This window comes from Mustela erminea, chromosome 12, assembly GCF_009829155.1.
Source record: "Mustela erminea isolate mMusErm1 chromosome 12, mMusErm1.Pri, whole genome shotgun sequence".
NCBI lineage: Eukaryota > Metazoa > Chordata > Mammalia > Carnivora > Mustelidae > Mustela > Mustela erminea.
In genome coordinates, this window is record NC_045625.1 from 84588586 (window position 1) to 84876943 (window position 288358).

A 288358-nucleotide genomic window follows, 5' to 3' on the forward strand; every position below is an offset into this window, starting at 1 on the left:
AATGAGAGAAACCTGTTGGAATCAGGCTTTGGAGCTTTGTCATTTGTTCTAGTAGTAAACCAGTTGGTTCCGTGGTTTTTATTTCTTTCTGTAGAGATTCTGTTACTGAACAGTCTCATTATGGCAGTGTAGAAGCTATCAGAAGACTCTGTCCTGATTTCTGCTCTCTATGTTCTTCTCTCTTAAAGCAGGGCAGAAAGGCTTCAGTTTTTACTATATCTGGTCTCCAAAGTGGCCCTAATTTGGAGTAGTCTTTTTTTTTTTTTTAAAGATTTTATTTATTTATTTGACAGAGAGAGATCACAAGTAGACAGAGAGGCAGGCAGAGAGAGAGGAAGGGAAGCAGGCTCTCCACCGAGCAGAGAACCTGATGCGGGACTCGATCCCAGGACCCTGAGATCATGACCTGAGCCGAAGGCAGAGGGTTAACCCACTGAGCCACCCAGGCGCCCCTGGAGTAGTCTTTTTACTTTTCACACTACTACCCTTCCTACTAGGGAGATTAATTTGAACAGACGTGTTCTAAGAGAACCGCCCCCCCCACACACACAAGGCAAAAAAGAAACTCCCCTTCCTTAAATTGCTTTTCTTTTAATCATGCGTGCTATCCCAGAGACAATCAATTTAGCTGTTTCTCAGCAAAGACCCCAGTGCTCATCTTCTGCAAAGGAAAAATGATGCCCTAAGTATCAGATCACAGTTGCTGTGCCAGGGGCAAGACAGCAATGAATGCACCATCTGCGTTAACATTGGGATTTCTTTTGTTACTGCTGGCACCGCCTGGGTGAGATGTGTTTCTGGAAGCAGATATTTAGGCAGCCTTAACTTTTTCGGTTTCAGGAATACACTGAAGATCCTGGGAAAGCCTGGGTAAGGGGAAATGACATTTGCTTGGGTTGGCCCAGGTGTCAGGTGCTTGCAATGTGTGGTTGATTGGAGGCTTAACATCATGTTCAGCCTTTTGAGTCTGAAGTCCATTGTAGACTAGGTACAATGAAGCAAATTTGCATTACCTCTCCAGAGCTGACAGTTTATTTTTTTAAATCATTTTCTTTCTTTCTTTTTTTTAAATGAGGTGTCTTCTCTTTTTCTGGGAGTAAATACTAAAATGGGTCTCATTAAGAATCAAGATGTTTTAGTTTTGCTTAATACAGTTGACCCCAAAATGACTAGATAGTCTTAAACTTAGAAAGAAACCATTTTGTCGACTCCTGTAATTTTACAGACGAGACCACCGAAATCAGAAGAATTCAGGGACTATTTTCAAGGAGACACAGAGAGAGGTACAGATCAGATTCTGAAATTCTAGGGTACTGGTCCTTCCACTCCTGGACGGTGGCCGTCTAAGAATAGTTTCCTGTTCAGTCGGTTTTCAGCACACTCTTTTTCTTCCTCTTTTTCCCAGTTCAGCTACTGTGTGATGAGAAGTGATTTAGGGAGCAGATCTTTCCACTCAGATCCAACAGAAAGAACAGGAAGTGCTCTGCTGTCTGAGGGCTGAGTGTGTGCTGGTTTCCTTCATTAGGTTCCCACCAATGTTGACTCCTGAGTGGGTGAAGACAACAAGGAAATGCACCACCTAGAGCTCAAGAAAGCATTCATTGAACCCCAAATATTTCCTTTAGAGGTTCTCAAGAGAAAAGAGAAAAGGGTTACCGAAAAGTGACTTATTTTCTTCCCCCAACCCCAAGAGCTGGCAGGTGAATCAACAGACGCTGGGGATTAGTGACATCGAGTCTGCTGATGGACATGAGCCATCTTCAGGCCAAGAGAATGAAACCGCGCAAGTCTTAGATTCCATTTCTTTTTCTAGGCCTTGGAATAAATTGCAAGTTAGGCTCTGTAAATGACAGTGTGATATTAGTGTGTACGTAAAAATGATAAAAGTTAATGTATAGAAAAAATACAAGTTTTTTTTCCCCTCCTTCCATGTATTAGATTTCTTTCTCGGTCATGAATTGATGTGTACGTACTATTTCTTACTGGTGTGTTGTCAAAAGTTCTACCATCCCCCCTCCCTTGGTGGGACCTTCTAAGGCAGATAATGGCAGAGGTGATGCTCTTGCCTTGACCAAGTGGCCTGCAGACCAGATATCTTTCAACTCCACACTTCATCTAGGGTACCTTGGCTGTTACTTGTCTGGCAAAGCTGTGTTGGTAAATAAAAATATTTCTGCATTTATATAAAAGGGAGTTCTACAGACACTGTTGAACCCAATTTTCGCCTTTTTAGGTTAGTCCTATTTTAACATCGGAAGGTCGAGGAAAGCCGGGATTGGAGAAGTGCTCAGACGTCGCCACAGGCACAGCCCTCGCAGGCCAAGCTGGGATCGAGCCCAGGACTCAGGCTCCAACACAAGCAGGTGCGTAATTCCAGACAGGGAAGCTTCGCAGGCCTGAGATGTGGGAGGCAGTCACGCAAACGGTGTAGACAGGTCCTGAACCAGGGGAGCGGGTAGAGGCCTGGGACTTCACCAGGAAGGAATACCCTCAGTGGGAAGGTGAAAAAGAGCAAATGTTTGGTAAACAAATGTTTGTTTGCTCTGCCACTCGGAAACAATGAGGCACAGAGAGGAATTCTAACAGACTTGGGCCAAACCCCTACATGTTTCCACACCTAGTTTATGTTCTAATGCAGTTCTGTATGGCGAAGGCTCTTTTCCTGGGGCAGGTCCTCTATCTAAATTCTTTTAGGCAGTTGGTCCGGGCAGGTCAGAATTTCTTCCAGAGTCTTTACGGTCTTTGTTGTTTTCTGCGTTTCATTTAAAATGGCTCTTGGAACACTGAAAAAAAAAACAATGGCTTTCCTACCTTGTCTGAGTTGATGTTTGATCTCTTGGTGGGGGTTGCTTAGGCAGCTCCATTGCATTAGATCAGTGTAGACGCTGCTGTTACCTTTCTAGATTGTTCGTAGATTTAAAAAAAATCTCAGGCGTCTTTCAGCCAAGGCAACTGGGATGACAGCGTCCGGTACTCACCATGTAATGAGGAGGAATAGAATTATTCTGGTGGCCGGAATTGTTAGCCCAACTCTTCCCCCTAATGCCTTGTTCTGTGGTTGCCTAGAGATGAGAGTATGATTTAAAATCAACAGCTCTGCCACATGTTGTGTTAAATCAGGCAAGTGCAAGCCTCAGTTTGGTGAAAAAAGAGAAAGATACTGTTGTTGAAAACCTCCTCCGGGCTTTGGAGCCAAAATATCACACCAAGGCAGAGTTTGGGTAAAAAGGAACTATAGCTTTCTTGCCTTACAGAAGAGGGAGGAGGGGAGGTTTGCAGAAGAGAGAAAAAAGATCATTTCAAAATTGAGCTTTGCTGAAGCATTAGCACAGCCATTTTGATTTTTGTTTGACTTTATGTTTTTGAGTGGTTTCAGTTTCTACTTGAGGATATTGGCGTGAAACAAAATGAAATACTGCACGTACAACATCCAGTATAGCACTTGGCCCAATAGATACTAGCTCCTGCTATTAATGTTACTGAAGTTGTAAGGGTGAGATGGTGAAAAATTATGTGAAAAGCTGTCAAAATCATTTTAAAACACTGTTATTCATTCATCTACATCATTGAGTAATTTTGTTAATTTGAGACCTGATCCAGAGAACCTAGTAGTTTATTGATAAAGGGAAGAGCTATCAGGCATTAACTAGTGAGTTTTACTAAATTAGGCAGAGTGTTTAATTAGATTTTCCTAAGGTCCCCACCAGCTGGGTATTATTGTGCAGATTTGACAGATGAGGAAACTGAGACTTTCAGAGGTAAAGTGATGTCATGTAATGGCATGTGAGCAAGAATGGATGTGAATCTATGTTGATTTGAATTTGGTAGATTTTGATGCTGATTTTGAGTTTGATCTCTAATGGAGCCTGCATGAGTATCTCTGGGAGGCTAATACACAAATAAAAAAGCCACCCTAACTTCCCTTGATGTTTACAAGATTTACCATGTTGTAGATCAGAAAATCATGAAGTAGCTTCTTCTGTTTAATGGAATGATAGTTGGACTAGTTATTAGAAGGTGGATTTTTTTTTTTTTTGCCAGCATTAGACATCCTTTAAATTGAATTGACAGCGTTGAAGATTTAGAAGTGTTTGTTTATGTATTTATGTGGATTTTACAAGTAAGATGGGAAGTAAATGCAAATGAATGTGAGATCCAGGGGTATTTCTACTTAAGCCCCTCATTCCTGGCTGTGATGCTTTATGACGAATGGACTAGAATATGGGAGAAATGATTGAAACTAAGGAATTTTATTCTGAATTAAATTTTAGTCTGCATTAGTGATGAATAGCTTTGGAACAATTGTTTTGGGGAGTCCAACTTCCTCATTCAGTGCTGACTACTCCGTTCAACCCTCACTATACAATGGTTTTTCCATCCTATTCCTAAAGGCAGAGATCTGTTTCTTCTACATTAGCATTATACACAAGCTCTGATGAGTTTTAAATGTGAGAGTCTCTCCCTGGGGAGATGAACTTTATTATTATTATTATTATTATTATTATTATTATTTTTGTTCTGCATCCTGGCATTCTGGTTATGTTGTGAGAAGCCACTGTATACTCCCGGTTGGTGTGACATGAAAATTTTCTTTGTAAAGGACCAGAGATGGTGGGAAGAACAGAAAGGAGAGGAAAGTCTACAGCAGGAAGATGAAGGCCAAGGCCAAGTTGGGGAGAGGTGGTCGAGGGATGGAGAGAGAAAGATGGAGGAGAAAGAAACAGAGTTATAGAAGACAGAGATGACTGATGGGAAGAGAAGACAACAGTTGGGGACAGTGGAGAATGAGAAAGGAGGAGAGAGAGATGGGGATGAGAGGTGGAGAGGGAAAGAAACCAAGAAGGCAGGACCCCAACTCCTCCTGGGCCCAGCAGGGAGCTGGCAAGAAAGAATCTGAAGCCAGAGGGACATACTATCCAGAACCAGGAGTTGAATCTAATTGTAAGCAGACCCTGCCCATCCCCTTCAGATGAGTGATGGGCTCCTGGCATGTGACCTGGCTTGGCAATCGCCACCCCCTGTCCGGGCTGCCATAAGGAGATACGTAATGTCTCGAGTGATGGGAAAGTCATGCCTGCAGATGGTACAGATGGAGATGCCTCATAAAATGACTCACTGTGAATCCTCACTGAAATCTCCGCTATAAAAATGATAATGGAAAAAGCACAAGAAAGGCTAAACAGGCTTGAAAGAAATTTGTTCCAGCTTGTGGAGCTCCCTTCAAATTTTGAAAGAGGAGGAAAAAAAAGACCCTATTAGTAAAATGCCAGGAAGGTAATGTATCTTCCTCCCTCCCGGCTCCAACCTTCCCTCGCCCCCGCCTCCTTTTGACATCAGCATGTAAATGAAAGCATCAAGGGAAAGGGAGGAAGAGTTTTGGAGGAAGATGTAAGAATTATTTATTAAGCGTGAGGGCTGATGTTCTGGAAAGGGAGGGCTGGGAGGCTCAGAAGAAAGGGAGTGGCGTTCTGGAGAGCAAAGAGGCAGGCTCTCAGGGAGCAGGAGAAGTGGTCTTTTGCTGGGATAGACACTGCCAGAGCAGAGTGGGTCCCCCCAGAGGTCAGACACTGGACGCCGGACGCAGTTAGCACTTCGTCATGAAGACCTCTGTAGCTCGAAGAGGAAAAGTTTGAAGTTCAAAAAACATAGCATTCTCAGAGTAACTATTCCTGGCAGTTTTGAAGTCACCCAGGACCACGATGCTTCTACACATCCCCAATTATAGGTCAGTTTTCTGGAGATGGAATCCGCCAGAATTCCAGGGTCTTCTGATGGCAGGACTGTTATTTAATGGAAGGGCTTTACAGCTTCAATAACAGCGGGCAGATGAAGAAGAGGTCAAGTGGGAGAAAGGGGAGAGGAGTGATAGAAAGACGGAAAGAGTGTCCCCGGGCAGAGTGCTGACTGCTGTGGGTTACAAGGAGCAGTGCCAGCTGGGGCAGAGCTGTAGGACGGAGGGTCGCATTTGGGGCAGCCCGCTCTGAGTAGCAACTGGAAGCCAGGAGTCAGGTTAGAGCTGGGTTTCACAGCGAGGGGAAGAACCCAGAGAGAGGCATGTCCACTGGACTGATGGAGGGTGGAGGTGGGTCAGAACCAGGATGTTCGAGAACAGTGTGTGTTGGGAGAGTCACAGATCAGCAACGGTCCAGGTAGATGGTGAAGGCGCGGGTGTCTTGCTTATGAACAGAGCAGAGCCTGATGCTTAAGGTGGATAGCATGGCTGGGACACTTGGGGGGCTAAACAAGCCAAGAATCCCCTGTCTGCAGGGCAGAGTTGTCAAAGGAAGTGAGTGGGGAAGATGACAGGTGGATGGTGGGGTGACAGGAAATGACATGGCAGTAGGTACGCATTAGGGACTTTGCAAGAAAGAGAATCCAGCTGCTGTGGTTCAAGAGATGGTGATGAAGGGAAAACTTAGGTGTGGACGGTGGGGAGGGAGCCAGCAAAGGATGAGGTACTCAGGCTAGCCACAGCTGGGAGCTGCCTCCACTCTGTGTCTGAAGGGCCACATGGGGGGGTATGTTTCTGCAGCCCAGTGAGAGTGGAAGCCGTAAGGGAGGGGCTTCCTGGCCAGGGTTAGGATCACAGGGCCCCACCCAGGATGGCATCTTAGTCTTTTCAAGTTGCTGTGACAAAATGCCACAGATTGAGTGACTTACAAACAACAGAAATTTCTCAAGGTTGGGGAGGCTAGAAGTCCAAGTTCGGGGTGCCAGCATGGTCAGGGTAGGGCACCTTCAGGGCTGCGGACTTCTCCTCGTGTCTGCATATGGTGCAAGGGCTAAGGGACTACCTCGTAGGGGTCTGTGATAGGAACATCAATCCCATGCATGAGGGCTGCAGGCTCATGACCTAAAGCCTCACCCTGCAATACCATCACATTTAACATATGACATTTGGGGGAGCGCAGATATTCAGACCACAGTAGAGAGAGTGGAGATGAAATACTCTGACTTCTTGTCCTTCGCTCCCAGGTCCTCCTGTTGCCTTTTATTGGTCAGGCCCGTCTGAAGACAGTCCGGCCCCTGGGGCACAGAGTAAGGCACAGAAATGGGGACAGGGCTGAGGAAAACAGACAGATACTCCCCAGCATATATCCAAACTTAGATGGATGACCGTTGTTCAGTGGCAGGCAGTTTGTCTGTCTGTGCCGGACTTGGTAAGATGCACAGTGAGAAGGTCACTGGAAACTACATAAGCTCTCAGGCCAGGCTATCATGGGCATGGCCCTAGAACCGATGAGCAATGACAGTGCTAAACAGGGAAACTGAGGCATTCGCACTCCCCTGTGCAGAGCTCCAGTATGTGGAAACATGGGGGAACTTATGGTTCAGAAAGAGGCTTTGTGAGTGTCTGTAGTATACAATTTACGTAGTTCTTATTTTGTCCGATGGGGGTGGAGGCAAGGCTGCAAATGTCCTAGCTCCATCCTTGTGGGCTCCAGGGTAGAGCAGGGCCCCGGAGCTCCCAGAATTCTGGTTGTTGGAGCTCCTGTAGGGTGTCGGGGGAAAGTCTTGATTGGCAGTGGTGGTTTGAGTGCTCAGAGAACTTGTGCAACACCAGACATTCAGAAGCCTTGGGGGGAAGGCTGAGAGTGGCCAAGAGCCTAGAGAATTAGTTTCGAGGAGCTGGAAGGGCCATATGGGATGGGAAACAGGGGAAGGCAGCAACTGTGTCAAGAAAGGCCTTGAAGACAAGGCTCCTTCCCCAGAGATTTTATTTTGTTTTGGTTGTGCTATAAGGACCAGACTCCTTTTCATCAGACTGGGGCCTGTGAGGGGAGCAGGAGTGGGGGAGAATTTGCAGAGAAGTTCGATACGATAGGAAGGAGAAGTGTTCATTTTGGGGACAGAGTTCTTGATAGTCTGGTGTTCAGCCCTGCATTTTCTCACAACACGCCTCTTAAGTCTTCCTTGACTAAGGATTGTACTTTGAGGAGGAGACTTTCTCCTTCGTGTTAGATTCAAGGCCTGACCTGAGCCGATTTCTGTATTAGCTGATGGAATAATTAGTTGACTCCATGATGGGTACCTGGGACAGATTTTTATTTCACAGCTTCAAAATTAATACTAAAATGGAATTTTAGTAATAAAATGGAAATCATTGGGTAAAATGGAAATAAAATGGAAAGATAAATGGAATATATTTTCAGTTAAACCCTATGATCCCTTCCTTGGAGAGTCACAAAGAAGGTGGTGATTCCCAGTTATGCCCTAGGCCACCTTGGGGCATTTTGAATCATCCTTGGTCTTTGCCTTGACAGAATTCTGTGTTATGGTCCAGAGCAAGTCATCGGCGTGCTGCTGCTATCTTGGACATGGCAGTTATCTCTCAGGTTCCCATTCTGATTTCTCATCACTTGGGCTCCTTACAGTGGTCATGTGAGTTCCACTGAAAGTTAATAGTTGCATATCAGTTATGTTTCTAGCTTTAGGTAGATTCAGAGTTGGAAAACTTTGAATTGCCAGAATGAGTAAAGAGAAGAGACGTCTCTCCCAAGTTTGTCGTTATGTCTTCAGAGAATGTTAAAGAGGTTACTGATAATTCCATATGGGGGTATGGGGTCTGCTGCTGTGTGTCCCCACCTCCCAGCCTCACCCACGTCCCACTCTTGTTATTTGCATGTTGGAACCATGTGGTCCTACCCTTCTCTGCCTCATGCCGATGTTTTGTGATATCTTGAAAATGACTGACCCAGATGATTCAGTCTTGTAGAAATGGGGCGATGGTTAAAAATATATACGAGAGAGTTATGTGTGGGGAATAGAATTAATAATTTACTGAAGGTCTTTGGAGAATGATACTCAAGTATTGAGTACCAATACTCAAGTATCTAGTTTCTGAAATATGTAACTTCCAGATTTAAGTGGTTGTGTCACTGCTATCAATGAAAACTCAGATGACAGGCCATTATTCACTCTATATTTTGGATTCACTGTATCCAGAATTGTCTTGTTTTTGCTTCCCAAACTTCCGCTGACACTAAATTTTGGATCTTACTCTGTGGCTAATTTTAATCTGTGACTAAACTAAGACAGAGTCTGTACTCTGGGGGTCTGAGTCGTATAAAACATCCTGGCATGGCCTGGAACAGGCCCACTTTGTGTGCTATCGTGTATATACCGAGAAGCCGTCAGAGTCACACAATGACCGCATGACCGGGTGTCCTAGAAGAGTTCCAGGGTTAAACGCTCAGCCTTGCAGTCTCTGTTAAGTACAGTGGGAAAGGTTAAATGATATGTCCTCAATTTTAACTGAATATATAGTCTACACTTTTCTGGTCTTCCTCATCCACTGGCCGAGCTGGGTCTTGGCTCCCGCCATGCCTGCTGAGGTGTCTGGCCTCATGGGGCACCGGCTCCACACTGACACCCCTGGGGTCCCTCTGACCCTTGAGTTCCAGTTGGCTTCCTGGTCTTCTTGGCCGTAAGTTTCCAGGGAGGGGTTGTTGTCTTGGTTTTGGAGGAGAAGGAATAACTTCAGGGTTATTACAGCTGTTAGTCTAGAAAAGATAAAATGTCTCAGTAATTCAGTTTCCCTGTGGTGTTTCTGGGCAGTGTGGACTAAATATCCATCGGAGTCTAGGGTGGGAGGAAGTCCTCAGAGTCCTTGAAAATGTTCCCTGTGTTTTCCCTGTATGTGCCTGGGATACAGAGGGCACGTCAGCCTCTGGCTGGGTGTTCTTTTCCTCCTGTTTCCCAGAGAGACTGTGATTCCCTCTACTGAGTTTCTCCTGATGTGCCTGAGGGACATTTCCCTTGCTTGTATAAGCTTCTGATCTGGAGATGAAGTAGACTCATCTTTCATCGATTTGTATGTAATTCTCAGTGTTTGGGGGAAGCAGTATTATAGGTTGAAGCAGTCTTGCTGAAACGGTCACTTGTAGCCCTTTTCTAATATTAGTAGTGCCTTTGTTTCTCTGCTGATAAAAGTAATGTAGAAAATATAATAAATATTTAGGGCACCTGGGTGGCTCAGTCAGTTGGGTAGCTGTCTTTGGCTCAGGTCATGATCTCAGGGTCCTGGAATCCAGCCCCGCATCAGACTCCTTGTTCATTGGAGAGCCTGCTTCTCCCTCTCCCCCTGCCTGCCACTCTGCCTACTTGTGTTCTCTCTCTGTCTCTCTGTCAAATAAAGAAAATAAAATCTTTAAAAAAGTAAAAAAAAAGAAAATATAAATAATTTAGACAGATTCCTAGAAGTGAAAGTGCTAGTTTCACACAGAGCATAAAAATTTTAGACCCTTAATATACATAGTGTGAAATTGTGTTCCAGAAAGTATGTACCAATTCACCTTCCTGCCAGTTGAGTAAATGAATGAATTTTTATTGGAATGCAATATTATTACTAATAAAATCTCACCAACTTAATAGGTAAAAAAATCTTACTTCACTGTATTTTTAAAAAATTATTAATGAGCATTTAAAAAATTGCACACGCAATCAAACAGACACACATATATCAGGCTTTTGTACCTCCCACCCCTGGTCGCATAGGAATAAAGCATTTTAAGTGCTAAAATACATTTCTTTTCCTGGTTCTCTTTTTTGCTTTCTGTCTTCTCACAGTCTTTTTCCATTCAGAGCTCAACTTTGTATTTTTTTTCCCCGAGATTTAAAAAATGGTTTGATTTAAAACAAATTTATTCCTTGATCTGCATGAAGTTTGTTTATGTGCAGCAGAGGTTGAGGATTTACATAGCTTTTTCTTGGAATTAGTAACCAGTTTTTTTCAGCACCTGAGTTATAAACGACAGAATCCCCTCTGGGCTAGCTTAAGCAGACACATAATGTTCTGAGGATTCTAGGTGGCTCACAAAATCTCTGGGTGTAGGGGGTAACTTCCAGCAGTAATGCCTGGAGCCGTGCCCCAGAACGGGCCAGGCGAGGGGTCGGTCACCCAGCTGCCTGTGTGGACACCCCTCCCAACAAAATTGAGGCCAAGCCATGTTTAGAACTGGTTTGCCTGCTTCACTTTTGAGGGAAAATGTTAGGTGTCTGCATCTGATTAGGGAAGAAATTTTCTGTAAATTGTTTTGAGAAGGCAGTCCTCACAATATAGAAAAGTTATTTATTTATTTTAAAGATTTTATTTATTTACTTGACAGACAGAAATCACAAGAAGGCAGAGAGGCAGGCAGACAGAGAGGAGGAAGCAGACTCCCTGCGGAGCAGAGAGCCCGATGTGGGGCTCCATCCCAGGAGCCAAGCCGAAGGCAGAGGCTTTAACCCACTGAGCCACTCAGGCGCCCCACAATATAGAAAAAAAAAAAAAAATATATATATATATATATATATATATATATGGAGAATGTGCACAAGGTTGAGTGACCACCAGTGACAAACTAAAAGTGACTTCAGTTGTCCCAACACCTTTCATCATTGACTGGTATGCTTGTATTATTAAATTTGCATGTATTACCTCATTTTATATATTCTGCATATATTAAATTTGCATTTAAAAAACATGTGTAGCTAGGAGTATCTTTTTTGGGTATGTATTCAGTTCTGATTACTTTTACATTCTGGTGCTAATGCTGTAATTATTATTTTTTTTTGACATGTTGCCTTTTTTTTTCTTTCTTGTTTCTTTTTATGTATTTATTCGTTTTTTAATTTAATTTTATTTTTTCAGTATTCCAAGGTTCATTGTCGTGTTACATTTTTAATTCCTCCTGGTGAATTCCTCCTGGTGTATATTATTAAACTTCTTTGTCAGTTTGTAGTTATTCTTGCTTATTTTTTCCTTGCAAATGAACTTCAAGATCAGTTCATCAATTTACAAAAAGTAAATTGGCATTTTGGTTAGAATGCGTCAAATCTTCACGTTGATTTGGTAACAAGTGACCTTGTTAGAATACTTGTTCTTCCCATCCAGATATATGTGGCACATATATCTTTATCTAGTTAAAAATTTTTAATGTACCTCAATAAAGTTTGGCAGTTTTCTTCATAAATATATTCACATCTATCACTAAAGTTTTTCTGAAGTGCGTATCATTGCTAATATATATAGTCTTTGATTTCTTTTTATTTTTCCTTGTTTTTTCTTGGTAGATAAGAAAGCTGTGAAACCTTGCATATATGTTTTGTGTTAGACCCTTAAATTTATTAACTCTGAGAAAATTGTTGGGCTTTCTAAGAGTACATTGATGTGTGCAAGTCAAGTAATTTTTGAACGTGATAAGTCAAACAACTCAGAGATATGAAAGTGATTTCTGTATAATTGAATCAATGACCTACGTGTAAAATACCTCAGAAGGAGAGACGTTTCTAACATTGTAATAATGCTTGCATTCCCTTGGAGTGTGCAAACACTCCAAGAAACATGTGCAAACCCGGTGATTTATGGCACCCAGATATGCTCTGTAAAGTCAACCACATGCCTGCCTTGGTTTCCCTGTCAATCTACACCACATACCCAGACACACATGGCATTTTCTCCCCAAACGCAGGTTCGTAAGCTCCACATTCGGATTCTGGGTAGTAACACATTAATTCAAGCAGATTGATGCCTCAAGGAGTCTCTGTAGCCTTGCCTCCCCATCAGCTCACCGGCGGAGGGGATTTCATAAATGAAAACAGGCTGGGGCTCCCTCAGTTCAATCTTCCCGCCCCAAGCCACTCTCTTCCTTTCGACAACTAAACCAGGTGTTTAGAGAAAACAGCGTCGGTGGTGGGGTTTGTGGAATGTTGCACTTAGAAGATTTTTTTTTTTAAACAGTAAATAAGCTCAAACAAGTGGAAAGAATTTGGTAAATGCCCATTTCTAAGACTTCAGAGCCTCCAGATTATCCTGTCTTCCAGGCAAGTGAACAACTAACAAAAGGGCGTTAGTTACAGGGAAATTCACTAAAAAATCTCGGGCTAATAAGTGTCGTTGGATAACAGCCTCTAGCTCCATAGGCTGTAAACTAGCTCCATAGGCTAAAACTCCATAGGTCATGAAACAGACATGTCCTGAATAAGGAAAGGATCCTGCTGGACAGATTGTCTACGGAACTTTAAGTATTCTAGTAAGAATTCAGTTTTTTTTGTAGCCTTAAATGCAGTTCGTAGGCAGCCTCCTTCCTATGTTGTTCATTGGCCATCCAGCAGACTACATAGTACCCGCACTCTGCCTGTTGGGACTGCAGAAATGAGCCTGGACTCAGTCCATGGGAGGAGGTGGGGTTCGGGGTGCTTTTTCTGTAAGGTCTTATCTACATCTCAAGGTTTTTGATCTAGGGGACTGTATTGTGATTGGTCATTTCAGGTTGGTTCTTAGTGAACTTCGGGATCTGGCTCTGAGCTTAACCCAAATGTAGCTCAGATTCCGCTCTCCCCAGTTAGAGCTGGGGCAGTTGGATGGGGTTTTGGAAGGCTTTGTGGTGAACGGAGTCAGCTGTATTGAAAGGCCAGAGCGGAGGTTTTCTTAGTACTTGAAGGATCACAGGATATTTGAGGTTGGAGGAGGTTGCATTTTTCAGCAGAAAATGCAAGGAATCCCGTCACACCTTGTGGGGACATAGGCTGTACCGTTCTCCTGCTCTGCTTGAATATTAGAATCCTTACCAGACCTTCCATGCTGCTTTCGTGGTCTGCGGCTTCTCACCTCACTGTTGCACAGAACAGGGCTCCACGTGTGTTTTGCTGCCTAGCGAGGACTTAGAGTGGACAACTGCAGGAAAGCTAAAAAAAAAAAAAAAAAAAATCAATGTGTGTGTGTGTGTGTAATATCTTCTGTGAAACTGTACTAGAAAATCTGTAATTAACCATTCTCGCTATTTAAAAATGTTGCAATCTGATCAATGGAAAAAAAAAATGACACGGTTTCCTTAACACTTGAAGTTCATTATGGAATGGAACTTGAAATCTGCTAGAGCAACAATTAATTATTCAATAATCAGTTAATGATTCTGGTAATCAGCTTCACAATGAAATCCTGCCTTTTTGACAAGGGAAAGCAACTTTCTTTAGGTTGAAAAGAGCTGTTTTGACATCAAAGAGAGGTAGACTCATGCTTTTGGAGATAGGAAGCTCAGGTTTCCTGGTTTTAAAATGGTTTTGTAGATGACAATTAGAAAGAAATTAAGTGCTGGCAGATTATTATTTTAAACTAATGGAATAGAAAATTAGATTTTTTTAGTAGAGAATGGGATTGAGTAGAACAGTATTGTTCAGTCCGGGTGTCTCTGTATCTCTCGCTAAGCTTTTATGATCGGACCCCAGGGTTCAGGGCCACGTCTCCTTGAGCCGTCCCCTGTGACAGAGTAAGAGCTATGCTGTGCACTTGACCTCAAATACAGGCACAGAGGGCAAAGTCACAGACCGCATGATGGCTTTTTACTGTCTAATTAACTGATTTTGACTGTGTAGCTGGACGCAGGTCAGGATAGTAATTTGGGCTAATTTTCCCTTTCTCTCCTATGTATATGCAGTCACCTCCTTTCCTCAAGGACATCAACAACAGGGCTGAAAATGACAAAGGAAGTTGTCGGTTCCTCCTGGTTTTTGTTTTAAAGGGTAAAGCCCGTAGGAGGGCCTGACATATCCAAGAAAGACCAGAAAAGGAGAGAGTGGTTCTCAGGGAAGAAGCAGAGTGACCTGGCAGAAGGAGGAGTTCACAGAAGGGCTTGCTACAGACTAGAATATTCTTCTGGAGGCTCCCGAGAAATGGGGATCCTGGCTGATTCCTGCGGAGGGAGCAAGATGCCAGAGGTGTGTCTAGGTAGATGAACCAGAGACATTCACATAGAAACTTGGGTAATTGGATCATGGCAGCAGCAGAGAGAAACTGGGCCCCAGGGAGCCATAGGGACAAGCCTGTGGCCATTCTTCGGCAAATTAAGGGGACAAAGTTCTCCCCACTCTCTGCCGTAGGACTTGAGATTCTGCATGGGGGAAGGGGGTGGTCACATAACCCCTGCGGCTGTTTCCTACCAGCTTGCTGAGGGCCCAGCTGCAGATGTGACTTCTAGAAAAGAAAGATGTGCTGTCCCCTTTAGGTTCAGTTTTGTGGGTCAGGATTAGTACCCACTGCAGTGGCTTCAGCTGATCAGTTTAGCACCGCCACAGCGACAACAATAAAGCTGTTTGGAAGTCTGAATCTCCATGCGATTCAGTTCCTGAGTCAGGGTTACTGTACCTGTTGGGAGCAACGGTGAGAAAAGATTTGCCTGCATTGGGAGAGAACAATGATCCAGGGCATTTAGAGGTACAACTAAGGTTAATTTCTTACATGAAAATTAACTATACCTTGTACGGGCTTTGTTTTTTAAAACACACATATGCTTTAAGCAAACATAAATAAATACATACATACATACATATATACAAATATATATATATAAACATATATACATATATATTTATATATATGGTGTGTGTGTGTGATCACTTGAGCTCTACTCTCAGCAGATTTCAATTCTACAGTACAGTATTATCAGGTGCAGTCACCATGTTAAACATCAGCTCCTCAGGCTGTATTCTACTGACTTTCTTGAAATGTCTTCAGTGAGAGTCCCTGAGAAACAGGTGGAACAGTCAGATTGCAGAACTTGGGGAGACACCAGTGAAAAGGGCCTCTTTATGAGGAAAAAGGGCAAGTCCGAAAGGCTGGTGGGATACCTTGAGGCAAGTCCCAGTGGGAAGTCATTCCCATCTTTGTGCCCAAGGGCAGAAAAGGGGCTGTTGGCTCCTGGAACCCAGAGGGGGAGAGGGAACAAAGGAAGAGAGGCCCGATGAGGGGGCACTTTTTAGGATAGGAGTTGGGGTCTTCCGTAGAGGGATGCAGTGCACTTACTGTGATTGCTGGGGAGGGGGTGGGAAGTAAATACAACACCTCCACCTCACTCGCCCCCTTCCTCTCTGATTGCTTCTTAGAGCTTGCTTCCTGCCCCCCCCCCCAAACTTAAGCAAAGCCTAGAGGAGAGGGAGCCCAACACTGAAGTCTAATACTGATCTGCTCGCCTCCAGGGACATAGAGCAAGGAGAAACGGGACCTAGTAAGGATGTCAGGATAAGAGAGTAGCAGTGATAATAAGCATCACACCATGATGCGAGCAAGGAGTCAGAGTCCTTTCTCATCGTTGCATGATTAGGTCATAACCTCTTCCCCACCCCCACCCCCTTTTTTCCCTGCTGCTGCAAACTGCATAGAGTAGAAGTAACTGGCTTAACATGAATTAGCAGTTAAAAACAACAATAAAAAAGAATAGTTCAAGACATCTAAAATTCTGAAAAACCGGTACCTTCAGATACTCATTCTTGGCCAAGTCCTTGGTTTAATTATGTTATCATGTTAATCCATTTGCTTTTGATTTTTGCCCGAGTCCTGTGGAGTCCTCTATCATAGTATAGACGGGTTCGGACACGGATGACTCTGGTTGGTCTCTCTGAAGGAAATGTAGCAGGAGAAGCCGTGAGCAGGCTTGACTCAGGTAAGGCTTGCCATGCTCAGGGTCTAGTGAGGGGCCCAGGGCAAGTTCATGACACTGCAGGATGCCGTCACGTTGCACAAGAGTGGAGAGCCCTGGCGGGTGCGGTGCCCTGGGACTGGGTACTCTTTGGGAACTTGGAGTTGCCAATCTCATGTGTAACTTTTTTTTTTTAATTTATAAAATGGGATTACATATTACCAAGTTTAGTTCTAAACACATGGCTTGAGAAGGAACCGTAACAGATACTATTTATTGAACACCTTGCGTCACCTCTTGTACTCGGCTTATCTATATGAGATTCGGTCTTCACCACATCCATATAGTCAGCCTCTCATCCTCATTTCAATGCATGGGGGAGGCAAGTCTCCGTGAGGTGAAATAATTTGCTTGTGTTTACTCAACCAGTAAGTGGCAAACCTGGAATTTGAACCCAGGACTCATTCTCTCCTGAATCCACAGGCTCAACTACAAGCTTCCTACTCTTGGAATGAAGGAGAAAGTAATTGTCACCTTTATGCATTCTGATGGATTTTGGGAGTGAAATCCTACCTCACCAGTTGGTGGCCTGATCCCTTGGGATAACATAATTTAAAAGTATTAGGAACCATTCACCATGGACCAGTGCCACCACCCATTAGCAATTTCTCAGGAGACCCAGGGTTTCAGCTGTAGAGGACAGCTGTGGGGAGCCGTTGCCATGGCTGGTCAGGTGTCCCGAGTTTCCATTTGTTTACTCTGTAAAAGAGCCGGGTGTTACTGGAATGTGAAAGAATGTATTTGCTGCTGCTAGCCTTCTCACGGAGGGGATGATATATCTGAATTGCAGTCCATACATTGTTCCATGAAATATGGCTGTGATTTCTACTTTCCTGACCTCTTCCGTAGTCTCCCTTGGTCGGTCATTTGTCTTTTCTGCGCAAGGCTGGGAGGCCACTAATAAAGGAGAAGCCAACCAAATGAGAGCGTAATGTGGAGGTGAAGACACAGCAGCATACCCCCGTAACGTCAGGATGTGTGAATAAAGGTACAATGGCTCCTTCATCAACAAGGAAGGACTTTGACTAAGACAGTACATCTATTGGAATCATTGTTTCTTCCAACTGTGATTATACATGATATATGAAGTGTTTTTAATATGCTAAGAGTTTTTCTATAGATGTGGTGACCAAAATATAAGAGCTGCAAGGAGGCAGGGCAATATCTCAAACGTGTTTTTCCCTTTCTGATGTCTAGCTGCCTCTCTTAGGTTTGGCCCCTGGAGGCAGAGACTGAGATGATGGATCTCGTGGAGGTGATTTATTGAAGGTTTCAGGACAACTCACTAAGGGAGCAAGGGAGGCAGCATAGGGCAAGGGAGAAGCTAACTTCACTCTGGTTTCAGCCTGACATCTAGAACAAGTGGTGGAGAGATGCTGCCCCATCTCAGGCAGGGAGTCGGGCAGGGATTTTTGACCTGTATCAGTCATTCCTTGGGAGCTGGCTCTGTCTGGGGTGGGGTATAACCTCTGGAGCATTTCTTGTCAAGGTGGCTTTAGTTGGTCAAGGGCAATTACCCAGAAAAGGGTGCAGCCACAACTCACCGGTGCGGTTGATGGGTGCATAGGCCTGTAAAGGGACCGGCCAGGTGGGCCACCTACCACATTCGTTGTACTTTCATGCTTCCACATTGTTCCCTCCCTAATTGATATATAGCAGATAGGTCAAGATTAGCAAAATAAAGCTCTGAAGCAAGGGTGAGAATTGTGAGACTTTAGTCATGCGTGCGTGCGCGCACACACACATGTACATTTGTGTGTGTGGCTTATGCAAGACCATCTTGTAAAACATTTCTTACTGTGGACCATAGTCAAGAAAATTGAGAAACCAACTCCGACACACTAGATGAATTAGATAGAGATGTTCACTTTGGTTGTGTATACAGACTGATTGGTTCAAACTCTTGTGAGGAAAGGACTTGGCCTCATTGTTCTTCACCTCCAAGGTGATGCTTGGAAATGAGAATGACTGCATTTCTTTATTTGCTCCATATTTATTGAAAAACTAACTAGGACACAGGAAATTTCTTCCTTGGTCCCCGCATTGCCTATCCCTGCCCCATGAACTTTCTACAAATCAGGCTCTTCAGTATGTGCTAAAGCTTCATCATTGAAATGGGCTGTCCTTGGGGGAGATTTCTCTCACCAAGGTCATGTTTGACATCTTGTGGAGAGAAAACCTATCAGCCCCTTTACTTGCTCTACCCTTGGGGAGGTGAATGGACTCATCCCATTTCTAAATTTTGGAAGAAGTACTGCTCTTGTTCATCTCGGCTTTATCCTCCTCTCTTGGGAACGTACCTTCCTGCAGATGACATGCCTTCTCGGCTTCCATGCCAAATACTGTGGGGAGACCCCCCGTGGGGTAGGCCTGCTGCGCGGATCAGCCGATGTTGCCAGAACTTTTCCCATGAGCAGAAGTCAATGGTCTTCTGCATCACTGTTCAGAAAGTGTTGAGAACTGCTGGGCCGGAGTCCTTTGGAGGAAAGCCACCAGTCAATTTGGAAAAATACCTGAGCACTTAAATATACCCCCCAGTGGTGGTGTTGGCAAGTGGGACGAACTCTTACGAAGCAGCCGAAAACCTACCGAAGGCCCCCTGGGAAAGCTTACTGTCATTGTGCAGCTCAGTTGTGTAAGTCATGGCTGTTAACTGAACTCCAAGGTAGCCAGCCTTTTCTGCTTGTTTTCTTTGTCTCCAGCATATCCTGAAAAGTGTGGTGCCGAGCAGGGAGTAACGTAGGTGGTTGCTTGAAGTCAGTGTTGGAATCCTTCCTCTCTGAGAGGCGGGAGGAACGGCTACCACCTGGACGCCTGCAGGCAAGGCTGTCCTGAAAAATGCTTCCTCGCTCTTCGAGAAGGATGGCGAGACTTCCATTTCCCTGAATTACTGCGAGTTTGCAAACCCTGTCGGATACCACGTATGGGCGGGCAAAGTGTGGGAGCCACATGTGAACAGTTGGCATGTTGGACATACGCGCCAAGGGAAGACTACAGACTCAGATCATTTTGAAATTTTTCACGAGTTGCATTGCGGACCCATGAGGAAGTCGCAAGTTTGTGTATTTTCTTTTCTGGGACCCAGGCCAGGCTTGTGGAAGACTGATCGCAGAAAGCTGGAAATCCTCAGGAACAAGGAAGCGGCACCGTGTCTGCGTTCATTTCTTCACCTCAGGAGCTCAGGCTGCTTCATGCCACTCCGAGGTTTGCAGAACACTAATGTCTGTCTCTTCAGCTCGCTTTCCCCTGTTCCTGTCAAGATCCGGGCCCAACGATTTTCTACGAGAGCAAAGTAAATGCTTGCTAATGACGTGTAGATTTTGAACATGGAAAGGAAAGAAAGAGAGTAAATTGAGATCTAAGTTTCTCTTTTTATGTCACATACCCTTTTTTGGCTCAAAAGTTGGATCAACGGACGTCAGGCTATACCGTGTCTATTTTTATTTCCAAATAAGGAATTTTTACAGAACTATACAGTTTTCTTTTGTCTTTTTGTTTTTTGTTACAAGAAATATTTTATTTTATTTTATTTTTATTTTTTTAGAGCTATACAGTTTTAACTAGGTGAGATAAAAATTGACCTATAAATTCATTATCACAGCAGACAGTTTTCCTAAAAACCTTCTAATATTGCGGTCCATATGTACATGCAACTGTATACACATTCTTCAGCTAATACTGTATATAACCTTCCATGTTGCTACCTAGTCTTCACGGCCATCACCTAGATAATTTAAAAATACACATTCTTTTTTTAAGTTACTTATAATCTTATTTTATTTTATTTTTTTCAGTGTTCTAAGATTCACTGTTTATGCACCACACCCAGTGCTCCATGCAATCCGTGCCCTCCATAGTACCCACCACCTGGTTCACCCAACCTCCCACCCCCGGCCCCTCCAAACCCCTCAGTTTCAAAAAAAATACATATTCTTTTATTTTCTTTATTTTTTTAAATTTAGTAACATATAGTGTATTATTTGTTTTAGGGGTACAGGTCTGTGGTTCACCAGTCTTACGCGTTTCACAGCACTCACCGTAGCACATGCCCTCCCCAGGGTTCATCACGCGGCCAGCCTGTCCTTCGTACTCCCCTCCCCTCCAGCAACCCTGTTTGTTTCCTGAAGTTAACAGTCTCTTATGGTATATTCTTTAAGGAAATACTGACAATGGCAGTTTTAATAAATTTTTAATTTCCTTGAGTATTTGCATATTTTGTGTATCCAGATTAGTATCCAGATTCTAAAAATACCATGCAACTCAGCATCCTGTTTTTGTCACCTAAAATAAGAATTTTGCATCATACATACACATAATTTTAATAGATGCATTCTATGCCATTTAGAAGTTTTACCAATAATATATTGAAGCATTCTTTGTTGACATTTAGGTTATTTCCACAAATTTGCTATTATAAAAAAGCTATCATAAACATCGTGTATGAAGCTTTTTCTTTAATGGGATTGTTCCTTTAGGACTTTACTGAATCAAAGGATAACCAGCTTTCCAGCTCCTGAGGATTGGTGGCAAATGGCCTTCCAAAAGTACTGCATTAATTTCTATAGCTAGAAACACTGGACCCTAGAACCACTTTCACAAAATTCTTAATGTAATAATCACTGATTTTATAGCTGTGTTTTAATTTTTGTTTATGAAATTAATGGATTTTTAAAAAGATTTTATTTATATGAGAGACCATGAGCATGAGAGAGTGAGCATGAGCAGGGGGAGGGAGAGGGAGAGGGAGAAGCAGAGTCCTGGCTGAGCAGAGAGCCTGACCTGGGGCTAGACCACAGCACCCTGAGATCATGACCTGAGCCAAAGGCAGACGCTTAACCGACTGAGCCACCCAGGCGCCCCTGGCATTGATTTCTTAATGTGTTTCCTACCGGCTTTTCCATTTTATGAATTGTCTGTTAAATAGTTCATGTTCTTTTCATATTTTTTATTAATTATTTTTATTAACATATAATGTATTATTTGCCCCAGGGTTACAGGTCTGTGAATTGTCAGGCTTATAGACGTCACAGCACTCACCATAGCACATACCCTCCCCAATGTCTATAACCCAACCACCCCCTCCACACCCCTCCTCCCCCAGCAACCCTCAGTGTGTTTTGAGACTCTTCATTAAGAGTCTCTTATGGTTTGTCTCCCTCCTGATCCCAGCTTGTTTCATTTTTTTCCTTCCTACCCCCCAAACTCCCCCACACTGCCTCTCAAATTCCTCATATCAGGGAGATCATATAATTGTCGTTCTCTGATTGACTTGTTTCTAGTTCATCCTCTAGTTCATCCACATCATTGCAAATGGCAAGATTTCATTATTTTTTATGGCTGCATTATATATATATATTTTTTTCACACACACATATATATATATCCCCCACATCTTCTTTATCCATTCATCTGTTGATGGATATCTATGTTCTTTCCATAGTTAGGCTGTTGTGAACATTGCTGCTATAAACATTTGGGTGCACATGCCCCTTTGGATCACTACATTTGTATCTTAAGGGTAAATACCCAGTAGTGCGATTGCTGGGTCATAGGGTAGCTCTGTTTTCAACTTTTTGAGGAACCTCCAAACTGTTTCCCAGAGTGGCTGCATCAGCTTGCATCCCTGCCAACAGTGTAGGAGGGTTCCCCTTTCTCCACATCCTCTCCAACACCTGTCGTTTCCTGACTTGTTAATTTTAGCCATTCTGAATGGTGTGAGGTGGTATCTCATTGTGGTTTTGATTTGTATTTTCCTGATGCCGAGGGATGTGGAGCACTTTTTCATGTGTCTGTTGGCCATCTGGATGTCGTCATTGTAGAAATGTCTGTTCATGTCCTTTTCCCATTTCTTGATTGGATTATTTGTTCTTTGAGTGTTGAGTTTGATAAGTTATTTCTAGATTTTGGATACTAGCCCTTTACCTGATATGTCATTTGTGAGTATCTTCTCCCATTCTGTCAGTTGTCTTTTGGTTTTGTTGACTGTGTCCTTTGCTGTGCAAAAGCTTTTGATTTTGATGAAGTCCCACTAGTTCATTTTTGCCCTTGCTTCCCTTGCCTTTGGCGACGTTTCTAGGAAGAAGTTGCTGTGGCTAAGATCAAAGAGGTTGCTGCCTGTGTTCTCCTCAAGGAGTTTGATGGATTCCTGTCTCACATTGAGGTCTTTCATCCATTTTGGTTCTATTTTGTATGTGGTGTCAGGAAATGGTCTGGTTTCATTCTTCTGCATGTGGCTGTCCAATTTCCCCACTTGGGGAACCATTTGTTGAAGAGACTGTCTTTTTTCCATTGGATATTTTTTCCTGCTTTGTTGAAGATTAGTTGGCCATCGAGTGGAGGGCCCATTTCTGGGCTCTCTATTCTGTTCCATTGATCTATATGTCTGTTTTTGTGCCAGTACCATACTGTCTTGATGATGACAGCTTTGTAATAGAGCTTGAAGTCTGGAATTGTGATGCCACCAACTTTGGTTTTCTTTTTCAACATTCCTCTGGCTATTCGAGGTCTTTTCTGGTTCCATATAATTTAGGATTATTTGTTCCATTTATTTGAAGAAATTGATGGTATTTTGATAGGGTTTACATTAAATGTGTAGATTGCTTTAGGTAGCATAGACATTTTCACAATATTTGTTCTTCCAATCCATGAGCATGGAATATTTTTCCATTTCTTTGTGTCTTCCTCAGTTTCTTTCATGAGTACTTTATAGTTTTCTGAGTACAGATTCCTTGTCTCCTTGGTTAGGTTTATTCCTAGGTATCTTATGGTTTTGGGTGCAGTAGTAAATGGGATCGACTCCTTAATTTCTCTTTTTTCTATCTTGTTGTTGGTGTATAGAAATGCAACTGATTTCTGTGCATTGATGTTATATCCTGACATTTTACTGAATTTCTGTATGAGTTCTAGCAGGTTTGGAGTGGAATCTTTTGGGTTTTCCATGTAAAGTGTCATATCATCTGCAAAGAGTGAGAGTTTGACTACTTCTTTGCCAATTCAGATGCCTTTTATTTCTTTTTGTTGTCTGATTGCTGAGGCTAGGACTTCTAGTACTCTGTTGAATAGCAGTGTTGATAGTGGACATCCCTGCCATGTTCCTGACCTTAGGGGAAAAGCTCTCAGTTTTTTCCCATTGAGAATGATATTCCCCATGGGTTTTTCATAGATGGCTTTGATGATATTGAGGTATGTAACTTCTATCCCTACACTGTGAAGAGTTTTGATCAAGAAAGGATGCTGTACGTTGTCAAATGCTTTCTCAGCATCTATTGAGAGTATCATATGGTTCTTGTTCTTTCTTTTATTAATGTATTGTATCACATTGATTGGTTTGTGGATGTTGAACCTACATGCATCCCAGGAATAAATCTCACTTGGTCGTGGTGAATAATCCTTTTAATGTACTATTGGATCCTTTTGGCTAGTATTTTGGTATGAATTTTCACATCTGTATTTATCAAGGATATTGGTCTGTAATTGTCCTTTTGGATGGGTGTCTTTGCCTGGTTTTGGGATCAAGGTAATACTGGCCTCATCAAATTAATTTGGAAGTTTTCCTTCCATTTCTGTTTTTTGCAACAGTTTTGGGAGAATAAGTATTAATTCTTCTTTAAGTGTTTGGTAGAATTCCCTTGGGAAGCCATCTGGCCCCAGGCTCTTGTTTGTTGGGAGATTTTTGATGACTGCTTCAATCTCCTTACTGGTTATGGGTCTGTTCAGGTTCTCTATTTCTTCCTGGTTCAGTTTAGGTAGTTTATACATCCCTAGGAATACATCCATTTCTTCCAGATTGTCAGATTTTCTGGTGTATTGCTGCTCATAATATGTTCTTTTTATTTTTTAAATTAACATATAATGTATTATTAGCCCCAGGGGTACAGGTCTGTGAATTGCCAGGTTTACACTTCACAGCACTCACCATAGCACATACCTTCCCCAATGTCCATAATCATAATATGTTCTTATAATTGTTTGTATTTCTTTGGTGTTGGTTGTGATTTCTCTTCTTTCATTCATGCTTTTATTTATTTGGGTTCTTTATCTTTTCTTTTTGATAAGCCTGGCCAAGGGTTTATCAGTCTTATTAATTCTTTCAAAGAACCAGCTCTCAGTGTCATTGATTTGTTTTATTGTTCTTTTGGCTTCTATTTCATTGATTTCTGCTCTGATCTTTATTATTTCTCTTCTTCTGCTGGGTTTAGGCTTTCTTTGCTGTTCTTTATCCAGCTCCTTTAGGTCTAGGGTTAGGTTGTATACTTGAGACCTTTCTTGTTTCTTGAAAAAGGCTTGAATCACTATGCACTTCTTTTCAGGCCCGCCTTTGCTGTGTCTCACAGATTTTGAACAGTAGTGTTTTCATTATCATTAGTTTCCATGATTTTTTTCAATTCTTCTTTAATTTCCTGGTTGACCCATTCTTTCTTTAGTAGGATTCTCTTTAGCCTTCATGGATTTGGGTTCTTTCCAACTTTCCTTTTGCGATTGAGTTCTAGCTTCAGAGCATTGTGGTCTCAGAACATTGTGGTTTGAAAATACTCAGGAAATGATCTCAACCTTTTGGTACTGGTTGAGACCTGATTTATGATGCATGATGTGGTCTATTCTAGAAAATGTTCCATGTACACTAGAGAAAAATGTTTATTATGTTGCTTTGGGTTGGAATGTTCTAAGTATATCTGTGATGTCCATCTGGTCCAGTGTGTCATGCAAGGCCTTTATTTCCTTATTGATCTTTTGCTTGGATGATTTGTCCATTTCAATGAGTGGGGGTGTTAAAGTCCCCTACTATTATTGTATTATTGTTGATGTGTTTCCTTGATTTTGTTAAGGGCATAGATTTTTAAAATTGTTAGATATTCTTGTTGAACAGACCCTTTAATTATGATATAGTGTTCTTCATCATCTCTTATTTTAGTCTTTGGCTTAAAATCTAATTTATCTGATATAAGGATTGCCACCCCAGCTTTCTTTTGATGTCCATTAGCATGGCAAATGGCCACTCCCTCACTTTAAATCTGGAGGTGTCTTTGGATTTAAAATGAGTTTCTTGTATTTAGCACATTGATGGGTCTTGGTTTTTTATCCATTATGACACCCTGTGTCTTTTGATTGGAGCATTTAGCCCATTTACATTCAGGGTAACTATTGAAAGATATGAATTTAGTGCCATCATATTGCCTGTAAGGTGACTGTTACTGTATATTGTCTCTGATCCTTTCTGATTTACTACTTTTAGGTTCTTTCTTTGCTTAGATGACCCCTTTCAATATTTCCTGTAGGGCTGGTTTGGTGTTCGCAATTTTTTTTTTTCATTTTTGTTTGTCCTGGAAGCTTTTTATCTCTCCTTCTATTTTCAATGACAGCCTAGTTGGATATAATGTTCTTGGCTGCATATTTTTCTCATTTAGTGCTCTGAATGTATCATGCCCATCCTTTCTGGCCTGCCAGGTCTCTGTGGATAATTCTGCCAGTCTAATACTTCTAACATTGTATGTTATAGACTTCTTGTCCCAGGCTCCTTCAGGATTTTCTCTTTGTCGCTTAGACTTGTAAGTTTTACTATTAGATGACGGGCTGTGGACCTCTTTTTATTGATTTTGTGGGGGGTTCTTTGTGCCTCCTGGATTTTCATGCTTGTCCCCTTTGCCATATTAGGGAAATTCTCTATTATAATTTGCTGCAATATACCTCTGCCCCCCTTTCTCTTTCTTCTTCTTCTGGAATCCCAATTATTCCAATATTGTTTCATCTTATGGTGTCACTTATCTCTCAAATTCTCCCCTCATGGTCTAGTAGTTGTTTGTCTCTCTTTTGCTCAGCTTCTTTATTCTCCATCATTTGGTCTTCTATATCACTAATTCTCTCTTCTGCCTCATTTATTCTACCAGTAAGAGCCTCCATTTTTTTATTGCACCTCATTAATAGCTTTTTAAATGTCAACTTGGTTAGATTTTCATTCTTTTATTTCTCCAGAAAGGGATTTTATTTCTCCAGAAAGTGTTTCTGTAATAGATTCCATGCCTTTTTTGAGCCCAGCTAGCACCTTGAAAATAATTGTTCTGAACTCTAGTTCTGACATATTACCAATATTCATGTTGATTAGGTCCCTAGCCACCCATACTGCCTCTTGTTCTTTTTTTTGTGGTGAGTTTTTCTGCCTTGTCATTTTATCCAGATAAGAATATATGAATGAGAGAATAAAATACTAAAAGAGTGGCAAAGACCCCAGAAAAATGTATGCTAACCAAATCAGAAGAGATTCAAAACAAGGGGGAGAAGAACGGGAGAAAAAAGAAATAAAAATAAAAAAATAAATATATATTAGACTGGTGAATAGAACAGAGCCACCCACTTGATTTTGGGTATATTTTGGTCTCTTAGAAGAAACTACCTCCCAAAATTTTAAAGAAAGAAAAACTTATATATATACAAAAATAAGGGTAAAAATGAAGGGATGGAATATGACTGTAAAGATGAAAATTTTTAAAAAAGTTCTATAAAAGGAATTGATAAATTGGTTGGAAAAAAAAAGGCAGGAATTTGCTCAGGCTGGAGACGATAAGAAAGCCATGTGTTAGATTAGGATATATTTTGATCTATTAGATAAATTGTATCCCCAAATTTTTTAGAACAAAGAAACCCATATGTATACAAAAAACAAGGTTAAATCAATGAAGAGATAAAATATGACTCTAACAATGAAGGTCTTAATTTTCTTTTTTCAGAAAGGTATTGTTAAACTAGTTAGAAAATGTTAAAAGAGGGAAGAGGAAAAGTTAAAAAAACAGAATAAGAAAAAAATAAAATTAAAAAGAAATTAACTTCACAAGACTAAAAGATCTTGGGGGAAAAGCCATGAATTCTATGTGTTACTTTCCACTAGCTCTGGAGTTCTGCAGTTCTCATTGACTGGTGAATGTGATCTTGGTGGGATGTTCTTGCTGATCTTCTAGGGGAGGGGCCTGTTGCAGTGATTCTCAAATGTCTTTGCCCGACCCTTTGCACTGCCTTTGCCTGGGGCCAGGCTAAGTTATCTGCTTGGGTTCACTCTCAGGAGCTTTTGTTCCCTGAACACTTTCCATACTGCTTTGGAGGATGCAAATGAAAATGGTGACATCCCAGTCTCCACCCCAGAGGAGCTGAGAGCTCAGGGGGCCCTGTCCTCAGTGTGTCCTCAGAGAAAAATGATCACTCCTGTCTCCCTCATCTCCAGCCACACTCTGAGCTCACCTGGCCTGTGACCAAGTGTTTTATCTCTGGCAATGACCCCATTTGGAGTCTCCAAACCCAAAAGATTTCTGCCACACACTCCCATGCCAGTCCTTCTAGAGAAGAAAGGAGTGTGTTTCCCTGGATGTGCCACTTGTCGGGTCCCCACTTGAAGTTCTGTGCCCTGACTCTGCCATGGATCACGGTTTAGGTAATCCCAAGCTAAGAGCCCACTGCTCAGCTCCATCTCTATAGCCGGCTTCCCCACTCTGATACCTGACAGCTCTGCCACACTCACACACCCCTGATCTTTCTGTGACCCCGTGGGACCTGAGACCACACTCTCCCCATGGGGGCTCCACCCCCACTTAGCTTCTGGAGCGACATCTCTCAATGGAGCAGACGTCTTAAAGTTCAGATTTTGTGCTCCACTGTACCGCCATTTGCTGGGAGCCGGCCCCTCCCCTCGTGGTCTATCTTCCTGCCGCTTCGGATTCACTTCTCCGCATGTCCTACCTTTCAGAAAGTGGTCAATTTTCTGTTTCTAGAATTGCTGCTCTTCTTCTCTTCTATCTCCTGTTGAGTTTGTAGGTGTTTGGAATGGTTTGATAACTATCTAGCTGAACTCCTGAGATCTGATGTCATTTCAGTCTGGTACTTCTCTGCCATCTTGTCTCTCTCTCTCTTTTCCTAATGTTTTTAAAGATTCATTTATTTGAGAGTGAGTGAGCAGGGGTGGAAGGGGTAGAGGGGAGGGAGAGGGAGATTGAATGTCCAGCAGACTCCACACTGAGCACAGAGCCACACATGGGGCTTGATCTCACGACCCTAAGATGACTACCTGAGGTGAAAACAAGAGTTAGAGGCTTAACTGACTGAGCCACTGAAGTGCCCCTCCTATTTAACCTTTAAAATAGTGTTTTTCTGATGGTACTATATGAAATTTTATGTTAGGTATTGCTGTGAATTGCCGAGACACCTTGCTTTTCATTTTATTTATTTGATATACCCAAACTGTATTTTTGGTAAATAATAACCAGTCAGTCATTTTCTTCTGTGATTTGTATTTCTTAGAAAGTTATTTTCTCTGCAAAGAATTGGTGCAGTCCTGTATTCTCTGAGATTTTTTTTTAATGACTTAAAAGCAACTTGTCAAGAAATGTGAAATCTTTGAGGAAAGAAAAAAAAGCAATAAAATATTCAGAAATTCTGTTCCTTAGAAAATATAATAGGTAACATTTTTGGTATATGTCCTCTCAGACTATTTACACTGTGAATATAGAAAAATAAATGTATGCTGAAACACATTTTTACAAAAATGACATTGGCTACAGCACATGTATTCTGGAAACTGCCTGTTTTTCCTAAATTGAAATGTAACCTTTTTTCTGTATCAGTGACTATAAGATCTTCAGAATTTCAAATGACTCACATAGCATTCCATCATGTATTTATCTAACCATTCCTTCAACATTTCTTTAGCATTTGGGTTTTATTTTATTATAAACAATCTGAGAAGAACAATCTCATACAAACATTTTTCACATGTGTCCATTTCCCAGCAGGGAAGATTCCTAGGGTCAAGGTGTTTTTAAAAAGATTTTTGATAATTTTTCCCAGTTGGCTCTCCTGAAAAAGGTTATACTAATTTCAACTTCAGCCAGTTAACATGGACATTGCCTCATTTCATCTTTCTATCTAACTCTCTTTAATCTTTATCAGTCAGATAGAAGATAAAGATGTCCCATTATTATTGTCATTTGTATTCTTAGGTGACTAATGAAGTTGAATATTTCTTCATTGATTTATTGCTCATTTGTGTTTCTACTTTTGTTTATATCCTTAGGTCATTTCCCATTAAGGTTTCATATCTTTGTGTAATTTGGTTTATAATTAAAAAATGTGATGCAGCATGTCCACCTTTGCCTCATTTTTAGTGGAATATACTGCCTGGAAATCAGTTCTTAATCTTAGAATTAAGGGGGAAAAGTACTCTCCATGCACAGAGCAACCTTACAGTTGCTTACCATCCTTGGGGTGCCTGGGTGGCTCAGTCAGTTAAGCATCTGGCTTTGGCTCGGGTCACCCTGGGATTGAATCCCACATCAGGATCCGTGCTCCATGGGAGCCTGCTTCTCCCTCTACCCCTGCTTCTCATGAATAAATAAATAAAAGCTTAAAGAAAACAAAAAAAAAAGAAAACCGCCCTCCTGTTATTCTTTTTTTTTTTAAAGATTTTATTTATTTATTTGACAGAGAGAGATCACAAGAGGGCAGAGAGGCAGGCAGAGAGAGAGAGAGAGAGAGAGAGAGGAGGAAGCAGGCTCTCCATGAGCAGAGAGCCCGATGTGGGACTCGATCCCAGAACCCTGAGATCATGACCTGAGCTGAAGGCAGAGGCTTAACCCACTGAGCCACCCAGGTGCCCCCCTCCTGTTATTCTGAATATGGATTTACAATTTCTATTAAATTGTGGTAATGGTTAGCAAGTAAGGGTGAAGTTAAATTAAAGTAAGTGTGAGGAGCCATTGTCTCCTATAAGTGTTGTTAAATTTTTGTATCATTCATATGAGGAAGAGAAATGTCTTAGTGACACAGAAACCAGAATTGGGGTGTTAGGTGGGAGACCGAGGGCCTAGATGGCTCATGGGCACAGATATGTCAGGACTGTAAGTTGAGGGTATAAAAAGGCCCCCAATAGATGAGGCTGAAAGTGGTCATATATCAAGCTGGAGGGTCCCAGAGCCATTGCCAGGTCAGTGGGAAGGAGGCCCAGAAAACTGGAAGTCCACAGGTGAGTACAAATGCCTTGCCATTGGGGAGGGGCAGTGAAGATCAAATTGGCCACCTGGAGTACAGACCCATTGTCTCCCAGAATTTTAAATAATTGAACCATCCATTATGGCTGGGTATAGAGCCATCTGTAACAAAGACTGTGTCGTGCAATTTCTCTTGTAGCTCTTCGTAGCGATGGGATGAACTTCTGATAAAAAGGAATGTGTGTAGAAACAGCAGATGCTCCTTCTGCAAAATGCTCTTAAAGAGAATGAGGACATCTCTTTCTCCTCTTTGCTGTCCAGAATGTGGATCTGATGGTTGGATGAGGTGGGGGACACTGCTGATGCCCTGCTCAGTTCTTTGCTGGGCTTTATGTGTAAAGTACTTGGGAAGTTCAGAATAAAAATCACAGCCTTTGGTTCCACTTGGTTTTGTGAGAAGGAAAAAAAGTCATTTTATGCTTGTCAGTAACTATAGAATCTACTTAGCATGGGATTTCCTTGAGGGTGGCACCTCATAGATGATTTTTTTAACAGGCGGAAATCTGAGCATCTGACACAGCGTCCAGGGTAGTGACTGAGAGGGGGCTGTCAGTCTCAGAGCTGGCATGCTGACACCCTTGCCTTCCCTCTGATTTTGACATTTCTTTCTTGGAAAATAGGCCTAATATTACCTCTAATAACAATTCTTAGTAGGACTGTTACTAAGATTTAATAAGTAAAACACATGATGCCTCATAGAGGTTGGTATAAGTAGAGCCATTCTCTTAAGTACAAATTCCTTCTCAACCCTAAGACAGGAAAATAATGAGGTATTTGGGAACTTTTCCGAGACCTTTTCCACACTAGTTCTTTTAGATCATTCTTATTCATGTTAAGGGCATTTCCCAGAAGGCGTGCTTTGGATTTGCTGACAGCCTTTCCCATACATGCTTTTTCATGGAGAAGGGAGGCTGGAACTGAAATTTGTTATCTTCCAGAAGCCTGATGAGCTGCTGGAAGAGGGTCTGAAGTAGCCAAGCCTTTCTCTTGTTCTCTGAAGAGCTGCCCAGCCTCCATAGGAAGCCACTACTCTGAGTCAAAATGAAAGTCTACACTAAAATTAAGAGCTGCTGAAGTTCCCAAGCTTGACTGGACAAACTGAATCCAAAGAAGAGAAGCCAATGCATGGGCATTAGAGCAATACAGGCATGAGAGTCTTGGTTCCTTTTTCTGGAAGTTTATGGATTTTCTTGATCCCAATTCCAAATATGTAATGTCTCTTGTACCATAACTTTGTGCTTTGTCTGCTCAGTCTGATGAGGGGTGGATCTGAGTGTACCCAGTGAATGATGGGTAGCTCCAAGTGCAGTTGGTTGATATCCTGCACAGTAACTTCTCCAAATGGAGAATTGTTCTCTGCTGAAGAAGGTTTTTCTCTGGAGCCTTGGGGGTGCAGATCACAACTTTGCTCTTGAGGTTTACCAGAGATTCCGTGGAGCATCCTTATCCACTGTGGATACCTTCGTCGACATTGTATTTCCTGGGTCAACAGACTGTGTGTGGTGGGGCAGTTTCTACCATAGTCTGGACCTCCCCTGGGTTCTACCACATTTGAATATGGCAGAATTATAGATCATAAGTACATGGCAAAATATCCCTGATAGTCGCTTCTCTACACCAAAAATGGATTACTGTGAAATACCGTGACTCTCTGAATGAAGCCTTTTAACACCTTTGGGAGTGTTCATAGTCCATACACAGCAGAAACCCAAGTGCCAGAGAATGAATGCCCCTGAAAACAGCACTCAGGCTATGGCAGATAGCTTCCCATCCCAAGGTGTGTCATATATGGCCTTCTAGAATTCCCTAGCATGGTTGAGCCTCAGGCGCCCAGGAAGATGGTGATGCTCTTGACAACACATCCTTTAGTGTTGTCCTTGGTTTTCTTATCTCACTTCTCGGGGATCCCTTTTCAAATAAGCTACTTGTGCTCACTTGTACTCACATCCTCATTTTAGAGTGTGCTGCTGGGGAACCCAGCCTTTGACATCTGATAAATGGACAAAAGCAGTTTTCCCACATGCAGTAAATCTTGCACAATCCAAAGAGATCCAGAAAGCACTGTGTCCTTTTCTTGCTGGTATAACTTGCAAACTGAAATGACTAGCTCATGGAAAATAGCTCTTAACTGTACAAGAAATATCCTGGACTATCCCCAGACTTTTGTATTTGTAAAACAAACAAACAAACAAACTTCACTGATGGGGCAGCTCTCCAAGACACCCTTCCTCAGGCATACAGCTGACTACTGGAGCATCTTGCTTACTTGTTTGCCTAGCATATTGTCATTAAGTGCAGACAAGCATAAAGTTTTGTGGAATCTCAAGAAGATCAGAGTTCCTACAGACTATGTGATGGAGAGCAGGAGAGTTTACATAGCCTCTGGGGCAAGACAGTGAATGTGTATTGCTGTTCCTGTCATGTGAAGTTCAGCTGCCTTTGATTCTTCCTTCTGTTGTGAATTGAGTAGAATACCTTTGTCACATTGATGGTTATATACCAAGTGCAGACGTTACGTTGATCTCACTAGTGAAAATAGCACATTCACCAGAGCATCTGTGATGGGGACAGGTACCTTGGTAAATTCATGGTTATTTACCATCACCTGCCACAAATAATGTAGTTTGTTCAAGAATCAGTTGAGTTGAATAGGGATATGATGGAGATTGCCATACTGTATCCTTCAAGGTTTTGTAGTAGTGAGGTATTGCTTTTCATTATCTCGGTTGGGTAGTTGGGGGAGGGTAGTAGCTTCAAGTACTTCCACTTGACTTTTCCTCTCCTGATGGCGCTTACTCCACATGTTAGGAAACAAATGTGACTATTATGACAGCTGCCGATTATTTATACTCCAATTATACACAGAGGACTTTGGGGGAAAATAAGCCATAATATTAACCATGAGATAGAATTAGGATGTGTTGGCATTTCACACCTGACTTTCAGAGACCCTACTCTTAATTACAACACCACATTGACATTTGAGTCTTTGCTGTTAGTGTTAGTTCAGGCTCTGTATCTTTTGGTCTTCAAAAAGCCCAACTTATCCCTTTCCCCAGTACATAATTACCATGGAAAATAATTACAGACTCCTCTGAGAACTATCAGAGGAGTGTGGACCATTATGCTTATAGCCACCTTGCAAGATCCTTCCTCAACAGCGCCTCATCTCTCCTCCCGTCAGTGGGCTCTAGGTCAATACAGGGACTTACATTTTCCATTGCAATGGCTGATGTCAGTCTTCTGCCCTCTATATCACCATAGTCAGCAACATTCTTACTTGGGTTTGTTGTCAAATGCAAATTTTGAACGTCTGAGTCATATTCAAACTTGGCAGAGTGCTGTTTTTATACTTATAAATGTAGAAGTTACAATGCAAGTATAGCAATTATGAATCTTTGTGTATGGAATAACGTAGGCTAAAATTAGTTGAAGAGAAAAATTGGAACCATGAGGAGAAACTGGTAGGGTCATCATTGGTCCTTTAACAGAACTTTATCTGACAGATAAAATAACAACAAATATGTTTAGAGAATATTTTAATAAAATGAAATAATTAATAGGACTATATTGAACATTCATGTTTACACAGATAAAATGCATTTACTTTTTAGCTATCTATGAATCATACCAGGCCAGTGAGGACCTTTCTTTTTTTTTTCTTTTTTTAAAGATTTTATTTATTTGACAGAGATCACAAGTAGGCAGAGAGGCAGGCAGAGAGAGAGAGAGGAAGGGAAGCAGACTCCCTGCTGAGCAGAGAGCCCGATGCGGGGCTCGATCCTAGGACCCTGAGATCATGACCGGAGCTGAAGGCAGAGGCTTTAACCCACTGAGCCACCCAGGTGCCCCAGGGCCTTTCTTAATGTCAAAACTATTTATATATTCCTTGATTGTGAAAAAATTAATAAAACCAACAATCTACCATAAATTCAAGTATATGGGTAGATGTGGTTATGAAAAGGAGAAGCCAGGGGGTACATATAAAATCAGTGGGCAATGAAGATCACAGATGGGTTTCTTTGGAAGGCTGATTGGGTTTAGTCTAGAAAATGGGAATACCTTTTGTTTTTTCTCCTCAGCCTTACCATGCCATCTCCAAAATCCTATGTGATCAGTGGGGGATTACTAAAAAAACACTTTTTTTTTTTTTTTTACTAGAAAAATACAGTATGGTTCTAGTAATGGTCTTTTTCTTTGGTTTAATCTTCAAGTTGGAAGCTGGTTCTTTGAGCTAATGCTGTGAATCCTTAGATGTGGCACATCTGTGAGTAGATGGACTGTATATTGTTAGGTTAAATTAGTTTTGGGAAAGGGAGAGAAACTGGAGATGGCCCTGGCACACAGTCACTGCCCAGTCAAAGGCAATACTACCCAGTCGTTACTCATCAGTTTCCTACCTGCATGTCTGCCATAGCCCTCGCGCTTCTCTGGACAGTCCAACCCAATCCCACTACAGCATCTGCCACGCGTTGCATCCTTTACTTGTCTTCTGATTACGTCCTGATGTTGACATTATCCCTAGTGCTGTACTACAAGTACTAAAACATGGATGCTAAGTTTGATAGACCCTGTAGCTTGGAGCAGGTAGTAGAGCATTGCAATTCAGTGTATGGTTCTAGTGGACCCTGCTTGGGTTCAAAGCTCAGTTCTTCTACTACCTAGTTCTATGGTCTGAGACATGTAATTTAATACCTTAAAGCCATTCATGTATTTGTGTGTCTAGTTTTTTCTTCCTTTTGAGTTATTCTTTTCCCAGCAATAGGATTACTAGATCAAAGGATTGTGTGTACAGCTGTGTGACTCAGCAAGTAAGCTGCATCTCTCTGCCTCAGTTTGCTCACATGTAGAATGGGGATAATGGAGTCTCTCATAAGGTGGCTCTGACAGTTAACGGATAACACACATGGTCTTTGGCAAATAGGAAACAGTAAGTGTTGATGCTGACTATTATTTTGATTGAAATGCTTGTGCTGACACTCACTTTTGGACAGATGCTCTGCTGGTCAAAAGACAGGAAATTTGAAGAAAGAAAGCAAGGGAAATTATTCACTTACATGAGGCCTTTGTATTACCTAAGGTTTGAGATTTGCATGCTTTTCTGACTCTTCATGTTCATGATTAGTTAAAAGGGCACTGAGTTTGGGATGGTGACAGCTTTTCACAAGATCTACTGAAAACATGAGCTGCAAAAGTTGTTTTGGTAATCTGTGGGATGGGTGGGGGGTGGTGCAGAAGGGAAATGAGTGAAAAACTATCAGATAGAAAAATCCTAAACCTTTCTCTGCCGCATAATAAGACCCAACTTTCTTCTTGCCTATATAAATAATTTACTTTTAGAGCAGAACTTAGGGAATGTAGATCTGAGATGGGAAGGCCAAGATTCAATTTGCGGGGTCATGCTTGGTGAGAAAAGTGTTCTCAGAAATAATATTTGAAGAAGGATTACATTCTGAACCCTGGTCAATTTCTTACCTCCTGGCAAAATAAATTAAGATGTTGGGCAGGTTTCAAGCCCCCTCCCCCCCCGCCAACGCCAGAGTTGATATTCGATGAGGTTCTATTAGGGGCTTTTTACACACATTATAAATGGTTGCCAAGACTTTTGCCTTTTTCACTACATCTCTGTTTTCACGACATCACTGGAGCTTGTGGCTTGATGTGCCTCACAGGCTGCAGAAGGGAGTGGATTTTGACAAGTTGGTGGGTCCATAGGTTCAACAGAGACTGAGATCGGGTGGCAGAGGCAAGAGGGACACAGCCCCATGGTGGGACGCAGCTCTCTGTCCCTGCTCTAAAAAGGGTAAAGAGTAAGGCCAGTTTTGGCTGAGGATTTGAAATAAGCTTTTATGTATGTATAAGCATGTAATATATCTATAATATATATTAGTAATCATAATATATATAGTTATACATCATGTACCTGTGTGTGTGTGTGTGTGTGTGTGTGTATCCTCATATACATTCACACACACACTCAGAGACACAGACACACATTCACTTGCATAACTTTTTTCTCCTCTGTGCTTTGGCCGTATTAAAAAAGAAGAAGACTGGGCCACCTGGGTGGCTTAGTGGGTTAAGCCTCTGCCTTCGGCTCAGGTCATATCTCATGGACCTGGGATCGAGCCCCGCATCGGGCTCTCTGCTCAGCAGGGAGCCGGCTTCCTCCTCTCTGTCTCTGCTTGCCTGCTTGTGATCTCTCTCTCTGTCAAATAAATAAATAAAATCTTTTAAAAAAAAAAAAAGGAAGAAGACTGAGTTTGGATTAAAAATCACTTGGTAGGATTTATTGCTCAATACTAAACTCTAAATCTGTAGATTCCAAATCAGATGATAACTCTGATTAATTGACATCATCAGTTGGAGAGTATGGAGGGTTGCATGTCCACTTGTGTGGTCAGCACAGATCCCTGTGTTGTTGGCATTCTTTACAAGAGCACCGAAGTCAAATCAGGAGGGAAAGACCAGATGGCATTGTAAAGCAATGTCTATATCCCTGAAATCGTTAGAGGAATAGGAAATATTTTTTTTCAAATAGGTGAGTGAAAGAAATGCCTACAGCATACCCAGTGACGACAAAAAAAAATCACCAAAATGATACGACTTCACTTGATGGATTTGGTCTTAGTAGAGAAGGCAGATTTATGGTTAGTAATTTGTGTCTTTCAGAATTTAGAGGTAGGAGGCAGATGAAAATATAGCATGTTCAGCAAAACCTCTCTACAGCCAACTGTTGGACAGAAACTCAAGTTTCCTGAAAACTCATGGAAAAGCCATTCTGAGCCCTAACTCCTGAACCCTTATTATGATTGTGGAGAAAATAACTTTTAAAACTTGATATGTTCACTTATGCACAAAGGTATATTTTTACAGTATTGCAAAAAAAAGGTAAATTAGGAATATTCTTATATTCCAAATGACCTGGTATTATTTTATTTTGCCATAAATTGCATGTATCCCAATGTGATTGAAACCCTACCAGGGTTTGAAGTTATAACCGCAGCTAATGTATTTGAAAAAATAAAAAGCTTTTTGTCAGTATGGTTTCTGCTTCAAACTGTGCAAGACACACTTATTCTCCAAGATAGAAGTACCCCCCTCCCATTTTTTTTTTAAACAAAAACCTTAAAAGACTAAGCAGGAAATAACACACACTCACAGAGGCATTTTAGCCAAAAAGGAATAATTGAATGCAAGAAAGAAAAGGGATTTATTTTAAATTAAAGAATTTTGACAGGCCAGCCCAAGAACAAAGGGCTGGATTCTATGTTACCTATTTTCCCAGGGGTTCCAGGCTCTTACAGACTTCAATGAGAGGGCTACTCACAGGAGGGAGGCCAGGCACTGAAGAAATGGTGATCAAAGCAATCAGCTTAAAGCATCTCAGTCTGCCTTCGATAGGCCAGCTGTGCGGAAAGTTCTATGGCCTTCTGCAGTTATGCCTGCCCTTTCCAAAAAGGTGGTTGCCAGACAATTACAGCGCCAGCCTGAATGGCTGGGTTTGGTTTAAAATACTTTGTTAGGTTCCTTCTATATTTATACTTGAGTGAGGTCTGAATGGATTGAGTAGTGATCTCTGATTTTGGATTGATGGAAGAGAGGGAAGCAACATAAAAATGACTATCTTTTGGCTGGATAGTGTAAAGAAGGTGCTTCTTAGGACAAGGTGTTGTCTTGGCCCCTCTGTGCTCACAGAGTGAGCCGGAGAACAGGTGTGATGTTGAAAAAGGCAAATGAGCCTTGGGGCCTATCAGGTCTGGGTGCGAATCCAGCTGTGCACCCCTCACAGCACGATGAGCTCAGATAAGTCACCTACTCTCTTTGGGGTTCAGTATTCTCACTAGGGGCACCTGGGTGGCTCAGTGGGTTAAAGCCTCTACCTTCAGCTCAGGTCATGATCCCAGGGTCCTGGGATTGAGCCCTGCATCGGGCTCTCTGCTTCGCAGGAAGCCTGCTTCCTCCTCCCTCTCTCTCTCTGCCTGCCTCTCTGCCTACCTGTGATCTCTGTCTGTCAAATAAATAATAAAATAAAATCTTGAAAAAAAATATTCTTGCTAAAGTCGGGCTATTAATAGCTACCTCAGGAAGTCAGGTGGGGATTAAGTGACAGAAAGGACTTTGGAGGGAAAAGCGAAGGGGTGATGAGTGTGTCTTAGTAATCATTAAATTACATATACATAGGTTTTTCTTAAGAGGTCTGTCTCTGGCTTCAGAGTTAGCTGTACATTCTACTGCGTGTTCCGTGGCCAGCGTGCATGGTGTTGGCAAGGCTCTTTGATCTCTCTGCTCCTCATCTAGCTCATCAGTAAAAGGCAGATGCTAATAGGTCCTACCTCAAAGGTTATTAAAAAACAACAAAACAGAGCATTGAATACAGATCTTGAGACATGAAAGGTCTCAAGAAAGTTACACTGTTGTGTGTGAGTTGCCTGTTGGCTTTGCTATTTTTCTAAACCGGTTTCCAAGTTATCTGCTAGAACCTGAATCTTCTACCTTTTCTACTGCATCCCCTTCTCTCTGATAGAGAGGCTCTGGGTGTGCCTTGTAGAGTAGCCCTTTGGCCCACCCGCAGTGTGCCCTGTGAAATTGGGTGTGCCTCTGTGCTCCTTACCCAACATCCAACCCTTTTCCATGGGGCCATTTTGGATTTATTCATTCTGGGAGAATAGGAATAATGGTTTTGTAGATTAAATCAACTGGGTTATAGTTGATAATTGTGAAGTTCTTATATATGAAATCATATATAGTATGGTTGTATTCTGTCTATTCCAAATGTAACGGAGCAACCATGTATTTTTTATTTACTCATATGGCATCATAAAAATGGACAATGAAAATATAAATATAAATTCAGAATAGGCTCTTCTTGATTCTCTGTTTCCTCCCCACCAAACACCTCAAAATTAACACATTGTACGAGCTGAAGGATTTGTTGTGGGACTCCACAAAAATAATGTGGAGGTGGATACTGAGACTACGGTCCATGTGCCAACCCTCCAAGTCTGGCTAAACTCCTTCCAGAAGGGATGATGTCTATGTATATTTTCCAAGAGAGGTAGGGACGGCCGGATGATTCTGGGAGACTCTCATTTTTTCATTTCTCTTTCTATCTGTAAGTCCCAGAGTTTCCTGATAAATGGCTTGGAGTAGAACAGATCTCCCTTCTCTGCCCCCAAAGTGGTGGTGTGTAATTTACACCGGACCCTCAGGAGCACAGCTCAGGTTGTGTTACGTTGTTCCTTAATCATCATCAAAGCTTACAGAAATCACTGAATTTCTCTGGGATGCAGTTTCCTCACCTGTAAGTTGGGTACGGTATTGAATATCTCTTTCTGAGCTCACAGACTGGTTGTGAGGTTCAAATGGGGGAGACTCTGGGGAACCGTGCCCCCCCCCAAGGTGAGACATGACTAGGTTGCATAGACAATGTGTATGCTCTGTGTCAGTGGCTCTCGACCATGTGAGCATCACAGATAAACAACTCACGCGTGCTTAAGGCATATGAGCATAATGAATCCACGGTCAGTAATTCTTCCATCCACCTGCGTGGACTTTTATGACTGGTCGGGATCTAGCAGCATTAAATAGCCTACACAAATGAAAGTTATCTTATTTTTTATCACCGGGAAAGTTTCCAGGACATTATCAACACATGCTCAAGTTTCCTCCGTAGAACGTAATACCAAAACCTCGGCTACCTTGCACTTGGACTCACGGCTTCCATATGATCGGCCTCTCACTTATAAAAACGCCACAGGCCTTGTCAGCCAAATTCCAAAGTGACATCCAGCAGTGGATGGTTGGATTCTATTCTGGTTTTGCTTTCAGACTGTCACACACACACACACACACACACACACACACACACACATAGCCTACAGAGAGGCTGAACACATGTGTCCCCCTACATTCACCACTTTTTTTTCTTTCTCCCAAGCGTGCCCAACATGTTTATTTCACAACCACTAACACGCACACTCCCATCCACACCTTTGGCAGGATTCTTAAGCTGTGGCTTCCCACGTGTGGATCACAGATCATTTGAACGGCGCAGCCTTGCCCGTGGTCATCCTCCCTCCTGAAACCATGTGGAATACTCATCTTCCCTAATCCTGGTCTATAGTATTTCCAAAGTACTTTACAAGCCCGGAGTAATGGCTTATAATGCTTTGCAGCAGCTGAGCTGGTAGCACACACGATATCTTAAATGTAACAATCAAAGGAGTGTGCAGGATCTTGGTATTTCCGCTGGTTTGCAGATGGGCTGTGTCCAGGTCCAAAATCTGCAATGTCAATTTTAGACAAAAGAAGCTTAAAACAAAATAGTCTCCCTGCTTTGTGTCAACAGCTGAGCTAGGGTGAGGGAACGCTTCCTGATTGGGAGACTACGTGTATTGTATATCAGTTATCTGACCCCTACAGTAATTTTTTTTGGGGTGTGTGTGTGTGTCTGTGTGCAACCTTGGTCAAGATTTATGTAATGGAAGGCATTGTTTTATTAATCTACACCATGTGGAACTCTCCAGGTGCTAAGCTTTGATCTTCCTGCCCTCTGGTGCATTAAGTTTTCTAGTACTCATTGACGATGATGTTTGTGATTTAAAGCACTCTTTTCCTTACTGCAAAGGGGAAACCAAAAGGGTTCAGGTAACTCTACATTGAACCAGAGACCCTCCACTTCTTTTCTGTTTGGTTTCAGTTCGGTATAAAATGCGCTCTGATTCTGTTTGGGAGAATTTGATCAGCACTCCAAGGAGTAAAAGAATATCTTTCTGAAACATTTTTATGGTATGTTAGATTATTGCTGGAAATGCCGGACTTGGCTGACGGGGGAAGTTTGGCCTTCATCTAAGTGGTATGGGAAGATGGAAAGTAAAAGGCTATTTTCCATTTCTCCCACTAAGAGCAAAAGGAAAAAGAGGTTCTGGGAGGAATGGAAAGAGATCCTGACCTTCAGAAATCCAAGTGTGTCATGACCCTAATAGCATTCAGAACAAAGTGATAAAATTCGTCTGCTAAAAAAACACAACGGAACAATCTGATTTGTTATATTTGAGAAAATAGATGATTACCTTGGTGGAAAATGTAAAGGAGTATCAATCAAGTTCAAGGCAATGTGATAGAAATACTCCTTAAGATTATAGACCCTGACATCAGACTGCCTCTTCCAAACCTCATTTATGCTACTTAACAAGTGTCAAGTTCCCCTCCTGGAAAATGGGGATAATAACAGTATCTACCTCCCAGGTTACTGAAAAGATAACATGAGTACTTACAATAGGGCTTGAACCTCCTCTGAGCGGTGTGTTTGCTAATACCTTTTGCTACAATTACCCATGACTTGCAGTATGAATTATTCTCTTATTGTCACTTACATTATTAGAGAGTGCAACAACATTGAACTTTGTGGGCTGGAGGGATCAAGGCTGGGTTCTTCAAAAGAAACCACAACCCTTTATTGGGGAAGAGAATAGAGACCAACTACAGTGATGTTCAAGAGCACCATTATCAGAGGAAGAAATTTGGGAAAAGGCACCGTGACATGGAATCCTTATGGCTCTGCGAAGCCTCCCTCCCTTCTGCCTCATAGGATAGAGGGACACCCTCTTCCTCAAATCTCTCCATCTGGGGCATATAAAAAAGATGGACTTTCCTGTAACACCTTGAATTCATTTGGCCTCCTCGTAAACTTCATATGCATGGGCTCATATTCTGTGTCTGGCATTTCATTCAGTAACGAGTTTCAGATTCACGCATGTTTTTGCATAAATCACTAGTTTGTTCTTTTTCCTTCTTGTGTATTATTTCACTGTATGAGTGTACCACAATTAATTTGCGCATTCTACTGTTGGTAAGTAGTTTCTAGTTTTTGGATACTAGAAGTAAACCTTGACCATTACTTGTAAAAAAACATTTAATAGTATCCTCTATCAATGATTTAATTTTGTACTGATGTCTGTACTAACTTTTATTCTTGTCACAGTTGAGTTGAGTTGAGTTCAGAAAGTGTTAATGTCATCTAAGCCCTTTTTGTTTCTTTCTTTTTTTGGGTCCCAACTGCCTAAATCATACTGTCTCTTAAATAAGGGTTTAATTATCATGACTGGGGTCCATGCCTACCATTTTCATTAATACTATAGCTAGCTGAGCAGTAATGAGTGACAGTCAGGTGAGATTCACCATGTTTGCAAAACCACTGAGTCATTCTGTGACTCAGATGGTCCAGCTCCAGTGAAAGATGAAAAATGCCAAGACAGCAAAAGATTCGTATTTCTTTCTTTCTTTCTTTCTTTTTAAGATTTTATTTATTTATTTGACACAGAGAGAGAGATCACAAGTAGGCAGAGAGACAGGCAGAGAGAGAGGGAGAAGCAGGCTCCCTGCTGAGCAGAGAGCCTGATGCGGGGCTTGATCTCAGGACCCTGAGATCATGACCTGAGCTGAAGGCAGAGGCTTAACCCATTGAGCCACCCAGGTGCCCCAAGATTTTGTATTTCCACACCAGTGTATATAGGACAGTAAGGTTTTGTTCTAACTAGTGAAGGCTTCTGCAACCATATTCATCTTGAGGAGAGGAGTACGGGATAGTTTGGAGCCAGCTCGGTTGCTAGACTCAGGAGCTCCAGGATTCCATGTCTTGCTCATGTAACATCAGGCAGAAGTCAAGAAGCCCTTTCCCCCGGAAGTATATGGGAGAGGGCACGCCTTGCTCTCCAACAACTTGAGCCTGTCCTGCCCTGCTCATCACGGTCAGTGCTGCCGGCACAACTTGTGGGGTAATGCACTTGGAAATAAGTGGAAGAGCTGGGGAGACTAGGGTTGGAAACTAGGAGCCCTACTTTCCCCTTCAGGATGCACAGACCTGAAGAAACAAGCTCACGAGACTCTCTAGCACTTGACAGCCACCAGAGAGAAGACAGGAAGGCAGAGGACAGAGCCAGATACTGTTGGTATGTTTTCCTTAGAAAAACAAATGTAGTGAGGTTGCATGACATGGAGCTGCCTTGTTAGGCCCAGGAGAAGGGTTTCCCATGGGCCTGGGATTTTCACTGCTAACACTAGGACAGTCCTGGAAAGCCAGGGACTTGGGATAATGAAAAAGATTTATGAGATCCCCCGGGCTTCTGGATTGTTTTGCGATATAAGGGATCATCTAATCCAGTGGTTTTTAAAGTTCGTTTTGCAGAGGGCAGCCTCTTTTCCTAAGTACAGAATCTTGGGCATCCTTTTAGAAACTTAGACCAATGAAGTGCAGATGCCCTGTTCAAAGCAGGGTGGGGTGTGGATGTGCAGGGAAGTACTCATCTAGCCCAGCTCTGCCCATTTTATAGATTGGGAACTTGAGGCTAGGAGATATCGGGGCTGGAAGCCCTGCACAGAGTATGACAGGCCTGGGGCTGTATCTCCAGCTTTGAGTTTTGAGTTGTTTGTCACACATGCTTTGGTTCCTTAAAGCCTGAGCAGGACACTCCTGAATCACGATCACTGAAATCTTATTAAGAGTGGCCAAAATTAGCAAGACAGGAAACAACATGTGTTGGAGAGGATGTGGAGAAAGGGGAACCCTCTTACACTGTTGGTGGGAATGCAAGCTGGTGCAGCCAGTTTGGAGAACAGTGTGGAGATTCCTCAAGAAATTAAAAATAGAGCTTCCCTATGACCCTGCAATTGCACTACTGGGAATTTGTGCCAAAGACACAGATGTAGTGAAAAGAAGGGCCATCTGTACCCCAATGTTTATAGCAGCAATGGCCACGGTGGCCAAACTGTGGAAAGAACCAAGATGCCCTTCAATGGACGAATGGATAAGGAAGATGTGGTCCAAATACACTAGGGAGTATTATGCCTCCATCAGAAAGGACAAATACCCAACTTTTGTAGCAACATGGACGGGACTGGAAGAGATTATGCTGAGTGAAATAAGTCAAGCAGAGAGAGTCAATTATCATATGGTTTCACTTATTTGTGGAGCATAACAAATAGCATGGAGGACAAGGGGTGTTAGAGAGGAGAAGGGAGTTGGGGTAAATTGGAAGGGGAGGTGAATCACGAGAGACTATGGACTCTGAAAAACAATCTGAGGGTTTTGAAGGGGTGGGGGGTGGGAGGTTGGGGGAACCAGGTGGTGGGTATTAGAGAGGGCATGGATTGCATGGAGCACTGGGTGTGGTGCAAAAACAATGAATACTGTTACGTTGAAAATAAAAAAAAATAATAAAATGAACTAATCTTTAAAAAAATCAAAATTTTTTATTTAAAAATTAAAAATATTTTTTCCTGTTTTGTCGAAGATTATTTGACCATAGAGTTGAGGGTCCATATCTGGGCTCTCTACTCTGTTCCACTGGTCTATGTGTCTGTTTTTATGCCAGTACCATGCTGTCTTGGTGATCACAGCTTTGTAGTAAAGCTTGAAATCAGGTAACATGATACCCCCAGTTTTATTTTGGTTTTTCAACATTTCCTTAGCGATTCGGGGTCTCTTCTGATTCCATACAAATTTTAGGATTATTTGCTCCAGCTCTTTGAAGAATACTGGTGGAATTTTGATTGGAATAGCATTAAAAGTATAGATTGCTCTAGGCAGTATAGACATTTTAACAATGTTTATTCTTCCGATCCAAGAGCATGGAATGGTCTTCCATCTTTTTGTGTCTTCTTCAATTTCTTTCATGAGTGCTCTGAAGTTCCTCGAGTACAGATCCTTTACCTCTTTGGTTAGGTTTATTCCCAGGTATCTTATGGTTCTTGGTGCTTTAGTAAATGGAATTGATTCTCTAATTTCCCTTTCTGTATTTTCATTGTTAGTGTATAAGAAAGCCACTGATTTCTGCGCATTGAGTTTGTATCCTGCCACGTTGCTGAATTGCTGTATGAGTTCTAGCAGTTTGGGGGTGGAGTCTTTTGGGTTTTCCATATAAAGAATCATGTCATCTGCAAAGAGAGAGAGTTTGACTTCTTCATTACCAATTTGGATACCTTTTATTTCCCTTTGTTGTCTGATTGCTGTTGCTAGGACTTCTAATACTATAAAAATAAATTTTTAAAAAATGAGAATTAAAGTATAAATAAAAGCTTAAAAAATTAAAAATTGAACCTACCCGCCAGGAACGCCTGCCCACCCCTATCTGGAGACTCTGCTGGAGAGGGCATAGGAAGGTACATTATAACACGTTCCCAGGTAACCCTTACGAAGGTGCAGCTCTTACATCCCCACACGCACTTCCCTCCCCTCAGGATTCCTCATGGAGAAGTGCTGAAGACACCTGCTCCTGTAATCTTCGGGTCCTATCATTTGTAATTCAGTACTGGAGCTTACTGCACGGTGTTGAACAAGGCAATGAGAGGGGCCCCTGGGTCTTGAGGATAGACAGGCCAGAGAAACATCAGCTCCTTCTGCTCATACCTGTGCCTGCCACAGCCAGACAGGAGCTGGACTCTCACCTGCCGAGGCCCCATCTTTCCCCTGAGAGAAGTTTCTCACCCACTCTGGCCTGGGCTGGCCGCGGGATTCACTCTCTAAAATCATAAAGACTTTCCCCTGTCACTGTGGGAGAAGTCCTCTTCTCCTTGGACGGAGACAGATGAGTCTTCCCGAGATCTACTGAGAAGCTCTGCCCTTCCAACCTGGCTGCCTCTCGCGTAGGCTCCAGGGGGTCCTGTGAGGACTTCAAGGGCATGAACCTGCATGAAGAAGCTTCTGTGACTTTGCTCATTTTTTCTTTTCTCTCCATCTCTTTCAGAAGCATCCTCTTTTGTATTGTATGGTTGGCTTTGGCTTTGAGAGAGTTGGGAATAGAAGATCCAAATGAGAAAGTCTTGTCTCTTCATATTTCCTCTGAGAAGGTCCTACTGTTAGGATTCTGGGTGGGCTGGGGTGGGGAGCTCAGGTAAATGCTGCTAGTTCTCACTGCGGCAGCAGGTATGGGATTCCTCCAAGCAGGGAGGTGGTGGGGCATGGTGGGATTTGGGGGGTGGAGAGAAGAGCACGTGTGAGTTTCATACTGACGAGGTCTCTAGGAGGTTTCTGCCAGGTCACTGACAATTCAAGGATCCTGTCAACGCATGGTGTGTAGCAGTGATGCGTGGGCAGAAATCCTGCCCCTCCTAAAAAGGGGGGAGCAGCATGTTCCTGCAGAGCACAGGGGGTGGTCTGTGGATACTGGCAAGCCTGCTGTACCCCACTCCCCTGCCCATCCTTCCTCGTAGGATTCTTCCTGACCTTTTCACCAAGCCCAGCGCCACCTTATTGTCTGCGAATTTCTCCCTTGAGAGCTCCTATCTCTAACTGGACCAACCCACCCTCCGGGTAACTGCTTGTCAAGTTGCGCCCCACCTTTGTTGGGCTTGTGACCTGGCCAGTCAATGTTCACTGCTTCCCAAATAACCCCCCTAACACGCAGCATTACTACAACCCTAAGCAGTTATTTTTGCGAAGTTCTCCGAGGGGTGCCAGGGTGTCTCTGCTCCCTGTGATTCTTCTGGCCATCAGCCTGCAGGGATAGCCCCAGCTGGAACTATGGAAACATATGATGGCTCTCAGGGCTTGGCTTGAGCCTGGCACACCTTCATTTCCCCCTACACTCTGTCATCCAGAGGAAGTCCTACACCAAACCCAACGTCAGTGGATCTGGGAGATCCTGGCCACAGAGGTAGAGGATGGGGGTGTTATTAGCTTTATAATAATCTAATTTACCCCCATCGTGGTTTGCTAGAGCTGCTTCCTTTTTTGTCTCTGCATTAACAGAGTACAGACCCTGGCATTGATTTCTGTGGAAATTCTAAATGTATTGTTGGGTTGCCCCCCGAAGAATCCACTGCCAGGGTTTAGACATGTCCCTGTATCTTTGAATGACTGTGGAGTGGACCTGCCAGAAATAGATGCATAATAAATTTATGAAAGATGTTGGTACCCTTTGAAATTTGACTTTAAATAAAATTAGAGGCTTACATAAGAAAATGTAGCACGGAAAGGAATAGCAGCTGAAACCCTAGCCCAATCATTCACATCTGAAGTTCAACATCAGGATGGTGCCACTATTTATCTTGGCTCCACAGCAGACATAACTCATTGATTGCGGATTGCTTTCCTGCTGACAGAGGATGTGGTCTCAGATAAAATTTCAAGGCAGTACAAATTACCAGTACTAATAAATTGGATGCTGAGATGGTTTTTTGGTGCCATCTTTGCATTAGGAACTTGAATATATGTGGACAGCATCGAGAGTGGGACAGTGAGACCTGCTGTTACGTGTCTGGGAAGGATGCTTGGGAGTACCAGACTCAGAGAGGTCCTGGGAGCAGGTCCTTATGGTTTCCACATCTGCGCTCCCACTACAAGAAAGATGGGTGGGCAGAGTAGGTCATCTGTGTTTGGCAAGGAAACCACTTTCTGGCACTAAGGAAACCAAGTTTACAGTGAGCTGGATTTGGAAACCTTGTAGGGCTGTAACTATGAGTAGAGTTAGGGATCTATCTCTTTAAAATAGCACCAGGGCAATGACCTCTCACCTGCAAATCAGAAGACATTAAGAAAGAAATCCTTCTAGGGAAATCCCTGAGACTCTAGAAATCAGAAATAATTTTGTTAATGTCCTTGAAGACAGTTACTTTTTGGTGGAGCAAAACCATGGAGGTCCCATTGCCAGTAGTTCAGAAGCTCTGTTATGCCTTGGAGGTGTAGGAGATGCTCTTGAATGAGAAGGTTTGGGTAAAAGAAATTGGAATATGGAAGTACAGAAGAAGTAATAAAAAGAATCTAGGGGAGCTGCCAGTGAAAGGAGTGTGTGAATATAGCCCAGTGAATACTTAAGCCCTTTGGCAACCTAGAGAAGGCATTCAGTGGAGAACTTTGCTGTCTGTATTTGGAGGTACTGCTGTGAGTGTCATAGGTATGACTGGAAGGAACACTCTGAAAATGGCAGGTAGATACTCTTTCTAGCCATCTGGGAGTTGGGAGTCTAGGGAGGGGGCCCAAATAGGAGAATGAAAAGGATGGCATTAGGATATGGAATGGTGACTTACTTGCATAGTAGGGCAGATGTCAAGATGATTTTGTTGATCAGGAACCCACAAGCTAGGCTACAGGAGGCATAAAAAACTTTTCTACCACCAAGGAAAGCCCTGTCTGGGGTAGCCATAGCCATGGCTCTGTAATTGAATGTGGGAGTTCGGGGATGGTTTGGTTTTTACCACTCCTGTGTTGCCAGTGCCCAGCTCATAGCTTGGGATGTAGTAGGCGTATGGAAGCTCAAAGCTTTGTTGAACAAAGAAGGGCCTGAAGGGACTGGTGAGGGGTGTAAGGTGTTTAATGCTGGAGATGGAAGTGAGGTCAGTGTTCTGAGTAAAACGAAGAAATATGGCATACGTCCAAGGCATTATGGTTGGTCTGGAGTATTGGGAAGAAAAGAGAGGGTGTCCCATACACTGATCTGAATTTCTTGCACATGGGAGTAAGGATCTCCTGTGAACATCTTTCTGGTTCCTTAGTAGAATCTGCAGAGGTCTGAGGAATCCAGTTAGGAATCCATTGTTAAGAAGTGCCACTCAGTAACAAAGCCTCAGTCATCTGAGCAGAAAAGAAATGTTCGATCTAGCATCATATTTGATATGCCAATTTGTGAACTGTCCAAGTCTACCATACGCCTTTATCTGAGTTTTATGGAAGTGGAAAAAGGCAAAGAAAATCTAACAGTCATGTGGCTATCGAAGGTTTTATGACAGCATAATTTTATAAACAGCGTTACATTAATTCCTGTACTAGTTACTTCCTGCCATCATAACGCTGCATAATCAGCCACCCCAGAGCTCCCTGCCCAGTTCAGCCATGGTTTACTCTCTTGCTCGTGGTTGCATGGGTTTGTGGTGGTGACTCTGCTCTAGACCACAGGTTGGCAGGTCTTTGAGGATGATTCTTCTTCTTTTATTCAAGCTGGGGACACGGCTGCCCAGAGTAGGTGATGACAGAAGCACAGGATCCAGACCAAAGGTGCAGGCATACTTAAAACATCTGTTCGTGTCTTCCCTCCTTATATCTCATTGGTCAAAGCAAGTTGAAGGGTCAGGGCAAAAGTCAAAGGACAGGGAAGTACACTGTGCCCTGCATGAGGTTTTGGTAAGGACGTGGGATATATGCGACCATCACAGGAGAGTGGGGAAGTGAGGCCAATAATTCAGTCTCCCATAGTCCCTGAGAGGCACAGTGCCGTGACCAGTTGGGAGGGTGACATTCTCCTCTCCTCTGCTTGGACTACAGGACAACTTCTACACATTGAGAATCCCAGAATCCAAAGCTATGTTGCCACTGGAAGGCTTCCATGCATTAGAGGCAGCTCCTGGTGGAGGTTATGGCAGTGACTGGCAAGTTTAGTGGTACTTGGTAAAGGCAGCTGGACAGTGTGTTCTGGAAACTGTAGCAAGCGTCTGTACAAGAAGTTTAGTGCAGTAGAGATTCAGCAGGAGGCTAGTAGTCGGAGGTGGTTAAGTGATGTTAACGCAGCTCCGGATATCCCGGGAGGCCGACATGCGCCTGGGGAGACATGGATGGAGAATTTCAGTCAAAGAGGACCTTCAATGCATGTAACACAGCCCCCCACTTTGTCATACCACAGCCACGTGCCATTCAACACCTGTGTGAACACCTCCCCTCTCCCACAACGCAGTCCGTCCCACACTAGACACAGCACTGACGGCACATGGGCCTTGAAAAGGATGAAACAAGGTATCAGGGAGGCAGATGTCCATCACAAGAAGGTTCTTTCTGCTGTGTGTGGAGAGAAAAACAAGGGAGAGGCCAACAGAAGACAGAATGGGAACGCTTTTTCACTTCTACATTCATGTTCCTTGCCAAGATGAAAAATCAATGTAGCGAGGAGAGAATACAGCCTGGGAAGTGGACAGTGGAAGAGTACACTTGGTTGACCTTGGGTGGAGAGACCTTGGGGGGCGGTAAGAACTGAAGTGGTTCTACTACAAATAGATTATGTCCAATGTTGGGCTAAAGTTTGATCATGGGTTGCATGTTCCATGTCCCATCTCATGAATTTCTCTCACAGATAAGGGAGAGACAGACAGGGTAATTCTGTGGCTGAGTAGTGGCAACTAAGGAAAAGGCACGTTAGCATGTAGTTCTCTTCTCCTAAGTCCATCTGAGAGCTGGGAAAACTTGATGTGTCCAAGGGATAAACCTGAAGGTGACTTGTGCAGTGATGAACTTTGCCCTCTGTGTTTAACTTTTAGGGAGTTGGAAGCCCAAGGAGCTCTCAGGTGGTTTCAACAAAAATGCTAAGACCAGCTGTCAAATCCATCAGGGGGAAAACTAGTCGGACTGGTTATTTGACTTATGTATAACCAACCAACAGAGTAACAGCCATCACCAACAAAGTTTAAAGTCTGATATTTTAATCTTTTCAGCAAGCTGTGTTGACATGTAGCCACAACCTTAATGTGCAAACCACTTCAAGCAGAGAGAGTTTTAAAAGCTGTAAATTAAAATCACATTTCCTTTGTAAGCCTTTGAAACCTTTGAAACAAATCAGTCGGATTGTCCCCTGTTGAGAATCCTGACTTTCTTCAGCAAATGTCGAGCTCAGGAAGGAATCTGTACAGAAGCTGAGACTGATTTTAGACTAGGGATTTACTGCCTATCAGGGGCGTGACCCTTATTGTTGTTTATTTATCTGAGTTTAGGATGTATCCCTTTCCCTTGAAACTTGGGTTCAAACCCACTTCATGGTGACACTGGTTCCTTGTGACTGGACTTCTCTGGTACATTCTATTCTTCTAGGTGGTGAGTCAGACTAGAGCCAGACCCCAGTGCGGTCTGCCCACTGTGTGCTGGAGGGATGGCAATTGGCTGGGTCTCCAGAAGGATCCAGCCTCATAAAAGTGGTCCGTAGCTGAGTTCTTTTATTTATTTATTTATTTATTTATTTATTTTCAGCATAACAGTATGCATTATTTTTGCACCACACCCAGTGCTCCATGCAATCCGTGTCCTCTATAATACCCACCACCTCCGAGGTACCCTGACCTCCCACCCCCCGCCCCTTCAAAACCCTCAGATTGTTTTTCAGTTCTTTTTTAAAATCAAAATTAATTACATCAATTTCAACTGGAAATATTTTGCCCTGAAATAGTCTTTGTGAGAAGTAGAACCATTGGGATTTCTCAAAACCAGATGAAGACCTAATCCGTGTTGATAGGATTAGGAACGATTGTTACTATTTTAAAACACAAAGCCCCAGGTAGAGAGTCACAGCACAGCACCTGGACTCTTGAGCAAGGCCGTATCATCAGAACTATTCATTAGTTGGAAACCAGCTGTTGACAAGTGAATTGAGAGTCTAATTATGAAACAACAAGTGACTATGTGGTCGGAACTGTCCATTATGAGCTTCACTTATCAGACCCAGTAGGGCAGTGACTCACAGTAAGAAGGAAGAGTTCCATCTAGGGTTGACTTGAGTGAGCTTAGAGATAGCTGACCAAGCAGATGGCCCAGATCCCAGCCTACCATTCCACTGTCGCACCCATGCCTGTCCTCAGATCCCCTTGTGGTTTCATGGGGCTTCCCTGTGGCCAATGGATAGAAGAGGAAAGACCCTGAGCTTGGTTCACAGATGGGTTGGTACAACCAAAGATGCGTAGCCATTGTGGTGCAGCCCCACCTGGAATGCACAGTGCTGAGGGGAAGACCTCTGGAGGGCAGAACTTGAGGCAGAGAATCAAGTCATTCCTTTTGTGTGGAGGGAGAAGCGGTTCAAGGTTAAGTATAAACGCAGACTGTTGTTTAGTGGTACATGGCTTAGTGGGTCGTCAGGGGCCTGGAGGAGCGTGGGTGAAAGACTGGGGATGAGGAGGTCTGGGGAAGAACGTGTGTGGGTAGTCCTCTGTGAGCAGGAACAAAGTATGAGGAACTCTGTGCTGCGTAGTCATGCCCAACAGAGACTATGCACCAAGAAGGTTCATTAACCAAGTGGACAGGATGTTAGCCACTTCTGTCCTTGCCAGTCCACTGGCATGTAGGTGGCACTGGGTCTTTTCCATCTGGAGAAAGAAGAAAAACCATCCTGCACAAGATGAACGCAGATTCCAGCTTTGGATTCTCCTTTCCTTTCCACACTGACATCATTGGTATGGCTCTTGAAGGGCTCACAGAGTCTCCAAAACACTGGCAGGAAGTCTTGCGAAACATCACCTTGACCTATAGGACGCACTGCTTGGCCAAGGAGCCATGCCAGCAAGCACAGCACCATGGAACCCACTGGTCCTACCTGATGCCGTAGCATCTAGAGACTGCAGGTCTGATGTGAGGAAGAGATGATGACCTCATAAGGGCAACTTGTAGATGGTGACCTTCCGGGCTTGGTGCTACCCTTCAGGCTTCAATGATCTGCATCTTGAGCCATGGCCTTTGGGTAGAATGCAGAAGTCTGGCTGCCTGAGGATGGCGCTAGGAATGGCCCTGGTCCCCATCACTTCCAGTGACCCACTTGCAGGAACTGATATTTCCTGTCTCTGTGATTTTAGAATCCAGAGGGGGATTCTTCCACGAGGGTCACAGGAACCATGTTTCATTTAAAGCTAGGGCTGCGACTAGTCATCTGGGACTCCTTACGCCAGGAGAAGAGGCAAGGGCAGAAATTAGGGGTAATTGACCCTGATGATGATGAGGACGTTTTGCATTCGGATGATTTGCCATGGCAGCCCCTTCCACATCGGGTTCCTGCTGTAAAAGGGCAATGGTAGCAGCTCCCATCTGACAAAGACATGATGAGCAGGGGGCGCAGATTCTTCAGGGGTGAGGTCCAAACCATCCGTCAGTTGCATTCCCTAGACCAGCAGAAGCGCCAGCTGCAGGGACCAGATCTAGAGCCCTGGCAGGAGAAGGGAGTGAATTGAGGAATATCATTTCAGGCTCAGGGTGAACCGAGCCGGCCAAGACTGGGATTCCTCTCACGAGTCTGCCTCTTAGGAGTTTCCCTGGAAATGCTGACTCCTGGGGAAGCTGTGTCTGGAAGGATGCAGGTCCTACGGCAAACACAGGGCTCCCAGCAGGGCCAGAGGCAGCCCCCACGGGGAGCTGGTGGCGCCCTGCCCCGTCCTCTTTGCTGGGCGGTGCACCGGTCTGCAGCCGCTCGGGTGGTGGCTGCGAAGGACTCCCGGCCGCGTTCATGTCCAGAGAGTTGGGAGCTCACGCCTCTCTCCTCTCCCGCGGGGCTGGCCCATGAGCGGGGACTGCGTGCTTGGCGGCAGTGGTTGGTGGCGTCCAGCCCGGCTTCATTCTGAATCACAACTCATGCTCCGGGGGTGCCAGTGGCATGACAACGAAACCTGACATCAGCCGAGAACACATCTTCACTGAGCGTCTTTCCCGGTCCTTTCCTGCTTTCCCACCTCCCTTAGACATCACTTCCCAGACTTCTTTTTTTTTTTTTTTAATTAAAAAATTTTTTTTTTAATTTTAAAGATTTTATTTATTTATTTGACACACAGAGAAATCACAAGTAGTCAGAGGCAGGCAGAGAGAGAGGGGGAAGCAGGCTTTCCGATGAGCAGAGAGCCCAATGCGGGACTCGATCCCAGGACCCCGAGATCATGACCTGAGCTGAAGGCAGAGGCTTAACCCACGGAGCCACCCAGGCGCCCACTCCAGGGACTTCTTAACACTCCCTCTCCCTCTCTGCCTTCTGTGTTTAGGGAACCCCACCTAGGGCAGGCCATAGAAGAGATTTTTTTTTTTAATGTGGGGGAGGGGGCAGGTGGCCCTTTCCAGTGAGCTCATGTGGTACCATGCAGGCCCCCAGGAGCCTGGCCCCCGAGGCAAGGGTGTGTCTGTGTGCAGGAATGCCTGTGGAACCCATAGTCAGGCTTTAAGCCAGGCCACTCCCTGGGACACAGCCCTGCCCTCACCACACAGTTATCTTCTTAAAATGAGAGCCAGTAAGGTGGGGAAGGGGAGCCCTCCTCCTCCCCTGGCACCTCGTGGGATAATAGGATCCCGTGGATCCCCCTCATCGGGCGCCTCAGGCTACTCCTGTCAGCTTGAGAACAGGAGGGCAGTGGGCGGACAACACCTGGTGAATAAATTTACACACCGAAATAATGGTTTCCACGTTGATTTTTCATAATTAACTAAACAGGCTGGCGTTAAGTTTCATGGGTAAAAAACTTGTAAGGAACTCGTGACAAGAGGTGACGGTTGATGAGGGCAGTGAAGGTTTATAAAGAAAAATAGTAACATCAACAGAGGATCCTGGTGCTTCTGTAATTTGAAAATTACATCTGCAGATGTGTCTCTGATCTTGAAAGAAAAAAAACAAAAAAACAAAAGCCTAAAGATTTGACCAAGTTTCTCGCAAAAGAAACCTGGAAAATATATGGGATGGCGGGTGGTGGGAGCCGAGACGTGACAGCCCAATGGAGGAAGCCACATCCTTACCTGGAGGGGACGCTCAGCTTTCTCGTAGCCCAGCAGCTCATCTGGGATGGTAGAGAAGCTGTAACAACTCCCTGTTTGTGAAAACAGACCTCGTGCTTCTAAGAGTCTATCATATTTGCCGAAAGAACAAAAGGCTTTATTCCAGTCTGGGTCAGATTTTGGTATTTGGAAACCTCACAGCTCACATAGCTGGCCAGGGGCAGGCTGCCCTCCCCTGTGATTTACATGAAGACCCCGTGAAAATGGTGTTAGAATGGCTAGCTTCTGCCTTGAGGAGATTCTGCCTTTACGATTCTGTGGCTGGTCAGCTGGAAGTGCTCGGAGGATTCAGTTCTTTCCTCTTTTATTATTATTCGTTTTTGCTTGGCAAAGACTGATGTTGGGCACTAGCCATGGTCACTTATATCTTCTCATTTCACTGTCCCCTCAGGGTCAGAAGTCTAAATTAAGAGCCACCTCTGCAGATGCCAGTGAGGTCTCTGAGACCCTCCCTTCTCTGTTAAGGTCTTTCAGAGATCGGGCCTCCTTGGCTGAGTGAGTTAAGCCACAAGCTTCTCCTTGCATAAAGTCTCTGCCTGCTGGGGATTTTTTGAGAGTGGGTTTTAATGAGTAATACAGTGTGGGGTTCTGTAACCTCTGCTCCTGTTTTAGACCCAGTTTACTCTGACACGGGAGACCTCATTCTAGAGTTTTTCTTTGGGTCTGGATGTATGTGGTAGCCTTCTACCGGTGGTCGTTGGGTGGATTTGGGGGCAGAGTGGACCATTTCGGTACCGTTGGCCATCTCAGGCATCCACATTTGCCATCAGACCCTGGTGTATGGAAGTCCTGTATAAATATGTGAGTATGAAAGTCCTTCTGATAAACCGATGTATCAATACTAATTAGCACATTGCTTCAGTCTGGAAAGCAAAGCAATTTTTAGTGCTGAAGAATTCCATGACCACAAAATCTCTTTACCTTTGTCCTATAACTTGTCTTTATTACAGTTCCTTTTATTAGAGAAATTCTCAATTTCATTCTCTAGTTTTGATGGATTTAGGACGATGATTCCTCAGCAACAGATCAAACAGAAAACCTTCCTCTAGCCTATCCTTGGGAAACCAGAGGGACTGCTGCTGACATGGTCCTACCTACGGCGGAGCTTTTTTCTCTGCTTTCCTTCATGTACACGCTCTGCTCCATTCCTAGAGCCAACACCGTCGTGAGGCGTGCTGGCCTCTGCTCCCACCGTCTTTCTCCCCCAGACTTGCCCTTCGGGATTGAGCTCTCTTTCTTGTCTCTGCCATAAAAGCTTACCTGATGGTTCTAGTTCCCCAGGCTTATTCTCACTCTGGACTCCTGTTGCCCTCCGCCAGTTCTGCATGGTTTAAGCTTTGTTCTCTAATAGCTTGATATTAACTTTTTCAAACCTTTGTATTTAGTGACAGTAATGACCATACTCATCTTAAAACTTATCTTAAAACTGGAAGTTTGTACCCTTTGACCAGCATCTTGCCATTTCTCCTACCCATCAGTTCCTCGAAACCCCTACTTTTTCCTGTTTCTATGAGCCTGGCTCTTTTTTGATTCTACATATAAGTGATATCACACAGTATTTGTCTTTCTTTGCCTGATTTTATTTGACTTAGTATATTGCCTTCAAGTTTCATTCATGTTGTTGCAATGCCAGGATTTCCTTCCTTCTCATGGCTGAGTATTATTCCAACTCTCTCTCTCTCTCTCTCTCTCTCTCACACACACACACACACACACACACACACACACGCACACCCCACATCTTATTTCTCCATCATCTGTTGATGGATACTTTGGTTGTTTCTATATCTTGGCTATTGTGAAAAATGCTGCAATGAACATAGGAATGCAGATTGTTCTTAGAGATCCTATTTCTGTTTCCCTGGGATATAAGCCTGGAAGTGCAGTTGCTGGATCATATGGTACCTCTACTGTTAATTTTTTAAAAAGATTTTATTTATTTATTTGGCAGACGGAGATCACAAGTAGGCAGAGAGGCAGACAGAGAGAGAGAGATGGGGAAGCAGGTTCCCTGCTGAGCAGAGAGCCTGACTTGGGGCTTGATCCCAGGACTCTGAGATCATGACCTGAGCCGAAGGCAGAGGCTTTCACCCACTGGGTGCCACCCAGGTGCCCCTATTGTTAATTTTTTGAGGAATCTACATGCTGTTTTATATAGTGGCTGCACCATTTCTATTTATACCAGCAGTACTCAAGGATTCTCTGTTCTCCATCCTACCAGCACTTCTTGTTTCTTGTCTTTTTGATAATAGCCACTGGAACAGGGGTGAGGTGGTACCTCCTTGTAGTTTTGATTAGGGCCTTTCTGATGATTAGTAACATCGAGCACCATTTCAAATACCTCCTCACTACTGATAACATCTTCTGTTCAATTCCTCTGCCGATTTTTAGATTGGATTGTTAATTTCTTCTTGCTGTTGAGTTGTACAAGTTCTTTGTGTATTTTGGATATGAATCCTTTATCAGATATGTCATGTGCAAATATTTTCTCCTTCATACATTGCCTTTTCATTTTGCTGATGGTTTCCTTTGCTGTGCAGAAGCTTTTTAATTTGACATAGTCCCATTTCTTAATTTTTGGTTTTGTTCCTTGTGCTTTTGGTGTTACATCCAAAAATTCTTGCCAAGATCATTGCCAGGAAGATTTTCCCTCTTTTTTTTTTTTTTTTTTTTTTTTTTTTTTGCTTTCCAGGGGTTTTACAATTTTATTTCTTACGTTTAAGGTTTTAATCTGTTATAAGGCAATTTTTGTGAGTGGTATAAGGTAGGGGTCTATCTCTTTCTTTTGTATGTGGTTATCCAGTTTCCCCAACACCATTTATTTATGAGGCTATCCTTTCCCCACTGAGTATTCTTAGCTCCCTTTAAAAATACTAAGTTGACCATATATGTGTGGGCTCTCAATTCTGTTTCAGTGGGAGACTATATGTTTTGAGTATAGCATGGTACTCCTGTGAGTTCATGATGTATAAATGTATGTACAAATGTTTGTAAAAATATGGAGTTAATTAAGAGACATGCTACATGGAAATATTTTAGTTTCTGTCGTTTCTGGATCAGCACATGCAGAATTTTGCATTATGATTCTGTTCACTCTATGCTCCTGGCTTGTAGCCAATAAGGTTTTCTTGCAAATTTACCTTCTTTTATTAAGGTGAAAGATTTGTCCCTCTTGCCTACCCTAGTCTGGGTCTTCCTAGAAGAAATTTGCCATCATTCCATGAAAAAGGCCTGTACAAGCAGAGACATATGCAAAGTATTACGACTTTGCTTTAATCACCAGAGCAGACTCACTCCATGAATAATTTGAGCCACAAACATCCTGCTGAAAATCAAGACCTCTGGGTTGAGTCATCTGTTCTTTCTGTGGCAGGTGTTAGGGTCAAAGCACTTTAGATCTTTACTAGGGTTTGGAGAAAGGACATTGAGCTGTACAAATCCCAAAGCTACTGCAGTCAGTGTGCCTTCATTAGACAAATACTCATTTAAGGTGGTTACACACTGGACTACAGAGTCTGCCTTTTTCCCTGCAGACCTGGTTTTTTTAAGGTTTTCTCTGTAGTATTTCATGTAGAAGCAACTGTTGATGGATTCTCATCTCTCAGAGCTGGACCTTTTATCTGAATCACTAAACCACAAAGCATTTTAACATGCCTATAAATGTGTCCGTGTCTGTTTTACGGTGGGCCAGGTATGGACAAAGTTTGCAGAGACACGTACTGCCACCTAGATCCCACGTTTGTGGTTGAATCTTGCTGATAATGACATGGAACAAATGCTGTATCAAAAGTGAGTGGGAGGGAAATCTATATAGTACTAGATTTTTATTTGAGAGGGTAGTATCAGTACATGGAATACTGATTAAAAATTATATAACTCTGGCTAGAAAATATCATTCATTAATACATTTCTTTTTTCATTCACTTGTTCATTTGAACCGTTCCTGATGGGTAGCTTCAGGAGGTATATAAAATATGGTGCTAATTTGTAAGTCACATAATAATTAATTTTTATATGTGTAGAAACCCCAGGAATTCCTGAGAACGCTTCAAATTTCTCCCCAAAGATCTATAATACATATGAATATAATGGTAGATAATTTTTTGAAATGCCTTTGTTTTGGTTTTTGATTAAGAGACTGAAAAAAGGTAGAAAAGGCATTATTCTACCCTCTTGCAACCATGGACAGTGTCTGTTCTGGAATACCTTGTCTCTGGAGAACTATTTGCTTCCTTAGATTTTTATGGTCAGCTAGAGAAAGGCCCCAGCATCTTTGTTTGGAAGCCTTAGGTTTCCTGTCACATGGGGTACAAGAAATGTGGCCAGCTCTAGGAGCTGACCTGGGCCCTCTCCTGTGCCTCAGGGCTACTCAGGGGGAATGGCAGTGTGAATGTCCAGGACAACACACTAAGTAATGTTTGTCCCCAGGCAAAGGACCCGGGGGTTCAGACAGAGAAGATGCTGTACACGGACAGGTGCCACCTTCAAATGGGCTGTGCTTGCTTAAACCAGGATCATCTCAGGGTGCCCACTGAGATGCTTTTCAAATAGCAGAGGACGTTCTCCAAGCTCCTGAGACTATGTAAACCCCAAGGTTGACCTAGCATCCCAGAGACAGAGGAAGTGTCCTCAACAAATGAATAAAATGGGGTTTCCCGCTCACTCTGCTAAAAATGGGCCTAGCTAGCTTTAATTAGATTTAGAATAGTGCTTTGGCAGCTTTGCTGTGTGTCTTATTGAAGGGCAGGTTCTGATTGAGTAGATCTGGGATGGGGCCTGAAATTCTACAATTCTAACTCACTCCCAGGTTGATAGAAATGCTATTGGTTTATGCATCACATTTTGAGCAGCAAGGTATAGAAAAATAATCATGCATGGCATTTTCCACACTGGAATAATTAAGAACAGATTTGTATGTACACGTCCATATACATGTGTATGTATAGACGTATATAATGATAGATATGCACACACACTTTTTTTTTCAATAAAATCAAATGGAAGACAGTGGACCACTGGCTAAGAACTAAACTTCCTAGAAGCGCGTGTTAAGGATGCAGACCCCTGATCCTGCCCCAGGCCTGCTGCATCAGAGTCTGGTGCAGCCTCCTGGCAGTCAGAGCTGTAAATTGAGACCCTTTGGCTAGACTTGCAGATTCTCAGTCTGGTTACACCTTAAACTTATATGGGGAGTTTTGTTTTGTTTTGTTTTTGTTTTTGTTTTTGCTTTTGTTTTTTAAGAAGATGTGTTTTCATTGCCAGAGATTCTGATTTAATTGCTCTGGGGTGCAGTCTGGGCTTTGGAATATTTTTTTGTTTTTCTTTACAAGCTCCCCAGAAGATTGTAATCGGCCGTCAGCATTGAGATCCTCGAAGAGGTTACAGGCTGTGCAGTGAGAGTTGGACTTGGCTTTGAGGGGAGGCAGGCGTCCTTCCTAGTAAGATGGCCTTCAAGAGTGTCTTATCCTTTGAGACTCAGTTCCTCACTTGTCAAATGGGAGCATTGTAATGAGAACTTCCCAGGTGAGAGAACACATGGTAAATATGTGACAATAGTGCCCTGCCTGTGGTCATAATAAGTGTTAGCCTGTGCATTTCCTCTTAGAGTTATACTTGTGCCATTCATGTTTTCTGTCTCCTGTGAAAGGTTTACCAAACAAAGCCAAACTTTATTCTTTGTCCAGATTTCTACAGATCCAGAATTATGAAAACTTGAATTTGGATTGTAAATATTATCAATATTGCTATTTTTTATAAGGCTAATTATGCCTTTATTTCTGTTACACTTGAAATTAATTGTCACTTAAAAATTGATTCATACTGACTATGAAAATGTCAGTACGAATCAACGTCAGTACGAAATGTTTGGAAGACTTAGAAGAATAAAAGAAAAGTAGAATTCACCTATGATCCTTTCACTTAAGGTTAACTCTTAATGATTTTCATATATTTCCTTCAGGTATTTTTGAATACACGTATAGGGTAATATGCATATATAATAAAATTTGATATATGTGTATATTACAAAATTGGAATCATTACCCTATATAATTTGTACCATGTGTTTTTAACATAGCATTTTGTCATAAACATTTACCTATGCTGTTAAGTGTTCTTCAAAAATATGACTTTTAATTTCTATCTAATATTCTATTACAGGGCACCTATAATTTACTGAATCTTTTCCCTTTTGTGGGGTTATAACTGAGTGACAAATATTTTTGTACATAAATCTTTTACTACATTTCTCATTTACTTAGGATAGATTTCTAGAAGTGGTATTATTGATTCAGAAGTATGAGCACTTTTATGGTTCTTAGTACATATTGCCAAATAGCTTTCCAAGTTAAATTTCCAATAGCAGTACATGGGAATACTTAAGCAATATATGAGAATAATTGGTTTTCTCAGTAAATATTACCCTTAAAAGTATATTTCCATCTGCTAGGAATTTTAATTTGTATTTTATGAAAGATCTGAACATGTGTTCCTTTCAGCACATGTTAATGTTGATTTTATTCTTTTATGAATTTTCTGCTCATTTTATTTCTTTTCTTTTTCTGTTGACATAGGAGTGTTTTTCTTGTTGATTTGGAAGAATTTTTTCATTTAGTGTAGATACTTCCCCTTTATCATATTTATAGTGAATAAATTTTCCTGATGAATCATTTAATATTTATTTAAATTCTTTTTCAGTTTTTGGAAGTTTTAAAAAATTATTGTATTTAAATATTGCCAATTTTACTTTGTGATTTGATTGTTTTTTACTTCGAATGGCTTTCCTTAGCCTCAGGTAAGTTTTCTCATGCTATATTTTAAAAAGTATGTGATTTTAACTTCTGTGAATGTTGTTTTGGCATGATGAGATAGAAGACAAGAGTCTAGGTTTTTTATTTTATTTTATTTTTTATCTTTTTTTAAGAAAGGATTTTATTTATTCATGAGTTGCGGTACAGGGGGGCAGACTAAGAAGCAGACTCCCTCCCGAGGAGTCTGATGCAGGACTCGATCCCAGGACCTGGGATCATGACCCAAGCTGAAGGCAGATGCTTAACCAACTGAGCCACCCAGGCGCCCAAGAGTCTAGGTTTATTTGAGTTGACTGGCAGAGACCCAAGCTCTGGAGCTAGAGGCTTGCATAGGTCTCAAAGGACAGGGTTCCAGAAACATTTTTCTTTCTTTCTTTCTTTCTTTTTTTTGCTATTGAACTATTTTGCCCAGAATTAACCAAGAAGGGTTGATTTTGTGCTAACCGTGATGGGGGATTATTCTTGACATCTCTCCTGGCCCCACCTTATTTGCCAGGTTGTTCATTTTTTTTAAACACTGGTTGATTAATATCTAATTCTTCTGTATTGTGTTTAAAGAAATGGCCTGCGGTTTCCATTCGTTGAGATTTCCATTGTGTCTCATCGGGTAACCAAACAATTTTCTTACTTATCTTATTTTTAACCCATTTGAAAGAACCAAGTAGTTCTGTAGATCTTGTAACAAAGAGCAGTGGTCACCACTGGTTCCAGCTTCCTGCTATCTCTGCCTTCTCAGAGGCCGCCATGTCTGGCTTCTCACGAGATTCTTCTAGCATTTACCACGGTGGCTCCCTGTGACATGTTTGTATGGTCACTTCCCCACAGTGGAGCAGGAGGATTTATCTTTCTGGTTTAGCCCGGTCTACCAGACACCCAGACATTCTCAGGGTCCTCCCTCCTCACACACAGACACACACTTTCCATTTCCCTCTGGGTATGTTTATATATTTACGGGATAATTTTGATTTCTCTTCAGCTTGTTTGTTCTCACTACGGCATCAATACTGTTCATAGCCAAGGAACACTGATGGGGCTTATTGACTGTTGGTGTCTCTGTTCTTTGAGCTGATGGGATTGTTGCCCTGGAGAAACCCTGTTGTTCGTTGAAGGCTTACTTTTTGTACTGTTCAGACACACTCTTCTCATTTCCTGCTTGGAGGGGGCATAAGACCTAGTGGCCTGCGTTATGGCAACTGCTCGAGGAAGGAGGGCTGGTTGCGTTCAGAATGTGTGCCTGGTCCCTTTATTTTCTGTAGGGCTCCGTACCCTCATCCTTACCCGTATGTAATAACTTCCTATGTGGGACCTTCTGTTGTATTTTGTCTGGAGATGAAACTTGCAGTGTTAGGCGTGGGTTGGAGGGAAGCTTTGGGGGAGAGATGGGCAGTTGCCTGGCCACATGAAGTAGGGGAGGAGATTTGGGGATCTCATTACTTGTTAAACAGACTTGCACAAATCCTTCTGTAGTCTGACCTTCACCTCCCACTTACAGAGGTACCTGGTACTGCCAATTTCTGAGTCTTTAGGGTGTTCCTCAGGGTAAATTGGGTTTTTCATGGGTTTTCCCACTGTCAGCTTAAGACTCAGCTTTCTTGGGTCTGCTAAGTCAATTACCACGGGCCATCTGCTTTCCAGCTTTCACAATTTTGTTGCTGTTGTCTTTTCTTTTGTTCTCTTTATTCTAATGGGTTTATATCTTTATAAAAATCCCTTTATGTCATGTTAGTAGGGAGTGTTGGGGGTAGTATATTTAGGTAGACTATTTAAAAATCACCCATAATCTCACTTTCCAGACATACTCATTGTTCGTGTCATTTTGGTACAGAGCTTTCAAGATAGATAAATTTTTACTTCTTGAATATATTTGTAAGGAAATGGGATTATTACATTCAGACTTTTGGTGACCTCATTCAAGATCATCCTAACCTGGGAATAAATATAAATTTACTTATATATTCATATTACTATTATTTGAAACAAGTAAAAAAGATGGTCTAAATAATTCTGTAAATATGTTTGCAATGCTGATTGTAAATGTCAAACAATGTTCAAAGGTAAATAAGTTAAAAATAATGATCTCATAACTATATTTTAGCTTGAAGCTAAACTAAAATAAATAAGACTAGGACATAGAGGTAAAAAGCATCATAGAGTACAACCTGCCAAATCCCTTGGAAATTCCATTTTATTCTTGATTTTGATAATTAGAAAAATAGGGCTTAAAATATTTTGTTGTGTTTAATTTATGTAGTGAAGACCCAGCAAAGACAATGTGGGGAAAAATGCAGTGAATCAAACACAAAGGAAAAACACAAAGACAAAATAAATGGCGAAATAATAATTTCTTAAGCAAAGTTTTCTTTTTCCATGTGTGTAATTTCCCGTCAGTCTCTTGCAAGTTAAGTGAGTTGATTGGACCCCGATGCCAACCATGGCAAAAGCCATTTTTCTTATTCTAAAAGTATTTCATGGAGAAGTGACTCTGTCAATTGTTTTGTTTTGTTTTGTTTTGTTTTGGAATGTCATTTCTCCGAGGCTCTCTGGTAGAAATGTGGATGGCTGGCGGCTCTAAGACCTTCATAAATCATAGGACAATAGATTAGAATGCATGTATTTTTCACTGTGGGTCAGCTATACTATGTTCTGTATTTTATTTTATTATTTTTTAAAAAGATTTTATTTATTTATTTGATAGACAGAGATCACAAGTAGGCAGAGAGGCAGGCAGAGAGAGAGGGGGAAGCAGGCTCCCCACTGAGCTGAGAGCCTGATGTGGGGCTTGATCCCAGGACCCTGTGATCATGACCTGAGCCAAAGGCAGAGGCTTTAGCCCACTGAGCCACCCAGGCACCTTTATGTTCTATATTTTAAAATGGGCATCATTTAATGTGCATTTGTCTGTCAGACATTTAACATTGTATGCACATGATCTCTAACCTTCACAGTAAGTGCCAGGTGTGTGTTATCCAATTCATTTACTACATAAGGACATGAAGACTCAAAGAGTTTAAGTGACCTGCTTAAGTTTACCTGGCTAGTACGCGGCAGTTTATGGACTTCAACCAGAGTCTTCTGAGATCAAATTCTCCACTTATCAGTAAGGTGGTAACTTGAATTAAAGGCCCATCTATTTACCCCCAAACAAAATAGTAATCTATTCCCTAATTCAATTCTCCCTCTACATGCCAATATTTGGGAAGCTGTCAGGTTGTTCCAGTTAAATATTCCAATGCTTGAAAAAGTGTACGGGGTCCTCCACTGAGCAGTGTTAAAGAAATTCTTCTGCGAGCTTCCCTATGACCCTGCAATTGCACTCCTGGGTATTTACCCCAAAGATACAGATGTCATGAAAAGAAGGGCCATCTGTACCCCAATGTTTATAGCAGCAATGGCCACGGTCGCCAAACTATGGAAAGAGCCAAGATGCCCTTCAATGGACAAATGGATAAGGAAGATGTGGTCCATAAACACTATGGAGTATTATGCCTCCATCAGAAAGGATGAATACCCAACTTTTGTAGCAACATGGACGGGACTGGAAGAGATTATGCTGAGTGAAATAAGTCAAGCAGAGAGAGTCAATTATCATATGGTTTCACTTATTTGTGGAGCATAACAAATATCATGGAGGACAAGGGGTGTTAGAGAGGAGAAGGGAGTTGGGGGAAATTGGAAGGGGAGGTGAACCATGAGAGACTATGAACTCTGAAAAACAATCTGAGGGGTTTGAAGGGGCGGGGGTGGGAGGTTGGGGTACCAGGTGGTGGGTATTATAGAGGGCACGGATTGCATGGAGCACTGGGTGTGGTGAAAAAATAATGAATACTGTTTTTCTGAAAATAAATAAATTGAAAAAATTAAAAAAAAATTCTTCTGCGAGCCTTCAAAATGCTGGTGTGTGTTGCGAATCAACAGAGTGGAATGCTGTGTACCCATTTTTGTGAGCTGACTTGACTGTGGAACCCCTCTTGTTCCCAGTATACCTGGAGACCTGGAGTTGACTCAGCTTGAATAGTCCTCTTTGATTTGGGACACGCTATGGGACATTATGTTCCACTGATGGTTGTACATTGCCCTGTAGGATCATATGTACTGAGTGTTGTAAATATTTTCCTCCCTGTGAAAGAAAGAAATGGAAGGAAGGAAGGGAAGAAGGTAAAAGAGAAGAAGGACCATCAAGCATAGGCAGTGTCCCCTTCTTGCCATGATTAGGTCATGTCATTCAAAGAGATTTTCTCTGATTTTGGAAATTCCAATAGGCAAATGATACAGGATTTCACGAGTTGGCATGGGTGTTTTATTTGACTCTATGTCTATGCTGCCTGACATGGAACCTGTCAAGGGATTGCTGCTCAATGAATCAGTGAGCAAGTGAAGGGGTGAGTGACCCAACTGTGAAGTCTGAGGTGTGGAAGCACGGGGTGGGCTCAGGCACCTCCCTTGAACTCCCTGCTCTTCCTGGGTGAAACGGAGATGATTCTCTGTTGCAAGGTGTTGAGAGGGTAGCCCAGGTGCTAGAGTCCTTACCACAGTGTCTATAAGAGGAAGACCTCCTCTATCTCATTCACCTTCCTGTGTTCCTCTTGGTGGCCATTTCATGCTTGATCCTGGAGTCTTACTTTGGGAGTCCCTCTTTCTTAGGGACATTAAGGTGAGGTAAACAGGCGTCTATAAATTAATGTGTATTCTTAGCACTCAGCCATCTTGTTAATATCTCAAGGATTTTTCCTTCAAACACGTAGTCTCCAGCCCATTCTGTTATCCTGTTTTTGTGCAAGATAATGAGCTATCTAAATCCATATGCTAAGTATTGATTGAAGTTACATAACATACAAATTTCTCCTCAGTATAAATACGGAGATTGTCTTTGTAACCATCACTCAGCTGGTAAACAGCAGGGTAGCCGTGTGTGAGGCTTTGTTAGGAAAGTTAACACATAAAAAACAACAGGCTCTTCATTACACAAGGCACCCCAGAACCCCTTGGGAAAAGACAGGCCGGAAGCAGTAGGGGGTAGAACAGTTTTCATGGACTAGCTCCTAATTATCATGGCTTCCAGCTAAAAACTGGCCGAATCCATGCAGACACTGGGTGCACCATTCTCTTTCCACCATGTTCTTGTTCTTTCTCGCATGTCTGTTCCCAGCCATGGTTGTGCCACCAAGCATTGAAACATAGCTTGTTTTTCCTCCTTACATCTGCTTAACATTTGCAAAGGAAACAGAGAGAAGCGGTCAAAAGATACCTAGTAATCCTTCAGTGAAAGCAGTGATTCCCCACCCCCCCCCCCATCATCAGGTGAAACAGTTCTGTACACCTTGCATTTGTGCCTGTGTCATGACACACACAAAAAGAAAATGCCTTTCACAGCAGACCACAGAGTGTCTGATTACCCAACCCGATAAGGCCTACGAATGGAAAGAGGAGAAAGAGAGTTAATTTTCTGTGCCGAATGCACATACTTTTTGTTGTCTCTGTGGCCCTGCATTCCGAAAGGGTGCTCAATTGGACCTTCTCAAATTTCCTTACACTTCACAGCTCGGTTTTTGAGCTGATGGTATGTTGACGTCTCTCTCACCAGCAAGGGCGAAACTTTCTGTATGTGTGCTTCTTTCATTTCCATGGATGGATTATTTTCTTCAAAAAGGCTTTAACTGCTACAGATGGATATCCTTTTGAGACAGTGTTTTCATTATTTTTCACAGGATGTTGAGGCTAGGGCCTTTGACTGAGAGCGTGTCTGTCCTTGAAGACCCAGCGGGCCATAGGGTACGTGTTTAGTATGTTTGGGATATCTCCACGTGGTCAGTGCTCAGCAGATTAATTGCTTTCAGGATAAAGGCCAGATTCTCTTCATTCTGTTCTTAAGTCCTGCCATCACCTGGCTTCCCTTCCTTACTACCACACCTCCTTTTTGGGCCCAAAGACTTCCTTTCTTCCAACAGTGCTCGCTGAGGCATCTGTCTCAGGGACAAGCTTTGAAAGTCATGGAACTCAGTACTAAGGCACATGAGGGGCTCCGCAGATTCTAGTTCTTCTTCAGGGATAAGAGTGGTAGAGAGATCTCTGGACTGTGAGTTAGAGACCTGATTCTCCCACTTACTGGCTCCGACCACAGAGGAAGCCAGAAGTCTCAAACTAACATTCAGTTTTAGAATCTCTACTGTGGGTATTAACATTCCATTTTCTTTTATTTTTTTTCAAAAATTTTTTTTGTATTCATTAATTAGAGAGCGAGAGCGAGAGAAAGAGCAAGCACTTGAGCAGGGGGAAGGGCAGAGGAAGGGCATCCCCAGCAGATGCTGCACTGAGCACAGAGCCCAGCGTGGGGCTTGATCCCGTGACCCCGAGCCCAAATCAAGAGTCGGATGCTTAACTGACTGAGCCACCCAGGCGCCCCCTAGCAGTTTTCTAATCTGTAAGATGGGGTAGTAACATCTGGATATATGGTTTTGGGAGAATCAAAATAATAAAGGCTATGAAAGCACTTTGTACTTGGGAAAGTCTTGGGCTTTCATAGCTCTCGTGGCTTGAAACCAAAGATGTCCCCACTGATGTTCTCCGCCCACTTCTCCGCAGTCCTCCCCTTTCCTCTCTGCCTGTAAAATTCTTTCTATCATTAGGGCCGTTCTTGATTCGGTCGTCTTTATAACAGTTTATCCAGGCGCTTTGCTCCTGTTGGTTTTTCATTGTTCGAATCACCTGTAACCTTTACTAACAATATATTTTGTTGCTTAGATAAATAGAGCTCTGTGTTTGGTTTAACTTCTCAGCTTGTAACTCATAATACATTAATCCTACTTCTCATCAGAGTCGGAAGATCATAGAAAAAACATTGAACATCTATTAGATTTTTCCCTACAGCTTTCCTGCAAACCCCAGACGGCCTGGTATTGCACGACAAACCCAAGTATCTCCTTCTCTGATGGCTTCTCAGCCTCTCTGCTCCCCCTTAGAACTCCTCCTGCACCGCAGCTTGGCACCTGACTCTCCAACTGATTTATTCTGTCCTTCCCTTCTCTTTTCTTTTTTCTCAACGAGTGGCTCTCTGACATGTCTGATGCAGATGAAGTCTGATTGTTTGGCCCTTGGGTGACCAGGGAATAATGTTGACCTTACCTTTACCACCGGGCACTAGGTCAAGGCTCTCACCCTCTGTGGGGCCAGTGGCAGGTGGGGCTGTAGGAAAGGAACCCAGCCATCTTGGCCTGCTGTCTCCTCCTCCGCCTCAGTCAGGCTCCTGTGTAGGCTCCCCTGAGTTGACCAGATGACCAGGGCGCACAGAGTTGCTTCTTCCGGCGGGGAGGAACTTTCAGAGCCCATCTCCCACAGTGTCATTTTACTACCCAGACAGACCCTTGGAATTCTCACCTCTGCACAGAACTCCTAGTTTTCAAACTGATTTCATGTGCATTGTTAGGATTTGATTCTCAAAACCACCATGGAAAACAGTGCAGAGTTCTGAATCTCCCCCTTTCATAGGTGAGAGGGGCACGCAGAAGAAGTAGGAGGCTTCCTTTCCCTCACTGGCCACAGAACGTACGTCTGAGATCCTCTGCAGTCTACACCTACCCCATCCTTTGGCTTAGTTTTATATAGCACTTCTTTATTATTTACTAGTTAAATGGATGCCATGGCCCATTTGTCCTCTATCTTTTAGGTCTATCAGCACTGGTCTGCCTGAGCTGTGTATTCTCCTGAGGGCAGACTCCTACCCTCCTAGTCTCAGGGAAGGGGAGTCAGAAGACTATTTTGCATCAGTTAGGGAAAATGCTTCTGTCTTAATGGTGTTGACAGTTGCATATGTATTGGAAGCAGGATTTGGGGTCTCAGATGGTGACCAAAGGAATGAGGATCATGTGGAAAGGGTCTTCCTTGTCATGTCACAAAGAGGAAGGTGCACCCGGACTTTCATTTGGGGCGGTGGGGACGAAGGGGTAATGATCCCAGAAAGATGCATCCCTAACCAGCTCCATGCACTTGATCTGGATTCACACTTCAACCTAAGCCCTGCACCAGCCCCCTGCACTTATGTGAACTTCATTGGTTAAGAGACACAGACCTGCCTTTTGAGAAGTCAACCAAACCTGTCCCTGTTAGGGTTCCCGCTGTATTTTACTGTTTGCACTCTTTGGATCAGTGTCTGCAGGTCTGAGCTGTGAAAAAGTGGATGGTTCCTTGAGATCCACTACTACCAAGCTGGTAGGGTTTGGGTCTCATTTAACCTGCTTGAAAGACACTCTACCCCAGGACTCTTTTCTTTGAGCTCGGCGCCAGGCAGCAGGGATATGATTTGAAGCTGAGGGATGGAAGGTGGCAAAAGAAGAAGGGTTGCCCAGGAACTCGCTTTACGTGTCCTTTCACTTTTCCTTATTCATTCTTGCTCTCCTCTTTCATCGGTAGCTTGGCTCAGACCAGAGTGTTGCAGCACAGGAACTTGGAGGAATGCTACTTTGGTCCTGCGCATGATAGGTCAGGACAGAGGTTTTGAATGCTGGCTTCACACCAAATCCTTTGCAAACAGTGAAAACACACCAGGGCTTGGGCTCTGCCGCAGACCAGTGGGATCGGAGTCTCTGAGAGCCTGGCTCTCAGGAATATTTAAAGCTCCTTAAGTTTTCTATCCCTGGGTTGTCTTTGAAGAAGTTGACAGGGGGCTGTTCAGGTCTTCGAAATTAAGAATGCTCTACACTACCTCGCAAGGCAGACAAAGAGATGGGCCTTAGATAATAAACATCATTAATATCTGGGTGCATCAGCTTATCCTCCTGAGTTAGGAGGTCACTCCCCTCACTACTCCTCCTTCTCAGACATGGCTGGGAAGACCGAGGGCAGATTTCTTCCCCATCAAGAGAAGGGGTGCCGTCCAACATTTAATGTCCCACCACAGTGGAACCGATGTGTGGGGCAGCACATGTCATTTACTTTCACTCTCCGTTGGCCAGCTGCTCCAAGTTCATAAAACTTTTTCAAAGCACTAAGGATTCTTTAACTCACACACTGAACTGCTGGTAGAGTAGTAACAAGGATGTCTCCTTCTCATCCCTAAATGAAGTATTGGAATAAAACAAAACATTCTTTTTAAGCTTCCAAACAGATTCCAGCAGTTCCAACCAGGAAGTTTTATAGCTAGATGTGGGCAAGTAGGATCAGGAGACAGCCCTTGTCTTCCTGGCACTAATTCTAGCTGGTTTTCAAATGCTGCTTGTCCCTACACACGTCAGAGCTGCAGGTGTGAGTGATTCTCAGTACGATGTATAAGTGATACGTGGCTAACTGAGTACCGCCTGTGTGGCTAGATGGTTACCTCAGAGGTTCCTAGTCCCGGCTAATCTTTCCATTTCTTTGGATACTTCAAACCTACTGCATCAGCATTTGCAAGAACATGGGGCCTGGGCATCTGTATCTGTATTTTTCTTTTTTTGTTTTTTCATCAGCCCTCCTCATCCTTAGGAGGTCTCTTCATGTGTGACTAAAAGGATTTTAAGTTGGCAGACCTTTATTTTAGAGGGCAATTTCATTCTATCAAAGTGTAAAATCCATTCCTCTTTGAAGCAGTGATTCATTTGCATCCTTTCTGTATTTGCATATGAATCAAACATGGTTGTAACTCTATGGTGACAAAAAACTGGAAACAACCTAAAGATTTGTTAATGGAGTTAATGAATGAGACATGTCCACGTCCGGAATACTATACAGCTAGTAAGTTAGACCATCTGGGAAATCTATGTAGAAAGAGAAAGATATGCATGTATATTTTAAGTGAAAGTGATCTGCAGAATAACTTGATTCTGTGTGTGCATCTGTGTATGTATAATACATACCAATACATGTTCAGACATATAAGCAAACACATACATGTGTATACATATATCTTTGCACACATATACATCGTACATATACCTGGTTACCTTCTGGAAGGACCTACCATTTGTTAATCATTTGAATTTGTTTACTTTGAGCATGTTTCCTACGTCTCTCAGTGCTACTCAGGCATGTCTGAGAACCAGTGGTTGAGCGGCCAATGTTTCATTCTTAGGTCAAGCCAGTGATCCTTGGAGTCTCCTAGGAGATACTCCTTCAATGTCCATTGTTAACTGAAGAAAGAGCCATTGCTCTGGGCATGTTAAGGCAGCAACAGAATTTGTTTAGGGCTCACCTTGAATGGTGGGGACCCCTTGCTAAAGTTTCAAAGGTAGTATCTATATTTATTTCCAGGCACATTATTTTCCCTCTCTCTCCTTTCATGGGTGAATAAAATTTGGATGTATGCTTTTAGAATCAAAAAGGTGATCCAGTTCTACCAGTGGAAATAACATTTAAGTTTCTTTGATCCTATAAATCTTATTATAGATTATTTTACTTATTTTATTTTTTTATTATGCTCAGTTAGCCACTGCGTGGTACCTCATTCGTTTTTGATGTAGTGTTCAATAGTTCTTCAGTTACATATAACACCCAGTATAGGCTTTTTTTAAATTAAAATTTCCTTTTGCATTGTCAGTATAAAGGGGAGGTTTATAATGATGATATTCATTTGAATGGCTTATTTAGTTTTAAGAAAGCGCGGTGTATGCGAAGATCCTTCTTCTTGATGGTATTATGGGACATCAAATGAAGGGTCATAAACATTGTTTCTTATTGAAATGGAAGGACTTTTGTTTGCCTTGATCCCGCCACCCTCCTTTTCTTTCCCTTCTTCATCCCTAGATGGCTAGATACCCAACGTATAGGATATGAAGGAAGGAAGGAAAAAAACGCTCAAACACTAGGCATTGCACTTCCTATCCATTGTTTTCTTGTTTCCCTGAACAAGCCTGCAAGGAGGGGCTATTGTTCACCTTTCACAAATGAGAAGACACCGAAAGGGATTTTGTGTGGCCCGAAGTCCATCTTGTCCAGTTAGCACGTGTTGGAACTAGCACTGGGCCTCCCTAGGCCCATATATCTTTTCTGCTGCCTCTACCAAGCAAGCCCCAATCTAATGATTTCTATAATAATATTATCTTGGGCATTAAAACAACTCGGGGGTCACTTTATCAAGATTGGAAAATGCTGATAGCATCCCAAAGTGCTAACATTTTCCCAGTCGAATTCCAAAATAATCCTTTTCATACAGCTCTTTCTTAAATTATATGAAACGGTGGAAGGGTAATATTCTTGAAGTTTTCCCCAGTGCGTTTTGTCCCTTTGACCCTTCTCCAGTTCAGCCAAGTGGACTAGGAATATTGATTGCCTTGGAGAAGGAATATTATGGTAGCAATAATAAAAATCTATATTAGCTTGCTAGGGCTGCCGTAATAAAGTACCACAAACTGAATGGCTTAAAGAACAGATTTTTATTGTCTCACAGTTCTGGAGGCTGAGAGTTCAAGATCAAAGTGTTGGCAGGATTGGTTCCTTCTGTGGGCTGGGAGTGAGAATCTGTTCCATGCCTCATGCCTAGCTTCTGGTGTTGGGCTGGCGATCTTTGATCTTCCTTGGCTTGTAGGTAAATCATCTTCACACAGTATTCTCCCTGTGTTTGTGTCTCTGTGTCCAAATCCCCCCTTTACGCAAGAATGTCTCATAATCAGTTAGGGGCCCAGCCACTTTGATATGAACTTATCTTAACTCCTTTTAACTGCAACAACTGTTTTTACAAATAAGGTCAACTTATTTGTTGAGTAGTGTCAACAACTTAGTTGTTGAATAAGGTCTACAACTTATGTACAAATAAGGTCACGTTCTGAGGTACTGGGGACTAAGATTTAAACACACAAAATTTGGGGAGGCACAGTTCCATCCATAAGATACTCCCTGCCATGTCTGGGGGGAACTGAGAGCCAAGGAGACGTGGGCCTTATTTCTTCAGTAGATGATAAGATGTCAAGGTATAAATGATCAAGTATTGTGTCCATACAGAGAGGCCTCGGCTTAAAGGGGTGAGAGGAGCAGAATGGCTTCGTGTGGCTCAGCGGGACGGGGAAGAGACATGGTCCTAGAGGGTCACAAAGATTCCTGAAAGCCCATGATGATGGTGGAGCTGTAGAATGTGCTCACAAGTCAAGAAGATTCCCGCCCTCAACTCAGAGCAAGGTCCAAACTGAAAGGGCCTTTTGGTAGGAATAAGAAAGATTGGAGATCTTGTCTGCATGTAAAGATGGGGGAAGGAAAGTGACCTCAGTTGTCTCTCCAGAGGAGGACCCGACACTTCCCTTTTCACAAGAGGAGTTGTATTGGATTGTGCACTTGGTGCACTTAACGTCTCCTAAAACTCACCTCCAGTGGTGGTGAAGCCCACGACTGTTGATGCCATCAGCACTGACAGAGAAAAGTTTTGAGAGGGCAGGGGCAGCCAGGCCAACCTGAGGTTCCAGACCAACCTAGGTATTCCCAGACCCTGCCAGAGGAAGGGGAAATGGGCAACTTCCCAGGATGGCTGTTGAGTGAAACAAATTAATCGGCCTATTAGCCAGCGGTTCACGGCACGTTGGGGAAAAGCAAATATGAACTGTGTTCCTCCCTATTGCTATTTATAGGTTAAAAGTCTTTCCTGATAAAATGCTATGAGACACTGGAAGCCAGGTAGATCATGAATTCTTCAAATAAAAGTAGGCTTTTCTAAACACTGGCAACAATTTCCTTTGTAAATAGGTTTAACCTAAGACTTGCTGTCATCTTGCAGTTTTACACAGGAAATTAATTTTCTCCATCCTCTTGGTGTTTGAGGGAAGAGGGGAAAAAATTGAGAAAGTTCTGGGATTTCGAAAAGCTGCCATATAAACTTTAAAATTAAACAGATGTTCTGTGAGTCACATGTAAATCGGAGCCATGGGAACAGGGGTCATAAACTGAATGGGATGTTCTGAGGCAGGAGAAGAAGTAGATTTGGGGGGGACAATTATTGGGGGCCTTGGGGATCAAAAACATCAAACAAAGATGGATCTTTGTGTTTCAGCAAAAGCTAGAGAATATTCCACATCATAAATCCTTTCTAGGAGATTTTAAACTTCCTGAGGGCAGAGGCCATGTCTTTTTCCACTTTGTTTTCTTGGCGCCCAGCAGGTGCCTCGAATGGAACAGACACCCGAGCCGTTTACTGCAGTCAGTCCCCTGGGAGCAAGCAGGTAGTCATAGGAGGTAGCTGCTCAGTGCTGAGACCCCTGTGACTGACCTCAGTTTCATCCTTCACTGTTTTACTTTAGATTTTCCCAAAGCAGAGCCTCAGGTAAGGACTTGGGTATAGGCACTGTGTTGTGTCCCAAGAAGTAAGAGTGAGAGAGGGGGGACAAAAAGATGGGAAAGGAGGAAAAGAAAAAATTAGGGATAATTATGAAGGCTCCTGCCGTAGGCAGTGGTGGGGAGTTGATTTCACTGGAATCCCTTTGAAGGGTATAGAATGATTCTCAGAACTTTCCACCTTGATGGCACAGGCTGGGGTATTTGTCCACTCTTTCCTTTTCTTCATGTTGCCAGAAGTCTCCAAGGCAGAAAGAAGCACCTCCATGCCCTCGAAGCAGGACACTGTTGTCATGAGTTCATCACAGTGATGGATGGAATCAGAGGTGGGCCAGGATGGTACAGTGTGGGGCACCAGGAGTCCGTTCCCCACTGACTGTAATAACTTTCCTTCTCTTTCTCCTCCTTTGATCTATCCTGGATGGTATTTATATATGCCTTTGAATACCTTTTAAATATAAACACATTGGCCCTTTATTTCAAGTGATTAATTTTCCTATATGGAGTAGTAGTGAGAGACTAAGGACATCATTAAGGACAATAAGCATGCTCTGCCTCCACAATCCTTATGTACTGCCATGCCCTTCATGGGGAAAGATTCCTAGAGGAGCTTTCCATCCTAAGCTGGGCCCATTCAACCTTGTCTCTCTCCCTGTCTCAGTGCTTCCCTATGGTGAGCATTGGCCCTCCCATTCCAATCTCATTTCTGCCTGTATCTTTGCTGATTTAAGTTACTCATCATTCAATTCACCTGAAAAGCTGTCTTTCCACTTTCATCCTCTTTGCTAGCTATTATGGGTTGAATTGTGTGTCCTCCTTCCTCATTCATAGGATGAAGTCCAAACGCTCCAGTACCTCAGAATGTGACCTTCTTTGTATACAGGGTTAGTTAAGAGGAGGTGTAACTACTAGTAGGTTTAACCACCTACTAGAGTAGAGTGGCCCTAATCTAATTAGAATGTTGTCTTTAAGAAAGGGGGAGATTTGCACCCAGAGGCAGACAAGTATAGAGGTAAAAATGTGAAGAAACACAGTGAGAGGGTAACAGCCTGCAAGAGGAAGAGAAAGGCCTGGAACACATCCTTCCCTCACTACCCTCTGAGAACTGACCCTGCCAATACCTTGACTTTACACCTCTAGCCTCCAACACTGTGAGACAACAGATTTCTGGGTTCAGACCACTCAGTTAGTGGTGTTTTGTCATGGCAGCCCTAGAAAAAGCATGCATGAGCCATTCTCTATGTCCAGCTCAAATTTTTCCTCTTTTCTGAATTTCAGTGGATTATAAATAGTCCTGGACCCGGTGTTAGAAACTCTGGGTCTAGTCCTGGCAATGATCATTAATGAGTAATATAAACATGGGCAAGTATTTTCACCTCTTTGGGTCTCTTCATAGTGCAAAATCAGGGTCATAACTATCCTGCCCCGATGTCTCAGAGTGGGGATCCTCCCATCTGCATGAAAGGGTTTGTAATCTCAAGAGCGGCACGCTGATGCACAGAGCAGGCGTAAAGAAAGGAACGTGTTAAATTTTGATCTGGGCATCAAGGGGACTTTGCAATAGTTGCTTATCTCCTTTTAGCCTCAGTCCTGTCTTCAATTAATTGAGGTGACTTTTTAAGGCCCCCTCTAAGCTCTCAAGCTCTGGGATTACATGGTATTATTATTCGTTATTTATTGATTCAACAAATATTGATTTTCTGCTCTTCCAGGTTGTGCATGAGGCACAAGAGAGTGAGTAACTTCAGTCTTTGTCTTCCAGGAACTTTGTTCCTCCAAACTTTTCCTTCTTAGTAAATCCCACAGTGGCCATCTCCACCCTTAGATGACATATTTTCCTCATCCTTAGAGGAACGAAATCTTGGAGAAACATAAAGATGGGATCAAGAAGGGATGGTTTGGAAAGAGACAGTTTCCAAAGCTGTGCTGTTTTGTCAACAGTTAGGGAAACGATTGGCTATGGATTCCTTTGTATAGGCCAAGAGTGACATTTTATTAAAATTTCATCTTCCAAAATGTTCTAGCTCAGCCTGGCTTCATTTTGTTGGCATATCTCTGGGTTTACTAACAACACACAGCTGTTTAAGGTGTGGGGAGAGCCTATCTTCTCCTTGAATGATTTCTGACAATTAGAATTTGTGTTGTCAGTTGTGTCTCCAGCTCCTCTTGAGGTTTTGTTTCATTTTGGTTGTATTTTGCATCACGGGTATTCTATTTACTAGAGAGAGATGCTGTATGACCTTCTTTCATCTAGCTAAACATCTCTGCATGTCTGTCTCTGTGGCACACATCAGTCCAGATAGACATTGGATTTGGAATATTTCACTAAAGCAGCCAAAATGTTTTTGGAGGATCTATAACTATCTTGCTCAGAGTAGCTGGGAATACATTAATCACAAGTCAAGGAAGCACATTATCCCCATAGAAAGTTCCAGTCTGCTGGGAAATAAGTATATAAAGAAAGATAACAGAAGAAACAGAACTGGAGGCATCATGTGACCTGATTTCAAGCTATATTATAAAGTTATAATAATCAAAACCTTAGGGTATTGGCATAAAAACGGACACACAGATCAGTGGGACAGAGAGCCCAGAAATAAATCCAAGCAGGTTTGGTCAATTACAACAAAGGAGACAAAAATATATGATGGATAAAGGAGGTCCCTTCAGTAAACCATGTTGAGGAAACTATACCACCACTTTATGCCATATACAAAAAACTCAAAATGGATTAACAGCTTGAATGTGAGTCCAGAAACTGTAAAACTCCTGGAAGAAAATGCAGGTGGTGCGCTCTTTGACATCACTCTTGGCGATATTTTTTTGGATCTGAGTCCAAAGACAATGGCAATGAAAGCAAAAATAAACAAATGAGACTACAACAGGCAAAGTTTCTGCTCAGTGAAGGAAACCATCAACCAGGTAAAAAGATGAGGTACTGAATGGGAGAAGTTATTTGCAAAGCATGTCTGATAAGGGGTTAATATCCAAAATCTGTAAGGAACTCCTATAGTGCGTCATCATCATCAATATCAAAAAAACAACTCAAGTAGGGAAAATGGGAAGAAGACCTGAATAGACATTTCTGTGAAGAAGACATCCAGATATGGACCCTCAACTCTATGGTCAATTAATCTTCGACAAAACAGGAAAAAATATACAGTGGAAAAAAGACAGTCTCTTCAATAAATGGTGCTGGGAAAATTGGACAGCTATATGTAGAAGAATGAAACTTGACCATTCTCTTACACAGTACACAAAGATAAACTCAAAATGGAAAGAAGACCTCAACATGAGACAGGAATCCATCAGAATCCTAGAGGAGAACATAGGCAGTAATCTCTTCGATATCAGCCACAGCAACTCCTTTCAAGATATGTCTCCAAAAGCAAAGGAAACAAAAGCAAAAATAAACTTTTGGGACTTCATCAAAATCAAAAGCTTCTGCACAGCAAAGGAAACAGTCAACAAAACAAAGAGGCAACCCACGGAATGGGAGAAGATATTTGCAAATGAAAGTACAGACAAAAGGTTGATATCCAGGATCTATAATGAAATCCTCAAACTCAACACACACAAAACAGACAATCATATCACAAAATGGGCAGAAGATATGAACAGACACTTCTCCAATGAAGACATACAAATGGCTATCAGACACATGAAAAAATCTTCATCATCACTAGCTATCACAGAGATTCAAATTAAAACCACATTGAGATATGACCTTACACCAGTTAGAATGGCCAAAATTAACAAGACAGGAAACAACATGTGTTGGAAGGGATGTGGAGAAAAGGGAACCCTTTTACACTGTTGGTGGGAATGCAAGTTGGTGTAGCCTCTTTGGAGAACAGTGTGGAGATTCCTCAAAAAAATTAAAAATAGAACTTCCCTATGACCCTGCAATTGTACTCCTGGGTATTTACCCCAAAGATACAGATGTCGTGAAAAGAAGGGCCATCTGTACCCCAATGTTTATAGCAGCAATGGCCACCGTCGCCAAACTATGGAAAGAACCAAGATGCCCTTCACCAGACGAATGGATCAGGAAGATGTGGTCCATATACACTATGGAGTATGATGCCTCCATCAGAAAGGATGAATACCCAACATTTGTAGCAACATGGACGGGACTGGAAGAGATTATGCTGAGTGAAATAAGTCAAGCAGAGAGAGTCAATTATCATATGGTTTCACTTATTTGTGGAGCATAACAAATAGCATGGAGGACATGGGGAGTTAGAGAGGAGAAGGGAGTTGGGGGAAATTGGAAGGGGAGGTGAACCATGAGAGACTATGAACTCTGAAAAACAATCTGAGGGTTTTGAAGGGGCTGGGGGTGGGAGGTTGGGGTACCAGGTGGTGGGTATTATAGAGGGCACAGATTGCATGGAGCACTGGGTGTGGTGAAAAAATAATGAATACTGTTATGGTGAAAATAAATAAAAAATTAATTAATTAAAAAAAAAGACATACAGATGGACAACAGACGCATGAAAAGATGCTCCAAATCATATTCATTAAGGAAAGGGAAGTCAGAACCACAAAAAGATAACATGGCATACCTGTCAGATTGGCTCTAATCAAAAGGACAAGAAATAACAAGTATTGGAGAGAATAGGGAAAAAAGGGAACCCTGGAAAATTAAAAGTAGATCTACTGCATAATACCGCTGTTCTGAGTTTTTATCCAAAGAGAATAAAACACTAATTTGGAAAGAGAGATGTACCCCTATGTTCATTGCAGGATTATTTTACAATAGCCAAGACAAGGAAACAACCAAAGTGTCCACTGACGGATGAATGGATAAAGATGTGGTGCACACACACGCATACACAATGGAATACTTCTCAGCTATGAAAAGAATGAGATCTTCCCATTTATGACAGTATGGATGGACCTGGAGGGTGTTATACTAAGTGAAATAAGCCAGAGAAAGACGAATACCCTATGACTGCACTCATCTGTAGACTCTAAAAAAACAAAACAAATGAATGCAAAAAGGAAAACAAAACTCACAGATACAGAAACTAGATTGGTAGTTGCCAAAGTGGTAAGGGGTGGGGAGGTTAGGTGACATGGGTGAAGGGGGTCAAAAGGTTACAAGCATATAGTTTGTATATACAAACATATAACATATAGTTATAGAATAAGTCATGGGGGTATGATGTCCTGCATGGTGACTGTAGTCAGTAATACTGTATTGACATTGGAATGTTGCGGAGAAAGTAAATCTTAACCTCTCGAGGTTGTGAGATCAAATCCTGGCTCCAAGCCCAGCCCAGAGTCTGATTGAGACTCTCTCTCCCTTTTCCTTTGCCCCTCCCCCACTCCCCCTGCTCCCCCACTCCCCCTGCCAAAGAACGAACGAACGAATGAATGAATAAATAAATAAATCTTTTTAAAATGTTCTCATCATAAAAAAAAGACATTTTGTCATTTTGTGTGGTGACATGGTAACTAGATGTACTGTGGTGATGATCTCACAATATTTGTAGTTAGCCAAATCATTGTGTTATACCTGAAACTACTGTAATACTGTATATCAGTTACATTTCAGTAAAACAGAGATACAAATAAATATAAAAAGCGATGACTGAAGTTCAGAAAATAAGTGCCAAGGCCTTGGGCTAGGGACAGAGGGAGGTGGGGGGACCTTGGATGGTGTGGACAAAGGAGTCTGCTCTGGGAGGTAATATTTGAGCAGGCACTTGAATGAAGAGGAATGAGATGTGGGGAGCTTTGGAGTACAAAATTTTTGCCATGCAGAAGAAACAGAAAATACAAAGACCTCAAGGAGGGGAAGGATTTTGCATGCTAAGACAAGCAGGAGAGGGCATGGGTAGATTATAAAAGCAGGTGGCTTACCGGTATTATTCCTGAGGGCACCCCATCCCCAGCCCCATTTCTCTATTTCTCTTGTGTTTGAATGACTTCTTCGGGCCAGTTGGTCACCCAACTGGTTTACCTGTTTAATACATCTTCTACATTGTCTGTAAACCTTGGTCCCTGGGAATTGGATTTATTAAGTCATAACCTAAGGGGAAGTGTTTGGGGGAGTAGTTAGGTTTAGTTCTTTAACCGTGGGAAGGGGAGATGAGCTAATAGGTATCTCAGACCAAAGTCATTCAGTGTTAAGAAAGATGAACCCATTTGAAATCACACAAGAAAAGGAGGATTTTGCTTAAAAATGGTGGGGATATTCATGGAACCCGGGGGCAGGAGGTATGACTGGGCTTTATTGTCTCAGGCAGCTCCCAGAAAGAGAACAAGCCCTCTTTCTGGAGGGCTTGTACTTGCATGGCTGTGTTTTTGCCTTTCTGCTCCATTATGCTCTCTGCAGCATCTCGCTCTACAAGGCATTTTGTTATCTCAGCCCTTTAACTTTGGGTTGCACTTAAGGATATCCTATCCTTTAAGGATATCCTTGACCTTTTGTGCCCACGCTGGTCCCACAAACTATAGATTTTAGTCTCAACTACAAGATCTTGGTATAATGATGGCATGGCCCAGTAGGGGTCCAGCATTCAACTTTGGTCAGTATAGATGTACCTGGTGTAGTCTTTCTTCTCTGGGGTCATAGGGATACTTCTTTGGCAGGGCAGTTTCTCTAGTGATGATGTATAGATGGAGATAGAATCAGGGCTGTCTTTAGAAAAGATGGTATAAGTAGAATGTCCTTGGGATGGAAGGATGCCCAGCGAAAGGATGAAATGGGGTCTGGAAAGAAGACTGGTAGGGAAAAGGAAGAGCTTAGATATTGTGGGAGGAAGTACAGTGGCTGTGAAGATATAGGTTTAGATTTCATCTGATACTTTCTATAACATGTCCACGTGTGTATGTACACATATGAACTTCATCTTCCACAAGCATGGAACTTACAGGAAAATTAAATTAAAATTCAGAACGACTTTAAGCTAATTCATTCTGTTTTGTTGTTTACCTTCTATAAATAGCCTGGCTTAATTGTTACATATAATTCTTGCATAATTAAGATTTAATTATTTGAGACTGTTATGTGGCACCAACACCCACATTTTTTTTTTTAACTTCATCAGCATACAGGAAATCTACATTTCCCAGCTTTTTCTGCAGGTCCATGTGACTAGGTTGTGGTCAGAGATACATTAGTAAATTTGTATCCCTGAAATCTTTCTACCCAAATCTCCATGCTCTGTCATTCTTCCCTTGTCTGCCATTTCAAGTCTGAGGACACACTACAGCATTCCAAGTCTGAAGAGTTGGTTCAACCATGGGATGGAAAATTCTAGATTCTCAGATGACTCCATGGAGCAGAGACCCTTTATGGACTTGAATTAGTCTAAGATATGAGAGATAAATGAGCAACACCACTGATTTTTTAATGTTAATTATAATGACTCTTAGTTTTATCCTTATTAGTACATTGAGGATACTTCTTTTTTGGAGTTTCTGCCTTCTCCTCTAATGGGGTGGTAGAGATAGATGCATATACTTTTTAAAGACTTTTTTGAGAGAGATGGAGGGAGATATTATGAGAAGAGGAGGGGTAAAGGAGAGGGAAAATCTCACACAGACTCCCCACTGAGTGTGGAGCCTGATATGGGGCTTGATCTCACAACCCTGAGATCATGACCTGAGCCGAGACCAAGAGTGGGACACTTAACCGACTGAGCCACCCAGGTGCTCTGAGATGTATGTACATTTTAACAAAAAGCTAATAAATCCATAAGACAGGGTAAAGGTTATAATAGAGTGAAAATTAATGGCAAAGAGGATATATTAATCTGACACAAGAGATTCTTTTATAAAGAAACTATCCGGTAATGAACCTAGATGTTTAATCTCTAGGGATGGCATGTAATTCACTTATTGATTTTTTTTTAAATTTTTTATTTCTTTTCAGCGTGACAGTATTCATTGTTTTTGCACCACACCTAGTGCTCCATGCAATCCGTGCCCTCCCTAATACCCACCACCTGGTTCCCCCAACCTCCCACCGCCCCCACGCCCCTTCAAAACCCTTGATTTTTTTTTTTGACCACAGACTCTGTTTGCTTTACACGAGAATATTTGAATTTCACGTTTCAAGTCCATCCCAGAATGCTAGCTACAGTGCAGTCTTTTATTTACTATTGGTAATGGAAATGTAAATAGAAGCACAATTCAATAATGTTGAAGTATTCCCACTGCCCCCCACAGAGCTGACATAAACATACAGCACAGATGATATATGCAAGTCTATCAAGGCACACACACATGCACACACACACCCGTGCTAACAGGTCACACGTGCTGGTAATGGTATATGGTTTGTTTTATTTTTTATTTACTTGTTTGTCTTTATTTATTTGTTTGCTTTGGAGTTTCTGACAGTCTGGAACTAACCTATTTTGTTTTGTCATTAATTCTGAGTTTGTAAGTTAGTGAGCTCTCTGAAAGTTGTAAGAAAAGCCCTGGACAGGAGTCAGTGATTTTGGTCTCCTCTTGCCACTACTTGGCCTGTGACCCTAGACATTACCTCAGCTCTTGGATCCTTATTTCCATAAGAATAAGATGAAATGGGACTCACGGAATGGACTTTGGAGTCAGAGGGACCTGAGTGACTTTGGACCAAGTTTGTTAGCCTCTCAGATCCTCAGTTCCCTAATGTATTGCATGGGGTCAATACCTTTTCCCTGTCTAGGTCAAGGTGAGCATTAATGGGGCATATCTCAAGTCCTGGTTCACTGTGGGTAAATATTTGCTTTCCTTGTCTTGTTCTCTGGATGTTTGACAGCTGACCACTTTCTTCTTAAAGGAGTGGCACATGTGGAATCTACTCTGTTATCTTGGTGGTGGTCAGGGTGTGCTAGACAGACTGGACAGAACTGGACTTCTGTCCTCTTAGTGATCAAAGAAAATATGCTTAAAAAAGGAGTGTGTTGGGGACATCACCTAGCACACATCACACTCATGATGAACACCCATACAAGTGGACACCCATTTGTGTGCAAGAGCAGTGATGTGCATGTACACACACACACACACGCACACACGTGTACTTTGAGCTCAGTGTCCATGAGACCGAGTCAGACATCACATGTGCCTTTCCTCTCCTCTTGTTCTGGAAGACTGCAGACTTCTGAAGACTGCAATCTGAAGACTGCAGATTGGGAGGAGAGTGGGGCTTGTTGCTTGGTGTTTTTGGTGACGTCACAGGAAATCCACCAGAAAGTCACCAAAGAAAAACAATGAAGAAATGTCATTAAAGTCCATGGCTTATAATCTATTTTTAGGATGTTGGTTTCTCTCAGTAACTTGTGAAAGATCAAAAACAGCTCTGTCTCCTTCAGCACTGCTTTTGTGAGTGTGGTTAAGAAGTGACCCAACTGACATGTGAGGTGACCAAGGTGAAAAACTGTTTCCTGTGTGGCTCTTGGCCTTGTTGTATCCTGGCAAGGGAGAGATTACAGGTGGTCCACTCATTGTGCTTTCTATCGTCATATGGATTCAGAACTAATCTAGAAGCAGAAAGCCTTATTTATTGTCCTGGTTTTGCTACTCAGCACCTTGTCACTTTGAGCTAGTATTTTCATTTTCCAGCCCTCAATTTCCCCATTTTTAAAATCAGGGAATTTTGGGTATCATTTAACTCAGATCTTTAGTTCTGTTATCATATGAAGTGAACATAGTAGTTCTGTTATCATATGAAGTGAACATAGACTTTTTCTGAAGTATGCTGTAATGCATAGGTCTCAAATTCACTAACTTTTATGTCTGCTTCATATTTTTGTCTTTATTCATTATCTAGACAATCATATACTCAATATTTCTTCACTTTTTAAACTCACCCCCTTCTATAGTAGTAGTAGTATTCATGAGTGTGCAAACTTGGACACACTCATGCATAGACAACACAAAATCTCCAGCTGTTATTATCTTTTGTTCTTCCCTGTAGAAACACCTTTTGTGACATTCTACTATGGTCCATTTTTTGAGAGAGATTGATATTCAACTACTCAAAAATTTAATTTGTCTGTCTTGACTAGCTTATCAGTTATGCCAAAGTGATTGCTCTGTCACAGGCCCCTTCCCCTTAGCCCAAAAACAAGCTGAAGTCATTTTGCTCCAAGCAGCTTTGAGAAAGTGGCAGCCTTCCTTTTGCCAGCAACACCTGTCAATCTCCACCTGGAATTCTGTGTACCACAGATGTAACAAAGATTGTAAGATCGGAGAGCAGAGAAAGGCATAGAGGATGGTTAGAAAAATCATTCAGATCAAGTTATGGGTAATAGAACTTCCATTTTTTTTTTTTTTTAGTAAGAAAACATTGGATCCCCTGACAGCACACTGTGAATGTGTTCTGTCCTCTGTATTTGGGCACTGGAGCTGAGGTGCACATACATTGGAGCTGAGTGAAGCTCTCGTTTAGATAATTAAAAGATTTAAGGTGATTACACTTATTTAATTGACTTTGGAAAATGAGTTCCTTGTATGTCTTGGTTTTGAAAGAGTTCCATGAAAAATTGGGATTCTTGAAAAACACAGCAAGTCTAACCTAGCCTTCATCTTGAGATCACCTGATATCAATTAGCATTCCTCCAGTTTGGAGCTGATTTATAATGCCCTTGTAAGGCCCTGAAAATATGAAAGCAGAGAAGCAGTATTTCAAAATGCGGCATAAAATCAACAATAAAATGTATATTTATAACCTGAAAAGTATGATTTCATCCTGGAGAATTACCAACCCAATAGCAGTAATAACCATGATTTTCATTGTACCATATTGTACTTATTAAGCACTTCAGGGAACTTGTGAATAAATCAAATTGTGGGATCAGTTTTGGATATCTGAACATATTTTTAAATATTGTAAAAATGTGGAAAAGTATCACAACTGGTTATTATTTGTTCATGTTTTCCAAAAAGGTTTTAATCAGAAACTCATTCTTAACATCCTCCTACAAGCTGGACTGAGGCTGGAATGGCCTGTAAAGTGACATAGTTTTAATAAATGCAGATTTAATATGGTCATGAGATAAGATTAGACCCTTCAAAAACCCCACTCCAATACCACAGTTTCTGATTGATGCTCATAAAAGTCAGGGAGAACTAGGTGGTTTGGAGGATACAGCGTTATCAGAGAATTTAGGGTGATGTATATGCCTGCTTTTGATTTAAAAATTTAATAAAAAAATCAGTCTGGGAAGTGAAGGCACTGAATTGAAATACTCTGTTTGTATTATATTGGCTTCCACAAGTCAAGGCAATTCAATCCAACCAACATTTATTGACAAGTTGCAATGTGTCAGGCACTGTGATAGGCCTGGGGGCTACGAAGTCAAGAGAGTAGTAGTCTGGGAGAGTGAGAATGTTGACATTAGAGCATGACCTTCCCTGATCTTGTTAGTACTCTGAATTTAGAGCATTGATTCCAGTGGGACAGGAATGCACGGGTTGGCCTAGGTCTATAGAGGTCAGTATCCCCCATGAGTCATTTTAGTGCTGCTCTGGGTTAAGTCTCAAGTAGCAGCTGCATTAACCTGGACAGTCTCACTTAAGTAGCTTTAGATGGATGGTTCATCTAATGAGAAGTGGTTACTACTTCTTAGTGGGGACAGAGATGGTGACAGAGACATATCCAAGGAGTTTTACTATCAGGACAGACAAGATTTAAAAAAAAAAAAAAAATCCCCTCTTGATGACATTCCTTTTCACAGGGTATTAGATCCGAGCTCTTGTCGCGAAAGTAAAGCAGACCCGTTTTGTCTCTGATGCATCCATGGCATGGCATGAGGTCCCCTCCGTGTTCCCAAGGGAAGTGACAAACATGAATACGTCTTGGAGAATTGGCAGATGAGCCCTAAAGGGGCTGCTGGGAAGGTAATTGTTATTGATGATATTGGAGGAGGGTTTCTCCTCCTAGTTGCCCAGTTGCTTGCTCATGCGCAGCTCCGTGATGGAGAAGACCGTCGTCTCTGACCCTCAGAGTAGCACATCAGGCACCGGGTGCCACTTGGGCTAAGCCTGCCTTGTCCTGTATCACTCCAGGCTTCAAAACTGCTGACCCACAGTCTCTGCAAGCCATACAACAACACCGAGAGATACGGTCAGGGAAGTAGCTTCCATCCTATTCCTCGTCTCTTATAGAGGGTGACAAATTCTAGGAGGTGATGAACAACAAAGGACACCGGTGAAAGTGAAAGAGGTTATTTACAACACTTTTGATGTACTCTCCAGAGGGTTGCATTTTCAGTTCCAAACTTGCCTGGATACCAAACACTCACTCTGACTAAGCAAGAAAATGCTATGATGGTTGGAGAAATAAATATAAAATCTGACGAGGCCCTTCCTACATGTAACTATTGTTTTCTCCCTTGGTGGCACACAGTGTGGGACTCTCTCATCAGGGAGGTGCAGGCCACACGCAGGGGCCAGAGTTCAATGGCACAGACGCCAGTTGCACAAATAGTTTCTTATAATAAACAGATCCTCCAAATATTACTTGCTTTTGTGAATAATAATAGCAATATGCATGACCACCATGGGTTCGGTACTTACCTTGTAGGGAAGTACTGTGCCATATATTTTATATAATATGCTATTTCGCTAAATTTGAGCCTCCCAGTATTCCTGTGAATTAGCTATCCATGTAGCCGTATACTTAAAAGTAAAGCTTAGAGAGGTTAGGAACGGAGTCAAAACAAGGATTTCAGTCTAGCCATTTTTCATTCATAGCCTATCCACTTTCATTATTATACTCTATCGCTTACTTTGGGAGGATATTTTAAGTTTTTCTGATTGTAATTTTCATGGTTTGTGAGACTGGATGTATACTTCTCAGTAAAACCCCTCGATGGGCTTCCAGAATCTAGAAGGAGAGATCTTAAAGGAATGTTTTTTTGGTCTGGGTGTTATGGACGGAATGTCTGCGTCTCCCCCAGGTTCATATATTGGAGCCCTAACACCAGTGTGGTGGTGTCTGGAGGTGGAATATTCCAAAGGTGATTCGATTTAGATGAGGTCATGAGGGTGGGGCCCCTCTGGTTAGATGAGTGTCTCTCTCTCCCCACTGTGTGAGGACACAGGGAAGAATGCAGTCCTCTCCAAACCAGAAATAAAGCCCTCACTGGAGTCCTGGATTGGCTGGCTGACACCTTGGTCTTGGGCTTCCCACCTTCCAGGACTGTGAGAAATAAATTCCTGATGTTGAAGCCCCTCAGTGCCTGGTATTTTGTTATGTCAGCCCAAAGCTGACTATGGTAGTGGGTTTTAACTGATTTGAGTCCTGAAATCAATTATTAGTACATTGTGACCAGTATGCTTTTAAAAAAGGAAATAGAGGAGAGTAGACCTGAAAATATCTGCATACACTGTATTAGGGGTAACTGTTGTTCAGTGAAAATTTTGGTGTTTTGTGTATATACATACACGTGCACTAGTACATACACACACATATGATTTAATTTGGGGTATATATGTAGGACAGGTGTGTGCACCTAGAAGTGTGTGTTTACAATATAAAATGTATCTTCCAGTATGAATTTCACTAAGCAGGTGGAACACCACTGCTTTAGGATATGGATATATTGGGGAAATAGGATTAAGAGTTCTAACTTACCCTGCATAAGAATAGAGAGGGGTTTGGGGTTTTTGAGGGGGTTTAAGCCAGGGAGGATGGAGGAAGAGCAAGGGGGGTTCTAACAGAATGTCCAGAGACTGACCCCTGAGTGGGGGAAAAAATGAGTATAGTTTTCTAGGAGAAGGAAATGGTTGAGGGATTTTTAATAATAGAAATGTCTTGTTCTTAAATGATATTGTTTACTGTGCAGTTCTCATTGTACCTTATTTCCACCCCCACCTTCCCCCTGTTGCTAGAAATCTTCAGTGCAGTCATCTAGGCAAACAACCGGGGGCCAGTGCTGAGCTATAGTGTAAAGAAATCAGTGAGGTATCCAACAATGCCATGTACAGAATGAAAGATTTGAGCAGAAACAAGAACCTAAGGCTTGAGGTGACGTACAGTTACTGGGGAGAATTCTGGGTTTCCTACTGCATCTGAGGACATGAGGGTTGAAGTCGCCTTGTCTTACATCTGGAAGTACAATGTGCTTCTAGTAAGCCGGTGCCTTAGAGACGTCCTAGAGTTTGGGACGCCGTGTTTTCCCCCATCCACTCATGCCTCCCTTTTCTCCTGCCATTCCAGTGCCTCTCACAAAAGAGTAATAAGTAGGAGGGACGGGAGAATGTAGCCCTGAATGACAGATGCAATAACTCAGACTCAGTTGCAGACCAGAGCAAATTGTATGCATGCGCATTTATCTGCTTTTGTGCAGGGCCAGGGGCTCACGCCTACTAAGACTTAGACTGTATGTGATGCATGGGCTTCGATGTCTCCGACACAGTTCTTTCCTGGGGAGATTTCCTTTTCATTAGGTGACATTTTGGAATAGTGAAAGGCACATGGGTTTGGCCTTCAGACGCATGGATTATCATTTGCTTTTCCCTCTTTCAAACTACTGTGAGCAGTCTATCACTTTGGCTCTCTTTCTGTAAAAGGGAGAGGTAAGATTTCATTTTCTTCTGGTCTATAGCAGCTCTACTGTCTGTTCAGGGGAGCAATGGCATTTGGTGTGAGTCCTTGGAGACTACGTGGAGACCCTTAAGCAGCTTCTGGATGGACTCGGGGGAAGGAGGATCCCTCCTGTGGGGCTGTTTCCTCTCCTTCTCTGCAATATTCCACGGCTTCGCCAAGAGCAGCCCTGCATTTCTGTCTGTTTCATGTACTGAAATTCTCTTTGCAAAAAGAAAAATATATACAAAACCACTCTACTGAACAATGCACAGGGAAGCTGTTCACTCTCAATAACTGAGAAGGGGCTAAAAACTGAAACCAATAGGAAAAGAAGCCATGGAGAAATATTTTCCATGGAAAATCTTCAGAACTACAAAAGGCCATGAGAAAAATACGACAGCCTATTTTATGGAAAGTGGGGCTATATTATTAGTGATCGTGTGTTCAAATATCTGGACAGTATTTGATGGGCTATCTCTATATATTCTAAATTTTTTCAGGGGTGACATGAATCAACTGTCTTTCTACAGTTAGGAGGTGGCATTTGTATATGAATATAGCAAAAGTGAGAAATTATTTTATGCTGAAACTTGTCTTGTTCAGGCTGAGCAATTTGGCCCAGGCCTCTCACAGAGAGAAAATTGTCTGGCTCACCTTTGATGGGATTCAACTTCCTAGTTGAAAAGCTTGGGACCAGCCAGTTCTCCTCCAAATGCACTTTGGCGTTGTCTAGATTGGAGGTGACTTGAAGAGAGAGGAAATGGTCAATAAGTAAGTCATGAAAACCAACATCACCTAACATTTATTGAATACTTACTGTGTGTCAAAATCTGGCCCAGATATTCTTCTTGTAACCCTTACCACAATTCTGTAAACTAAGTGCAGAACAGGCTTAGTGAGGTTAAATCATTTTCCCAAAGTCATTATAGCTAGCCAGTGACTGCCCAGCGATGGCTCCAACTCCTCTTCTTTTGTAATTATGCCACGTGTCTGTTCATAACAAAAGACATCTTTAAGTTTTCTTCATTATAAGCATTATTGAGCCACATTCTAATCCATGGTCTTTAATGTCAACTTAAAATTTATTTGTCCATTGAGTCAATCAAAAATATTCATAGAGCATGTACTATGTAGAAGGCATTAATTATGGCACTCAGAGGATAAAAGATAATTCAAATAGGCTTCTTTATCCATAAAATCTTCAAGTCTAGTAGAACAGATAAGCTACATACCTAAAATGTTAAAATTCAAGAAAGCAACTGACGAGTGTCCTATGAGTTATGAGATTCAGAGGAGGGAGATACAGATTTCTCTATATGCAGAGAGGTCATACGGAAGAGGTGGTTTTTGGATGGACTCCGGAAGAGGATAGGATTGGCCCATGTGGATTTATGGCCAGAAAGGACTTCTGGGACAATGAAACAACATGAATAAGGGCACATGTTAAATGAGCAGTGGGGAATGGATGGGGAAAAGCTGGCTAGAAAGCAGAGTCTAAAAAAAAAAATGAAGTTGGAAAGATAGACTTGGTTAGATTAGGACATGGCAGGGGCAGGGAGTGGGGTCTTGACTCAGATGAGGAATGTGGTCTTCATGGTCTTGGAACAGATGGAAAGCCATCAAAAGCTGTAGGGCAGCAATGTGACATGACCAAACAATGCCTCTGAAAGTTCAGGGAGGCCACAGTGCCTATGATAGATCTGCGGAGACCGAAAGAGGGTAGACGCTTGGGGAGGCTTTCCGCATAATCTGGTCTGGGACAACGAGTGCCCTGAATAGGGAGTGGGACAAGCAAAGAGGAGGACAGAGTAAACATGGTTTTGAAAGTAGGTGGCAAACAGCTGGGGAGATGGGCAGGGCCTTGGAGTGGATAGGGAATGTGGAGGAAGGAGCAGAACTCGAGGGAACAAGGTTGCATCTGTGACAGGCCGACCTGGCTGTTGGGAGGACACGAAGAGAAAATGATGATGAAAAAGGTGCACTTGCAAACATGAAGCCTGTGCCGTGTCCCTGAGTGAAGGGGCTAACACCCAGTGAGGCGGGTAACAATACGACAGTGTCCAGCCAGGCACTGGAGAGAATGGCATCACTATTGAGAGCAGTGAGGCGCTGCCCACTGGCCTATGAGATAGTCCAGATTGGGCATCTTAAGAAGGAGTTAATATAAATATTTGGCTTTGAATGAATGACCATTATTTTAAAACATGGTTATGTTTGTCAAACGTCTGTTTTGTTTTAGAGGAGAATCTTTCCTACTGAAATAACTGATGGTTTTAACATCCTTGGGACATAGTCGTGTTTGTCAGGAGAAGAACCATCAGCCTCTAGCTGTCTTGGCATCAAGAACCCATTCTGGGTCTTCTCCACGAAGGCCACCCTGAAAGTAAACATGATCAATGTCTTGTGATAGGATTAGGTCTGGGGGTAATGTCTCTTTTATTTGTGTTTGTTTTTGGTAGTGGCATAGCTTTTATTGCTTCTAATTAAAGTTGAACTTTGCAGACTACTTTACAAGCAGGAAACCACATGTTACTGAACATGTACTTCCCTGACTTTGCCCTTTCTTTGGCTCTTCTGGACCAGGTTTACTCACAGAATTCAGTTCCTTTCCCTGATTAGATGGTGGTGCTGATGGCAAGTGCTTGAGATCAGAAACTGGGTCAAAGTTCTCTACCCAAGCACTGACTGGTCTCCATACCAGGAATGGGAGCAGAAGGGTTGATTCTGAGATGTAGTTCTTGCTTTGGGTCAGTGGCGTGCAAAATGGTGAGGACCAGGCCCTGGAATTGGACCTAACTCTCTAAGCTTCAGCAGTGACATTTGAGGTAGTTTGTTCCAGGCACATATTTTAGTGATTTGTGGGCTTGTAGTAGACTGAATTACTTTTTCCCTTGTGTCTCTCCTGGTCTCACAGTCCTCCGACCCATGGCAGGAAACACAACAACCAAGCAGCTGAAAGCAAAGCTTTGGCAGGCTTCTCTGCCATTAAATGCATTCCCTAGGACAGCCTTTGTAATCAATCCATCTCCACGATTGACAGATCTATTGGCACACCATAAAACCGTAACTTATTAGCTGGAGGAAATTGTCATGAAAGCAAGGGAGCACATTTACATGAAAAGAGAAAATTCGGAACCATATGGATCATCTCTGCATATTCGATAACCAATTATTTGTTATTTATGCTTTCAGAAATTTTAAATATATCAGTTGGGCATCACTTGTGAGATAAGGAAAGAGGGTAAACGTGTTCTTTGCATGCTTTACGTCAGTTGTCTTATTTCTTGAGTTAGTTTGTTTCCTATCAAAAGCCATTCATGGCCCCAGAGATTTAACTAAATCCTTAGGATCATATAGATTTCTAGGAATATGTGAGCAAATATGATCTTTGTGGGGCCTGAGATGCCAGAACGGGGGCTGGAGTGTAGGAGTGTGTACAGTGGGGGCCACACAGAGGGTGAGGGTCGTGGCCGAGGGAGTATGAGTGAGAGGATGCGGGCCCCCTCGAGGTAAAAGCAGCCCTTTTTGAGGAGTATGAGGACCATTCTCTTAGCTCCATAACACCAGTGAGGACCAAGGGAGAAAATACCTGGAGAACCCCTGTGACAAAGTATAAATCTTACTTGTGTTGTCTGTACTATTTTTATTCCCATTTTTCAGATGAGAAAACAGAGGGTCCAGAGGTCATACAGCTAGAAAGTAAAGCTGAGTATCTTTTATTTCAGAGGCCATATTTTTGTCTGCAGAGAAAAAATCTCTGAACCTGTTTTTTTTTTTTTTTTAAAGGTTATTTATTTAATTAGTTAGATTCCTAAGGCAGCAATCCATTCTTACTGATTTCTAATACTGTGTGGCCCTCTACTAAGAATGAGGGTTTACTTGGTTTACTTAGTAGACTTGAAGACTGCTGGGAAGTCATGCACTAGACTTTTCTTTTTTCAACTTAAGAAAATGTGACTTGAAATTTTGGGGCTTGGAAGCCTCAGATGTTTCCATTCTGGAAACTTCCGACACCCATCCATTGGTCTGGTCTCAGATTATGGTCCCACATAGGGTCATGTGGTGTAACTCCTACAGACACCATTCACGTGTCATCTGTGTAAATGCCTCTTAGTGGAGTTGTGTGATGTCAGGTCCTGGTCCCAGTGGCCCCATTCTGTGGAGCTGCCTTCCTGGGGTCAGAGTTGCCATATGTTCTACCTTCTCTTTATGGGCACAGTCTGGCTCATTCCAGTGTGAAGTCCAGGTGTGGATGGACCGAATTCTGCATGGTTCCTGAGGCATGGCTCTTAGAGCTCTCTAGATTTTGAGGTGGAACACTCAGGAGCATATCAGGGGCCATCCCAAGGTCAGGATCAGCTTTCAGTCCCACTGTTGTGCTTCCCCTGGTGATTCTACCAGAATGTGCCATCAAGGGGCACATAGACCTCCACCATTTGGTGACCATTTTTTCTACAGTCTCTCAGAAAAGTGGGAAATTAAGAGGGGGCTGTAATGTACTAATATGACATCAGATGTTTCCATTATTGATGGATGGTGATGGAGAAAGGGGGCAGGGGCAGCAATTTACCAGGGGATGTTTTGTGTTTTGGTCCTATTACAAAACAGATTCCTATGGGGATGTTGCGATTCTTCTCAACTTTACTTCCACAGTCATTTTTGCACGGCCTGTTGTCTGACCAGAAGGTGCTCAGTTTCCTGCCTTCTAGGAATTTCAGGTCCATTTGTCTGCCAGTAGATAACATTTTTTTCCAAGGAATAATTTCTTGAAATTGTATTTATTTATACTGATTATATGTGTGTTACTTAACACTTCAGTGTACCTATAAGGTCAGACAATAGGATAATATAAAAGACTTCTTAAATGGGGAAACGAGAAATTGTGACTATTTTAAAATATCCCAAAATTACAGGATGGATTTCCACCTGAAGTCTTCATCTATCTGATCTTGGTTCTCTTACTCCCCATTTCTCGGGTGGGACAATTCCTCTAGGGATCTCTCTTCTCTGGCATTAGGACTTCGGGACTTCTCATTTTCCTCTAATCAACCAGGAGCTAGTCCAGAATACATCTTTTAACTCTCCCCCAGAACTTAGCTCTGTTAACCTAATCTGCTGAACGTTTTGTAGCTTAGGGGCCTTGCTTGGTGCCCTGTCTCCTCCTGCAGTGTTCTCTGGACAAGTGAAGGCAAAGTCTGTGACCTGCTCCTCCCCTTAAGTGGGATATTCCCCCTGAAGTGCTCTACCCATCAGCTGAATAAGGGTGCACAGGCGTGGTGATGGCAGGTCTCGTGGCCCCAGTGCCCACGCTAGCCCCTGGTAGCATTTGTTGTCTTCAGCAAACACTGGTAGCAGATTTCAAAACCTCTGTGGGTTCCTCTTCTTATTCAGGATGCCCTGAACTATTGCCCTCAAGGCAAATGGTGTATGTTCACAGATACCAAAATGAGCCCAGCATATGAATGGTAGGCACAGTTGATTTAAAATATATATAACCTAAAAATTTAAAAGTTGAAAGAATTTTCTGCACTCCTTTTTTCATAGGAAAGATATAAAACGCAAGCTGAGTTTTTGAGATGACCTTGGTGCTCCTTCTCACTGGGGGTCTTTGACCTCTTTAATTAAATTGGGCCAGAGGGTTCAAAGACAGGTTCTGAAGTCATGGATTCAGTTGGCTTCTGGTATATGTTCTGTTCAGATTCCTGTAATTCTGCTGTGGTTCCCTAGCTTACCTTCACTGGATCTGAGTTAGCCAAGCTCTCACTCTTGTCTGTGAGGTCTCCAATTTGCCTTAGCTTCCTTTGTCATGATCTGTTCTTACCCTGGAATCCCAGTTCTTCTCCCATTCTCCCTATGCTTTAGGCAGGAATAAGTAGATTCTGTTTTTGTTGTTGTTGTTTTATTTTTTGTTTTTGTTGTTGCTGTTTTTGCTTTTTTAGGCCCAGACTGCTACAAATCTCTCACAACTATGGGAAAAAATGGGAGTTATTTGGCTGGAATAAAAACACTTTAATTTTTTTTGTCAAGGATCAATAAGGGATTTATTCATTCATTCATTTGGCAGTTGTGGGGTTATTGAGTACCTTCTGTGTCCCCAAGAATGTTCTAGAAATTAGGAGCATGGGGTTGACAGTCTCAGTCAAAACCAGATAGAATCTGGACTGTTTTGTCATTGTTTTCAAGGTGTGTATATGTCTCATGTCTCAGCTAAACAGAATTGAAGGCGTAGGCAACTGAATTCACAATTATGACTTCTTCCCCCCTCTTATAGGGTTGTTCAGCCTGATGGTGATTTTGAGGTGTGAGAAAGATTTGGGTTCCTTGTCCACCCTAAGTGTGGCAGTGAACTTGCAGAGTAACTGAAGCCACATGCCGGTAGCATGTACCTGAGGTAACATATTTAGGGTGTCACTTACTTTCTAGGATTGGGCCAGTGACAATTTCATGTTAAGTTTTTTTTGGGGTGGGAGTTGGGGGAGATCAATCCATTAAACAGATAACTAAATATGATTTTATTTTAAAATCTTTTGTCTTCCCCCAAATCAAAATATGTTCTAGTGAAATTAGGAATCCTGAATTTTGGTTTAGAAAAATATGCAGGGGCAGAGTATAAATGGACTTTGGTAGTTTTCAGTACTATTTTGGCACAATTGCCATTTCCTTTGACCAGCAATTGACTTCTGACAGGAGTTTCCAACTTCTTCTTCTTCTTCTTCTTTTTTTTTTTTTTTTTTTAAGATTTATTTATTTTAGAGAGAGAGGAAGACAGCAATTGAACAGGGCAGGGGCAGAGGAAGAGCATCTCAGGCAGACTCCCTGCTGAGCGGGAAGCCCAACCTGGGGCTCGATCTCACAGCCCTGAGATCATGACCTGACTCAAAACTATGAGTTCTGGTGCTTAACCACCGACACTTAATCACCTGGGCCACCCAGCTGCTCCGCAGCTGTTTCCAACTTTTAAAGTTTGTGTGGCCAAGTGTACCTAAAGGAGAGTAGGGCAAAGTCCCAACCATGAGCTTGTTTTCTGTTAAATAGTGTGTTTTTATGGATCTCATTAAAGCTCACATTCACAAAAAGAATTGGATGCGTTATTTGCCATAAAAAAACTTGAGAAATAGCCCTCTTCCCTTCCTGGTCCCATTCTGGATGGACCTGAGTAACAACAAATGTGATGGTGAGCTAGTTAATGAATGGTGGGCAAGGGGCGCCTGGGTGGCTCAGGGGGTTAAGCCTCTGCCTTTGGCTCAGGTCATGATCCATCCTGGGATCAAGTCCTGCATCGGGCTCTCTGCTTGGTGGGGAGCCTGCCTCCCCCTCTCTCTCTGCCTGCCTCTCTGCCTACTTGTGATCTCTGTCTGTCAAATAAATAAATAAAATCTTTAAAAAAAGTAAATGGTGGGTGCTACTGATATCTTAGAGGCTTTAGTATTACCCTGTATAGAGTCTGTGTATTTGGGTTTTTTCAGGGGTTGGGATGGAGAGGTTTGGAGTTTTTACCCTGGTGACTGAGGGGCTTGATGAGCCAGCTGTGACACACCAAAGCAGGCTTGGCCGTGGATTTCACTACCCCCTGCAGACACATCCAGAGTCCTCCCGAAGGGACTAGAGGCATGGTATCTCCAGTCTGCCTTTTCACTGCATCTTCTCTGGCTGCTCTCATTTTTCCTGTGAGAGAAGGAAAACCCAATCTCTTTTTTCGGCCCCTCAGGAAAGGTGCAGTTCCTCTCTGTCCTCAGTTTCTTACAGCAGACAATGTCTCAGGCTTAGAAAGAAAAATGAAACCATGAAGCAAAGTGATGTCTGGCTGGCGTGTTTATGCCCACATTTAATGCCTGACTTGGGTTAGCATAAATAAAAGTATAAAGTTATTTTATTTTCTCATGAAAGTTTCTCTTCCTTAAATTTGTTTTTGGTGGTGGGGTGGTGGGGGGAGCGGAGAGCCCGGTGGGAGTATGTACAGTGCGCTTGGGAGTTAATAAATAGGAGACCTAGGGGCACCTGGGTGGCTCAGTGGGTTAAAGCTTCTGCCTTCGGCTCGGGTCGTGATCCCGGGGTCCTGGGATCGGGCCCCGCATTGGGCTCTCTGCTCCGAGGGGAGCCTGCTTCCTCCTCTCTCTGCCTGACTCTCTGCCTACTTGTGATCTCTGTCTGTCAAATGAATGGGTAAAATCTTTAAAAAAAAAATAAATAGGAGACATAGGCTGGTAACAGAGGTCCTACACCTCCTCTTAGGCATCTAACAAATTGTAATGTATCAAAATAAAGCTTGAGATATCCCAGATAGGACTCACCTGTACTGTGATGGAGGTCACTGGCCTTGATGGAACTATTGCTAGGTACCAGGGACTGTGGAGCTCTTCTCTCCATCTCAGAGAGTCTTTACAACAACCCTGCGATGTAGGTACCGTTAGTGCCATTTTCAGATGAAGAAAACGAAGTCCTGGGCAATCAAATGACTTGCCAAGATCACACAACTGCTAAGTGACTGAGCTGGGCTTTTGTCTTCCTTAAAACCTCTGGGGTTCTCCCAGTGAGGGTCTCATAACCCTATAGAAAGAAATGCCGGGAAACCCTTGAGTGTACTGGTTGCAAGAGTCCAGTGACATGTCCCAAAGTCAGAGGACACTTGGCATTGGTGAGAGGAATGGCTTCAACACAGGTGGAGGAAATAAGACACGTATGTGAGGAGTGTTTATGGTGGAATTAAAAACAGGCAGGGCTCAGCACAAGGTCTTGGACAACATCCCTTTCTACCTGGGGCCCCAGCCTACTTCTGAAGGGAAGAGAAGTTACTTTTCATTTCCCTAAAACCTCTAGAGCCTCGGGAGGCAAGGGCCTGACCACAGTCGGCGTGTGAAACGCTGATACTCAGGTGTGGGGGTGGTGTGTGTTTGCGTGTGTAAGGACACCAGTGCTGGATCTTTTCCCCCATAGGACCCCCAGAAAACCTCAGAGAAGGAGGCTTTTGGGCCAAAGTCTGTTTCTCAGGAGACTCAGACATGGATGGCCACTGGCAGATGATGCTAAGATACTCGTTAGGAAGGGCGCCTGGGTGGCTCGGTCATTTGGCAGCTGCGTTTGGCTCGGGTCATGATCTCGGGGTGCTGGGATCGAGCCCTGCATTGGGCTCCCTGCTCAGTGGAGAGCCTGCTTCTCTCTCTCCCTCTGCCTGCCACTCGCCCTGCTTGTGTTCCCTCTCTCGTTGTGTCTCTCTCTATCAAATAAATAAATAAAATCTTAAAAAAAAAATACTCATTAGGAAACCCAGCTTCATGTGCTCACTCATTTCTCAAACCCAGAAAATGATGTCACGTATAATATGGGTCAAAAAACAGGGCATGAGCTCTGGTAATAACCACAGCACCTGGGCAAAGGCTGAGTGTCTTTCAGAAAATATTTTGAATAAGGTGTCAGATTTAGGCTGAAAAGATATTTTATTGAGCATGTTCACATGTCATGTAGTTCAGGCTGTCCAACAGTGAACTTGGTGTTCCATGTGAGTAAGGGTCCCTGTTCTTTTGCTGCGCAGAGTGTAGGTCATGGCCACAGCATCAGCTGGGATCTTGTAGGAAATTCAGAACCTCAGGTCCTGTCCCAGACCTACTGAAGGAAAGTCTGCATCTTAAAAATATCCCCACGTGGTTGGTGTGCATAGTGAAGTTGGAGAGCTACTGTGCTTTCAAAATATGTGAGACACAGCACAGTGCATCAGGGGTCTTGATCAGCAGACTTAATTCTGGCTGTGCGTTCGAATCACTTGGGCAGTCCTACCCCAGCGCAATTAAACCGGATTCTCTTGGAGTAGCGCTGGGGTGTTGGCATTTCAAAAAGTTCCTTAAGGTGCAGCTGGATGGCAGGTGCTCCCTATGAATGTGAGGATGTTGCTTTGCTGATAGGAGTTCTGAAGTCGCTGGCCCTGAGATGGTTCTGCTAACCACGCTCGTTAGTAGTTGAGAAGTGTAGGGCACGCGGTTCCATCTGCCAGTGATGGGCAGTTGCACAGAGCTGATCACCAACCTCCTGAAACCCACCAGGGCTAAAATGTTAAGCTACTGTGACAAGAGCCGAGAAAGTGCAGGTGTATGTCCTGCTAGGCACAGCCCTGCTAGGCGCAGAGAACCTCCATCCTCACACATCAGAAAGGTACCCAGAAGTCCAAGTGAGCTGCCTGCGAGCAGTGATTCAGCAGAGGAGAGCCATGATTCAAAGGCACAGAAGAACTGGAAACGGGAAATGCGGGAGCAAGAAACCCTTTCCTGGGTACTCAGTGTGGATAGGACAGTCTCTAGGTTTGCCCCAGTTAAGAAGCTGGTGCTCAAGGGCAGTTATGATGAACTTCGGGGACGTTCAGGGGACACGAATAAACACCAGGCAAGGAGTAAAGTAAAAAAGGTTGATCTTATCTAGTATGTTGAAAAGAAGACAAAGGGGAGAACTTAGCATTTATAGTTAGTTATACAAAAAGTGCTTTTGTATGAAAGTTGGTGATGAGCGGATCTCTTTCATCAGCAGGAGAGTAGAATAGAGAATGACTTTAGAAAGAATTTTCTGATAAAAGGTAAGAGTGTGAAGATGTGGTATGAGGAAAGGAAGCTATACATGCTAATGTTGTTTTGGGGCCCAGGAGACAAACATGAATCTTCATAATATATCTGGAATTCAAGACGCCCCAGAAAGGGTAAATAAGACACTTCTGTAATTTCTCCCTCCGTAGGCTGAACACCTACCTGAGCTGACTTTGATTTCGGCACACTCAGTCTTAGCCTACGAGGTCTAATGGAAAACGTATTTATTCTGATAAAGGGCATTTACAAATTACTATCAGCAAGCATCAGACTTGATGGAAAACATGTGTAAACATTATCTTTAAGACTGCACATAAGACAGTGGTGCCCTCTATCACTGCTTTGATTGAACATTAGTTTGGAAGTTTCCAACCAACATATGAGACAAGGAGAGGTTAGTCATATATAAATGTTAGAGTGGAAGAAACGAAGCCGTAATTACAGATGATACAAATAATTAGGATTTATTAGAAAATTCTAACGAGCATTAAAGTATTCATAAAAAAAACTAGCGAATCTGTAAGTAAATGGTTGGAATTACTCAGAATTTGATGACATTGCTGGACATAAATATCAGTTTGGTAAAACTGGTTCCATTTCTGTACAACAACTATAGTTGAAAATTAGTTTTAAAAAGATAGCATTTTTGGGGGAGGGGGTTAAATGTTCTAAGGTTCCTGTCTAAGCAAAACAGTAACAGTATGAATGTATATTATTTTATTTACTTATTTATTTATTCTTCCTATACTATTTTTTTAAATTTTCCAAGTTTTTTTAATTATGTTCAGTTAGCCAGCATATAGTGCATTATTAATTTTTGGTGTAGTGTTCAGTGATTCATTAGTTGTGTATAACACCCCGTGCTCATCCCAACATAGGCCCTCCTTGATGCCCGTCACCCGGTTACCCCATTCTCCTACCCCCCTTCCTGTTACTGTTTTCCAGACACGATAAACCTTAGAACATTTAACCCCTCCCCCCAAAAAGATGAATGAAAATGTCCAAAGACAGAAATAAAGTATGTGTATACAGAAAGGTCAGTGCCCACCTCTGTATTCATATAAAAGACAACTTCCTATGATATTTATAGTTGTAAAAGAATTTCACTCAAGTCCTATTGCAGCTATAGTCTTCTGGTGTTTAAATTCTACTAGGTTGTGTGTCTTAATAAAGTAATTTAAATAACTATTCATATCCCTTGCTTAATGGATTAAGCAATATTCGACTATTTGTAATCATTGAAAGTTTGGAGCTGAAAGATCTTTAGCATTTGTATCTCTCATCATTTTACACTTAAGGAAACTGAGGCCCAGCAAGGGCACCAAATGAACAATAACACAGATGAGGTTCTCCTGACAACTGGTTCAGGATCCTAGCTCACTGAGGAAGAGTGAAGAACCGCCTCCCTCCACGGTTACTGGACATTCATTCAAATGTGTCATATTTAAGGAAAAGTGAAATTCGGTCACAAATAGAAAGATATAAAATTACATCATTTTAAAGCCAGTCCGCTGTGATCCTCTGCCCTCTTTCTTATGTTCCACGTAAGAGTGAAACTATACGGTAATCATAGGAGAAAGGAGGGAAAACTCAATGGGGAGTCATTAGAGAGGGGGAAAACCATGAGAGACCCTTAACTATAGAAAACAAAAAGAGGGGGTGCCTGGGTGGCTCATTCAGTTGAGTTTCTATTATCTCCATCTGTAACTAATGAATACTGTATGTAGTCTAGATGATTTTAAATAAAAAATAAAGAAAAATAAAAGATAAGATTTGTAATAGGATCAAAAAAGAAAACACCAGTTTCACCCTCAGTGATGGTGGACCAGGGTATTTCAGACCAACCGTCAGAGAAAAGCTCTACACACACACACACACACACACACACACACACACACACACACATTAATGTTGGGAAGTACAGAGAGCTATGTAGGCAGTGAGAATTTTCAGGTCCCAAATCTAGATTATGAGGGAAGCTGCTAGAAAAGTGAGCACAGCCCTTGGAGGTTGTTTTTAGGTTGCCTTCAAATGACTATAGATTCTGAAAACAGATTCCATGGCCAAGAGATCCAGAAGCTGACCAGAGCTTTCAGCAGTTTTCCAGAGTTGGAGGGACAAGTAATAGAGTTCAGGGCCAAGTAAAAAGAGGTTGCCATGATAAACATCCTCAAGCCTTCAGTTAGGACCCCGAGAAGCTGCACAGTGGGAGTAAGAGTGAACCAGAGCCAGGCAAATCCTCATAGGACTAAAGATCAAATCAGCTTAATCCTGGCTAGACCTTGGCTGCCTGTAAGATTAACTACAGTTCAAGTCCCTTTGGAGGATAATAACAACAGCCAGAGCTGCACAAAAAATGTCTTGTGTGCTATCAGAAAAATTAAATATACAGCAGGACAGGACTTACTAAAAAAAAAAAAGAAAAAAAGAAAGGAAACACTACATTGAAAGCAGACCCTGCAGAGAGGTAGTTGTTTAAATTATCAGGTATTGGCTTTAAGATAATTGTGCTTAGTGCATTAAAATAGTTGAAAGAAAATATGAACAATGTTGACAAAGAATGAGAAAGTTAAAAAAAATTAAGTGGATATTCTAAAAGGGAAAAATGCAATACTAAAATTAAGAACTCAGCAGATGTATTTTAACTTCAGATTAGACACAGAAGATAAGAGGATGAGTAAATAATGGATCCAGATAAAGTGTCTATACTGAAGAATGAAATGGAAAGGGATGGGCCAGTTTAGAAAGAGCACAGATGCAGGGGACAGAGTGAAAACATCAAAAAATAAAAGTGGATGAGAAGGAACCTGGCGGGAGGAGTTATGGAATAATAATGGCTGGAATTTTATGTAACAGATGTAAGATTGCAAGCCACCGGTTCAAGGAGTGCTGGAATTTTTCCAAACAAGAAAAATACAAAGAAGACCATATGTGGACATGATATTTCTCCTTGTTTCCTTGCTTCTGATGTTTCTTTTAGGTTAGCTACCAGTCTTGGCCTGTGAAGGTCACGCATCTCTTTTCTTATAACTTGCTCTATCCAGTAGGTGGTTTTGGGTAGAGGAGTAGAAAATAGATCACTTGAGTATAAAATGGACCCATGAATATACACATGTTTATTACAATTACTTGGGAGAATGAAAGAAAAAGATTTTTTTTTGTTTGAAGTTTATTTTTAAAGTTTTTTATTTTGATGTCAACGTAGTGTTGTATTAGTTTTAGCTGTACAGTGTAGTAATTCAACAGTTCTATACATTCCTCAGTTCTCATCATGATACATGCCTTCCTTAATCCCCTTCATCTGTTTAACTTAACCCCTCACTCATCTTCCCTCTATCAGTCTGTCCCCTATAGTTAAGAGTCTGGGGACGCCTGGGTGGCTCAGTTGGTTAAGCGGCTGCCTTTGGCTCAGGTCATCATCCCAGAGTCCCAGGACCGAGTCCCACATCAGGCTCCTTGTTCTGCGGGGAGCCTGCTTCTCCCTCTGCCTCTGCCTGCCACTCTGTCTGCCTGTGCGTGCTCTCTCTCTCTGACAAATAAATAAATAAAATCTTAAAAAAAAAAAGAGTCTGTTCCTTAGTTTGTCTCTCTCTTTTTTTCCCATTGTTTGTTTTGCAAATTCCACATATAAGTGAAATCATTTGGCTTTTGTCTTTCTCTGACTGGCTTATCTCACATAGCATTATACCCTCTAGATCCATCCATGTTGTAAATGGCAAGATTTCTTTCTTCTTTTTTTTATGTGAAGTTTTTTTTTTAAAATATTTATTTATTTATTTATTTATTTTAATTTTTTATTTTTTATAAACATATGTTTTTATCCCCAGGGGTACAGGTCTGTGAATCACCAGGTTTACACACTTCACAGCACTCACCAAAGCATATACCCTCCCCAATGTCCATAATCCCACCCCCTTCTCCCAAACCCCCTCCCCCCAGCAACCCTCAGTTTGTTTTGTGAGATTAAGAGTCACTTATGGTTTGTCTCCCTCCCAATCCCATCTTGTTTCATTTATTCTTCTCCTACCCACTTAAGCCCCCATGTTGCATCACCACTTCCTCATATCAGGGAGATCATATGATAGTTGTCTTTCTCTGCTTGACTTATTTCGCTAAGCATGATACGCTCTAGTTCCATCCATGTTGTCGCAAACGGCAAGATTTCATTTCCTTTGATGGCTGCATAGTATTCCATTGTGTATATATACCACATCTTCTTGATCCATTCATCTGTTGATGGACATCTAGGTTCTTTCCATAGTTTGGCTATTGTGGACATTGCTGCTATAAACATTCGGGTGCACGTACCCCTTTGGATCACTACGTTTGTATCTTTAGGGTAAATACCCAATAGTGCAATTGCTGGGTCATAGGGCAGTTCTATTTTCAACATTTTGAGGAACCTCCATGCTGTTTTCCAGAGTGGCTGCACCAGCTTGCATTCCCACCAACAGTGTAGGAGGGTTCCCCTTTCTCCGCATCCTTGCCAGCATCTGTCATTTCCTGACTTGTTTATTTTAGCCATTCTGACTGGTGTGAGGTGATATCTCATTGTGGTTTTGATTTGTATTTCCCTGATGCCGAGTGATATGGAGCACTTTTTCATGTGTCTGTTGGCCATCTGGATGTCTTCTTTGCAGAAATGTCTGTTCATGTCCTCTGCCCATTTCTTGATTGGATTATTTGTTCTTTGGGAGTTGAGTTTGCTAAGTTCTTTATAGATTCTGGACACTAGTCCTTTATCTGATATGTCGTTTGCAAATATCTTCTCCCATTCTGTCAGTTGTCTTTTGATTTTGTTAACTGTTTCCTTTGCTGTGCAAAAGCTTTTGATCTTGATGAAATCCCAATAGTTCATTTTTGCCCTTGCTTCCCTTGCCTTTGGCGTTGTTCCTAGGAAGATGTTGCTGCGGCTGAGGTCGAAGAGGTTGCTGCCTGTGTTCTCCCCAAGGATTTTGATGGATTCCTTTCGCACATTGAGGTCCTTTTTCCATTTTGAGTCTATTTTTGTGTGTGGTGTAAAGAAATGGTCCAATTTCATTTTTCTGCATGTGGCCATCCAATTTTCCCAACACCATTTATTGAAGAGGCTGTCTTTTTTCCATTGGACATTCTTTCCTGCTTTGTCGAAGATTAGTTGACTGTAGAGTTGAGGGTATATTTCTGGGCTCTCTATTCTGTTCCACTGATCTATGTGTCTGTTTTTGTGCCAGTACCATGCTGTCTTGATGACGACAGCTTTATAATAGAGCTTGAAGTCCAGAATTGTGATGCCACCAATGTTGGCTTTCTTTTTCAATATCCCTTTGGCTATTCGAGGTCTTTTCTGGTTCCATATAAATTTTAGAATTATTTGTTCCATTTCTTTGAAAAAGATGGATGGTACTTTGATAGGAATTGCATTAAATGTATAGATTGCTTTAGGTAGCATAGACATTTTCACAATATTTATTCTTCCAATCCAGGAGCATGGAACATTTTTCCATTTCTTTGTGTCTTCCTCAATTTCTTTCATGAGTACTTTATAGTTTTCTGAGTATAGATTCTGTGCCTCTTTGGTTAGGTTTATTCCTAGGTATCTTATGGTTTTGGGTGCAATTGTAAATGGGATTGACTCCTTAATTTCTCTTTCTTCTGTCTTGCTGTTGGTGTAGAGAAATGCAACTGATTTCTGTGCATTGATTTTATATCCTGACACTTTACTGAATTCCTGTATAAGTTCTAGCACTTTTGGAGTGGAGTCTTTTGGGTTTTCCACATATAGTATCATATCATCTGCGAAGAGTGATAATTTGACTTCTTCTTTGCCGATTTGGATGCCTTTAATTTCCTTTTGTTGTCTGATTGCTGAGGCTAGGACCTCTAGTACTATGTTGAATAGCAGTGGTGATAATGGACATCCCTGCCGTGTTCCTGACCTTAGCGGAAAAGCTTTCAGTTTTTCTCCATTGAGAATGATATTTGCGGTGGGTTTTTCATAGATGGCTTTGATGATATTGAGGTATGTGCCCTCTATCCCTACACTTTGAAGAGTTTTGATCAGGAAGGGATGCTGTACTTTGTCAAATGCTTTTTCAGCATCTATTGAGAGTATCATATGGTTCTTGTTCTTTCTTTTATTGATGTGTTGTATCACATTGTCTGATTTGCGGATGTTGAACCAACCTTGCAGCCCTGGAATAAATCCCACTTGGTCGTGGTGAAGAATCCTTTTAATGTACTGTTGAATCCTATTGGCTAGTATTTTGTTGAGTATTTTCGCATCTGTGTTCATCAAGGATATTGGTCTATAGCTCTCTTTTTTGATGAGATCCTTGTCTGGTTTTGGGATCAAGGTGATGCTGGCCTCATAAAATGAGTTTGGAAGTTTTCCTTCCATTTCTATTTTTTGGAACAGTTTCAGGAGAATAGGAATTAGTTCTTCTTTAAATGTTTGGTAGAATTCCCCCGGGAAGCCGTCTGGCCCTGGGCTTTTGTTTGTTTGGAGATTTTTAATGACTGTTTCAATCTCCTTACTGGTTATGGGTCTGTTCAGGCTTTCTATTTCTTCCTGGTTCAGTTGTGGTAGTTTATATGTTTCTAGGAATGCATCCATTTCTTCCAGATTGTCAAATTTATTGGCGTAGAGTTGCTCATAGTATGTTCTTATAATAGTTTGTATTTCTTTGGTGTTAGTTGTGATCTCTCCTCTTTCATTCATGATTTTATTTATTTGGGTCCTTTCTCTTTTCTTTTTGATAAGTCGGGCAGGGGTTTATCAATTTTATTAATTCTTTCAAAGAACCAGCTCCTAGTTTCATTGATTTGTTCTATTGTTTTTTTGGTTTCTATTTCATTGATTTCTGCTCTGATCTTTATGATTTCTCTTCTCCTGTTGGGCTTAGGGTTTCTTTCTTGTTCTTTCTCCAGCTCCTTTAGGTGTAGGGTTAGGTTGTGTACCTGAGACCTTTCTTGTTTCTTGAGAAAGGCTTGAACCACTATATATTTTCCTCTCAGGACTGCCTTTGTTGTGTCCCACAGATTTTGAACCATTGTGTTTTCATTATCATTTGTTTCCATGATTTTTTTCAATTCTTCTTTAATTTCCCGGTTGACCCATTCATTCTTTAGAAGGATGCTGTTTAGTCTCCATGTATTTGGGTTCTTTTCAAACTTCCTTTTGTGATTGAGTTCTAGCTTTAGAGCATTGTGGTCTGAAAATATGCAGGGAATGATCCCAATATTTTGATACCGGGTGAGTCCTGATTTAGGACCGAGGATGTGATCTATTCTGGAGAATGTTCCATGTGCACTAGAGAAGAATGTGTATTCTGTTGCTTTGGGATGAAATGTTCTGAATATATCTGTGATGTCCATCTGGTCCAGTGTGTCATTTAAGGCCTTTATTTCCTTGCTGATCTTTTGCTTGGATGATCTGTCCATTTCAGTGAGGGGAGTGTTAAAGTCCCCTACTATTATTGTATTGTTGTTTATGTGTTTCTTTGATTTTGTTATTAATTGGTTTATATAGTTGGCTGCTCCCACGTTGGGGGCATAGATATTTAAAATTGTTAGATCTTCTTGTTGGACAGACCCTTTGAGTATGATATAGTGTCCTTCCTCATCTCTTATTATAGTCTTTGGCTTAAAATCTAATTGATCTGATATAAGGATTGCCACTCCTACTTACTTCTGATGTCCATTAGCATGGTAAATTCTTTTCCACCCCCTCACTTTAAATCTGGAGGTGTCTTCGGGCTTGAAATGAGTTTCTTGGAGGCAACATATAGATGGGTTTTGTTTTTTTATCCATTCTGATACCCTGTGTCTTTTGACAGGGGCATTTAGCCCATTAACATTCAGGGTAACTATTGAGAGATATGAATTTAGTGCCATTGTATTGTAAGGTGACTGTTACTGTATATGGTCTCTGTTCCTTTCTGATCTACCACTTGTATGCTCTCTCTTTGCTTAGAGGACCCCTTTCAATATTTCCTGTAGAGCTGGTTTGGTGTTTGCAAATTCTTTCAGTTTTTGTTTGTCCTGGAAGCTTTTAATCTCTCCTTCTATTTTCAATGATAGCCTGGCTGGATATAGTATTCTTGGCTGCATGTTTTTCTCGTTTAGTGCTCTGAAAATATCATGCCAGCTCTTTCTGGCCTCCCAGGTCTCTGTGGATAAGTCGGCTGCCAATCTAATATTTTTACCATTGTATGTTACAGACTTCTTTTCCCGTGCTGCTTTCAGGATTTTCTCTTTGTCACTGAGACTTGTAAATTTTACTATTAGGTGACGGGGTGTGGGCCTATTCTTATTGATTTTGAGAGGCGTTCTCTGAACCTCCTGAATTTTGATTTTTGTTCCCTTTGCCATATTGGGGAAATTCTCCCCAATAATTCTCTCCAGTATACCTTCTGCTCCCCTCTCTCTTTCTTCTTCTTCTGGAATCCCAATTATTCTAATGTTGTTTCGTCTTATGGTGTCACTTATCTCTCGAATTCTCCCCTCGTGGTCCAGTAGCTGTTTGTCCCTCTTTTGCTCAGCTTCTTTATTCTCTGTCATTTGGTCTTCTATATCACTAATTCTTTCTTCTGCCTCACTTATCCTAGCAGTGAGAGCCTCCATTTTTGATTGCACCTCATTAATAGCTTTTTTGATTTCAACTTGGTTAGATTTTAGTTCTTTTATTTCTCCAGAAAGGGCTTTTATATCTCTCGAGAGGGTTTCTCTAATATCTTCCATGCCTTTTTCGAGCCCGGCTAGAACCTTGAGAATTGTCATTCTGAACTCTAGATCTGACATATTGCCAATGTCTGTATTGATTAGGTCCCTAGCCTTCGGTACTGCCTCTTGTTCTTTTTTTTGTGTTGAATTTTTCCTTCTTGTCATTTTGTCCAGATAAGAGTATATGAAGGAGCAAGGAAAATACTAAAAGGGTGGCAACAACCCCAGGAAAATATGCTTTAACCAAATTAGAAGAGATCCCAAATCGTGAGGGGGGAGAAAGGGGATAAAAAGAGGTTCAAAGAGGAAGAAAGAAAAAAAAAAGAAAAGAATAAAAAAAACAAATAAGAAAAATATAAAAAAGAATATATATATATTAGATAAACTGGTTAAAAAACGTTAAAAAAGAAAAAGGTAAAGGTAAAAAAAAAATTTACCAGAAGGCGAGAAAAAAAAACAAAAAATGAAAAAGAAAAAAAATTAAATTAACTGCAAGACTAAAAAAAATCACAGGGAAAAAGCCATGAGTTCCGTGCTTGGCTTTCTCCTCCTCTGGATTTCTGCTGCTCTCCTTGGTATTGAAACCGCACTCCTTGGTAGGTGAACTTGGTCTCGGCTGGATTTCTTGATGATCTTCTGGGGGAGGGGCCTGTTGTAGTGATTCTCAAGTGTCTTTGCCCCAGGCGGAATTGCACCGCCCTTATCAGGGGCCGGGGTGAGTAATCCGCGGGTTTGCTTTCAGGAGCTTTTGTTCCCTGAGCGCTTTCCGTAGAGTTCCGGAGGACGGGAATACAAATGGCGGCCTCCTGGTCTCCGGCCCGGAGGAGCCGAGAGCCCAGGGCCGCACTCCTCAGTGCGCCCTCAGAGAACAGCGCCCAGTCACTTTCGTCTGCCTGACCTCCAGCCGCGCTCCGAGCTCACCGAGCCTGCGACCAGTTCAAGGTAACACCGAGCTGTGAGCTTACTGTCGGCTCTGTCTCTGTAGCCGGCTTTCCCGTTCCAATACCCGCAAGCTCTGCGACACTCAGACACCCCCGATCCTTCTGTGACCCTGCGGGACCTGAGACCACGCTGACCCGCGTGGGCTTCGCCCCGGTTTAGCCTCTGGAGTCTGTCCCTCAGCAGAACAGACTTTTAAAAGTCCTGATTTTGTGCACCGTTGCTCCGCCGCTTGCCGGGAGCCGGCCCCTCCCCCCGGGGTCTATCTTCCCGTCGCTTTGGATTCACTTCTCCGCCGGTCCTACCTTTCAGAAAGTGGTTGTTTTTCTGTTTCCAGAATTGCTGTTCTTCTTCTCTTCAATCTGCCGATGGATTTTCAGGTGTTTGCAATCTTTAGATAAGCTATCTAGCTGATCTCCGGCTAGCTGAAGCAGTCTCAGCCTGCTACTTCTCCGCCATCTTGACTCCTCCTCCTGTAAATGGCAAGATTTCATTCTTTTTCATGGGTATGTACTATTCCATAATATAATTATAGTACGTGTGTGTGTGTGTATACACACCACATCTGCTTTATTCTTTTTTTAAATTAATTAATTTATTTTCAGCATAACAGTATTCATTATTTTTTCACCACACCCAGTGCTCCAAGCAATCCGTGCCCTCTCTAATACCCACCACCTGGTACCCCAACCTCCCCCACCCCGCCACTTCATTCATTTATCTATCAGTGGACACTTGGCCTGCTTCCATAAATTGTCTATTGTAAGTAATGCTACAACAAACATAGGGGTGCATATATCTCTTTGAATTCATGTTTTGTATTTCTTTGGTAAATACCCAGTAGTGCAATTCCTGGATTGTAGGGTGGTACTGTTTTTTTTTTTTAATTAATTAATTAATTAAAATTGTTTGATTTTTAATTAACATATAATGTATTATTAGCCCCAGGGGTACAGGTCTGTGAATTGTCAGGCTCACTCACCATAGCACATACCCTCCCCAGTGTCCGTAACCCAACCACCCTCTCCCATAACCACCCCCTCCCCCAGCAACCCTCAGTTTGTTTTGTGAGATTAAGAGTCTCTTATGGTTTGTCTCCCTCCCGATCCCATCTTGTTTCATTTTCTCCTTCCTTACCCCCCAATTCCCTCCACCTTGCCTTTCAAATTCTTCATATCAGGGAGATCAAATGATAATTGTCTTTCTCGTTTAACTTATTTTGCTCAGCATAATACCCTCTAGTTCCATCCATGGCATTGCAAAAGGCAAGATTTCGTTTCTTTTCAGGGCTGCACACTATTCCATTATATATACACCACATCTTCTTTATCCATTCATCTGTTAATGGACATCTAAGTTCTTTCCATAGTTTGGCTATTGTGGACATTGCTGCTATAAACATTTGGGTGCACGTGCCCCTTCAGAGCACCACGTTTGTATCTTTAGGGTAAATACCCAGTAGTGCAATTGCTGGGTTGCAGGGTAGCTCTATTTTCAACTTTTTGAGGAACCTCCATGCTGTTTTCCAGAGTGGCTGCACCAGCTTGCATTCCCACCAACAGTGTAGGAGGGTTCCCCTTTCTCCGCATCCTCTCCAACACCTGCCATTTCCTGCCTAGTTAATTTTAGCCATTCTGAATGGTGTGAGGTGGTATCTCATTGTGGTTTTGATTTGTATTTCCCTGATGCTGAGTGATGTGGAGCACTTTTTCATGTGTCTGTTGGCCATCTGGATGTCTTCTTTGCAGAAATGTCTGTTCCTGTCCTCTGCCCATTTCTTGACTGGATTATTTGTTCTTTGGATGTTGAGTTTGGTAAGTTCTTTATAGATTTTGGATATTAGCCCTATATCTGATATGTCATTTGCAAACATCTTCTCCCATTCAGTCAGTTGTCTTTTGGTTTTGTTGACCATTTCCTTTGCTGTGCAAGAGATTTTGATTTTGATGAAGTCCCACTAGTTCATTTTTGTCCTTGCTTCCCTTGCTTTTGGTGATGTTTCTAGGAAGAAGTTGCTGAGGCTGCGGTTAAAGAGGTTGCTGCCTGTGTTCTCCTCAAGGATTTTGATGGATTGCTTTCTCACATTGGGGTTCTTCATCCATTTTGAGTCTGTTTTTGTGCGTAATATAAGGAAATGGTCCAGTTTCATTCTTCTGCATGTGGCTGTCCAATTTTCCCAACACCATTTGTTGAAGAGACTGTCTTTTTTCTTTTGTAAAAAAGATTTTATTTGTTTATTTGACAGAGATTACAAGTAGGCAGAGAGGCAGGCAGAGAGAGAGGAAGGGCAGCAGGCTCCCTGCTGAGCAGAGAGCCCGATGCGGGGCTCAATCCCAGGACCCTGGGATCCAAACCTGAGCCGAAGGCAGAGGCTTTAACCCACTGAGCCACCCAGGAACCCCATAGACTGTCTTTTTTCCATTGGACATTCTTCCTGCGTTGTCAAAGATTAGTTGAACATAGAGTTGAAGGTCCATTTCTGGGCTCTCTTCTGTTCTATTCTTCTGTGTGTCTGTTTTTGTGCCAGTACCATACTGTCTTGATGATGAGAGCTTTGTAATAGAGCTTAAAGTCTGGAATTGTGATGCCACCAACTTTGGCTTTCTTTTTCAAAATTCCTCTGGCTATTTGAGGTCTTTTCTGGTTCCATATAAATTTTAGCATTATTTGTTCCATTTCTTTGAAAAAATGGATGGTATTTTGATAGGTTTTGCATTAAATGTATAGATTGCTTTAGGTAGCATAGACATTTTCATAATTGTTGTTCTTCTAATCCATGAGCATGGAACATTTTTCCATTTCTTTGTGTCTTCCTCAGTTTCTTTCATGAGTACTTTATAGTTTCCTGAGTACAGATTCCTTTTCTCTTTGGTTAGGTTTATTCCCAGGTCATCTCATGGTTTTGGGTGCAGTAGTAAATGGGATTGACTCCTTAATTTCTCTTTCTTCTGTCTTGCTGTTGGTGTATAGGAATTCAACTGATTTCTGTGCATTGATTTTATATCCTGATACTTTACTGAATTCCGTATGAGTTCTAGCAGCTTGGGAGTCTTTTGGGTTCTCCACATAAAGTATCATATCATCTGCAAAGAGTGAGAGTTTGACTTCTTCTTTGCCAATTCAGATGCCTTCTATTTATTTTCATTGTCTGATTGCTGAGGCTAGGACTTATAGTACCAAGTTTAGTAGCAGTGGTGATAATGGACATCCCTGCCGTATTCCTGACCTTAGTGGAAAAACTCTCAGTTTTTCCCCATTGAGAATGATATTCACTGTGGGTTTTTCGTAGATGGCTTTGATGATATTGAGGTGTGTACCCTCTATCCCTACACTTTGAAGAGTTTTGATGAAGAAAGGATGTTGTACTTTGTCAAATGCTTTTTCAGCATCTATTGAGAGTATCATATGGTTCTTGTTCTTTCTTTTGTTAATGTATTGTATCACATTGATGGATTTGCGGATGTTGAACCAACCTTGCAGCCCAGGAATAAATCCCACTTGTTCGTGGTGAATAATCCTTTTAATGTACTGTTGGATCCTATTGGCTTGTATTTTGGTGAGAATTTTCGCATCTGTGTTCATCAAGGATATTGGTCTTTAACTGTCCTTTTTGTTGGGGTCTTTGTCTGGTTTTGGGATCAAGGTAATGCTGGCCTCATAAAATGAGTTTGGAAGTTTTCCTTCCATTCCTATATTTTGGAACAGTTTCAGGAGAGTAAAAATTAATTCTTCTTTAAATCTTTTGTAGAATTCCCTTGGGAAGCCATCTAGCCCTGGGCTCTTGTTTGTTGGGAGGTTTTTGATGAGTACTTCAACATCCTTACTGGTTATGGATCTGTTAGGTTTTCTATTTCTTCCTGGTTTAGTTTTGTTAGTTTATATGTCTCTAGGAATGTATCCATTTCTTCCAGTTTGTCAGATTTGCTGGCATATAATTGCTCATAATATGTTCTTATAACTGTTTGTATTTCTTTGGTGTTGGTTGTGATCTCTCCTCTTTCATTTGTGGTTTTATTAATTTGGGTCCTTTCTCTTTTCTTTTTGAGAAGTCTGTCCAAGGGTTTATCAATCTTATTAATTCTTTCAAAGAACCAACTTCTAGTTTCATTGATGTGTTCTGGTTCTTTTTGTTTGTTTTTTGTTTTTGTTTTTGTTTTTTTGTTTGTTTTTGGTTTCTATTTCATTGATTTCTGCTCTGATCTTTGTTATTTCTCTTCTCCTGCTGGGTTTAGGTTTTCTTTGCTGTTCTTTCTCCAGCTCCTTTACGTGCAGGGTTAGGCTGTGTATTTGAGAACTTTCTTGTTTCTTGAGAAAGGCTTGTATTGCCATATATTTTCCTCTCAGGACTGCCTTTGCTGCATCCCAAAGATTTTGAAGAGTGTGTTTTTATTTTCATGAATTTTAAAAATTCTTCTTTAATTTCCTGGTTGATCCATTCATTCATTCATTCATTCTTTAGGATGCTCTTTAGCCTCCATGTATTTGAGTTCTTTCCAACTTTCCTCTTATAGTTGAGTTCTAGTTTCAAAGCACTGTGGTTGGAAAATATGCAGGGAATGATCCCAGTCTTTTGGAACTGGTTGAGACCCATTTTGTGACCCAGGATATGATCTATTCTGGAGAATGTTCCATGTGCACTAGAGAAGAATGTGTATTCTATTGCTTTGGGATGGAATGGTCTGAATAGATCTGTGATGTCCATCTGGTCCAGTATGTCATTTAAAACCTTTATTTCCTTGTTGATATTTTGTCTGGATGATCTGTCCCTGTCAGTGAGGGGGGTGTTAAAGTCCCCTGCTGTTATTGTATTATTGTCGATGTGTTTCTTTGATTGTTATTAATTGGTTTATATAATAGGCTGCTCCCATGTTAGGGGCATAGATGTTTAAAATTGTTAGACCTTCTTTGTTGGAAAGACCCTTTGAGTATGATATAGTGTCCTTCTTCATCTCTTATTATAGTCTTTGGCTTAAAATCTTATTTATCTGTTATAAGTATTGCCACTGCAGCTTTCTTTTGATGTCCATTAGCATGGTAAATTGTTTTGAACCCCCTCACTTTAAATCTGGAGGTGTCTTTGGGTGTAAAATGAGTTTCTTATAGAAGGCATATTGATGGGTTTTGTTTTTTGATTTTTTTGTGTGTATGTATTGAGTTGTATAAGTTTTTTATATAGTTTGGATACTAACCCCTTATCAGATACGTTGTTTGCAAATATCTTCTTCCATTCAGTAGGCTGTCTTTTAGTTTCATTGCTTGTTTCCTTCACTGTGCAGAAGCTTTTTATTTTGACATCGTTCTAGTAGTTTATTTTCTGCTTTTATTTCCCTTGCCTCGGGAGACCTATCAAGAAAGATAGTACTATGACTGATGCCAGAGAAATTACTGCCTGTACTTTCTTCTGGGCTTTTTATGATTCTGTGTATCATATTTAGGTCCTTAATCCTTTTTGAGTTTATTTTTGTGTATGGTGTAGGTGGGCCAGTTTCATTTCATTACATGGAGTGTTCCACTTCTCCTAACACCATTTGTTGAAGAGACTGTCTTTTTCCCATTGGATATTCTTTCCAGCTTTGTTGAAGAACAAACGAGTATATAATTGTGGGTTTATTCCTGGATTTTCTATTCTGTTTTATGGATTTGTTTTTGTGCCAATACCATATTGTTTTGATTACTGCTGCTTTGTAATTTAACTTGAAGTCTGAATTGTGATGTTTCCAGGTTGACTTTTCTTTTCAAGATTGCTTTGGCTATTTTACACCTTTTGTGGTTCCATACAAATTTTAGGATTGTTTATTCTAGTTCTTTGAAAAGTGCTGTTGGTATTTTGATAGGGATTTCATTAAATGTGTAGATAGCTTTGGATAATATAGACATTTTAACAATATTGGTTATTCCAATCCATAAGCATGGAATGTCTTTCCATATCTTTGTGTTGGCTTCAGTTTCTTACATCAATGTCTTATAGCTTTCAGGATATAGGTCTTTTACCTTTTTTGTTGAGTTAGTGCTAGGCATTTTGTTATTCTTGGGGCAGCTGTAAATGGGATTGTTTTTTTCCCTTAATTTCTTAATTTCCATTAATAGTGTAAAGAAATACAACAGATTTCTATATATTGATTATGTATCTTGTGACTTTACTGAATTCATGTGTCAATTCTAGTAATTTTTTTGGTGGTCTTTAGGGTTTTTTATGTGTAGTATCGTATCTTCTGTAAATGGTGGTAGTTTTACTTCTACCTTACTAATTTAGAAGTCTTTTTTTTCTGTTATCTGATTGCAGTGGCTAGGACTTACAGTATTATGTTGAATAAAAGTGGTGAGAGTAGACATCTTTGTCTTGTTCCTGAACTTCATGGAAAACTTCTTAGTTTTCCCCCATTGAATATGATGTTAGCTTGGGTTTTTCATATAAAGGCTTTATTATGTTAAGGTACATTCCCTCTGAACCTACTTTGTTGAGGGTTGTTATTATGAATAAGTGTTGTAGTTTGTCACATGCTTTCCAAATTCATTGTATGAGATTAGCATTACCTGGAAGGCAAAATCAGATAAAGACACCACAAAAAAGGAGAACTATAGGTCAATATGTCTGATGAGCATAGATGTAAAAACTCTCAACAAAATATTAGCAAACCAAATCTGAAAAAAATAATTCACTATGATCAAGTGAGATTTTTCCCCCCAGGTTACAAACAAGGATAATTCAATATTCATAAATCAACCAATGTGATATATCACATCAATAAGAGAAAGGATAAAAATCATAAGATCATTTCAATAAATGCAGAGAAAGGATGTATTTTTAGTAAATAATGCTGAGACAATTAGTTATATATTTGGAAAATAAATGACATTTGATTCCTACTTCACATGATACTTGAAGATTAATTTCATGTACACCAAAGCTCTTATGTAAAAGAAAAGACTATATTTTGAAATTAATAAGGAGAGTATCATTGTGACATTAAGGTAGGAAAAGATTACTTAACATAGAAAAGCATAACTAATAAAGGAAATACTGTTTAAAATATTTTAAAATAAAGTTAAGAATTCCTGTTCATTAAAAGCTATTACAATTATATAAAATATTATTCACAGTATATAAATTCCTACTAATGAATAAGAAAGGGAAACAATAAAAATACGGGCAAATGAAACCTAGAAGTCTTACAGAATTATTTTCACCTGACAAATGGATAAATGGTTAGTTTCATTACTAGTCAGGGAAATGCAAATTGAAATAACAGTAAACTTCATTTCATACTGTATTGGTGGACAATGGCAAGTATTAACCAGAATAAGGAGATACAGGAATTCTCATCCACTATTATTAGAAGTAGAAATGGATGTAACTATTTTGGACACGAGTTTGATAATGTTGAACCATGAATGAGCATGTCCTCTGACCTGTGAATTACATGACCAGGTATGTATTTTAGAGAAAATCTTGTATATGTCATCCAGGAAATATGCACAGAGACATTTAGGATGAAATCTGTATAAGCAAAAATATATATAACATATATATTTATATATATTGTGTACATAAATAAAACATATAATAATATATACATAACCCAATAGTTTATTGTGATGGTTAATCTTGAGACTGCACCATGGGGTCCCAAGATTACACATTGTTTTTGGGCATTTCTATGAGGGTGTTTCTAGATAAGATTAGCATTTGAATCACTGGACTCTGTCATATAGATTGCTCTCCCCAGTGGAAGTGAGCACTGTCCAATTCATTCAAAGCCTAACTAGAATAAGAGGGGGGGAAGGAGGAAGTGACCCTTTTTGTTTCCTGCCTGCCTGTTTGAGCTGTGGATACAGGATTTCTCCTGTCTTTGGACTGGAACTTACATGATTAGCTCCCCTGGTTTTTAGGCCTTCAAACTTGGTCTGCAGTTATACCATTAGATTGCCACCATAACTGCATGAGGCAATTTCTCATTTTATATTTAATATTATCTATCTGTCAATCACAGAACCAGTAGGATATATACTAGTTTGTTTTGTCCAGAAAACTCTATAGATTTATCTAAAGAAAGATGTATACTTACAGAGTGGGTTACTGTACACCAGAGAGTGTGAAGTACATTTATATGCATCAATAGTGATAATCTCACAAACACGATATTGAATAAAAAACAGATCACTTAAAAAGAATATATTGGTATAATTCCATGATCATAAACTTCGATATAGATGACTAAACGATATACTGTTTTAGCATACATAGGTGGAAAACACTATAAATGACAAACATGGTTACCTCCAAGGAGGAAGGAATGGGTGCAGTCTGTGATGTATAGATGTGGGTTCTGGGGTGCTGATGGTCTTGAAATGGATGGTGGATGTTCATTTAGGAAAATCACTGCAGCAACTTCTCTACCATGTGCGGGGATGGATGGTATCGCCCAGACTGTCTGCAGTCACCCACATTCTGATAAATGATGAGTGAGCTCAACACATTAGTTGTAAATTTCCTTTGAGTGATCTCTTCTTAAAAACTACCAACTCATAATCATTTAAAAACAAACCCAACCCACCACATTTCAAATAATTTGTGACTAAATTGCCAGCATAGCATTTGGGTGCACCTCCGTTTTCACAAGTTCTTTGGAGACTATTTGAGACACCATTTAAAGGTTACTCTCCTTCTGCCCTGCCCAACAAACTCTGAAAATGTTGGGGTGATTTCAGTTTTCCTAAGCCAGAGGCCTCCATACAAGGTGAGATGAGGATTCTCTCTCTGTCCTGATGGCATGAGCATTAGGGTCTCGCTCTCCTGCACCCGGGGGGGTCCGTCAGTTCTTCCGAGTCCAGGGGCAGACTTTGTGTTCAGCAGCAGGAGGTCAGTCCCAACCCAGAGCTTTGGAAATCTCCCTCTGAGAGAACAGCGTGGTGTTGCACAGTAGCTTTCAGTTCAAAGGTGACAGTTTATTCCTCACCCACCAACATCATCCATTGTTTGTACAGGCTACTGGGTCTTCCTTTGTTTTGAGTAGGAGGAGGGCTCAGAGAAGGGGGGAGGAGGGAGGCTGAGCTTTCAGGAAGAAGACTGCTTCTCCCTCTCATTGTTTACCTACCCCAGTGTTAATCCTTTCAAACCTTTCCTCAACCCCGCAAAACACAGTCCCTCGCAGCCTGGCTCACCTTTCCTGTCTTTTGGTGCCAGAATTGCTCCCTAAAACAATGTGTCCCCCTCAAAAATAGGGGGAGAAGGGAGGGGGAATTACAGCCCCTTTGAGTGAGGGACTGTTTGTGTTTTCCAAGGAGAGTCGCGTCAGGCTTTCAGGCCGCCGGCCTTTGCTGGTTGAACATGTTTGGCAAAAACCCTTGCATATTTGTGAATTACCAGGAGGTCCTTTATTAAGCTTGCGGTACTGGTTGCTCAGTTTTCTAATAAAGGAAGAAGATGTTGCCTCATGGCCTTCGGCATTTGAGGAGGTCAAAGAGCATAAACTGCTAAAGCTGCCCATGTCCCAACCTCAGATCCCATCATTGCTTAACAGCTGGAAAAAACATAGGAAGGAATTAAAATGCTCTGAATCATCCAAAAAAAAAAAAAAAAAAAGCCCCGCAGACAGCGAGACAGGCTCTGTGGAAGGATAAAGTCTGCGAAAGAAGACAAAGCATGGGCGAGCGGGTTTGGGGGGGCAGTTGTATGTGGCTTTTTGAGTTTTTGAGACTTTGTGGTTGTGTATGCTTCTGGATTCCTTTGGGGTTATTGATGTATATAGACTGTGTAAAAATGGGAAGAGCAGCCCAAGTGCTTGTCCAAGTCCTTTACCACTTGTCTGATTGAAAATGCTTTGTGAATGCTTCAGTTAAAGGCTGTGCGTGGATGTGGCTCAGGTAGGGGAACAGCAGTTCCTCAATTCAGAAACAGTGGGGGTGGGGGTGGGCTGGAGCTGAGCGTGCACCACGGGAGAACCTGCATCGTGTGGGCCTCTGGGTGCCTCCTGTCTCCTTGCCTGAGGGGCTCCTTTGCTGGGACCGCTGGAGGGCAGAGAGCCTATGACAGCTAAATCACTGGACACGGGTCTGGGGACGGCCCTTGTGTCTGCTCGGGCCCGCTTCTGTTTTACAGCCTGGAGGATTTGGGTCCTCTCTTTCCCTCTGCAGAGGCCTACAATCCGCACCAAATGTTTCACATTACTCAGTGTGAAAAACCTCCTATTCTTTCAGATTTTTTACAAGTTCATACATCCGTGGAAACCTGATATTCCATATTTCATTCTGCTTCGTGGATGTCATTGTGAGGGATGCGGGTTCACATGCAACAGGCCTCTTCTGGCTTTGATCAGCTTGACCGCAACTAATTGTAAATGGAGAACAAATGAAAGAAATATTTACAAATTTCATGGGAATTCAGGCGGGGCCTAAGCCGATTCTAATGCCTCCATTCACAGTAAATGTTTATTGAATACTTTGACTCTACTGTGCACTTCAATATTTATACAGTATTAGGTTTTAGCTTGTTCTGAAGGGATCCAAAGAGTTAGTAAAATAACCTTTCTCTTCTTCCCTGTTTTGCCCCCTTCCCTTCTGCAAACTTCCTTTCTTTTGCATCACAAAATCTGCTGCTGGAAAGAAAACCAACTCAAATTCCAAAGCTCCAGCTGTAAGAAAGGGAAGGAGAAAAAGGGAGAGAGATAGGGGGGAAAAAGAACCGTAAAATTTAAAACAAATTTTGAATCGCATAGTCGAGTTGGGAAACGTCAAATGAAAATGTTCGAGATTTGTTCAAAATAAAGTCATAAATGCCTGGAGCCAAGTTAAGCAGCTGTTGGGTCAGGCAGGCTAAAGCCTGAAAGGCAGCTCCAACGAAGAACTAAATATTATGCAATTCATCAGCAGTTATAAAGCTACATGCATAGTCCTGTTGGAGGGTTTCGCATTTAGGCCTTTCCATTCCTAGGCATACTTTTCCAGAACAATTTTTGTTTACTCCAGAACCAAAATAATCTCTGTGACTTTTGGAGGTTATGGAGAAGAGGCACTCTGGGGCTTGGAAAGGGTCCTCTGACACCCGCCTCCAGCTCGCCTGCCTCCTGGCATAAGCTGGGAGCTCAGTCAGACCCTGGCCTTCTCCCACTGCTGTCCTGAGCTGCTGGCATCTGCAGGGCGGCTTAGACCAATGATGGTCCAGAAGCCGAAAGGAGAAGTAAAGATGCGCTTTCTCCAGGGGGTCCTTTGGCTTCCAGCTTGGATGGCAAGTGCTTCTTGGGTTGGCCAGCATCTTCTTAATGAAAGCTCTAACAACTGCTCATTTAATTAGGAACATTTCCCATCTATGTCTGCTGTGCCAGGGGCCTGTTCCACTCCAAGGACTGGAAAAGTCAGGCTATATCCCGTTATCCTTGGAGGCTGGCTTGACCTCTCATTCTCTAACTTTCCCGCCAGGCATGAAAGACAGGATTCAAGAATCACACAAAGTAGAGGGTGAATGACCCCATACAACTCAGAGCAACTTCTCTCAGAAGTCCGAGAGAGGGGCATGCCGAGGAGGTGGTGGGAAGTGACTCAGGATGCAGTGACAACAAAGCTGTTATTTTAGGGGCACAAAAACTGGAAATCAGGGTTATAGATTCTAAACCACGCCTCTTTGTGTTTTGATTGTGTAGCATTGAGTAAAACCTTACTTGGAAAAATAAGTAGCTTCAAATGTCATGATTTTAAATGGTTCACATTGCAATTTCCAGACTCTTTTCAAATTAAACCAACTTAGAACTCTGCGGGAGGACGATTCAGTAGTTTTGTTTCAAAAATCAGTCATGAAATTTCTTTACATAATTATAAAATTCAGATAAACAGCCCAAAAGTATACATGGCAAAAGCATATAAATACAAAATCACGGTGAACCACATAAAATGCAGGCCTGCTATTGTATAACTTTACCATTGTGTTTTCGCGAAAGAGTGGCAGACATTAATTAAGCATAGCACACACATTGTGTGTGAAGAATGGACTGATCTGTCCAGTTTTATGTGAGTAGAGCTCTAAAGGTCTGAGTTAGAGAAGAACAGAACTGTGCCCAGTTACACAGAATTCTTCCATTATTTCCTGTACTGTAATGTGCAGGTGTGGACATAGAGATGCTTTTGTAAGCATGCCAAGCCTTTGGGAACAACTTTTGCCAGGGATAGCTGTCCGGGTAGAATGGAAAAACAAAGAGCGTCCATCCTTGTGGTCTTTCTAGCCTAGACCCAGACTTCCAAAACTGGGGAAGGGCAGGAAAAAGATCTGGCAAAGGAAAATGTAGGTGTGGTTTTGTGGACCTTTTCTGCAGGGAGCAGGTCTGTCTCTCTGACGCTGTCAGAGAAGAGCAGCCCATGAAGACAACCTTGGCGTGTTACCTCCTAGATGAGACCATTCTTGAGCAGAAGTTTTCCTATCCTCAGCCCCCAGCTGCCCTCCTGAAGACCCTTCTTCTTTCGTTCTGGAGATTTTCGGAGGCTATGGCACTGGGTGACACTTGTTCCAGGCTCGATGGAGGAGTGCCGTGCACTAGCTTTGCCCCTCAGACCCCTGGGTTTCAATGAGGAGCTCCCTAGTCCCTCTGAGCAGGACTTAACAGCCAACAGTAGATGAGTTACTGAAGTTGTGCTAAACTTGGAGGCGTCAGTCCCTGAAAATCACAAGTCAGCCTAAACTGGCCATGTGATGCTTTCCTGTTCTCCTCTTGCCTCTGGAGCTGCCACATTTCATCCCTAGGAGTCCTCTTTTTCTTTTTTTCCCCCCAAATACTCTCTTCCCTTCAAAATTTGCTTTTCTAGCCTTGTTTACTGTTAAAGGTAAATGAATAGTAATAACCAGCAGTTTGCTTTTTAAAAGATTATTTGCAGGAAACTCGATTAACAGAGCTGGAATGATGGAATTTCTTAGCAGGGAGCCAGCTGGAACCCAGCTAAGCACATCCAAACAGCCTGATCTCCCATGTGGTTAGTTAGTAGAAGGCAGTGGTCTGGGCAAGTCAGGTAGGTAGTGCTCTGTAGGTTCACAAGGCAGGACAGCATGGTGTTGAAGGACTTTGATTTGGGGGCCGCATCGCATCCGACCTCTGCCGCTTACTAGCTGTGTGATGGGTGGGTTTCTCAACCACGACCTACCTCAGATTCCTCGTCTACAAAATAGAGCCAATAATAGTGACAGCCTCATCACATTTTTTGAGAACTGATTGAGTATAAATAGTACAGTATGTGATGTGGAATATTAATATTAACAGTTTGGATTATTTCCGGAGCCAAGAGGTGTTTTCTTTATCAGAGAAGTCATGAAATTCCCACTTCCACCTTAGCAATAGAAATGTTTACTTAAGTCAGTTTTTGGTTTTTTTTTAACTTTTCTGGAAAGATTGTCTACTTCAGGGTCTTTCTGGCACTAACAGTCCTATCAAGTCATTCTCAGGAGTTACTGCTATGTTTTCATGTAAATGTTTTAATTACTTCTTATGACTTTCCTATTCAATACTGTGCCCATTTTAAGCTATATATGTATTTTAAGAATATGTTAAACATTCTTAAATATTTAATACACTCAATATAAATAAATTAAATATTAAATATAATCTCCATCTTAAGAACCAAAGGGAGAAAATCCACCTACAATGTCCTTGCAGAAGAATGCTCACCCAGAAAGGTCCTTAATCTTGCCTTAGCAGCACGAGCACGCATGAAACAATTTTCTCTGGTGGATCTTAAGCAAAAAAAATGGCCTTTTCCCTAATTACCTGTTCTAAAGATGCCGATCATAATTTTCCGGTGGCCTCATATCAGATGAACTGTTCGGAAACAAAAGGCAGGCATTTGTTAATCAATGGAAGCCAAAGGCAGGGTCCCGGACCATCCCGAGGAAGTGATATTTACTTTTGCTATTAAGAACTTGTCTGGACTTCCCCAACATGGTGCGGAGACATTTATTCTGCCTGCAACTTGAGCTATGAGAATTGTTCCATGTCTGAGTGTTCTTAATGCCACTGACATTTTTTCAAAAACCACAATTTAACGTTAAACAAACAAACAAAAAAAGCAGCTTGTGAATAGTGCCTCTCTGCACAACGGACAACATTCCAGATGGGGTTTTATGGGGCTCCACCTGCATTAAGAGGACCCAAATGGGGTGACCCAATGACAATAGAGCCCTTTTTCATATTGTTCTGATGCAGAACAAGTGACATTCCCCAGGCCCCTTTTCCTGCAACCATCTGCCACAAAATATGTCAGGACTCTCTTTACCTGCGGAACTGGGTTATATCAAGTCCAGCACTTTCAGATGGATCTGATGGCCAATGAAAGCTGATACTAGTGGGGAGGGTAATGACGACCTGGTGACCAGACTACCCATCACTCTGGTTCTCCAGTTCTCTGAGCAGTTTCAGTTTAAATCTGGGACAGTGTTTATAAGTAGTGACCCACCCATGTATCCATGAATATATATCTGTGATAAGTAATGATATGCCCATGTATCCATGAATATAGCCTTACAAGAAAAATACCCCTAAGTGTTTTTTCAAATGATGTATGTTCACGGATGCTGAGATAAGACATTATCTTATAGCTAGGTGTGCACACGGGTTTGTGTGTGTAGCTATCAAGGGTACAAAGCCCCAGAGCCATTCACTGTGTGAACGCTAGTCGTGTAGTTGATAAATCCCGCAGTCCTCCTAAATACTAGGATTGCTGGAAAAGGGAGGCATTCTTGAAATATCTTTGACAACATTCCTCTTGATATCATGATTTAATTGTCCTGGAATGTAGCATGAGATACATTTGCACCTTTTACCCCCTTGAGCAATGAGAACATTACAGGCTCTGCCAAAGGGACAAGGAGACACAGATCTGTTGAAGATGAACAATCTATTTTACTTATTTGTGATGACATAAGCTTTATAATTATCCGCTAATTACATAGATTTTTCTGGACTTACAAGGAGGTAAGTCCAAGTAAACTCATTATAAGTTGAAAGTCTCTAAGTTGGAAATACATTTAATACACCAAACCTAGTGAGCACCATAGCTTGGCCCAGCCTACCTTGAATATATCCAGAACACTTACATTAACCTACACTTGGTCAGCATCATGTAACACAACACCCATTTTATATTGAAGTATTGAATATCTCATGTAGTTTATTGAATACTGAAATGAAAGTAAAAAGCAGAATCATTGTATGGGTACAGAATGATTGTGGGTATACGGGTTGTTTTCCCGTATTTGCGGAGCTGACTGGGAGCTCTGGCTTGCTGTGGCTGCCCAGCATCATGAGAGAGGATGGTATTGCATTTGGCTGACCTGGGAAAAGATCAAAAGTCAAAGTACGGTTTCTACTGAATTCATATAGCTTTCACACCATCATAAAGTCAAAGAAACATTACATCAAACCTTCACTGAGAACCTTCTTGCTTATGCTAATAGACACATTCAGTATATCTAAATTGTCAACTGCAAATATTTCCTAGAATGATTTTCTACAGTCACATGTATTGTCTATGGAAATTATATCTTAGCTGCAACCTTGAGTAAATTTCAGAGAATCACAGATCACTGGAAGTGATTCCAGATGTCATTGAATATGAAAACTATTAGCCAGCACACCCTATTTTGCCTGCAGTTGGGTTTCGTTTGGCCACTCAGTGTGTGTGTAACAGTCTTACTGAGGTTTAACTGCCACACCATGAACTGCACATATTTATTCAATTTGATACACTTAGGTAGAGGTATATACCTGTTAAAACATCATGACGATACAGATAATGGACACAATCATCACCACTTAAAGGTTCCTTATCCCTAGCCCCTCCAGGCAATCCTGGATCTGCTTTTGTTCTCTGTAGACTAGTTGGCATTTTCTAGATTTTTTTTTAAAGATTTATTTATTTGAGAGAGAGAGAGAGAGAGAGAATGCACCTTTGGAGGCAGGGGAGGAGCAGAGGGCGAGAATCTCAAGCAGACTCTGGGCTGAGTGTGGACCCTGATGTGGGGCTTGATCTCACGACCCTGAGATCATGATGTGAACCAAAACCAGGATTCTCAGCTGCCTTCCTAACCCAGGAGCCTTGCATTTTCTAGAATTTTTATTGAATGATTTCAGTAGTGTTTGCAGCGTGTGCTCTTTTTCTGTCTTTGGCTCAGCATAATTATTTTGAGCTTCATTCAAGAATCCAAATTTAGGTTTTATATAAGGGTCCAAATTCATTGAAAGTGAATTTCATAGATGTCTGAAGTTTACATGGCAGTTTGTTATTTTTGAACGGATATCAAGTTGCTTCAACATCATTTTTTTGTTTTTTTGTTTTTTGGGAAAAACTACCCTTTTTTGCATTGAATTACTATAGCACTCTCTCACGCTGGGGCAGTTGTAGGGCTCACTGCATTTTCCACTTCTCAGAAGTTACTGTCCCTCACTGACTGATGCTCAGAATCTTGAAATCATTGTTTCACATTTTTTGTCTGTTTTTGTTTATTTCAGATGGGAGGGTAAGTCCAATTCCTGCTATTCCATCTGGGCCAGAATCATGAGTGTCCCACTCAGTGGGGTTTTTTTTGCAGTAATTTCTTTCCAACAGATATAAATTAGGAGGTATCCTATTCACATACAGATTCCTGCCTTTTCATGAGGAATCTACAGATTTGTCAAAGCAAGATGTATATTCCACACAGCAAGAATAGACTCTGGAAAACCACATTTCCCCAGTCTTTGAGGCAGGTGATCCCTAGTTCCCCTTCCTGGGGCTTGCTTCACTTGTTGAAATGAACTACTCAACCCCTGTAAGCCCGGTTAGTCCACACCTTTCACTTGATTCAAGAAGAAAGAGAGAGAGGCATATTGAGATGGAATTAGGCCCTGGCTATCTGGTTCTAAATCCAGTAGCATGTCCACAGGGATTTGACAAGTATACTGTACTGTTGGTGTGGAGATGAGCAAATTAATGGTGCACATGATTACTACTGACAGAGTTAGATGCTCAATGTCTACATTTCAAGCTCTTCTTACATCTCTTGATACTAACCTGTGAAGTGTATTGTAATTTATCTGCTGCCATGTTTGGAAGCTCACTAGGTCGTGGGATTTAACCAGTACTTAATTAAAGGAATGACTCATTCCACAAAACCCCCTTTTGAGGATTATGTTCATTTTTTTCCGTTAAATGTGTTGCTTGTACACCAGTTAGACTCCCTGAAGTCCAGAACTGACAACACCAAGTGCTGGCAAGGATTTGGAACAATAAGAACTCTCATTCACAGCTGTTGGGAATGCAAAATGGTACGGCTGCTGTGGAAGACATTTTGGTGATTTCGTAAAAACGAAAATTCTCTCACTCTCTCTCCCATCTGGCAGTTGTACTCCGTGGTATTGACTCAGAGGTGCTGAGAACTTATTTCCACACAAAAGGCTGCACACGGATGTTCATAACAACTTTACTCACATTGCCGAAACTTGGAAGCAATCAAGATCTCCTTCAGTAGGTGATGGATGAAACTGAAACAGGGGTACATCCAGAGAATGAAATATCATTTGACACCAAAAAGAAATGAGCTGTCAAGCCGTGAGAAGACATGGGGGAGACTCAAATGCATAATACTAAGTGAAAGAAGTCAGTCTGAATAGGCTACAGAAAGAATGATTCTAACTCTACAGCATTCTTTCTCTAAAACTAGGGGGACAGTAAAAAGATGGGTGGTTTCTGAGTTGGAGGGGGTTGGCGGAGGGGAGAATGAATGGGCAGAGCACAGAGGATTTTTAGGGCAGTGAAGATACTCTGTAGGATATCGTAATAATAAATACATGTCATTATATGTTTGTCAAAACACATAGGATGTACATAATTAAGAGTGAAACCTAATGTAAACTCTGGACTTTGGGTGATCATGATACATCATTGTAGGTTCAGGGATGGTAACAAATGTATCACTCTGGTAGGGGGTGCTGTTGATTATGGGTGGGGCTATGCATATTTAGGGGTGAGGCATATGAGAAATCCCTCTACCACCCCCTCAATTTTGCCATGAACTTTAAACTGCTTTAAAAATAGTCTTAATAAAAGCAGAACTAAGTTGCCTATAGCATTTATATTGTTTCAAAGTCTTATACATTCCCAACATTAAGTATTATTGAAATGACCACAGAGAAGAGAATATGTTTTCAGTATTTCTCATCTATTCATAACTTTCTCTCATATTATCAAAGATATTTATGTCAATATAAATGGAGAAATTTAATCTGTTAGCTTGGGAGACTATGTGATAAAAAACTATTCCTACCCCTTTCTTTTCCCAACTGATTAGCCAAAATATTATTAAACTTGCGTAGCATAGAGGAAGAAAGTTCAAGAAACAAACCACAAAGCCACAAGGAATCATGTGAAGTCAATATTTTCTTAGTAGACATGTCACAAAAATGCATGTGATACATATTTGGAAAGAAGTCCAAAATCTTATAGAAATCTGTCTCCTTGCTCTCAGATGTTAGACGGGCTAGAGATAGAGTCTGTGTACAAGAGTTTATTGATTTCAGATTCTAGCTTTACCCAAATAGGCCCTGTACAAAAAAATAGAACTGAAAGCTTAATAAGGAATTATTTGGGATTTATTTTGACTGAGTTATCACAGATGACTCTTTCTGATTTAAAAATATGGTGTGACTGTTGAATTGCCTTACTCTCATGTTGAGAATTGTATTAGATATCTATCAGGAACTGCTGAACATGCTAGAAAGAGCTTCTAACACTGGCCATGCAAGAAAGAACACAATAGGCCATCCCAGAAGGAAAGTGGGGAGATGCCTTTACTGAGCCAGCGGGTCACGGCAGGGCTCAGGTTTCTGGGGAACATGTCCCCTGCCACCCAGCCCTGTGCTGATGGTGGGACAGAGAGAGAAGCTTGAGGCATGGGTTTCTGCCTCCTTAAGCTGGAGGTATTTGAAAGTGGAGGGTGATTTATTTAAGTTCCCAGCTGAGAAATTCTGCTCTTCTAACAGGTTTTCAAAGGAGTTTTGGTTCAAACCACCAGGCTCATTTTTTTCTTTCTTTCATGTATCCTCTGCCTCCCCATTCTCATTTTTTCTCTTTTTCTCTCTGCTTTTGCTGTTCCTCCTTTGCATCCCCTTAGCGGTTCTTTCCATATTCAAGCCTGTCTTTCTTTCTCTTCTTAAGAATCTACACTTAAAGTCTGCATCTGTGTGAAATCAAGTGGTATTTGTCTTTCTTTGACTGAGTTATTTTGCTTTGCATAATACCTTCTAGCACCATCCACATCATTGCAAATGGCAAGATTTCATTGTTCTTGATGTCTGAGTAATATTCCATTGTATAAATACTACATCTTCGTTATCCATCCATCAGTTGATGGACATCTGGGCTCTTTCCATAGTTTGGTGCACATCAGGATGGAGGGGAAAAGAAGAGACTCTTACTGAGAATAACCTGAGGGTTGATGGAGGGAGGGGTGGGGGGGTGGGTTAACTGGGTGATGGGCATTAAGGGGGACACGTGTTGTGATGAACACTGGGTGTCGTATGTACGGGATGAGTCACTGAATTCTCCTGAAACCAACATCGTACTCTATGTTAACCAAAATTTAAATAAAAATTTTAAAAAAGCAAAAGAATCCTCACTTAGCGATACCTCCTGGTGACCCTTGTCCTCAGCAGGTCTCTCTGGTCAACTGAAGGAAAGACTTACACCTGCCCTTGTCCCCTGGCTGGCATCTCCCGGGACCTCCTTGCAGGGGGACAAGAACCCATCAGACTGCGAGTGGTGACAGCAGTCACGTGCCTCCTGGGTAGACTTTGTTCTCCTCGCTCAGCCTCTCCAGTGGGAATACTGGAGACCTTGTCCTCATTTTATTTTTTTCCTTACTACTTAATTGTTCTTAGGTTTTCTCGACCTTTTCCCTCTGGTCTCCTCTTACCTGCTCGCCAGTCATTTTGGGCTCTTTACTCAACATCCGTTTCCTCCCAGAGCGTAGCTCCTCTTCCGGCATTTCCTACGTCTTCCCAGAGAGTCTGAAAGTTTTATTTCTATCGTGGCCCCCAGGCCTGGAACTGTGCTGGTCAGTTTTTTAATTGTTGGGTTCTCTCACCATCTTCCTCTTAGATTTCCTTTAGTAAAACTCAGATTGTTATCCTTGCCGCCAGGAGAGATCATTTACGCAGAGACGACTTTCTCCAGCAAAGACACTCTGCTGTTGACGTGCGGCTGTACAAATCCCTTCTTTGTTGCTACTCTTGGCGACCATTCGGTTGAGAGGCTCTTCTTTCTTGGTTCAGTTAGGAGTGCTCGTGCCTCTTTTCCATGTTCTCCCTGGTCTCTTCTTCCCCCAGATCCATTCTTAGCCTGACTTCCACTTCCTTGCATTGAGGAAGGTTGTGGATGGGTCTGGAGGTGAAGTATTTGAAGGTGCTCCCTTCCCTCCTCATTCTGGCGTGGGTTCTCAGAGGGCAGAAGCTCCAGTGAGGATTACACTGTGGGGAGGACATGGGAAGGGGGTAGAAGGTGGGTGAGGTGGAAAGTGATGATGGAGAGAGACCCCCACCCGTGACAGGAGGAGAGACAGAGGCTCATGGCATATGGCTTCCAGGAGACGTGGTGGCCTTTGATCCACTTCTCATGTGTCTTCAGGGAGCGACAGGGCAAGGACAAGGGTGGGGGAAATGGGGCATTTGACTCAGGCTCAAAATTTGAGAGGACTCCAAAAATCTCAGTAACCCACATAAATGGTATTCTAGTGCCGTATTTAAAAAAGTAAAAACCAATGCTAAAAATCCGTGATGAACTAAATATCACAGTTTTCCTTTATTTTATTTTTTAAAAACATTTTATTTATTTATTTAACAGACAGAGATCACAAGTAGGCAGAGAGGCAGGCAGAGAGAGAGGAGGAAGTAGGCTCCCTGCTGAGCAGAGAGCCCGATGTGGGGCCCAATCCCACGACCCTGGGATCACGACCTGAATGGAAGGCAGAGGCTTTAACCCACTGAGCCACCCAGGCGCCCCTAAATATCACAGTTTTAAATACAGACAAGATTTAGTAGGGACTGAAACTCCCAGGAGACGGTGGATGGTGTGCCCCCGAAGTTGACTCTGGGCAGCTCAGCAGTGTTTCCTGGGCTCCAGGGGCATTGATGGAACCGCATTCCAGAGGCATTGATGGAACCGCATTCCAGAGGCATTGATGGAACCGCGTCCCTCAATTCCTCGGGATCCTGTGGGGTTGGGTAGAAGGCCGCTCAGCAGTACCCATTGGGGAGGGAGGGGCTGAGGGTCATCTACAAACATTTTTTGATGCAGAGAAACTCCTAGAGACCTGAGTCTAGCTATGGGTGAGAACCCCGATAATGGTAAAAATTGGGACCTTGCATTTGGATTGATTTGACTATGATTTTTGACTATAAATAAATAGAAACAAGGTGCTTCTTGCACTCACAGCTTTATTGTGATGACTTCATACTGAATACACTGCTTCGGTCTGGAACTTCCTGTCGTGGGAATATTCCTGGATCCAGTACTGCAGAATGGAGAGAGAAAATATAGATTTTTAAAAAAAGATTTTATTCTTTTATTTATTTGAGAGAGAGAGACAGAGACAGAGACAAAGGTAGTGAGAGAGAGAATGAACTTGAGGAAGGGGGAGAAGCAGACACGGAGACCAGTGTGGGGCTTGATCCCAGGTCCCTGAGATCATGACCTGAGCCAAAGGCAGATGCTTAGCAGCTGAGCCACCCAGCTGCTCCAAGTCTCATACATGGTAAAAGGATCTTATATCCCACTTATATCCCACTATTCCTTTTGATGGACAATGTTTAATTTTTATTATCTGCTAACATCAGGGTTTGGGTTTTTGTTGTTGTTGTTGTTGTTTTTTGCATTATAATTATGGGACTTTCGATGACCATGAAGCATTAAAGGATATCTTCTCTTTTTAAAGCTCATATATATTTCTTTATGTGACTCCTACGTGGTTTATTTTTTTTAAATAGGATTTGCTTTTTTTATTTTTTATTTTATTTTATTTTATTTTTTTAGATTATTTATTTATTTATTTGACAGAGAGAGATCACAAGTAGGCAGAAAGGCAGGCAGGGAGAGAGAGAGAGGAGGAAGCAGGCTCCCTGCTGAGCAGAGAGCCCAATGCGGGACTCGATCCCAGGACCCTGAGATCATGACCTGAGCCGAAGGCAGCGGCTTAACCCACTGAGCCACCCAGGCGCCCTCCTACGTGGTTTTTAAAAAAAAATTTTATTTAAATTTAATTCAGTTAACATAGAGTGTATTATTAATTTCAGAGGTGGAGGTCAGGGATTCATCAGTTGCATAGAACCCCCCACACTCCCCCACCCCACCCCCGTGCTCACTACATCACACGCCCTCCTCAGTGCCCATCCCCCCAGTTACCCCGTCCCTCACTGTCCCCTCCAGCAACCCTCAGTGTGTTCCCTGGAATTAAGGGTCTCTTATGAGCTCCCTCTCTGTTTTTATCTGATTTTTTTTTTTTTCCCTTCCCTTCCCCTATGTTCATCAGTTTTGGTTCTTCAATTCCCCCATTTATTAGACTTTGAATTTTAAAATGTTACTACACGTCAGTAAAAGATGGCGAAGCGGAGACGCTTGTCTTCCAGCTGAATCGTCCAGCGCTTGGATTCCTCTCGGTGAACAGGAACAGAGCAAGTTAGAGCAGGCCTCTGTGTTTTCTTGATCGCTTCTGTTGTTTGAAAAGCGACCTCTCCTGTAATGCTCTTCGGCTGAGTTTTCTTTTGAAATAAAGGCGAGCGTGCTAGCATTTTTGCGGAGGAACGCAAGCAGAAAGAAACTACAAGGAGAGAAAATTCTCCAAGGAGTTGCAGCTGTTGACCTGCTTTGGCCCATGCTGGGATTTTGAACCTTGGTGCTGGGCGTGGGTCTGCCGCGTCCACGCATCCATACACAACCCCTGGAACAGCATCTTTAGCCTGGGACTCTCTTCAGGGGCAGCGAAGGAGGCGTTAGGATGCAGTCAAGCACGGAGCCACGTGCCCTTCCAGGCCACGCCCATCGCATCATCTGGGGGTGCTAGAGATCTGCCGTCCTCTGCAGTCCCACTGAGTCTGGAGCTCTGGGGGTGTGCTCTGAGAGCCTGCAATTTTCACAAGACAACTCCCACTGAAATTTGAGAGTCTCTGCTCTTTTTTTTTTAAATGGATGATTCTTTCTTTTTTAAAAAATTTTTAGTTATTTTTAAAATTTCTTTTCAGTGTTCCAGAATTCATTGTTTATGTCCACACCCAGTGTTCCATGCAGTACGTGGCTTCCGTAATACCCACCACCTGGCTCACCCAACCTCTCACCCCCTACCCCTCCAAAACCCTCAGATTGTTTTTCAGAGTCCACAGTCTCCTCCAAATTCTCCTGACTCCCTTCTCTCCATCTCCCCATCTCCTCCATGTTATTTCTTATGCTCCACAAGTAAGTGAAACCATATGATAATGGACTCTCTCTGCTTGACTTATTTCACTCAGCATAATCTCTTCCAGTCCGTCCATGTTGCTACAAAAGTTGGGTATTTGTCCTTTCTGATGGAGACATAATACTCCATAGTGTATATGGATCACATCTTCCTTATCCGTTCGTCCGTTGAAGGGCATTTTGGTTCTTTCCACAGTTTGGCAACCATGTTTGGCAACAGTTTCATAACCATTGCTGTTATGAACATTGGGGTACAGATAGCCCTTCTTTTCACTGCATCTGTATCTTTGGGATAAATACCCAGTAGTGCAATTGCAGAGTCATAGAGAAGCTCTACTTTTAATTTCTTAAGGAAACTCCACACTATATTCCAAAGTGGCTGCACCAACTGTTTTCAAGCTTTACTACAAAGCTGCGCTCACCAAGACAGCAAGGTATTGGCATAAAAATAGACACATAGACCAGTGGAACAGAGTAGAGAGCCCAGATATGGACTCTATAGGGACTCAACTCTATGGTCAAATAAATTCAACAAAGCAGGAAAAAAATATACAGTGGAAAAAAGACAGTCTCTTCAATAAATGGTGCCAGGACAATTGGACAGCTGTGTGTAGAAGAATGAAAATTGACCATTCTCTTACACTGAACACAAAGAGGGTCTCTGCTCTTGCACTTAGTTTCACTGCCTCTGGGTGCAAATCCTACTCCTCCCCCTCGTGTTTGTGACAGAGAAAAGCCGTGTGTGTCCGCCCTCAGTGTTCATCTTTCCTTCTCCCTGAAACAGAAATAGCTGCGGCACCACCAGCTAGGGGCGCGAGGAGAATTTCGCGAGGTGATGCCATGAAGCCCTTGCCACAGTTTCTCGCTCGCAGGAAACACTCGCAGGTTTGAGAGGCTATTCGTATCATTATAAAAATTTTATAATAGCAGAATCTCCACTCTGATTGGAAAACAGTATGAAATGTGGGTTTAAAGGAAGGAGCACAAACTGTCCGGTGGATTCTGACGTTAAACTGTAGTGTCTCTTGACCAGGCGGGGTCAGTTACGTTGCCACCTTTCCTGTATTTTTCTTGTCGCATGGGTGCCGGTGCTCTTTTGGGTGCCCTGTGTGGCTGTCAGAGGCTGGGACAGAGCCTCTCTGTTTGTTTTAAGGCCATTATTCCTGCGTTTCTGCTTTTGAACCAGTTCCTAGGACGGTCCTTAGCTGATGATTTACAAAGAGGCCTTTGATGCTTCAGTTTTCCTTACTCATTAACCCTGGTGGCCTTTGAGCCCAGGGCCGTGCAGCTGTCTCTGTCGGGTCACCCTCCTGTCCCAGCCTGCATCCTTTCTCTGCCAGGCTCAGCTTTGTGTGGACCCCAGCCCCCTCTGCTGCAAGTAGAGTCCCCATTTTCTGAGACTGGGTGTGATGAATTTCTTTCTTGGGGCCATCGGAGCAGCGGAGGGGTTCCTCATGTGTACAGGGTGACGTTTTCTGCACAGCACCATCAAATTCTGTGTGAACTCTCTTTTTCCCATGACTAGTTTTCTTAACTGTGGCATCACTTTGTATTTGTTGGGTTCTAAGGGCTCTATTATTAATCAAGAATCACTGATTCTGAGACCTGGAAACGTTCTCAAGCCGTCGTTTGTCTGACGCCTTTCCAGAAAATACTTTAGAACAAAGCCAGATATTTCAGGCATATGAAGCGTAATATGTGATCGTTGCATTCTTTTTTAAGAAGTTTGCTCCGGCAGCACTGCGCACGTGATGGAAGCTGGAGACTGCGGAAGGCGGTGGGGACCCCGGTCGTCAGCCCCCGGCAGGAAAGCCAGGCATTTGGGGAGGTAGAAAAGGACCCTCCCTCCCAGCAGTGTGCATCCTAGCTCAGGAGCTGCGACTTCTGGGTGAAGCAGCTTTACAAGGCTACGTGAGGACAGAGGGTGCGGAGAAGAAAGAGGGGTGAGCAGGCGCTCATGATTTCTTGGTCATTTCCCACCTCTGTCCTTTACCTCACCCCAGCTCATCCACTGCTGATACGGTGTGGGTCTTGTCACAGTCTCCGTGGGCCCGGTCCCCAGAGGGAGGAGGCTGGCAATCTTGGGAAGCGGGCCCTGTCTGGTTGCTGCATCCTGTTGGCGAAGAAGGGGAGGGCAAGGGGTCAGCACCGAGAGCTTGTGCGTGTGCTTGGCCTGCCCCGCCTTGTCCCGCCCCCCAGCAACCCTGCGAACCCTGTGGGCAGGGGGCGTCATTCTCACCTAGCAAGCACAGGAATCGAGGCCGAGAGGTTCGGTGACTTCCCCGAGTTACCATCAACGAGTGAGGGGGCTTGAGGTGAAAGTCAGGTCTTCCTGATGTCCCAACAAACCACCCTCTGGGCTGTTACTACTGAAGAGCCAGGGTTGTCCTGGTCAGCACTGGCCCTCTCGGAAAACCGCCGCAAGTCCGGCAGGGACCTTATATGCCGGGGAATTATCATGGGGTCAACTGTGAAGGGACCTAGGAGAACTTCAGTCCCTGAACCATCTCCGTTTGTGATGCATCCCGTAGGGCTATGGCCTCCCCCGCCCTTCCTCCTTCCCAGCTGGTTTTGTCAGTGTAGACTGCCGTAACCGAATAGTAGAGCCCGGGTGGCATAAACCATGAATTTATTTCCCACACTTCTGGAGGCTGGCAAGTCCAAGGTGACGGCCCCAGCACATTCGGGGTCTGCCGAGGCCCCCCCCCCTGGCTTGCAGATGCCTGTTCTCTCCGTGTATCCTCACAGGGCAGGGGGCGGGAGAGCAAGAGAGACAAAGACAGCATTTCTCTCCGCTCTGTTCTCATAAGGGTGCTCGTCCCACTCTTGGGGCTCCATCTCGTGATCTAATCCCTCTCGGGGGCCCCAGCCCCTCACAGCATCATACTGGGGGCTTGGGCTTCAACATAAGGATTTTGGGGGGATGCAGACATCCAGTCCGTAACACGTGCTGTACCTGCGGAGAGAGCTCATCATCGTACAGCTTGCAAACCCGGGCCACTTTGCATCTCCTAGTTTGGTTTATGACCAAAAGGCAGACTTGAGACTCCTGGTGCAGATGAGGGTGAGAGAGCCCGTCGCTCCTGCAGCCTGGGAGTGTCTCTTTGCCGGGGGTACACATTGTCATAGAGTCAGGGAGGACCGCAGGAGGGGATGCCTGACCTTGGGAGGAGAAGCCAGGAGACAGTAGGCATCAGAGTGAGCGTGGACGGGGTAGGTCAGACCCAGCAGAGGCTGGCGGAGTGCCAGCTCCAGGCCAGGTACAGGCACCTTGAGCTTTCCTCAGTTGTGCTGGTCAGTGAGCCCTCCTCCCCAGAGCCGCAGGTCCTGGGAGCTAGAATGAGCGGTCGGTCCCAAGGTCCCTTAGACAATTGGAACAGAGAGCTGCAAGGTCTGAAAGACAACCCGTGACACCAGAGGGCTCAGGGGGTTCTGCTCTTTGGGATGTCACTGACACTTGGGACAGGGTAGAGGCATGGCGGAGTGCCAACAACACTTACACGAGTTCGGGGGTAAAATCTGGAATCCATTCCAGGCGCCTGTGTTTCTTAGCAGCACACCTTTAAGCAACGCGCAGTGCCCGGAACTAGCGTTTGCTGCATGTCTCCCGTACGGCAGATGCGGACGGCTGTGGACGCTTGCAAGCAATCTTCAGTCTGTGAAAGTATGTTAGGAGGCAGGCGCTGTTACTGATCTCATTTCACAGTTGAGGGAACTTAGGTACAGAGAGTGCAAGAACTTGCCTGAGGTCACACAGCAAAGATCGCAACTCTGGGCATGTGCCTTCAGCACCCATACTCTTTTTTTTAAAGATTTTTTTTTTAGAGAGAGCGCGAGCACGAGCAGGGGTGGAGCAGAGGGAGTGAGATCATCTCCAGCACACTCTGCGCGGAGCTGGGAGCCCAGCATGCGGCGTGATCCCAGGACCCTGAGATCATGACCTGAGCCAAAATCAAGACGGGGTTCCTCAGCCAACTGAGCCACCCAGGCGCCCCGGCTCCTAGGCTTTTAACCCCTAAGCTGTCCGCTGTTTCCTTATCTGTACAGCAAGGACAAAAAGAGCTCCCTCCGCAAGGTGAAGAGGAAATGAAATGAGACGCTAATGGATGAAACCCTTTGGGTCAGAGCGGAGGCTCGACTATCAGCAGCTCCAAGTCCTATGCCTCTTTTAAAAAAAAAAATTTTTTTTAATTTCTTTTCAGTGTACCAGGATTCATTGTTCATGCACCACACCCGGTGCTCCATGCAATCCGTGCCCTCCATAATACCCACCAGCAGGCTCACCCAACTTCCCACCCCCGCCCCTTCAGAACCCTCAGATTGTTTTTCAGAGTCCATAGTCTCTCCTGTGCCTCTTTTAAGAAATGCAGGAGCACTTTGTTTTCTGAATGAAGCTGGAAGCTTTGACACGGGCCCAGCTGTCCTTTCCCAGGCCCCTGCCACTCCTCCTTTCATACTACTCTATGTTCTCCACCTTCAGCTCTGCACAGGTCCGTGCTCCTTAGGGCCCCTGGAGGGCGAGGCTCAGCTCACGTGACCTCACATCCAAGGGCTGCTCTCTAAGTCGGCAGGTCACGAACTGGGTGGTGCTTCTCTACCTCGTGCTGGGGGGCTGGATTGCTTCTGGGAGGGGCGTCTCTCCTTATGGGGCTTCTTGTTGATTTCCCTTTGAGGGACAGTCCCCACCCTGATCTTTTTCCCGGTGCCCCATTGCCGCACCTCCTGCACTCCGTGCAGGCCACCTTGTTTTGGTCCCGGTTCCAGTTAGGTCCCGGTGGCTCCTGCAGTGAATGAGAAACCCTTGGAGAAGCGTCCCTGCCAAGTTCCTAACCAGGGCATGTCCGTCACTGTTTTGGGGGAGGACTCATCCTGGGTAATCCCCACGGACAACTGACTCTCTTACCTGTGATCTTATGCTTTCTGGCCACCAAACGGGGTCAGCAGATGGAGAAGGAACAGTAGCTGCGGCCCTCCTGACACGCTGTGTCTTGCGGGACTCCAGTGACACCCTCTCTCTTGTTGGCCCAGAGGTGCTAATGTCTGCTGTGATCTAGGGACCCTCTGCGCTGCCCGCACCTCTACATGCGGACCCTCACGAATGCCTCTGCTGCTCAGTGACACGAGGTCTCCTCCTTGCCAGGCTCTACAGACCTGTGTGGTGGGAAAGGAAAGACCACTAGGTGATGTTTTTTTGTTTCTTGTTTTTTTTAATCCTCCTTACCTTTACCCACGCTTTACAAGCGTGGACCTTACTCTGCTGAGTGGAAAGATGAGATGTGGAAGGATGATGCAGTGTCTGCAAGGACTTACTGTCTCCTTACCGTGAGAAACAGGAGGTTCTCGATCAGGGTCCCCTGAGGAGCACAGCTCACGGTGAAGATGCTTTCCGTAGGGAGCTCAGCTTTGGAGGCCAAGCTTGTTTAATTTTTTAGTTTTCCTATTTTTATTTTTTTTTATTATTTATTGGACAGACAGATCACAAGTAGGCAGAGAGGCAGGCAGAGAGAGAGGAGGAAGCAGGCTCCCTGCTGAGCGGTGAACCCAATGTGGGGCTTGATCCCAGGACCCTGAGATCATGACCCGAGCCAAAGGCAGAGGCTTTAACCCACTGAGCCACCCTAGTTTTCCTATTTTTAAAAGATATTCTAACCATGTGACTTTGGGGCAAATCATAACTCTCTCAATCTCACTTTTCTTATTGAAAATGATGAGGCCGCTGACTTGAGGACATTCATAGCTGCCTGTCGCTCTAGGAAGGTAAGCATCAGCCAGGAAGATGCTTCTGGAGCAGGGAGACTTGGCTGAGGGTGTTTCTCTCTGGGCAACAGGTGAAGGTTGCCCCAGGCATTTCGCCGGCTCCCCCTGATTTCACCCCCCGATGTTTCTACGTTGGCTTTGAGCACCCCTATGTCAGATCAGATTTCTTTGTAGCACATGTTTCCCCCAGGGTGATGAGCCCTCCCCGGGGGACAAGGGCTCTGGACTGGATACCCCGCTGCAGCAGAGAGGTCCCACACCCTTGCCTGAGTTAGTAGTGCAGCAGCAGTCAGGGTCTTGCTGGGGGAACGGACCTTTCTCAGGGTCTGACTTCATGGCCAAATTCACAGTCTTGAGATGATGATAAAGGAATATGTTAGGGATTAAAAACAAAACGACATCTTTTGGCTTTCCTAGTTCCAGTGTGGGTTTGGAAAAAGAAGAAAGAGGATTCTAGAATGACTGCACTGTATCAGGCAGTGTCCTGAATGACTTACGTACACCACCTCAACTAATCCTTGCAGTAGCCGTATTATCCCCAAGGTACAGAGGGTGACACTGAGGCTGAGAGGAAAACCATACGTTGCAGAAAGACACAGAACTGAAAAATACCTTAGTTAGGGATGTGCCAAAGAATTAGGTCTAACTTTTTCAGATTGGTTAAATCTTAAGTTCATGTCCAGCCTTCCTAGGCTTAAGACGGATGGGATATTTCATTGACCCTTCTCTTTAATTACTGGCCTTTTGCCAGCTGGAAGGTCCCTTAGGTGTCTGTTTTATTTCCCTAGTTATTGGCTGTCTTTTGTACTTCTTCAGAAATTCCTCCACTAGGGCCTAGCCAGGAAACTAGAGAACCAAGGGAGTAGAAGTTTCTCAGCAGTGCAAGGCCGTGACCATATACCAATGCCTCCTCGTGGAGGGGACCCAGAGGAAAACTGTCTTCACTGTATGGGTCACATCCAAAGCCACTGGACCAGTAATCCAATACCTTTCCACCTCCAGCGGGCAGGCTGCGGTAGCTTTTTACTCGAGATAACATCATTCACCTTGACAAAGTCAGATCTCTCATTTCCATTTTCTCTCAGCCTCTGTGTTCTTATCCACACCCACGAGAGCATGCCTGGTTCTGGAATCTACTGGTTGTCGAAGTCGTTTCTAACTACTGTCATTTGAACAACCAAGTTGAACATTTGTAACCATTTCTTAGGGAAATTACGGGCCATTTGTAGGAGAATTTTTATTTCCCCAGTGCGAAAGCAGAGCCATTCCTCACTGATCGGGGTGCAAACACTGCCCTGGAAGCCTGGGGCTTCAGTGTATACGAGGGGAAGGCATAACTCAAGTATGTCTACAAAATACCCCATGGGTTGTGTATTTTCAACGGGTCTCATCTAAAAATAATTACAGTAAACTCACACTTTCTGTATCTTGTGATGAAAATATTGATAATTCATGCAGAGCATATTTGAAACTATGGGCCTCCCCAGGCTTTTCAAGTTCTTCTTTATATATGTTACATCTATAAATATTTCCTCTTTCCTTCCTTCTTTTCTCCTTTCCTCCCTCTGCCTTTCTGTCCTTCTAACCTTCCTTCCTTCCTTCCTTTCTTTCTTTTTTTTTTTTTTCTAAGAGAGAATAAGAAAGAATGCAACTCACCTTCACTCAGCAGAGGGGAGCATGGAAAAATCAACAGATTTTCTGGCACCAAATATCAGTAGCACCAAGTCAAGGCGCCTAGCTTTAGAGGTTGCGGCGAGAGTTAAGTCTTTTTATAAATTGTGTAGAGCTGTATGAATAGAAAGTCTTAGTACAGATGCCTCCAGAGGCTAATTCTGACCTGATAAGTAGATACTATCCAGCCTGTCCTGGGCACCGTTTAAACTCTGGGACTTCATTTCTTACTTAGTAAAATGTGCTGGGCTTCCTGACCTCCAAGATCCTGCCTGGCTCTGAGCATCTACATAAGAAAAGCATTAGATGATGCAAAGACCCAAAACTGACCAAGTCAGTAGTTGCTAATTTCAGCACCTCTTCGCCCTCATGCAGATCACTGACCTGAATCTTTTCTCTCAGATGAACTTGAGATTGGGCTAGGAGGGAAGAGAAAAAGACTTCTGAATCTTCTTCTTTTGTCAGGCAGACCTGATTTATCTGTAGCAGTGTTGCCATTTGTACCCTGTAGAATAATGCCAGCAGGGACCGAATAACCACAACAGCTCATACTTGTATACGGCCCACCCGGTGCCAGGTGCTTGAATACCTGGTGTGCAGCAGGCCCTACCCTAGTACTCGAGCTACCAGATCTCACGTCATCATCACAGCGTGCCTGGACTGTTGGTATTATTGGTCCAGTTTCACCAATGAGGAAAATGAGGCTCAGAGAGGCTGAGGAACTTGCCTGAAATCACACAGCTAATGAGTCATTGAATTGTTTAAAAGCACAAGGCCTGGGTGCTTTTCCCTCCTCTATATTCATAGTCAGGGTGGTCGTTTTAATAAAATTGCCATGGAAGATGAAGAAACAGTAAAATGAGTGCCAAGAAAGCAGGTGAAAGCTCCACCATTTTGTAAACTGTTGTGCTCAGCAGACAGATGTGTGTCATTTGGTACATTAGAGAAGGGACTCTTCCAGTAAACGCGGCCAGCAGCCTGAGCCGTCAGAGAGCAGTGAGGACGACACTTATCAGTGGCCCATCTCTACTGTCATTCAAGTACTTCATAACGTAATACCTGTCATAGGGTTAGGGCAGTATGCTGGGGACTAGTGATAATGGTATTGATTGGTGATGGTTGATAAAATAGTGCTAATACTGAACAAAGTGCCATTGGGTTTTCAAGGTCTTCCCAATTATTTTATTGTCCCAATTTTTCCAAGATTTCATTATATCCTATTGAATAAGAACACTAAATACCACCCAAATGTTTCTGGATTCTGTCTTTAAACATGGCAGTTTAGAAAAAGGGTTTCAGATTATGACTGAATGGGGTGTTGATTATAGAGAGGTTAGATAGGCTGCTCTGATGACAGTAACTCTTCTTGTCCATCAGTGTTTCTCAGTCTTGGCTGCCCCTATGGACCTTTGAATAGTCTTGATGCCCAGGCTACACCTAAGCCAATTATATTAGAATCTCTAAGTAGGACCCCACATTAAGATCCCCAGGGGATTCCAGTGGATTTAATGTTTAATTCAGGCATCCCGTGTCGTGTCTAGATGACATAACATTATCTGTCACAGTCCTTTCCATTTAATTTTACTTCTGATTGTTTACATAGTATTTGATGTCTTCTGAATTGCTGTGTTTCTAGAAGAGCCTTTGTTGTCATTACAACAGTCCCCATGTTCCAGAAACATACCCCCCTCCGGCCTCCTACAACTCATATGGTCATGCACTGCAGGGGCTCTTTGAGATAAATATCTGAATCCCCGAAGCTCAAATTATTTATATTACAGACATAATTCAGTCCATAGCAGGTTTCCTGAGCATTTGTAAACTTCTGGATTTCTGGGAGAGCTAGATTTCTACTAGGCTCATTCCGTGCCATGCTTAGATCTACACGAGATCCAGATCTTTCCTCCCTACTAGTCAGAGCCCCGAACTAGTTTCCCATGTATCACGGGAAGACCACTATCTTACATAGTTGGCAAATACATAAATATTAAAATACAAGTGTGCCTCTATGGCTCAGTCAGTTAAACATCTACCTTCAGCTCAGGTCATGATCTCAGGGTCCTGGGATCGAGCCCCACGTCAGGCTCCCTGGTCAGCTGGGAGCCTGCTTCTCCCTCTGCCCCCTGCTTGTGTTCTCTCTTACTATCTCTCTTTCTCTTTCAAACAAATAAATAAAATATTTAAAAGCTATTAAAATATAAAATCACAGAATAAATACAAAAGGCTTAAAAATTGCAGCCATAGTCACAGAAAGTAGAAAACATTATCCATTGTTAGACTCCAGATGACATTAACAGGCATTCACAAAATTAACATGATGGCAGAATTTTTATGTAAACCTTTGGGAATTTAGTTCTCTGGATTCACTTATTCATTCGAGTGACAGTCATGGGCCAGGTGCTGATATAGACCATGGAGGTACATCGGTGAGCATTACCAACCAAGATCTTGCTGACATGGAGTTTGTGTTCTGGTAGACAGAAACGGACAATAATAAATATGTAAATACATAAAATGTCAGATGGTGATAACTGCTGAGAAAGTGGCTAGGTGACAGAGTGGTGTAGGTTGGAGAGGATGTATCCTCTCCAGGCAGGAATGTATCAGAGGGCAAAAATCAGGGTACCCACCCAGTGGCTAACCAGACAGCTGACAAGATGGTGTCGTGTTTGCTGGCTTGCTGCAAGTCTGGTGACCTCTGCTCTACTTTCGTCTCAAACTCAAACTCACCATGTGACTCTGGACACGTGATGTTTCCCGAGCCCTGATTTATTCAGTTGTAAAGGGAGACGGCTGGACAAGGGGGTCTTTGAAGTCATCTCTGAATGTCCATTTCTGGCTCTGTCTGGAATGGAATGAATGTCTAGATATAGATGAGCGAAGTGCTTAGGACCTTGTGTGCTTAGCCAGGAGCTCTGGTGGGCGGGAACCCTAAAATAAAATATGACAGTCATTAGAAGCTGTTTGTAAATAACAATATTGTAGTTCTCTTTCCTTGGATTGCCTAATGACCGCCCGAGATACCAGGTCCTATTTCCTAGAGCCTATAAATGTTACCTTATTGGAAGAAAGGATCTTTGCAGATGTGACGAAATGAAGGACCTTGATATGGGGAGCTTATCCTGGGGGATCTCCATGCAGCCACATGTATGCTTGTAAGAGAGCGGCCCAGGGAGGTTCGACAGGAATGGAGGAAAAGCCATGCGAAGACTGAGTGGAGGGAGCTGTGAAGATGCTGCAGACGTTGGCCTGGAAGCCTAGAGTGAGGTGGGCACAAGGCAAAGAATGACCGCCAGCAGCACGAGAGAGGCAAGAAGCTGAAGCGCCCTCAGGGATGTGATCCTTCCAGTGCCTTGGTTTTATTCTGCTGGTAGTGATTGTGGGCTTGACACAGCTGTAGAGAAGTCTGTGCTGTTCCCAGCCGCCATGTTTGTGGTCATTTGTTACAGCAGCTCAGAAAACAAATACAGTCGGATTGCCCTCCGCCTCCCTCACCACTTGAAGTTAGAGGTGTCCCTGTTGCTGTTCCAGCTGATGACATGTGAGTGGGGATCATGAATGTCGTTAAGGGCCAGTGTATGTTTTTTAGTATGTTCTTTTTTTTTTCTGTTTGGTCATGGGCTTGTTTGAAGATGGCAGCTCCTTGTTAGCCTGGGTCTCTGAGTGACTGTGTTGTGCAGAGCTCTTGTTTTGACTCATAAAGGACATGAGTATGACTGAAAAGTTAACTTTTGTTGTTGAACCCTCCTGAGACTTGGAGATGATTCTTCTAGCCCCTCTGGCCCAGAGGCAAGGGGCCTGGTTGGTTGCTATGGAACGTTCCTGGAGGCAAACTCTTTGTTGTACCCTTTGGTCTTCATTGGTCCTCTGGGTCCATGGAACCCCTTCTCTAGCATCCTGCTGAGTCCAGGACAGTCTCAATTCATGTTCTCCAGATCAGTGGTGTCCCATGTGATGACGATGCATATTCCAAGTTTCTGTGGTCAGATAAGGGGGAAATGCTGGGCTATGGATGGTGTAATGGTTTCCTTTATTGAACACTTCTCAGTAGCTTCTGTATGCTAATGCTGAGTGTGACTCTTTAAGATGAGGATGTGGTATTTCTATGGACTGAATGTGTCCCCCAATTTTGATGTTGAAATCCTAATCACCAGTGTAATGGTGTTTGGAGGTGGAGCCTTTGGGAGGCGATTAGGTCACAGGGTGCAACCTTCCTGATGGGATTAGTGCCTTTATTTTATTTTTATTTTTTAAAAGATTTTATTTATTTATTTGAGAGAGAGACCACAAGTACGCAGAGAGGCAGGCAGAGAAAGAGGGGGAAGCAGGCTCCCTGCTGAGCAGAGAGCCCAATGTAGGGCTCAGTCCCAGGACCCTGACATCATGACCTGAGCCGAAGGCGGATGCTTAACCCACTGAGCCACCCAGGTGCCCCGGGATTAGTGCCTTTAAAATAAGAGGCTGGAGAGTTAGCTTCCTTCTCTCCTTCTTTCCACCTGCTTGTCTGCCTCCCTGTCTCTCAGGTATGTGAAGACAGAAGGAGAAGGTCATCTGTGAACCCTTTTCAGAGCCAGCTATGCTGGCAACCTGATGCAAGGCTTCCAGCCTCCAGAACTGTGAGAAAGGAACTTCTGTTGTTTAGGCCATCTAGAATGGGGTATTTTTGTTACAGCAGCTCCAACTAAGACCAACATACCCTGTTGGAAAGCTCTTGTTGCAAATGCAAGTGTATTTAAGATGAAAGCAGTTCCACATTGCATTGGGTCCCAACACTTTTTGTGTCTTCGTTAACACGCTGTCTTTTCCCACCCAGCTAATCCAGGGGCAGGCCATATTAAGTTATAAGAGAGCAGTTTAATACTCCAGCTGACAAACTGTAGGTGAATTTCACCTGACATATGAGGGAAGGAGGCGTGCTTCAGGGGCAGTGATGGGGAGATTCACCTGACTTTTCCATGTTTTCTGTATCGCCCCCTTGGGCCTGCTCCCAAGCCTGATTGTCTGGAGAATATGGTCATAGGCTTGAGCTTGGAGACGTCCTCCCAGCTCTTCCTTGTTGTCGTTTTTCCCAAATATTTTTCCATCTCTTCAGTGGTTGGGATCCCAACCTTTGAGCTCTTGGAGCTCACAGGCATGAAGAAACAGGTCCCTGCTTTTTATTAGGCACAGTCCTTGGAAAGACTGAAAGTGCTCTTTTAACATCCAAGACCGCATGAATCTTTATGAGAAGAAGCAAGGTTGCCAAAATGAATCCACGTGAGACTTAAGTGACCTGACTCATAATAAAAACAAAAAACCCCAAAACACAAAAATTAACAATAAAAAGTGATTTGACTGGTCCCACACTTAGTGGAGCCTGGAAAAAACTCAGTTCTTCTGGCACTGTTGAGTACCTGTGATAAACGCCAAAATGGGCCCTTGTTTCCTTCCTGACCACTCCCCAGATCCACTCCCTTGTCCCTGTAGCTCTGCAGAGCCCTTCCCTCTGGGCGGGCCGGCTGGCTGGCCCCTTCACTCGGACCACAGCCAGGTGGCTCAGCCATGTGCACCAGGCTTTCTGGGAAAAGAAAGGCCCGATTTGTAATTTTTCCTGATTTTTTTTTTTAACTTTCTACCTACTAGTTCTATGGTAGCTGACTCCTAGAAGTTTTCGAATACAGGTATCCCCGGCTCTTCAAGACTTCACATTCTGCTGCTTCACTTTCAGGAAAGACCTACGTCAGTACCCGTTTCCGCTAACAGTGATGATAAGTGTGAAGGGGATTTTCACTTTTAAGAAAAGACACGATAGGGAAAAATCATTCAGGGTTTGTTTTACAGCAAGCCAGGTGCTCAGAGAGCAGTGCCCACCCCGAGCAGCAGGGGCAGCCCCCCTCCCGGGCCCCCTCCTCGGGAACTGCATTCAGCATCTCAGCCTCAAGCCACCATGGTTTTGCCCTGTGTCTGTGAGAATAGGTGCTTTACCTCCCCTTATTTTGTGCATCCATTAGCAAGGTGCATCTTAAGGTAGTAGAAAATCCTAAGAGAAGTTATTTTGGGGTCTGGGAATGCTAAACTTTTTTTTTTTCCATAAAAATCGATAATTGTTTCTTTGATTTACACCATGTTGGCTTCAAAAGATTTCCTACGGGACGCCTGGGTGGCTCAGTCAGTTGGGCATCTGCCTTTGGCTCGGGTCATGATCCCGGGGTCCTGGGATGGAGCCCCACATTGCGCTCCCTATTTGGCAGGGAGCCTGCTTCTCCCTCTGCCTCTGTCAGCTGTTCCCCTTGCTTGTGCTCTATCTCTCTGTCTTTTTTTAAAGATAAAAAAAAATTTAAGAATTAAAAACAAACAAACAAACAAACAGAAAAGATTACCTGGGAACCTACTTTGGGGCAGCAGGGGAATCCAGTGTCTAACAATGGGTTCTGAACCATCTGGAGGAGCCAGCTCCAGGAAACCGCGACTCTGGGCCAGCAGAATGTTAGCAAATATAATGCACATGGAGGTTTAGAAAGTTCTTGCGAGACGAGGCTGGCTTAGTCTTGCTGCTTAGTGACTGCCATGAGAATTGCCTGGATTAGTCTCCGGAAAGAGGAGAGACCTGTGTAGCAGAGATCCCCAGCTGCCCAGCCAATAGCCGGCTGACCCCCACCTGACCGCAGATGCACAAGCAGTGAAATACTGTTGTACGTCACTGAGGCTCCTTGGCTGTTGGTTCTATGGAATTAGAGCAGCAAGACGGAGCTGATGATGCTTACCAGCAGCTGCTCACGTATGATGGGCTCTTCTCTTGGATCCCACCCTTCACAGGATGGGTACTTGATAAGCATTAAAGAGTAATAACCTGGGCCACCTGGGTGGCTCAGTGGGTTAAAGCCTCTGCCTTCAGCTCAGGTCATGATCTCAGGGTCCTGGGATCGAGCCCTATGTCGGGATCTCTGCTAAGCAGGGAGCCTGCTTCCCCCTCTCTCTCTGCCTGCCTCTCTGCCTACTTGTGATCACTCTCTCTCTTTCTGTGAAATAAATAAATAGAACCTTAAAAAAAAAGAAAAGAATAATAACCTCCCCTGTCTCTCACCCCATCCCCACCGGAAGTGGAAGCTTTGGGTGGAGCAGCAAAGCTTCTCCTTTTTCAGAAAAGCCTTTTGAAAATTCCCCCTTGGCATGGTGAGAAGGCTCTGGCTTGCCTTGGAGTGTGCTTTTGCACTGCAGGAGCATCCAGAGAGCTGTTGTCCAGACGAAGGCCTGGGGGAAAGGAAGGCAGTAATAAGCTGCTTAGAGCTTTCTGTTACCAAGTTTTTCCTGGATCATCTCTTTAAGAAAGACCTGCAGACATTGCGGGCCGAGGGAACAGCAAAGGCAAAAACCTTAAGGAGGGCGTTTCAGACTGGCCTGTGCCCCATACCAGCAAATGAAAAACATCCAGCAGATTCTTTTGCTGTGTGCTGGTCACCAAGGGAGATAGAAGTAAGTTGGGGTCAGTTCACTCATGTTCAGGCAGATGCGATACTGCATACAGACACGGTCACGGACTTGTCCATAGCCCTTGGACTTTAGGGTCCATTACAGCGTGCTCTGCCAAGTTTCTGCCGTCAGTCTCTGCATTCTTGTGCAGGAGCTCACAGTAGTAGCTGGCTTGATCGTGTACTCCCCATCTGTTGCTTTCCTTCCCTTAAGTCCTACACTCCTGCCCATTTGTTTCCATGACTTCCCAACGAAATTACTTGCCCTTGAATTATCATCCCAGGGTCTGCTTCTGGGCAAACACAAGACTGTTCAAGTACAGGCACGCTCACCTTTAACCAGTGGCCAGACATTTAGCAAACATGCACAAAGCCCTTTTACAACCAGTTCCATAGTTCTACCCTTGGGCTCCAACTACACCTTCCCTGGAAGACTCGGTCTGGGCAGAAATCACAACCAGGTCAGGCAGCCTCAGTGCTGGTCAGGCTATAGGGCATCCACGAGGTGGAGGGATCCAGGACAAGCAAGCTAGACCCTTGAGTGATGGTGCTGGCCAGATCTTGGTATTTCATTTACTTCAGGGAAGGGGAGCTTTTATACTATTTCTAACCATTCACCTATGTTAAATTCTTCTCGTTGTGCCAATACAACCAGTTCTAGTTTCTAGAGGCCTGGTACATGCATCTGGTAACTACAAGGGACAGAAGATTTAAAAAGTAGATCCTAGAGGGTGAGAGCTGTTTTAACCAACATTTCTCTTTAAAACATCAAGGTATAACTCGGAACACTTCAGTGACAGACAAATTTGGTCTTACTAAGGAATTCACTTGATAGTTAAACACTTTAGACCACAGTTAACGTTAGGTTACACACACCTCACAACAAAGGTCACCTTGTCTGGTTACAACGAGCCGGCGTGGCACTAGGGAAGAAAAACTAGCTGGGCTTTAGCTAGTTTTAATCAAATCAAACTAGTTTAGCTAGTTTTAATCAAATATCTCTTCTGGTAGTTCATTCGGCTTTTGGATAACAGTATCTTAAGTGCCATGTAACCAACCCTTAAGGTACTGACTCTTGATGATGTCTTATATTTTATACTTAACTGCTCTTGGGGTATTGAGAGCTGATAGAGGAACTTTAAATACTAACTGCCTCTAGAGTACAAGTTAGAATTAACGTGTGTACATACACACACTTTGCCTCTCTTATACATGCATGTGAACACATGCATAAACATAGCACCTTTTACACTATGCTGCTCCCTGTGCTGTGTGGCAGTAGGAGTGACTTTGTATGTGCAAACAGTAGGTGTAGGAGAGAGTGTCCAGGGTGTAAGGAACATAGTGAGGAAGTTGAGGGAGATGGGAGAAGCCAGATCACATGGGGCCTTTGCAAGACAAGCAAGGAGTTTGGATTTGGCCCAAAGTATAATGACCAGCCATTGAAGTAGGAAGAAATGTCTGAGCAATGGGTCGATTTTAGAAGCAGGCCTGGGAGAGAATGGGAGCAGGGGACCCATGAGGAGATCAGAGGGGTTGACTTGGAACTGGGGAGATGGAGACAGGTAGAGAGAGGTGGGAAGATTGGGGGTACACTTTGAAAATGGAGGAACCACTTCTTGCTGGAGGATTGGCTGTGAGGGTGACATAGAGAGCATTTAGGAATGATTCTGAGGCTTTGGGTCTAGCGCTTGGGAGGCTGGGTCAAGGATTGTAGAGGAACCCATTTTTTTTTTTTTTAAGGGAGAGAAGTGAAAAGTTTTATTTTGTCCTGGTTGTATTGAAGACACCTTTTAGATGTCCATTTATTCATTCAACAACTACCTATGCAGTGCCTGCCATGGGCCGAGTAGTGTTCTTGGTGATTCAGGTATATCAGTGACAAATAAAGAAATAAATAAATAAATATCATTTAATTCTTGAAGTTTATATTGAATTTGCAGGTGGAGAGAGAAGTGTGGAATTCAGCGATAGGGTCAATGGTAGAAACAGGAATTTAGACATTACACCCAGGGAGGTAGACCAGGGGATTCCCAGAAACAAGGTGGTAAAGGAGTCTGCGGCTCATGGCCTGGTATGATCTGTGTGCAGGCTCATTACCAAATTCATAATTTATCCTCTCAGATTAAAAACAAAATCATGCCTTGGGGCGCCTGGGTGGCTCAGTGGATTAAGCTGCTGCCTTCGGCTCAGGTCATGATCTCAGTGTCCTGGGATCGAGCCCCGCATCGGGCTCTTTGCTCAGCGGGAGCCTGCTTCTCTCTCTCTCTCTCTGCCTGACTCTCCGCCTACTTGTGATCTCTCTCTCTGCCAAATAAATAAATAAAATCTTTAAAACAAACAAACAAACAAACAAAAACAAAACAAAACAAAACAAAATCATGCCTTAAAGGCTGGTGTCTTTACGGATAGTTTCGCGTGGTATCGAGAATGGTAGCTCTGGACCAGAGTGTCTGTGCTCAACTACAGGCTTCACAGTTAATTATCTGAGGGATTTTTAAGTAGATTTCCCAGGTCTCTGAACCCTAATTTTCTCGCTGAAAAATGGAGATAGTAATAGGACTTACATTTGAGAGTTACCATACGGATTAAATGAATTAGTACATTTAAGACTTTTAGAAGATTTCCAACACCTAGAAGTGGACCATTTAATTTGAATTGTCATTATTGTAAGCATTGCTGCTAAGACACAGGATTCACAGATAAAACAAATTCCACAGTGACATACGCCTTTCCATCAAATGGAGGAAATTGAGTAGCTCTTTTTCAAATTTGGGAAAATATGTAAACTTTTTTTAAAAAAAGATTTTATTTATTTATTGACAGAGAGATAGAGAAAGATCACAAGTAAGCAGGGCAGCAGGCAAAGGGAGAGAAAGAAGCAGACTCACCACTGAGCAGGGAGCCCAACACTGGGCTCGATCCCAGGACCGTGGAATCATGACCCGAGCCAAAGACAGCCGCTTAACCAACTGAGACACCCAGGCGCCCCTGTAAACTTTTTTGAAAAGGATACAGATTTCACCAAAGTCTCAATCCAGGGGTGCCTGGGTGGCACAGTTGGCGGAGCCTCCGACTCTTGGTTTCCACTCAGGTTGTGATTTCATGGGTCATGGGATCAAGACTCACATTGGGCTCCATGCTTATTGGGGGTTTCTGCTTGAAGATTTTCTCCATATGCTCCCTCTCCCCCTCAAATAAATACATCTTAAAACAAAACAAAACATAACAGCAAAACAAAGCAAAACTCAATCCGTATGTGAGGACTTAGAGGAGGAAAGGGAAGGTTATAGTGCTCATAGTCACAGAGGAGGAGGGAGGGACCAGGTGGGTGGACTGCAGGCACCGAGCCACCCTGGGCGAGCTCTGCTCCTGCCAGCTCCCTGGCATCCTCCCCTGGGTCTCCCCGGAGCTCCTGGAAACCTACCTGCACATAGAAGTGGGAACCCAGTGTACATCATTGGGGTCAGCCTCGTATCCTGTCCTGCGCAGCAGTATCATGCTTTATTGTGTCTGAGCCAATGAAAGAGCTTCAGGATGCTCCTCGAAGTACAGAAAACTTTCTGTTGGGAGGAAGGTTCTGATAGGCATTTCTGAGGGTACATAAAGGTGAAATTGTGGGTCAGGATTTTGTTTTTTTAAATAAAAGAGATGCAGGGGGTTCTGCTTCTCTGTCCTTTCTCAAATCATACCCCCCACCTTGCAAGAGAAGGTGTGAGAGATGAAGTTTATTCTTGAAAATAATCCTCATGTTTTCTTTTCTTCTTCTTCTTCTTCTTCTTCTTCTTCTTTTTTTTTTTTTAAAGATTTTGTTTATTTATTTATTTAACAGAGACATCACAAGTAGGCAGAGAAGCGGGCAGAGAGAGAGCGGGAAGCAGGCTCCCTGCTGAGCAGAGAGCCCGATGTGGGGCTTGATCCCAAGACCCCGGGATCATGACCTGAGCCGAAGGCAGAGGCTTTAACCCACTGAGCCACCCAGGTGCCCAATCCTCATGTTTTCTTAAGAAACTGTCATATCCAGAAGTGCCTGGGTGACTCAGTCAGTTGAGCATCTGACTCCGGTGATAATCTCAGGGTCGTGAGATTGAGTCCTACGTTGAGCCCTGTGTCTGGCTCTGCGCTCAGTGTGGTGTGAGCTTGAAGATTCTTTCCTTCCGCCCCTCCCCTTGCTCTCTCCTTCTCTAAAATAAGTAAATTAATTAAAAAAAGAGAGAGAGAAAAGAAACCTGTCATAGCCATTTGTTACTTCAACCTGAGTTAAAACAAAATGCCTACCTTTAAAATGTACAAAACAGCCCAGATGGGCATTTACCGTTTTTCCTTTCTCTTTTTCATCATGTTGTTTTGGGATCATGAAACATTTGTGCGTTGGCTTAAATAGTGGCTACGTTTAAAGGAGTCTCCAGCCGAGTTTGACCCCCAGTCCAGAAAATGAAGTTCTCATCATATTTATGCCTAGAGACTGTTTTTTCTTCTCCATGCCAGTTGTTTTAAAGGACCTAGTATTAAGTATGTGAAGTAGGAAATTAAGTTACGAGAGGACTGTTTTAAGAGGCCTATGGACCTGGGACATGAAGATGTTCTTTGTTGGGAGCCAAATGCCATTTCAGGAATACTGCCATTGCTCACAGGGTTTGGGGAATCCTTTTTTGAATTGCTTTCTGGTCTGATTTCCTGACCTTGAAGACAAAGCACCCATTCCAGAGCCACTTTGATAGGAAATCCTTCCCAGCCCTCCCCACCAGACCCCTCCATCAGATGTATGAGTTAAGGCAGAACGTCCCTCCCAACAAGCCCATTTCACCTCTGAATATTGCCGAGAAACTGCCACTGAGGCCACTTGGAACAGAAGAATCAGCCAGTAGAGACCTGCTGGAATTTTTGACCCCTGGAAGTGAGAGATAAAATAACACGGTTGTTGTTATAAGTCACTAAGCTTTGGGGAAATTTGTGATGCAGGAATAGATAACAGGGAGAGAATTCCTGAAAACAAACAATTGCCAGAAGTTTCTTTTCTGTTATCTGATTTAAACACTGTGAATTATTAGAAGGTCATAATCAGCCAAGTTTAAAGAATTGTAGATTTATTAAGGATTGGGTTGCCCTAAGTCAAGACCTGAGTATAATTGATTCATGGTTCATATGTACTTGGCAGTGAATTTCAGAGAAACTTGCCTATGGAGAGTGCCTAGCGCATAGTAGGTGGTCATTTGCATCCATTCACATAGATCCTGCCTTTTGCCAGGCATTGTTTTAGGTTCTAGGAGATTGACAGTGAATATAATAGATAAAAACTCTGTCCTTATGGAGTATACATCTTTGTATATAAGGAGACAATATATAATAAATGATTATAGATTATTTTTGTTGGTAAATAACTACTACAGAGAAAAATGAAACAGGGCAAGGAGAATAGGAAGTCTTGGGGCATAGTAGACAGGGGTGAGTGAAGGGCCTTTGAATTTTAGATAGGCAAGGCTTCACTGATAAGCTGACACGTAAGCCAAGATAGGAGGAAATTATGAGGATCTGGGAGTGAGCATTCCAGAGAGAGGGGACAGTTAGTGCAAGGGCCCTGAGGCAAGAGTGTACTCTCAATGTTCCAGGGATAAGACAGAAGCCATTGTGGTTGGAGTGGAATGAAAAGAGGAAAATGGCACGGGTGTATTTGGAGCGGGCCATCTAGCATCTTGTAAATTCAGGGGCTTCGAGTTTGGGTGAATTGGGTGTTAGTGGAGGCATGGAGTACAGGAGTCACTAGTCTGGATGTTGTTATTTGTAGTTGTTTCCTCCTATTAGAAGCGAAAATGAGAAATGAGAGGCTTAGAATGTGACTCTGGAGCCGTGAATCTTCCCAGTTCATGCTGCTGGACTGTCCTTTTACTACGCATGTCCCTGGCTCAGGGTCTTTGTGGTATAAAATCGCCCCCAGTTTTCAAGAATTCACAATTCTTGGTTACTTCTCAGCTGTGCTGTGTTTGCCAACCGGTTCCATCTTTCAGCTCCCTTTATCTGTCCTCTTCTCCTGGTTAGCCTCCTTTTTAGAAGGAACTTAGTCAGAAAGGCAAAGGAGATATCCTTCCTACCATTACAGAAGGTTTCTTTCTTTTTTTTTTTTTTCCCTCCTTTTTCCCTCCTTCCCCTTCTTGGGATTCATAAGCCCATCTGGATGAAGAATATCTTATTTCTCAAAGGCAAAAACCTAATGATATTTGGCCCAAATAACCTTTTTTGCCCTTGCAACTGTCACTGAGCTCATCATCATATGGGGACACGATTTACATAAGAAGTGGACCTGTAATAAATTTCCCCATAAATTCCTTCCAGCAGCATGCAAACCTTTTTAGTTCCACGGTGTGTGCTCATATAATGATCCTCCACCTGGCTTGGGACTTTTTTTTTTACGTGGGAACATTAAACTAATTTTGCTTGGAATGTGGGATGGTTTCTCAAGATGGCGCACCTGATTCTGAAGTGCAGATCACAAGGCTCCTTGGGAAGATGGATGGATCCCTGGAGGCTCTTTAGGCTCTCTGTGCCCTCAGAACTTCTTTCCGAGCCCAGCTCATCTCTGACAACCTTCTGCTTCACATTTGGTATCCCTGTGACAGCCACCAAATGATTGGGTAGGGTCAAGAAGTCAACTGACTTCCTCATATGCTTCTGCCATCACTCCATGCCTGGGTGGGGGTGGTGGCCAGCTGAGGGGTCTCTGGGAGGGTGTGAGAGTGACTGGGATACTGATAGGATCCTTTGCAGTTCTGGAGTGAGCATAGGTTAAGTGGCCCATCTCAGGAGTGGCTTTTGTCTGGAAGTAGCAAAAACTCTGTACTCAGTAGTATGATGATCTCTCCTTCAGTGGTTGTGATAGGAGGATATGCCCTCCTTCTGGAGACAAGTTAGCTCTTAGCAATGCTTAACATGGGGCTCCCAGGAGGCCTAACAGGGGGCTAATTCCTGGAGGTGCTGGGGCTACAGAGGAGGCACATTGAAGTATTTCATCTGTCGGCCACCCAATGCCACTCCACACAGAAGCCAGGGATGAGTCCCGGGGAAGCTTGGCATGAAAGGTCCAGCTTAATGAAAAGGATCTAAGGGAACAGGAAAGCTTTATGTTTGCAATTGGAGGAAAAGCTAAACCGGGACCTTGTGGTGTTTGTTGCCTATATGGTAACTCCTGCTGCGTTCTTAAATTTCAGAAACCTCAGCTGAATTTAAATCTCCTGTTTATGCTTCGTGGAGTATCTCAGCTTAAAGCAAAGCCACATTATCCTGCTTGATATAGCTGGGGTGATTGCTGGGTTATGAGTGTAGTCAAAAACCCTGCATGAAAGAGAGTTTAGACGAACAGATGAATAGAGCAATCAAAGGGCCATCCAATCAGATCTAAGCAGATTAGAACTTCATGCAGCCTCAGACACAAAAATAGATCGAGTGCTCCACGATTTATCAGAGGCACTCATCTGAGATGCTCATGTTGCCTTGACCCTCAAATGCTCCTCTCAAGGCTGAACTTTGCTCCAGTTTTCACAAGCATCAGCAAACAGGGTCCACGGGTGACATCCTGATATGTAGTATGGTTGTGATTTGTTTCTTTCTTACTTTTTTTCATGTATAAGTATTTCCCTGCTTAGTTTTTGACCAAGTATTTTATAATTATTACGGTCACTTTCTAGGCAGTGGCATTCTACCTGGGTTGATTTTTTTTTTTTTTTTGAGACATTTTTGGTTGTCACAGCTGCAGGGGACAGGGGTGATACAGATGTCTAATGGGTAGTAGACAGCTTCAGGCCACAGGACAGTTCCCCACAACCAAGAATTATTTGGACCCAGATATCAACAGTGCTGAGGTCAAGAAACCCTGACAGAGTAATACTGTTGGTAGTGTTTGTTTCAGGGGAAAAGCTTCCCAAATTGCCTCTGCCTTTGGCCAAGTGTTCATCATGTCTGAAGTAGACTGTTCAATAATTTCCAGTTATTGCTAAACTTATCACATCACACTTATGCCCCAAATCCTTTAATGGCCTTGTGTCCCATTCCCTTGGCATAGCAAATAGATGACTTCCTCTCAAATGGCATCATTTCGGCATCAAGACAAGTCAGTCCTGCTTGTGTTATATATCTCCACCTGCTGCCATCACCCTAGTTGGGAGATGCCCTTCTAGCACAGTAAAGAAAAAGAGCTTTGAAATGGACACATCTGGAGGGTCAAATTCTGAATCCTCTTTAACAGCTCTGTGACTTTGGGCAAGCTCTATAATCTCTCTTAGTCTGTGTTCTCTTGTGCATAAAATCAGAATTGTTCTACAACCTCATGCAATTGGGTGAAATAAATAAACCTCATGTGCCTCCTGTGTGGTAGATGAATGTTGGGCACCATTTTCTCTGCTGAGATGCTAGTCTATTCAAATAAAAATTGTTGCAGTAATTTTATGACTGGTACATCTCTTTCCTTAGGATAATCTTGGACAGTGTGCATATTGTTCATGAAGACTAACTGAGGGGAATCTAAATGAGAAATTTATTGGTAAAAGTTCTGACTCCTTTATTCACAAAGAAAAACACAGCTTTAAAGTTTCTAGGGAAGATACATGGATTCTTCCAAGTTCAATGAATTGCTTTCTACAATTAAACAATATCAATGAGAAAACTGTTGAGTGTTTTCTAGCCACTAGCAAGTTCGTGGCTATGTATATTTGAGAATGATAACATGAAAGTGGATTTCTATTTTTTATCCTTAAATTAGATCACAGAATTTATGAACAAGCTAGGGTAGCTCTGTGTGGCCCCAGAGTCCAGGTTACTCACTGGTAATCTCACCCATCCACTATACTGGTGACTTGGGTGAAACCCTTGACTACAAGTTGGATCATGCTGGTGTCCACCGCAGACATCATTCCATCATTCATGGCTCTCCTGTGCCTCTGCCATTCAGGCCTGACCTACTCTTCTGGTGTTTTTTTTGTCTTTTTTTTTGCATACCTTGTTCCCTTACTGACTTGTTTGAGCCACCTGAACCATTTCCCAGACTGCCCTTTATTTTTATTTAATTTTATTTTTTATTAACATATAATGTATTATTTGCTTCAGGGGTACAGGTCTGTATATCATCAGTCTAACATATCACACAGCACTCACCATAGCACATGTCCTCCCCAATGTACATAACCCAGCCACCCTAACCTTCCCACCACCACTCTCCAGCAACCCTCAGTTTATTTCCTGAGATTCAGACTCTTATGGTTTGTCTCCCTGCCGATCCCATCTTGTTTCACTTTTTCCCTCCCTTCTCCCATGATCCCCTGCCCTGCCTCTCAAATTCCTCATATCGGAGAGATCATATGATAATTGTCTTTCTCTGCTTGGCTTATTTTGCTTAGCAAAATACCCTCTAGTTCCAACCACGTTGTTGCAAATAGCAAGATTTTGTGTCTTTGATGGCTGCATGGTATTCCATTGTGTGTGTGTGTGTGTGTGTGTGTGTGTGTGTGTGTGTGTATCACATCTTCTCTATCCATTCATCTGTTGATGGGTATCTAGGTACTTTCCATGGTTTGGCTATTGTGGACATTGCTGCTATAAACATCTGGGTGCACATGCCCCTTTGGATCACTGTATTTGTATCTTTAGAGTAAATATCCAGTAGTGTGACTGCTGGGTCATAGGGTAGTTCTATTTTCTTTCTTTTTTTTTTTAAGATTTTATTTATTTATTGGAGAAAGAGACACAGTGAGAGAGGGAACACAAATGGAGGGAGTGGGAGAGGGAGAAACAGGCTTCCCACTGAGCAGGGAGCCGGATGTGGGGCTTGGTCCCAGGATCCTGAGATCATGACCTGAGCCGAAGGCAGACGCTTAACAACTGAACCACCCAGGCACCCCGGGTAACTCTATTTTCAACTTTTTGAGGAAACCCCATACTTTTTTTCCAGAGTGGCTGTACCAGCTTGCATTACCACCAACAGTGTAGGAGTGTTCCCTTTTCTCTGCAACCTCACCAACATCTGTTGTTTCCTGACTGGTTAATTTTAGCCATTCTGATTGGTGTGGGTGGTATCTCACTGTGGTTTTGATTTGTATTTCCCTGATGCCGAGTGGTATGGAACACTTTTTCATGTGTCTGTTGGCCATCTGGATGTCTTCTTTGCAGAAATGTCTGTTCATGTCCTCTGCCCATTTCTTGATTGGATTATTTATTCTTTGGGTGTTGAGTTTGGTAAGTTCTTTATAGATTTTGGATACTAGCCCTTTACCTGAAATTTCATTTGTGAGTATCTTCTCCCATTCTGTCAGTTTTCTGTTGATTTTGTTGACTCTTTCCTTTGCTGTGCAAAAGCTTTTGATTTTGATGAAGTCTCAATAGTTCATTTCCTTCCTTGCTTCCCTTGCCTATGGCGATGTTTCTAGGAAGAAGTTATTGTGGCTGAGGCCAAAGAGGTTGCTGCCTGTGTTCTCCTCAAGGAGTCTGATGGATTCCTGTCTCACATTGAGGTCTTTCATCCATTTTGAGTCTATTTTTGTGTGTGGTGTAAGGAAATGGTTCACTTTCATTCTTCTGCATGTGGATGTTCAATTCTTCCAATGCCATTTGTTGAAGAGCCTGCCTTATTTTCCATTGGATATTCCTTTCTGCTTTGTCAAGGATTAATTGACCATAGAGTTGAGGGTCCATTTCTGGGCTCTCTTCTGTTCCACTAATCTATGTGTCTGTTTTTGTGTCAGTACCATACTGTCTTGACGATTACAGCTTTGTAATAGAGCTTGAAGTCTGGAATCGTGATGTATCCAGCCTTGGTTTTCTTTTTCAACATTTCTCTGGCTATTTGGGGTCTTTTCTGGTTCCATGTAAATTTTAGGATTATTTGTTCCATTTGTTTGAAAAAAGTTGATGGGATTTTGATAGGGATTGCATTAAATGTGTAGATTGCTTTAGGTAGCATAGACATTTTCACAATAGTTGTTCTTCCAATCCATGAACATAGAATGTTTTTCCATTTCTTTGTGTCTTCCTCAATTTCTTTCATGAGTACTTTATAGTTTTCTGAGTACAGATTCTTTGCCTCTTTGGTTAGGTCTATTCCTAGGTATCCTATGGTCTTGTGTGCAGGAGTAAATGGGATTCACTCCTTAATTTCTATTTCTTCTGTCTTGCTGTTGGTGTGTAGAAATGCAACTGATTTCTGTGCATTGATATTATATCCTGACACGTTACTGAATTCCTGTATGAGCTCTAGCAGTTTGGGTGTGGAGTCTTTTGGGTTTTCCACATAAAGTATCATATCATCTGTAAAGAGTGAGAGCTTGACTTCTTCTTTGTTGATTCAGATGTCTTTTATTTCTTTTTGTTGTCTGATTGCTAAGGGTAGGACTTTTAGTACTATGTTGAATAGCAGTGGTGATAATGGACATTGCTGCCATGTTCCTGACCTTAGGTGAAAAGCTCTCGGTATTTCCCCATTGAGAATGATATTTGCTGTGGGTTTTTCATAGATGGTTTTGATGATATTGAGGAATGTATCCTCTATCTCTCCACTGTGAAGAGTTTTGATCAAGAAAGGATGCCATGCTTTGTCAAATGCTTTTTCAGCATCTATTGAGATTATCATATGGTTCTGGAGGCCTGAAATGAGTTTCTTGCAGGTAGCATATCAATGGATCTTGTTTTTTTTTTTTAATCCTTTCTGATACCCTCTGTCTTTTGATTGGGGCATTTAGCCCATTTACTTTCAAGGTAATACTGAAGCATATGAATTTAGTGCCGTTGTATTGCCTGTAAGGTGACTGTTACTGTATATTGTCTTTGTTCCTTTCTGGTCTGTTACTTTAAGGCTCTCTCTTTGCTTAGAGGACCGTGTTCAATATTTCCTGTAGGGCTGGTTAGGTATTTGCAAATTCTTTTAGTTTTTGTTTGTCCTGGAAGCGATTATTCTCCTCCTATTTTCAATAATGGCCTAGCTGGATATAGTATTCTTGGTTACATATTTTTCTCATTTAGTGCTCTGAATGTATCATGCCAGTCCTTTCTGGCCTACCAGGTCTCTGTGAATAAGTCTGCTGCCAATAGAATATTCTACTGTCGTATGTTACAGATCTTTTGTCCTGAGGTGCTTTCAGGATTTTCTCTTTGTCACTGAGATTTGTAAGTTTTTATATTAGATGACAGGGTGTAGTCTATTTTTATTGATTTTGAGGGGGGTTCTCTGTAGTTGTTTGTGTCTCTTTTTCTAGCTTCTTTATTCTCCATCATTTGGTCTTCTATATCACTAATTCTTCTGTCTCATTTATCCTAACAGTAAAAGCCTCCATTTTTTATTGCACCTCATTAATAGCTTTTTTGAATAGAATAGATTAATGAGAGAATAAAACACTAAACAGGAAGCAACAACTTCAGAAAAATATACACTAACCAAATCAGGAGATTCTATACCATGGAGAGAAGAAAGGAAGAAAAAGATATATATATATATATATGTGTGTGTGTGTGTGTGTGAAAGACTGGTGAATAGAACAGAGCTACACACTTGGTTTTGGCCTCTTAGAAGACACTATCCCCCCAAAATTCTAAAGGAAAAAACCCTTATATATACACAAAAATAAAGGTAAACATGATTAAGGGGTGGAATATGACTGTAAAGGTGAAAATTAAAAAAGATTCTAAAAAATGTATGATAAGATAAGAAGTTGGTTGAAAAAAGAAAAAAAGAGGAAAGAATGTGATCAGGCTGGAGTTTAGAACAAAGCCACATGCTAGATATAAGGTATATTTGATCTATTAGAAGGAACTGTACCCCAAATTTTAAAGAAAGAAAAACCTATATGTATACAAAAAATAAGGTTAAATACAATGAAGGGATAGACTATTACTATAACAATGAAAATTAAAAAAGATTTTTGAAAAGGTATTGATAAGATAAAATAGTTAGAAACCATTAAAATAGGAAAGAGGAAAAACTTAACAAATAGAATAAGAAAGAAATTAAATTAAAAAATTTAACTTTGAAAGACTAAGGAATCATAGAAAAAGCTGTGAATTCTGTGTTGCTTTCCCGTATCTCTGGAGTTCTGACGATCTCATTGATGTGTAGACTTGGTCTTGGCTGTATATTCTTGCTAATCTTCCGGGGGAGGGACCTGTTTCTGGAGTGTCTTTGCCGGAGGTGGAATTGCGCCACCCTTGCCCGGGGCCAGGCTAAGTAATGCGCTTGGGTTCACTCTCGGGAGCTTTTGTTCCCTGAGCACTTTCCGTAGAGTTCCGGAGGGCGGGAATGAAGATGGCGGCCTCCCAGTCTCCAGCTTGGAGGAGCCGAGAGCTGGGGCCCCACTGCTCAGTGCGCCCTCAGAGAAAAGCGTTCAATACCTCCCGTCACCCTGGTCCCCGGCAGCGCTCTGAGCTCGCCGGCCTGTGACCGAGCATTTCTGTCTCTGGCCCACGGCCCCACCTGGAGTCTCTAAACCCTGCAGATCTGCCGCCTGCTCCCATTCCCTGCCCTGGGATCTGCCACTTGTGGGTTTACTGCTCGAAATGCTGTGGCCTGACTGCCTTGGATCATGGTTTAAGGTAACCCCCAGTTGAGAGCCCCACCTCAGCTCTGTCCCCACAGCCGGCTTCCCTGCTTGGATACCAGGCAGCTCTGCCACACTCAGACACCCCTGATCTTTCTGTGACCCCACGGGTGCTGAGACCACACTGTCCCTGCGAGGGTTCCACCCCTCCCTTAGCCTCGAGAGCGACGTCCCTCAGCAGAGCAGACTTCGAAAAGTTTTGATTTTGTGCTCCGCTGCTCCACCGTTTGCCGGCAGCCGGCTCCTCCCCCCGGCGGTCTATCTTCCCATCCTTTGGAGTCACTTCTCCGCACGTCCTACCTTCCAGAAACTGGTCACTTTTTTGTTCCTAGAATTGCTGCTCTTCTTCTCTTTGATCTCCTGTTGAGTTTGTAGGTGTTCAGAATGGTTTGATAACTATCTAGCTGAACTCCTGCGACCTGGTGATATTTAGGTCTCCTACTCCTTCACATCTTGTTCCTTTGTGTGTGTGTCAGGCTCACTGTGTTGTTCTCTAAGCCTAGAAAGGTGCCGTTCTCCCATCCCTGCCTATAGAAATCCTGCTCTTGGCTTGTCTTTTTGTCTTTGAATTCCTCCATGATCCCTTGACAATTTTAGTTATATTTTTTCTTGTTAAAGCATTGATTTAATTCACCTAGGAATTATTGGGAACTTTTCATTCTTGCATTAATAATGATCGATATCAGATCAGGACTGTGTCTTTTTTTTTTTTTTAAGGCTGTGGTCATATTTTGAAGTTAATGTAATAAATGAGTTACCTTTAACCAAGGTATTGTGACTAGAGGGTCTTTTTTTAAAAATTCATTTTTAATGAACTATAACTGACATACAGTATTAAGTTTAGGGTATACGGTATAATGACTTGACTTACATGTATTGCAACATGATTAGTACAGTCTGTGTAGTTAACATCCATCACTTTTTAAAAAAAAATTAATTTATTTATTTGACACAGAGAGAGAGAGCCAGGGAGGGAACACAAGCCGGGGGAGTGGGAGAGGGAGAAGCAGGCTTCCTAGTGAACAAGGAGCCCAATGTGGACTTGATCCCAGAACCCTGGTATCATGACCTGAGCCAAAGGCAGACACTTAATGACTGAGCCACCCAGGTGCCCCTTCATCCATCACTTCTTACAGTTACCAAAAAAAAATTATTTCCTTGTGATGAGAACTTTTAAAATCGACTTTCTTAGCAACTTTCCTGTATACCATAGAGCAGTGGTAACTGTCGTAACCATGTTGTACATGACATCTCCAGTACTTACTTATAAATGGAAAGTTGTACTTTTTGGCCACCTTGGTCCATTTCCCTCACTCTCCACCACTGCCCCTGGCCACAAACTGATCTCTTTTCCACGAGTTTTTTGTTTTGTTTTGTTTCAGACTGCGCATGTATGTGAAATCATATAGGTTTGTCTTTGTCTGACAGACTTCACCTAGCATATTGCCTTCAACCCCATCCGTGTTGCAAATGGAAGTATTCCCTTCTTTGTACGGCTTACTCATAAGTCTCCTAGTGTGTAAATATGTGCCACATCTAGTTTTATCCATGTTTATGTTGATGATTTATTTGTTTGGTCACTTCCATGTCTTGGCTATTGTAATAATGTTGTAATGAACACGAGGGTGCTGACACCCTTCTGGATTAGTGTTTTTCATTTTCTATGGAATATACCTAGAAGTGGAGCTGTTGGACCATATGGTATTTCTGTTTTTAACTTATTGAGAAAGCTCCCTACAGTTTTCCATAGCAGATGCACCAATTTACATTCTCACTAATAGTGCACGAGCATTCCCTTTCTCCACGTTGTCACTAGCACTTGTTAATTCTTGACTTTTTGATAATAGCCATTTGGGACTATGTCTTACTCTTCTCATCTGTTGTCTGATTTTGTATCATAGTGCTTTGCAAATGGTGCACATTCAACCATTTCTCATTAGTCTTTTTTTCTACGGAGAAGAGAAAGAATACATCACATATTTATTAATATGTTGTACCTTTCTCAGAATTTTTGGGATCAAATGAATTGGTGTATATTAAGAGACTTCATAACCCTCACTGTATTTTACAAGTGGTATATTGCTGTAATTATTAGACAGCGGTAAAACAGATACTCTTGTCACATCGACTTAAAGTCCAGTAGGATTCCATTTCCTAGGTATCCTATTGAAGGTGTTAAAAACTTTTAGAACAAGTTATTTTGCCTTAATTGCCTTAGTTTTTTTTCTTCTCATTTCTATGCTAGAGTCTTTTATGAAAATTAAGTGAATGAGATAGTATTCGTGGTTTTCTTAGCCTAGTACCTGTCACATTGAAAGTGCTCAGTCATTGTTAACTATCATTATGACAACTTAAAAAAAATAGATATATCATTACTCAGTTGGGCAAAGAATGACCAAAAAAAAAAAATCAGAGAAACATATCACCTTTCTCCTGCATGTATGTCTCTAAAGAAAAGGTTAACATTTTGGCAGCAGAGAAGATGATGGCTCACAGTAGTTCCCAAAGTAGAAGCGGACAATTTTCTTTTGACCCCCACTATGGCCTCATGTGCCCAGGGCTTCTCCTGTACCTGCTGCTGCTTCTTCTTCTTCTTTTTCTTCTTCTTCTGTTTTAAGTAAAATCACATATTTTACTTATTTAGAAAACATTCAAGGAAGAAGTTTCCTAAATTTATACATATATACTTTTTGTGTAAATTATATACAAGTATCTGATTAAGATAGATATATACATTCTTAAAGTTCTAAACTGGAACTACATTCACTTAAGAGAGAAGTTTCTGGTTAGTTTCTCTGACATGTATCCCTTTCAATCCATCATTGATTCAGACAGAATAATTTATAATGTTACTTTAATCATTGTTTGTCTGTTTTTATTATGCTCAGTTCTCCTGTAGATTCTGTTGGAAAATCTGGCCTGCTGAAGAGGGCCCAGTCTGCTAAGATAATAGAATGCTTCAGAATTTGGCCGAAAGGAAAGACAGGTGCTATGTAAGATTGAGTGAGGAAGTTGATGTCTCCTCGGGCATGCATTTTTTTCCCCCACTATTTTGTTTCTTATTACAAGAGAAATGTGTTTGTCCCTAGCTACCATGGAATTACCACTTGTTGCTTACTCTCTGTCCCATTAAGAGTATGCATCTTTATACTTACTGTATCTGCTTCTTTGAAGTTTTTGTGTTATGTTTCAACACTTAGACTTTATGATATTTTCAGAGTATGAACTGTTTTTTATGCTACTGTTCATCTTTCATAGGGAAGCCCTTGATTAATAGGTTCATGTAAATTCTGCAAATAATCACAACAATGGAAAGTATTTCTCCCTTACAGTTTTGAACATGGGTGTAGGTTCATAAACCTAGACGTCTTTAAGCAGAGGCCATGCAGCTATCCTAAGTGCACTGCTGGGTCAGGCTGGAGCTGCGTGAAGTGGAAAGTCATGAGCCATGACTAGCCATGGTTGAAAGCTGTTATGCACAAAAACAAGCCATGGTTACCATACCTTGTGACCATTCCAGTAATGGTAGACACCAAGAAATCGGAATCGTAGTTCTGGTTCTTAAATGTTAGTGACTACTTCACTTAAAACACTGTGGGGACCAAACAAGGTGTCAGTGGCTTACCTTGGGCCTCCATGTTGTGCCCTGCGGTGTGTGCGGACAGGTACCCACTTAGTTCTCATTTAGTAGGCAACTTCAAACTTGAGCAGAGTGAAGGAACAATGCTTCATAACAGAAAGCAAACTTGAAAAGTTTCTCACCAAGCAGTATTCTTGGACCACTGAAGCTAAGCAAATACTCAAGCAAGACATTGAAAGTATTAGTAGGTTTGTCCATACTAATTTCTCAAGTACCTCCATATGGATAATTATACTTAGGAAGGCAAAGAGAGCAGGAACAATCCAAATAATAGTTCTGACTGCTTGATTTCTTCAGAAAGTTCTTCTTGGTCTGACTATGACTCCTCAGTTATCTTCTCAAAGTATTTCAGTACATGGTCAGGTCGCTGAGTGGTGGATCCAGCCTGTGAAATGAAAATGAAGCAAAACATTTGCTTGTGATCATTGGCAGATGAGGCTGCGAGCCGAAGCAAATGGTGATTCTTCTCAAGCTGATAAGCATTAAGAAACAGAAGTATCTCGGTTGTCTGAAGTAGATCCTTCAGGTTGGATCTCTAATTTCCATTTTCCCCATTCTTCTTTTGTACCAGAATCAGGATTTTTCTAGATTTTTTTCAGGATTTCTTTCCCCTAGCTTCTAGAAAAGGCTTTTGAAAACGGACAGGTTCACTTTACAGGTGTTCTTTGCCTCTCTTCTCTTTCTATGTAGAACATGTACACGATACTGGCGAGATTTTTTTTTTCAATTTATTGTCCACTGTGCCTCTCTGATACTTGTTTCTTTATAGGAGTTAGTTGCGTCTTTTGATTTGCTTTTTCTTGTGTCTCTGATATTGTAATATTACTTTTCAGGGAAGAATACAAAGTTTTCAGTTTCATTTATAAAATGGTTGGTCACAGTTTTATTATTATTATTATTATTATTATTGTTAGAGAGTAGGAACAATAAATACAGATTTCTATGACTTCATACAGAGATACCCTTCCTCCTTGCCGTAGTGGTAAAGATTATGTTGAAACTCAGATGTTATAGATGTAATTTCATATAATTGCCATCATAAAAGAACCAAAAAAAAAAAAAAAGCATCATGTGTTCATGATGACACCTGGGCATTATGAAATTTGTTTCTGAAAGGAGAGGTCTTCCATTTTGACTGTTGTTAATAAGAACCAGCCCCCTAATCCTCTGCTTACAATTTTATACATTTGATGGCTGGCAGAGTATTCCACAGACCCAGAGTTGGTGGTGGACATTTCAAACCATGTCTCTCCTTTACTCGGTGATTCATCCAGTTCTGGGCACCATAAGATACATTTGTATTGTGTCATGATCTTTGACCCTATATCTCCATATAACAATGTTGGGTGATTTTGCTTTTTAGGCTGTGGGATAACTCCTGCCAGTTGCTGTTCATACCAAAATGGCTAGTAATAACTAGATGCAGAAGTGACGTAAACCATGTAAATATATCTCCTTGAACCCAAACAACATCTGTGCTCTTTTTTTGTTCCCTTTCTTTAAATCCCCATAATCAATGTCTGTGGTCATTCAAAAGCCATCCTCTTAGGAGGGAAGTGTAACAGAGTGGGAACATATTACATTTAACATATTGTATTTTTGCAAATTTTCAGTATCTTATGACATGTGAACAGAAAAGCAGGACTCCTTCTGGGGCCTTGGATGGGAACTGGGCAAGTGAGCTTTAGCTTCATTTGCTTATGGGAAAATTTGCCTCTGCTTAAAACATGTACTGGTTCTACACAGGTCTCTCTTTTAAGGGTGGTGACCTAATTAATATCAGTGAGGAAACAAATTTCTGTCCTGCTCTCTTTTCATAAAGACACCTGGGGTAGAGTGACAGGGACAAATATAAATTTTAAAGTATGTTTCAGTTCTTCTATGCCACTAAACAGTAGTTGTGGAAGTGAGATTCTCTTTTAGCCAACTATATATATCCTAAAAGAAATACATAATAAATAGAGTTGAGTTAAAGGGATAAAAGTATTTCTGTTATCTATAACTGTGGAATAAGCCATTGCAACATAATGGCTAAAGGGGATAGATATAATTTATTTTTTCTCATGATTCTTTGGGTTCATTGAGCTCTGCTAGGAAGCTCTTCTTCTCTGTGTGATGCCAGTTGAGGTTGCATTGTCAGGAGACCACCACTGTGTTCAGGAGACCACCACTGGTTCATCCTAGGTAAATTATTCCCATCATGGGCATTTAGTGCCACTTGGCATTTGTGCTGGGAGCACGCCCAGGGCTGTTGACCATAGAGCCTTAATCTTCATCTATGTGGCTGGTCAACGTAACGTGAGGGCTTCTTGCACCAGGTACCAAAAGGCTCTAAGACACAATGGTAGAGCAACAATGGAAATTACTGATATTTTAAGACCTATTCTGAGAAAATTATACAGCATCATTTCCAAAATGGATCAGAGCAAGTCACAAAGAAACCTAGATTCAAGAAGAAGGCAAACAGAGCTTACTTCCTGGTGGATAAGAGACAAAGAATTCGTGGCCACCTTAGGAGGTAAGGATGTCCGAAGTTAAGCATTCTTACAGGGTTTTGTCACTTGACATCTGGATTATAAAAACAGAAATAAGCAGAGAGAGCAATGGTGACTGATGCATTGTAGGTGCTTAAAAATTGTTTGCCAATGTAAACTTTATGGTCCAGTTTTTTTAGTCTGTGACTTTTAGCACAGTTGATCTTACATTTTAGATTTCCCAATGCGTCTAGACTTTAAAATGCTCTGTTCTAGTCTCATATCATTTGCCAAATAAAATTCTGTGTTTTGGTTCTGGAAATTTGGTCAGCTTACTTGTAGATCATTTTCCTGTGGCCTTGACTTTGGATAGCTCTCTGGCGTTTGGGCTTTATGGAATTATTTAGAGCCCTGCTGTTTTCTTTTCCACTTTTCTTTGCTTAATAGGCAATTTTGGGCAGTGGCAGGAGACATGAACTCTAAGGCCAAAGTTTCTTCTAGATCCTAGGCTCGAAATCATTCTTCCAGTCTGAGGCAATCTGTCAAAAAAGACAAGCCATCTTACAGTGGGAGTGGTGTTCCAACCATAGTACATGTTTGCCTCACACCACAGTATTTCTACTGACAATTAAGAAGGGGAAACCAATTGGGTCCAAAAAAAGAAAAGAAAAAAAAAAGCTTGGAAGAGGGAAGGGGAACTAGAGGCTTGTTTGTCTACAAGAAATATTAGTTTGTGTGCAAGAGGAAACTCTGAAAACCATAAAGGCGAAGAGGGGAATAAAAGCCCTTGATGCATGCACAACTCACCTGGGATTAAAACGAAGGCCCTCCTGGAACCTGATATAACCATTCGTGTTGTAATCTAAAGCCTTGTCAGTGCCTCGCAGGTGTGCACCACATGACCAGGTGGGGAAAGAAGAGGCGAGGCCAACTGGGAGGAGTGTGGTGGTTTCATCTCTATAATACATACATCCCAAGGTGCGAATGTGCATCTGGTTTCCATTTGGAACTTTTTACTAGTAGCTTTACCAAAAGTGGGGCAGACCATCATGTGAGTTAGGGAGACCATATGTTAGCGAGGGGCAGGGAAGGATGCGGTGTGGCGGTGATGGCCCCAGACCTAGGAGAGCTGCTGGGGACCAAGAGAATGAAACTAAGGGGTCTGGGAGGAGGTATAGAGACTTGAGATTGGGCCACCTGAACAGTCCTATGTGGCTTGGCACTACTAAATCTTCAGAGAGTCTGTAGAATTTTGAAGACATGGCTATAAAAAAAATTGTTTTGAGGATGATTGCATTTTGGACAGAGCTAAAATGCTTTTCTGATGTGGAACAGATGGAAAATCATTGAACTCTAGTGCTGGAAGGGATTTTAGAGTCAGCCAGCCTTGCTCTTCATTGACAGGCAAATCCCTGAAAGCCTCATGTGTCCACTGGATCATTGGACATACTCAGGGTTACAGAGCTTGTGTTAGAGGCGCCTGGAGATCCCGATTCCTGCTCTCTGTGGGGCTCTGTTCTTAAATGTATGCTGCTCTGCGGGGCATGTGCCACATGTGCTAAGAACCCTCTGGTCCCAGGGTTTTGGGCCATTGCTCTTCCCCGATGATCAACTATCTTGCCTTTGTCTAGGACCCTTGTTGAAATTCATGTTTGGGAATATTTTTCTTATTTTTAAGTGAAGTAATGCCATGGGTGTAGTGGTGCTGGAAACCTTTCTCAGTGGTTTGACAACATGGGAATGTATTGGTTTTCCTCCTGAAAGACATTGTCTCTATTTTTATCAAGTGATGGCTAGATGTTCCCCTCCCCAGATACAATCACTCTTTACTGGTGCACTGGTTAAGTTACCCCTGAAATCTTAATTTTGTTCTTATTTACTTAGTTAGTTGATAGATTGATGCAGGCTTTATTGAGGACCTATCTTATTTGATTGATTGATTGATTGATTGATTTTTAAATTTTTAATTTTTAAAATTACTTTTCAGTGTTCTAGAATTCATTGTTTATGCACCACACCCAGTGCTCCATGCAATACATGACCTCCACAATACCCACCACCAGGTTGGCCCAAATTCCCACCCCCCGCCCCTTCAAAACCCTCAGATTGTTTTTCAGAGTCCATATTCTGAGTCCATATTTATTTTTAAAAGATTTTATTTATTTAGAGAGTGAGAATATGGGTGGGAGGGCTATAGGCAGTGGAGAGAGAGAATCTTAAGCAGGCTTCATGGTCAGCGTGGAGCCCAGTATGGGCTTGATCTCATGACTTGATCATGACCTGAGCCAAAATTAAGAGTTGGACACTTAACCAGTGGAGCCATCCAGGTACCCCAAGGACCTATTTTAGGCAAAGGATCATGATGAATTGGACATGAACCCTGAACTTAAGAAATAGACTATTTAGTAGGATTGAACATCTAACAGTAGTTTCATTTCATTTCCTTCCTTCCTTCCTTCCTTCCTTCCTTCCTTCCTTTTTTTCTTCCTTTCTTCCTTTCTTTTTTTTAAATAAGTGTTTAATGTATTTAACCAAAAGGACAAGATGAATTTAGTTTTGCACTTGAGGCTTTTGAACTGGGCCTTAGAAGACAAGTAAGATGTGGTTGTGGAGAAGGATGGAGAAGCTGTGTGAGCCAAGTCACTCCTTCTCTCTGGAAGCCAGAGTCTCAGAGAAGAGGGAACCTGGGCTGTCCCTGCCATTGCCCCATCAGCAGTTCTGCCAGCTCTGGTACTGAAAGGACACTTTCTCCATTTTTCCTTTTCTCTTTTCCTCATCTCTGGCATTTTGATTAGACATCAGTAAAGAAGAAACTAGAAAACTAAATTAATTGTTTTTTTTTAAAGATACTTAACATTATATTATCATTTGAATCTTTAAGAGTCCCTTAAAAAGCGGAGGAGGGGGACAACCTGGGCTTTATAAATGTCAGAATAGATACTTTTCCCTGAAAGTATCTAATTTTGCAGTCTCTGAGGCTTTCCCAAGTTCTCCTTTGATTTTGTCTTTGTTTTTTCAATCTTAAAACTTTCATCCTATTCTCTTGAGTATCTAGAAAACTCAGGGATGGGACTCTCTGGATGGGCAAGCCTCTGGGAGCTTCTTCTTTATGTGGCACCAGTGGGTTCAAAAGGGACCCCTTCGCTTGTCCCGCCAGGATACCCCAGTGAAACCTTCAAGTGACATGCCAAGGAGCAGCGGACCCAGATGCGTGTTTTTGGCAGTGTTGAGCCGACGTGAGCATCTGTCAGGCCTGCCTTTTTATGACTCCCTGCAGACTGCTTAAAAAGAGATGAAAAGGTTTATTGGATCTGAGGAAGAAAGTGGTCAGGAAAGAGCATGAGGAGGGTAAGGCTCTTATAGAGCTCAGGTTCCCCTCTGATGTCTCAGCACACGTGGTTTCTTTGCTAGCCAAGTAAGATATGTGGCTTGCATTCTTTTCTCTCTCAGTTCTCTCTGTGTCTCTCTCTCTCTCATTTAATGGGAGACATCTTTTTACATTCTCTTTGGAACCTCTTTCCTTTTATTTCTTTGTCTTTGAGGACTTGGAATCAGTCTGTGAATCACCCTATTGGTATTTCAGTTCGGGGCATTCTTCTTAGCCCTGTGTATTGGAGTCCTTTCTGGAAGGTGTGAGAGGAATTGAAATGTTATTGCATTTCATTTGTGCAGGGTCCCCTACCCTCCTCCTTGAATTCTGTGAAGCTGTTCACCTCCTGTCTGCTATAGCTCATGTGATCTCTTTGGTCTCTGCAGCCTCTTTCGGTATTCATTTTGATGGAATTTTTACCTAACTAACCACTCCATCCTTACCTGAATTCTCATTTTTATCCTAGGCTCCAGAAGCAACCCAGTCTTTGATTGAAGCAATTGTAAGAACATCAATTTAGCCCTTATTTCTCAAAATGAGGTCTTCTCCTGCCACTTGAGATCTGACTCTGTGAATTTATTCATTTGTTCACTAATTCATAGACTGATATATATTAATAATCTATTAGTCTCATGTATTGTCTTAGAATCTGGGACTATGGTAGGGAAATAAAATACACAAAATGTATACCCTGAAGGAAGACAAAAGACAGCTCAATAAGCAAGTGAACAGGGGCACCTGGGTGGCTCAGTCGTTAAGTGGCTCAAATAAATGCTGAAAATAAATAAATTAATTCAAAAAAAGAATTAAAAAAATAAGCAAATGAACAATGTATAGAGTATATTAGATCATAATAAGTTTTTTTAAATTTATTTTTTGTTTTCAGCATAACAGTATTCATTATTTTTACACCACACCCAGTGCTCCATGAAATCCGTGCCCTCTATAATACCCACCACCTGGTACCCCAACCTTGCACCCCACCCGCCTCTTCAAACCGTAATAAGTTTTAATTGGGGGGAAACATGGGAGTGTAAAGGGGTAAGGGGTGCCAATAGGAGAGAATGTTGCAGTTTTGAATAGGGTGGTCAGTGAAGTCCTCACTGATCAGATAACATTTGAGCAGTTATCACTTGGAGACTTGGAAGAAGAGCATTTTAGGCAGAACAAAGAACAAGTTCAAGTTACCTGAGTAGAGAGTCTACTTGGAGTATTTGAGGACCAGCAAGGAGGTCTGTGGTGGTTGGGGTAGAATAAATAAAGGGTGGGGACAGTTAGAGATGATATCAGAGGGAGCAATAGAGACTGTAGAGTGGATAATTTTCAGGATATTAGCTTTTCTCTGATGGACATGGAAGCTATTGGAGCATTTTATTTAGAGATGAGAAATGATATAATTTATATTTTTAGGGTATTTGTTGTATTCGGAAAAACATGGTAGGGATACAAAAAAGGAACAAGTTGACAGTGTCTTGGACAAGGATGATATTGGTGAAGTTAAGAAGAATTTCTGGATTCTGGATATACCTTGAAGGTTGAAACAATAGTATTTGCTGTGGGATTAGAGGAAGTGAGAGGAAGAAAGTGGTTAAGGATGATACCAAGGTTTTTGACCTGAGCAGCAGAAGAAAGAGGTCACCATTCATTGAGATATCAGAGAAGCAAAGCATTTCAGAGTTTAGGGAGATAACAGAAATTGGTTTTGATCATGTTTTTTGAGATGCTTATTAGAAATTCAAGATGACAAGTAAGGGGGGATTGATTAAAAGATATGGAGGTCATGGAAAAGGTCAAAGCTGAGGATATAGTTTTAGGAAATGTCAGCTTATAGATACAATAACTGAGGAAGGGTGTGCAGACAGAGAAGTATGAGCTCTGGGATACTCCAGCATTTAGGATGTGTGGGATTAAAAAGGACGCTACAAAGGCGGCTGAAAGGCATTAACCAGTGAAGTAGAGGGAGAACCAGGAGAGAGCCAAGTGAAAGGGTATGATTAGCTATTGCAAATGCTGCTGCTGAACCAAATCAGATGGAGACTAAGAAACTGACCTTTGTGTTTGTCAACGTGGAGTTTGTTGGTGGCCATGATAGTGCAAAGTCCTTACTGGAGTGGGTTTCAGAGAAAACAGGAAGGAGACACATTGGTGATGACAACTCTTCCAAGGATCTTGCTGAAGTGGAAAATGTAGACATTAGTTGGGAGAGTGGAAATTGGAAAATGTAGACATTAGTTGGGAGAGATTTTGAATCAAAGAATGATTCAATATTCAATATTAAAAATGCAATATTCTTTTTAAGATGTGGGATTCTAAAGCATGTTTTATGATGATGATAATGATCAAGTGGAGAGACAAAAATGGACACAGATTGAAGAGAAAAATTGCTGAGTGATGTCCTTGAATAGATGAGAGGGGATAGAGCTACTTGTACAAACATATAGAGGGTGGGTAACACTTCTTCATAGGGGAAAATTCTGACAAACAATTAGGCATTCCTTCCCAAAGGATCCCAAAAGGCTCTTAGAATGTTAAAAGTCAGACTTATACCTTCTGGGTAGGAAATTGGAAGATTTTTCTCTGGAAGAACAGGCCTAAGAGGAAAGATACACAGATAGTGTGATGGGAGAGGGATCACTGTGAAAGTCCCATCTTCCTAAAGTGAAGCTCAGTGGCCTGTAAGCCTAGTTCAAACAAACAGAGGAGGGAAGAATTTTATTCTTCACTTTTCCAATATAAATAGATACTCAGAAAACAGTGGTTAATGAGATCCTGAGACTATAAAAAGTACAAATGATAGGAATATGGAGGAAACAGATGGTTCAGAGTTTAGAAGAACTGAGAGAAGTTACTGAAGTTACTGCATCTATGTAATGAGAAAATAGTATTTTTAAAAGGAACCATAAGAGAAATTTTGCAGATTATGTTCATGACCAGCAGCATTAAGATCTAAGAGAAGGGATAGACATGGAAGTTAAAAGCAAGGATTGCAGAAAATAGAGAGTTCTTAAGCAATTAGAATTGGTACAGAGATTAGAGAATGACCTAGACTAATGGGATTTCCAGAAACAGAAATGGAAGAGGGGAAAATTTGAAAGAAATACTATAAGAAAAAATGTCCTTAATGGAAGGAACACAAATTGCCATATTGCAAAAATCCATTTCACCCCAAAACCATGATCAGAACCTGGGCACATTCTTGTGACAGGGATGAAGAAGGAATCCTAAAACTTTCTAGAAACCAAATGCAAATCACTTACAGAGGTTGAGACACTAAGATAGCATTGGTCAGTAACAACACTGGAATCAGTCCAGAAGAAGATAACAGAGGAAAACCTTCAAAATTTGGAGGGGAAGTATTTCCAGCATAGACTTGCATACCCAGAAAGACTGATAATCGAATGTGAGGGTAAAATAAAGCCAGCCATTTTCAGATATGCAGATCTTCATGGAATATTCTTTCTGTGCTTCTTTGAAGCTACTGGACAGGATATAAGATCCAGGAAATAGGAAATGCAACATGGGGGAGCAGTGAAGGGCATTTCTAGGTGACAAGAAGGAAAGCTACTCCAGGCTGTCAACTCCGCAGCAGAACGGGAGAGTGACAGGTCAGTCAGGAGCAAGAAGAGGGGCAAGAAAAAAATATAATTAATGGCTTTATATATGTGAACTTAGGGAAGATTGTATTGAGGGGCTTTGAGGGTACGCAGGAAGATCTGGTCAATAGTGTCTAGAAAACTAAGGCCATCCCAGAAAAAGCAAAAGTTTCATCGAGGGAAGAAATGTAATCATGCTTCCTACTTCTCACAGCAGTGTAATACTGTATATAATATATATAATACATATATATTAAATAATGATGATGATGATGATATAAACCTAAGCAATGCATTAACTGTGTCAGTAGGTTGTGGGAAAGGACAGTGGCAGTATAAGGAATGGTGGTGTAGATCAGCTACAGTATCCTCTTCTATAGTAAGAAATCAGTAAATAGTGGTTAAAATAAAAATTGGAAAAGAATATTATAAGCACAAAAATTGAAATAGCTTCATAGCAGAACAATTTAAAGGACAGGTAGTGGTTGTTTCTAGAACAGAAGATGAAGGTGAGTCAAGAAGTAGTGAGTCCGTATTCTATTGTTCTTTGTTACATGCCTTTCAGCATTATTATTTCTAAAATCTTTGTGTATTTATGACTGATAAATAGGTATGAACTTCAGGGAAATTAAAAAAATGAATGAAAAATGATACGAGATATAGTAGAGAGTTCACGGTGGTATGAGAGTGGAGAGAAAGTGAGGGAATCTGCATCCTGGAAGGTAGTAACTCATCTTACCTAGGTTCAGTACCTCTGGTTACACTTTAGTCCTTTCTTCATTATGGCTGCTTGATCCCACCAGGACCAACGGTGACATGTGTCTTCCTCTCTCTGAATCAAAGGCAAGAAGTAGAGTCTGTCCCCATACTCTCCATAAGATCTGCAGGATATTTTCACATGAGTGGCATGGTGGCAAATAAGATTTTTTGTTCTTTAGAATCCAGACATTTGGCCTGGATTATAACACATCCAAAAGACCCTCTCAAACCATGATTTTAGCATTTTTTAAGATTTTATTTATTTATTTGACAGGCAGAGATGATTTTAGCATTTTTAAATGTTATGAACTGGATAGGAAAAACAGAACTCACTGTTGGCATGGAAGTCAAGGGGAAATTTGCCTATGGTCTTCACTCTACTCTGACTTGACCCACACACATGCTTGAGCCTCAATCCCCTACACATTCCAACTGACTTCAAACAAAACAGGTTTACCTCCATATCCAGGGGTCCATGAGGTGACCAGATGATTGGGTTCTTTGGGGATAGTGATTCACCTCTCAACTAAGGGGAAAACTGCTATAATGATACAGAGTATATATGGAAACCAGAGCCCTGTTAAACTCATAACTGGAGTAAGCATTCTTATCTCCCTGTGCCCCTTTTAAATCAACATGCCCATTTTATGTTTTTTTTATTACATATGATATCATTTGAGGAAAAGAAATTTGATTCTTTTAATGGGTCTGTTCTTTGCTAGATGTTACACTCAGCTCTTACAAGTGGGCCCCACAATATATTTCTGGACACCTTGTATATATATGATAAAGAGTGAAAAGCTGACATCTTTTGTAGACTGCAGTGCTATGATGGTTTTGGAAAGTGTGTGTGTAATTGATAGGACAGTGGGGGAGTCTGGTTCAATACACCGTGTAGCCTGGTGGTTCCTATTTCACCATAAATTGTAGTTCAGAGATGTGGCGAGTAAGGCAATGTTGTGGTCTCCCATGCATGGGTGTGGAAAAGTGTGTGCGTATTCATGCACACATATGTTTAAGTTAAGAAATAGACACACACATATGGCAAAGATAAAGCCATGGTTGAGAAGAAAGGGCATAACCTCGCTGGGGTGAACCAAGGGCGGTAGCTTCAGGAATGTAGCAAGGGAAGGAGATTAGAGGAAGTGAGAGGATCCACACTAAAAGCCAAAAAGGGGGCCCTTTTTGTGGATCTGGAAGAGATTTTGTTCAGTTGCCTTCTACTTATAAACAATGAAATGGCTGCCCAGGTGGAAGGAAGTGACATATTCAAGGCATACAGCTAAGTAGTGGCAGGGTCATAACTAGGCCACGGCTTGTCTAATTTGTAATCCAGTGTGTTTTGTGATTGATTATATTGCTTGAGCAGTCAAATGGTGAGAGGAATAGAGATGGTGACCAGGAATTTAGGACACAGACAGATTAGTAGCTCAGGCTGCCTTGTGACCATAACACGGGCATAGTTGACAGGGGGACACAGTGGAAAAGTTAGACATTGACCCCTGCAGAAATGACCTGCTATCCACCAGAATTTAGGCTGGGAGACTGAATAGTTCAGAACTGACTGAAGGTAAAAAGAAGTTTACCTTGAATAAACCAGTCTTATGAGTTAATTTGTGCCAGGTGGGGGTTTGAGGCAAAATGGATTGATGGCGATTTATCTGATCATTTTTTAGACCTCAGAAATAATTACATTACAATAAGTAGATACTGCTTTTAAGAACTGATTTAGAATGTTAAGACTGGATGATGAATAAGTGTGGAGAAGGGATTGGGCAAGGGGGGGCTTAGGGCAGAGTGGCAGGATCCAGATAGGAACGCAAGACTGGTACTCCTTGAGTGGAAGGGACTAGCACTTACTTAGTGTATTGTATAAGTCAGAGTCCCAGCAGGGAATAGATGGCACACTTGGATTGGATAATTGAAAATCTGATGATCTATTTGCAAAAGTGTGGCCAAGATTTAGGGAAAGCATCACCGATATTGCTACTTCTTAGGGCTGGGAGCAGTGGAATTCTCACCACCCTAGGCTAGAACGGGTGGATGGAAGATGGAACCTGGAAGAGAGTAGCTCCAGCTCTAGGAAAGTGTGACTGGCAAGAGATACAGGTAGAAGGATGTAACCAAACCATGTAATGTGATAGGAAAGGAACCACAGGGGGCATGAGTTGGGGGCAGACTCTCAAGTCCTTCTTCTCTGGTCCTCTGATTAACTACTACCTCCCTTTATCATTCCGGCAGGAAACGGGAGGGTGTCATAGTTCACTGATAGTACTGTGCGGGTCAGCCTTGACCCATCATGACCACTGTGGTTTCCAGGTGTGATTTCTAGGGTATGTGAGACTGGGTATGTTGATATCTGGGAATGTTGTATTTCTAGGGTATGTTGAGTTTTGAAAATGCATGGATTTCCACAGACAGAGGAGAGCTTGCCTTTCCACAAAGCCAACTTCTGCAGTAAAGGCTACATCTTGCCTCAGTGTTTAGGAGTTCATTGATAACATTTTATCAGCTTACCTGGCGGTATTTCAATTAACAGGCAGTTGACGTTACAAGATCATAGTTAATAAATCAGAGTGGAAAGTAATTCATATAAACTAATTAGAAAAGCAGCCAAATGAGAAGGAATGCTTGCTTAATTTGACATTTGATGGGTCCTCCTCATAGTGATGATGAAGATGGTGATGTTCATGTTGATGATGGTCAACAGTTCTTGAGTTCTTAGCATGGATATAGGAGAGCTTTATATATCACCAACACAATGCATGGGCCCTTGTTTTACAGATGAGGAAGTGGGTCTAGAGAGCTAAATAACTTGGCTAAGGCCACACAGGTAGCAAGTGATAGAATCAGGATTCTTAGATCCAGACATGGTTATTTGATAACTTAAATGAAGACCAGAGGGCAACTTACTGAATAAAATACATGTTTAGCCCTAATTTCCTCCTCTGTAGATGTGGTAAATGTAGAGCCAACCTCATACTAGGATTATTATAATCATTAAGTGACTAGTCCTGGTAGAGTACTTGGAATAAGATCTGACGCATATTAAGTAAGAGAAGTAGCTTAGCACAGTGGTTAAGAGCACAGATTGCTGGGATTCAAATGCCAGCTCTATTACTAGGAATTGTTACTTGGGCAAACAGTTTAATCTCTTTGGGTCCTGGTTTTCCCATCTGAAAATGGGAATAACGAGAACAAATAATTTACAGGGTTTAATGTGGATTAAATGAGTTGATATTCAGTAAACTCTTAGCATTGTGCTCTGTTGAATAAAAGTTAGCTTTGTTGTCACATGAGTCAAGGCACTCATTTCCTGCTGTAACACTTGAAGCACATTGAAAAATTCACACTCCTTTTTCTTTTGTTATTTATTAGTTCACCAATGCTTCTCCAAATACATTGTCTCCTGAATAACATTTTACAATTCTTCAAGTTGGCAATGTAAATTCCATGCACTTTACTTTCTTAGATAATAGAGTGGGTGCTGTGGTGTATATTCAAATTCTTTTTGAAAATGGAGGGATTCACGCTCCCTTTGTCAGGAGTTTTGGCTGCTGAAGGCTCCTCTCTGATTTCCTCTCTGGAATTTGCCCTTGACCAATGGGAACTGTCTGATTCACAGTTACATCCTTCCCTGAGGGAAGTCCCCAGTCAGGGACTGGTCCAAATGGGTATAGAAGGGGTGAGGCTCTGTGCCTCAAATAGGGATATCCCTCAAGAGCAATTTCAAGTTTGACATTCCTGTGGGGTCTCAACTGAGAGTTCTGTTGAAAATATACCATAGTTGATCCCCCCAAGCCCAGCCCTGTTTCTCTTGCTCCTGCACAGGTGCTATTCCTAGGACAATGGGCTAGTAAATTTCCCCCATGCAAATCTTCATATTAGAGTCTATTTCTAGGGAACCTAACCTGTGACAGTTGGTACTGGGAAGAGGATTCCAAAATGGGATTTTGAAACTGGATCACCTGTCAGCTGGCTGGAAATGAAGCCTTATTTACTGGCGGCAGACGGAGTGCTCAGACACCTGGCATGGAGTTGCACTGCAGTCGTTACTGGTGGTGAACTTGAATGAGATACAGGTGGAAGGGAATGCAGTGCAGTGTGCAATATTTCAAGCTTTTGAGGGGTTCATGGAGTACTAAGGACTACAGAATTGGATAGCTCTTGCTAGGGCCTATTGAGGAACTGGAAAAAGACAGTAATAGACTAAGGGTGATTAATTACCAATTTGATCCTAAATATGAAAACCAGAAAGCTCATGGCAGCATATAAAAAGATTCTCATCTGCTGTAGTTGGAAAACAGAAAAAGCAAAGGATGCTAACAACTTAACCCTCAGTTGTAAGGGTAGCAGAGCAGCCGGGAAGTCTAAAATTTCCACTCTGGCAAGTCTGCCCTGGCAAGGCTATGACCCTGATTGGAAAAAAGGGAGATCTTGGGATTTGGCACAGTGAAGGTACAGTAGAAGATTTTGTCTCCTCAAAATGTTTTATTTTCTCCCGAACCATCTGGGCTACAGTGGGCCCATTTCTCCCTGTATAGTCTAGCATGCCCCCTTTAAAGAAGATGCAGAAGAATTTCTCTTGGATGACAGTGTGTAGACTCATTGGGATCTACCTTCACCACCTTCCTGGCCAACAGACCAACAATTAATATCAGAGTACAACAGAGGAAGTACTCTTATACAAAGGGAGGAAAGGAACTATACCCCTAAGAAGCTGTAGGACTTAGCCAATTTGAACCTCAGGAGCTAGGAAAATATGGTTTTTGTACTGAAGAAAGTGGGAGGAGGAAGATATGGTTGGGTATGTTGATGTGGGAGTATACTCCTGTGACATGGGACCTAACACTTACAGAGGACCCAGGAATATAATGCTAACATACTGCTAACATAGTTTCAAAGCTTGAGAAAGCTATGGTCCACACTGAGTGAAGCAGAATTGCAAGGACTGTCACAGCAAATGATGCATATTTCAGAACTCTCCAAGGAGCGGGAATGCTAATCTGCAAGACCTTTCAGCCAGCTATATTCTGTGTGAGGGCTTAAAGGACACTCCACTAACCAGATGATAGGAGGGGCTGAAGCATTGTCGAGAGCCTCAGTGGCAGCTGTCCTCTGAGGTCAGAGCTAATAGAATGCTGTTACACAACTGGGCTATTATGCAGTGGGATTGACTGGAGCCTGATAATATAGGTCAGATAGAGGCCCTTGCCCATCAAAGCAAGGTGGGAACAATTATGATGATATACAGCAAGGGTGAAATGGCAGCTGATCAGCCTGACCCACAGAGAGCTATGGAGATATCAAAATACAGTATTCTTAGGGACCAGAAAACTGGGCAGCCAGTGGGAGTATTACTTAATCAAGGGAATCAGGGATTAATGATCAGGAGTCTAAGGGCAGTTGCTCTAATAGAAAGTCCCACTGGCTAGCCCTGCTTTAGGACCTGAGTCAGTTTTCAAACCTGAAAGCCAGTGATTAAAGAAGAAGCTGAATATCCAGAAAGAAAGATCTTCTGACAGCTCCGTGACAACTGTGTACATTAACTATACTCCCAATCATTCCCCATAGGAACTATGGCCATTTACTTGGAAAATCATGCCTTGGGGAAAAGATACAAACCAAATATATTTGTGTTGGACATGGAGTCCAAGTTGATTTTGATTTATATGGCTCCCAAATATCATCATTGTCCTCCTGTTAAAGTAGGGACATATGGGGACTGAGTCATAAATGATGTCCTGGCTAGGTTTGAATTACAGGGAATCCACTGGGTCCAGGAACCTCCAGTGATCATTTCCTTGGTCACTGAATGTATAATTGGAATGGACTCTTTGGTAACTGGAAGAAGTCTCCCAATAGCTCCTTAGACTTCGTGGTAAGAGAGTTTATAATGAAACCAGTGGATGCCTCTGAATCTGCCCTTATGCTTGGTGTTCAGTCAAGTAGTTGCCCATGTTGTAACTCTGTCAAGTGCGGCAACCTTTAGAGATTAGTATGTCATCAGGTACATAGTATGTTCCCACTGATTTGGCAAATAGTCTTTTTGTTCCTGTGAAGAAAGAAGACCAGTTGTAGTTTGCATTTCCATGGAATGACCAACAATATACATTCATGGTCTTGCCCCAAGGATCTGTTTTCTCTCCCACTCTCCTAAGAGTCTAACAGGTTACTCTCCCACAATATAGGCCAAAGGGAACTGGACCATTTGGATATTTTATGGAATATCACATCAGTCCACCATATTGATGATATCTTGTTATTTGGACAAGATATCATCTTGTCCAAACATTTGGATAAGAAAAATGTAGAAAGAACATTAGAGGTCATTGTACAACACATAGAGTCCAGAGAAGAGGAGAAAAGATTGAGGGTCCTGCAACGTCGGTAAACATTTAGGGGTCCCATGATCTGGAGCATTCACTTCAGTAAAGGGAAAAAATATTGTATCTTGTTCTTGGCACTACTAAGAAAGAAATGTAATATATTGTAGATTTCTTTGGGTTCTGCAGGCAGCATATATCCACCTTTGGTAATACTACTTCCACCCATTTACTAATTGACAAGGCTGCCAGCTTTCGGTGGAGACTCAAGGCAGGAAAGGGTCATGTAGCAAGTCAAGGGTGCCTCTCAGATCATACAACCTAGTAGAATCTATGGTATTAGTGGTAATTGTATGATGGGAAAGAGGCCATGTGGAGTTTATGTAAAGCCACGAGGACTCTTGAGTAAGGCCATGCATCTGCAGTAGAATAGTAGACACCATTGAAACAGTGGCTCCTGGAGTACTACTGAGCCCTGATAGAGATGGAAAACATAAACATGGGCTATCAAAGGACCACCCTGAGCCCAGTTCTATTGGAGCCACTGAGTCATAACCTCAAGTGGGCCTAACAGAAATTCACTGTCAGATGGTGGTGGTACATTCAGGACTGAACATTAACATGACCAAGAAGATGCAAATGAGATGCTCCAGCACACTCCCAGACCACCGTATCATTTACCACTATTCCAATTTCTCTACCTCAGCTCCTACCTGTATGGGGGTTCCTATGTCCAATGGACAGGAGAGGGAAAAGTCTGAACTTGATTCATGGCTGGGCACAAGCCAAAATGGTTTGCTACTCTACTACAGCCCTGCCCTTGGGTGGCCCTGAAAAAAAAACATAGATGCAGTCATCCCGGTGGGCAAAGCTTTGGCAGGTGTATCTGGCATCCACAGTGTGAAAAGAGATTTGGATATAAGACTGTATATGGATACAAGTAGTGGTGGATGTTTGGTTGGATACAGATAGTGGTGGGTGTGGTTGGTTGGATACAGGTAGTGGTGGGTGGATGGTGGTTTGCCAATAGCTTGGAAGAAGAAAGAATATTAGTGATGGGGATTGGGGAGTAACAGGCATGGAGATGGACCTATGAGAGTGGGCATGAAGTTTGAAGGCTTTTGTATCACTTTTTCATTCTCATTAGAAAATATCCTTCAAGGAAGAGGCACTAGACAGAAGGACTTGAACAGTTGATGTCAGCCAGACTGTAACTGGCCATTCCATTTTTTGGCAAAGAGGTTCTTATAAACAGACCATCCTCCTGGCAAGGGTGAGAAGCACTGCCTGGAGCCTAGATCATGGGCTGTCACTCACCAGTGCTCATCTAGCTAGTGCTGCTACTGAATGTCCAACCTACCAATCTGTCCAGACTGAGCCTCTGATACAGCACTGTTCTTCAAAACCCACAGTAGACATCCATTCACTCTAAAGGGGGGGGGGGTAGCATTTTATCTTAACTAGAATTGACACATATTCCAGGTATGGATTTGCCTTTCCTGATGGAAGGGCCATGGGCACCATACCACTAGATACCTTAAAGAGGGTTTTATCCGCTGAAACAGGGTACCACAAAATACTGCTTGTGATGAGGGATTCCTATCAAAGGAGGTATGATGGTAAGCCCATGCCCAAGGGCCCACTAGTCCTAACACGGACCACACTGCTCAGAAGCCATCAGCTTTCAGGAAAAGGAGAAACCTTCTGAAGGTACGGCTGAGGTGTCACTTTGGAGGGGGTAACCCTGCGACTCTGGAGACCACCTGGGAGGATGTGGTGTGCACTCTAAAATTATTGACACAGCTGTGTCCTTAAGAGGTGGAAGACTTGGGTCTAGAAAGCTTTGGAAATAGAAGTAGCCTTGCTTGTCATCACTCCCAGTGACCTACTTGGAGGAATTTATACTTTGTGTTTCTGCAAGCGTAAGCTCTTTAGTTCCAGAGGTTCCCAGAGGCTGAGTTCTTCCACAGGGGACACAGCAAGAACCTTATTATGCTGTAAACTATGATCCCTACCTGGCCACTTCGGGCTGTGATTGCCAGGACATGAGCAGACAAGGGACGGTTGTCATCCCAGCAGGAGTAATTGACCTGGATGTTAGGAGAAGATCGGGCTGCTATCTGCCCCCAGGGAGGAGGGAAGAGGGCGTTTGATTCCAAGGTGCTCTAATGGGGAGGTCTCTTGGATTTCTTTTGTATAATTTGACAGTAAGTGGACCAAGTGGCACAGCTACAGCCTGAGCAGGGCTTGCTGACCAGGATTTAGACCCGTCAGGGATGAGAGTCTGCATCCGTACCTGGTAAACCATCATGGTCTACAGGGGTGCCAGCAGAGGGTGAGAGGATACTGGAACGGATAATAATGAAAACATCAAGTAACAAGTATGTCCCCATGATCAGCTGTAAAGACAGAAGTTCTCATTTGTCTCAATAACTGGCCTCCTGAGAGCATCCCCAGGAAAATGCACACACGAGAATCTTGCGGGAGTTATGTATAGAAGGAATGGACTCATTATGTGAAGCAAGTGGTTGGGTGGCAGGGAGTAGTTTCTAGTGGATTTGTGATGCACCCAGATCCCGCTTTAGGACCAGGGTACTTCTCCAGCTACCACGAGTGTGGCTTCTGACAACTCAGAGCTGAGTCCCTTTTGGGGAGATGCCCTCAGTCAGGCAAAGCCATTTCTCCCAAGTCTATATCCTCTGCCTTCCCTGACTGGTCAATCATGGGGGCAAATGTCTATTTTGTTCTTAGTCTGGGACACTCTAATGGACAATTGCATCTTTCCAGCCCCCTGTGGTTACAGCCTTGTCTTTCGACCTCTCTGTCCAGTCCTGCTTCCCCTGCTCCCTCAAAGAAGCTGTTCCCAGTTAGTTCTCTTCATACACATCTCCATCCTGAAGTCTGTTTCCCGAGAAACCCAAACCACAACATGTAAACACTCTGTAAATAATAAAACATAAGGGATGCCTACTGCTCCCAGTCATCGTAGGTTGAGTTTTGTTAAATTGAATTTTTATAGAGGGACCTTTTCTGATGCTTGTTGGATTTTACGTGTACCCTATGTGCATTCTAGTAGTCCCCTATTGTTTTATTACATTAGCTAGAGACACAGAAATTCTCTGAATTCCCAGCTGTAGGAAAAGTGTCTGCTGAGGAAGACATCATCTTGATGTGGATTCGCATTTTTCTCTGGGTTTGTTTGGTGGCCATGCCAGCTGTCAGTTTCAGCTGCTTTGAGTTGGCCCACGTTTTCATCACCCTCTGGCTGCCATTAGAGGAAAATTTATTTCATTATCGTGTGCCTATTGTTCCGGCTAGATATTTGCATAGAGACCATTTCATCCAGTTTTTGAAACAAGATTGTGAACTAGATATGATGTTTAATTAGCAGATAAGGAAAATTGAGGCTCACCGAGTTTGAATATCTTTTCCATACAGCTAGCTAGCATGTTTTAGTAGTCTAGATTCAAGCCACACCATGATTCCCAAGTCTCATATTTCCTTCTTACCTTCATGAGCTGGTCGTTCAACATGTGTGGACTTCATTCTGGTGCGTGGACCAGCCCAAGTGAGCTTCTTGCAAAACAATCACCTGTAATGAACTAGTATCTATTGAAAATCTTTGAAACTTCCATATCCCTTTTCTAACTGACATGGACCCAGTCTAGGTCATGGACAGTGTTTTCTCCTATTTTGGTGGGCCCTTAAGTCCTGGTTGGGAAGTTGTACCACTGTTCTGGTTGAACTTTTCTGTCTTACGTGAGGACAGCCCAGTGAAGTGCTCACATATGAGCAGCAGTGGAGAAGCTCAGCAAACTCTATCATTCTTGTCTGTCTGTCTGTTTGTTTTCTTCTCCAGTCAGCACTACTGGGAAAGTCACTCTGTTAGTCACAGTGTGGATTTGTAGTCCTTGGCTGCGAAAAGGCTTATTGGTGAAGCCTGATACTGAGAAGTAATCTTCTTCAGGAAATGAGTAACAGAGAGTTGTTATTCTGTGTAATAACAAGGAAACGGTAAGGATCCCGAGAGAGAAGGTCATTTGGCAACTGATGGACAGCCATCATTATCATCCGAGTGCTCAAATAAAAACACTTCCAACCTGGAAGAGTGGATTCCTGTGTTTTAAATATAGATTCTTATTTTACAAACAGGACTGTTTCCAGGTGACCTTCTGACCGTCTGGGGGTAGAGTTAATGACCGAAGGCAGTCCTGTGGTGGGGGGAAATGAAATGAGACCAGAACTGTGGAAAACGCAGAATGTATCCTCTGGTGGTATTTGTTTGAGGCAATGGATCTTCAGGTACAAGAACAAGAATATGCAGTGGCAGATGGGTGAAAGCCAACTAATATTTGGTGACAAGTTGTCATCAGTGCCATTAGCTTCGACTACAAGGTTCAACAAGCCTCATAATGAAGCCAGTCCCTTTGGAACATTGTGTGTGTATGTGTGTGTGTGTGTGTGTGTGTGTGCGCGCCAAATGTATAGGCCAGTCTTATTGATACTGAAAACTCCATTTGATTATTCACTTTAAAAAAAAATCTATGAATTTCTTAAAGAAAGAAATCACTTTGCCATACTGCATCCCATTTATGTAAGCTGATTCGTTTGGCTTGTGGAACTAAACTCAAGAAAGCAGCTGGTGAGACTGACCTCACCAGGATGACAGGTTCCTTGGCCATTCTTCAGAACACATTTAAAAAAAAGAGAGGGTGATTTTTGCCATTTGCCTGAAAATGTGGCTACAGTTTTATGTGACTTCCAGGACAAAAGATAACAGAGAAATAACCCAAAGTAACTTCCATATATGAATTTTAACTTGATGTTCCTAAAGGATTTCAAAATTCTATATGTATTATTATATTCACATTTTTTTAAACTGCACCAAAAACATAAAAACCAAAGTCCTTTCCTTTAGCTGACATATTTACTATGTTTTCACTTTAACATAACTACATTAAAACAAGATTCCCCTCACCCCAATGTCTTCCTTTTTTCCTTATTTCTACCTAGGGTTTTTTCTTTGGGGGACAGTTCCAGGTTTAAAGAAATCATTTTTTATAAGTACTTATTTAAGTTAAAAATCCTTTTCAGATGAAGAGGGTCCTTTGGAGGGTTATTAAACATTAAAATATCATTTAAAATGTGTATCGATTCATTGATCCTTTTGACTCCGTACGTGTCCAGTGATGGTTCTGCTCCAGGCACGATTTTGGGTCATGGGTGACAGCCAAAGAGAAGAAAAGTGCTAGAAACATAGTAGGGATTCAGAAAATTGCCGAACTGCCCTGTACATCAGCTTCTGGACTTTGAGTGACTAGAACTGCTCCTGGAGGGGATAGGGAGGGAAAGGGGTTTTGCTGATGAACTCTTACATTTCACTATGTATTTAGTTTAATGAGAATCTTGCTTCAGAGATGGATTTTAAATTTCTAGGAAATATCTGAACTAAAAACTTCTTGAGTCATCTGAAAGAAGGCACTTTTCTTAAATTCTTTGTGAGCTAGTTCCCTAAACATGATTTCCCTGTCTAAACATGCTGGTTAATTAAAAATGGTACATATGTATAAAAAGTATTAGTTTTGGTTGTAAGCAACAGAAACCGATGCCAGATAGCTGAGTGGGGAGGCAGAGGGGGTTTATTACAAGGAAATAGGAATTTTCTCAGGAAATCCAAGGACAAGAATGCAGCTGAGCCTTAGAAATAACCTAAAGGAAGGACTTAACTGTCAAGATTCTTTCTCCATATGTCACCTGGCTCATGTCTATGTGCTGACTCGGTTCTCTCCCTTTCAGGCTGACTCTCAGGTCTGACGGCCACTGGAAGTCCTCCTGTTTCATTTGATATGGACCCTCAAGCAGAACAGAAGTGGACTGTCACTTAAGGTAAGAATTCCCAATCCTCTGACCCAGATTGGGTGACAGGATCACCTAGGACCAGTCATCTGAGCTTGGGAGTGGGGTCACAGGATAAGAACTGGGCCACCAGGAGCTCAAACCCAGAGCTGGTTAAAGGGTGGACAAGGCAGATCTTAGAGGGGGGTGACCAGGAGGCCTTCGGGAAAAACTGTGAAGTCAACAAAGTACGTGTCCACAAAAATTAAAGCTCTTTTGTCTACATTTATTGCATTTTCATTTAAAAAAAAATTATGAGAAAATCTGGCAGTGAACTGGAATTGGCAAGCTATGACCTCCAGGCCACTTCTGGCCCACGGTAGTTGTTGTAATTGACTGTGAACAGCATTTAAAAAGTATTGTTAAGATGGGATTGGGAGGGCGACAAACCATAAGTGACTCTTATGTCACAAAACAAACTGAGGGTTGCTGGAGGGAGGGGGTTCAGGAGAGGGGGGTGGGGTTATGGACATTGGGGAGGGTATGTGCTATGTTGAGTGCTGTGAAGTGTGTAAACCTGGAGATTCACACACCTGTACTGCTGGGGATAAAAATACATTATATGTTTATTTTTAAAAAAATGTTAAAAAAAAAAAGTATTGTTAAAAAAGAAGAAAATGCAATAGAAATCCTGACCCGTGCTCTGGATAGCGTGATGAGTGAGCCTGCAGACTTTGCATCTAGTCTGCTAGGCACTAGAAACTGGCTGAGCAGTTTCCAAGTGAGACCCGAGGCCAGTTACGAAGCTCACTATACCTCTGTGCCACCATTGGAAAAGTGAGAAGACTAGTCATAATAATACCTATCTTAGAGTGTTGTTATGCGGCGTAAATGAGCACCTATTTACAAGTTACTGAGAATAGTGCCTGATCTATTGTAAGACTGTAATTAGAATTATGTCAAATTATCATTCCAGACGTGTTTCCATTTATAAATGAACATATGAATATATACTGTGTATAAATAAATATGTATTAATACATATACTCAATATATATGAATATTTTCTTTTTGGGATTCTAATTGCCCATAAAATGTGCTCTTGGATAATACCATTGAAAGGAAAGCTATAAGGTGATAATCTGGGAAGGAAAGAGTTTTTTTTTATAAAGGAAATTTATAAAAAAATTTTTTATAAAGGAAATTTATAAAAATTTATTTAAAAATTTTATAAAGGAAATTAATAAAAATCATAAAAAATTTCCTTATAAAGGAAATTTATAAAAAATTTATTTAAAAAATTTTTATAAAGGACATTTATAAAAAATAACACACATGATTCTTAAAGACTCTTAAAGCAGGACTGAACTGTATTTGGATGTGGTCAGACTTAAAACCAGTAGCTCATACTAAGCCAAATGATAGGAATTTGACATTGTCCTAAATGTTATTCCCTTCCTTAAAAGGAAAATTTGCTTCCTAAAACAAGATGGGAACATTCATAGGGTAGCATTAGTGATGTTTCAAAATTAAATTAGATGTTTTGATGCCGGGTAGATGCCATTTTGAATGCTTATCATTCTTATTCAACGGAATAGTACAAGATGAATACCTAAGTATGGACTGAAATCTACATGAATACAATAATCCCCTCTATACGATTACATTTTACACAGAAACCACCCCAGTTTCAGTCTTTCCACTCTCTTGTTCTCTCTTTCCTCTCTTGTTTATGTAAGCTTGCTTACACACCCTACATGAAGCCTTCAAGAGCATGGAAAGAGAAAAGTATATAGGCACTATCTATATTTATCTGTAACCATATTTTACATCACATACTGTCTATGAAAAAAATCACCCCTGTAATATCTTTATCGGAAATAAAACCTGTGGGTGAAAAAGTATATCTTACTGACTTTATGGTACTTCATTTAACACCTACAGTACAAAGTCCCATTTGGAAAAGATCTTTCTGAATGAGGGGTTATCTCATCAATCAAGCGCTTCCTGTGTATGTATTGTAAATAATAAATGTATGCCACATGTGTGGCTGGGGGAACAGGGAGAAAGCTCTGTTGGCATGCTGAGGAAATACAGCTAAAATAACTTCTCCTACCAACCCAGTTCATTCCACTCAGCAGAAATTGGGCAAGCCAGATTCATCAATATTGATTTCAGGTTTCATCAGCAGGGACTTTTTGAGCAAGACTCTTTTAGTTACATTTTCCATTTGACATTTCTCATTAGACTCAAAGTGTTCGCTGTGTAGAAGTCTTTTCATGTAATTCAAAACTAAGCTCATCAAGCAACCTTTCCAACAGAAAGAAAGAGTAGACGCATGTGCTTCTTGAAGAAGTAAATTTATACACACACACACACACACACACACATACACAGACACACACAGAATTTTGTCGGGTTTTTTTGGTTTGTTTGTTTGTTTTCTTTTTTCTTTCTCCCTTTTCTTTTTTTTTTTTTTAAAGAGAGTGCATGTGCTGCAGGGAGAGGCAGAGGGGGAGAGAGAATACTAAGCAGGCTCCAAGTTCAGTGTGGAGTCCGACACAGGGCTTGATCCCATGACCCTCATGACCTAAGCTGAAATCAAGAGTCAGACACTTGACTGAGTCACCCAGGAACCCTGGAAATTTCTATGTTTAGCCAGTCATCATATATCAACCCAGAGCCCTTGCTTCTTCCTCATTTTTTTTTTTTTTTGAAGCTAGGAGTTTTGTTTGTTTGTTTATCTTTTTCATTATTCACAAAGAAAGGTAATGTTTCTCTCTCAGAGTAGTATCAGAGATACCATGAAGACTGATTCTGAGGAGTTCCTCTGCTGGCTGTTTAAGGGAGTATAAAGCTCTCCTTAGGCTTTTGGAGCGAACCTTATTCTCTTCTCTTGACTAGAAATCAGATCCGTTTGTGACTCTAAGTGACTCTTCTTTTCCTGGAGCTCTCTATGTCCATAGGATGCAGGATAAATCACAAAGTAGCTCTTACATGTGGAGATGAGTGTAAATTGTTGGGTTGTGTGTTACGCTCATTTTCCTGTTTTACACCCTCCTGACTCCTACAGTTTCCCATAGTTGCTGTGTTATACTCAGAGTAAGTATTAGAAGAGAAACAATGGTGAACTGGGAAATCTAACTCCTTAAAGGGAGGGAGTATTTTAAAAACTTAGTTTAATGACAAAGACAACTTCACTGTTCACAGCCATCCCCCATCCTCTTCCTTTGTGTATAAATAAAGGCCTTTCTACTAAAAGGCTGCTTACTCTGATCCTACCCCCTTGGTGATCTGTGGGTGGCATATGATCCAAACTAGACCAGCTGGGTTCTTGGTTCTGGAAGTCTGACACACAGACTGGAATGATCAGGAGGCCAGGACTCTTTGGAGCCATGCTAGGAGTAAATTAGCTCATTAGAGAGAACTTCTGCGTACTTACTGAGATTCTAGGGATATACTGGTGTCTTTCTCAAGGCTGAACTGTTCAACAGTTTCTTTGGTTTCAATAAATGACCATTCTTTTGCTTAAATTACTCAGAATTGATTTCTGTTGCTTGAAACCACTTATGCTTACCTTTTAGCAACTGGTTGTGTACAAGATAACCAATTTATGATTTATTTTAATGTGTATATGCTGGGAATGGGAAGAATGGAGTAATTGTGGGGATAAATATTGACGAAGTGAAAATGACTCTAGGGTAAAAGTTGTAATGCATTTTCTTGGAACTGGGTCTTACATCTGTGGAGCTCGACGAATCAAAATCAAAATATTTTTCAGGTATAATTTGCTGAGATTTATGACAACTTTCCTGGGAACTAGAGGGAGTTCAGCTTCGTAGTTCCTTAACTTTTCTGGATCATTCTGATTCAGTAGTTCCCAGCCCTCCAATTGGGGTGACTCTCGGTGCTGTGTGCAAGCTAACCCAGACTCAGAATCGCGTATAAGCAAGCACAGGGGTGTGAGAGAAGGATATAAATTAGGGTAGACCTCATGCAGCCATCAATGAAACCACTGTTTTTTCTGTGGTTTTTTCTTTTTTGTTGTTGTTAAGGAGTTTATTTTGCACACGTGATAGTCCGTTGTTTACTTGCTGATGAGACGTGACTGTATGACATATTTTTTTTTTTTAAAGATTTATTTATTTATTTATTTGACACAGAGAGAGAGAGAGAGAGATCACAAGTAGGCAGAGAGGCAGGCAGAGAGAGAGGAAGGGAAGCAGGCTCCCTGCTGAGCAGAGAGCCCGACGCAGGACTCGATCCCAGGACCCTGAGATCATGACCTGAGCAGAAGGCAGAGGCTTAACCCACTGAGCCACCCAGGCGCCCTGTATGACATATTCTTATGGTAAGGTCTGAATCTTATTCAGCTGTGTCCTTAGTGCCAAGTGATTCTTGGCACACAGGGGGTTTATACAATGCATGTTTGTTGAATAAATGAGTGTGTGTGTGTGTGTGTGTGTGTATAAAATACAGGTTATCTCACCTCAGTTGATATATTACTTGAGGTTCTAAACATTTTATGCAAACAGAATTCTTCTTAGTTGAATCCAATTTTAAGTATACCAACATTAAATGTTATTTCTGAGAGTTTCATTACGATTCCTTTTATGATGGAAATAATCATCTCCAATGAATAATTTCAGTAGTTTGGGTTGTCATGTCACAGCTTCGCTTACATCAGAGTACAAGGGTAAATACTTCTCATTTAAACAACATAACTTACCTGAATGAGATTTAGCTGCTTAGGCTTCAGGTCTACACCAGGATTTAAAAGCCAGGGGGTGGGGAGGCAGAGAAGGAACCTTCTAGCAGGGGCGGGGGCTACAAGGGATTTATTAAGCAATTAGCAATCCGCATCCCAAGCCCGATGGTAGGGGCCCCAGAATTTCCTTCATTTTTCATCTTAATATATTTGTAGACAGGCAGAGCATTTGTAATCCTAAAAACATGTTAAAACGTAAAGCAAGGGGCACCTGGGTGGCCCAGTGGGTTAAGCCTCTGCCTTTGGCTCTGGTCGTGATCTTGGGGTCCTGGGATCGAGCCCCCCATTGGGCTCTCTGCTCAGCAGGGAGCCTGCTTCTTCCTCTCTCTCTGCCTCCCTCTCTGCCTACTTGTGATCTCTCTGTCAAATAAAGAAATGAGATCTTAAAAACAAAAAACAAAACAAAACAAAAATGTAAAGCAAAATGGAAGGAATTTGAACATTTGACTATGTGTATTTTACACGTTAGGTTTCCATTTATTTTATTTTCTTTCAGAATAAAAATGAATGTCCTAACTGTGACACCTGGATCTCTTTTTGAATCTATCATAAAAATGAGGGTAGTGGTCACATATACTCTACTTCAAAAATATGTTTAAAATCATGGCAGTCTCCTTAATAAGAAGAGGCTAATTGAGCCCAGTGGTTTATAAGTACCACCGTGTAGAGATTTTCAGAGGCGATTTTAATTATCACAATATCGAATGAGATTATGGGGACATGGAAATGTGACTTTTTTGAGGACATGGAAATGTGACTATTTCCAGAGAATTGTCACCATCTACAATGTTTTCCTAGCTCCTGGAGGAACATGAGCTTTTGAATCCTTTTACATGGAGATCATTTATTCCTTTTAAACATTCTTTTTTTTTTTTTTAAGCTTTTTGATTTCATGCCCGAATCCAATTAATGACCTCTGTGAAAGGATGAGGCACCCTGAGTGATGGGGCCACATGGACTCTGTGACCTTGAGATTGCTTTAATGACACACTGAGACTCAATTTAGAGATGGACCTTGTCGCTTTTGAAGGGTGGAGGGTAGAAGGTTCCCTCGTGCCTGGGCCGAGTCTGGATAATCTTTCATATTCCTGCACTGCAATTTAAATTAAGATAAAAGAGCAACCTTTGCAAAGATCATTTTTATCATGTGCAAATGTAGGGATTGTCTTAGTGTCCTGGGGCTGCCGTAACAAAGTGCCCCAAACTGGGTGGCTTACGGTGACAGAAATTGATTCTCTCACAGTTGTGGAGGCGGGAAGTCTGAAGTCAGGGTGAGGGTGTGTGTTTGTTCCTTGGGAGGGCTCTGAGGAAGAGTCTTTTCTGGGCCTCTCTCCTCGCTGCTGTCCTTGGTGGGTTTCTGTGTGCCGCTGTGGAACTCCAATATCTCTGTCATCACTGGCCCTGTGTCTTCCTACTGTCTTTTAAGGACACTGGCCATACTGCCTTAAGGGTTCACCCTACTCCAGTGTGACGTCCTCTTACTAAGTACCATGTTTCCAAAAAAGATCACGATGTCATGTGCTGGGGCTTCGGACTTCAGCCCATCTTTTGAAATGACAAAATTCAACCCACAGCACTAATTATTTGTAATAATTTCTAAAGGAAGGGAGGTATTGATGTTTTATCTATTACGGGAGTAGAATTGCTTGAGGCCCCGGAGTCCTGGGGGGCAGGGCGAGTATCTCCTGTCTGGCCTCCTTACTGGTGGGGGGCTCTTCCACAGAAAGAATGGAGGCTGTTCAGGTACGACGTGTACCTCGTTTTAGTGAAGTTGGGCTCAGGTGGGCTTCCTGGAATCCTCGACACGGACACTGCACGGGGCATTAGAGGACATCTAGGCCTGTGTTCTTCAAAGCTTTGGGGGCACTTTACTGTGAAATAGAGGAAGGCTGAGCTGCTTTCTTGCATGCAGGGGTGGAGACGGTAGAGCCCATGATGCATCTTGTCCCTCAGCTTCAGACCGGCACCTCTGTGGGCCTTGCCTCCGAGTCAGCTGGAAATCTTCTAGTAATTGAGGTTCCTGGGTTCCCCGTCCTCCTCAACCTGCTGAATCACTTTCATAGGCAGAGGACTGAGACTGTGATTCTTAATGCTCCCCAAGGCTTAACAATCTTTCCCCTGGAAACCTCACAGAGCACAGTTACAGCCCCCTCTGTGATCCCCTCGGAGATGGAGACACTGAGAAGCAGACAGCAGCTGAAGGTGGAGAGCAGACCGGCCCCCCGCGCCCCACACCCCACCTCTCCAGACTCTTTGCAGGTTCTCTACAAGAGGCAGAGGGCCTCCACCTCTGAGCTCTGCCAGAACATTTCCCACACATGACTTACTCAACAAAAGGTATTTATTTCTTGATTCCGAGGGTGAAAAATAAATCTGTTACCCATGTTTTCACCTAATAGAACACTGTATTCTCCAGGGTCAGCATTTAGGCATCTTGTAAAAATCGATCTCCAAAAGCTAATGGTTTCACTGGGGAGGTGAGGATTTGGGTTCTCAGCCTTTTCTTTTAACTAATGGCTCAGTAACAGGACTGAAATCATTTGGGACTGAAAGGAATTTCCAATGATGAAGGAGCATCTTAATAAGAAATGAGTGGGATAGTGCTGCAACCCCGAAATCTTGGCACTTCCAGCCTTGTAAACCTGCCCATGTTCATGAAAGCAGCCTTTGTACCTCGTTCGGCACATGTGCGAGAGAGCGCGGATTTCTCATGAACCGAAGTGACCGCGGTGACGCATCTGATTGTGTGAGGTGACACACACCAGGCCTTGGAACTGCCTGTAAATGGAGGTCCTTTTAGCATTTAGGATTGAAGCCGGGGCAGGCGAAGTCAAAGGAGCTCCTTCCCCACCCGCTCCTTCTTGGCTGGTCGTTCGAGGCGTGCGACGCAGAGGAGCAGTGAATGAGGGAAGAGGGCTGTGTCCACTCAGTGTGGGTGGAACGTGAGTGTGTAGTGGAAGGTGAAATGAGACAGGACCATTGAACCCATGAGCTTCGGCCACGGGAGTCCTCTTGGAGTCCTCCTAGGTTGTGTGTGTTGCCACCATAGCGCTAGTCACTTAGCAGAGGTCTCCATGCTGCATCTGTCCTTCCAGAAGTCTGTGTGTTGAAAGCTCTTCTGCATTTCTTGCTTTGGAAGAGTGGCGCAGGGGTCTCACAGAATAGGGGCCAATTTTAAGACTCAACGTGGTGCTGGTGTCCGGTTGCTCTCACAGGGTCTGGGCATGAGCTAGAGGGAAAAGTTTCTTTTTGTCTTCCTGTCTGACGCAGGCACAGCTCACATTTCTGATCCCAGGGCCACCTGGCACCCTTGCAGAGACGGGTGCTTCACTCAATGACCCATTTGTGACAAAGAGAACAGAGCCCCCCCATGCACGCCTTGGAAAGTTCATGTCAGCCCTGTGAGGGTGTCTTCTCTCCATGGGCAGACCCCCGTGGGAAGCATCACCGGCTACATCATTTATGGGGCTCTTTGTTCAAAAAGCAGGAAACAGTTGTCACTAAAGGAATGAAGATATAAAGCTTTTCCTTTTCTCCCCTGGCTTTTCTCTGGACAAGTCGTGCTCTGATTTGCTATTGCCCATCATTTTAAGTAATGAAAAAATAAAATTTTACATTATTTGATGAATTTGTTATCTGTTGTGCCCATCCATTTTAATTATAAGTTTATGAGGATTTAACTCCTATATGGAGTCATTGAAATTATACAGCGCATGTGCAGTAACTCACATATGCATCTGTCTTTCATCCTTGCCCGAACAGTGGAAGTGGTACACGGTACCAACTCATTTGATTTTATTTCACCTTTTTTGACTCACCTGCCTTGTGCTAACATGTGCCATCTGCGCTTACTGGAGAGTAAGGAAGAAGTGAAAGGAAGGTATGAAGCTGTGGGCTGTCATACCTTTAACTTTCTGGGTCATCATTTGCAGCATTAAGTGGTTTGGTGAGTATAGGGAAGTAACCTGAGTATGGAGATACCAGCAACCCTCCTTGGGAGGTCTGATTTCCTGGCAAACCTTTGCATTCTCTCCATCTGTGAAGCATATTGTAAGTAGAAGAGAAAACATGGCCTTTCTGTGTCCATGTGCCTGCTTCCTCCGGTTGTGGACTTAACACAATTATGTGAAACTCACCTTGAGTGTCACTAGACTCCTGTGTATTACAAGTCTGCCAGAATCCTGCACTCCCAGAGGCTGCCCATGCTGTGTGTGAGCAGGGCACCATGCGTAATGTCCATAGCTATGCGGCTCACATACCCTCTTCATTGTCCAGTGACAGCTCACTTGCAAGATGAGCTCGGAGATAAAACTATGAAGAAGTTCAAGATGGTGACAGTGGAGCTTTAAACCAATGGTGGGGCCCTGCTGAGAGCAAGGACTTCTGAGACGGTACAGGTGACACATCCATGAAGCTAGCCATGAGGGGAAATGAACCTTGGAGAGTGTTGGGTAGGCATGAAACAAAGACCAAAATTTTAGGAGACCTCAAGTGACCACTGTAGGGAATTAAGAGCAGGACATTGTCCTAGCATGGGTGACATTCAGGTCTCAGCTCAGATGTCACCTTCTCAGGGAGGTTTTCTATGGCCACTCAGTCTGACGCTTCTCTTCTACCATCACTCTTCCTTGCAGTAGTGGTTCTCCAACTTCACTGAGCGTGCTTGCTGCATCTTATCTCCAGAGTGTGTCTGACTGGAAAGTCTTGAGAGAAGCCTGAGAACTGGCTTTTCTAATGAGTGCCCAGGTGATTGTTGACTCTGCTGACTCAGGGACCACGCTAGGAGGATAACTGCTTTATTTAATTACTCTGCTTTTTTTTTTTTTTCCTATAGCATATATCTGGAAATTATATTTATTTACTCGTTTATTGTCTTTTTCTACCACATGAAATTAAGTTCAATAAGAACAGAAATTTAGTCTGTTATAGTCACTACTATACCCTTAGGGCTGGGAATATGCCTAACCTGTAATATAGGTTAATAATTGGTCCTCGGTTAATATTTATTAAATTAAGATATGGATACATGACCTAGAAGTTTAGTGGGTGAGAGGTTATTAGGTGGTGGTGATCAGGGTAGGGTTGGGCCAAAGAAACACTTGTCCCAATGCCCAGATAGGAGGTATTGCTGGTCACATTTGCTTCTAGGTAAATGAAATGCAAAGTTGCAAACCTAGGGGCAGGGAGCAGTAATCCTGAAACATAATGTGAGGGAACCAACTGGGTAATTTAAATGGTGGGGATAGACGGGGCTTGGTAATTTCCTTTCATGCTTGGGTGTTTGGCCACGGCTATCACAGAATGATATGCAAGGGTCCCTCTAGTCCACAGGTGGATTCTAGATTCTCCAGAGCTCTTCGTGAGGTGGGTTCCTACATGGCTTTTGGTTTACCAGAAGCGAATTATATTATGATAACCTCCCCAGTGCTACTGCCTAGGTGTTTATGAATTGAGATGAGCAAGGTGATTTTCCATGGTAATTCCTTGAAGAATGACCATGGCTTTTCCAGATGTCCTTTCTGGAGGCTGGCATGCTCAGATTCTGCAGCCCCAGGAAAACCTGGAGACTTCCAGGGTTAGTGAGCTGAGGACACCCTGTGCTGAGACATAGAATCCTTGAGCCACTGGGCTGCCTTCATCTCTTAGCAGTTGTCCAGCAATGTGGTCAGCTAGACCTGATCATCTGCTTTTTCTGTGTTTTTCTTTATAAAAAAAAAAAAAGATTTTCATGCCATCTTCAAATATCTCTTTGAGCTATTTTTCAGATAGTTTTGGTAGAAGCAGGTTCTGAGGAGACACGTTCCTAGAAACTCGTAGAACCAAAAGGCAGCCATTATTTTAGGCATCAGGTTCAAGGAGGGGAAGTACCGAGACTCCACTGTAGACCCCGGGGTGTAGCTGGAGCAGGAGTGGGCTGAGCACTCGGCCACAGTCAAAGCAGGTCAAGGTGCTGGGCGATCTGCGGAAATGCTTTAGTTTCTTGGGAAGAAGTTCACATTCATGGTTTCAAACCCTGGTGTGGTAGACTTCCTTCTGCCCCCAATCTCCAGTGATTCCGAGTCAGTGTGTCTAGGGAAGAGTGAGCTGCTCACCTTGGACTTTGGGACAGACTACCACAGACTGGGACATTTGTTTACCTCACAGCTCTGGAGGCTGGAAGACTGAGGGGAAGGTGAGAGCAGGTTTGGCCATCCGCTCCCTGTATCTTCACATGGTCTTACCTCTGTGCTGGTCTCTGTCCCCTCCTTCTCTTAAAAGGATGCCAGTCCTGTTGGATTAGGATCCACTCAACCAAATTTGACCTTAATCATCTTTTTAAAGACCCACTCACTAAATGCAGTCATCTTCTGAGGCTCTGGGGGTTAGGACTTCAACGTAGGAATTTGGAGAGGACATGATTTGTTGCATAACAGGCAGAACTCAGGAAAGCTGTATTTCTAGCCCTGTCTCCAAGTAATTTTTATTTTTATTATTCTGATTTATAAGCTATTTCCTTTATTGTCTGTGTTGTTGACTATCATTTTTATCAATTTAGGGGAAAATCTGGAGAAATTTTTTTAAATTTTTATTTATTTTTTAAATTTCTTTTCAGTGTTCCAGAATTCATTGTTTATCCAGGTAATTTCGATAGAGGCAGGCTTGGAGCCAGTGTTTTGTAGCTGCCGCAAACACCTGCTAGATCTGCAGCCCTGTCCACTGGCACAATTCTCATTTTTCTCCTTTGCAAATGAGACTTTCTCTGCCAAGCCAGCTGATTTTCAATGGGATTGTAACAAATATACCCCGGAAGGACTCAGTAACTCAATACCTTGCTGCCTGTAAATCTAATCTGGGTTCATCTGTGGCCAGACTTTGGGTGTCAACCCAGAGACATTTCATTTCCAATCACTTAGGTTCTCAAAAGCAAAGCAGGTTTGGTATTTGCAGGAGAATGTGAATCTGAAGAGAGATTCTGAGTGAAATGGAGGGTGCTGGAAAATGGATCAGATGTAGACCTAATTGCCTATAATTTATTTTCTGTGGCTGCAATTTGGTCTCCTCTCCAAAAATCCTCATTAAATCTTAAACTTCAGGATATATCCCCCTGTCCCCTGAGGAGCAGTGCATTGCTAACAAGCATTTGCCTGAAAAGTCAATCTTTAGTATATATTTCTCAAATAAGCCCTTCCTTTCTGCCAGCTGTCAGAACTGTCTGTATGAATGCAGATAGCTCATCCATAGTGGTAGCCGTTTTCTCTACATGTGTGTTTCTTGGGGTGAGGAGGATAGGGTGAGGTGGGTTTAGTTTTAAGAACACACTTTACTTGTCATTTTTGAGTTTATGAAGTGATACATTCTCCTAAGTGGAGAGAGTATTTTCATAAGAATTTTGTGGGGCAAAAGCAGTTTTTGAATTGTGCCTTTTCTATCTCAGAGTAGTGAAAATGATACGTTTTCTTGATTGATCCTGCTATACTGATGGCAGTGGCACCAGGACCACAGCCTAAATATCTAATTCACTATTTGTGTAGGAAATTAAGTTTCAGCCATCCTCAGTTTTGAATTTAGGCTGGAAGGAGAGGCCTTGGCACATGGGCTTTACCATCCTTCTAGAGGGTTTGGAAAGATGTTTCTTCGTGTTCGCAGCACCTGGGGGGCATTCCTGGCATTTAATGGTGGGAAGCAGAGAAGTGAGACATCCCCACAATATTCAGAAGAGTTTCACACGACAAAAACTGATGCATCAAAAATTGCTTTTAACAACCCTTTTGAGAGGCACCGATGGATATCATAGGATGACTTTTAGCAACAGCAAAGATGGAATGAGAATTGATGTGGTGCCTCCCTTCAACCTTTCCAGCATGGAAGGTGGGCCATATGGGAAGATGGTCTTGCCTTGTTCTACCTACATTGTTTGAGAAGTGAGCCAGAGCAGAATAAGCCAGCAGCTCTTGGCCATGCTTCCCAGAAGGGGATCCTCCTGATCTGCCTTTCCTGCAGAGCCTGCCAGCCAAGGCCATGGCCATGAACTTTAGTGCTTTGGACCAGGGGCGATGTGAGGTCACCCACATGTACATGCATCCTACGCAAAGAGAAATAAGGTCTCATGAAGGCAAGTCAGATGGGCAGGAAGTATGGCGTAGGAGGAGTGAGGAGCAGAGTTTCAGAACTTCCCTAGAAGTATGGAAGAGTTGACATGGTTGGAATAAGGTGCTTGGATCGAATATTGAAGAATGGTTATTTCTTCTATTTTGAACTTCATCTTGTAAAAATTCATACAATTTCATGACATTCTCAGTTCTTCAGCATTATCCTCAAAGGGTCTTTGTCACTGACTCCATTAAAAAAAAATTCTGCAATGGACACTCTTCTACCTTTAAAATAAAATAATAAATTTTTAGCTTAATCTCACACATTGTTACCTTCCACCAGAGTTAATGAGAATAATTTTTTTTTAAATTCACTTTGTTTCTGTTAAAATTATTGTACATGACCATTTGAAGCAACAATTGTCTTTACAAGCATCCTCTGTTCATCCTCTGTCATAATAGGACACTCCAAATAAATTTTGAAAAAAAATCCTTGCCACAGGTGACAGAGTTGAAATTAAGATAATTTCTCCACTAGTAAGAAGTATATATTATTTTTACTACTTGGGATATAAGAACATCTTATTTTTACAGTAGTAGCCAACTGACAGTGTGAGATCAACACTAATTGCTTCCTCTGGAAGTAGTTATTTCAGCTTAAAATGTTATAATTAAGAAATGTCAAAAACCTAAATAGTGTTCCATGGTTTTTAGAGATTTCTGTTTTGCATAGCTGACTCTGTTATATTTTTTGCTTTTGAAGAAAAAGTATCTTAATGGATCTAAATCTTTCTTTTGCCCTCAAGAGGAACAAATACATTCAACAATATACTTTTACAAATGTTGATCAAGAATCGAGTGTGTTTCCAGTAGTCTCCTACATGCATAGGAGATGCCAAAATTAATAAGACATATTCTTACTCACTACCAGTTAGGGGATAGAGGCTGGAATTGTCATGGCTCGGATATGGGCAGGCTATGATCAGTGCTGCAGTAGACATGATCTACTGTGAGGGAAGAAATGATCCGCTGTGAGATGTATAGTTATTCAACAGATATGGGTTGAGAATTTGCTAAACCACAGTCTCTCTCCAGTGCTTCTGAGAATATGTTGGCCAACAAGACAGATGATGTCCTCGCTCCCTTGGTGCTTATAGGGTACGGAGGGCATACATATCTAGAAGGGACTAATTCTGGGTTAGAATTTCTTGGGATTGGTTGGTAGGATCTCAACAGGTAAAGATATCAAAGGAAAAGGATTCCAGACACAAGCACAGAGAAGAGAGACTCTAGAGGATGTATTTGGAAAGGGAAAATAAGTCCTAGGCACTGGATCCAAGATGGTGGAGCACAGGATAACTATGAGAAGAGCCACTAGAAATTATTTCTATGTTGTAGAAGATTCCCAGTGAGCACGTTTTACTTACCATTTCATGAATCAAAAAATGACAAACATCTCTTCATGGTGGAAGTATTTCCTGTTCAATTTTGTAAGACAAATAGTTTTTTCCCTCCTGTCGTTACTAGGCCTTGAAGACTTGGAGAATTTTGACCAGAAGGATACCATGATCATAGCTGAGATTGAAGAGAATATTGGCAGTAAGACTATTTACAAGATAGCAACTGTTCTGCCCCCTCTCGACCTCCAGTAGACAGGCATGGTAGACCTATCCTTCACAGACTGGTAAACCATAAGTAATCAACTTAGTGGTATAGCAAGAAAATAGGAATGGGGCCAATCAGAGTGTTGTTTTTATGAACATAATTTCTAAGACACAGAAATTTGCAAGTTAGTCATGTAACTGATGGCAAAAGGAGGCTGGGAAGTTGAGTCTGAAACACTAAAATTCAAAGTCCTCTGTGAGAAAAAAAAAAAAAAACAGCAGCAGCAGGTGATGAAGAATCTAGAAGAGAGATTTGGATAGTGTGGGTAAACAGAGGAGGGCAAAGACTGTGTGAGAAGATGCAGTGATGCTAAGAGCAGGTTAGATTCATGGTCATTAGAGTGAGAAGGGATAGCCAGGAAATCCAGCTAGGCAGGACATCTGTGTCTTTGTAACTCAGTGGATGTGGGGAAGGGGAGTTAGCAAAGAGGGAAGAGTTTAACAGGACTCTGATACTTCAAGACTGTGGTTAAGATGGTGGGGATTCTATCACCTGTGTTAGATCACAGGAGTAAGGGAATTCTGTAGGGGCAGAAGGTGCTGCGTTTTGTCAGCACAAAACTTTGTGATGAGTTGGGTGGGGGTACTCTGGGAAGATCTAGATGGGGAAACACAGAGATGAATGTCTTTGTGAATCTGTAACTCGGAAATTGGTGAAGGTGAAGGGGGAACCCATATTGATGGTACACCTGTTACATGACAGGCACTGTGCTAACTACTTGACTTGGGGGTCCTTGAGTTAGCATTCTCTGGACTGGGCATGTCATCAGCCTGTTCTCATATCCATCCCCTGACCTTTTCTTGCTTTGTTCAACATTGAAGGACACTGTCTTATGCAACAGCAGTTCCAAAATTTCTTGGAGAATGGCTTCTGGCTGGATTTGGTCAGTGAGTGTCATCATGGAAGATTGGAGGGCAGGAGAAAAGTATTTCTCCCCTGTTTGCTTCCAGTTGTCTGTCCAGTGTCAGAGGCTGCTCTGTCTCTTCTGTGACATCTTCTCCAACTGGATATGAAGAGAGAGACCCCAAATACAGCCAGCTGTATTTGGCTGACTTTGCTTATAAGAAAAAACAAAACAAAACAAAAAAACACCAAAAAATGACTAAGTAGTGATCTCCCCCCCCCCCCAATCTGTTATATAAAATGCAGGCTGTTCAGGGATGTTGCAGTAACTCTGAAGTCTCTTTAGGGACCTAGTCATTTCTCTTTCTGCTTGGCCATCTCTGGCACCTGGTGTCTCTGGTCAGGGTCTCCTCAGGGTCCAAAATGGCAGAAGAAGCTCAGCTGTCACATCTGTGTTCTAGGCAGTAGGAGTGAGGAAACGGAGAACTCCTCCTCAGCTGGTACTTCATTGGCTAGAACGTAATCCCACGGGCACCTGAAGCTGAAAGGGAGGCTGAGGGTTGGTGTGGTAGGTTGGTCCTGATATATTTAGCTGAAAACCAGGGCACTGTCACCAAGAAAGAGCAGAGAATGGACCTTAGACAGCACCCGGCTGTCTTATCCTCAGCTCGGAGGTAAATATCATATTCATTTGAGAGACATGAAATGGTTCTAGAGAGCTGAAGAAGGTCCCACAGGTCACACATTGTCCTGCAGGTGTTTCATCCCAAGGCTGTTGCACTTGGGACTTAGGGACTCCAACATCCCTAAGCTTTTACCTAGTCTAAGCATGGGGCTGGAGAGCTCCTGGAGCCTCCACCACATAGACCAGGGCGTCCGAGCATGAGAGACAGTGCGATTTCCCAGGAAGAACATAGAAATGAAAAGAGCAGAGGGGACAGGAAAGAAAAAAGGAAGCCAGGGACTATGGGAAGCCTGGAGTCAAAGGGGGAGACGAAGAGCCGTTGGGGGGTGGGGGAGGCATGGAAGAGAAGGGAAGAGAGCCAGGGAACCGACGTGCAGAGCAGCCACGGAAGGAGGCCAAAGCAGCAGCTCCTACTATGGAGGGATACTGACCTTGGAGTCAGGGGTTTGGGGTCTGGGTCTCAGCTCTGTCATTGTCTGATGACATGACCTTGGAGAGTTCTTCCGTGGCGTGAACTTGATTGCACTCATTTCCTGGTACACAGAAACTGTGCTCAAGTCATTGCTAGAGAACATCAGGGCAGTTTATTTTTGAATATGGACACAGGCAATATTGGTGGGGGTGTTCCACGGGTTAAGTGCCCCAAGTGAAAGCACTGCTTGCTAAATTCCTGCTTTTAATAGTTCCCACTCCCTTGGATGTGGCCAAGGAATAGGAGTTGTAGTTTATGGTGCATATCTTAATTCCGGATCACTATTTCTACCTCTATTTACAAAACAAGTGTGGAATAGCCAAAGGCATGGAGAGGTCAAGCCATTTCCTCTGTGATTCATAGCAGGGGAGAGGAGCTCTCACCCAGCAGCACACACCTTGCCCGAGAATGGGTCCTTGATGCCAGATAGACAGCCCTCCATCTACCTCCCTGCTCTCCTCTCTCTTTGGACACCTCTGCCCTTGGCCTGGACTTGCTGGTTCTTTCCTCTGCCTTGGGAGAAGATGGTGTTATTGCATTGGCCCTTTCTGTGATATTGTGCAGTGCTCTGCACATTTATAGCTTGCATAAATATTGAATAATAATAAATAACTACAAGGGAGGAAGAATATTATAGGCTGGGGAGAGTGAAAGATGCTGAACTCATTACTGGAGGGCCAATCTCGGGCCTCTTGGCTATCTCCTTCAAAGAGATTTGTTTGCCAGCTGTGTTGAGAAATATACTTTCCATATGATGAGCCCAGAGAAGCCGCCAGTTTCCCTACAGAGCTCTTTCGGAGTGGCCCCAGGAGGGCCCACAGAATCGTTAATGGTATTTCAGAGAGGATAACCCCTTACGCCTCCTTGGCAACTGGGTTAGAGGAAAGCCCCGGGGAGAAGCTGTAGCAAGATGATGAAACTAGAGGAATGGGATAGATTCTTTCTACTTTGTTTTATTTTCTGATTCCATGTGCAAACAGGGCAGCTTTCCAACCATTTTATGGATGCATCATCGGCCGGGAGAGTCACTTGCTTTTCCACAATGATCTTGGCTCAAGGAGGGCATTTCTCGTGTAATACGTAATCCAGGTTCAGTGTGTCAATCAGACACTGTCTTCTCCATCTTTGGAACTCGTTCTTCTGTTTGGTGTTTATAAACCAGTTAAGAGAGACAACTGAAATCTTAAATTTAATTATGGTAAAATATTGAGTAAATATTTACAGAGCTGGGGGGTTGGAGGAGCTCTAAAATTAAAACAAAAAACAAAAAACAAAAAACCCACCTATGGGCCAACCAGTTTGACTCAAATTTGTTGTAGTTCTGACTGGCTACAGCCAAACCCAGGAAAGGGGGGTGTTTAGTAAATAAAACCAGTGCCTCCTTTATGGCGTGATCAATATCTCCATGTTGTACTGAAAACGTTTCCATCATTTGTGAACAAATTGGTTTCGTTCTTTCAGAATGTCTCATATATCCACTTTGGGATAGGAATGAGTTTTTTTCCCTGAATCTGGCATAAACACAGAAGGAACACTTGCCTTGCCTGTTCATTTCTAGCCTTATTTCTAGCCTCATGATAGCCTCCCTGTGGGTGAAACAGTGGGGGTGAAGAGGGAGTTTGAAGTGGCCTGGACAAAACAAGAGATAAGGGGGGACTGAAAAGGCTGCTCTGTGAACAGTAGCTTGCTGTGCCTCTTCTTACACATCAGGGCTCTGGAAGCCTCTGTGTGGGTCCGGCTTTCCAGTGGTAGCTGATAGCACCTGGAACCAGGAGTGCACTCAGTGGGAGATTTTTTTTTAGACATCCAGAACTGTTTGCAAACAAAGATTTGGGGATCAGACTTTGAGTTTAAAAGCTTTTTCCTAATGACAGTGAATGATAAAGTGTCAATATTTTTCTGACTTCCCCACCAATGACCCCCACAAAAGAAATTCTCTTAAGCAGAGTCTTCTGTATCCTTTTCTTATAGTGAAAGACCCACGTCTAGAAGCGGGTTAAGGAGATGGAGAAGGCACCCTCTCTGACCATTTCAGGGGAGGATGGGCCAAAGTCACTGTTAATGTTTTACTTGGAAAAGAAAACAACTATTCTTGGGACTTAGTTATCTTCAAATTTTTCGAAGGAATTTTATAGGGATATTCATTTGTTTGGAGGCCCCTCCTGACCCCCTTAATCTAGAATAGGCCTCCCCTGTATACTTGTACTTGCCGTGGCTGATTTCCTTCACGACATTTCTTACAACTTGCAATTATTTTACTTATTTGTTTGTCTCCTTAGTTTAGTGTGTCCCCCCACCCCCACCAAGAGGGCAATGATTTTATTTGTTTAATTCATCTTTGTTTCCCTGGTCCTGGGTGCAGTGCCAGGCACATGACTGACATTTAGTAAAAGTATGTGGAAAGAACCAATAAATAGGACAGCCCAGGAGACTCAGTATTCCTGAACATACATACTGATCCTTTCGTGAGCTGGTGGGCCGACTGTTCTCTGTCCCCAAGTCAGTGGCTGCTCCTAATTCCACTCCTGTCCTGTCAAAGTATAAACTCACATGAGTCCCTTGGTGGACCAGGTCAGAAAATAACAGTGCGTTGATGCAAATCTGCATTACAGGAAAAAACCAAACCCAACCCTTAGACGTGGACTCCTCATCATAGTTTCCCTTTTATAGCTGCAGTATTAACCACTAGGACTAAGAGTCTATTATTTTCTTAATGGTTTTACTCGGGCAGGTGAGGGGATGTTTGGGCTGTTTAAGCTGCTGGAATTCCTCTGGCCTGTGTTACTTTTCAGGGCTTGCTTCCTGGAGGCTCCATTTTTCTCAGCTTCCAGGAGTGGCGCCATGGTTTTTTTTTGTTGTTGTTGTTGTTGTTGTTGTTGTTTTAAATTAGTAACGTGATATCAACAGAGGGTAAATTTCTCAAAAGACTTCAGTAAATCTTGCCTCAAGTGTCATGATTGGGGTTAAAGAAAAAAAGAAATGTATAAATATATCAATTTGGAACTTGCAGTGCCAGGTTCTCAGCCTTCCTTGACAATGCAGTGGAATTTATTGCCTGCCCCCCAACCCCTGCCTGTTTCCCCAGGGTACATTCAACCTTTGGGGTCTATTCTAAATAAAGCCAAGCTCCTCTGGCCTTCCCATGGCTTCCCACTGTCTACTCTCTCTTCCTTCCATTTCTTTCCACCACTGATGGGTCCTTACACGTCAGCTGTCCATCACAGTGAACCCCACTTACCATTTTATGTCTTTCATGCTTCCTTTTACTGTTACTCTAAACAGTAACAGCCTCAAAATACCAGATCCCACAGTATCTTTGTCATCTTTCCTGGATGCTTAGTAGTTAAAAAGGACTGAGGAAAAGCTGGATGCTTAAATTTACAAGACCAGGGAAAAGGAAGATCACCTCAAAATGGTGGGAAGCTCTTCCACAGACATCTTGGACCTCTGTTTTGTCGGTTCCTGCCCTGTGTCTGTTATTCATAAAACAGGATTTGTCAGGTACTGTGGTTCTCAGGAAAGTTTCCTCACTCAGAGGAGTCTAATGTATTTTTGTTATGGAACCTAAATTTAGTGTCTTACCACTTCAGCCAGGGAAGGGAACAAACTTCAAAGAAAGACCCAATCTAGCGAGTATGCCTAGCAGAGTGGATTCATGGGAGGGTCGGGGGAGACCTCTCAGGAAGACTTCCCGGGTTTGTCATTGGGCCTGTGCTGTTCCACCTGCAATGACTGTTCCCTGGTTTATATAACTTACTAATGACATGGCATGTCCACACTTGACAAGAGTTCATTCTTATTTCAATTATGATTTTTTTAAGTTAAACAAAAAAAAAAATTTGGAGACATTGGCTCTCGTAACACTCACTCCCAACTCATTTTTTTAAATTTATTTTCAGCGTAACAGTATTCATTGTTTTTGCACCACACCCAGTGCTCCATGTAATATGTGCCTTCCTTAATACCCACCACCTGGCTCCCCCAACCTCCCACCCCTCGCCTCTTCAAAACCCTCAGGTTGTTTTTCAGAGTCCATATAGTCTCTCATGGTTCACCTCCCCTTCCAATTTCCCTCAACTCCCTTCTCCTCTCCATCTCCCCATGTCCTCCATGTTATTTGTTATGCTTCACAAATAAGTGACACCATATGATAATTGACTCTCTCTGCTTGACTTATTTCACTCAGCATAATCTCTTCCAGTCCCGTCCATGTTACTACAAAAGTTGGGTATTCATCCTTTCTGATGGAGGCATAATACTCCATAGTGTATATGGACCACATCTTCCTTATCCATTCGTCCGTTGAAGGGCATCTTGGTTCTTTCCATAGTTCAGCGACCGTGGCCATTGCTGCTATAAACATTGGGGTACAGATGGCCCTTCTTTTCACTACATCTGTATCTTTGGGGTGAATACCCAGTAGTGCAATTGCAGGGTCATAGACAAGCTCTATTTTTAATTTCTTGAGGAATCTCCACACTGTTCTCCAAAGTGGCTGCACCAACTTGCATTCCCACCAACAGTGTAAGAGGGTTCCCCTTTCTCCACATCCTCTCCAACACACGTTGTTTCCAGTCTTGCTAATTTTGGCCATTTTAACTGGTGTAAGGTGGTATCTCAATGTGGTTTTAATTTGAATCTCCCTAATGGCTAGTGATGATGAACATTTTTCCATGTGTCTGATAGCCATTTGCATGTCCTCATTGGAGAAGTGTCTGTTCATATCTTCTGCCCATTTTTGATATGATTATCAGTTTTGTGTGTGTTGAGTTTGAGAAGTTCTTTATAGATCCTGGATATCAACCTTTTGTCTGTACTGTCATTTGCAAATATCTTCTCCCATTCCGTGGGTTGCCTCTTTGTTTTATTGACTGTTTCCTTTGATTCCCAGCTCATTTTAATTATAAGTGTAAGCTTTTGCCATTTAGTCCAGGTTAGGTGATAAATCTAGAAAAATTTCAACAGTTATATATTCCAATATACCTTTTGGTATTTTATCCTGGAGACCTCTTACAGTTAGGTTTGAACTACTCGGTATTTATCTTATGGGTCACCTCTCATTTCCTTGTTTTCGTGCCTTTGTCTTTCTGCTGTGTTTTGAGTGACTTAACCATTTGTATCTTCTCATTTACTGGTTATTTCTTTAATTGTGTCTAGTCTACTATTTATCCATCTATCGAGGTTTTAAGAAGTTATAAGATTTCTATTCATGAATTTATTATCACATGCTTTGGTTTCATAATCTCTTGTTTTCATTTTGTGGATACACTTTTCCTCTTGAAGGTCTTAGAAATTCATACTTAGAAGTCTTTTCAAATTGCTTTATAAGTTTTAGATTCTTTGCTTTTTTTTGTTGTTATTGTTGGCTAACTGTCTTTCCCCATGCTAGAAATTTTTGTGTACTTTGTAATTTTTTTTTTGAAAGTTACCTTAAGTGTTTTTTTTTTTTTAGTTGTCCCTATGCATCAGAGGATTTTGATGTCTCAGCCTGTGTTGAGTGGTATCTGTGAGAGCATCTATACACAGCTCAGAAACACAAGCTGGTCTGATTTACTAGATTGGAGCTCTTACCCTGCAGGAATGGCACCGTTCTAGGCCCTTAGCCAGAGCAGGGCACTGCCATTTCCAATTTTTTTTTTAAAGATTTTTATTTATTTATTTGATAGACAGAGAGAAATCACAAGTAGGCAGAGAGGCAGCCAGAGAGAGAGGGGGAAGCAGGCTCCCCGCTGAGCAGAGAGCCCGATGTGGGACTTGATCCCAGGACCCTGAGATCATGACTTGAGCCGAAGGCAGAGGCCTAAACCACTGAGCCACCCAGGCACCCCCATTTCCAATTTTTGAGGTTGTATCTGCTTCCACCCTTCTCCATAGGCTGCAACCCTATGAGAACCCATTTAGACCTTAGATGTCTGCCATACTTGGTCATGTTTGATCTCTGTTCTCCATAGATAGGGTGATCTCATTTGTAACTTTAGCTTGTTCTTGTTTCTTTGTCTCATTAAAATGGGGTTTTAGTTCTTCTATTATGATTTGCTGTTGTTCGTGTGTGTGTGTGTGTGTGTGTGTGTGTGCTTATACATGTATGTTTATAGTGAAATAGGAGAAAAAAGGGTCTCATTCAGTTACATAATGATTTTTTCCTCCTCCTTCTAGTTTTAGCTATTTAAAGTAGTAAGGTAATAATTTTCCTAGGTACTTGATGACCAATCTGAACCTCAATAAATGAAGGGTAAAAGACTTTCAGGAGATCATATGACTTATCCAAGGTTGGATATTAAGTAGGTATAAAAGTCAGGATTTTATAGACACTAGGTCTTCTGGCTTCTTAGAATACTATGTACAATCATTAATAACCCTTCAAGTTTTATTAGAAGTTTTCCTATTTGGGGTAACAAATATTTGAATGAGTCACTGCTGGATCCATTATATGTTGGATCGGATTCCTCCTTGTGAGATTGTGAGGATTTTTCCTGGAATTCCTAGTACAAAATGATGACTGTAATAGCAGTAACACGCTGAGTGTGGCTGAATGGGAATGTGAGGCCACACGTGCTGTTCTTCCCTGTTCACTTGTCACTCATACCCCCTCGCTCATTATGGCCGATCACCAGTAGCAGCATGACTCCATTTTAAAACTCAAGTTAGGTAAAAGAAATTGATTCTGGGTCATTTTAAGCTTTGCAGGATAACCCCCTCCACCCAGTTCAATGCCCCAAAATGACCGAGAGAGTCAGGTCTGCAGTCTTTATGAGAGAAAGGGGGTTCTCACGTTGAGGGGAACCAGAGAGCTTTACCAGGGTGCACTGGATTGTGACACATGGACTTTGGTGTTGACCTCCAAATCCTCTCCCTCCCCAATCTCCTAGTAAGGGAGGCCTCCTTTTCCTTCATGAGCACACACCCCTGAGCCACAGGCTTCAATTCACTTCCCACATTCCACATGTTTATAAGGTAGTACTTGTCCTGTTACTAAAAAGAAACGCTGGGGAAATGTGGAGCCTTCCATCAGCAAAGGTCCAAATTCTGGAGCACAACCTGGCTCTTGCCTGTCTTTATCATCATGAACTTTCACACAGTCTCTGAACTTAATGTTCTCTGTACGTAACTAAACTGTCTCCTGTGTCTGTGTCTTGGCCCATACACTGTCCTGAGACTTGACTGCCCCCCTCCTGTCTCCACAGCCGTCCAGCAGATATGTGTCTCCTCTTCCTTCTGCTATGCCCCCACGTAAGACTTTCTCTGTGGGGTTTCTTCTCATTCCCCCAGGCAGATGGAGGGGCTCTACCCCTTTGCATACCTGGTACCTGCCTCTGTCACAGCTATTACACCTTCTAGACTGTCTTTGCCTGCCTGTCTGGGCACTTGGAGAGACAGTGTTGCTTCATCTTTATTTCCTCAGTGCCTAAACACACACTAAAATTCTTGCTGAATGAGGGACTGTGAACCAGGGCATCTGGAGACATAGATGCTGTGTTGCCCTCAAAACCAGAGACTCACTTTGGAACCCCTAGCTCAACCGCTTACCTCAGCCACCAAAACCCCAGTGTCTCTGAATTGGGGCATAACTTAGCATGGCACCATGAACGTGAGAAAGAGATGGAACCGGGTTGTTGACAAAATAGCAGCTGAAGTTGGGCTCCACGTCACTGAAATCTTCAGTTGTTCTCTGGAAAGGAACAGCCAGTTACTTCATTTGCTCAAATAGCCTAAGTGAGGTCATACTTCTTAAATGTCTACCACATAGTGAAACATTCGAGTTTGTTATCTGGCAGCATCTAATAACCAACAAAAGAGCCTTTTTTTTTTTTTTTTTCTAACTAAGTTGGAGTCTTTGGTATAAAAAGGCTCCTCCTCCAGCTGTTTCCAGCTCCCCTCTTTCCCCGCCACTGTTGACAGTTACCTTGGTTGAGTTACATCCACAAACACTGCGACAGGTGTCTGCTGTTTAGTCCGTGAGTTTCTACCGATCTGTGTCTGAAGAGGATTGTGGGTAACTGAATTCTGAATTTGGAATAAGAGTGGTGTGTCCCCAGAATCTCTGTTTTAATAGTAATCCTTATAGCACGGGGGCCAGGGATGTGCTGTCCAGCTGCTCCATTGTGTGGATGTCTCATGGCCTGGCTGGAGAAGGATTCCAGAAGCGCTGATGTGCTCACGGTCCCCCTGTCAATTTGGCATCGCTGGGAAGAGACTCAGGGTAGCCTAACCTGGGCCTCCCTGTGACATTTGCTGGAGGACACAGGGGAATGAATGTTGACTTTCTTCTACAGTTGTGGATTTTTAGAGAAGCTCCCAGAATTGGAAGATAATTGTATAATTGTATCTTCATTTCTCTCACTTACCTCCTCATTTTGCTTCACTTATAATTGAGATATGATATTTATCAGAGAATATTCTGAGTTTTAAAAAACGTGTTAAAATTGGCTCCTTACGGGACGCCTGGGTGGCTCAGTGGGTTAAAGCCTCTGCCTTCTGCTCAGGTCATGATCCCAGGGTCCTGGGATCGAGCTCCGCATCAGGCTCTCTGCTCAGCGGGGAGCCTGCTTCCTCCTCTCTCTCCCTCTCTGCCTGCTTCTCCGCCTACTTGTGATCTCTGTCTGTCAAATAAATAAATAAAATCTTTAAAAAAAATTTGGCTCCTTATGTTGTATGTATTTTAAAGATGTGCTTCATACACTAAAACAGGTTAAGTTGTGAAGGGACCCTAGAGATCCTTGTTTCTCGGCTTTACAATATATAGGGAAACAGGGTTAGAGGTATGGTGACTTCTGAAATACCATCTGATTGCATTGTCATTCTAAAAGTGGGGTGTGAAGGGGGCCCTGGGTGGCTCAGTCAGTGGAGTGGCCAACTCTTGATTTTGGCTCAGGTCATGATCTCAAGGTCCTGGGATCTGGGGGTCTGGTCTGCGTTGGGCTCCCTGCTCAGGCGGGAGTCTGCTTGAGATTCTTTCTCCCTCTCCCTTCCCCTTCCTCCCCGCCCCCCAAATAAATAAATCTTTTTTTTTTTTTTTTTAAGTGTAGGGTGTGGACTGAGGTTCCCGTTTTCAGGACCTGTGGTTCTTTTCAGTGTACAGTAACTTGACATGCTTGTGGTCATAGAATGTCTTAGGTCACAGTCTCAATAAAGCAAGGATCTTGAAAAAGATGTAATTAAACTAGCTTGTCTAAACCATAAATAAATGGAAATCAATCTGAACCTAGCTTCTGAGCATTCTAGAGTGTAACATACTTTTAGCCCCCATTGGCTGTCTTTATAACAACAAATACATCTATAAAATAGGTAGGTGGCCTCAAGAAAAATATTACTAGTAGCAATAAATTTTTAAAATGTTTTTCTTCTACTAAAGAAATAAGGAAAATTGAGATGATGACTGTAAGCCTGTGACTATTCCGTAGAGAAATATGACTGGAATAGGATTTTGTGGGTGATAGTTATGCTTTCTTACTTTCTGATGGAGTTCTAAGTTCTAAAAAATGAAATAAAGTCATCAGTATGAAGTCTTTCACAGTATTTGTCAAATTCCTCTATTTTTTTTTAATTCAGGAAAGTCAATTCTTGATGGATAGAAATTTCTAGACCCCAGAAGACAGACGTCACTAGGGTTAATCTTTTTTGTACTTTGCATAGGGCTTCACAGATGTGGTTCATTTAATATTTGGGTGTTTCCCATGATTCTATCTTTTTCTAGTAAAGGGAGGAAGGAGATAAAACTGGACTTGGTGTGTCTTTAGCTGTTGGAATTTTAGTTCAGACTGAATAAGGAATATTTCACATCTGATACCCAACCACAAGGCAAACATAAAATATTTTACAAATAGGAGGATTTTCAGCTTAATTACTCCATCTCAGAGGCTGACATATAGGCCAGGCCCCTCGGAAGCTGTCCGTCTGAAATTCTCTTTGAGTCCGGCTGCTCAGCAGACACGAACCGTGGACACTCGGGTCATCCAGACCTCTCAGAAGAAAAGCTTATTCTCTTAGTAATAATACACCTCTTCTTCACATCTCTTTGCAATTCTACATTGATCAGCTGGGACGTGGAAGCTGAGAAGAATCTCAGACCATGCCACAGTGCTGTGTATCCTGAGAATCCTCCGGAGAACATTCATACTCTTATTTATTTGCTACAGACACTGGCCAAGATAAAGTGATCCCAGAAACACATGGAACACATTGACAAGTGCAGACTTGCTCGTAAGCATCTGCGATCACCTTGCATTCAGGAACTAAATCTCTGTAACTTGTATTACTCGTGCTGAAATCAATCAAAAAAAGGACATCTTTTTCTATTAAAGTCAAAGATGCCTATCACTGAACGCAGAGAAAAGAATATTTATTATAAAAGTAAATGCCGTATCCAAAGCCACAACTGATATCAAGTTCCTGCCCCACCCCCAGGATCCTGCATAAAAGGATGGAGGGAATAAATTTCATAGACACTCAGACTGCCCTTTCCAAAGCAGGTTTTTTAAAAAATTCATTTATTTATTAGAGAATGTATGTGCATGAGTGGTAGGGACGGACAGAGGGAGAGAGTCCTCAAACAGACTCTCGGCTGAGCCTGGAGCCCAATACAGGACTCGATTCCAGGACCTTGAGATCATGACCTGAGCTGAAACCAAGAGCCAGACGCTTAACTGACTGAGCCACTCAGGCACCCCCCAAAGCAGGTATTTCTAAAAATTATTTTAGGGACAATGAAACAAAGAAGAGGTCAACCTCCAATCTCTCTGAATTTTAGAGGTCTCATCCATGAAGTAGGACTAATAAAATTCTGTCACACTGTCTCTAAGCATTTACCGAGATACTGCATGTAAGGTTCCTGGCTTCTAGTGGAAGCTTAATAAATGCTACTTTCTGTCCCTGTGAGTGAGTTGGGTACTTGGATGTTGCTTTTGAACTACATGATAGTTTTTCTCTGAAAGTGTTTTTTTCCGGTTCAGCAGCTCTTGGTGGCTCAGTTAGAAGCACCAAGACAATGACATTGAGTTGACCCAGAGATCTGTCCCCAAGAAGCTTGAGGAATGAACGTTTTGTGACCTTCTCCATGAAGTATAAAGTCCTGGGTGTTGCTCCTGGTTCCACAGCTTTGGTGGCGTGCTCCCTGCACCAGGGCAGTGGTTTCCAACACTTGCCTGGTGGAGTGTTCCTCTTCATGCCCAGGGTTTTCTTCATGCCACAGCTGGAGATAAACTCATGTTTGAGTCTATGGAAGATCAACAAACTGGTCCTCCCTTAGCATGGGGCAGAGATTCGGTTAGTGCGGGACTCAGATGAAGAAACTCCTCCAGGGAGGACATGAACTATAAGGGCTTGCTCTCACAGGGCAAGAGATTGTGCCACGGTTCTGTGGGCTGTGTTGTCGGGGGGACTCAGTGCCAGATGTGCACAGCTGTATTAGGGCAGCGATCCCTGCCAGGGCAGGAAAAGCCACACGCTGGCTGTTTTACTTCTACATGAGATGGAAGGGGACATAAATCTCTCCAAGTCGAGAAAAGTAAGATCATTCATGTTTATTATTCATCAACTTAGTCTTTCTCTTTTTTCAAGGTCTAAATGGGGCCATTTGTCTTTCGTGTGCTTTTCCCAATTTTAAAAGTATGAGAACGATTTTGCCGAAGATTTCCCAATTCAAGTGGCCTGTTTAAACACAGGTTCCGTTTATTCAGCAATATATACTTATTAAAAGGCTATACTTTCCTTGAAGATTTCTTAATGCCAAATCATGGAAAGGAATATCCTGCTGGTCCCATGCATGGAAATATTGCCTTTATAACTGTATTTTTTTCCTCATGTGAAGAGAGTTATTTAAGTCACCTCCAACAGATGTCATTGCTAACGGTCATACGTACAGTGGGACTGTCTTTTCTCTGGTGGTTAGTTCATGGACACTTACCTGCTGTGATTTCTTGCTGTAGGTAACACCATGGTCTCTAACAAAAGAATTTAACATTTTGTCACGAGTTACTAAGCAAAATTTACACTTGTGGGGCTGTTCTTAGGCAAAGCAAACACTTTGGTAACTGAATTATAAGTTGGACACATTCAGCTGAAGAAAGATACAGTACAGAAGCCTTGCTTAACTGACTGAGCCACCCAGGCGTCCCAAGCCTTGCTTTTAGAGTTTCCATCTGTCAAATGCTAAGTTACCTGGAAAAATGGGCTAGAGCTGAAATACTGCTTAATTTCAGCCTCTTTAAAACTGACCTTTCCCTTGTATCTAAAGGTACATGGAATGGGACTAAAATGCAAAACAGATATTTAGTATTTTAATATTAAATTCCTTAATAGTTTAGTATTTTCTAAAATGTCTTAATTTTTACAATTCATTATACTGATAAGTCAAGTTGGAGATATACTAATACACTAGGGTAATAGTAAAAAAAAAAACACAACTCCCTCCCCCCCCAAAAAAAGAACAAAACAAAAACCAACCACCTCTTCCTGTCCTGCTTTCTCATTTGAGGAGCAAGACTGGAAAATTTACTTGGTTTAAAGCACAGGGAAGAAGACCTTCTCCCCTGCAAACAGACATTTACTTTTCAGGGTAAACACATCTATGACCCTTAAGGGGCCGAGTTCTTTCCTTGTCTAAATACTGCACATGGGCACCAGCACCTAGGAGGTGCAGTGATAAAGGCAGGTACACTACCTTGGAACCCTGCAGGAATCCTCTCCCAAGGGCCAGGATTTCAGAGCTCAAAGCCAGGGTGGCCTTTGGGACATCTGCAAGAGTGAAGGACCACTGCCACCTGTGGACGGGAGACAGCACAGCACAGACGTGCTGTAGGCCCAAGTGAGAAGGACCCGTGATGAAGTGTTTGTGCAAACATCGGAGCACCTGCGAGTGGGACAATGTAAAATTCTTCCAACAGCAAGTGTTTTCATGGGTACACTTGTGGCGTGGGTTGGGGCTTTCCCCCACAAACCGGTAACGATCCCTCTGACCATATGAAGGATGTGATTATTGTGTGGGAATAAGATAAAGCACAGGAGATGCATCACGAGCTCCAAAGCCCTCAACGGGCAGGTGGATGATGTCGATGTAACAGGATGAAAGTGATGGAGACTGTGAATTGGAGACCACATGCCCCACCTAGAGGCGTTCCGTTTCATTGAAATTTTTTTAGGAAGACCGTACAGCGAAAGGCAGCCTGCATGTACAACTCAGACTCAGCCCACAGCTGTCCAGCCTGGAAGTCAGGGAGTGGACAGAAGATCCCCGGTGATATTCGTACATCTGGGAACCAAAAGCTAAGCATGGTTGATTCACTCTAAAATACTGAATGAAAGTGTACGCTCTTCCAGGCATCAGTCGGTATTGAGAGACACGTTGGGGAGATAGATGTTAATCATTGCGACGAACTACAGCTGTAATAAATGGAATGAATGAAAATGTCAGGCAACTACACACGCACACACCTTGCTTCCTAAAACTTGTTTTGCTTCTAGGTCACATGATGGTTTTGTCCACTGCTAAGAAAGATGAAAGCCTGATCATGGAATTATGGCCTTAAGCTTGCTTGTTTCTGAGAAATGAAAGCTCCATGCTTTCAACTCATTTGTCTTACACTTTACGGATAAGGCTCATTTTTGAAGATTTTTAAAAACACACATGACTCTTACGCAGCCATAAAAAGGAAAATAGAAATTATATATGGCATTCCTGTAGCTGTTTCGGACTGGGAGTTGGGCTCAGGGGCTCGCTTGCCGCCTGAGCATCATCAGAATGTGTGTCCCTCTTGGGCCATCAGAAGGGTAAGGAAGGGCACGTCTTTTTTTTTTTTTTTTTTTTAAATATTTTATTTATTTGTTTGACAGAGAGAAATTACAAGTACACTGAGAGGCAGGCAGAGAGAGAGAGAGAGGAGGAAGCAGGCTCCCTGCCGAGCAGAGAGCCCGATGCGGGACTCGATCCCAGGACCCTGAGATCATGACCTGAGCCGAAGGCAGCGGCTTAACCCACTGAGCCACCCAGGCGCCCCAGGGGCACGTCTTTGAAGAGTGTTTGCAGTCACCTGCCGTGGTCTCCCCAGCGGCTGACCTGATTCTCAGAGTTCAGGTACCAGCGCTTTCTTGGGCTTACAAAGAAGTGTAAACAGAAGCTTTTCAGACATCAACTAAGCCTCGTATTCTTTCCTCAAATGGTTCTTCAGTGGTTTGTTGGCAAAGGCAAGGGGCTTCGCTGGTGCAGTCATTTGGGGGGGACCCACCCCCACGTGCGCACATGTGCGGGCTCAACAGCCGTGTCAGGATACCCGCCTGAGCTGACTCTGGAGGCGGGAAACCCCACAGTGAGAAAGCCACATCTGATCTCAGAGATGTGAGAACATAAAAATACTGCAGAATCCGCAAGCTACAGTCACTCCATGATCTGACCGGGTCTTCCTGGCCAACCACATTCTCTTGGAGATGGCGACAGTTAGACCTAGAACTGCAAACCAAGAAGTTATCCTGGAGTTGAGGTGGAAAAGCATCATCCTGGTAAAGGCAGGGCCAGATTATAGGGTAGACTAGCTGCACAGCCCATCCCAGCCCCAAACTCCGGTGGGGCCCGAGTGTTGCCCACGCTTGCCGTCTGAGCTTGCTCCATGGGCTCCTTCCCTCCCTGAAGCTGAGAGGATTGCTGAGTCAAAATGAAACCAAACCCTCACTGGTTTGTTTCTCTCGTGTGTCCTTGGTGTGCACTGGCACAGGCACAGCTCTATCTGAAACCAGCAGTTGAGGGCATCTGGAGGGCTCCAAAAGTACATCGTGCCTGGTGTAGAGCAGGTGACGGTCTCTGGGATCGAAATGTAAGACCCCACCCGGGAAATCATCTTGTTTCATAACGGACAGAAGAAAGCCGGGGGGGGGGGGGAGAAAACAACAACTACAGAACAAGGGAACATGCTCCAATTTTTTCAAAATACTGATTTTGCTTCTCCCAGGTAAAGTGTATATTAAATCTGTTCATGTAAACAGTTTTTAATCACTAGAAAATTAGGTTCACTGCACTCTCACTGGGTCCATGGCGAACAAATATTTAAAGGCTGTCTGATGACCGCTCTTCCAGGGAATGGACAGATTTGTCACGGGTGCTGGCCAGCGAGGAGCTTGGCAAGCTCAGGGAACCAAGCGAGGGGCACTGCAGCTGGGACCTGGGCTAGGACGCAGGGCAGGTGCGGGGAGTCAGGCAGGAGGCCAGTCCAGACTCACGGCATGTGATCTTAATATAATAGACCTTAAGGGTCTATTAAGGATTTCGGTCTTCATCTCAAGAGAATTTGGGAGTTCTTAAAGAATTTTAAGCTGTGAAATGACGTGATCATATGTGTATTTTGACTCTGGCTACTGGAAAGTGAATGGAAACTGTTGGGAGTGAGTTATTTTCTCTCTGGGTGAGGGAGAGCTCTTTGCTCGTGCAGCAGTCTGGGTTTTAGACATCTGTGAACCTGCTTTCGGGCATTTCCTCCAAAGGGACGTGTGAATTATTAATCATTGTCAGCCTTGTTTGGAAATTTTACAGAGCTGAAATTAACAGTTACACCCCAATAGCAATGGCAGATTGCTGAGCAGTCCATTAAATGGAGGCTTTGGTGGTTTTCTCCTTCCTTCCCTGCCTCCTTCCTCCCTTCCTTATTTTTGTTTTGGATAAGCGAATTAAATCCTACACGAATGAGCAAAATCAGAATCACATTTTCCTGGGACACAGGGTCAGAAGAGATTCTGCTCTGTAGACTGTAGGAATAACCCTCTTGGCAACACACAGTAAGCTGAGCCATCATTCATTAAAAATATGCAGTAACACTGAGGCATTAAATCTTTAATGGCAGTTTTGGTTTAGTTGGTGGTAACTTCTTCCTATTTTGGTGAATCCTCAGATTCATTTCAGGAATACTGCTGGAGAGCCGATGACTAAAGTGGGTTTTGGCTCCCCAGTTGTCTGTCTTCAGTGCCTCCTACATACATTGGAGCTAGACTCTCAGCTCATGATCTGTTTTAATTCTTACAAAAGCTTTTGGGGTAGGCATATGAATCTCATTTTATACCCTTTACTTGATTATCCCAGTGAAATGAGAATAATTTTAATAATGATGATGCCAGACAGTGCTAACACAATCTGCTTATTATGAGCCAGGAACTAATTTACTCTTCTTAGTAACCACAAGAGGAGGCACTGTTATTACCCCATTTTGCAGATTGGGAAACCAATGCACAGAGAGTTAAGTAACTTGCCTAAGGCCACACAGCCTTAGGGAGTGGCGGAGCCAGAATTTGGGTGCAGGGGACCTAGCTTCAGAGTCTATGTGCTTAACCACTAGACCCAGGACCTCTTTAAAATTAATGCTTTTTGAAAAGTTAGTCCGTGATATACACATATAGGTATACACACTTTAAAAAAAAAAACATTTTTATAAACCCTTTAAACTGGATCACCCCACCATAAAAATAGGGGAGATTTTTGAAACCAAATCCAACTTCCACGGCACAAGATGGGTAAAGTTTAAAAGCAAGCAGATGTTTGCAAAGCATATAAAACTCAAAATTGCTCTGCACTCGATGTTATTAGGAACACAGGCATAATTCTTTTCAAATATGATTTTATCTAAATGGTGTCCCTTAAAACTTCATTTTAACACCCAAACGATCCCCAGCTGTTCGGGTGGATTGGCCCCCGCTGGGCCCGTTTCCCAACACTTCCCATATTCCCCCATAAATATTCATGATGCCGTACTCCCGCTACCCAAAGGGGGGCCAGGATTCATTTTTATGAACTCCTCTCAACTGGGATTAGCATCTTTCACCTATTACCCGACTCCTGAATTATGGTTTTGTTCTGCCGTGGTTTCCATTTGCTCTCTTTCCACTGATACCTGAGAAGTCTGAAGAGAACGTGAAGTGTGAAAGAAAACTTCTAATCCCAGGAAGCTGGCCCAAGGAGTATACAAAATCAATTTTTAAAATACAATATCTTATTCAAACTTTGCACCCAGACCAGTGTGAAACCGCGGTTGGCTTTCGTTGCCAGATTTCCTAGGCAACAGCAGAGCCTCTGTGAGAGGCTGGTGAGCTGAATTTGAGGGCCAGGGGTGGGGAGGACGGAGGTGCCGAGCGGAGGAGATGCCGCTTCCACAGATAACACATGCTGGGGCTACAAAACTGATGATTTTTTCCACATGATTTATGTTTGACTGTGTTTAAATCCCAGACAATACCAGGAACAAATCTGCCTTTTTTTGAGCTTGGAGGTAGCAGGCAAGAGTGACTTCCCACCTTTGCAGTTCTATCTCTCACTTTTAGTGAGTTTCTTCTTTTCTTTTTTTTTAAATTTTATTTATTTGTTTGACAGACAGATTACAAGTAGGCAGAGAGGTAGGCAGAGAGAGAGAGAGAGAGGAGGAAGCAGGCTCCCCATTGAACAAGGAGCCTGATGCGGAGCTTGATCCCAGGACCCTGGGATCATGACCTGAGCCGAAGGCAGAGGCTTTTAACCCACTGAGCCACCCAGGTGCCCCTTTTAGTGAGTTTCTTAAATCAGATGTGCTGTTTGCATAGGTCACGTTTATAACATAACCTCATGTGTCCAGAGACGTCCTTGATGTCCTCCTGACCAAAATCAGCCAACGATGACAACTTGTCTTGTCAGTGGGAAGAAGGCTTATCTTTGGCATTCGTCTCAAGACTTGGCACTAACCAGTCAGATGGACTTAGACACAGTATTTAACTTCTTGAGATGTCTCTACTTCTATTTGTAAAATAGAGGAAACGTCCACCACAAAGTCTTCTCGTGAAGCAGGAATAAGGTCCGTGGCTGGGGTGCTCGGCACAGGCCTACATGGGGGGTTTCGGCTCCCTCCCCTCTTCCTTCCCGTGATAGCCACCACTCCGGGGTCGCAGGAAGAAATGGGTTGTGGAATATCAGTAGTGACCCCTAGCACACCGGGGCACAGTGGTCCTTCCCACATTTTGTGGGTTGACCGTGCCATAAATGGCAAGAAGACAGCTTCCGAACATTGTGGGAATTCTGTCCAATTCTACGAAATTTTCTGCTCTAACAGAGTGAGTTGTGAGGAGAAGCAGATGTTGACAAACTACGTACACGAGTGGACGGTACCATCACCTGCTGTTTCGGTAAATGTAATGTTCCTCCTTCTGAAACCTGGTGGGCCAATTCCCACCAGTCACCCCTCACAGCCCCGCAGCCACCGGCTTCACAGGAGATGCTGGAAAAACAATTATTCATCAACAAGGGTGCTGTCCACTCTGTGCAAATGCATCTCCTAAACACACCTTTAGGTTAGGTGTTGGACACCTTCTAACATCCTCACTGCCCAAGTCAGAGGAACAGGCTAGAACAAGTCAGTGATCTAGTACATTGGAGTCATTTCACTGGGTTTGAATCCTGTCTGTCTTGTGATGAGTACTGTGATACTGGGCCAAGCACTTACCCTTCCCAAGCCCGAGTTTCTCATAGCAACAGGACTCGTTTCATATGGTTGTGATCGGGATTAAGGGAGATGGTCTGGGTGAAACATCTGGCACACAAACACCTTGTTGGCACAATGCCCTCCTTTTGTATTAGCTTAAAAATTAGTTTTGGAAGAACGTGCTGAGAGCAAACAGTAGGTCCCACCCCATCTACCTAAGCCTGGATTCAGAATTGACCATACTGACAGGGCCTTGGGCAGCAGAGCAACAAAGGTCTTGAGTGTCCAGTGAATATAGAGCATGGTTTTAACACAACTGAGGGCTAGTCTCTATTTCTGCTCATAGTTTAAGGGGCTGTACTGAGTGGGTCGCTCTGCAAGGGGAGGTGAATAATCTGTGCATCTGGAAGGTACCATGCTTTCTGACAGGTGCGTATGGAAAGATCATTTTTTAAAAAGTTTTTATTTATTTATTTGACAGACAGAGATCACAAGTAGGCAGAGAGGTAGGCAGAGAGGCAAGCAGAGAGAAAGGGAAGCAGGCTCCCTGGAGCAGAGAGCCCAATGCGGGGCTTGATCCCAAAACCCTGGGACCATGACCTGAGCCGAAGGCAGATGTTTAACCCACTGAGCCACCCAGGTGCCCCTGGAAAGATCATTTTTTGATACAAAGTAGCAGTTACTGTACGCAGAGCCTGGTGTCACTTGCGGTTCCATTTCTTAAATACAACTGTCACCCACCAGGCAGGGATGTCTGCGGTTTTGGTCTCCAGCATTTTCAGGCTTGCCCTGTTATTTTACGTTGTGCTTCCGTGTGTGTTTGGAGCATTTCTTTAGCTTTTCTGCGAGGTGCATCACGTTCATCCCTCTTGGGCTGTCTCCTGGTCTCTGAGGTCGTTTAGGAACCCAGCCCGCTGGGGGTAGAGGGCTTTATTTAAATGCATTCAAGTACCGTACTACCTGATAATAATTTTGCATCAGTTAAAATTAATTTGACTGAGCGTTAACAATAATAAAATCATCCAAGAAATTAGGCATCACATTGAAGTGCTTCTCAAATGACAAATCTGGCAAAGTAGAGTGAAAAACTGATGGGGAAAACACCATTACTCTCCACATGTCCACCTCTGTCTGCCACAGTACATACATATACGAAAGACTCTTACCTGGATAGGAGTCTCAACTGTGGGGTGAGGAACCTCATCCAGCCATGGATATGGTGCTGTCCTTTACCCACTGACCTCTTGGATCAAGTTTGAGGCCCTTTTGATAGAGAATGAGGGCTAGAAATGGACTACGTTCCTGGGAAACTCTGAATGCAGGGTGGGCTGTCTTGGGCACAGGCCAGAAAGTGGAGCCTGTGCCATTCTCCCTGACTCTACTCAGAATCTAGCACTGGCAGATGGCAAACTGGAGGCTCCTTGACTATGTCAAGCCTCATTGCTCAAGATGGCACCGTCAACACAATACTGGGGTGGTTCCTTCAAGCAGCTGCCCTTGACATTGCTAGGTTCAGCGGAAGTAGGAGGGAAAACTTGGAGGCCACTTGGTGTTTGTAGTTGGCGAAATGGTTCACTTCGAGGACTCCAGGGAATATGAGGAGGAAATCCAAGGAAGTCTCAGTTCTTCCTTGGTAGATCTAGCTGGTGGGGAATAGAGGCAGTAGATGACTGTAACATTGGTTGACTATCAGGTGTTTGAATTCACTGTGATTTCAAATTTTATAATAAAGCATATTTTCAGTTGGGGGGGTGTATTGGTATAACCTTTTTTGGAGTTTTCTCTTAGTCTGAAATAGAAAAAGATTCTGGGGTACGTTTATGGAGTTAGTAGCCCACAAGGAATTCCTGAACTGCATCATTCATAAGTAGTTATTACAACAAAACGGTTGAGGGCAAACATGCACAACTTTCTGGGTAATGTTATTTATGTATTTAGTTTTATTTTAAAAGTATGCATTTAATTTTATTTTAAATATATTTCAAATTTAATTCTATGTATTTTATTTTATTTTATTTCAAATAATGGTGAATCTCTACAATGATAGTAAGAGATGGTGAGTGATCTGAAATAATATTGTTCCATGCTGAAATGTGTTGGCTGTTGAAGCAGTCTTCTGACTTACAGAACGTTCCTGATCTGCTTCCACTTCTTAAAATGTGCACTTGTTGTGAGCATAAAATGAGAGACTGCGTATAAATTGTGTGGCACAGTAGAGTCTAAATAATTGGTAAACCACTATCTCCATAAGCTATAAAGGGCTTAGCTTAATACATCTATAAAGGCAGGGTTTCAATGGTGGGTATTCTGTTTTTAATTTGGAGTTCCACTTTTATAAGATTTGGGTAACAGTTTCTGGGTGTGAAGGAAACTATGAATACGCAAGTTAGAAATGAGCCATGTGAATGTGGCAGCCATGTTTTGGCATGCCTTTCTGCCCAGTGAGCCTTTCTCTGCCTGTGTCTTTCTGCCCAGTGAGACTTTCTGCCCATTGCTCCCACCTACAACCTCTCTATCAGAAGCCTGGGAAGCCGTGTTATTTCATGACCCAACCCTCAATTACTGAAGATCAGAAGGAAAATGGTCATGTGACCCAAACTGGGCTAATTGTACTGCTCCCCAAAGCATGAGTATGAAGTTAGGGCAGTGAGAGAGATTGTTTTAGCTTGGTTTCCCCCAAAACTCCAGGTAAGGATTTCAGCGAAGACGTTTATTTGAGAGGAGATCCCAGGAAAACATCTGCGGGGGAGTGGAAACTAGGGAAGGAAAAATATGCCAAAAAAAGTTCAGCCAACAAGGGATGACTTGGGAACTGCAGTTTAATGTTGTTAAAGAATTTAGGGTAGAGTGTGTCTGAATTACCCCATCCTATGGGGTGAGGAAACTAAGATACTCATCCATCCCTTGGTATTACTCTTGGCTAAGAGCTGCTTTCAGGAGGTGCTAATTCACAGACACTGTCTGTGGGCAGAGCAGACCCAAGCAACCAGAGGTGACTTAGGGATCAGGAGTTGCGAGTGTGGGCATGGAGTAGTGGGCTAGTGGATACAGAAGTCTTCAGGCCTTGAGAGGATATGAGAAAGGCACTGTCAGAGTCTGATTACTGAATCAATCAGTTATCAGTAGATGAATGATTTAAACAAAAAGGCTGAGGGCAAAATTGCAAGCCTCTGTAAGCTGGTGAAGAAGAGAAAGCTATTCGTTAGACAGAGGGTGGAGAAGGGAGTAGCAGATACAGAGACAAGTAAGAGAGAACGTGTGGTCCCTAAAATATGACAACGGTGAACTGGTGTGTAACATCTCAGCTCACATACAATTTGGCTGTGTTACATTTTTCTGTTTCTAGATTATGTGAAAATAGCTGCCCCCTCCCCTCTTTTTTCTAGTCTGAGTAGCAACCGTTCATAAAATGTGGTGGATTCTATCTTCCAGAAATGGCCCCAGCGGCGTTTCCGTATTCCATGCTCTTCAGAACAGGAATGCTCCCCCATTCAAAGGCTAAACCTACTTTCCTTCCCCCTGAGATTATGCGTCCCTTTGTAGCATCGTTGGTAAAAGTGGGGCTGTATGACCTTGGATACTAGGTCACACAAAGTGGGTTTTCCGTTTGGCTTTCTTTCTCCATGTGCTCCTCCTGGAAATCCAGCTCCCACGTTGTGAGGAAGCCCCGGTCATGGTGGGAGGCTGTTTGTGAGAATCCAGGTGGTAGTTCCGACTGAAGTCTTACCTGGAAGCCAGCCGCGACTGCTGGAGATGTGTGAATGTCTGATCCTGGAGATAATTCCAGGGCCCATATTGAATTCGCCCATCCGGAAACCACGTGGAGCAGAGGTGAGCGGTCCTCAGTGAACCTCCACCCAGACTGCAGATCTGAGGGCAACATATATGTTATCTTTGTTTCCACTCACTAAGTTTTTGTCTAGCTTGCCTGTCGCATAGCCCTGGATAACTGGAACACAAGACAAGGTTATCTGTGGTTTAATATTTGGTCTTCCGAGTGGTTCAGAGTGGCACAAATGCTTAGTTAGGCAGCCACCCACTTATTGTCAAATAAAACTGTTTTTCTCGCCCCCGCCCCAGCCCATTAGCACTACTGAGCCCTTCACGAGGAGTTTTTTGTGAGCTCACTGGTTGGTAGCATCAAAACCCTATCTGTAAACTCTTGCCCTCTTACCCCCAGCCCAGTGAGTGCCATTAGTTCATCTATCATATTCTAGGTCTAAGGGCTCAGGAAGCCTTGGGGTTTTGTTGTTGTTGTTGTTGTTGTTTTAAATTATACGGTCCAGTCATTGTGCCTAGATGTTTCAGCAACTGTGGTTTTCATGCATTGTTTCATTTAATTTTTGTCAAAATTCTGGGATAGAGATCGTAGCTGTCATTTATAAAACAAGGAACCAGAGATTCAAAAATCCTAAATGACCTGCTCAGGTTTATGCCGTGACTGTTAGTATTAGGTCTAGAAGGCACCCTTGTGTGACCCCAGAGTCTGTGTTCTTTCCTCTCTGCTTACCTCTCTCCTGGCCTTGAAGCCAGTGAAGGACTTGGGGTTCATTTTTTTTTTTTAACCACATTTTAGCCCTATTATGCATTATGTTGATTTTGCAAGTTGGCCTGGTAACATATCCAAAAGTCATACCTCTAGTTTGTGTAAAATTACCTTTGAGGTTAAAAATTTTTTTTCTAACATCATAAGCTGGGGTTCTCTGCTTATATATGGGTGCATATATATACATATGCATTTAATTATGTATGCAAAACATGTATTATATAAAATATCGTATAATATATAATTACACAATATATATTACAAAATTAAATAGTAACAAGAAATTTTATATATATATCTAGATATACGTTACATGTATTTATATAATTATTTATTTAAAGAAAGACTTGTCCATAAGTGACTCTTAATCTCACAAAACAAACTGAGGGTTGCTGGGGGGAGGGGGGTTGGGAGAAGGGGGGTGGGGTTATGGACATTGGGGAGGGTATGTGCTTTGGTGAGTGCTGTGAAGTGTGTAAACCTGGCGATTCACAGACCTGTACCCCTGGGGATAAAAATATATGTTTATAAAAAATAAAAAATTAAAAAAAAATAAAGAAAGAAAGACTTGGTGTTGGGAATTACTAATTTAGGTGTGTCACTCTACAACAAACTAGGCACTGCTTTATTTCTAACTCATAAAATTGCACGCCATTCTTCTAACCGGTTCAAGAATTACCGATTGATTGCTTGATTTTAAAATCTTTTTATTTTGAAATGATGTTTAGACTCACAGAAGAGTTACAAAGATAGTTCATTGAATTCTAATGCCCCTTTACTCAGTTTCTTTCAAAGTTGGCATCTAGCATGTGAAATTAACCTTGGCCCAGTGCCATTCTTGAAACTACCCACTGTATTCAGCTCTCACTGATTCTCCACTAGGAAAATGGATCCTTTTCCATTCCAGGATCTAGTGAAGGATACCACATTGCATTTGGGCAGCCTGCCTTCTCAGTCTTCTCCAACCTGAGACTATTTCTTGGTCTCTCCTTGTCTTTCCTGACCTTGAGACTTTTTTTTTTTTTTTAATTTTTTTTTTTATTTATTTATTTGACAGACAGAGATCACAAGTAGGCAGAGAGGCAGGCAGAGAGAGAGAGAGAGGAGGAAGCAGGCTCCCTGCAGAGCAGAGAGCCCGATGCGGGGCTCGATCCCAGGACCCTGGGATCATGACCTGAGCCGAAGGCAGAGGCTTTAACCCACTGAGCCACCCAGGCGCCCGACCTTGAGACTTTTGAAGAACAGTTTCCAGGTGGTATCAGTAGAATGCATCTCAGTTGGGTTTGTGTCTTGTTTTTTCATGAAGAGACTGAGATGATCAGTTTTCTGGAAGACTAGCATAGAGGTGAGCATCTTGATGCCCTTCTCACTGCATCATATTTGGAGTACTGGATATCAGCATGACTTACACTGGTCATGGATGACCTTGATCTCTTGGCTGAGGTGCTGCCTGCCATGTTTCTTCCCTCCAACGATGCATCTTTTCCCTTTCTATACTATGCTATTAGAAGTGGGTCACTGGGGCACCTGGGTGGCTCAGTGGGTTAAAGCCTCTGCCTTCAGCTCGGGTCATGATCCCAGGGTCCTGGGCCCTGGGATCAAGCCCCGCATCGGGCTCTCTGCTCGGCGGGGAGTCTGCTTCCTCTTCTCTCTCTGCCTGCCTCTCTGCCTACTTGTGATCTCTGTCTGTCAAATAAATAAATAAAATCTTAAAAAAAAAAAAAGTGGGTCACCAAGTCTAGTCCCCACTCAAGGAGAGAGGAATTATGTTCTATCTCTGAGAGGGAGGGGTGTGACTAGCTGACTTTTTTACACAGCAGACGGAAAGAGTGTTTGCCTTCCTGTAGTGCTCCACAGGCCCACAGAGGGAACAGGTGTCAGGCTAGTAGATATTCCTGGGCACTCAAACCTCGAGCCGTACACATCTTTGATTTCTTCATTAGAGGAAATGCACCCTGTAGAGAAATGCCTGCTCTTGTTACTGCATGATTGAGAGCCAGCCGGTGAGCACTCTAGCCATGGTCTCTTCACCCCCAAAACAAAGGGTTCGCTTTTGTCTCTTAAATCCCGAAAGTCTGTGATGTTTAATATAAAGCATTGTTTTCTTCAAGTGTATGGGGCTTCTTTTCTCTGAAAGGAAGGAGGTAAGTCTTTTTTCATCTTTAAATTTTCCCTGCCACTTGGAAAATAAATTATTGTAAATCATAAAATGCAAAATATATACAAATATGTATTGTATTTAATACACTTACATTTTTATATTTACATAATATATAAAAACTTGTGAACACAAAGTTGTAAAACTTACAAATATTTTAAAATAATAATAATAGTTCCCATTGATTAAATATCTCCCATGTGTTGAACGCTATGGTTGGTATCTTACAATCCTTATTTCTAATCCTTATAAAAATATTTATGAGGGAAGTACGCTAAATCTCATTTTATAATAAAAAGAAGCAGATGTTTAGGAGAAGAAATGATCTTCTCCAAGATGGCATGGCAAGTAGCTGGGGTTAGAACTTAGGGCTCTTTGATTGTTCAGAGTGAACCTGGTAAATGTTTATAGATTGGCTGATTAAAATTGGGGAGGGTAGGGGAAAAAACAATCTTTGAAGATTGGGCTAGAAATAAGTATTTCAAAAATTACACACAATCACACATGATTGAAGAAGATAGGTGTTAGGCTGTGTTTGTGTGAAGAGTGGCTGCCACTTCAAGTCAATCAAAAGAATCATCCTGACATCCAGGCTGATGTCTGAAAGCAGCAGCCACGTCCTGCGTTCTGAGATGGGGAGCCCAGCTTCCACTCCCTGCTGCGGTCACAGGTGGGCTGTGTCACATGATCTCCTGCCTTGTATGTGCCCCATGTAGGGTGATAACCCTGTCTCATGAAGAAATAGGGACTAAGTAAGAGGGTTCTTTTTTTTTTTTTTTAAGATTTTATTTATTTGTTTGACAGACAGAGATCACAAGTAGGCAGAGAGGCAGGCAGAGAGAGAGAGGAGGAAGCAAGCTCCCTGCTGAGCAGAGAGCCTGATGGGGGGGCTCGATGCCAGGACCCCAGAATCATGACCTGAGCCGAAGGCAGAGGCTTTAACCCACTGAGCCACCCAGAGTCCCCGCAGGTTCTTAATCTAGCCACAGATAGCATGGAGGGGAAAAGCAACAAGTCACTCGAGGATTAAAGCTCCCATATAGTCATCACAGGGTAATACTAGAGATGAAGCATGAATCATGCAGGTAAAAACCAGTGTGTGTGCGTGCGTGTGTGTGTGTGTGTGTATGTATGTGTGTATGTGTGAGAGAGAGAGAGACAGAGACAGAGAGAGGGGGCAGGGATAGGAGTCTCAGTCCACTAGCTGTCGAAGCTTCCATGTGGCATCTCCGGATTTTCTAGAAATCAGCTTCGTTTTGATTCTGTGGCCCTTCCCTGCTGTAAAGTGGGACACTTCACTTTGTTTACTATTTAGGATTCTCCCCTCGCGGAGTCATGTTGAGAGGCCTGGGGGGATCTAGGCGGTGAGCTGGAAGGCTCGCAGCCTTGCCCCGGGGACTCGTCCAGAGTGTCCCTTTGGGTTGGTCTGCTGCTGCTGTACCCTGCGTGTCCCACAAAGATAGCATCACAAGGCAAGTTTCCTTCAACTCTTAGGAGCGGCGCCATCCAAAAATAAGGGCTAGAACCCCTGCCAGTCTCGTCTTACAGACGGGGCAACCCCGCCTCTTGGCAGGGGAAAAGGGGGGTTAGGAGGGCAGCTGTAGGTTTAGTGGCCTGGCCTGTCACCTGTCGCAGTCTCACTGGGATAGAAATTCTGGTGTATGAAAGCTCAGAGCTAGCAGGATGCCTGTGCCATCAGGGAAAGCCGAGTTACCCTCTGAAGCTGACTCGAGGATTCCCGAATCTTCTTCTCCTTTCTCATCCCTTCGTTATTGAATTAATATGTCTACCGCCGTCCACTGAGAGACATCGAGAACATCCTGCTGTCCCAGGCCGGCATGGTGTCCCTGGCAAGCCGCTCAGAATGTCGCTGGCGGGAAGGCTGAATGGGACACGCACGTTGACAACCACCTTTCAGAGCGAGGCTGGCCCTTGCGGTTTCTGCTGCCGGGTACAAACTCCACCGCCAGTCTGCCCGCCGAGCACAGGCCTTTCGGTTTAGCCATGGTGAGGTGTGCGTAACTGAGCCTAGAGGACAGACACACGAGGACAGACATACAAAAGTATGCACGTCTGTTCCCTTCTAGACGGCCCGCACCTGCCCTCCGCCTTCCCTCTGTGCCCTGTCTTGCTTCTGTAATTTCAAAGTGAAAACAGAACGTCTACCCTGCTTGCTTTCTCCCAGTAAGCCTCGGTCAAGGATTCCTGTCTGTCACCCTTCCTTCCCCAACGTAAACAGCACCAATGTTTTCCTTCTAAGTGGTGACTTGCGAGACAAGCCAGCTCTGACTTCAGCTTTGAGGCCGGTCTAGAAAGTGTTTTCAGACGTCAGGTTCCGCACGGCAAGCCCGTGCCCGGTGGGTCGAAAGGGTCCGTGGGGCTGGTCCCTGTTTCTCAGCTCTGAGCTCATTGATTTGATACAGCTTCTTTTGTTACTGCTGAAATGGGGGCGGGGAAGACTTGGATTAATAAAAGCATGAAATAAAATACATGTGTTAGGCGTGGTGAATAGCAAGGAGGCGTGTGGGGTTGAGTTGTGCCGGGCCCACGAAGCCCGTGGTGGAAAAATTGAGGTTTCTGGTGTCTGTACCGTGGTTTATTTAGGGAAATCATAACAGTGGCACCTCAAGAAATTCACTGAGGACTGGCGATTGATGGATTTCCAAATGAAAAGCCATGCGTGAGAAATTAATTTCCAGGTGCCCATGGCCACTTACTTGAGACTCCCCCCTCTCCCTGGCGAATGTTGCCACAGGCACAATTGTTAGAGTGAAATGAATGTATCATTTGTGTCACCCGCGGTAGGCAACTATGTACTCGATGTGTTGTGGAGCACAGCACTCACTGGGCTCATGCAAAGATCCTCTGCAAGGATTCTGTCTTGATTGTAAGTGACGCCTAAACTATTTGGCGCCTGCCAAAGAACTTGAAAGTGCTCCATGGAGTTAATGTATCACATGAAAAATAATCATGAACAAAAAATCTCAATATAGCTGTTACCGTTTTCTCTAAAGTTATGAGAAAACAAAACAACAGCTTCCATGCTTCATAAAAACAGAGGCTGCATTCTGGTTGCTGTGGTTCACGATTCTCATTGTTATTATAAAATAGTTCCGGGGTATCTGAGCTCCATCAGAAATCATTTACAGGGACACAAGCCATCTTCCCCACTTGGGAGCTGACACGTGTATGACCTCATACAAGCCCCTTCACCCATCTCATCTGCTCAAGGAGTAGGTTGGTTTAGATAATTTTTATTTTCATTTAAGTTGTAAAAATTCTGCAGTTCGAGGTCATAAAGACTTAATGAACATGGATCTGAAGCAAAATGTGCAAGGTAAATGATTTGTGCTGTGTCGGACCAGACCTTCCATGTAATTTTGAGTGCTCAGAGGGCAGTCTTAAGACTGAAGCTATGACAGGGGAGGGCAAAGGATTAGGCTTTTTTTGTCCTATAGAAGTCAGCTGGAGAATGCTCACTCTAATTATGTGCAATTTAGTGATCTCAAGTGGCATCTTCAGACAAGCAGAAGGTGAACCGGAACTCCGTCAGCCTGTGTAGAGCTCGCGGTTGTGTGACAGACCGTGCCAGAGGTTCTTAACAGCCTCGGCTACTACCTTCATAATTTCTAACTGACGGAAAAGCCTCATTCAGTCTTTTTCCAGGGATCAGAAGGCATCCTTGTTACTTGAGATTCACAACAGGTTTCACTCCTTACTTCTTTACAAATGGTCTTTCTGTATTGAGGTCTTTTGATGTCTGTGATTTCTTTGATGCCATGTCTTGTGCTTTGATTTGCTTATTAACATACGAATCATGTAAAGTCACAGGGAATAGAAGAGCCGTGTCAAGCTCCCATCATGTCTTAGTCTCTAACGACTTTCATGATTGCATGTTTGTTGCCGCTCATTGTCTCCATGAGGAATATGTCTTCATGCGGTGATAATCCTTCTATCTGGGTATAAGTCTCTTTCGTCAATAATTCTTCAGCTGCTTGGGTGTTCTTTAAGCTGAAGAGTATCTATATATGTGCCCTAAGCAATTGAACGGATGCAAACTTACTTTAGAAGCAAAAGGTCAGGTGTAGATGGAAGCTTGTTTTACCTCCTCATTGTCAGAAGAGGAAGAGAGGAGAAGATTCGCTGCGTGTAGAAACAAGGAATTGTGTTAGCTTGCTCTGCACGGTCATCTGCCCTTCACCTAAATTGGTCATTTCGGCTTTCTTCCTTCATTCAACAGATTATATAAGTCTCTTTCCATCTGAGTTCTGCTCATGAAGCTACACCGTGTCTGTGTTTATGGACTGCATGAACTCCTGTTGGGTTAGTCTGTGATGCTGAGGAGGACTGTACTGTTCATTGAGCGACCTTGCCATGGTCACGTTCCAGAGTTTCCAGGATTCTAGAATCACTGGCAGTAGCGATGATCACAAACACAGCTTCTAACCCCAGTAGGATCCCCAGTGCGAGCATTTTTACCTGGGTCACTAGCCCAGGGGTCGGGTGCTCATTCCCTCTATGTTGGTCTGTCCCAGGAGGACAAGCTCAAATCCCTATGGGAGTTGGCCAGGTAACCGATGACGAAAGAAGGAAGAAACCCAAATGCAGAAATAGATCCAAACTATTTTTATTGTTCCTGAATTGTGGTATCAGGATGTAGCATAAATCTGTAAATACAGAAGTACTTTAAATTTAAAGCGAAAAAATACAAATTGAAGAATAGAAACAATGATTCTTTGAACACAGCTTCCTTTGTATGCACATTAAACCCATATGCCTCTGCTTATTTTTCTTGAAATGTGGCTTTTTCAATCTGTCTTTTATTTTCCTTCATTGGATATAGATGCAGGTTCAGAGAAATAATTCTCTAATATAAGGAAAAAAAAAAACCTGGGTGAACATAATGCTAGGTGGCAACTTAGCAGCAAAACCTAATGGCAGGAAGGCAATAGGCCTGCGGTGGGGCCTGTGGCGGCCCAGAGAGCCCATGCCCCCTCCAGAGTGCGTAGCCGCTGCTCAACTCCACATAGTTGCTGACACTTGTTGACACGTAGGAATGTGGACCCTGTGTTACTAATCTTCCACTTTCTCAAGAAAAGCTAGGAATCTGGATGTTTAATAAAAATCTTCTAACTTCTCAATGTTTTCTATTTTAAAACACCGTTTGGACCAAATGCAACATGTCTGGAGGGGGTGAATGACATCCGTGAGCGGCCATTTTTCTTTTTTGGGCCTATTTCCGGGCGTCAGCAAACTGTGGCCTGCAGGCCAAGTCCAGTCCCCAGGCTGATTTTGTGAGTAAAGTTTTATTGGAACGGAGTCATGTTTATTCATTTGTGTGTTGTCGTGGTTGTTTTTTTGTGCTGCTGTGATGGACATTATTGGCCTACAGAAACTAAAATGCATGCTCTCTGACCCTTCCCAGAAAAAGTTTGTTGACCCCCCGGTTTCTTTGGATCTGGTAAAACTCTTAACATTTAGAAAGCCCTTCCTTATTTTGAAGTAAAATCTGCCTTTCTTCGACTTTCATTTCTCGGCTTTGTGGCTGTTCCTGGTGACCCTTGGGCATCCATAGGAGACATTTGAACCCTCTGGGATTATTTACCCATAAGGCCATCTAGCATAGGGTTGAACATCTTCAGGGCTGAAAGCTTTCACCCACATGAGCCCTGACTTCTTGGAGACGTGGTGTATTTTGGAATAGCCCAAGACATGACATGTCTATCCAGAAAATGGGTGGAACTTGTTAGATCGCAGAACTGTAAAAAGTACCCAGAGGTGGTTAATGGAAGCATCAGATGAGCTGTTGTAGTCTGTGTGAACCTACCTTCTAAGAGGTTGGTTGATGGCACATCTCTGGGTCCCTAAATTCTTCGTTGCTCTTAGGAAAATATATAGACTTTGTTCCATGACCTCAAGGTTCTGAGCTATCCTAGCTGGCCTTCCCATTGCTTCGGTCGCCCTGTTCTTCCTTCACTTGCTCAGACATTGGAAGCAAGTTCCTCTCTCAGGCTTTTAGTGCTTGTTAGGTTTTTTCTGTCCGACACTTATCCCCATGTCTTTATATGGTGGATCATTTTGATCTTGTAAGTTGTAGTTTAATGTTACCTGTTTAAAAGCCTCTTTCCTAACCACCTTCTCTTAGATGGTGCTTCTCCTGCCGGAGAAGTACATCTTTCTATCTATCGGGTTCCTTGGACTTTGTTGTGATCGTGTCGTTATTGATCTCGGTTGTGGTAGACTGCCGGGCTCCTCTGCTAGAATGTAAGTGTACTGAGACTAGCACCTTTCTGGTCTTGTTCATTGACTTTTCCTAGCACCTCGAAAAACGTGGGTATTCACAAATATTTGAGAGATGAGAGAATTGCACCAGCAGTAGTTTCATAAATAAAAGCATTAAATAAATTATACTCCCCCTTATTCTGTTTGATAAATGAGCTTGGAAGACCCATCAACTGCATCTTAAAAAACAAACACTTCTCACTAGGAGAGAAGGCTTCAAATTAAATTACTCCTGCTTAGTAATAGCTCGTTATCCATGTATTTGATGAGGACATTTTTTAGTTGTTTTTGTTAGTAGAAATGAGTAATCATATACTAACATGTTGATTATTAACTGAATTAATAATATGATTATCTTCTATATGATGCTTTGCCATATACAAAACCTGTATCTAGAAAGCTCCTGTTCTGCCATTCTCCCATGAGAGGAAGATCAGTAGGGACATTAGTGATTTTCTTCTTTATTTTACAGAAGAGAAAGTGAAAGCCCAAGAGACTTCTCGAGGTCATGAAGCCTGTTAGTTGTAGTCTGGAGGACAAATGAAGGTGGTCCATTCTCAGCCTCCGTGCATTTAACGGTGTTTTCCTTTTGTTGGTGATTGGCTTCTTTTATAGGTTCTGGTGGTAGTGAGAACACCTCACATATTAATAATTGTTCTTATTTTCTTTGTAAAAGAAATACCGTGCATGTTCTAAGAGTCTACAAGAATCCCATGAGAGAAATCTGAGTAATTACTATTGCCTGATTATATTAATTCAAAAAATGACTAAGAAGGATACAAAAATACTAGTTCAAAAGAATACATGCAGCCCAATGTTTATAACAGCTCTTTCCATCAGCCCAAATGTCCATGTACTGAGGAATGGATAAAGAAGACGTGATGGACACACACACACACACACACACACACACACACTGGAATATTACTCAGCCATAAAAAGATTGAAATTTTACCATTTGCAGCAACATGGATAGAGCCAGGAAGTATTATGCTGAGTGAAATAAGCCAGAGAAAGACAAGTACCGTACTTCATTCATATGTGGAATTTAAGAAACAAAATAAATGAGTGGGGGGGGGGAGAGAAAGAGATGGGGGGCAACCCAAGAAACAGACCCTTAAGTACAGGGAGCAAACTGATGGTTACCAGAGGGGGGATGGTGGGGAGGGATGTGGGAAATAGGTGATGGGGATTAGGGAAGACACATGTGATGAGCACCACTGGTGTGTGGAAGTGTCGAATCTCTTTATTCTATACCTGAAACTCATATTACATTGTAAGTTAGCTCACCGGAATTTAAATAAAAACCTAAATGATTAAGAAGAATTCTGGATAGCATTAACACCATGACCAAAGTCTCATACACGTAGAATGAGGTAAATATGGAGTGTGAATCTTTGGTGTGGTATCTGCCTGTCACTCTTCTTTCAATCTGGGGCCTGAGATTTAATGCTGAGTTTAGTGATTAATAAAAACACAGGTGCTTCATATATGCTGAGGATCCTTCTGATGATTTACTAAAATATTAGGTATTCACAGATCTATAAGAATAGCAAAAACATCAGATATAGGTATCTGAATTAAATATATGTAGTCATGGTTCTACATACATTTATTAACTCACTTAGTCTTTGCAGAAAGCCAGTGTGGCTGATGGAATCCTATCAGCCTATTTTAAGTTTGGGGAAACTGAGGTACAGAGAAATGAACTATCTTGAAAAGTAACATAGCTGATGGGTATGTGATGTGATGTGAAGCCAGACAGCCTGGCCCCAGAATCTGTCCTCTTAACAATTATGTGAGGTTACCTCTTTTCTGACTTAAAAAATCATAAAACTAAAGGAGTGGGCCTGAGCCGAAGCCGTGGAGAAATTGTCATAGTAGGAAACAGAATTCTAAGCTGCTGGGGCTCCTGTCTCCTCTCCCTCACAGTTGCATCGGTCTGGGAGAGGGAAACTCTGCTACCTTCTACCTTCTGGAGGAGACATTGAAGAAGGCGCTTAGCTCCTCATGCAACCTGCTGATTGGCTCTTGTCCATGGAGGAGGGACATGTTTAGCTGTTGAAATGGTAGAAGCCTGTTCTCCTCTGGGCTGTGCTAATCTCATGTGACCAGCTGTGCTGACCATGGTACCACAGTTGGAGACCCAAGATCTCATTCACAGTAATCAACATGTCCTTTGCTAGAGTGTCCCCACTCCTTCCACTTCATGACCTGGTGGTTGTTGTTATTGGTGGCAGTTGGGCGGGGGATTTAGGTGTTGGGGAATGTTGCTGAATATTTTCGTTTCTCATCAGAGCAAACAGCGGGCGGGTGAAGAAGAAGGGGATAAAGGCAGTGGTGCTGAAGGCAGGGAGGCCACTCTGGAGGTCTCGGTGCTCACAGATGAGGGAAGGAGGCAACAAGTCTCTGAAACAGGCAGCTTTGCATATGGCCAGGGAAGACGGTGCAGAGTAGATCTCATTCACTGGGAAAAAAAAAAAACAAACAAACAACTTATTGAATCATTCTGTGCCAGGCCTTGGGCATTCAGCTCTGAACAAAACAGATAATCATTCTTGCTCCTGTAGGACCTACATACCAGTGAGAAAGACAGATGACAAGCTGACTAGATAAATAGGATAAGTTCGGAGAGGAGAAGTGTTTTGACGGAAAACCAAATGGACAGGGCAGCCGGTGATGGGTAAGACAGAGTGGTCAGGGGGGCCCTTCCTGAAGAGGTGACGTTTGAATGATGAAGACCTAGAATTGTGAGGGTCTCAGCAGAGGGTTCTTGCAGAGGGAACTTTACCCTGACCCGCTTCCCCACTTTTCCACGCATTTGGTCAGTTTCCCAAATGCCTCTTCCATCCTGGAGGGTGTGATTGCTCTTGGTTTTCCTGGCTTGCCGGATTCTCCCAGCGAAGAAAGCTCTAGTGTTAGCAGATGTTAGGAAGCACTCTCAGGTGCCTTGTGGAAACGTCAGCCCCTCTCTCCTGCAGATCTCTTAGTCCAGCCGAAGAAAGAAACAAGGTTCGCTTGGCAGGATGTGTTTCTAAGGAGTCCACCACTTCCTTTGCTAAGAGCTCAGAAGCCATCTGTTTAATAATCTGTTCTTGAATTTATGCAAGGGTTGATGTCATGTGCCTCGGGATCAAGTCTCTGAAATTCACCAGTCTCCCTCTCTTGAAAATCTGGACAACATTTGTAAATTTGCAGTCTTCTGGAGCCATGCCTGCTTTCTGTAATTCCTCTAGGATTGCTGACACCGGTTCGATGACCACATCTGCATGTTCCTTTCATACCCTGGGATCTGACGTGCAGCTCAGGAAACCTCAACTCATTCATTGTGGCCACTTCCTCTGTCTCTCCCCATCTAACTTTGGCAATAACCCACTCCCTTTCATCTATTTGTTATATGTGGTTTTCTTATTAGGAAAGTAATAGATGTTGTAGAAAATTGTAGGATATATAAAAACAGGGGAAAAGTCATGGTGTACTGGGTGATGATTACTTTCAACATCTTGGGATATGTCTTCCAGCCTTCCCTCACCCATCGCCCCCATGCTCATATATGGGCAGACCCTCCACACACACGTTAGCACACACGTTCATGTAAACATACACGCTCATAAGTTTATATTGTAAAATTTAGGAAGGAACGCAAAATCTTCTTTGTGGTATGATTTTTTTTTCTTAAAATATATAGTGTCAGGATGACTCTTTTTCATCTGAAAATTGCTTTTTTATGACAGAAATTTTGGAAGCAAAGTAGGACTGAAGAGTTTTTTTTCTCTTGGACATGCGGCTTTATATCTCTTTTCTCAATTGGGAGTAACGTGCCAATTCTGCCCTTTTGCACTTTCAGGACTGAAAGTAACTAAGGCAGTCCCCTGGGTGGCGTCTTGTCACAGTGATACCTTTTCTGGAGATTCTGATTGGAAAAGGAAGAGCACATTTTCCCATCTCTCTTGGGACTTTGAAACCCCCTTGCAGTTGGACAAGTGTCTCCGTGTTGCATTTAGGCTGGTGTAATGCTATCGTCAGTACATCTGTTGAAGTAACTTTCTCCAAGTAATTCGTATGGTGACAGTGTGGCAGAACTTTCTTTCATGGGTCTCTTGGGAATATATGAGAGCAGGGACCTGCATTCCTTCCAAAACCTTGTATGAAGACTTGCAATGTATAGAAAATGGTATGTAATACACACACCTCATAAGAAAAGCCGAGACATCTTACGAGGGCTGGAGATTTGTGGTCCGCTCCAGTCTATAAAACTCACCAGCTCATCTGCAACTCTGACTCTGCTCCTGGGCTGATGGGGGTGAGGGGCAGGGGGCTGTCAGGGTCTGTGCGGGCTTTCAGCTTTAGCATCCCAACTTCCCAGGTCTTCGGGCAAGCTCTGACTTCTGCACCCTCCCAGTTCAGCAATGCACAGATCCTCACCGAGCGCTGTGGTACGTTCTTGTTCTGAAGACGCTTCTCCCAAAGTGTACCAAAAGTTGAAGACAGTAAGAGAAAAATCCTCCGTGCTTCATCTAGACTAAATTTTCCTGATAGGAATCCATGGGTCTCTGATTAACTTTGCAGGCTCCCTATCAATGCTCAGGAGTGAAGAACTGAATTCATTTGGGGGGTGGGGGCAAGAGCAGTCCCTCTGTGCATTTCCCAAAGAACTATTTTTGGTCTTCTGAAGGCTCTTCTGAAAGGCTGGCCTTCTGAAAACCTCGGTAGTATGTTCCTACTTGTTCCTCATTAGATTTGGTCATGTATCCTTTTTTCCTGTTTCCGAAAAAAAAATGTAGCAATGTGAGGTCACCAGGGTGGTCCTTCCCTAGTCAGCTCGGCAGAGCGAGGCTCATGCCCCCAGCTCATTCGGATTCTATTTGCGGGGTCTGGCTGAATGCCTGACACAAAGTAGATGCTCCCGAAATATTTTTTTACTAATTTAACCACTATAACTGGAAATCTACAACACGCCAGCCAAAGTTTTTGCTTTTATGGTGCTTAGCTTCTCACTGCCATTGTCTTTGGAAGGCGGACAATAAAAAATGGTTCAATTACATCAGTGAATTATATAGCATGTTAGAACATGGTACGTGGTAATGAAAGCTGAGAGCAAGGCATCTGGGTTGACAGTTCTGGGAGTTACAGTTACACATAGGGCGGTCATGGGAGGTGATATTTGAAAAGAGACTGGAAGGAAGCCGGGGCAGGGCTAGGGGTGGATGGTTAGGCAATATCCAGGGGCTGCCTGTAGGCAGAGAGCAGCTAGGGCAAAGAGAGCTTTGGGGAGAGTGGAGCTTGTTGGCAAATTTGAGGGCTAGCAAAGCCAGTGGACATGCATAACTGAGAGAGAAAATACTAGGAAGTGTCGTCATCGTGGCAATGACTGCCAGGTGGAATTGCCATCAGTGACTGCCAGGAATTGCCCCCTGCCTCAGGAGGGGGAGGACTGCAGGTGGGGGAGGGCTGTGGAGGGTAGACCCCAAATTCCTCTGGGACACGTGAAACTCAAGACGACTGTTGGACTTCCAAGTGGAGAGCTGGAGTAGACAGTTGGCTCCGTAAGTGCGGTTTAGCAGCATGGCCTGACCTGAACATATGGGAGTTTTCAGTAGATACATGGTTTAAAGCCAAGAAACATGATTTTAAGTGACTGTGTATAGAGAAAGGGTAGAGGGATCAACGGTGGGGTCCTGGCACACTCCAGTGGTGGGAAGTCTGCAAGAAGAGGAGAAACTAGCCAAAGACGTTGAGAAGGAGTAACCCGTGGGGCTGAAGGGAAATCAGGAGAACTCAGTGCCTAGAAGCCAAGGGCAGGAGAGGCTGAGGAAGGCGCTAGTGCATTCTTTCGGATAGGTTTTCTTTCTTTCCTGTTTTTAGGGGCAGGGTCTTTTCCCACTTGATCTACTTCCTGATAATGGTTTTAGTGTTCCTCGATTTCTGATTATTTTTCTTTCTTCTACATTTTATTGTCATGACGGACCATGTATAGAGAGGATAGTATTTGCTTCGACAGCTGATTACCCTGAGCGATAACTCCCGGACCCCATTCTGTTGGTGCTGATGTTCTCAGGTTCAAAGGGAAGCATAACAGTGACGTGAGCATCGAAACAAGCATGACTGAGGCATCTTGCACAGGGCATAGAGACAGCTGTGGACACTAAGTGAAACTTGGAAGGGTTTCTGATATCATCTTCATTTGGGGCTTCTCGTGTGACACTAACTCATATATTGTCGGATCAGTCATTGGTTCTCAGGAACCGAAAACTGTATGTCAGAACAAAGCATCAATAAATGTAGGATTTTTAGGTCGATGCATAATATCAATTAAAATGATAGGGAGCAGCACTTTTCATATAGTGCGCTATAATTAACGTCATTAGATGTAATAGACAGTTGCTGGAGGAGTGTGTCAAAAGACTCATTGGAGCAACTTTACTGCATAGACCATGATGGTAGGTAGGAGGATAATTCAGAGAAACAGACGGCATGATCACCTCGTGCTCTCAGCCAGACTAGGCTGCTATAACAGGAAAGTCCCCAAATACTGTGGCGGGAGGAAAACAGATGCTTATTTCGTTCTCACAAATAATTCAGAGGTGAGCGATCCAGCTGGGCAAGGAAGCTCTCCCTCACAGAGGCGTTCAGGGACCGAGGTTCTTGCTGTCACTGTGTTCAGTCATCACTGAGAACATTGTCCCCATACGCATGGTTGAAGCTTGAATACAGGCACGTCACGATCCAGCTCATGACATAGGGAGGGAAATTAGGGATAAACATATACCCACTAGTTCAATCAGATCTGGAAATTGCAGAATCACATGAACTCACTAACCATTGGCAAAGCACGAATCAAAGAGATTCATGTGATCCCAGGAAAGGAAGCCAGGAAATCTAGCCTCTCCACAAACCCAACTTCTACTTTCTAACGGTGGGGGAAGCAGAGACTAGGTTTTGGTAGATAGCTATCCATCTCTGGTGACTTTTATTGTGGAATCATAAACACTAACATCTAAAAATGTTTTAGGAATTGTCTAGGGATTCATAGTCTTTCTCTTGTTCAACCCTCATAATGACCCTATAAATGAGGTACTGCTGGCCCAGTTCCACAGACAGAAGACTAAGTGCCCTGCCTGTGTTCTCACACCCAGGAAACGTAGAGCTGGAGTTTGTCCAGAGGCAGCTGCTTTGAAAGCTCTTGATCCTTTGACACTTTTTCTTAACCTCTGGTGGCTTGAGACCATCATGATAACAACAGAAAACAAAACAAAACAAAACAAAAAACCAACCAAACAAACAAAAAACAAGTGCTTAATGATTTCCTGCTGGCATTTTCAAATCTATTATCTTCCTTGAAATTCACAAGTGCAGCTACAGTCTGTCCTTTTATAAATGATGAAATGGATCAAGAAAAGTTAAGTGATTGATTAAGCACCCTTAAGTTTGTTAGTAGTAATTGGAAGCAGAACTCAGAACTCCAGATGTGCATTTGAGTCCCCCCTTCCCCTCGTAAACTATACTTGTGAAATGGACAGTGAAAGCATCAAGTTGGATTAACTCTTACTAACCTGAACCAGATTCTCCAGTTGAGGAGATGGGATGTTAGCTTAGTAGAATGAGATTAGGCCAACTGAGTTTAGAATATTATGGTCCTTCATGGAAACTGGTTATAGAAACTTCTACAGATCAATTCTTTTTAAATTTTTTTAAAATATTTTATTTATTTATTTGACAGAAATCACAAGTAGGCAGAGTGGCAGGCAGAGAGAGAGAGCGAGAGAGAGAGAGAGAAGAGAAGCAGGCTCCCCACTGAGCGGAGAGCCCGATGCGGGGCTCGATCCCAGGACCCTGGGATCATGACCTGAGCTGAAGGCAGAGGCTTTAACCCACTGAGCCACCCAGGTGCCCCATGCAGATCAATTCTTTATGAATATGAGACAGTGCTCCATTTCCCAGATTATGATTTCTGTTATTTTCAAATACAGTTTTGTATTCACGTGATAGGTCCCGTTGCAACTACACTGGAGTGGGTTCTTAATGCCAGAGACATATTTATGGCCACTTGCGGGCTCACTCATGAGGGAAAATTACTCCATGTTGTGGCAAACGTCATCATTCATTCTCTCACTTGAGGTGATGAGTCATAAATTGGGTAGGGATTTGAAATGAAGACAGAGTGTATGTGTGAGAACTCCCACAACTCGTACATTTGGCGTCCAGAGAGACAAGAGAATGCAAACAAGAATACTGACCCGGACCTGCTATAGTTGAACTCAGAGGGTCTAACACATAGAGCGAAACCAGGGACCCTCTTCCCTGCTCCCTCTGCTTCAAAATTATCAGGACTTCACTTGGTTTGGGGATGGAAAGAGGGAACGATTACATGAATGTTTCGTGTGTATGTTTGGTATGGAAATTTGGAATGGAAAAATGAGCTACAACATACTAAATGTTACTGCTTTCAGAGAAGACACGTTCTTTGCACCACCTTTGGGTCTAAACTTTGCCAGGTAGAGAGTATTGGGACATATTTGCACAAGTATGCTGGAAAACGCCTTGGATGACATTGTATGGCACAACAGCATTCTGTACTGTTGGAGGCCAAGAGGATGGGTGCGCTCACACCGTGACCGGGGCCCGTGCACATGGAGGGATGTGGTAAGCCTTTCATGTGCTGCTTCAGTAGGGCCCGGGGATGGGGAGAAGAAGAAGACGGATTTCATAAGGGGGCTCAGACTGCTGGAAAAATCCCATTAACATGTGTGAAGAGCTTATTGAATTCAAACAATTATCTAAGCTTCTTTGGGCATTATGAAGACCTGTAGTGAAGCCGGCTAAAGCTTCAGCCTATGGGGAGGACGGATGTGCTCTGTTTTAGTATATCACCTGGAAACTTCCCCTGGAAGGCCTGGATGGAAAAAGCAAGCCGTCTGCTGGGCCTGAAATTGGTACCAGGAAAGGAAACTGTATACTGGGTCATTGTTGAAGACACTTTGCACAAGGATCATCTAGCTCCTCCCATCTGGGCCTAAAAACAGACACAATTTCAGAAATGCATTAAGATAATGTGCAATGTCCACAGCACCTCCGCAGATCCCAGAAAACAACATACAGGTTTTGTCCTTGTCCTCCAGATATAGATTTGGAGGTCTGTTTAGTGGGTCGAACTGGAAGGATTTGTTGCCCGTCTCTTTGTGCCATTGGGTCATGGCCATTTATTCTTTTTATAGAGATAGTCCCCCGTCTCCATTAACAAGGATACATGGGGATACATCAAAAGTTTGGGTGGAGACACGGGGGCAGAGTCTGGGCAGGCTAATTACTGGGGGGTCTGGAGCCTTTACATTTTTTAACACACATTAAGAGAGAAAACTGGCATAGTCTGGAGAAGGGTGGGGACGAGGTTCTGACTGACTGACCAGCAGCCAGTAGCCCCTCAGTGGTCTGCAAGACCACCTCCAGCTCTGGGAGAACCTCCACACCCCACCCAGCAGAATGGCAGCTCTGCAGAAGACAGTGTACCCTTTTTAGAAGGCAGGGTGGTGACCGCTCGGTCTCTAGCACATCCGTGGCAGGCTCTTACTCTCCCCCCTCTTTTTAGCAGGTTACAAAATGCACATACGGCGCTTCTCCAGACAGGTGCTCTGATAAGTCTTCATGTTTTTATCTAGTGCATTATTTGTCCAGTGATAATTTAGTGTTCCTTAAGTAACCAGCCGGTTTCCCTGCTGACCTGTTTCTTAGAAGGACTTGGCCTACAAATTCTATCATGTATGTAATATTTAAAATTTTCAGTTTTCAGACATGCTTTGCCCTTTCTCATTTGGCTCACAGTTACCTGAGGCTTGTTTCCAGGTCACAGGTCTAGAGAATGGGGCTCAGAGCTGGGACTCCCAGGTGTGCTGTGAAGAGGAAAAGGAGCTGGGTGGGGGTGGGAGGGGGGCTGGGGGGCAGGAAGCCTGTGTAATTCCCTCAACCACCAGAGGGCCATCAGGGGTGTCTGGCAAAATGCTTTGTTTCATCTGCAAACATGGAAAAAAATATCTAGAAACCAAAAAGTGGACAAAGGAGGGTTGAAGGCAGTAAGAGGCAAGGTGTGGGTATATTTGGGGGCTCCTTGAATATTGAGAGGAGAAAAAAAATGGTTAAAGGCCAGAGTTTTTTAGGATATTTTTCTTATCAGGGCATGTGCTTATCAGGTGTGCCTCAGAGACGGCAGGACAAGCCTTTGTGCTTTGTGCTTCCATCTTTGCATGGCTGTAGAGCATGGAGGAAACACTGAGGGGAGGCCACGGGACCCCCTTGGAAAATTAAGACATGAACTGAGAATGGCCGTGACTAGGACCAGCCAGACTCCTGGTCACCCAGATCCTCCCGGTCAGGCGTGAGAGGTCCTGGTGGGCAGCTTCATTCTGTTATCCAAGCTGAGCCTTGTTACTTTATTTGCAGTCAGGACACAGTTCTCTGAAGCACGGGGCTCCCTGCTGAGAGAGAAAGGAAGATGAGGTGTCCTGAATGCCCGCCCTGGATGGCCTCTACAGGGGCAGTGGGCCACAGAATTCAGAGTTCTCAGGTCATTTCGCTGTGTGTTCCTTACAAATACATCTTAGGTGAGGAGGTGAGCTCCTTGAGGGAAAGGACAGTGTCGAGTTCTGAAATCCAAATAAATCACACAGAAGTATTGGGTTATAATAACCACACACCTGGATTTTCTGAGAGAGTCCTAATTCCAGGTCTCTGCCCTGTTGTCTTGATTCAACATCAAGAGTTCCAAAAATGCCTCATGTGGCTGGCCATCTTAAAATAAGAAATACTGAAGAGCGCCCACCCACTATAAGCCAGAGACTCGGCTTAGAGTCTAGAGGGCTAGGCAGGCCTGGAGACAAAGAACTCCAAAAGAATCTGGTAGGTCTATGATTGTGGGGCATAGCCAGTCTCTGGGAGAACCAGGGAGCATGGCCCTATGCAGGCTGGGGGGTGGAAAGTCTGTCTACAGAAAGTAGTGTCTAAGCTGAGCCATCCAGGACCAGTGGCTGATGGCCAGACGGAAAGACGTAACATACATCCTTATAGAGCAGGTGAGGCATGGGAAAAGTCCGAGATTCTAGATTGGAGTGTGCTTGAGAGATCAAAGTTTCATTGGAGTTGATAAAAAAAATGCTTATGTCTGGAAGGGGGTGTGCAAGGATGGGGGTACTGAAAATAAATTTGGGCTGGTGAGCCACGAGGGTAAGAATGTTTATGCCGAGCTCAATGCTCAAATTCACGTTTTACCAGTCTTTGTTTGTCTTTATTGTTTGTCCAGTTCTGGAGGACTGATAAGGCAAGTCAAGAGTAGAGGCCCAGATACGATCAGGAGCCTGGTGCAGGAATGCAGGTGAGAAGGAAAGAGAGCCAGACCTAAAGCTTCATGTTCGGGATGCAAAATGAGAAAGACGTGACATGCAAAGGCTCTGTGGACTTAGTGCTCTCTTCCTTGTCTCTTCCTTATTTCTTTGCTTTTTTTTTTTCTTCCTCAACTTCTGAATCATGCTGAGATAAAGAACACAAGAAGAGCAGGTTGGGGAGAGGAAGTCCTTAGTCTTGGATGTGCTAAGTGTGAGGAGCCTCTGTGATACCCAAGAGGAGATGTCCCAACCGTAGGGATACCCATTTATCTAGGGGTCATGGGCCTTCGGGGAGTAGCTGATGTGGTGAGCATGGATGGATGGACTTCCCAGGGAACGATGGTGGCAGGAGAAGAGAACAGAGCCAGTGACAGACACCATGCGCCCACCACTGTCAAGGATTGCCTGGATGAATAGGCTGGTGCAGACAGGAAGGCCAGAGGGACTCAGGACTGGTAGGCCAAGAGAAGACAGAATTTCATAAAGGAAGGGCTTAGGAATGTCCATGTGCTTCACAGAAGTCAAGGATGTAGGGATTTAAGTAGCGGCCATTCGATTTATCACTCAGGAGATAAGTGCCAATTTCTCTCTGGAGTCTAGAAACGGTGTGAAACTGTGTCAGGTGATGCGTGTCAGTTTTCTGATGCATAGACTCCCCAGAAAGCACATTCTAGGTTGTTCCTCTGCCTCTCCCACATGCCACATGTGTCCTTATCCTTGGTCTTTGCTGCCACTTACTCTCCTGCCCGAGGTGTCCTTTCCTCTTCTCTTGGATGATCTTCCTCCTACCTCCTCCTCCAGGCTTGGCTCAATTCGTGATCAGTCTGACTTCCCTACCCCCTGCTTCTCTGCCAACCATCTCTGTGCCCACTCCCGGCACACTTGTCTGTTAGCCTTTGTGTGCTCAGTCCCCCATCCAGGGTCCCTATAGTATCATAATCTATTTGAGGACAAACTCCATTTGTTGCAAATATTTCAAAACAGGAAAGCAGGGAATTGTGCACATGAAATCAGCACACATGGCCATTTCTTGAGGATCGACTCCATAATTACATCTTGTCCAAGAAGAAGATGAACCAAAATAAAGAACTCAGGAACTAGGGATGCCTGGCTGGTGCAGTCGGTTAAATGTCTGCATTCAGCTCAACTCATGGTCCTGGGATTGAGCCCCACGTCGGGCTCCCTGCTCAGTGGGGAGTCTGCTTCTCCCTCTCCTGCTTCCCCTCCCCAGGCTCATATTCTCTCTCACTCTTTCTCTCTCAGTAAATAAATAAATAAACAAACACATAAATACAATCTTTAAAAAACCCCTCAGGAACTAGAAAGTACCTGGTAAATCTAAACATAAAATTAATAACAAACGCAGAGTCGCAACTTAGTAACTTGATCAAATGTACATAGAGAACAGAATGGGAAAGTTACACCCTAGTCCGGTAGGTGTTCTTTATGGAGAGAACCAGAAGGGTTGAAAGGAACAGAAACATGTTAATTGTGCTTCAGTGGGAGGGATAGTAGTTTCTAAAATACTTCTCTGAAGTACAGAAAGAAATTATGAAAACCTTTAAGAAACAGAGTATTTAAATGGTCTTAAGCCTCTGGCAAAAAATTTTGAACAGTATGGATGGGCACGTTCTTTTCATGTTTTTGAATACATCACGCATGATTACAAAGCAAACAAATTATAATTCAACATAGATGTAAAATTAATAAGAATTTTGATACAGAAATATGTAAACTTTGTTAATACCTTAAAAACCCAATCAAATGTGAGTTTAATAATTACTGAAAATTTGAAATAGTGATGAGTATTAATATTTTGAAATATTTACAAATGTAACATGGCATGAAATGTGTGCCACAGTTAATATTTTTTAAATTTATTTTTAATACAGTGTATTATTAGTTTCAAGGGTAGAGGTTAGTGATTCATCAGTTACATACAACACCCAGTGCTCATTATCAAAGTGTCCTCCTTAATGCGCATCACCCAGGAACCCCATCCCCCACCCACCTCTCCTCCAGCAACCCTCAGTTTGTTTCCTAGAGTTAAGAGTCTTTTTTTTTTTTTAAGATTTTATTTATTTACTTGACAGACATCTCAAGTAGGCAGAGAGGCAGGCAGATAGAGAGGGGGAAGCAGGCTCCCCACTGAGCAGAGAGCCTGGTGTGGGGCTCCATCCCAGGACCCTGAGATCATGACCTGAGCCTAAGGCAGAGGCCTTAATCCACTGAGCTACCCTGGCACCCAAGTTAAGAATCTTTTATGGTTTGCCTTCCTTTCTGTTTTTATCTTATTTTGTTTTTTCTTCCCTTCCCTTATGTTCATCTGTTCATTTCCTAAATTCTACATATAAGTGAAATCCTATGGTATTCATCTTTCTTTGGTATATTTTGCTTAGCATAGTATCTTCCAGTTCCATCCACATCATTGTAAATGGGAAGATTTTATTCTTTTTGATGGCTGAGTAATATTCCATTGTAGATATATACCATTTCTTCTTTATCTGTTCATCTGTCAATGGACAGCTGGGCTCTTTCCATATTTTGGCTGTTGTGGACATTGCTGCTATAAACATTGGGATGCATGTGCCCCTTTGAATCACTATGTTTGTTTCCTTTGGATAAATATGCCGTAGTGCAATTGCAGATCATAGAATGGCCCTATTTTTACCTTTCTGAGGAACCTCTGTACTGTTTTCCAGAGCAGTTACACCAGTCTGCATTTCCACCAACAGTGTAGGAGAGTTCCCCTTTCTCTTCATCATTGCCAACATCTGTTGTTACCTGACTTGTTAATTTTAGCCATCACAGGAACTATTAATACTATGGATTGTGGTCTGAATCCATAGTGGAAGGAAATGCTAGGTTTTAGTTGGAGGTTAACAAAACTGAAGATGCCATTTTTTTCTTAAGTTCACAGGCCATCTAAATTCTTTCTTTCCATTGATTTCCAGGATTCCTTAGACCTCGATATTAAGAAACTCTCTTCTAATCCTAATATAACTCAGAATCTCATAATTATTTAATCTTAAAAATATGAATCAATGGAATTATTTTTTTTCCTCTGTCCTTAAATCGTAGTGAAACAAATCGCTTTTTTTTTTTTTTTTTGCCATGTTCATTTGCTAATGAGTGACTTATAGAAAACAGTACCGGTTTTAAGTGTTCTTATCTAATTTTCTTAGCACCACTTATTGAAGAGACTGTCTTTTTCCATTGGATATTTTTTCCTGACTTGTCAAAGATTAGTTGACCATAGAGTTGAGGGGCCATTTCTGGAGTCTCTATTTTGTTTCAGAGGGGAGGGAAGTAGGTGGATGGGGTAGCTGGGTGATGGGTACTAAGGAGGGCACGTATTGTGATGAACACTGGGGGTTATATGCAAATAATTAAGCATTGAACATTAGTACATCAAAAACTAATGATGCACTATACAGTGGCTAACTGAACATAATTAAAAAATAAAATAAATAATTTTATCTCAGTATATTTAGATTAGGAAAAGAAAGGGAAAAGGCAAGGGTAGAACTTTGTCTTTAGGTTGAATTGCATTGGGTGAATGTGGGTATTAGCAGTAAAGTAATTGGCCTTCCTTGGACACAATGCATTCTTTCTCGCTCCTTTGTTCTTCCTAGCTCTAGGTTAGCTGAGTAGGAAATTCCCAAAGAGTTTTACTTATGGGGATTCAAATCCCTGGGGACACTGAGCCATTTAAGCACACACACACACAAAATTGGAAGTAATACATGAATTACCAATTTGCCTAGGGAAACTGTTGAACTTTGTCCAGTAGAGGAAGTCCCATAAGCTCAAACCAGAGCTTTGCTCTTACTGAGGTTACCCCTTTAGAGAAATAGAAGGAAAGACAAGGCTGAGGAAAGTAAGGTAGATTTTGGCAAAATTACACCTTCCCAGGATGAGAGCCAAGACAGACATTTACATTCATTCATAGCTAGGACTCTCTGCAGGATGTGGGATAAAAAGAATTTGACTGCTTGTCCAGTGTACCTGACCAGTCTCTATCCAGACGTTTTCGAGGTTCACTTGAACTTGACTGTGTCCTCATACTTTTAGGGCCACTCCAACTTCCTCTTAATATCAGCCAATGAGTCTAAAGGGTGTCATTTTCTTCTTTGTTTCCCAGGTGGCCTACATATGCTGTTCACCATTACACTCCCGTGTTGAGCTTGCTCGATCAATCAAAGATTGACTCTTTCCCATAAGACAGCCTCCTTGGGTGGTCATTGACCTCCAGATTTCTATAGAATGAGGAGGAGAAATTACTCAGCACATGTGGAATTCTCTGAAAAACATTAATGGGAAGATTTCTAGGATAGAAAGGGATGGTCCTTTTTTTCCTTTAGGTCCCATGAAAGTGCCACTTGGAAATGCTTTATTAAGTAGAGGAATCAGACAATAAATTCATTTTTAAATAAAACAATACTGTAGCTCAGACAGTTGGTACCACACACTTTGTAGACAAGATTATCTGTCCAGGAATTTGTTTTCATATACTCATCTCCAACAATAAGAATCAAAGATGCCCCCTGATGCCAAGCACTGCGTGTTATGATAGTCTCCTGTCAAAGCGATCATCAATTGCTTGTAGTCAAAGAGACATAATATATAGATTACTCCTTTTTTTTAAAGGTTTTATTTTCTTGAGAGAGGGAGAGATGATGAGCAGGTGGGAGGGGCAGAGGGAGAGGGAGAAGCAGATTCCCCACTGAGCAGGCACTGGACACGAGACTCAATCCCAGGACCCTGAGATCATGATCTGAGCCGAAGGTAGACACTTAACCAACTGAGCCACCCAGGTGCCCCTGTATAGTACTACTCTTAAATTTAGGAGTAGCTAGCATCTTCTGCGTGTATGAGACATCACAAACTTTCCAAAAGCAAAGGCAGGTGTGAGAGATGCTGAATTCACAAGCATGTCACTAGACTTTTCTTTAGAGACATGTACATTAGCTGTGTCTCCTGGTCAGTGAGGGTAAGCTGTGAAGGGAGGAGCACACTTATTTTTCATGAAGTAAAACTGGAGATAAAGTCAAGTAATGAGAAAGTAGAACTTCCTTAAGAAAGAAAGAAGGGAAAGCAGAAGAAATGGTGACTCCATAAAAAGATGAGATTGGCAAGCACTACCCTCATGCAAGGGTTTGGTCAGCTTTGCTTGGGGGCAAGGAATGATATCTTCAGAGTTAGCAAACAGTTTGTAGGAAGAAGTACATATTTAAATTAAAATCCTTTGTAAGTTATATCAGTTTCTTTTTTCCGACTCTCAGTCTTCAGTGTTGTTGTGATGATATTTTTTAGATAAGATTAGCATTTAAATCAGTAGACTTTGAATAAAGCAGATTGCCCTCTATAATGAGTGTCGGCCTCATCCAAACAGTTGAAGGTCTTAAGAAAAACACTGACTTCCCCTGAGGAAGAGGAAACTCCGCCAGAAGACTGTCTTCAGACTCGAACTGCAGCATCAACTCCCTCCTGGGCCTTTAGCCTGCCAGCCTACCCTGCAGATTTTGAGGATTTGCTATTTCCTTGAAATAAACCTCTCTCTCTATATGCACACATGCACACACACATTCCCTATTGGCTGTGTTTTCTCCTTTTCTAGAGAGCCCTGACTATTCTAAGTTCTTACCAGAGTCTCTTTCAAAAGGAGAGAAGAGGTATAGGTCCCCAACTCCAGAAGGTACTCAGGATGGGTAACTTGGGTGGGCAAAAATTGGGAGGTTCTCATTGGCCCTTTTGTATCTGAATGCTAAAACAGGAAGTGGCCTTGACCCACAATGAGCCAGATTAGGCAGAGACCGTTAACTGATAGTGGTCTTAGCATAAGCCGATCCCATGTTCCAATGCTGGCCCAGGAGGTAGGTAGAGGTGCATTGACATGGAGTTGGGGGCACGTGGTGGGATGGTACCTGGGGATACCACCTACTACCCATTATTATTGCTGTCAACTGTTTCCCCTTGGCTCATGCCACCCTACTTCCTTCCTTAGTTCCTTGAAAACTTTGGCTGCTGGCCCTAATTCTATCATCATTTTTCATGACTTCAGCATGTAGAACAGATGACCCATCTAACACTCTGGCCTCTCTTTCCTTTACTTCCTCATTTCCAGCAACACATTATTTTCCACCACACCACAGCCAAGTTTCATCTTAGACCTTGTCATCACCAGTAACTGCTCCAGTTCCAAAATCTCAGTTTCAAAATCCACCCACCCCATATACCATTTCCTGTACTTCTGGCTTATGTGCTCTGATACCTCTCTGCCACAGGTTTTTGACCAGGGATCCCACAGATTCCTTAATCCGCTGCTTTCTTATGACCTCTCAACATCTTCCTGTTTTGTCTGATCCCCTCCTTATTCAGCTTATCATCACATGACCCATCATTCCACTATCACCATCAGCAAAGCCTTCAGCTACGTGGAGGTAGACTGCATGGGCCTCATTGGTCCCTTGGACCTGTGGATTCTTAAAGGACTAGGCTCTCAGTAAATTATTAGGGCAAATGATGAGGCAGTAAGGACATTTAAAAATCTTGAGGGAATTGGAAACTGATTTGTCAGCTTGTAAAATAGTTATTTCTTTTGAGTATATTAGGTTTGAGGATTCTTCTAGATGGCAAGGATTAGCCTTGGCTTTCTGAATCCCCCAAATGAAGCAACCTCATGTAATCACCAGCTCTGAAAGCCTTTTACTTGATCTGATTTTCAACAGGTGGAGATTTTCTTCTGTAGCACTTCGGGGACTTTGGGGGCTTTCTGGTTTCTTGTATAATATCGAGCAAAGAGACTGATTATCACAGATCTTTTGGTTGCTGATGGTCCAGTTCCAAAATAATCTGGTCATACTAATGCCCAGGGGTTGGTGGTTTGAATAGTCTTTAAATCTTCTACTCATGTAGGCAAACCAGTACCCACATTTGACTATTAAAATTAATTGAAATGAGATAAAATACAAAATTTTGTTTCTCTGACTAGCCATATTTCCTCATGTTCAATGGCTATATACAGCTAGTGACTACCATAAGAACATTTCCATCATCACAAAATGCTCCATTGGGTGGCACTGTTTTAGATCAGGGATGACAAACTACAGCCTTGGGCCAAATCTGGTCCTTGGCTTGTTTTTGTACAATGTACGAGCTAAGAATATTTTTTTACATTTTTAAAAGATTATAAATGTAAGCAAAGAATATGTAAGTAGGACTGTGTGTAGTGTGCAAAGCCTAAAATATTCATTATCTGGCCTTTGACAAAAGAAGTCGTTAACCTTGTCGTAGGTGACAAATTACTTCAGTGGTTTTGTTTTTGTAATGTATTGTGGAATGTAACTCCTTGTGATCAAGAATCATATTTTTTAAGGTGTTACTGTATGCAATCCAATACATGGCTTAAGTCTATTGAGTGTTAATCAAACATATTATTGAAAGCTTTTTCAGCACTAGTTGTTGGGAAGTTTTAGATGAATGAGACATTCAAAAAAGATGAAGTTCAGAGTTTAGTGGAATAGGTAGACCTATGAGGTCTTAGCTATAAAATTAATGAGATGCTGCTAATAATGGTGTTAAAAATGGTAGTGTTAGAGCATAGAGGGTGACGAATTCTGAATATAGCTATGTGTGGCTGGGGAGTAAAGAATGCAGCATATAAGTGGGACTTTGAAGGATGAGTAGACGTTAAATAGAAGGGCAGTCAGGTTCTATAAATAGCAGAAGCACACGTGTAGAACAGTGAAAACAGAACACAAGGTGCATTTGAAGAGACGTCAGGTAGCCAAATGGGAGATTTATTCCTAAGATGGGGAGTAAGCATTGTACCAGGAAACAAGCAAAGGAGGTTGGAATTTGATGAGAGGTGCTGGTTTTCTACCACTAACCAGTGAATGGGCAGTCTGTCGTGGATTCTCAAAAAAACACAAACCCTACTCTGTTGAGTGCCTTTTGGGAAAATGCTATATCCATTTTTATGCCTATTGGTGTGGCTTCTACACTTACCAGATGTGACAAAGGGCTTTGAAGCTACTAAAATGATGGACTCGGGGATATTTATAGCAATGGGAAATTGACAAAGCATCCCTATGGATTTAGCTTGACTCAGAACTTTTCCATTTCCATACTGCTTGGTTCCAACAAGACTTGTTTATTGGGAGGAGTGGATGGGGAAGGTGGTCACAAACAACCACTTCTCCAGGTTCACCTATAACAATGTACAATATGCTTGAGACTGCAGGGAAGAAAACCAGAAGAATTTTTCCTTTGTACACACAGCTCTTAGAGAGCTCATTGTTGAATTCCCGGGAAACCAGGCAGGGTGATAGACCCAGAGTGAGAATCAAAATACTATATAACACCACGGGACTGCATCTAATGAACTTCGGTTCCCAGCTCCATTTTCTGGAATTTTTTGATCATGAGTGTCTGACAAATGGCTCAGCTGAATTCTCTGAAATTCTCGTATTTGGTTTCTGGAAACGAATCAAGTGTTCTGTAAGCTTCTTAAATAATACCCATGGCTGATATAAAACTTCTGAGAAGGAGTTTGGATCTTCCCGTTTTCCACGTGATGACATTCAGTGTTTTATCATTAGCTGCGCTTGTTCAACGCTTTCATTTTATTTAGATATCAGAATTCATTTAATCAAGAGACCATCTTTTCTAACTAATGGCTGTAAGTGCCAGACACAGAATAGATTGTGCCAAGTTTAGAACCTATTCAGAATTCATGGATATGACATTTCAGCCTGAACTCAAACCTCTTGGTGTCTCAGTTAATTTTTATTTGGCAAAGAAAAATTTCCAGGTTTTGAAAAGGGAAAACAAAACAAAAGAAATCTTCTGTAGAAGCATATTTTAAGGCTTCTTGGATACCATATACCATTTAGGGAAAAAAAAATATACTGATGTTTTAAAAGAAAGCCAATCAGAAACACATGGATTAAATTGTCTTCAAAGGAAAAAAAAAGATTTAAATAGTAAGAGGGACTAGGACTTTGTAAAAACCTGATGATGTTTTCAAGACCCCAAAGTTTGGGAACAAAATGAATAAATATTTAATATATTCTTAAGATAGATGTATTTTTATCTAACCAAATTTAATCATCACTGATTTATCTCTTACTGCCTCAGCTTTGTAGATGAGGAATGTGAGATAGTAGGTCCCCAGGTCACAGCACATGGAGATCAAGGGTTTATCCATGAGCTGGTTGTATCACTTACTCTTGTCCCAGAATGTGGGAAGGTGAGGCAGGAGTAACAATTTGCTGGTAAGTCTTAGATAGTGATCTAGTGTCGTGATGAACTCCAGTCCTTTGGACAAGAGAAACCTATTGGTCTTTCATAAAGCCAAAACTCAGGGCTGCACACTAACAGGGATTATATAATATTCTCTCTCTTTCTCTATGTAGGCACATTGCATTATAAATGCGTATAATTTATGCATACTCAGCCATTACTGCTGTCCAAAATTTATAATGAAAAGAGGGAGATAGACAGAGACCAAAAGGTAACAGTAATTACAGGTGATTCCAGTTACCATTCTGCTCAGGTGAGCATTCGATGGAAGACAAAACCCATGTAACATTCTTAGTGAGATCTTCTTGCCACACAAAAAGTAACTCTGGTCATTAAATAAACAGATATGTGTTTGTGTGTGGAATGGTCCCTTAATGGAAGCAACTAGTACAGCCTCAGCTCAACCAAGGTAGTGGTGATTTCTTTTCCGAAGATAACCCTGAGAATGTACTGGAAAGTTGTCCATTTGCTTGCAGTGTGATCCTCTTCTAAGAATTTTCTATGAGAAAATTTGATATTATACAAATTATTTTCTTATGCCCTGATTTTAGGTCTTCACCACTCCGTAAAATAGATTTCCACTATCATCAGCCTGCAAGAGTCCAGAACCTAGGAGAAGACCAAGAGTTTCCAAAAGGTAGGAAGTTCTAGCGGTGACATAGTGCCATCAACCAATGCTACTGTTGAATGGGAAACATTAAAGACAGAAAGAAGGAAGAGCCGGCTATCCAATAAACATTGGCAAGAGACAGGCTGGGCAGAATCCTGATTTTCTGTACTTGGAAAAAATACAAGGAGAAAGGAAAGAGGATTGTGATAGCAGGAAGGAAGTGAAGAGAGCCGCTCAGCAGAGGCTGGGAACCAGGGGCGGCTTCAGCACAGAGGAGTCGCCATGTTGGACATGCGTAGGACTTTTAAGTGTTTGACTCATAGTCATAGAAACCGCTGTCTGCTGCTTCTAATAGAAAATTACAGACCCTACATCTACTGAGGATCAGTTACGAAAGTAGGCAGATTTAGAAAGAACACAGAGTTCATTTCATTATGAACCTACCTCTTTTCATCTGCACAATGGTGTTGATAATGATTTTTAACCCATTGGATCACTAAGTGATTTAAATGAGATATGCCAAAGTACCAATGTGATCCTTGGAAAATGGAACATAGAAAAGGCTAATCTTTACTGGGGGGCGTTTGGAAGGCTCTAAATGTAGATTTATCTGTCAGATCCTCTAGGAATTTGTAATAAAACTCCATCTTCCTGGGTATAGAAAATAAGGGCTGGATGGGAGGCCTTAGAGTCAAATTGACTTGAACTTGAATCACTTCCATGTCTCTAGCTGCTTGATATCCTTGAAGTGACAGCTCTACTGACCTTTGGAGTTCTTGGGAAGATTAAATGAGGTGGCAAAGACATTGAAAGAACTAAGTACACAGTTTTCACTTAGAATCTCAGTTCCTTTCTCCTTCACTCTATTTTTGTAGTATCTCAGACAGATTTAGCATAGTCAAAAACAAATTTTAGAATATTGTTTGTGTGATGAAGTTATGAATTGTGTTTTTTAACTGCTTAAATGACCTCAAATATTTCTAATTAGCAACATTTTTTTTTTTAATTTATAGCAAGGTCTAAACATCTGACAATGTGATTCAATTTTTTTTTTTTTTTTACCTCTGAGGTTTAGTTCAACTATTTTATACAAACACACGCACACACATGCACAAGATACAAATTCTGTTACTCATGGATAAAGACAGTTATTTTTGTTAGATTTCTTGAGGTATAATTTACCCATAACACAGCTCATCAATTTAAAGTATGTGATTCAGTGAGTTTTGACAAATGTAGAAAGTTAGCTCAGCACCTCTCCTATGAGGTTACAGAATATTTTCATCATTCCCTGGTTCCTCCTTTGTAGTTACAGGCCTTCTACTACCCCCGATCTCTGACAATCACTGTTTTTTCCCCCCCCTTTCCTTTCCTAGAGTTTCGCCTTTTCTAAAATTTTAAACTAATGGTATCATACAGTATGTAGTCTTTTGTGTCTGGATTTTTTTCAACTTAGAATTATCTTTCTGAGATTCGTCCATATTGCTGAAAGCATCATTTGTTTGTACCTTTTTATTTTATTTTTTTATTTTGATTTTTTAAAAAGATTTTATTTATTTATTTATTTGACAGAGAGAGAGAGAGAGACAGAGATCACAAGCAGGCAGAGAGGCAGGCAGAGGCAGAGAAGAGAAGCAGGCTCCCCACTGAGCAAGGAGCCCGATGCGGGGCCCGATCCCAGGACCCTGAGATCATGACCTGAGCCAAAGGCAGTGGCCCAACCCACTGAGCCACCCAGGCACCCTGTACCTTTTTATTGATGATGGGATGATCCCATTTGATCATGGCACCATTGAGTATACATTCACAAGTCGATGGCCATTTGAGTTTATTCCAGTGTCTTGGTATTGGGAATAAAACTGAGAACACCATGTAGACACAAGTCTTTGTGTGAATGTATACATACATTTCTCTTGAGGAAATGCCTGCATGTGGAATTACTAGGTTTTATGGTAAGGGTGTGCTTAAATTTGTAAGAAACTTTCAGATTATTTTCTAAATTGCTTTCCTGTTACTCATTCTCATTTGTGATGTAGACTACTTTCAGTTTCAGTTGCCCCTCATCGTGACATTTGATAGTCAATATGTTAAATTTTAGCCATATCTAATGAATGGGTGTGGTATCTCATTATAGTTTTATTAGCATTTTCTTAATGACTGGTGATGTTTGGCCTATTTTCATATGCTTATTTGCCACCCGCTAATCAGACTATAGAGTGTCTGTTCAAATCTTTTGTCCAAAGTTTTAATGAATTGTTTGTCTTATTATTGTGTTGTAAGAGTTCTTTATAGATTCTGAATACAAGCACTTTATAAAGTATATATATTTTAAAAACACCTATCTATCTATTTAACTGGTCTACCATTTATTGTCTTAATATATTTGAAGAGTATACTTTCTAATTTTGATGATGTATAATTCATTAACTCTTCTTTTATATTTCATGCTTTTTGTGTCCTGTTTAAGATCTCTGCCTAACCCAAAGTTTCACAGTTTTTTCTATTTTATTCTAAAAGTTTTTTCTGTTTTCTTCTATAAATTTTGAGCTCTTAACTCTTTTATTTAGGTGTATGATCTATTCTGAGTTATTATATGAGGTGAAGTTTAATTTATTTTAATATAAAGGTACAGTCATTCCAATGCAATTTGTTGAAAACAAAATCCTTTTCCGGTTGACTTATTTTGGCACATTGCTAAATCCAGTTGTCAACATATGTGTGGATTTATTTCTGGGCTTTCTGTTTTATTGATCTGTATGCATTAGGCAAATACCATGCCATCTTACTTAATGTAGCTTTAGATTAAGTATTGAAAGTATCATGAGTCTTTCAACTTTATTTCTAATTTTAAAATTAGTTTGTCTATTCTGGATCCCTTGGATTTCCATATAAGTTTTAGCATTAGCTTTCAAATCATTACAAAATATAGTTAGGATTTTGTTGGGCAATGCACTGAATCTATAGATCAATTTGGAGAAAACAGCGATCTTAAAAATAAAAAAAAATCACCTGATAATGAAAATAATTTAGCTCTGCCTTTGTTTTCTTTAATTTTTCACAGCAATATTTTATAATTTTCAATAAGTATGACTTATACATATTTTATTAAATATATTCCTTTTATTTCATATTTAATTTTAATGTAAATGGTATTTCTTAAAATTCTAATTCTGATTATTTGTGGCTAATAAGTAGAAGTTGTTAAATATTTATCTAGTACACTATAATCTTATGAACCTGACATCATTTCTGGGATCCTCTATGGAAATTCCTTAGGATATTTTACATAGATAAATGTGTCCTCATGTGAACAAAGACAGTTTGAATTCTTTCTTTTCAATATATATTCCATTTACTTATCTATTCATTGATTGATTGATTCATTCATTCATTCTTCCTTTATTGCTCTGGCCATAATTTAGAGCATAATGCTGAATGGTAATAATGAGAACAGACATCCTTCTCTTGTTCTTTATCTAAGAGGGAACACATTCAGTCTTTATCCATTAAGTATAATATTAACTGTAGGTTATTTGTGGATGCCCTTTATCAGATTGAGAAAGTTCTCCTTTATTCCTATGCTGAAAAGGTTTTTTTTTTAATCATAAATGTTTAATTTTTTCCAGTCCATTTTATGAATCTATTAGGTCATTTTTATGTATTTTCTTTTTATGTTTCTTAATGTGGGGAATTATACTGATGGACTTCCAAATGTTAAACCTACTTTGAATTACTGGGATGGGCTCAGTTTGCTTAATTTTTGTTAAAAGTTTTTTGCCTATATATTCAAGAGGGATACTGTTCACTTATTTTCCTGTAATTTTTTTGGTTTTGGTGTCAAGGCAATGGTGGTCTCATCAGTGAGTTGAAAAGATTTCCTTCTGTGGCATTTGCTAGAATAGTTTGACTGAAATTTGCATTTTTCTTATTTAAATGTTTTAGATGATATACTAGTGAAGGCATCTGTTCTCAGAGTTTTCTTTTTGGGAAGTTTAAAAATGATGAATTCAATTTCTTTATTAGGTGTAGACTTTTCAGGTTGCCTTCTTGTTTTGTGTTGACCTTTGGTAGCTGGCATCTTTGAAGGAATTTGTCTGTTTCATCAAGTTGCTGGGTTTCTTTTAAAAAATTGTTCATAATATTCCCTAATTAAAATTTTAACATAGATAAAATGGATAGTGATGTCCTTTCTCTTGTTCCTGACATTTTTAATCACATCTTCTTTCTGTTATTCATTATTGGCTTGCTAGAGGTTTATCCAGTTCAGTGATCTTTAGAACCAAGTTTTTAATTCGTTAGTGTTATCTATTTTATCTTGTTTTCTATTTCATTGACTTCTGCTCTGCTTTTTAAAAAAATTTCCTTCTTCCTGCTTACTTTGGGTTTACTAGCTGTTCTTTCTTATTGTACTGCTGCTCATTTCTCTGTTTAGTTTTGTTAGCTTTTGCTTTATGTTTTTAGGTGTTTCTAAGTTGGACACATAAATATTTACATATTTTCTTGATGTCTTTTTTTAAAAAGATTTTATTTATTTATTTGACAGACAGAGATCACAAGTAGGCAGAGAGGCAGGCAGAGAGAGAGGGCGGCCAGATGGGTGCAGGCTCCCTGTTGAGCAGAGAGCCTAATGCAGGGCTCAGTCCTAGGACCCTGAGATCATGACCTGAGCCAAAGGCAGAGGCTTAACCCACTGAGCCACCCAGATGCCCCTCTTGATGTCTTTACTCACCTATTATATCATCACTATCATCACCTTTTTGTCTCTTTTTATCATTTTTAGTTAAAGTCTATAGTACCTGATGTAAGTATACCTACCCCTGCTTTTTTGGTTACCATTTGCTTGAAATGTTTGTTTTTGTTTTTTTTTTTTTCCCATCTCTTTGCTCTCAGTTTGTGTATGTCTCTTGTAGGTTAAAGTGAGTCTCTTAAAGACAGCATATTATTAGATCTTTTTAAAATTTTAAATCCATTCCACTATTCTATGTCTTTTAATTTGATAATTTAATCCATTTGCATTTGAAGTAATATTGATGAGTAAGGACTTACTATTGCCATTTTTCTTCTTTTTTGAGAGCGAGAAAGGGAGGTAGAGGGAGAAAGAAAGAGAAAGAGAGGTCACACGCATGAGGGGGTGTGGAGCAGAGTGAGAGGGAGACAGAGAATCTTAAGCAGACTCCATGCTCAGCCCACATAGGGCTTAGTCTCACCACCTCAAGATTATGTCCTAAGCTCAAATCAAGAGATGGACACTTAACCAACTGAGCCAACCAGGTGCCCTACTATTGCAATTTTAAAAATGTATTTTCTGATTGTTTTGTAGATCCATTTTTCCTTGTTTCTTATCCTGCTGTCACGTGTGTGTGTGTGTGTGTGTGTGTGTGTGTGTGTGTGTATGTGTTTTGAAGTCTTTTGGTAGCAGTATGTTTTGACTTCTTTATCATGTTCTTTTGTGTAATTAATATAGGATTCTCTCTTGCAGCTAATATAAAATATTTTCAACTTAAAACACTATTTTATTTTTTTATAACAAACTATTTTAAACTAATAAAAACTTCACTCAAATTTGTAAATGTTATACTTTTACTACCTCTAACATTTTAATTTATTGTCTTTATAATTTACGTATTTTTATATGTGTACCCAGTAATAGGTTGTTATTATTACTTCTACTGTGTTCACTTTTATTTTATTTATTTATTTATTTATTTAATATTTTACTTATTTATTTGACAGAGTGAGCAATCACAAGTAGGCAGAGAAGCAGGCAGAGAGAGAGGGGGGAAGCAGGCTCCCCACTGAACAGAGAGCCCGATGTGGAGCTCGATCCCAGGACCCCGAGATTATGACCTGAGCCGAAGGCAGAGGCTTAACCCACTGAGCCACCCAGATGCCCACTGTGTTCACTTTTGACACTTCTAAACTACAGTTGTAAGTGAATTATGCACCACTATTTTACAGCAGAATCTAACTATAACTATGTATTTACCATTACCTGTGAGATTTATGCTACCTTTTTATGTTTTTATGATGTTAATTAGCACTGTTTAACTTGTACTAAAAGAACTTCCTGTAGTATTTGTTGTAAGGCAGGTCTGGTGTTAATGAATTCCCTCATCCTTTGTTTGTTCAGGAAAGCCTTTATCCTTCCTTTGTTTCTGACAGCTTTTTCAGGATAGACTTCTTGGTTGGTAGTTATTTTCTTTTATATATTTTGAATATGTCATTCCAGTCTCTTCTGGTCTACAAAGTTTCTGTTGAGAAATCTGCTTGTAGTCTCACGAGGGTTACCTTAAATGTAACTTCTCTTTTTTCTCTTGCTGCTCGGTCAATTCTTCCTTTGTCTATAACTTTTGACACTGTAATGATAATGTGTCTTGGTGTATCCTGTTCAAATTCAGCCTGTTTGGGATCCTTTAGGCCTCATAGATTTGATATCTATTTCCCTCCTCAGGCTTGCAGAATTTTCAGCCATTATTTTTTGACATATCCATTCTGTTCCTTCCTCTTCCCCTGGAATTCCCATAATGTGAATAGTCTTTTATTTTGTCCCATAATTCATGTAGGTTTTCTTTACTTTTTTTTCATTCTTTTTTCTTCTTACTCCTCTGATTGGCTAATTTCCAATGTCCTATTTTCTAGGACTCTGATTCTTTTTTCCATGTGGCTGAATCTTTTGAAACTCCTTATTGAATTCTTCAGTTTAGTTACTGTATTTTTCAACTCTAAGATTTCTGTTTGTTTTTAATGGCTGTTCTATCCTTAGTTTTTCTGTTTCTTTGGCACAAATTGAATATTTTTATAATTCCATTTTATTTCCTTTGTTAGTTTGTGGTATATATGTGTATGTATAATATACATACACATATATATACATACTTATACATTTTTTTTTTTGAAGTTAGAAACCAAACCCTGCTTTATAAGGCTGAGTGGCCATCAGTGGCTTCTCTGCAGAGATAAGAGGCACCAGCCAGTGAACCTTCCTCGCCTTCTCCCCAATCCCACCACCCCTCCAACCCTCCAGATACCCATTTCTGCAATTCAACCACTTCAAAAAAATACTTTGAGGAAGGGACTGGGGCTCAGTCTGGCTAGCCAGCCAGCCGGCTGGCCAGTTCCCATGAGGTAGCTAACACCGGTGCTCCTAGGTGGGGGCTAGTGGAGAGAGGCCATTCACGAGCTCACGGCAGCCAGGAGTGAGTCACCGGTTGACTGGGAGTTGGGGGAAGAAGAGAGTCTCGAGGTCTGCCCAGAGGCTGGATTCTTTGCTGGTTTCCTCAAGGTCCTTGGAAGAGCTGGGTTTCCCGGGAAGAGGAGAAAGGCCAGCTTGGGTCTTCTTGGGCTTAGGATGGTCCCGTCTTCAGAGAGCGGTATGCTTCCCTCCGAGAACCTGTGTTTCCCCAGCTTGCCAGTCTCGGACTTGGAGAGCGCACTGAGTGCCACATCAGCCTTCAGGATGGTCAGAAGTGATGTTGGGAGAGACCACACTGGAGCAGAATCCGAGATGGCCCCTGTGTGGAACCCTTTGTAGCACCAACTGTGAAGCAGATCTACTCCTTTGAGCTTGTTGCAATGGTACTTCTGTTTCCACTGGGTGGTGAGAATGTTGAAATATCGTGGCTGCTCAAAAAAGTGGAGATAGCGCTTTTTATTTGTTTATTTGTTAAATATATAGGTATATTTTGGTATTATTTTTTAGTGATTGGTCTGGGGTTTATATTATTCATCTCCTGTTTAACATATTACATCACTTCACATCAGGGTAATAACCATACAAAAGTACATTTCTAGGGGTGCCTGGGTGGCTCAGTCCATTACGGGTCTGCTCTGTGTGGGGCCTGCTTCTCCTTGTCCCTCTGTCTGCCACTTCCTTGCTTGTGTGCATGTTCTCTCTCTCTGTCAAATAAATTAAAAAAAAACATTAGAAAAAATTGGCTGTGATATGCCTTACTGAGAATTTCTTTATGTTTTTTCTGCTTGGAGTTTGTTGACTATTTTGGATCTGTGCGTTTCTGGTTTTCTTCAAAGTGGAAAAATGTAGGTCATCATTTATTCAAATATTTTTTTCTTCCCTACTTCCTTTGGCCTCCAGTCACACATTTGTTAGAATGTGTGTTATTGTCCCACAGGATTATTGATGTTCTGTTCAGTCTCTTTAATCTCTGTTTCATTGTGGATTGTTTCTATTGCTATGTCTTACCAACTTTTCCTCTATAGTGTTTAATATAATGTTAATTATATTTTATTGTTTATTATCACATTTTAACCTATTGTATATATTATTTACATTATGTATATATAATATATTTTTTTATTTATGAACATTCTTATCTTACATTTCTCTGTTTAACACCTTTGTTCTGCCAACTGTATCACCTGTGTTATTTCTGGGCCTATTTGTTGTTTGTTTCTCCTGATGTGGGTCATATTTTTCTACTTCTTTATATATTGATAATTTTTTGTTGGATGAAAAATGTCTGAATTTCCTATGTTGGGTGCTATGTCTTTTGTATTCTTTTTAAATATTGTTGGAGTTTGTTTTGAAACCCATTTATTTAGACTCCGTTTGATCCTCTTGAAACATGCTTTTTAACTTTCGTCCAGGATGAGTTTGGCTCTACCACAGAAGAAACATTCCACCGAGGAACACATCTGTGTCCTTTAGGTTAGGAAGTGTTTTCATTTAGGGCTGCAGGAGTTAGAACTAGCTCACTGGTTTTCTGTGGGTTCCAGAGCCTTTTCCCTCTCTTTTCCAGCGATACTTCTGAACTCTTCTGGCAAAATTATATAATGCATGTTTTTCATAACATATACAGAACACAGATATACAGGAATGTAGGAAGACTCTATAAAATAATTGGCCTGTGCTTTTAGAAGTGCTAAGGTCACAAAATACAGAGGAAAACAGAAGGACTTTTTCAGATGAAAAGACAGTAAAGAAACAGGACAACTAAATGGAGTGAATGAGGAGATTGGATTTTGCATGGGGGAAAAATTGAAGCAACTGTAAAATTTGAATATGATCTGTGGATTAGATAATAGTAATATAACACTCTTAAAATACACTGATTCTGATGAATGAACTGTGGTCAAGTAAGCAAATGTTCTTATTCTTAAGAAATGCATGCCAAAGTCAGGGCACCTGTGTGGTGCAGTGGGTTGAGTGTCTGAATCTTGATTTCAGGTCAGGTCGTGATCTCAGGGTTGTGAGATTGAACCCTGCAATGGGTTCTGTGTTGGACAAGGATTTTGTGTAGGATTTTCCCCCTCCCTCTCCCTCTGCCCCTCTGCCCCTGCATGCATGCACACTCTTTCTCTGCTCTCTATTAAAAAAGAAAGAAATAATGCCAAAATATTTAAGGTTATGGGCATGATTTATACAAGTTTCTTTTAAATGGTTTAAGAAATCAAACACACACACACACACACACACACACACACACAGGCACACATACATAACACAAGCTAGCAAATGATACTGCAAATGGAAGAAAATGTGATTTTTGTTGAATCCGGAAGAGAGATACATAAATTCTTTGTATCTTCCTTACAGCTTATCTGAAAGTTTGAAATTATACAGAAAAAATTACCAAAAGTGAATTGGCTCAAACACAGAGGATTAAATTTCTTTTTATTACTAGGTGTACACTGCTTAACCTTTCGGGAGTTGATGGAGTCATTCTAAACATAGACAAAGTGGAATGATTTATAATTTTCTCCTGATTGCCCCCTTCCTCCCCTTTTTGAATCAAACTGAGCCACAACCCAGAAGCTTTCTGATGCCAGAACTGATATGATAGTAGCTTATCGTTGTCAGTCAAGGGGACAATTTGCCGCATGCCTCCCCGTCACTCCCCATTACCAGTGGCATGAAACCGACACTGAAAGAGAAGAGGGCCCAAGAAATAGCAATCCTTTCTTCCTGCAGTCATTCATCATAAGCTTTAGTAGCAGAATGTTCCCAAAGTCTTAGTGTAGCCTCATGAAACCAGAGCTGACTTCTTGCTAAATTCCAATATTAGTCACAGTTCTGTGGTCACGGTGCCTTTTTTTAAAAAAAATTTTGTTTTGTTTTGTTTGTTTAATTCAAAAAAAAAATTTCTCATGATGGAAACACTTTTTTTGGGTGGAACCAGGAGAGCTTGGGGTCAGGGGAGAAGAAGAGGGAAGGGTGTTTGTCATCCTCTGTTACAGGTGACCACAGAAGGCGCTAGCAGAGAAGAAAACCTTTCCAAAAGCAGTGGTCATTGTCAGACTCGGTCAAGCGGGAACAATGTAGGCAGTGTTACAAGTGAATGAAAACTTTTCAGCAAGGGCGTGTGTAGGTGTGTGGTGAGGGCACCATATGAACGTTAAAACAACCCACCGTGAGTTGCTTACGGCTTCACTCACCTCGTTCTGGTTACAGATAGCCCCACAGACCTCCTTGTCTTTGCTTGTTAACAGAGAAAAATGCATCTGATCTCCGTGTCTTGTCCAGATGATTAATGGGGACGTGACTGCAGGGATAAATACTATTTCCTTTCATGCATCCTCGGCATCAAGTACCACCTGCTCAGTTACCAAGGAGTGTCCTCTTACAATCAGTAGATGAAGTTGGGGTGAACCAGAGTGAGCGTCCAAGACTAATGGTAGTGTTTAACAAGGCAGGAAGCTGAATTGTAAGAAGGACACTGGAGGGTCGTATGTTTGGTTTCTTTGATCAGTTTCAATATGGCCAGGTGTCAATAACCGCCCAGGGTTCCGTGAAAACTGTCCCCCCTCACATACCAACTTTTTCCCTAGGAGGAACCTGAAAAGTTTCAGAGACGTGGATCGTATGATTATTCCCAGGGCTGGTCCTAAGTGAAATTACTCTCCCATGTTGTGTCCCTGTGTTCCAGTTGTCCTTTTAGGGATTCTTGTCTCACCCCTTCTCTTCCCCTAAAATCAGTCGTGTTAGAAAACACAAGGTGATACTTAAGATTATGAATCTCGGAACACTGAAACAAATAAAATAAAGTTAAGATGTTTTAAAGAATAAAGAAAAGAAAAAAAAGATTGAGGTTTGGACAGGCGAAGATTTAAAAGGAGGTGATTGAGTACAGACCTGATGATTGTAAATGATTTAAATAATCTCTTGTCTATCTACGAACCTTCTATAAGCATTATTGCCCTTATTTTAGAAATGAGGAGTTTGGGGCGCCTGGGTGGTTCAGTGGTTTAAGCGTCTGCCTTCAGCTCAGGTCATGATCCAGGGTCCTGGGATTGAGCCCCATATCGGGCAGGCTCTCTGCTCATCAGGGAGCCTGCTTCCCCCTCTCTCTCTGCCTGCCTTTCTGCATATTTGTGATCTCTCTTTCTGTCAAGTAAATAAGTTAAAAAAAAAAAAAAGAAGATGAGGAGTTTGAGGTAGGTACCCAAAAGATAAGCACTTTGCCCTAGGGCAAAGAGGTCATATTTGAAAGAAGTAGGATTCAAGCCCAGTTATGCATGACTCTAAGAGTCACCTCTGGTACCAGGTTGTGGAGATGGAGATCTTCTATCCTGCTCTGTCCTTCCTACAAAACACTGTCCCTTCATTCGACAAATACATCTTGAATACTCTGTATGCTGGGCACTGGGCCGGATGTTGGGGAAGCAATGCTCCTGAGACTAATAATGTCACTGCTTTCACAAAAGTCACAAGCTAGTAGGAAATATCAAAATAAACAACTGAACCCATAAAAATATAATTACAGAGTTGGATAAGTTTTTTTTTTTAAAGATTTTATTTATTTATTTGACCCAGAGAGAGAGAGATCACAAGCAAGCAGAGCAGCAGGCAGAGAGAGAGGGGGAAGCAGGCTCCCTGCTGAGCAGAGAGACCAATGTGGGGCTCGATCCCAGGACCCTGAGATCATGACCTGAGCCAGAGGCAGAAGCTTAATCCAGTGAGCCACCCAGGCGCCCCCAGAGTTATCCAGAGCTGGATAAGTTTTATGGAAGGAAAAAAAGTTTTATGGAAGGAAATATGCATGGCGATATGGTACAATCAATATGTGTGTATTGAGGTAGTCTTTGTGCAATTTGATTAGAGAGAGAGAGACTGTCAGAGCTGGTGACACTGAGACCTCAGACCTCGAGGATGGGAAGCAGAAAGCCACAGAAAAGCGAGGCAGGAGGGAGGGATCATGTCACCCAAACCCCCCAACTCCCAACGTTCAGCTCTTTTTTGCAAGTGAATCTTCAGTGCTGCTTTGAGCTTGTTTTGACTTGTAATTGCAGTGTCTCTTTCTGGACTGATGTGTAGGATAGATTACTGTTAGAGAGAGCCTAGATCAACATCCTTGTTACTTCCCAGGTAATATCTGTTCCTCATGATAATTGGATTCTCGACGTTTTTTCTACAAGTTCTGATTTGGTTTCACTTCCCATGGTGAGTGTATGTCGAGGGGAGGAGGGTGAGCTCCGGGGCACCTCAGCAGGTCGCTGCCTCCAATTCCATCTCGTACTTTCTGCTTGGAGGGGTTTAGTTAATTAATTAAGCTAAGAAAGCTTTGTCATCTGGACCATGCAGTTGCAGACCTCCTTGTACTTTGCATATATTTGCATGTGCTTTGTTCTTCCTAGAATGCCATTTTTTTTTACACTCTGCCTGTGTAAACTTCCAAAGTAAGTCTCTTACCAACTTTACCGTAAGACTCACTTTATCTGAGAAAGAATCACTCTAGTTACTTCTCTTCTATCTACTTCTTTTACTTTTATTAAATTTTGATTATTTGTACTTAGGACTCTTGTCCCTTAAATAATGTCTTAGCTCACCGAAGCTGCTAACCTTGCCCTAGCTCTTAGCGTGGTGCCTAGCACAAAGGAGACTCAGTAGATGCTAACTGAAAAGAATGCCTGGTGGCAGTTTACGATCTGCTATTAACTCAGAATTGTAATGTGTGGTCTTAAACAAGTCATTTACCTTCTCAGGGGCCTCAGTGAATTGTAAGATTTATAATACTTCATTGAGTGGATTAAATACTTTATAATATTAATTATTGAGTACTTTCTTTGAGGACTTACTCTCTACAGGCTCCATGTTTGGTCCCTTGCATGTACTTTCAGTCCATCCTCATGTCATTGTGATAAAGTTGCCATAGTTCTCATTCTCATTTGACAGGTACGAAGTTGAAGCCCAGGGGAGAAAAGGGACTTGTGCAACATCTCGCAAATCAGTAGAAATTAGGTCAAATTTGAACTGAGTTGGTTGGACTTCAAAATGCATGGTTTCAGGGTTCTGCTGAATTCTTTGCAACTCTGGATTTGTAAATAAAGGCGGGGAGCTTCTCCACCATTTTATTCTGACTTGGGCAATGTTCAAGCCACTGTAGGTGCTGATATTTTATTTGTTCCCCTGCTTATTTTCCTTTGTATGAATCTTTAACAGGTTTTTGTGGAAGTCTGTTCTAAAAAGAGCTTTGGGAGAAGGTTGAATGCCAATGTCAGAAGGGCCCCAACTTCTGAGAAAATCACAAAAGATGGGCAGGGCTTAAGGAAGGGAAGCTGGTTTGAGACCTCAGAGAAGCAGGCTGCTGGGGCTGCGGGTAGTGATAGCAGGTTAGGTAGGATTGAAAAGTAAGAGTAGAAGGCTCCCAGCAAATGTAACCAACCGTAAATCCCAAAACTTTGAAACCAACGCACATCAACCCTGGAACATGGTTCTATTTAACTTGGGAAGGTTTAACATCATGCCTCTGTGATTTAATCCTTGGGAACTAACAAAGCTCAAGTTATGAATCCCACAGAAAAGACTGCAGCAGTATGGGACACAAGACACCCTTGTAGAAGGGATCTTTCACCAGAACATGGCCAAGCCAGTCAGCATCTGATCTGCATTATGGTGGAGGGTCCATCCTGCTGGGTTCTGCCCATATCGGCCACTTTAGGGTGGACAGATGCCCGGGAGTAGGGAGGAAGAGCACATTGTCACATGAGCATTTTTGTAACATGTCATAGAGTTCTGTAGTTTATAGACTAGGGATGAGGGGCAGCTGAGCTGTGGTAGATGAATAGGTGGACAAGGAAAACAGGCATGAATGGATATGGAAGCTCTTGGCTTAGCACAAGACGACTAGCACTGCTGTAAAGGTCAGACTACCAAAACAAAGGTCTAGTTAGAAGGACTGACTAAATCCTAGACATTCTCTCTGCCCACTCCCTCCATTTTTTGTCTAACCTGCTCCAGGCAGCCATAGGCTGTTCCAAGAGCTCTTACCTCTTCCCTGTTTGATTCTTGGAGGTCTATTCCCTGCTTTTGCTGACTGCCTTAAGTCAGAGGTTGCCTGGACTTCCTGGTTTCCCAGGCACTTTCACATGTACCCTTTGCTGGCACTCCTGGCTCATCAGCTGTTGGTACCATCCCCGTTTCGTATATGGAGAAACTGAAGCTCAGAGAAACTCAGTGATTCACCTGTGGTCCCAGGCTAGAAACCATTCCCATTAGGAAAGAATCCAAGTCATTTAACTCCAAATGTTTGACTTGATTTTCCTTTCCTTTCCTTCCTTTCATTTCTGTGGTCACCAAAATTGACTTTGAGAGTCATGTCCCGAGCAAAGACTACGTCCTACTCTTTGCAGAACTGACCCTGCCTTGTTTTTCTCCGGGTGTTAGGTAGGCCTCAAGAGAATGTTCCTGAAGTTGGGTATGTGACAGTTCTAAGCTCCTGAATTGTTGTTAATTTCTCTGGAAAAGAATACTTTTATGAGGGTGACCATAAAATATATTGCCCAAAGTTGAGGTACATTTGAGATTCCAATGATCAAAAAGTAAGAAAAATTATATATTTTTGAACTATTTATATGACTTGGCTAAGTAGATATTAACATTTCTATTAAAAACAGCTTCCAAACACAAACTATATTCTAAAACTAAAAATAACACATATCAGTTATTACAAATTTCAGTTTTTGAAAAATGTGTGTTGATTATGAGAGTACTAAAATAACATGCAAAATAATTATTCATGGTATTTTAGCATATACTTATAACCAGCTTCTTAGTCACATGTTTCTAATATTATATCCTGAATGTTTTCCCTAAAGAATGTATCTTTCAATCTGAGCATATTATTATTTTTAAGTAGCCTGGAATCTTCTACAAAGTAGCATCTTATAGTTAATAACTTGGAAATTTTTGATATTTTCATTGCCTCTAATCTGTAGGCCATATTTTTAATTGAAAATAATATTTTTTCTATAAGAAAATTAAAAGTTTGCTAAATATAAACATTTCCAGTTGTAATTTTTGTGTGTTGAAATGCACATGTATTTCAACCCAAACATTTTCATAGGTACTGTCTTGTTCTACTGTTCGGTGCATCTTTGTTTAATAATTAATTTTATTTAACATATAACCAACTCAATTATCTGTATTTATGCTTCTTCCAATTATTTTGCCAGAACCTGATGTTAAAAAATGTAGGCTTTCTTTATTTCATTCTAACATAGAATATAAACTTACACAATTAAAATAGGAGCTCCATCAGAGATTTGCCACAAGTCAAGTTATTCCAAAGTATATTACAAAATTTCAAATTAAATCTTACACTCCAGTAGAATTCTCATTGCTTAATTTGTTTTGCTTCTTTGAAGATTACACAGAGATAAATTTCAACTCTTGTCAGTTTGAAATGTTGTTTTCAATAAGTACAATTAAATAAAAACAAAAATAATGGTTTATTTGGTGCTTCATTAACTAATTCTTTAATTGAAGCTTTCCAATAGGTTTTGAACAAAGTGCAGGTAAATCATATACAAAAAGTTTAATACGCTCTTTAGTCATTTTGGTTGATTTATATATTAGTTTTCCCAAGTCTCAAACACTTCTAAAATCTTTGTTCTTAGAAATAAAAAAAAAGAAATGGAATCAGATAGTAGGTTGGTATGAAAAAGTGGGCAGCAAAGAAAATATATGTCTCCATGATGTATTTTTTCTCAATATGAGCTTCATTACAAAGTTTTTTATTCACTCTAATTGTATATAAATAAAATATTTGTAAATTTTGAATTGTAACTTCTCTTTTCTAAATTTTCATTTTAAAAATAATTATAGACTGACCAGAAATTGCAAAAAAAATGGTAGAATCCTATGTCTCTTTCATCTAACTTTCCCCACTGACAATCTCTTATAAAGATGTAGTACAATATTAAAATCAGGAAATTGATATTTATACATTATTGTTAATTAGACTCTAGACTTTATTCAGATTTCCCCATTTTAAAACTTTCATTCGTTTGTGCATAGTTCCATGCAGTTTTATCCCATGTGTATGTTCATGTAACTACCAGTACCGTCAAGACACAGAACTCTTCCATGACGATGAAGGAAATTCCTTGTTTTACCTCTTTGTTACACGCACCTGCCCCTTCCTCTCCCCAGCCCCCAGTCCGTCCCTATGTCCTAGCAAGCACGAATCTGATATCCATCTCTGCAGCTTTGTCGTTTTTGCGAGTGTTACATAAACAGAATCATACAGCATGCAGTCTTTGAAGACTGACCTTTTTCACTAAGTGTAAGTGTCTTTAAAGTTCATTTATGTTGTTGAACACATTGTGGTTGATTCCTTTTTATTATTAAACATTCTTACATGGATGTATCAGAGTTTGTTCTACCATTTACTCATTAAACTGCATTTGAGATTTTTCTCAGTATAAGGCTGTTATGAATAAAACTACTAAGTTACTCTATATACAGGATTTTGTGTGGATGTAAGCTTTCATTTCAGTAGTATAAATGCTCAAGATTATGATTGCTGGGTCATATGGTCAGTACATGTTTCATTTTGTCATAAACTGCCGAATTATTTTCTAGAGTCTCTATACCATTTTAGGTTCCCACCAGTAGTGCTTAAGAGATGGTTTCTCATGCCCTCCCATTTGGTATTACAACTATTTTTTAATTTCAACTATTCTCATAGATATGTAGTTGTATCTAGTTGTGTTTTATTTTGCATTTCCTTAATAGCTAATGATATTAACCATCTTTTCATATGAGTGTTTGCCATCCATATTTCCTCTTTGGTAAAGTGTCTGTTCTTTTGCCCACTTTTTTAAACTGAATTGTTTTTTATTGTTGAGTTTTGAGAGTTCTTTATCTTTTCTAGGTATAAGCCTTTTGTTTGATACATAATTGGAAAATATGTTCTACCTAGCTGTAGCTTGCATTTTCAGCCACTTAACATAGCCTTTGACTGTTCTAAAGTTCTTAGTTCAATTTTAATTTTTTTTCATTCATGAATTGTCCTTTTGGTGTCATGTCTAATAAGTCTTCACCTAATCCTACATCCTTGACATTCTCCTGTGTATTCTAAAAGTTTTAGAATTTTACATACTATTTTGAATTGATATTTGGATGGGGTATGAAAATCTTTCTTTTTGCCTATGGATGTCCAGTTTTTCCAGGATCATTTGTTGAAAAGACCTTCTGTATTCCATTGAATTACTTTTGCATCTTTGTCAAAAATCAATTAGATGTATTTGTGTTGGTCTATTTCTGGGTTCTCTCTTGTGCTTCGTTGATTTGTATGTCTGTCCCTCTGCCAGTACCTCACTGTAATGTCTACTATGCTTATAAATTAAATTTTAACATCAAGTAGGTTGATTCCTACCATTTTTAAACTTCTTTAATTTTTCTTAGCTGTTATAACTGTTTTGCCACTTCATATAAGTTTTAGAATGTCTGTTGTATTTTACAAAAAAAATTTGCTGGGAACTACTTCTACTTATATGTAAATACTTTGAGTCAAAATGCATATTCCATATAATTGACCCATTCAAAGCTTATAGTTCAATGGCTTTTAGTATATTCATAGATTTGGATTTCCATCACCACAATTTTAGAACTTTTTTTTATTAATCCATAAAGAGAACTTGCTCCCATTAACCATCACTTCTCAAATTCCCTATCTATACCCCCAGGCTTAGGCAGCCAATAATCTTTCTATTGTCTAGATTTGCAAATTCTAGACATTTCATATAAATGGAAATCATACAGAACATGGTCTTTTGTGATTGGCTTTTTCATTTAGCATATGTTTTCAAGGTTCATATATGTTTTAACATGCATCAATGTTTCATTTTTTTAAGATTTTATTTATTTATTTGACAGAGAGAGATCACAAGTAGGCAAAGAGGCAGGCAGAGAGAGAGGAGGAAGCAGGCTCCCTGCTGAGCAGAGTGCCTGATGCGGGACTCGATCCCAGGACCCTGGGATCATGACCTGAGCCGAAGGCAGAGGCTTAACCCACTGAGCCACCCAGGCGCCCCATTGTTTCATTTTTTTAAATTGCCAAATAGTTCATTATGTGGATATACTACCTTTGTAATTATCTGTTCGTCATTTGATGAATATTTACGTTGTCTCTACCTTTTGGCTCTTATGAATAATGCCACTATGAACATTCATGACAGGTTCTTGGGTATTTTCACTTCTCTTGTGTATATACCTAGGAGTTAGATTGCTAGATCACATACTCATTCAATGTTTAACCATTTGAAGAATTACCATGCTATTTCCCACAGCAGCTCCAGCATTTTATATTCTCACTAACAGTGTATGACGATTCCATTTTCTTCATGTCCTTGCTAACATTTTTTATGATCTTTCATTTTTACTATAGCAGCCTTATTGTATTTGAAACCATATATCCTGTGGTTTTAATGTGCATTTCCCTGATGGCTCATGTTGAGCATCTTTTTCTGGTGCTCACTGGCCATTTTTATATCTTCTTTGGAGAAATGCCTATTTAGATACTTTGCCAATTTTAAAATTGGATTGTGTGTCTTTTTATTATTAAGTTATAATATTTTTTTAATGTTCTAGATACAAGAACAAGATACATGATTTACAGACTTTTTCTCCCATTCTTTGTTCTTTCTTTCCCTTTTCTTGACAGTGTCCTTTGAAGCATTAACGTTTTTAATTTTGATGTTCTCCAGTGTATCTAATTTTGATTGTGGTGTTGGTTGTTTTGTTCTTGGTGTCATATCTAAGAAACCGTTGCCTCCTCCAAGGCCATGAAGAAGACAGTTATAATCATAGTTGCTTATTTCAACACATACCATAAGCTACCATAACTATGTTATGGTACTAACATAAAATAGACATATAGATCAATGGAATAGAGTTCAGAGTCAGAGATAAATCCATACAATTATGATCTAGTGATTTTTGACAGGGATATCATGATCATTCAAGGGAGGAAGATAATCCTTTTTAAAAAAAAAGATTGAAAATTCTTTTAAACAAGATTATCTTTTCCTCCCGTGATGATCATGATGCTGGTGAATGGTGCTGGGACAACTGGGTATGTATGCACAAATGAAATAAATCAGATCCTTACCTCACACCATATAAAAAAATTAAAACTTTTTTTTTTTTTTTTTTTTTTTTACAAAACATAAATAAGGATGAAAAACTATAAAGATCTTAGAAGGAAACCTGGAGTAAATCTTTAAGACCTTTGATTTGGCAATGGGCTAATAGATATGACATCAAAGCACAAGCAACAACAACAAAAAATAGATATTGAACTTCATTAAAATTAAGAACTTTAGTGCATCAAAGGACACTGTCAAGAAAGTACAATGAATTACAGAATGGAAGAACATACTTGAAAATTATGTCTGATAACCACCTAGCATCTAGAATATGTAAAGAAATCACACAACAATGAAAAGGCAAAATAATTTAAAAATGTAGGCAAAGAACTTAAATAGACATTTCTCCCAAAATAAATAGAAATAGGTAACAAGCACATGAAAAGATGCATAACATCATTAGTCATTAGATAAATATGGATCAAAAACACATTGAAATTCTACTTCACTCTCACTGCAATATCTAAAAATAAAATACCAGGAAACAGCAAATGCTGGTGAGGTTATGGAGAAGTGTTCAGTCCGTGTGCATGACTGGAGGTAAGGTAAAATGTTTATAACACTGTGGAAAACTGTACCTCAGAACTGTCTCAAAAAACTAAACATAGAATTACCCCACAGCCTACCAATTCCACTCCCTAGGTGTGTATCTTCCAAACTGAAAACAAGTTCCAAAAAACCTATGCACAAATGCCAGCCCTCCTCACAGTTGCCAAAAGATAGGAACAACACAAATGTGCCTCAGCTGACGATCCGAGTAAGAAAAATGTGCTATATACATACCATGAGATATCAGTCAGCTATTAGGAACAAAGTTTTGATACCTGCCACCAGATGGATGGACACTGAAAACATTATGTTCAGTGAAGAAGCCAGACACTAGAGGTCAAATGCTGTGTCGTTCCTTTTCTAGGACATAGCCAGAAGAGGTGGGTCCAAAGAGATAGCAGATTAGTGGTTGCGAGTGCCTGTGCAGAGGGAGATAGGATAACTACTTGATGGGTATGGGATTTCCCTTCGGAGTGATGAAAATGTTTTAGAATTAAACGGAGGTAGTGGTGTGCAACATTGTAGTAAATGCCACTCAAGCATATGCTTCAAAGTGATTAATTTTATGTCATGTGAATTTCACCAGGAGAAAAATAAAAATTAAAGATCCTGGGAAATGCTAACCCAAATGAGATACTAACAAAATAGGCAGAAGCCAGGCAAACTGTTCAGTTAGTTGGTAGCCCTAACTTCTGCATGTTAGGGCTTAAGGCTAATGAGGTTTTAAAATGAAGTTGAGATACATTCGTGACATACATTTCTACTGAATTTCTTGTTACCTCTGTGACCCAATGGCAGTCTTTTCCTTCTGGTGTCTCCTCCACTCGTAAATTTGCCGTGGGTCACCTGGGATCTTCTTCTAAAGCAGGACTTCCCAAGCATATCCCGGAATGTGCCAATCTTGTTTTCAGTCCTTTGAGAAGTCAGCTGACATACTAGAGTCTCCAAGAGACAACCGCTTCTTCTACCAAAGTGAGGATATAGTTGACTCATACATTTTTGATCTTTCTGTTCCCAGTCATCTCGGTCTAAATCAAGGTAACAGAGTCAGGTGCTGTCACCAGCAAAGGAGGAGGGTAAAGTGTGTGTGTGAAGGGAGCACAGATGGAGTCTAATAGGAAGAGTGGGTTTTGTAGTAAAACACAGCATACTGCCTAAGGGAAATTCAAATCCCAGCTGTAAAACCCTGTGTGAGCTAAACAAAATCTATCTGCAAGCCAGAATTCAGCCCGTAGTCTGTGAGTTTACAACTTCTGTAAGTATATCCACCGTGTTCTAGAAAACTCGTATCTGTGTTCTTCCTCAAAAGGTTTGATGCAGATTAAGTAGAGTAGAAAGATCATTCTTGGTTAAATTCAAAACATTTGGGACAAAACTTTATTATAAGTGACAATAGTTGTTCTCTTAATTTTGTGGCATCACAGAGCCTTAGATATAGATGGAAACTCTGAGCTTCATTTTCCACTTAAGTGCAAGAACTTTCCTCTGACAGAGGGCCCGCCCAGCTTCCATTTAACACTTCATTAATTAGGACTTTATAATACTTCAAAGCAGCCATTTCATTACTGACCTGCTAAAGTTGTTAGAAAGTAATCTGGGAGTGGGGTGGGGGTGGGCTCTGTTCAGTCTCTTTGCTGTTTTCATCTTACCCATCTTGGTTCTGCCTATTGTGGAGGAACTAAGTGCACCCATTCCTGCTTTTACAGGTTTTTCCTTCAAATATTTGAAAACAGCTGTCCAACCTCTCCTTGGCTCATTTTTTTTTTTTTTCCAGGCTAACCTGTTCTAGTTCATGCAGTCTGTTTTCACTTTGACATGGTTTACGGTTCCTTACCTCATAGTCCTCTAAAGACATGCTCATTGATCATTACCCATTGGACATTCGTGCACTGAGAACCAAACTTTCAGTCCAGGGAACTTAGGAGAAGAGCAAAGCACACTGTGATTGTTGTTGCTTCCTGTGTTCAAGTGTGACTTACTCCCAGTGGATTTTCAGCTGCTTGGAGGCAAGGACTGTGTCTGCCTTGTTCATCTTCTGCTCAGCACCCTGCACAGTGCTTGGAATTATACATTTCTCATAGGTAGTTGTTTGATTATTTTTTATTTTATTTTATTTTTTTTAAAGATTTTATTTATTTATTTGACAGAGAGAGATCACAAGTAGGCAGAGAGAGAGAGAGAGGAGGAAGCAGGCTCCCTGCTGAGCAGAGAGCCCGATGCGGGACTCGATCCCAGGACCCTGAGATCATGACCTGAGCCGAAGGCAGTGGCTTAACCCACTGAGCCACCCAGGCGCCCCGGTAGTTGTTTGATTATTAAATAAGTGACTTACTTATGTCACTGTCCCTTTATTGACAGCTACTTACAAGGGCTGAGAACTTATTTTCACTTGTAGCATGTGGTACTGTTGAGATTTCCAGCATTGTTTTCTTTTTTCTGTTTTCTTTCTTTCTTTCTTAAAGATTTTATTTATTTGACAGAGATCACAAGTAGGCAGAGAGGCAGGCAGAGAGGGGGGGTGGAGGCAGGCTCCCTGCTGAGCAGAGAGCCTGATGCAGAGCTGGATCCCAGGACCCTGGGATAATGACCCAAGCTGAAGGCAGAGACTTTAACCCACTGAGCCACCCAGGTACCCCTCCAGCATTGTTTTCTAACCTTCCTTTTCCTTTCTCCCTTCCCCTCCCTTTCTCGAGTTCCTCCTACTTTCTAGAGATCTTTTAAGACAGAAGAAAAAGTTAGTGAACTAAGGAAACATGAGTTTTAAAAGTCATCCATTGGATTTTAGGAAAATACAGCATTTTTCAGCTAAAGTAAATTCCAACATGTGTAAAAACTAGAAGTAGAATCAACCTCATCCATTCTTTGATTGTTCCTAGATTGTTGCAGAGTTCTTTCTCTCAGTGCATGCATGCTTGCACCTGTGCTGGGGTGCGCGTGCTGTGTCTACCTATGCATCGCACATGTGTGTTGAAGGAATGCCAAGTTAGGCTGGATTCCCAGCTTGTGCCTGGGAGACAGGCTCGTTAATTCTAAAGAGAGCAGTGGCTGCCAAACGCTGATCTGTGGGTCCAGCACCAACAGAATTACCTGGGGCATTTGGAGACTCGGAGCCCTCATCTTATGATCCCCAGAATGTAAAATTTTGGGGTTTTAGGAATGTGTATTCTTAAACTCTGGTAATTTTTCCCTATAGGCTGGAAAGAAGACTTAGGTTTTGTGTATTCATTCTTTTGTCCAGGATATTAACTAAGGAAAATCAGCTGTGGGGGCACTATTTTGATAGAGGGAGAGGTCCTGGAAGTGAAGTAGGTTTGTAAAAACACTAACTCCTACAAACGAAGGACACAGAGGGGCAAAGCTGGAGTAATTCAGAGGTCTAAGACCATTTCACTGGGGGCAAATGGCCTTGCTTATCTAAATGACTGGCACCTGGGGCCATCACAGGTCCCCGCACAGGGAAATAATCACATAAATATGGATGACACATTGCATTTAAAATCTGAGCAGTTAAAAAAATATATATTCAGGTGCCTCTTTTAAAAATAGTCATTAAATAGCGTGATGATTTATTAGCCTGAAAAGATGTCCGCAACATAATAAATGGGAAAGGCCTGACTAGAGTTTGCAACTTTAAAGGGAAGAAGTGGCTGCTGTGATAGTCGTGTTAGCCACTACATTTCAGGGAGAGAGGTGGGCCTGGGAAGGTAGCAAGAGTGATCTTCTGGGATGTTTGCGGTGGTGGGCGCATCAGTTTCTGCTTTATGGTAGTCCATCAAGATGTATGTCAGGGTTGTGGGCACCTTCCTGATTGTGCATTCCCTTTCTCAAAATACTTACTTCCAAAGCATTTCTATAAAAAATAGTGAAGGTTGGAAGTTTTCACACCAACTGCTTAATGCTTTAGTTGTCTGGAAAATGCATTTAGGATGAACGCCCCAGCTTGGCTTCTCATTAATTCCTAGAATAGAAACTTTAAATGTTTACTTTTGCTCACGATTCATAGAATTTGATTTGATTTTGAACCACTTGCTGTTAGGAATGACTTGACGATAATTTGTGTGTTTAATAAAACATACGGTGCTCTAGGACTGAATCAGGATTCCTTGGCTTAAATCCATTACATGGGTCTTTGGTCTATTTTGTTCTTCATCAGTTATCGTACGGTTTCACTTACTTGTGGAGCATAAGGAATAACATGGAGAACTTTGAGAGATGGAGAGGAGAAGTGAGTTGAGGGAAATCAGAGGGAGAGATGAACCATGAGAGACCGTGGACTCTAGAAACAAACTGGGGGTTTCGGAGGGGTGGGGATGGGGTGCTGGGAGAGCCTGGTGGTGAGTGTTATGGAGGGTACATTTTGCATGGAGCACTGGGTGAGTTGCATAAGCAATGAATTTTGGAACACTGAAAAAAAATTAAAAATTAAAAAATTATTTTTTTTAATTCTAAAAGCTGATATTTTATAGATCTACAGCACTGGGTGGGTCCAGAAGCAGCTTTGTCTGCACTGTTTGATTTGATTTGGTATTTAGAGTATTTCTCTAAGACTGTGGAGAGGTCATCGATAATCTCTCTAAAGCCAAGACTTACCTGTGATGTGAGCAGAATTAGATATTGTCATATAGATAGTGATCACTGGAAATAGGAGTCAAGCCCAGATCTTGTGAATATAAGTATAATGCTCTATCCATAACATGGGTTTTCTTTTAAAAAAATTAATTTGCTCTCTCTACTTAAGAGACCCATGATTTTATTCTTTGGCTTAGTGGTCCTTGGTGGAATGAAAATTTCCCCAGGTCCTGACTAGAGGACCCAACTGTCATTACTTAACTTCTCCTTTGTAGAGAAGGGAAGGCTTGCTTAAATGAAAACATTGAAATTTTGCATTCAGTTGTAATATACATACAGAGAAGTGTGCATTGGCGTGTCGCTCGTGCACGTGCCAATGCTGACCACCACCTTGCAACGAGCTCCCAGACCTGGAAACACACTATTTATCAGCACCTCAGGAATTCCCTTTATGTTCACTTCTAATTAATATCCACACCCCAAGACTCAACCACTATTATGACTTTTAACACCAGAGATGAGTTTTACCTATTTTTATATTTTATGTAGATGGAACAATACAGGCTACGTTCTTTGATGTCTGGCTTCTCTAGCTCCGCGTTCTATATATGAGACTCAGCCATGTTACTGTCTGTGCTTCTTAGATGCTCATTCTCTTTGCTGTCTAGTATTCCCTTGTATGTCACAGTTTGTCCATCAACTGTTCGAGGGCCATTGGTTTTTCGTTTGGGGGTTAGTACCGCCAGAATACCATGATCATTCTAGTCCAAGTCTTTTGGTGAATGGGTGTACATATTCCTGTTGGGTATGTATAGGGCTAGGGGTGGAAATGCTCCGTTGATGAATGTGTTCAGATTGAAAAGATACTGGTGGAGGTTTTCCCAAAACGTTCCTACTCCCACATGCCTCTCACAGCCAGCTCGGGAGAAGGAGGGGATGACAGTTGTTTGGGTTGAGACAATTAAATTCTGTCACTGCAGACTTGAACCTGCATACTGTGAAACTTGGCTGGTGGGTTGCAGGGATTCTGGAAATAGACACAGAGAGGCAGCAGACCAGGTTAATGACAGAATACCAACTTCCAAAGTCAAGATGCTGGGTCTACCCAGATTTGAGGACGTTTCTCGAAGCCTCTCTCCTGACAGCTACAGCAAATGCTCATCTCCCATCTTGGCATTCGGGAGGTCTTCAACAAAACCCAGCAGTTTGTTTCTTGAGATTGCCTGGATTTTTCTGCTTTCAACTAATATATCCTCAGTATTGAGAGGTCAAAAGCCACTTGTTAGATATCAGAATTCTAGAAATTGACAACATATGTTCATAGCTCACATTTTAATCCTGGGGGAGTTTTGAAGTAATTAGTTAATGATACTTACTTTGATAAATGCTGTAACTAAAGTTACAGAGAACATTCCAGACCAAGGAGGGAAGTAGCTCAGTCTCTCAGGGGTGGGTTTCCTGAGAAGTTAATGATGCTTAAGTGTCAGGGTCCCACTTACACAGAAGCCTTCTTCCTAAGGTCTAGGGGGACCTGAGTCATCATGCTTGTATAAATTTTGCAGAAGTAGGGTATTTTAACTGTAATTAGTAAATGTCTATTTTGTATTTTTTTACTATGGCATGTTCCTTCCTATAATTTTTCATCCTTTGGGTTCTTCAGTACCTGGATCTGCTCCATTCTGGGGGCTTAGCAAAGATTTCAGAGAGGAGGAGACCTTAAGTTGAGTCTGAAGCCTGAGGAGGACTTTTCTCAGGTGGGCAAGGACACATGGGTCAAGCCATGCAGCCAGAAGACCCTGTGTCAAGGCAGGGCTCTGTGAAGCAAGAGTGATTGTTTGAGGATAGAAAATAGTTTGCTGCTCGACCTGAGCAGGCAGTGGTCTGCTGTGGGGAACACTGTAATTGGTGAATTTGGACTCTGAGGATGTGGGCATTGGAGACCCATATGGGCCATTATCAAGATCTTGGATTTATCATGTGGGTGATGGGAGTTGGGGCAGGGAGATTACATGAAGGGGTCCTAGAGGCTTTTATAGATGGAGCTCCCCCAAAGAAAGAAATTCTCACAAGACCAGGAATTTTTGCCGAGGCTCTGTGAGTTGGAGGAAGGAGGGACATGGCAGAAGAGCAAAGAAAGCAATAATCTGTGTCTTTGGAGACAAAGATAATACAGCAAGTAAGGATAAAACATAAGTTGAAATATTGTACACACACACAGTTGACATCTCTGTAGGCAGTTTCCAAGCTACTAGTCAGAAGGGAGGTGGAGATTAAGGCAGCACGTACTCGCGCCACCTCCCGCTGAAAGCATCCATTCCCATGCTGTGTCTCCATGGAGGAAAGGACAGGACACAGCAGAGCAGAAACAGCAAGTCATTGGGTTTTCCCCAGCTCCTTCCCACACGTGCCCCTGTAAATGCACACACATTAAGTGCTGCTTACAGTAGGTCAGGGGCATGGGGCCCAACATGGCAGGAAGGGGCCCTTTCCAAATGCCCTCATCTGATGAGCTATGATTCCCCAGCCAAGGATCCTACCCTCTTTCAAGAAGTGCAACGTAACCCATAGCCAGTCAGCTCTGGGATTTCTGGATTGGCACGCACTCCCAGAACCCAAGCGTCTTGGCGGCAGCGGCCCTGTCACCCCAGCTCCATAATTCTTATCTGGGCATGAAAAACTTTTAAATTGCATTTGGAGGCTAAGACCTCAGCAGCAATAAGTTAAATCCTGGAAATAAGCGTGCAGGATTGTACGTGTACTTCCATAAAGCTGCTGTGTCAGAGAGACATCAGTTAGGTTGTTGCCCCACATACGGCCACTAGGATACATCACGCACCCGGAGGGGCTCCTTCTACCTGTGTTTGCCAAAGCCACAGGCCGGGGGACATGACCGGGAGCTATGACAGGGGCTCACGACTTAAATCCCCCACATCAGGTGGAGTTCTCACTGTAAGCGTTCTGTGGTCAACATGGAGAACTAGCGACACTCCTTGCAAATAGGCACCAGTCACTCTCTGGTTCCTGTATCCGGTATCATTTAACACCAGCAAGTCTGGGCAAAGGGAGCCCGGCCAACAGGGAGGAATTAGGGAATTACTGTCTTTGCCTCTACCCTCTACCTTTATTGTCTTACAACATCAACCTTATGCATCTATTCCATGCATTTTAGCAACAGTAAAAGGCATTGAATCAGGAATAAGATGTAATTCAGCTCAAGTTCGTGTTGGCCTAATGAATCAAACATTTCATGGGCTTTCTGTAGGGCTATTGTACAGCCACTAATTTAACTTCAGCTGTCCTTTCCCACTTTTCAGGGCAGGGAGGCCAGCTGACTGCCCTGTGAGCGGGAGAATGTAGACAGATTTTTCTCACCTTTCTTGGATCCTTCAGTTCAGTGCCTGTAATGGTTTCCCAAGCCCATGTTCCGACAAGCTTCCACTGGGACAAGAGAACCAGGGACGAAGTCGATGTGTGAAGCATGATTAGGACTTTCATGCATGGTCACCGAAGGCAAAACTTCAAGGTCAGATTGGGGTTGAGTGGAGTGAAAGGGACATAATTTAACATCTTACAGCCCCAATTATTTCATAGATGAGGAAGCTGAAGACGAGAGAAGTTGGGCAATGGTCCATGAGTCACAAAATTATGTAATGAAAACCTCGGAGTATCTCAAGGCCTCCCATTCCTTATTCTCTCGGTTATTGGTCCACTGCACAGGCGACCTTCATCCTTGAAATGTGCTGGGCTCAGTTTCAGCAAAGCCCTGCCATCCTGCTCATAACTGTCCTTCCTTCCTTCCGGTGCTGAATGCACCTGTCACTCTCTGTGCTCTGTTCTGTTAAGACCTGCGCCTCAAGAAAGAAAATTTGCTTTAGGAGTAGCTCAAGTCATACCCTTCCCAGGCATATTTCCATGGAGGGACTTATTCTAATTCAGGATTTGGAACAGGGCACCCACTCATCGCAGAGCCTCAACATTACACTCAGGGACAGTCACCTAGACCTGTATATAAAGCCAACTAGATTATGACACCAGGTAGAGCTTCATACCATGGAGACAGAATATTTGTGCAGGCAGATTATTTTTTTTTAAGAGGAAGATGTTACGGAACAAATGTATTTCTGAGAAACACTTAGTCTAAAACTCTCCAGCAAGAAGAATGCTCCTCTGTTCCCAAATCTTGCTGAGTTACTCTGTGAGTTCAGAGATAATCTTATTCTGAAATTCCGTGCTTCGTAATCTTTCTTTGAATGCTTTTGCATTGTGCATGACACCTCAGTAATTCAGAGAGAAAAACACTCCGTGGTAACAAGCAGATGCTCACCCATACTTTGTCGAGCCTCTTGGTGATGAGCAAACCTTCTTTCATTGGGTTTATTCTCCAAATACTTAACTTTCAACGCTGTCTCAGGGTTTACTACTGAATGAGAAACTTCAAGTTCCAACTTGAATCGGTCCGAAGTGGGGGCCCCACTTGCAGGCATGAAACCACGGGTTCTGGATACTGGCAGGGGCAGTTTGTACAGGCTATTTGGTTCCTGGGGACTGTGTATTCAGGGAGTTTTAAAGGAACTGTCTGGGATTAGCTACATTTAAATAGTAGTGAGACCGTAGGCCTGGATGAGATCATCTGGAAAACCATAAAGTTTATGGTTTGAACTAAATGTGAAGAGTGAGGATCATCAAAGATGTCATTCTTAAAACTAGTTTTAGGAACACTGAATTTATATAGGAATAACTTAAGAGCATGTGGCTTATAATGAGTCTATTATATCCCAATAATAAAGGCTGAGAAGGCTTATGGAATGTTTTATGCTAAAACAAGAACAACTTATTATTAAGAGCAATAATAATAATAATGGTTAAGGTGGTTTTTAATATTTTATTGGAGCTGTGCCACACTTCCATCCTGCCTCTGTAGTCTTGAGCGGATTTTTTTTTAAAGATTTTATTTATTTATTTGACAGACAGAGATCACAAGTAGGCAGAGAGGCAGGCAGAGAGAGAGGGAGAAGCAGGCTCCCCGCCGAGGAGAAAGCCTGATGCGGGACTTGATCCCAGGACCCTGAGATCATGACCTGAGTCGAAGGCAAAGGCTTAACCCACTGAGCCACCTAGGCACCCTCTTGAGTGGATTTTTTTGATTTACTTAACTATGGTCAGAATCAGATGGGAGGTAACAGGACCATAACTTAAGGAACAAAATAGTAGAGGAGTATGTGTAGAAATGGTGACGTGTTTTCTGAAAAGGAGCCTCTGTGGTTCAGAATGAGAATTCAGGGTTCCTTCGAGTTCAGTGATCCTTCCACCAGCCACCCTGTAACACAGGGCTCAGCCTTTCAGTCAAAATGTAAGGTCTCTGCTTGAGGATATAGTTTCGCAGGTCCCCATGAGAAAGGCCTGGGCACTCCACACAGTCAGGAGTATTGGGGGTTACATTTTGTATCTCTGTGCATACCAATGAGTAAAGGGTTTTCCTAGAGCAAGTAAAGTCTATAATGTGGGTTAACTCCTTGTCCCCAGATACTCACATTATAATGGGACTCCAGAGTATCACTATGGAACACACAGCCAAAACCAATTTTTAACGAATTTTACATGCAACAAGGTCAAATTCATTGTGTGTACCTCTATTAAGACACCACCTTTTAACAGACCATTCACCATTACTCACCACTTGTCTGCCTTTTCCCAAATGTTAGGTAGTGCACAGTATTGAGCGCATGGACCCTGGAGCCAGACCAGCAGCATTTTAATTCTTCCTACTCCATTCATGAACTCTGTGACCCTAGGCAGGAGAGTTGTCTGACCTCTTTGTTCCTTAAAGAACATACAAAAAGAGGATGAGAAAAAGATAGGACAGTAGGGGTCAACTTATTATCTCCTCACATCTGTCTTAGAGATGAAGAAACAGGGTAGGGAGGGTGATTATTAGAATTTAGTTAATTTATGTAGGTAAATCACTAAAATACGGGCTCAAGATAGATACATGAGATGTGAATTATTACTACAACCATTGTCTTTTTCAAAACCTGATTTTTTTCTCCCCATTTCTTTCAAGGCAGCAGTGGACAAAGTGAGGCAGTGAAGTCAGAGATTTGGTTTGCCGCCTACTAGATCAGGACATTGGTTAACTTATTCCAACCAGCTGATTTGGTTTCTTTTCCCATGAGATGTTCACACTAGCAACAGTATATGTCACGCTGTACATAGTCGATAAATACCAGTTATCTTCTCCTCTCCTGCTTGGTGCGCAGGCCTCATAATACAGGCCGTTCACATGGACTTGTTATTGGGAAGAAAATCTCTTTTCCAAATTAAATAAGAAAGAGCGGGTAATCGTGAAGACTTTCATCTAAGAAAAAGTATTTAATGAGGATAAAACACCCAAATCTTTACTTTGCCGCTGATGGCAAGAGACAGGTCGGGGAGGGCCCAAGTGAGCAGTTCACTGAGGCTAGCATAGCCAGTCCTGGATTTTTTTACATCTGGGCCTAGAACTGAAGTCTGCCACCGCTTGCTCGTCTTCTTTGTGAACCACTGTACGGTACTAGGAGGAAATGGGAATAAACAGGGATCAGAGATAGAGTCCCTTTGTCACAAACACTTGATAGCCCATTTAGAGTTGCACAAACCCAACCAAATGAAGATGCCTCTAGTGGCCAGGAGGCAAGAGGAGAAAGAGAAGGAAGATGGGACCTTGCGGAGAAGACCCATGACGTCTCATGAGGCCGAATGATCTACTCTATTTGATCAGGGTATAAAAAGTGCTATGACTTTATAACTCCAGGGAAAGGAACAACAAAGACTTAATTAGAAGACATATTATTTCCTATTGCAAACTGTAGTTAGACAGTTATAATAATTGTTTATTGATATGTTGATACAAATTGGACATGAAGCCAAATATAATAACATTTAATAAATTCAGGTCGTATGGCTAATAAGATGAATGGCCACAAGCATAACCTAACCAACTCATTTGTATGGTCTTTTTGGAGGGTGACTCAAAATCCAGGAACCTAATTCTTG

At 42.2% G+C, this 288358-nt stretch overlaps 1 long non-coding RNA gene across 1 annotated transcript; it reads left to right on the top strand.

The window, feature by feature from the left end:
- Positions 1–258551: 258551 nt before the first annotated feature.
- Positions 258552–273819, top strand: LOC116570609. Its single transcript, XR_004277495.1, has 3 exons — positions 258552–258567; positions 266845–266849; positions 273766–273819. It is a non-coding gene; the product is annotated as an uncharacterized LOC116570609 (long non-coding RNA).
- Positions 273820–288358: the final 14539 nt, after the last annotated feature.